The sequence below is a fragment of the Vulpes lagopus genome, chromosome 13 (assembly GCF_018345385.1).
Source record: "Vulpes lagopus strain Blue_001 chromosome 13, ASM1834538v1, whole genome shotgun sequence".
NCBI lineage: Eukaryota > Metazoa > Chordata > Mammalia > Carnivora > Canidae > Vulpes > Vulpes lagopus.
The window spans coordinates 46,261,401-46,471,172 of record NC_054836.1 but is presented as its reverse complement, the minus strand read 5'-3'; the positions used below and the strand labels follow the sequence as shown (position 1 = coordinate 46,471,172).

The window sequence follows — 209,772 nt, the reverse complement described above, 5'->3', positions numbered from 1 at the left end:
TGAGTGGTGAGAGAAGGGCCCGCTTCATGGTACTGTGCCCCCATTTCTCCACCCTGGGAGCTTTGGCACGGCCAAGCTGCCCTCCTTGGCCCTATGGTATGAACACTTAACCTGAGATCTGTCCTGCTGACAAAATTGTTCACGTATAACCCACTGTAGTTAACTATAGGCACAGTGCTGTGCAGCAGAGCTCTAGAACTTTCTCTTGCATAACTGTTGATTAATAATTCCCAATTCGTCCTCCCACAAGCCCGTGGCAACCACCATTCTATTCTCTGCTTCCATGAGTTTGACTATTTTAGGTTCCTTATATAAGTGGAATCAGGCAGTATTTGGCCTTCTGGCACTGCCTTCATTCTTTTAACATAATTTGCTCAAAGTTCATCCATGTTGTCACAGATGGCAGGGTTTTCTTCTGTTTTGAGACTGAATAACATTCTGTTGTATGTATATACCACATTTTAAGAATCCACTTATTTGTTCTCGGACATTTTGGGTTGTTTCCACTCCTTGGCTATCGAGAGTGCACCGGGCACAGGAAGGCTAACACCTCTCTGAGATCCTGATCTCAGTCGTTTCTTCTGGCCTCCTTACCTGGGGTATCCTTTCCAAGAGGCCTTCACGTTCGTTATCAAACACATTGCTTAGGTTATTTTTTCTCAACCAGAATACCAGGACTCTCTTTGAAATGAATTTTCTATCAAGCTCAAATAGCAGAGAACTTTAAAAAAAAATGACATCTCTCTCCCTTCCTCTTCCCTGCATCCTAGTGCCCAGCACAGATGAGCAAATCAGGGTGGATCTGCTCACTAACCATTTCCAATGCTGAAAACTTTTGAGGTTTCCTTTTTGTACTTTCCCTGCCATCCCCCCAAATGCCTCCCCTTTGGAATAATTTCTTTCTGTTCCTCTTTGCCTTTCATAGAGAATAGGAATAATTCATCCAAACATAAGGAGAGAAAAAAGGCTTTTGGGGAGAAGTGGGGGAAATCAGTCCCCTGTCAAAATAGTCTGGCTTCGCATCTGCCCCTTTCACTCAGCCTTTGCTGAGAGCAGGGCCGGTTGGGTAGGATGGGTTGGGGCTCTGCTCCACAGAGCATCTGTCACTCCCAGCAAAGCCAGGGATGCCTTCTGAGCTGAACAGGAAAATGACTAAGTGATGACAGAGAAATGGCTGCCAATTCCAAGTAGAATTGCCACCTCTGAGCAGACACAGCATTGTCTTTTCAGATGGCACTTTCACAACGAGCTTCCTTTCCCTGCAGAGACTTGTGATCTGAGGATTGGGCTCCTGTCCAAATGCCCGGGCATTTGCGGATTCCTAGAGTGACACAGTTCTATGCTGGGAAAGAACTTTGACAGTGAAAGGCCAACTCGAAAGCTGTGAGACTGGTTTTGGAGGGACAAGGAATTCCTAAGGGAAGTTCCAAGAATTCCAAGGTTTCACGGTGAGTGCTGAGGAGAGAACACCAGACTTATTCCAGAATACTTAAATACTAGGCTCTGCTGTGTCACTCTGTGATCTTAGGCAAATTCCTTTACTTCTCTGGACTTTAGCTTCCTTGTCTATGAAGTGAAGACATTGAATAGGACAATAATTTTCAGATTGGGTTCTGAGGATCCTGTAGTCAATAAGTTGGAGGAAATACTGAGACAAATTACTTAGAGTGCTTTAGTAATGACCTCCTAGGAAACTTTAATGTCTTAATATGCACCACAACTTTCTAGGACAAAGGTAATGTGCAAGTTTCCATAAGCAATCAGAAGCCCTTTAGAGTAGGTGGCAGTCAAGCCACTTAATGGCTTTATGGGTAAAAATACTTGTTCTGGACATTTAGTTACGTGGCTCAAGAAGGTGAGGAGAAGCTGGAAGAGTGAGAAACACAAGTCCTAATGGTACAGAGGGTGACATTGTGAGAATAAAAATCCATAGAAATGAAGATGTGAATTAGAAGGAGAGATGGGTAAAATGCAATGAGACTCATCACTTCTAGGAAAGGCTTTGATGTATTTTTTTATTTTAGCTTATTTTAATATTTTATTTAAATTCAATTTGCCAGCATACAGTATAACACCCAGTGCTCATCCCATCAAGTGCCCTCCTTAGTGCCCATCACCCAGTCACCTCTTCCACCTCCCTTCTGCAACCTGTTGTTTGTTTCCCAGAGTTAGGAGTGTCTCATGGTTTGTCTTACTCTCCAATTTTTCCCCACTCGGTTTGCCTCCTTTCTAGGAAGGGCTTTAATGAAGAGCTAGAGGTCATGGAGAACCAAGTGAAGGAAGAGTGACCTAAAATTTAAATGGTAAGAAAAAAAAGTCTCTTATTTTTTAAGGATTTTATTTATTTATTCATGAGAGACACACAGAGAGAGGCCGAGACAGGCAGAGGGAGAAGCAGGCACCCTGCAGGGACCCCGATGTGGGATTCGAGCCTAGGACCTTGGGATCACGACCTAAGCCAAAGGCAGATGCTCAACCACTGAGCCACCCAGGTGCCCCAGAAAGAAAAGCTTATATGCTTGCTCACAATTTACCAGTTTCCATGCTCCTCATCCTTTTGTGTAGCCCTAGGTGTCCATCCAGTATGATTTTCCTTGCGTTTAGAGGACTTCCCCTCACTTCCTGTAGTGTGGGTCTGCTGGAGATGAATTCTTGCAGTCTTTGTATGACTGAAATGTCTTTGATTTTCCCTTGGTTTGAAATGTTTTTACCAAGTAAAGAGTTCTAGGTTGACGGGCTTTTAATACAGTGCTTTCAAGACATTGCTCCATTGTTGTCCAGCTCTCAAATTTTCAAGGAGAAATCTGCTGTAATTCTTATTTGTACTCCTTTGTATGTGCCTTGTCATTATTCCCTGGATGCTTTTAAGCTTTATCCTTTATCATTTTTTTTAAGCAATTTCATTGTGATGTGTCTTGGTGTAGTTTTCTTCATGTTTTGTGTGTGTGTGTGTGTGTGCGTGTGTGTGCTTGGGTTTCATTGAACTGTTTTCATCCATGGGCTTATAGTTTTCATTGAATTTTGAAAAATTTTTTTAAGGATTTTATTTATTTATTCATAGAGACACACACAGAGAGAGGCAGAGACACAGGCAGAGGGAGAAGCAGGCACCAGGAAGAGTCTGACGTGGTACTCGATCCAGGGTCTCCAGGATCACACCCTGGGCTGCAGGCAGGGCTAAACTGCTGCGCCACCAGGGCTGCCCGAATTTTGAAAATTTTAAGCCATTATTTATTTCTTCTTTTGAAGGGATATGCTTTTTTTCTCTCCACCCCTTTCTCTCTAATGTCTTTTCTGGAGACTCCAATGACTTACATTTTAGGCTGCTCATGACTGTCCTGCAGCTCACTGATGCTGTTTTCATTTTGGGGGCAGCAGGGAGGAGGGGTTCTTTTTACCTCCTGTGTTTCATTTTGGATCCTTTCTATTGTTACATGTTCCAGGTCACCAACCTTTCCCTCTCAATGTCCAATCTGCTGAGGGGTGCCATGTAGAGTATTTTACCTCTTAGACCTCACAATTTTCATCCCCTGAAGTTCCATTGGGGTCTTTAAAAAATATTCTTCATGTCTCTACGTAACTCCTGAACATAGTGGAATGTGGAATAGTTATAATAAATGTTTATTAAAGCATTATTAACATCCTGGTCTGTTCTACCCTCTGTGTGAGTTCTGGGTCATTGATTGATTAATCCTCATTATGGGTCATATTTTTTTGCTGCTTTGCATATCTGATGATCTTCGATTAGATCCCAAACACTGAATTTTATACTGTTTAGTTCTGATTATTTTTATATCCCTATAAATATCCTTAACTTTGCTCTGGGATGCAGTTAAGTTACTTTGAAATAGATCTTTGTGGCTCTTGTTTTTGTGATTTTTTTGGTGGGTTCAGAGCTGTGCTCAGTCTAGGACTACTCCCAGTACTGAGGCATGACTTTCCCGGGTACTTTTCCCAGTGTGCCATGAATTATGTGTTTTCTCCTCTGCTGGGTAGGAACAGGCTGTGCTCACAGTCCTGTGTGTGCACTGGGCACTGTTCTCCAATCTTTCTAGATGGTTTCCCCCAGCATCATATACTTTCCTTAAATGTATATGCTGCTCAGTGCCATGCTGGATACCCAAGAAGGACCCTGTACAGACTGCTTTCTATGAAGTTTTCTCCTTTTTTGATACCCTTTCTTACTAGCTCCAGCTCCCTTCTTTTCTCCAGACTCTCAATTCACAGAGTCCGTCAGGTTCTATCTGGCTTCCTCCTCCTTATGCTCCAGACTGTAAATTATCTCAAGGTAACCTGTGGCAGTTACAGGGCTCACCTCATTAGTTAACTGTCTCAGCGTCACTGTCCTTCATTGCCTAATATCAAGTGACTTGAAAATCTTTATTTCATATATTTTGTCTTCTGATTGTTGTTGTTGTCATTTCACAAGGAGGATAAATCTAGCTCCTGTTACTCTATCTCAGATGGAAGTAGAACTCTTTAACTTAAAATTATAGTAGAAAGTTTAATTTGAACATAAGAAATGATTTTTTTAACTCCCACTATTAGAAAAAACAGAAAAATCATTAAAATAAGAGACCCAGGAATATGTTGGAGTCCTCATACTTGGAGTCTTAATAAAGAGGACAGGTTGAGAGGGTGATCTGGCTGGGACATCTGTCACCCCACTCATGCCAGGATTGATTTGGCTGCTCTGGTTGGCCAGGCAGGTGTCCCCTTCCTTCCTTACTGCTGCATGCACATACATCCCAAAGCTGTGTGCTTGATTGAAGAAAACAACCGCACCCATAGAGGAAAACTGTTACTTAGTCAAGACAATGTGAGTAGCTCTGCTCTCCTGTTAGAACCTCTAACCAAGCTCTCAAAGCCCATTTATGGAAGAACATAGCGTAGGCAAGCTTCCCAAAACTCCAGACATATCCACAGGAGGCACTGAATGTGGCAGTCTACCTTTCTAAAATAAAATAAAATAAATAAAATAAAATAAAACAAAGTAAGATAAATAGTATTCATTATGGGTAGTGATTCATTCAGGATTCTTTCTGATGTATGTGACAGAAAAGAAATGGAAGCCTTCAGCAAAAAAGGTTATTAATTAGCTTAACACTTTTCTGAAAAGGCCAAGGAATTGGGCCAGGAACATCTATTACTCAACGTCTGAATGATCATTCCAAATCCATGTCTTCCCTTGACTTGAGGGCCAAGACAAAGAGAATAATCCTCTCCCCAACAGAAGTAATCTGAATGGCTGCCCGAGTCATGTGAACGCTGCCAGATTCAATACTGTTTCCAGGGAAATGATCTAAATGACTCTGATTATTTGGTTTGGATCTTGTTTTTCAGCCTCTCCACACTGCCTTCCCCAGTCTCCCTGATTGACAGTTATGCTAGAATCACACATAGTTGCGGAGGGACACTGTGTAGTCAAAAATGTACCTGTGAAACACGAGAGAGTTTTATGAGATGATCTTGCAAGATTCCTACCTACTCTAAAAAGTCATTATTCCAAGGACCAAAATGCTATTGAAAGGGTTTAAAGGGATCCCTGGGTGGCGCAGCGGTTTGGCGCCTGCCTTTGGCCCAGGGCGCGATCCTGGAGACCCGGGATCGAATCCCACATCAGGCTCCCGGCGCATGGAGCCTGCTTCTCCCTCCGCCTGTGTCTCTGCCTCTCTCTTTCTCTCTGTATGACTATCATAAATAAATAAAATTTAAAAAAAAATAAAAAAAAAAGAAAGGGTTTAAAAAATATTTGAAAACTTATGGGACCATAGATGACTCGCAATAAATTGATTTCTTTCCTAGGAGTCCTTTCTTAAGGTTTATCATTTTTCTGATTTTTAACGTAATGTGTGTTTCTTACTAAAAGTTTGGAAAATCAAGAAAATGTCACCACCCAGAGAAGATGCCCAGTAACATTTCAGAGTATGTCCAAATTGTTCAAGAACGTGATTAATATGAGTTAAAAAAGGCATACCTGAATAAAGGGCTGTTGCTCATTCTCTTGATCTTTCATGCACATAGGCCAAATTGAATACCAAATCTTGGTGTTTATGCTTCTGGTAACACTAAACAGATTTTTCAATTAACTGTGGCATATGAGCACACTTAACAGTCTTACTCCTCTAATTACTTACTAGTTGCTGCTCTGCATTTTGCTTTATTCAATAAAAATGCACATCATTAATGTCTAGTCGCTGCCACTGCACCCTGCATTGCAAAGCTTCACCAGAATACGCATTTTATCTTGACACATTTCTGAAGGATCTTACATACAGACAGGAATGGTGAAATATGGGTTGGATGGGGCCTAGAGTTAATTAGACATTTGTGTTAATTATACTCATTCATTTCTGCATTCATCATCGACTTATTTATTCAACAACCTTTTATTGGATTGCTATTATGTTCCAGGTACCTACAGGGTAGTAGAGAAATAGATGTCAACAAAGCACACGTGGGTTGTTGTGGGGTTTTTTTTCCTCTCATAGTTTGAAGTTTAATGGAAGACGTGGAAAAAAAAATAAATGTCAGTGAAGTAATTACAAACTGTGCTAAGTGCCATGGAAGTAGCAAAGGGAGTGTTGAGATTTACAAAATTTAGACCCCACAGGGCTCGTCCTTGCTTCTAACCTTCCACCGCTCTACATGGCCTATGTAAGGCAGCCAGCAACCCAGTGTGATGTTCGAGGCTCTTCACAGTATGGACCCTCCCTGCAGTTCCCACCTCCCTTGCCTCCAACACTCAGGCGCACGCAGTATTCACCACCCCCTGGATGTATACCTCATGCCAAGGAGCTCAGATTTTGACTTGCTAGCGATGGCGTGTCTTTGAGTGGTTCCAAGCAAGGCAGTGGCACAAGCTCACACAACGTGTGCTTGGAATGGTAACCTCCTAGAGCGATGTGTGCAAGAGGACCTGGTCAGGTGGGGACATGAGAATCTGTTAGGAAGCATCGACAGGGCTTCAGCAAGAGGATGGCATTGCTTAAATGTTGGCGGGAGCGACAGAGCTATGAGATACTGGTGTGATCCATTCTCTCTGACTTGGTCAGGGATTGGTGGTGAGGGTGAGGAGATAGCAAGGGACTCCCATCCTCCTGGCCTTGAAGAGGTTGGCAAGTTGCCAGCTGAAGCAGTAAAAGTGGCAGTAAAGTGGTGTTAAAGTAGTAACACTCCTGGAATCAATATATAGATTCTTCCAAAGGAAAGTCAGAAATAATTTCTTCCTCTGGGGTTCCCCGGAGTCTTACAAGAGAAGTACCCTGACTTCCTGCCGGTGGTGCTCTCATATCAGAGGATATGGCAAGAAAGAGTATTACACAGGTCTCTAACCTGGGGTGTCACAAGAGTGGCCCCCATGCTGAATCTGGCTTCCAGACCAATGAGCTGGTATGTATTGCTCTGTGTTTTAACACTGGGAGTTTCCCCACAGAGTTTCTGATTCCTGTCTTCTCTTTCAGAATAAGATTTGCTAACATTCTCATGTGACAATTGTCTGGAGCTCAGGGGAGACTCTTTTTCCAAAGGCATTTGCACCCCTGGCTCACAACAGGCCCCCACTCCTCCCTGACGTCCGTCAGGGCTGCAGGTTATGATGTCCCCAGCTGTTGCTCTGTAGAAGGACCCTTGAGCCATAAGTGCAAGGCCTTCTGGTCTGCTCCTCAGAGCCGGCAGGTGAGGGGGTCAACACGGTCACCCTTCCCCGATTGCCAGGGAGGATGGCTGTCCTTCAGGTGCTCTAGCAGGTGCCTGCCCCAGATGCCAGTGCCTTGGTGCCATTATCTGAGTGCTAACAATACTACTTCCAATAATGTTAATAAGAACGACTCTAGAGCACTTGCCACAGTCCAGACACTCTGCCAAGGGCATCACATGGATACACAACTCCTTCAGTGAACCTGAGGGCAGACATTATTATTCCCATTTTATAGATTGGAAATAGGTGCAGGGACATACCTTGCCCAAAGTTACACCACGGGGGATTAGGGAGAGAGAGGAATCTTGGTTAAATCCTTGTTGCCCACCCTTGAAGAGTTTCTTGACCCATAGTACATTTTTAAATTAAAATCACTCCTGTTTTATCTATTTCTTTGAAGTTTAACAATGCATATTTGGAGTTATCTTCAACTAGCTACATTGATCTGGAATTGCTGGTTGATTCCAAATAGTGTGCCATATGCTTTCCTTGCCTGCACCTTTATGCATGTGTTTCTCCTGCATAGGTTGTGGTTCCTTCCTCCTCCTCTTGCCCATATGTAGGTCCCTGCCCTGGAAGCTTCTGGCATCAATTTGCATATGCCTTTTACAGGTGGCATGGCTACATGTTCCGAGGGAGTCTTGATTTAAAATATTTGATCTTATGGTTATACTTTCTCACAGCTTGTGTCTGGACAATGGATACTTGATTCAGGATATATGATCATGGTGTGTTTATTGTCCTTATAATTTCTATTGAGAGTTTAAAAAAATTGTATGCTATCTCCCTCATGAGACAGTGAGGTCCTGAGAGTAGAAACTGCATCTTACTCATGCTCATACTCTGGCCCAGCTTAAATGAAAAAGAGCATTGCATGGAGTAGGCAAAGTCTGTCTTGCACCCATCTGGATCTTAGTTCAATGTCCTTCTCTTTACTTAAAAGCACGTTCAGATCCCTTTCTCTCTCCCCATCAAGTCAGCTTGCTTGAAATAATGGGAACTCATTCTGAAGTGTCAGAGATGGATGAGAGCTTTGTGTGGTATCTCCCTAGGTGCTTACTTTTCAGCTGGCATCAAAGGCCTCATCCAGAAGCATCCATATAGAAAAGGTCAGTGAACAGAATTCAATGTGTATGAGGACAAAGTGCATATTAGAATGAATAATCATGGTGGGTTTCCCCCTTCTCTCCCACTCAGGGCAATGTCTGGGGACATTCTTGGTTGTTACAATTTGAGGAAGGGACCCTACTGGCATCTACTAGGTAGAGGCAAGGAATCCTACTAAATACCCTACAATTCACAGGACTGCTCCCACAACAGAATTTTCCAGCCCCAAATGTCAATAGTACTGAAGCTGAGAAACAAAGGTTGAAAGGGCTTTCTATTGATGCTATAACAATTTTCCTCAAGCACAGTGGTTTAAAACAACACACAACTTTTATCTTACAGTTCTGGAGGTCAGGAGTCCGAAATGGGTGTCACTGGGCTAAAATCAAGATGTCAGCAAGCCTGTGTTCTCTGTGGAGTTCCAGGGGAGAATCCACTTTCTTGCCTTTCTAGCTTCTAGAAACCACCATTTCTTGACTTGTTGCTCCCATCTTTCATTTTCAAAGGCAGCAACAGCAGGCCAAGTTCTCCAAGTTCTCAGGTGCCAGGTGTCTGGTTCTGCCTCTTTCACTTAAGGACCAATTACGTGGGATCTATCTGGATAAACCAGGACAACATTCTTATTTTCAGGTCATCTAATTAGCAACTATAGTTCTATCCGTAGCCTTAATTCCCCTTTGCCATGTAACCTACCATTCTCATAAGTTTGGGGATTAAGCTGTGGACGTCTTTGGGGGTCATTATGCTTCCAACCATGGCGGATCGCCCTTGTCCCATAACTCAACCCTAAATCAAATGCATTTGCCAGCTTCATCAAAACCAAGTTGCAAGTCATTCAGATAATGCCCAAACACCATATGATTTTAAGAGAATTAATTGTGGACAGCTCAAGATCTGTGAGTTCCCTTCAGTTATAGTTCCTTTTTCACCAAGGCCCACCATAGGACCTCCATGACATTATATCCTGAGCTGTGTGAGTCTGAGCTCAATCACACCTGCTTTCCTGTGTGGTTACCAGTGAGGGGATTACACACAGGATTAGTAGCTAAATCAAAATCCATGTGCCTCTTCATTAAGCCCCAGATGCAGTACGTCCCAGACAAAGTTAGGAATCTAGGAGAGACTTCATTCCCTTTCCCATAAAATTCAAGACACCAGCCTAAATTTCCTATCCAGTTACAGGCAGAATGGAAGTATAAGAGAAGGGACCCTGGCTGGGCCTGCAGAGTTTGAGGCCCTGCCCTGGTGTGCCCGCCCCAGGGAGCAGGGTGTGCTTGCATGCACGAGTGCCCTGGGCTGTGCCCAATCAATGACCATTTTGTGCTCCTTTGTACCAACTTAGAAAATTAGGTAAGAAAAATTATTAACATGAGTTTAGGCAGCCCGTTGAAGAGTTTCGCTTACCCTAAGGAGGCATGTTGGAGTTTGGGGGGCCTCTAGCACAAGTATTGGGGTTACCACTAATGGTACAGGGTGGGTAATGGAGAGAGCACTGGTGTAGGAATCAGAAGTCTCTGTGTTGTGGCGCCAGGTCACCTCTGCCTGGGGCGACTGCCTGGGTGGCGGTCCTGCCCGTGCTGTCCTGCAGCTTAATATTCCAGCCCCTTTCAAGTAGGGCAGGTGTGTGCAAATTAATATTCCCTATAGAAAACGCACCTGTGGATCAGTGGTGTTATTTTAGGATCACAGTAGGAACATAGGTGTAATCCTGGCACTTGCCAGCTTTTGATAGTAAGGCCGTAGGGACCATGGTGCTGTTGTTTCTTGTTGGGCTGTCAACGTGAGCCCAGAGAAATATTCTCCTTTGCAGCCAGGAATATGATTTATTTGAAAGAGAGTCTATAATGAGCATGTGCCTCAAATGAAAGAATCAGGATGGTGCAGCCAGAGCTCTCTTATGCTAATGCTCTGCAGGGACGTAGCTTGAAAATCACTTTTATTAAGGGATTGGGACGCACAGAATGGAGAACTAGAGCCTGCGGGCAGCCAGAGGTCTCTTGTGTCTTCGCCTTCAATTTGCAAGCATCTGGGACGCCAGGCGCAGTTGGCAGGGGCCATTGGCACAACATTGGCGTTGCTGGTGTTGGCCCCGTGGGCTGTCTGGGCTGCAGCAGTGCTTTCTTTGCATCCTGTGGCCTGCCTAAACTCACTTTCCCTGGCTCCCTTTGCTCTAGCTGGGAGCAAGCCTGAGTGTCCCCACAGTAACAGCGTTAGGACAGGTCGTGCTTCCATTAATAGGCTGGGGGACAGGTATAACGGCCCTAATAAATGCCCTGCTGTCAACTGGGAAGAGGATTCCTCAGGGCTCTAGGTGGGCACCGACCTTACCACCTTCACAGATAACCTTGCTGGCAGCATAAATAGCACCCTCCCAAGTGGGTGAATGACCCAGGGACAGGGCAGGAACCCGAGGAGGTCCTGATGGTGCCATTTGCAGCAGATCTGGACCCCCGAGTTTTGGGGCAAGTCCAAAGCTGCCCACGTGTCCCCCGCCCCTGCACTATGGGAGAGCGTATTCCTTTCCTGTTGCCTCCGTAACAAGTTACCCTAACCTCAGTAGCTTTACAACAACACATACCTTTTCTTCTAGGTTCTGGAAGTCAGAAGTCTAAAAGCAAGAGGTTGGCAGGGCCGTGTCCATTCGAGATGCTTTAGGAGGGAATCTATTTCCTTGTCTTTTCAGAGTCTAGATGCCACCTGTATTCCACCCTCTGTAAGCTCTTGCCTTTACTACCAACCCCGAGCCACCTGCCTCCCACTTACAATGGCCCCACGATTACACTAGGCCGCCCTGTATAATTCAGCATAATCTCTTCATCCCAAGATCCTGCACTTAACCACATCTGTGGGGTCCCTTTGACCATGTAAGGCCCAAGATTCTGGGACGAGCAGGTTGGCTCCTCGTGTGGTGGGGAGACCACGAACAAGCCCTACCCCGCCCTGCCCTGCAATGCCTCCTCCAGTGCAGGTGGCGTCAGCAGCTCTGGCTCTACTTGCCTCTCTAGGCCCATCCTAGCCACTCCCCATGACCTCTCTCCTGCACCCCGCCCGTCTGACCTGCTGGCGAGTGACTCTGCAGCCCCTCCTCTGCCTTCTTTTTCTTAAATCACTGGTGCAACTGGGGTCTAACCTGGGGTGCTCTTAGCCACATGATGCCTCTCCTTGTGGCCTTCCCCAATGGAACATCTCCCCCAGAAATCCCATCATGGTCCTACAAGTTTTGTAAAGCTGAGTACGTCAATGCTGTAACAGAAACGCAGGTGTTATGCCATTTCTTGAAGCCAAGATGGAATTTCAGGGCAGCAAGTGTGAAGACGGATGAGGCCCAAGTGCTTCCTTCTGTCCTGTGAGCAGAGCGTTGGGCGTGATGAGCAGGGGCGGAGAGGAAGCACACTCACTGGGACAATTCGGGGAACCAGAGAGATCTGTCATAAGTGGGGGTGCCCCACGGAGAGACCTTCCCTGCAAGGATTTGAAGATGAATGAGGAACCCCTGGGGGGGGGGTGCTGGCAAGGCCTCCGCTGAAGGTGGCAGTGCCGGGATGGGCACAGAGAGGCTGAAGCACCCCGACACAGGCCGGCTGATGACCGGTCCGGTGTCTGCGAATTGCCTGCTGCCCCTGGGGGTCCCTGTCGCACCTTAGCCCTCCCTAGAGCTTCCCGGTGGGGGAAGGAGAACCCTTTCAGGGGGCTCGAGGCGCCCGGGCTGTGAACGAGCGGTGTCTGCAGACAGTCCAGTCCAGGTGGATTTGGGAAACAGGGCCCTGGGCCTGCGGCTGGGGGAGCCAGAGGGACAATACGGGCCGTGTGTGTTCTGGGGGTGCTCAGCCACTGTCCAAGTGACCCAGTAAAGGAGGCAGGGAAAGGGGTCAGCCTGGGGCTCGCCTTCGGGCAGCTCTTCTGGCCTTTGGGAGGGGACCTCTGCAGATTCCGAGGTGCCCTGCGCGGATTCCCACTGTCCCCAGGCTTTCTCTTTCTATTTGCTCCCCTAATCTTTCTCAACACAACCCACACTTCGTTAAAAAATAATAATAATAATAATCCCTCAGGGAAGGATCTCCCTCCACTTCCCATGCAAACATCTTTCTTTTTCTCTGACTTTCTCTCTCCCTCCCTTCTTCCTCCCTTTCTTTCGTCTATTTTGAAGCTTAACTATGTTGGCCCTGAGGGGTTCTGTGTATTTTGTTAGTTTTTTCCCCCCCTTTGATCTTAATCTTTTAATTATAGTTTCCCCAGATCCTGATTCTTTTTTTCCCTATTTCTGTCATTATTTCATTGAATGTGTTTTTGTCATTATGACCTATTTGTGTGTGTGTGTGTGTGTGTGCACTGTGCCCTAGGTCTGGAGACCTAAAGTAGCTTTACTCATTAGGAACTGGGTAGCTGCTCTTGGGCAAGTTAAATAACAACCTTGGACCTTCTTTTCCTCATCTGAAAAATGAAGTAATTACCCTACATATGGGTTTCTTGTAGCCCTAACTTCTCCCTTAATCAGATGGACCTCATTGTCTTCGCAGGTGTGCACAAGGCATCACTGGACAGCATCTCACTCCCGCAGGGATTAGTATAAATCAGGAAACTTATATTTGCTGTAGAGAGCTCTCCCACTTCCTAATGGAAGAAATCTTCTATCCTCTGTATTATTTTCCTGAGGCTGCTGTAACAAATGCTCAAAAACCCAGTAGCTTAAAGCAATAGAAATTTATTCTCTCATGATTCTGGAGACCAGAAGTCTGAAATCTGTATCAGTGGGTGGAAATCAAGGTGTCAGTAGGACTCCACTCCCTCTGGAGGATTTGGGGAGAATCTGTTCCTTGCCTCTTCCAGCTCGTGGTGGCAGCTGGCTTTCCCTGACTTGTGCTACTTCAGTCTCTGCCTCTGTGGTCACATCGCCTGCCTTCTCCCCTTCTCTGTGTGTGACCTCCCGCGGTGCTCCCTTCTCTGGGGGGCACTTGTGATTGCATTTGGAGCCCACCCTGATAATCCAGGATAATCTACCCATGTCAAGATCCCTAACTTCATCACATCTATAAAGAACCTTTTTTCTTTATAACATTTACAAGTTCCAAAGGTTAGAATCTGATATATTTGGGTGAACATTTCTCAACCTGTGACACCACCTTAAAAGCCTGGCTCACGGCCGTCGGCAAAGAAGGGAGATGAGTGACTGCAGTGCCATTTCTAGCCTCTCTTTCATCATAGGTGCAGCCTTTGTGAAATCAGTCCTGGAAAGGATGCCGATAACTCCTGACATTCTTAGAGAAAAATGCATAGAACTTTCCTAGGCAAAGAAGACAGAGCAGGTGTCTATGGATCTGCAGTCTGAGTTTTTTTTTTGTTTTTTTTTTTTTTTTTTGAGGGCACCATGAAACCCACAATGGCCTAACTTCTGGACAGATGATAGGAGACAGATGACCTGTTCTAAGAATTTCTTTTCTTTTGTTCTTTTCCCTTTGAGGTCACTGTTTAGAGAGAGTAGCATGGGAGGAGAGGCTGCAGAAGCAACTGAAGAGCCAATGCTGTGGACACCTCTTTTCTTGTAAACATGGGGCCTTCAGGCCTAGAGCCTTTCAATCCCCAGAGCTCCTCTCCCTCCCTACCCCACCACTCCCTCCCACCATTCAAATCTGGTCAGATTTTGAATAAGCATTTTTGAATTGATATACTTTAATCAAAAGTCCTCATCTCTTTTTTTTAAAATAATAAATTTGTTTTTTGTTGGTGTTCAATTTGCCAACATACAGAATAACACCCAGTGCTCATCCCGTCAAGTGCCCCCCTCAGTGCCCGTCACCCATTCACCCCCACCCCCTGCCCTCCTCCCCTTCCACCACCCCTAGTTCATTTCCCAGAGTTAGGAGTCTTCATGTTCTGTCTCCCTTTCTGATATTTCCTACCCATTTCTTCTTCCTTCCCTTCTATTCCCTTTCACTATTATTTATATTCCCCAAATGAATGAGACCATATAATGTTTGTCCTTCTCCAATTGAAAAGTCCCCATCTCAACATTTGCTGCCTGTTTTTTCTCTGTATGACATTGGGCAAATCGCTACTCCTTCCTAGACCTCAGTTGGCTCATTTGTAACTTAAAAGAGGACGGACAGTGAGGCCAGAGGCACACGCCTACTGTGGAAAAGACTGTATACTGTAGTGTAGAAACCCAAGCTTGAGAACCAGGTAGACCTGGGTCAGAAACCTGACTCTGGTGCTCTGTTAGTCTTGTGCTCTTGAGCAAGTTACTTTCTCTCTCCCAAGTCCTGGCTTCTCAACTATAAAATGGGGATAACAATTAGTGTGGAGATTGCTATGGGTTACATTACATCCCTCAAAAAGATACATTGAAGTCCTAATCCCTGGTGCCTGTGAATATGACTTTATTTTTTTTTAAGGATTTTATTTATTTATTCATGAGAGATACAGAGAGAGAGACAGAGACAGAGAGAGACAGAGAGAGAGAGGCAGAGACACAGGCAGAGGGAGATGCAGGCTCCATGCAGGGAGCCTGATGCGGGACTCGATCCTGGGTCTCCAGGATCACGCCCTGGGCCAAAGTCAGCGCTAAACCGCTGAGCCCCCCGGGCTGCCCTGTGAATGACTTTATTTGGGAATGGGGTGGGTGCAGACGTAATGAGTTAAGATGAGGGCATGCTGGAGTAGGATGGCCCCTAATCCAACATGACTGGTGTCCTTTTAAGAAGGGAAGAAAACTCATGGGGAGAAGATGGTCATGTGACAGTAGAGGCAGAGACTGGAGCGTTGCATCCACAAACCGAGGAATGCCTGGGGCTACCAGAAGCTAGAAGAGGTAAGAAGGATCCGTTCCTGGGGCTTCAGAAGGAGCACGGCTCTGCCAACACCTTGATTTCAGACCTCCAGCCTCTAGAACCATAAGAGAATAAATTTTTGTTATTTTAAGCCTCCTCATTTTGGGGCGATTTGTTACAGAAGCCCTAGGAAATTAAGACCATTGTCATGCCTGCTTAGCTCCTCTTGGCCGTAATAGTTTCTCGGGCTTTCCTTGCTTTTGATGACCTTGATAGTTTTGAGGAGTGGTGCTGAGGTATTTTGCAGAATGCCCTTCTGTTAGGATTTGTCTGATGGTTTTCTCATGATTACACTGGGGTTATGTAATTTTTGGAGGAAGACACAGAGGTAAAATGGATTTTCATTTCATCATATCAAGGGTGCATGCTATCGATATGATTTATGGCTGCAGACGCCGAGCTTGACCACCTGGCTGAGGTAGTTTGTCAGCTTCCTCTACTGCAAAATTACTCTTCCCTTCCCCATTTCCTACTGTGCTCTCTGGAAGGAAGTCACCTTCTGCAGCCCACACCTAAGAGATGGGCATCATACTGCAAACCCTTGGGGTGGGAAATATCTACATACATTATTTAGAATTCTTCTGCAAGGGTTTGTCTCTTCTTTCCTATTTATTAATTTATTCAATCATTTTTCTGAGAACGCAGTCATGGATATTTATTTTGTACTGTGAATTATGATCCAACATGATTTATCTTGTTGCTCAAATTATTCCAGCGTGGCCATGGGGGCTCTATCAGTTGGCTCTTGTCTCCCATTAGCATAGCCTCATCACTGCGGGATTTTCTTCCGTCCCAAGGACTTCCTTATTTCTGGCACTGTGAGATGCTCTGGGTTCATCTTGTGTATTTCCTGTCCTGGTTCTAGAATCAGCCACTTCTCTCAGGAGCCCTGGCTTTTTAAAAATTATTATTATTAGAGGATGGTATTAGAAATCACAATGTGCTCATTGCTACTAGTGGGTCATTGCTTCTAGTTCCGCTCAGCTGACAGAGCAAGGAAATACAGATATGCACTCTAACCATGTTTTTCTAAGTTGCTCTTCACTTTAGATTTGGTGTTTCTTGGATTCCTCCTCTTTTTACTCCTAATAGGTATCCAGCTCCCCTGACTGTTGGGTCCATAAACAGGAGCGGTCTATTAGAACTCACATAGTGAATGAGTGTGAATGGACATTCCTTCTATATCTTAATGACCTATGTTTGTCCAACCTGGATTCTCATATCCTCTCCAGTCTGCCTCACAAAGACCTACCTTGGGACTTTGATTCATGTTGCTCCTTTCTCCTAACATGACTGGCTGGCCTTTAACTTCCGTTTCTCCAGATTTTCCCCATTCTTCCAGGTCCAACCCAGGTTGGGTGTGTTCCCAGTATCATAATTAATCAAACTATACATGTAGGATCTGCACACATTTTCATGAATGCTGCATTCCAGTGAAACACTTACTTAAAAAGATACCTTTGATCCAAGTATAAGGCATCAATAACTTTGCTTCTGTGAGGTTGCAAATAATCTTTATGATACTAAAAATAAAACTTATGCATCAGTTAAAATATGTTTGCCTTTAAGAAACAGAGAACCCGTCTGATGCTGGTTTAAACAGGGACTTTACTATTTTGGGTAACAGGAGGTGGGGAGGTAAGCAGCTTCAGGGACAGCTGACTTAGTGGCTCAGTGATGGCACTGGGCACTGGCTGCGTCCAGACATCAGTCTTTTCCTCTGGCTCCCCCCGAAGAGCAAGGCAACTTTCTAGTGACTTCCTCCTTTCAAAAAAAAAAAAAAAAAAAGAAATCTTCTCTTTACAACCCCTCAGGCAGAATTGAAGAAGAGAAGTAAAGAATCTTTGAATCTTGGTATTAGTAACAAATGCAAATTGAATTTAAATTTAAAAATGTAAAAAAATATAAAAACAACCAAAACAACAACAACGACAAAAAACAAATGCTGTCACTCCTTTCTGAGGAAAGAAAGCCCTTTTTTTTCTGGGCTCCTCTCTGCCATGTCTTCTGATACCGTTGAGATCTGGTTGGAGTGGCCATCAGACTGCTGGATAAGGAGAGGAGAAGGTGGCCAGTGAAGGGTCCAACAGTGGCCTGTACAAAGGAGGGCGACCCCCACCCCCTGCCCCGGTGCCCTGTGGGGATTATTATCAACAAGGGAACAGCTTCAGCACCCAGCCCAGGCTGCACGCTGGGTAAGATTGATCCTGGCCTCAGGAGGATCCCAGCATTTAGAACAGTGTCCAGAACATAGGGAAGTTCAACACGATAGGCTGAATCAATGAATAAGTGGGAGGGACATGAGTTTTTAGAGCAAACCAATGTGGTTTCAGTGCCCAACCCAGAGACATTTCAGCTTCCAGCTTTGACAGGGCCACAGAACTTCTCTGAGCCTCTGAATCCCTCACCTGTAAAATGAGGATAATGCCACCTACCCTTTAGAAGAGCTTCACACCCGCCACCCATGTTAGCCTGCCCCTTATTTTTCACTCCTCTGACTCCCAGACACCCTTGCAGCCTGATTCTTTGTGAATCAAATGGGGACAGAAAGCTTATCTTATAGAATGGTTATGGAAATTAAATGAAGTAAAATGTGTAAAAGAATGTGCTTTGTAAAAGTTGGTGTTAAAATTACGATGACCATCATGTATAAAGGAGGGTAGAAGAGCATCGAAATCAGTGTCTACCTCACAAAATTGTCCAGAATATATAAACCTTCTTACCCTGCGATTGATTTTACTGTGTCCTTTGAAGACTTGAGTGACATTTTTGAGGACTGATTTGCTATATTTAAATTTTTTTCTGTATTGCCCATATTTTTGAAGTGTTCTGTTCAAGAACATTCTCGATACTCTGGCATTTAGGGCCTTATTCTGTAGTTACGGCCCCTCCCTGGGCTAGCTAATTCCTCTGGAGAGCAAATGACTCCCCTGAAAGTGTAAAACCAACATATCTGGAGCCCATACCCTCAACCATCACCTTCATCAAACTCTCCCACACCAAGCCAGTAGTCCCCTTGCCCTAAATCACCCAGGACCAAGTTTAAGGACAACTAGGGACCACCCGTACGGCATAAAGCCTGCTGAGATGATTCAAACTACCAAATCCTAAGCTATTCAGTATACCTTCCTTGCCTTGCACTTTCTTTCCCAGGAAAACCCCAATAAATGCTCTGGGCCATGTTCTCCCCTCCTACCTTTTTGCCTCCTGACTGACCCTGCTTCTTCTGTGTGTGGTCCTGCATGGTGTAGTGTGTCTCCTGTTTCTTGGGATCTGAATAAACTGTATAAACTTCTTCTTTATTGACAGGCATAACTGTGTTTGCATGTTTTGCTGGACTTGATTAAAATAAATCCTGGGAAAATAAATAAATAAATAAATAAATAAATAAATAAATAAATAAATCCTGGGTACATTTTAACATAGAAACATACCCCAGAACCAAATGATCTGGGTGGGGGTGGGTGCCTGTGTTGGAGAAAGGATGACAAGACAGCCCTCTTCCCATCAGCTGAGAGGACACCTACTTTATATTTTCCAGTGGCAGAGGCTGTCTGGGAAGTGGGCTCAGGCCCTGAGGACCCTGGCTGGAAGACCCTCACAAGGCTGAGGCTTGGCCAGGGGAAGGCTCATGAATTTTGTGCTTATATAGTGAGGAATGTCTATACCCCTCATAAATGAGTGGAAGAGATACTTGATGCCCTGGAGACTTTTTTTTTTTTTTAATTTTTTATTTTTATTTTTATTTATTTATGATAGTCACAGAGAGAGAGAGAGAGAGGCAGAGACACAGGCAGAGGGAGAAGCAGGCTCCATGCACCGGGAGCCCGACGTGGGACTCGATCCCAGGTCTCCAGGATCGCGCCCTGGGCCAAAGGCAGGCGCTAAACCGCTGCGCCACCCAGGGATCCCGCCCTGGAGACTTAACTGGAATCAAATCTGCAGAAATTTCCAGCAAAGGAGTCTGGCAGGAAAATATTTTGTTGAGCATCTACATTCTGCTCTGGCCCAAGGACATGGCAACCTTCTGGAGAAGGTGCTATTCAGCCTCATTGTGCAAATGGGGACACTGAGGCACAGAACGATGAAGTCCCTTGCCCAGCTTGAAAGTGATGAGACCAGAACTAGAATACAAGTGTGTTGCTTCACCGCCTCCCTGGGCCCAGCTGCTTGTTGCCTCTAGACCAGTGCTACCTGCCAGACACACAGGGACAAAGGAGCCCAAGGTTGTCCCCATTTTCTGGTTGTGAGAGCACAAGTGTGATGAGGAAAGAGCCTCTCTATGCCCGGGCTTCTCGGTGAGCTCTTTGAGCCTTCCCCAGGACAGCTGTGCAGAAGCAAGGTCATGGCAACGCTTCTTCCGTTGGGTTTTGCTGGGCCCTTCTCTTCTCAGGCTCTCCCAGAGAACCCTTGGTGCCATGCAATCTCAGGCTCACCCACTACATAAGCCCATCTTGGTGGCAGGGAGGGGGCATTCCCTGAGGGCCATCTGTGTGTCAGATACCATACTGGGCTTCTTCTAAGTCATCATCACCATCACTGGGACTTTGAGGTGGGTTTTGCTATTTCCGGTGTGCAGGTGAGGAAATGGAGATAAAAAACATTTCAACTGGGCACCTGACGTGAAACACAGCCAGGAAGTAGTAAAGCTGGGCTCAAGCCAGTTCCTCCCACTTCCCGTCCCAATGTGAACCATAGCAGAGCCAGCTCTGGCATCAGTAGGTCTGGAGGAGCCTCAGGAGCCTCCCTACAGCACAGCTGCCCCTCCTCACCACCACGTTGGTTTTAGCCTCAGTTTCCCTGCTCAGTCCTCCCATTTCCTGCTGACTGCAGCCCTGTCCCGAATGCACACCCAGGTCCCTGACCAACTCGTTAACTCCCGTTAAAAACAAAAGGTGGATATATTTATTTAAGGCAGTGAAATGTGCGCTCATTTACAGACACCAGCCAGGCAGTCCACCCGTCAGAACAAAGAGAGTACAGGGAAGCTGACATCTGGGAGCTCTCCAGAAGGAAGGAACAGCACCTCTCTCTGGGAGGCAGTATGTTTTGGGGACACCCACACCAAATAGGTCATAATCTGCTCCCCAGTGTGCACATATTCATTATTCATTACAAAAGAAATATCTGTTTTTTGTAGAAAAATCTAGAACATTGAGAAAGGAAGAATAAGAAGACCCTATAATCCGATCATCCTACCACCTAGTGTCTGTGTGTCTAATACCTGTGCGTAGTTACAAAATTCGAGTTACACTGCTTATTGCATATTACAAAGTGTGTAGGTACAGGTTTATAGGCACTACTGGGGTTGCAGCGCTTCTACTTTTGGCATCGGGCTGCCGCTCGTTAGCCCCCTTTTTGGGCGCCCAAGGGTGGTGGTGTTTGGTGGGACCCGCAGCTTCCCGCAGGGCTCCTGGGCTTCAGGGCCGCTGGGAGCCGGCGTGTCTGCAGAGCCCTGGCCGGGCCGCGCCTCCAGGTGGCAGGTGCGCGCTCTCCAGGGCCCCGGGGCTGCAGACCCAGCCCGGCCCGGCCACCCCGAGCTGTCACGGGCCCTCGAAGCGCTTGGCGCCGGGCACGGGGCCACCTGCGCCCGCGGCGACCCCAGCGGGGCCTGGGAAGGCGGCTGGCCCGCGTCCTCCCTGGCTTTGTCCCCGAGGGAGTGGCACAGCGGGCCGCCTGGAGGGGACACGGGGACGAAGGAGAGATTGAGAGGGATGAGGCCAGGGTCTGCCATCTGTGAACTCACTTTTTTTTTTTTTTAATTTTTAAATTTATTTATTGATGAGAGGCAGAGCCACAGGCAGAGGGAGAAGCAGGCCCCCTGCAGGAGCCCAATGCGGGACTCGATCCCGCGACCCCGGGGTCACACCCGGGCCCTAGGCAGGTGCTCCACGGCGGGGCCACCTGGGGGCCCCTGTGAACCAATACTGCAATCGCCGTGAGCCGCTCTGATGATTCCTCTCATCCTCTTCGGCTCCCTCCCCGGGGCTGGGCCCCTGCTGCTCCCCCGGGATGTCGGGGTGTCCCTGCGGGGACAGCTGGGCGCTCCCACCCGCACAGGGCGCCGGGCAGGCCTCTGGGCCTTGAGGCAGCGTCGGGCGCAGTCCCAGCCCGTGGGGTGTCCCGACCCCAGGCCACCCCTCGGCAGCCCGCGGCCCCGTGGAGAAGCCCTGGCCTACGGGGCCACCCCGCTCCCTGCTTCCAGGGCTCCGACCGCGAGGGGACCCGGCCCCCGCCCGGGACCGGCCTGGGGACCCCGAGTCCAAGGAAGGACACAGGCCCCTGCGCGGCGCTGCGGGGGAGGGCGGGGGCGGCGGGTTAGAGACACCAGAGGCCGGGAGCAGGGCGGAGCTGGGAGCTGCGCAGGGAATGCCAGCCCGGTCCTGTCCCGGGAAGAAGCACACACAATGGCTCTTTATCACTGGGTGTTACAGGATTTCAATGGCCCGAGCCAGCCAGATAGGCCAGGGGATGATTAAGGGACAGAATGCAAGGCATTGTGAGGGGCCCGCGCTTTGCCGGGCCCTGCAGGTCCTATCACAGCAGCCACTGTTCACTGGGCCCCTGCCTGGGCCCCCACCCACTTCCTCAGACGGACTGTGAGACAGGGACACGGGTCTGTTCATCTCTTCCCAGGCAAAGAGCAGCGGAGCAGTGGTCAGTCCTGGGGTCTGGGAGGGCCCCTGGGGAGGGGAGATGAAGGGACAGGAGCCCAGGGAGGGTGCAAGGTGAAGGTGAGCCTGGGTTAGCTCACAGACCCCGGGGGGATCAGGGGAGGGGTGTGGGGGGCAGGATGAGTTAGTGTTGCAGGTGGAGGGGAGGGCAGGGCAGGGAGAGGCTGTTGCTGGCCCGCACCCTGAGACAGGGTGTCCGGAAGCCCCAGTTCAGAATCCCTGTCCCACTTGACGGCTATGTGGCTTTGGCATATTGTGTACCTTTCCTGAGTCTTGTTTTCCTTGTCTGCAAAATGCAGACACTGACATTTGCCTCAGGAGGGGATGCGGCAGTGAAATTAAAATGAAATGAAGCATAAGAAAGTACCTAGCGCAGCACTTGGCACAAAGCATGAGTTTGGGTTCAGGGGGATGTTTTCCGTGGCCCGTCAACAGATATACCAAACCCTCAGCCCTGCCAGTTCCACCCCCTGAGAAAGGTTCAAAGTATGATTCCAGAAAGCAGGGCGTGGGGAGGGGGCAAGGTAAGGCTGAGGGCAGTTAGACTACTGCAATCATCCTAGCGCTCACTCGGTCTGAGCTAAGGCCGGGTGCGTGGGACTGGAGACCGAGCAATGATTCTAAACAGGATCTGATGTCACCAGATTTGCATTTTAGAAGGATGACTTTCAAGCGCTGTGAATGACTGGGCCTGTATTTTCTCTCCTTGGATTATTTTATTGTTTCATTTGAATCGTTTTATTGTCCAGTCTCTGTTTGTCTGATTTTTGCCTTCACTCATTAATGAAGGACACTTTCTCCCCTGCATTTGCCAGAGGGCGTCACTCGCCAGCAGATGTGTCTGCTACTACACAGCGTGGCAAGATGGGCAGTCCTCTTCCCGTGGTATCATGGGACTCATTTTCCGGAAACTCTGCCCCTAGAAGCTAACTAAGCTGAATTGTTCATGTGACATCTTTCTGGTTCCTCAGAAGAGGTTGGTCTCAACCCCCACCCCCAGAGCCACTGCCCCCAATGGGCAGGCGGGGCATTGCACTGGGGGCCCTCCTCGTCCTGGCCGCCCTCATCCAGGCCTTTGGTGATCTGAGGGCCAGGGGCACCTGCTTTCCCATCTGTGCCACATGCTGGCGGAGGTGGACAGGCAGCCTGATGAGTTTAAACTGGAGTCCATTCGGGCTGGCTCAGGGGACAAACCTGGGTGACCGACACCGCATTACTCTGTGACGCTCCTCTCTGAACAGCAAGGTCTGCCCTATTGGGCCATGTGTGCACACCCAGCTCTTCCCATTAGTGCAAATTCTCTCTCCTACTCCAAGAACAGGCTTCCCACAGTACCCCTCCCTGGACAAGTGAGCTACTGCTGTGTCCCGGGTTAGGGGGGCGGGGTGCTCGGGTATGTTCTGGGCGTCGAGTGTGGCTGTGTGTTCAGATCTCATTTCCTTCCCTTGACCTCAGGGGTTCATCTCTGCAAAGGGACCCTCCACTCTCATTGGTCAGGGACACTGAAATTTCCAGTGCCGGTTTTCTCCCCATCAGAGTCAGAGCTACTTAGGTCGGGGTGAGGGAGGGAGAGAGATGGATAGGCCAGGCAGGGAGCACTGTGGGGTGCTGTCTGTGGGTGCTGAGGGGTGCAGTCACCTGATCCCTCCCCAGCTCTCCAGTAGAGGATGCTAAGGGGTTCCAGACCCTCTCTCATTTCTGGTCTATCCCCTGGGTTTCTGAAATTTGTGTTTCTTTTGTCAACTCCTTCCTCTTTAATAAAGGAAATTCACCAGGAATTTATTTAATAACATTCTAGTACGTGCACCAGATTATTTGGCTGGTTGGCTACTTGAACTGTCCGTCTTGGCTTCATCTCATTTGATTGCCTCACTAATTTCTTTTTTTGGTGAAGATAAAGACAATTCAATATATTATAGCTTCCCATGTTATAAATTTTAAAGATTGGAAGTTTTTAGTAACACTGGTGGAACTTTCTGCATTTGGGGTAGATGTGCCTCATTAGTTTATTAATTCCACAGGTTTCAGACTGCCTCCTTCTCTTAAATGAATTCTCTTAATTGAATGCGAGACTGTTTTGGACTTAGCCTGAGACCCAGGCTGGGATCACTATGGCACAAGGAGGCCACAGAGCAGGGGGAGCCACTTGCTTTAGGGTTTCTTAAGAGGTATTGCTTCTTGAAGAAGTTCCATTAATATCCCCAGTGGCCCTTTTCTTATTTCTAGATCAAAATGAAGAATCATTATTGTTCCTTGGGTGATAAATGGGAAATTTCTAGGAAGAAAGATGGCACTCCCCTATCGCTATAACGGGAATGGGTTACAGGGGCCTTGATGTGTTTCTCCAGTAGACTAAGACCTCCACATAGGACCTGTGATGTCCCACAGACCTTCATTCATTCTTTGGACAGATAAGCTGATCTGGTCTACTCTCTGACCCTCCAGCTCCTGGCTTTGGAGCTTCGAATAGCTTCAAGCCTTTCCTGAAATGAGGACAGAAGGTGCACTGTGAGTCATCAAGTGCCAAGACCTCCTGTCTCACTTGGAGATCCAATCTCCCAATATTCCCAGCTGCCACTCTGCTACTCCTTCCACAGCATGGCTTGGGGCTAAATTCTCTCACAAATCCCTCCTCCCATTCATCCTTCTTTGGAGGCTGGTTGACTAAGTCTCTTGGTCCTTGCAGCTCTGTGAGACAACTGCCCCTTTTGTGGGGGACATCTATTGACCTTGATAATAGATCAAGGTTCTGGGTTCCATGTGACTGCAGCTCATATCTCTGGGCTCTTGTACTCAGAGCCTCTTAACCTTTGCTTAGAAGGGTCTCATCCAGGAACGCCTGGATGGTTAGCAGTTGAGCGTCTGCCTTCGGTTCAGGTCATGATCCCAGGATCTGGGAGTGAGTCCCACATTGGGCTCCCTGTGGGGAGCCTGCTTCTCCCTCTGCCTAAGTCTTTGCCTCTCTCTGTCTCTCATAAATAAATAAATAAAGATCTTTAAAAAAAAAAAAGTCACTCAGGCCTCAACATCCCATAGTGGGAAGGGATCAGCATCTGTCCTCGGTTGAAAGATGACAATGAAGATATGATTTAGTTGTGTCTTTCCCAGCAGTAAAAGAAAGTCAACTAATTTTTTACCAGCACCCATGATGTCCTTGAAGAAATAAACCTCCCTCATTTCCTCATGTAGCCTGGACAATTCTTCAGTCTGGCATATATTTTCGTGTGGCTGACTCTTACCCTAACCTCCAAACCTCACAGAAACCTGAAGAATGCCACAAAGATTCACCTGTCTTAGTCTCCTTTCTTCACAAAGTGCTGATCTTGCCAAACTCTCTGTTATTTATTCACAGCTTCTTCCCAAAGTCTGTAGCTCAAGGCATCTGACAGGTAGGTAGAAAGAGGAAGGAGCTCATATGAGCATAGTTTTCTAGGGAATCACTCATCACGGTTTGATAACACAATTATGGAAATAAATTGTTCTAGTCAGACAAGTTACCTTGATGCGCTCAAGTCAGGTCAAAGAAAAAGGAGGTTATTAAAAGGATAAACATGGAAAAAAATGAACAACTGTCAGGATCCAAGATATCTCCATGAATGGATTCCTCTAAAGTGTCTTCTCTCTCTCTTTCCCTCCCCTTTTCCCTCTCCTGTCTCTATTTGCATTTCTCTGCACAACTGTCCCATTGTCCTTTCTCTATCAGTCAATTTCCTCTGCTTGCTCATGGGTCCTATTGTCCTATGGGCTTGAGATGGTCCATTGTGACCCCTCTGTGTGAATCCTATATCATGAATTTGGGTTTCAATTCCCACTAAATGGCTTAGCCTCTTGGCCATAGTTTGCAGATCTGTGTGCTGATGAGCCCCCATGGTTGGGGGGCATACCTTAATCTAATCTGCTTTGGCAGGGAGATGCTAGGTCGGTCACAAGGTGCTAGGCCAAATGTTGGCCTAAGCACTAAGTACTGTGCAGGATAGTGTCCCTCAGAAAAGACTGGGGGTGTGGCAAATACACTAAAGTAGGTCCACTCCAGCATATATTCCTGCTATGGTGAGAATCTGAGATTTTTCTCTCTCCATTTCAAGTAAAGGTAGAAAAAAAGGTAATTCTCAGGAAGGTGGACTCTGGACATTGTTGAGAGCACAAATTTTCCCCAGAAAGAGCCTGGTGACTTGTAAACAAATGCCACCGTTCTTTAAAAACACAAAAAATGCCAAGAATGTCCTGTTATATCTACTTAGCATGACCCTTTGTGGATTCTGGAATCTGGAGCGGATGGGGAGGGGGTCAAGAAGCATTGTTTTTCCTTTAATTTTCATCTAACTTTGCCCAGAGGACAATTTGGCTGGGCTTCCATGGCCAATCACAAGAGAGAGGCAAAGCGGTTGCCCTCTGTTTCATACCTATTAAGGAGGCTGGGGTGGGAGTGTGTGTGTGTTGAGAAACAGCTAACAGAATTTGAATAGGGAGCAAAGGAAAGATGTTGGTGATCAAAACAAGAGGTGCATGAAAAGAAAGCACATTTTTGGTGGGCAGCTATTTCCTTCTATTTAGAGATATCATGATCTTAGCCTCTGGAAAGAGGTTCCCTCCTGCCGGGTGGGTCTTAAGCTAACTGACTTGAACCTGGGAAGACTGTACTGAGTACACTCAGCTCGACCGCACTCTCTTTTTCTTGGGCTTGGGCTGTCCCAGAGGGTGAAGTTTTTTGTTTTTTGTTTTTTTTCCTGTTCCTCTGTCTTATTGAAGCAGCTGACTCCCTGCCTTGGGAAAACCCACCCCTGGTCAGTGTTTCTAGGAACCGGATGGGTATATCAGGCAGGGGAAGCTAAGGGCTGCAAGAAACAGCCTCCAGAAATGGAGCAGCTTCTCCCTTTTCTAAGCCCTCGGAGTCCTCTCCAATCAGTCTGCAGATGGGGGTGGGAAGGAAAGCAGGAGAAAATTCAAGGGCAGTTTTTATGGATCACGCTAGGAGAGTGTGTGACTTTTCTCACAATCCATTGGCCAAAACTCATATGAGCAGAGTTGCTTAGCTCTAAGAGAGGCTGAGAAATGGAGAGTGCAGCTGTGCCTAGAGGAAGGGCCACAGAGATACGGGTGAGCGGCTGCATATGCCACAGCCAGGAACTCTCTTTCTAGAATTCATTATTAGTCGGCTCTCTTGCCTGCAGGTATAAGCCACATTTATTTGTAACAAGGATGTTTTATTCTCCCTTCTGTCATCCTTTGTTTTATTTTATAATCTGCTCAAAGCTCTCATGGGGAAGAGGGAGGCTATTTTTGGACCTCTCAACTCCAACATTTGGTGCATGGCCTTAGAACACCGAGAAATAGAAGTAGGAGTTGAATAACAAATTGGGAGGAGATTTAGACTTTAATTTTCTTTGAACCTTAAATCACAAGGGGAAGAGAATATGATTCTGGACTTTAAATCCTTTGGAATTTAGTATCTTTGGACTTCAACTTAACTTAATCGTTGAACTTTAATTCCTTTCCAGAAAATTCATGATGAGCAAGAGTTGATATTCAAATTTGGAACATTGGTATTTTATTGCTGGAGTATTTTAACATCACTTGATCTCATTGCAGAACATGTAATGGGTTATGTTTAGGGTGCCCATATATTTTATCACTCAAACTAGGATATTTTTGAAAGAGAAAGGAGGCTCTATTAAGCCTCTATTAATTAAGCCAGAACCACAGGTATAAACCTGGACTGTTTGGGGTGAACTTGGAGGTATGGTCACTCCAGCTATACTGAACAAGGTAGACAGACATAAGCAGGCAAGAGAAATGGAATGAAGAATGAATTCCCAGCAATGTAGTAGATTTAATTTATGAAGATTTCCTGACCCACATAAAAGCCCTCTAGGGATCAATTCTAACCTGTACATCAGTGGTCCCAGGGGGATCCACAAAGGGGCCATCCAGTCAGGCAACAGGAGCCACTGTAGATATTTCAGATAAAGGGGACTCAATGCAGGGAATTGAGTGCACAAGTGTTGGAGGACAGGGGAACAAGAGAGAGAGAGCAAAAAAGGAGGAGTAGCAGAGAGATGAGTAACCAAAGGAAGCTGTTACCATCCCTGAGACTAGAGGAACACAAAGTAAGAGGTGGGGTCATCCTAGGAGGCTGGGCCCTCAGGGTAGATGCTACTAGGATCCAAGCTCCATGTACCCGAGGGAAGGCATAGCCAAGATGTTGCCAATAACTCTGAGGAGATGGCGAGGCTGGTGCTTGGGACAGGAGGAAAGCCCCCCATTCTCCCCAGACTGTGTTCTTCCTTCCAATCTCCTGCCCATCTCCCATTGGCAGACGCTACCTAACAGGAACCAGCTGCCACGGGACTCTGGGAAATGCAGTTTGCAGAGTCCCAGCCCCCGAATTAAGGGTGGAGCTGAGAAGCAGCAGGGAGATGAAGGGCCTGCAGCAGTGGATGGCACCAGGGCCGTGCCTGAGGAAGGAGGAGCAGAAAGGTCTCCTCGAACTTCTGATCTTCTCTGAGTATTGCCACACTCCGCCAACCACTGCTTAATAGTTGAGCACAAACAGATTGGGAACAATTGAGGAAAGTCACAGTGGGTGGTTCTCTATTCTGGATGTTTCCTTTCACATGACGTGGAGATGTCACATTCCCCGCTTCTCTTTGTTTGCCCTCCCATCAACGCAGGAGGGTGCTGATGTTCTCTCCCTCCCCTCCATGTGGAAATCTTACCAGTTCATTCCTGAAACTAATATTTATTGGCACCTGCTCCATGTCAGGCATGGTTCTGCCCCTGGGGATACCACAGGGAATAAAATAGACAAGGTCCTTATGTCATGGGCTAGGCAGGCAGTCAACCACGAACATAACCAATAAGGGCGCCGTATGGTATATTAGAAGGTGATAAACAACACAGAACAGTGAAGGGGGACCAGGGCTGCTGGGCTGGTGCTCGCAGTTCTAAGCTGTGGTCTGTGTAGTCCCTCTGAGCAAATGGGGTGAGCTATTTGTTGCTGACTCTCAGAACCTCAGCAAATGCCCTACACTTTGAGGGGAATATTGACCATTCTGTTCCTCAGTCTAAGCAATCCCTTGTCCCCAGTCCTGGACAGGCCCTGAGAGGCTCATATGAGTAGGACTCTGAACCCAGCCCCTAGCAGAGACAGGTTTAATCACCTCCTGAGGTATTGTCTGGGGATCTCAGTGAGAATTGCCTATAATTAGTGTTTTAACCAGCTTTGCAAACAGATGCATATGGTCCCTTACCCTGCCCACTGTACCCTGCTGCTGAGTTGCCTCCAAGAGGGTGGTAATGGCTAAGGCTATTGGCAAGCAAGTGAACACTGTTTTTTTTCTTTAAGGGCAGCAGTCCTCAAAGTGTGGTCCAGAGCCTGGAGAGCCATGTCTTTGAGAAGCTTTCAGGGGGTGGTATGTGAAGTCAGAACTATTTTCAAAGTAGCACGAGGGTGCTTTTGGCCTTTTTCATTTTCACTCTCTCGTGTGTATAGTAGAATTTTCCAGAGGTTACGTGGCATGTAATAGCACAACAGATTGAGTGCAGAAGCAGATTAAAATACTCCTTTTTTTCCCCCTAACTACATATTTGTGTGAAGCCTGATTTTCTTTATACATTTCCATCAAAACAACATATTGCAACATATTGAGTGCAGAAGATATGAAAATCCAGCTGTCTTCTATTAAGCCAAACTTAAAGAGATTTGCAGAAGTTAAAACAATGTCACCCTTCTCACTAATTTTTTTTTTTTGGTTGGTGGGGGGAAAGGTACTGTTACTTTCCATATGAAAGATATGTATGCTAATATGTAATGAGCTTATTATTGTTTCTTGTAAAGAAATTCATAAATATTAAATATTTTTTCACTTTTAATTTTTAATGCAGTAAATATCAATGAGTATAACTCACAGAAACAAACATAAAGGGGTTCTGAGACAAATAAGTTTAAGATAAGACTGCTCTAGAGGGCTTTGATGGGCTAGTATACCCACCCACATGTTGTTCGAGCCCCCAAAATACCTCTTAGAGAGACATCCTTCCTTGAGTCCAGACATCACATAAATACATGGCCATCCTTGTCCACTTGACTCTCTACATACATGGAGAACTCTATTGTCTTGGGGAAAAAATGCCATCAATCCAGAGTGGAAAGAAGAAATGAGAGCTACCCTGGGTTTACCTAACAGCTATCTGGAGAGTTGCAAGGTAATAGAGTTGTAGCCTTAGGAGAACACATTTGTGCTTCGGTCAGACCCAGGGAAATTGGGTGGAGGTAAGCAAAGGGGGCCCACATATTTCCAGCCATGAAGAACTTGGGCTCCTGAGCTTCAGCCCACTGAAGGGCTGCACAGAACCCCCTGAACCACAATCACCCGAATTGCTTATCATTCATACAGATTTCCAGGCTCTGCCCAGAACCCAATGAAACAAAATTCTAGGGCTGGAGATCTAGCAATGTGTACTTCTTTTTTTTTTTTTTTTTTTTAACTCCTTGAGTGATTCTGTGAGGTAGCTTTGGGACCATTTTGTCAGTCTACTTAAAGCCAGTCACGTAGTTATGGGGTTATGTGAATTACTTGTGGTTGGCTCAGATATTTTTCCCAGCTATCTACTGCGGGCCCAAAGTACATACCTGTGGTGATTAGTTCTTTGGGGTTAGCGGCACCATCTCCAGTGTTCCCTACTTACACGTAAATCTCCCAAGGAATGTGCGTTCAGCTATGCTCTAGGAGTAACATCTTAGCAGGTGTATTATAAACCTGCTCTGCCCTGAGGGATGAGGAAGGGAAGAAAGGATGGGGACAGGGAGGAGAAGGAGACCTTGGGGAAGGATATAGAAGTGGGAAAAGCTTAAGGACTCCAGGCTCCCTCGACAGGCAAGAAGAGAACAGAAGATGAATATTGATTTCTGCTAAACTGACTCCCAAGGCTCTGTGAAGGAGCCAAGACGTTTCTGCAGATTTTGAAAAATGTTGGCATCAATATCCCTATTACTAGATGCTAATGATACATGTTGGCTCTGAATGCAGAGAAAGATCCAGAAGGATCTTTCAGCCATCTCTGCTGTTTCTTGTATGTCACCGAGACCCAACTGAACACCTACCTCCCTGTTTCCAGTCTGGTTCCCTTCTCTGCACCGTTTCCAGAATAATTGTTCTAAAAGGCTTTTGAAGACAGTTTTAGGAACTGTTTATTGTGAAACATAACACACATTCACAAAAGTGCACAAAACCTAAATATATAGTTTAGCGAGTAATTAGAACACATCGCTGCCACCCAGAGCAAGAAATGGAGCCCTGTCCATCCTCTTCTGCATGCCCCCTCTCAAAGATAGCTGTTCCCTCCCCATAAATGTGCTCTGGTTTCAGCTTTTACAAAAAGTAGTTTTCTTGCTTTGCTTAAGAATTCTATCATCTATGTTTGCATCCCCAGGCACAGTAGTTTAACTTTGGCTGGTTTTTGAATTTTATATGAATCAGATTATCTATAGTATCTTTTGGTATCTAGCTTCTTTACTTTTACATTATGTTTTTAAAGGTTTTTTTCATGTTGTGGTAAGCAGCTGTTTTTTTTTTCCTTTTTGTTACTGTAAAAGTATCTTAATTTATGAAATATACCATAATCTGTTTATTCTCACTGTTGGTGGACATTTGTTTTGCCTCTAATCGGGGTTCTTATAATCAATGCTATTATGAGCTTTCACATATATCATGGTGCATATAATTGCACTCTTCTGTGGTGTCCTGTGTGCTCAGGACTGAAATTTCAAGGTCATGGAATATAGTCACCCTTAACTTTACTAGTTAAAGACACAAAATTTTCCAGAATGGTTGTACTAATTATTCACCTACCAGAACAGAATGAGAATTTCTGATGCTCCATGTCCTTACCGGTACTCAGTATTTGTCAAAGTTTTAAGTTTTTGCCAGTCTGGTGGGTGCATATTATTTTCTCATTGAGGTTTAATTTATCTTCTCCTGACTTTTTAAAAAAAATTTATTTATTTATTCATGAGAGACAGAGAGAGAGAGAGAGAGAGAGAGAGAGAGAGAGACAGGGACACAGGCAGAGGGAGAAGGAGGCTCTGTGCAGGGAGCCCAACATGGGACTCGATCCCCGGTCTCCAGGATCACAACCTGGGCTGAAGGCAGCGCCGTATCGCTGAGCCACCTGAGCTGCCCTTCTCCTGACTTTTAGTGAGATTAAACATTACACACCTTTCCTGGCCATTTGGACCACCTCTTTCCTGAGGTCAAGTCTTGCCCAGTTGCCTGTCTTCTATTGTCTTTTCTTACTGATTAACATTTTATATATTCTAAATACTAGATCTCGCCCAGTCATATGTGTTACAAACATCATCTCCCATGCTATGGCTTGTCTTTGAGTTTCTAATTTTAAGTAATCAAATTTATTGATCTTTTCCTTTATGAACTGTAGTTCTTGTGTTTTGTTTAAGAGCTATTTCCCTACTTAGAGATCTTAAAGATAGTCTCCTATATGATCTCCTTAGGGTTGTTTTGTCTTCACAGTCAGATCCATAATCTGACTGTAACCGATTTTGCATGTAATCCTCTAGGCTTTCATTTGAATTTTCTTTCATGTAAACACTCAACTGTCCTAGCATTGTGTGTTGGAAAGACAACAGTCCATCTGCAATGCTGCCTCTGAAATAAATCAAGTTTTCCAAATGGGTGCATTTTCTTCTGGACTCTTTCTGTTCTGTTTGCTAATTTGTCTACCCTGGAGGCAATACCACAACCTTTACTATTATGGCTTTATGATAAGGTTTGATCCCTTTTATCAAGCTTTTCCATTTTTTTTCTTCTTAATTAAGAATGGCACTTTGCATTTCTGTATACATTTTTAGAGATAACCTCGTCAAGTTTTATAAAACTCCTGTTGAAGACTTGATGGTCGTTGTATTAATATTATACATCAATTCGGAGAGGAGAATAGATAAATCATAAAATTTTATGATATTCAGTCCTCCAAGCAGTAATAGTGGTATATTTATCTCTACATTTATTTCTACATATCTCTCTCAATAATATTATTATTTCTCCATAGAAACTTACACATCTTTTATAAATTTATTCTTAGAAACTTCATCTTTTAAGGCTATTGTAAATAACAATTTAAAAGTTTAATTTTTTATTTGCTGCTGTTATGTGGAAAAGATACAGATTTTTGCATATGGATTTTATATCCTGTTGCCTTATTAAATCTTATGATTACTTCTAATAATTTATCTGCATATATTATTTTGAATATTGCACTATACATTTATATCAATAATGTTGGTTTCTATTATTCGTTATCAATCCTTTTAACTTGTATCTTATTTATTTTGCTTGCTTTATAGCATTGGCTAAGATGTCAGTACAATGTTGAGTTGAAATGGTTATGCTAGCATTAACTCATTCTTTATTTTAGAGAAAACATCTCCAAGTTTCATCATGAGGTTTTATGGTACATAACCTTTAGAGTTAGCTAGGAGTTTATTTTTTATCTCAAGTTTGTGAAAATTTTATTATGCCTGGATGTCAAATAATTTTATCAAACATATTCCCTGCCTCCATTAAGTTGATATTACATTGTTTGTTTAATCTTTTCATCTATTAGTGTAATAAGTTATTGAGTGGTTTTCTATTATTTTTTTTTCTAATGTTAAGCCAACTTTGTATTCCTGGAATGAAAGCAACTTGGTCACAAGTTGTAAATGGTGGTAGAAATCTGCAGTGAAGGTATGTTCTTTCTTTATTTTATTTCTTTTTCTTTTTTTTTTTAAGATTTTATTTATTTACTCATGAGAGAGAGAGAGAGAGAGAGGCAGAGACACAGGCAGAGGGAGAGGAAGAAGCAGGCTCCGTGCAGGGAGCCCCACATGGAACTCGATCCTGGGTCTCCAGGGTCACGCCCTGAGCCACAGGCGGCACTAAACCGCTGGGCCACCTGGGCTGCCCTGTTCTTTCTTTATGATACTACTCAGATTATCTGTTTCTTCTTATGTCCATTATGGTAAATTGTCCCATTCATTTATATTTTTCTTTTTCCTTTTTTTTTTTTTTTTTTGGTGTAAGCTTAATCATAGTATCCTTTTATTATCTCTTCATGGACTCCAGGACCTACAGTGACATCCTTAAAAAAATGAATACTGCTTACTTGTGCCTTCTCTTTTTTTCCCCTTGACTAATCTCACCAGATGTTTCTTTTTATTATTTTTTTCAATGAACAGAACTTTATCTTTGCTGAATCTTTTAAATTATGTTTATTTTCTATTTCCTTAATTTTACTCCTCATTATTTTCTTCCTTAGATTTCCTTTGGGTTTATTTTGGTGATTTTTTTCTAACTTTATGAAATAGATGATTTATTCATTGTCTTTAGATTTTTCCTCCTATAAGTATTATTTTACCTGTATCCCACACATCTGATATATACTTTCATTATCATTTAGTGCAATTTCTAATTTCCATATATTTTCTTCTTTGACCATAAGTTACCAAGAAGTATATTTCCTAATTTCCAAACATATGGCAGCTTTCTTGTGATCAGAGAAACTTGACTGCATGAGCTCAGTCTTTCAAAAGTTTTGAAGCTTGTTTTATGACTTGGAATATTGTCAACTTTTGTAACTGCTTCACATGTGCTTTAAAAGACTTTATTTAGGGGTGTTAGGGCAAAATGCTTTCTGTGTTATTCACATTGTACAGATTATCCAGATCATTCTAATTTTTGCTTCAATTACTAGAAATAACTGTGATAAAATTCCCCACAAAGCTATGGGATTGGCCTATTTATTTTGTAGTTTTGACAACTTTGCAAAATATGTATTTGAAGGGATCCCTGGGTGGCGCAGCGGTTTGGCGCCTGCCTTTGGCCCAGGGCGTGATCCTGGAGACCCGGGATCGAATCCCACGTCGGGCTCCCGGTGCATGGAGCCTGCTTCTCCCTCCGCCTGTGTCTCTGCCTCTCTCTCTCTCTGTGACTATCATAAATAAATAAAAAATTAAAAAAAAAAAAAACAATTTTGAAGCCATGTTGTTAAATGCACAGTTTAGAATTATTAAATCATCCTATTGAACTAAAACATTTATCACTTGCAGTGTCCCTGTTTAACTCTGCTAATGCTTTATGCCTTAAAGTTTATTTAGTCTTTGTTACCACAGTCCCACCAGCATTCTTTTGGCACTGTTTGCATTGAATGCCTGGATTCATTCTTTTACTTTCAAACTTCCTGCGTCCTTGTGTTTTAGGCATGTCTTTTCTTTTTTTTTTTTTTTTTAGGGCAATGGGAATGCGTCTTTATTTTTTTATTTTTATTTTTTAATAATAAATTTATTTTTTATTGGTGTTCAATTTGCTAACATACAGAATAACACCCAGTGCTCATCCTGTCAAGTGCCCGCCACCCAGTCACCCCCACTCCCCGCCCTCCTCCCCTTCCACCACCCCTAGTTCATTTCCCAGAGTTAGGAGTCTTCCATGTTCTGTTTCCCTTTCTGATATTTCCTACCCATTTCTTCTCCCTTCCCCTCTATTCCCTTTCACTATCATTTATATTCCCCAAATGAATGAGATCATATAATGTTTGTCCTTCTCCGATTGACTTATTTCACTCAGCATAATATCCTCCAGTTCCATCCACATCGAAGCAAATGGTGGGTATTTGTCATTTCTAATGGCTGAGTAATATTCCATTGTATACATAAACCACATCTTTATCCATTCATCTTTCGATGGACACCGAGGCTCCTTCCATAGGCATGTCTTTTGTAAATGACACATTGTTGTTTGTTTGTTATAAATCTGACCTGATAATCTTTGATTATTAACTGGAGCATTTAATCTGCTAACATTTATTACAGTTACTGATATATTTGGATAAAAAACCCCACCATCTTCCTCTGTGCTTTCTATTTGTCCCAGCTATTCACGCTCCTGTTTCTCTCTTTTCTTGCCTTCTTTCAGATTGCTTGAGCGATTTTATCATTCAGTTTTCCTTCTCTTTTAGTTTAGAAGTTATATATATCTTTGATTCTATTATTTTACAACATGCATTCTTGAAATGACAACATGCATTTTGGGTGTATCGATGACTAATGGTGATCTATATTCTACTCTCATTCCAGGTAATTCAAAGACCTTTAATCAATTTCACTACATTTGGTTTCTCTAGACATGCTATTGTTGTGTGTATAATGGTAATACTGAGTCACACCTCCTGGAACCTCATAGAGAGAGGGTCCCTGAGCAGTCCAAAAACCATTAGACTACACAAGCCAAGCCTCCGTCCACTTTAACATTCTACAAGCATGGGATTGCACTTCTAAAATGTTAACTGGAGCAGCCCTGTTGCGGATAATGCATTTTAAAAACGCAATTGCAGAGCAATGAGGCATGGGTTTTTCATGATTCCAAAAGCAAGGAGGTTGGCACCTAAATGGGGCTATCTCCTTTTAATCAAATGCAATTGAAAAGCTGTAGGGAACATGGGCAGATCTGCATATAAAATGAGGTGTATTCAGATGATGATAAAAGAACTGCAGTTGCCGGCAGGTCTGTGGCTCACCTAAGATGATTCTAGTAATACAGAATCACTTTACTTCCTGCTAAAAGTGTTTTTGTTTTCCTGTTTCCTCAGCAGACCCAGGCTGGTGGCCCCTTTCCACACTGTGCATACAGAAGGAAAAAGCAAAGTCATTTCTGTTTATGTGTGTACAAAGTTGTCGAAATGAAGTGAGGAAGAAAGATGAAGCTGCATGTTTGTTTGCTTTAACAGGGATAGTTTTTTTTTTTTTTTCCTCTTGATTAATTTCAAATTAAAGCCATTAAAAAGGTGTTGCCACTTTCTGGGGGAAAAAATGGTGAGATGTGTTGCTTGGTGAAATTAAACTTCAATTAAATTATGCTTCACACCAGCCCCGAAAGTAGAGAAGTTTTAACCATTCATGTTTAATTTAGTTCAGTAAAGTGGAGATACGTATTTTCTAGAGTATGGGTAAATATATTAAGCACACTTACTCTTGTTATCCTAAATTTTCACCTGCGCCTGAAGCTATGCGATAATGTAACCACAGACTTCTGTGACATCTCAGTATAGGAAGTATCTTTATTTTACATAGCGCCCTGTTGACTTCTCTGACCCCATTTGAGCATCCACGGCTACCTACAGTGACATCACAACACCAAGCTTGTCATCTTCTCCAGGAGCTTAAACTGTATTTCTCAATTGGGAAACTGACTTCCTAAGTAATATAGATGGGGAAGTTACACCTTCTAAAGGGCAAATGACTCAGTGTTGAGTCACCAAGTCATTGGTCCCCTGGGGAAAGAATTTCAGAAGGTCTGACTCTCTGGGTCTCGCTTAAATCATATGGGTCCCAAAACTGTATCTATAGAGAACCCACAAGATCCTCTGCTCCAGCCTTATTCTGTTCCTATCTTACAGATGAGACAGTTGATGCCCAAAGATATTAAACGATTTTTCCCAAGGTCGGGAGACTAGTAATTCCCAGTGTTCTCATAATGTTGAAATCATATTTCCCCAAGTGTAGCAGATACGTGGAGATGAGGATTCTAGAATCCACAGCAATATAAAAGCCATTTTCATTTTTAACAGCAGCTTCTCCTGTAGCAATATGTACCATTATCTTACGGATGTCCAGTCTTTTTGGCAAATGAGAGACACACTATTATAGCAACTGCAGAATCACATTCCCAGTTTCTAAAGATCACAAAGCCCCTCACTCCATTCTCTCCTTCACTGTCTGACTCAGTTGATGGATGAGGTAGGCATGTAATGTCTCTTGCAGACCAGAACTTGACAGAGATTGAAAGCATCTGTCAGGAGAACCCAGGCCTCCTGTTTTGCCATCCAGGACACCTGCCAGAATTTGCTCTGTTAATTGGCTTCCATGCAGGCAGCTATTTTAGCAACGATTCTGTGGGTCTTCTGTGGCACATCTTGATTTAAAGTGAAATGTTGAAAAAGTCCTTCTCGACCACTCAAGCCATCCAGGGTTGCTCACATTTAGCTGATGGGACAGAAAGGGAGGCAACCTTCAAAACTATTGTGTGGACATAAAACTAGATTATTCAGTCTCCTCAATTCAGAGAATAATTTTCGGAGAGATGGTGACTGAGGAGTCTGATTTCTGCCTAAAGAGATACTCTCCCTAAGGATAGACAGAATTGATAAGAGAGTTTGTGGAAAAAATGCCACTGTGACCTTAAGCATGCAGTTTCTGGGTTGACACCATAATGAGGAATGGAGTGCTATTAAAATATACTGCACATTTTAATGACTCCACTAGCAGTAGGCCAAAAAAAAAAAAAAAAGACTTAAGCTCAGAATAATTCTGGGAAGGAGGATTTTGCCAAGGAGATTTTAATGTCAAGAATGTATGTGAGGCTAAAAATAAGGAGCTCACGCACATTCCAGAGCCGTGGGTGGGGATGTATATATAATCAAATTAAATTATGCCATTTCCACTTATGAAAAAAATCTGATGGCAAAAATTGACTAGAAAACATTTAGTCATATTTCACTTGGATTAGGCTTATAAATACCAAACTCCAGACTTGTCAAAATAAACCCCACCAGCACTTTCTGGCCGAGGTGTTAGATAGACAATGGCTGCGACATGCAAAACCGAAAGAGAGCTTACAGGAACATCATGCCTGGAAAAGCCACAGGGACTCAGCTCCCAACTTAAGAAAGGGTTTAGAGAGGTCAGAGGGGAGGATGTGACCCTGCAGGGTGAGGACTGGAGCCCAGAGTGGCCCAAGGGAATGCCAAGGGAGGGGCCCTCAAGAAACCTCAAAGATACGTGAAATCCAGGTGCCAACTCTCAGAGACTAGAGGTCTGGGGCCCACGACTGGGTAGTATTATTGTTTTTTCCCATCAGGTGAAGTACTCCTCAATTTTAACCTTCCTCTAGAGGGTCAGCATCGGGCTCTTTTGACAAATCATTTGTTGACACAACAGGACTGTGAGGTTAGTTGTTGCCAACACACCCAACTGCAAACCAAGGCTATCTGCAGAGGAGACACAAAGTGCCCATGCCTGGAAATGAGTTTGTTGGCATTTCAAGGACAAATTACCTTCTTGGCTACAACTTCTGAACTGCCAATCCAAAGATGGGGGAAAATCTGGGCTTTTATTTATGTCTTAGTCATAATTGGGAGACTCTTGTAGTACAACCATGCTTCTTTAGTACCCTCTAGTTGCCCAAGCCTGGACCTTGGCCAGAGGTGCCTCTGTCCATTGGGTTCTGGTGCTGACCAGTGGGAAGGAGGGCTGTTAGTTGCAGGGAAGTAGGAAGCATCTTTTCTGGCTGGCATGAATAGTTGGTGACTTCAAATTGTCCAGTACTGGCTGAAACAGGTGACACACACTCCTCTGGAGGTTTGGCTTGGGCATCTCCCAAGGGATGAAAGGAGCAGGATGGAGAAGTCAGCTCAGGTACCATGCACATGCCCAAGGTGGTGACAGGGACACATAACTGCTGATGGGGCTCAGCCTAGCAATCCTATTGCCCCAGAGTCTAGATAAATTCTGGCTTGGATAGAACCTGCATCTCGTGCCTCTGAGTTCTCTCCCGAAATGTCTTTCTGGAACCTCGTGATGTTTGCTCCCTGGAGAAAGAATAAATCAGGGAGGGAAAATAATTTGACCAGTTGAAAAGGGAAGTAAGGATGTTAAGTAACAGATGTATTGAGGATCAAACGCTGTTGTAAGCACTTAGCATGTGATACCCCTCCTTCCCCATTACCCGTAGCCCTCCTTCCCACTGGTCAGCACCAGAGCCCAGTGCTTAGGACAGGACAGGGAGACACTGGTCAAAAGGTACTACACTACTACTGGCCCCATTTTGTAGGCAAAGAAACTGAGTTTTATGAAAGTTAAATAAACTTACTCAAAGTAAACACATTGCTATGAATCAGCAGTGGCAGGATTTGAGCCTCAGCCCCTGGCATCAAACCCAAGCCTTAAACCATTTTACGATTCTATCTCCTATGGATATCTCTACCTACTCCCTGTAGCTCATGTAGCAAAACAGCTGAAAAACAGCAAAATTACTGAGTAGTTGTGGGAGGGATCTGATTTCAGCTTTGGTACTTATTTTTCATATGACCTCAATAATGTCACTTAACTTCACGAGCCTTAAGTTGCTTATTTATAAAATGGAAATAATGCTTTGGGTCTTGCTATCACCATAGCATTGCACTGAGGAAATTCATGTTGGGAAGCTCTGAACAAAAGAAAGCTTTTCTCTGTGACCTGGTTAAGGTGGTTCCTATCGTAGGTGATGAGGTACAGGAGAAAGAGCCAGACCATGACCCTGGGCCCAGGTTTGAATTTATCACACTGGCAGGACCTTTCTGACCCACAAGCATCTCATCTATTACCTGCCTGGGAGCACTGAAAGAAAAGACACAGGTCGTAATCCAAGAACAGTGGCCGTCTGCACTGGCCCAGGCAGGAGTGCCCCTTACCTGCAGGGAAAGCAGATGGAGCTGCTGAAGACACAGTAGATAAGAGGGTTGATGGCACTGTTCAAGGCTGGCAGGTTCTGAATGATCACAGAGGCATAGAAGCGCTCCTCGGTGTCTGGAAGAAGACTGAAATTGTCCAATATGTCGAAGAGGAAGTAGGGACTCCAACAGCAGATGAAGGCTGGGGAGAAGAGAGCCATTAGCACCGTAGCAGAGCACAGCTGGGGGCGCTTTCCATGGTGGCCCCAACTGGAGCTCCAAATAAGAGGTTCCTTAGCGCCTAGGATGGCTCAGAAATACTTAGGACAGTTGTGTGTTAACATTCATGTCATGTTTACTCACACACACGCACATATACACAAGCTGCCTACACATCCCACAGATACGTTGCTAAAGTTGAATGAATTTCCTGATTCTTCTCTGTCTGTAAAGGGAGGGTTCAATTTGATCACTGTGGTGAATATGTATGGAAAGGTTGGAAACTGCTCAGCATGGCCTCAGCCTCTCATTCCACATAGTGTGGAAGGAAAACCAGCAAAACTCTTTGGCGAGTCTATGAGAAAAAAAAAAAATAGACGAGCGGGAAGCATTTTGACCAAATAGTGACTCCTGGTTTTAGGGTACGACAGAAGGCAAGGGTGTTGCCTAATATTTTCAAGAACCAATCTGGCTTCATCACAATGTTCTTAATTTTCTTTTCTGTTTCTAAGTCAGCCACTCCAGAAAACGGCTGCCCTCTACCCCTCTCCAAGTCAATTGGTGCGTGTGAGCCCCTAATTCTGTTTGTCTCCAAATCCTCAGGGGAATTGGGTGGTGAATGGAGATCCAGGGTCGGAGGGTTAATTTTATGGGTCACCTTGACTGGGTCAGGGGGTGCCCAGATATTTGGTGAGACATTATTGCTGGGTGTTTCTGGATGAGGTGAACATTTGAATCAGTACACTAAGCAAAGCAGACCATCCTCTTCGAGGGGGTGGGTCCCATTCAAGCCACAGAGGGCTTGACTAGAGCAGAAAGCTGAGTGAGAGAGGATTCATGCTGTCTGCCTAGCTTCTAGCCAGGACTTTGCTCTTCTCCTGCCTTCACACACACACTCCGACTGAACTACACTATAGGCTCTCCTGGGTCTGCAGATCCTGGGACTTCTTAGCTCCATCATCATGTGAGCCAATTCCTTATAACAATTCTCTTTGCATATATATCTATCTCCTCTTTCTCCGGAGATCTTGGGGCTAACTAGACACGGATGTGTCCTCTTCTGCCTTCTTGCTACATCCTCTCCACCCTCCTTCTCCCCTCCTCTTTTCCTCCATAGGACATTTCCTCAGAGAAGTCAGGCTTCCTTCACCATCTGCTTGCAGGGGCCAACTTTCCTCTGCAACTGTTTGATTGGCGTGTGTTTATTTCCCCAGGCTTTGGCAAAGTATTAAAGAGGAGGAATTGAAACACAGAGACCACTGAGCATTTCTGGGTGCTTGCAGTTAAGCCTAGCATTGGCCTAGAATATTGGTTCTGAGGCATGAACGGGCAAAAATTGCCTTTTGGAGGCATTTTGAAAATGCACGTGTCTATGTATGTGCGTGTTTGGGGTTAGTGAGGGCTCTGGTTTGCCCAGGGATACCAGTCCTCCTGTGAACCTGTGAAGGGCAGGCCATCCCACTCATGTCCCCAACATCCTCTGAATGCCCAACTGGGCATTTATGTAGCAGAGAACTCTGTTTATAACTACCTCAGTCTGGAAACCTAGCTCTACTCTATATATGAACACAAATATTTTTTGATAAATAGTAGATTCTCCAGAAATGCAATTCCTTTGCAAAGGGAGGAACGATTACTTTCTTTAATTTGGAACTTTAGTGGGATTTGTTGAGCTGCTCTGAAAATCAAGTCCCTGACAGCAATGCTGCTTTATTTTCATGTCGTCATGAAAACACACCTGTATTGATTTTCCTTTATAGCAGTTACTACATCTGGCTGCCTACTTCATTATTCTTCTAGTAGCTGTGGCCAAGTATTTACATATTGAGACCTGTTTTGCTTTATTATAAATTATTTTCTTTCTAGTCCTCCTTTATATTATTATATATTGATCTTTTAAGACATGTTAAGCAGATAGCATTAATTATATGTTTCATTTCAGGATGATAAAGGGGCATTACAAAATATCTGTTATAGGAAGGACTGGTTTGGTCTGACTAATACTGGCTGTTAATACTGGCTGACTCTCTTGTGGGCACCTCTGCTCTCTAACTAAGGGACCCCCAGGGCCTGAGCATATGGTTCCTGGTTACAAATAAGTATGTTGGCTCTGGAACATGGGTAAAACGTGTATTTCCTGACTAAACATCCAGAGATGTGTATCTGTGTTTCTGACTATCTGGGAAGGCAGGATAATCTTTGATCTACTTCGTCAGCTTCTGGGAAAGGATTGCGAGCCCCGATGGTTGTACCTGCTTTATCCCCAGGTCTGCCTGCAGTGCTATTTTGTGCCTCTATTCTGCTGGCTGAGTCACACTGCACGTGGTCTCTTTGGCATTTTGCAATTGCATCTGGGAAAGGTAAGAGAGACTGTTCTGGTGATCTGACACACAGTTAACATGAGAGGCATGCTTTCTCAGGGCTCCAAGGAGCTGCGAGTGTGGTACGGAGGGTAGTAGTTGGGCTAAATAAAAAGGAAATAGCACAAATCCCTTTCCTTCTTGCATATCCTAATTCTTTTGTCCCCAGCAAATATTACTAAAGCACCTAGTGTATGTGGGATCCTATCTCAGGCTTTGGTGATATTAATACAAGGAACACAAAAAAGCAAAAGTCATTGCTTTCGTGGATTTCAGCCAGTGGAGGAGACAGAGAATAAGCAGATCAATAGATATAATGTTCAGGTGGAAGTGGGAATAGGAAAAAAAATACAGTTGGGTAAGGACTGGAGGAGGGCTATTTAAGACTTGTGCAGGAGGCTGGCTAAGGAGGTAGCACTGCTGGGAAACAAAATGATGTGAGGAGGGAGCCAGGCCATCTTGAGGTGGTGGAAACAGTGCAAGGCCTGCCAGGTGCAAACATGTTGGCACTTTGAAGAAATAGCAAGAAGACCAATGCAACTGGGATAGAATGAGCAAGGAGGAGAATTCTGGGAATGAGACTAGAATCCTGGCTGAGGGATAGACCACACATGGGAAGGCTATAGGATTTCATTCCAATGGAATGGGAAGCCATAGGTGGCTCCGTAGATAGTGATGATGCCTGATTTACAGTCTTGAAAGATCACAGTGGCTGTTTTGCAGGAAAGAAATAAAGAGAAGACTAGTTACAATGTTCTAGGCAGAAACTGGTGGAAGCTTTGACTAAGGTAGGAGTTGTATAGATGCTGAGGAATGGTTGGGTTTGAGAACTATATTTTGCAGGTAGAGCCTCCAGGCCTGGCTGATGCACTAGTTATGTGGGATGTCAGAAAAATAGAATAATGACAGATGACCCTTGGGTTTTTGACATAGACACTGGGTGAAAGATGGTGTCATTTACTGAAATGGTGACAACTGGGGGGAGAGTTACTTTCGTGGGGGGAGGACATGGCAAGACTTTTGGTTTGACATGTTGACTATGATAAGCCTACTAGAAATACAAATCGAAATCTCAAGTAGAAATCATAATATCATTTCTAAGTAAAGGAAGTATTCTAAGAATGAGAAACTGATCACATGTTGCTTACAAGTCAAGAGGAAAATTGGGCATTGACACTGGCCTTTTAGAAGTGGTGATGACCTTGATGAAAGTGGGTTTCTGGAGTGACAGGAGAGAAAACTGATAGAAACAGACTCCAGAGAATGGGAGGTAAAACATGGAGTTGTGCGAGAAGAGAGAGTGATGAAGTGGGTCTGTTCTGGAGAGTTCACCCAGGGGCCTCCTGCACAATATTTATGTGTCTACAACCCCAATCCCTACAAGGGGAGACCTGCTGGGGAGGGCAGATAATGGGAGGACCAACATTCTTGAAGAGGCAGCAAGGAATGGGATTCAGGGCTCCAGAAATCATTTGGGGCTTAGAAAAAAGCAGTGCCAGCTTATCCATTGTAATAGGAGAAAAGACAGAGCACATTGTAGAAAGGCAGATAGGTTGATGGATGTGAAGGTCGAAGGAGGAGGGAGTTCTATTCTGATATAGTATTTTCTTAGTGAAATATGAAGCAAGGTCACTAGCTAAAAGGGTGTAAGGGGGAGGAAGCTTTGAAGGTTTGAGAATAACAATGAATACACACCGATCTGATACATATTATGTGCTCTATAAATACCTTCCCCCCCTTTTTTTCTTTCTAAGATGAAGTGGTGTTATGGGTCTTAGGAGTACAGAGAAAAGAAATGGACAGGGAAGAAGTCAGGATGGCAGGGGAGGAAGCAAAGTGGCCATTAGGGAGGGATTTGTAGTGGCTCTTCAATTAAATATCCAGAAGAAATGGAATATGACTTTTGTCTTTCTTTGCTCATAAACTTCAGCCCTAGAGAAGAATATGTCTCAGAGAATGTAACTGGGTCAACAGGGTAATTGTGAGCATCATTCAGCCAGTTGTGTGTCTTAAACAACTTTCTCCAAATTACCCACCCTACGGTCTTGGTGGGCAACTATAGTCATAAAGGGAGGGATTAGGAACCAATGTCTGCCCTTGAAGGAGACACAGATGGGCTGGTAAGTTCCACATATTCCTCTCCAGTCGGATGAAGCTAGAGTGCCTGCAGGCAAACTCCTTTCTTGTGTGAGCTTCCCACCACCAGTTCCTGGGTACAAGATTGCTTTCAGAATGTTCACACAGTCCTGCAACACAAGGAGGGACTTTGCTTACCCAGGATGATGACAATACTATACTTGATGGCTTTAATTTTTGCCTTTGAGATGAGCCCTCGGTTGTAACTGGTGCACAGCTTTCCACCTGCAGATACAAAAGGGGGAATGGTGAAATGAAGTAGTGTTTTTGCCAATAAGAACATCACAGGTTAGATCCAGCTTTCATGGGACCACTTATATCCTGCTCACCTCTGCCCAGGAGGACCTCCTTTGTTATTTTCAGAGTAAAGATGGCTTTGGGCTGGATGCTGGAAACTGCTCAGGTTGCAGCTTCATATAAAAAGCAAATGCATTGGGACATCCAGACTCTCTCTAGAGTCTTGGCTGAATGCCCTGATTCAGTTGAAGCTGGTATTAGCCTTGTGACCTGGAATTAGCCAGGAGGCAACGCTAAGATACCAATCTAGTCCCTTCAGCAATTTAGGGCAAAGCCATTTTCTTAGAATGGTTACCCCAGACTAACTCATTCATTCATTTAACTCAGAAAATACACTCTCAACAACAGCTCAAGCCAGAGGTATTAAAAATAAAATAGAACCAAAAAAAAAATCTGTCCCAAATAGGAGCCTGGATATGTAATTTAATTCTATGTGAGCTGTTGTTTGAAGGTAAACACATGAGCGGTAAATATTATAATCCACTAGAATATAAGCTGCATGGAGGCAGGGACTTTGTTTTCTTCATTCCTGTATCTTCTAAACTCAGTGAGCGATTACTGAGTATTTGTTGAATCAATTAATACAATACTCTGTCTAGTTAAGAAGTGGTGATAAAATAAAAGTTGATTTGGGTGGACAGAATTCAGAGTGTTAGGTCTTAGTCAAAGGAGCGTGTAGATGGTACATTTGGGAATGAGATGTTGGACATAGGGTCCCTTGACACTGTGCAAGAGTTCTTACTGTCAGAGTTCCTGCCAGGAAATATGGTGTCTTTGTGAACATTGGGAAAGGGTGCCCTTCCTCTGGAGGCATGCAGCCCTGCCCCACACACCCTCAGTGAGGGAAGCATGGATGGGTTGCTAGTCCCATGCACTCCTCGCTGGATGCCACTGACCAGGGCTCACTGAGCACAACCCTAGCAGTGGCCCGGGTCAACGGCCTACCCTACCCGGAGCACCTGTCATGTGGTTGTGGATGGTTGTGGTCATGTGTCATGTGGACAGTTGTACACTAGAGGCCAATAGCTGTGCTCGCTTGCCCTCATTACACTGTTCAGATTCCACATTTGAAATTTATTTTAATCTCATGGAAACCGGTGTGATGTTTACCTTTGCACTATTATTCTAGACCCTCTCCAGTCCAATCCAGCCCAATGCGACCAGCGTAGCACATCTGCCGAGAGATATAAGGACTGAACAGAATAGGCTAAAATAGAGTTCCTGCTCCCTAGGAGCTTTCAGTCCAGCAGGAAGGATCACACACTCTCCTGGGTGAGGACAAGGCTGGGTGAGACGGGAGAGAGAGAGAGAGAGAGAGAGAGAGAGAGAGAGAGAGAGAGAGAGAGAGAGAGAGAGAGAGAGGAAAACCAGCTGTGAGGGGAGAGAGTCATCCCTCATCCCTTTGCAGGGGAGGCTGCACGGCAGATGCAGAAATTCCAGGGATGGAGCTGGGGGTGTGGGAGTGAGTTTGAGAGAGGTACAAGAAGCAGAGGGTGTGTCCTCAGCCAAGATATGGAAAGTAGAAAATGTCCGATGTGTTTGGACCATGGGGTGTCATCCCACTTCGCTGGAGCCTAAAAAGGTGTTGGTTTTGAGAACTGAGGTCAAAATGGAAAGACCTAGAATGTCTGCACAGGGAAGACATCGCAGGCTGAATTGCTGCAGCAACCATAAACCACTGAAGCTTCTGAGTCTTTTCACAGTGTGAACATTTACTCACCGGAGAGGACAAACTGTTAGCAGGAATAATAGGAATAAGCCTTTCTGTGCAATAACCTAAAATGCTAATTATAACTGATTTGTTATTTCTTAACGTGTACCTTGTAAGGTCACTCTTAGGTACTATTAGGGCTTCAAATCATTCCGTGCATTTCACAGAACCACCAGACGTCAGTGGCATAAAGAAGCAAATGTTTGGGAAGCATTTACAGCAGCGGTTCTAAACTAGGGATGATATTGCCCCCCAAGGGTTACACTTGCCAATGTGTGGACACATTTTTGGTTATCTCAATGTGTGTGTGTGTGTGTGGGGGGGGGGTGGTTCTAATGGCATCCAGTGTGTAGAGGCCGGGAATGCTACTAAACATCCTTGGATGCACAGGACAGTAGAAAGGAATTATCTAGTCCCAAACACCAATGTGCCAAGATTGCAAAACCCTATTTTCCACGGTGGTCTCCTGGGAAGGATACAGGCTGCAAGGTCAGACCCGAAGACTCCCTCCAGCGCTACCCATTACCAGCTGTGTAACCTTAGGCAACAGCCAGCCAACTGTTGCCGGCCTCAGTTTCCCAATTTAAAAGATGAGGCATAAAATGCCAAACTCAGAGTTTTGAAGATTAAAATAAGAGAATGTATGCAAGATGCCAAGTCCTCTGCTGAGAATGTCAATTCCTTTATTAATTGGGATGAATAAAGTTTTAAGAGTATTTCAGGAGGAATATGAATTAACTGACTTTATGGAAGTGAACAGAAGGTATTACTACATTTAGATAGCCTATTATCCAATGCTGTTATCTGGATATAGGAATTATATACATCCAAAAATTATCCCAGAAGGATTTTCCCCAAGGGAAGCAAGTAAGAAACACAGCCGACCAGATTATATCCTTTCAAAATATCCCCATTGCTGGAGTAACAGCTGGTTCCGAAACAATATAGTTCTTGGTTGGTTGTTCAGAAAAGTTCTTGTGAATGACATTTGTGCTCTGAAATCGAACCTGGCGGTACTTTCCACAGAGCAACTGGGTGACAATATAATCAACTACCTGCCCTTCGATCTCCCAATGAGATCAGTGAAAAACGTCTTTAATCTGACCACTCTGGGAAATGCAAAGCCTCCAGCTTCTAAAGATGGCTCTTCAAAGAGAGCTGAGCTACAAAATGCCAGTAATTCTCCTTTATAGGGAGATAAAAGGATTATTTCTACCCAGGCCTTGGCGCTGAGCTGGAGCAAAAAGCAGTTAAATTCAGCCATCCTGGTGCATTAATAGCTGGGGTAGCCCGGAGGCAGCAGGTCCATTAGATTCGGGACTGGAAACCGCATGCTGCCTTAGGCAGTTTTAGTTCAAGGATGCATCCCTAGAGGAGGCCTACACTGTAAATTCAGTCTCCAAGGGGCCAGCTCCTGCTCCTTACCTCCCCACGCTTCATGCCCCTTGCAGAGCGACTGGAAATCCATTGTTTGTGGGAACTGAACGCCTGAAGGGGGAGCAGTTGGTGTCTTGGGATTTTTAAATGAGACAGAATTTATTTCTGGCAGGAGGGGACTATTTCATCTATGGACTTATGATGCGTGCAGGTGATTTGTTTGTAGCAAGGAAATCTACCTGGGGATATTTGAAAATGAGTATATTTTTTCATATATTGGGAAGTCTATGTATTTCGGGTTGGTTTAAAAAATCTAAGCATTTCTAACACTTATGACCAAATCGTAACATTTTTACAATTTGAAACTAATTTTTTGACTTCTGATCATTGATGGCCTGTTTATCTACAAATATAACCTCAGTGTTATATTTCTAGTGCATTAGGTCTCATCTGCTTAGCTGTGGGATTTTGACCACTACTTTCCCTGTTTTGTTTTTTTGTTTTTTTTTTTCTGGCCCTCTAACAAACCAGAGGTGGTAGCTAGATAGGAGGAGGTGTGACCTAACTCACCAGACCTTCACAACTAGGAACCCTGGCAGACCTAAAATAACTGTGGCAGAGATAGGTTAGCTGTCCACCAAATCCTTTCCTCTGTAGCAGGGTGTAGTCATGGGACTAAGCTCTCCCTCTGTGAATATGGGAAGATCTCAGACTGGGCTCAGATAAAACACCTGAGTAATCCTTCTCTCTCTCTCTCTCTCTCTCTCTCTCTTTAAAGATTTTATTTATTTGTTCATGAGAGACACAGAGAGAGAGGCAGAGACATAGGCAGAGGAGAAGCAGGCTCCATTCAGGGAGCCTGATGTGGGACTCGATCCTGGGTCTCCAGGATCACAACCTGGGCAAAGGCAGCACTAAACCACTGAGCCACCCAGGCTACCCCAGCTAGTGTTCCTTAATGGAAGCAGAAATTGGTATCTCATATGCAATGCTATCGTGACAAAAATCTAAAACTTGTGGCTTTGGCCTAGTGGGTTGGCAGCAGGTGGCAAGGAGAATGATACTGGAAGCTGGGACACTAGAGATCTATTTGATAGAATCATCACATACCATGCCAGGGAAGTCAAATTGTGAGCCTACTGAGCCTGGAGCCCACGGGACAAGGTTGGTGTAGCAGTCAGGGCTCTCCAGAAAACAGAACCAATAGGAGACACATAGAGATATACATAAAAGGAAATGAATTATAGGAATTGGCTCACAAAATTATGGAGGCTGCGAAGTCCTGCAATTTGCTGTCTGCAAGTGGAGAACCAGGAGAGCTGGTGGTATAATTAAGTCCAAGTCTGAAGCATGAGAACCAGGGGAGATGTTGGTGTAAGTCTGAACACAGTGGCTGGAGAATCGGGCAGTCAGTGGTGCAAATCCTGGTGCTAGTCCAAGGCCCACGGAAGAGGAGTGCTGATGTCCAAGGGCACAAGATGGATGTCCCAGCTCAAGAAAATTTGTCCTTCCTTTGCCTTTTTGTTCTATTCAGACCCTCAACAGGTTGGATGATGCCCATCCACATCAGTGAGAACATCATTACTGAGTTTACCGATTCAAATCCTTCTAGAAATGCCTTCCAGACACACCCGGACATAGAGTTTTGCAGCTCTTAGGGCATCCCTTTGCCCATTCAAGTTGACACATAAAATCAACCATCACAGTTGGTAAACAGAATGTTAATAGTGTGCGTTGATTGCTACCAGCTGTGTTTAGCAAGGTATTAGAAGAAAGAGATGAACCCAGACAAGCATTGGTTGATTTATGAACAAAAATGAAAGGAACTTAAAGAAAGTCTTACAATTTGGCATCTCATAGAGTTGCGAGTGTCCATTGCTTCTAGCCCCTAATAGTAACAGATACATACTTTGCATGGTGCCATACAAGATGAAGATGATTGCAGAGCATTAAAGCAAATGTGTACACCTTCTAAGTGTGCAAGGCTTTTTCTTATTTTTTTTTAAAGATTTTATTTATTTGAGAAAGAGAGCACGCAAGTGAAGAGAGCACGCAAGTGAGAGTGCACACCAGCAAGGGGAGCAGCAGAGGGAAAGGGAGAAGCAGGCTCCCCGCTGAGCAGGAGCTCAGCAGGTCTTTCCATCCCAAGACCCTGAGATCATGACCTGAGCCAAAGGCAGACACTTAACCAGCTGAACCCCTCAGGTGCCCCTAAATGTGCCAGTCTTATGCTAATGAAGCTGACCCTGGCTCCCAAATTAAGTTATGACATTGAGAAGTTTTAACCAGCAAAGAGCCATTCAGAAGTGTTCCTGAGGCAAAGATCACTAGGGTTGTAACCTCTTGGCTTGTCTCCAAATAGCTTGGCTCCAACTAGCTTCCATTAAGTTAAAGACAGGAATGGCATGAGGAAGCAAAGAAACAAGTCAGACCTGAGAATTTTATTAAGAAAGACTTTTTGGACATAGTTACTGGCAAGTGAAACTGGCTGAAGGCAAATGCATCAGAGGTTTACTAAGTTTCTGAGGAATGACATCTCCAAACAAGCCAGGAGCTCTGAATCTTCTGCAACACCTTGAAAGATCAGACGTTAACGTTTTTGCTAATCCTGTGGGTAGAAAATTGTCCCTAACTAAGGTTTAAATGTGCATTTTCCTGATCATCAGTGAGGTTAAGCATTTTGGTTTGGGCCATTACTCTTTTCCCTTCTATGAAATGCCTATTTCTGTCTTGCTCATTTTTTTTCTATTTATCTTTTGTTGTTACATATATTTTTTAAAATTGAATTATGATTAGCATACAACGTTATGGTAGTTTCAAGTGAACAACATATTGATCCAACAATCCTATCCATTACTCAGTGCTCACCACGCTAAGTGTAGTCACCATCTGTCACCATACAATATTATCACAATATTATTAATTATATTCCCGATACTGTACTTTTCATCTCTGTGACTTATTTATTCTGTTCATCTTTTTTTAAAGTGGACTCTTAGGAGTTCTTCACATATTCTGGATACTAGTCTTTTCCCAGGTATATGTGCTGCAAATAACTTCTCCCACTTTGTGGCTTGACTTTTTAAACATTAACAGAATCACATTTATCTCTCATTTCCTTTACAATTTAATGTATCTTGGATCTTGTTGAAGAAGTCCTTCCTTAACCCAATGTCATAAAGGTAATCACCCTACATTTTCTTTTAAAAGTTTTACATATTGTGAAAAGAAAGGAAACCTGACCTAAAACCGAGTGGGCAAGCCCTGAAGGGGTCTCACATGCACGTACCTCTCCCTGCAGCCCGCCTCACCAAGATACGAGAAATGCACATTTCCACAAGGGAGGGCACTTTTCATGCAGGAATTTGTCTCCTGCCTTTAAGAAAAGTGGGAAAGATCCATCCCTGCCCCAGCACCCAAACACCAACCACCTGCCTGCCGCCCATGAGCCACCACTGCCTCCTGGAACTCTTGTTCCCTGATGTACTTTTGTTCATCCGAGAACAGCCCCCCCCCCCCCCCCAGTTTCCTCCTAAAACCTAATAAACTCACCTTCCCTTTGTTTCTTCGGACTTGCCTAAGCTTCACCACAGCTTGCTTGTCCCGAACTGCAATTTCTCTGCTGTTCATGAATAAATTCATTTTTTACTTAAATAAAATTGCTCTTTGCTCTGTTTAAAGTTAATAAAATTTGAGTCTCCAATTCACTTGGAATTTGTTTTTGCCTATAAATTGAGGTAAAGAGCCGACGTTGCTTCTTTCCCTATCATCTTCTGACATCTATCAAGTTCTCCTATGTGTGTAGGTTTTGTTTTGAGATTGTTTCATTTCCTATTTGTCTATTGTATCCTGTTGATACTCTATTAATCACTCTGACTCTATGATAGATTTTATTTATTTATTTATTTATTTATTTATTTATTTTTTATGATAGATTTTAATAGTGAATACAGTAAACCTCCTCTACTTTGTTCTAGTTCTCCAGGAGTGTCTTGGCTATTCCTGGCTCTTGAAATTTCTACATATGTTTTAAAATTGGCTTGCCAAGCTCAACAAAATGTCCCATTTTAATTTTGACAGGACTTGTATTAATCTGTAGACTGTTGGGGAGAATTGACATCTTCAGGGTGTTGAATCTTACTATCCATGAACTTGTTATAAGCTTCATTTATTTATATCTTTATACTTTTTTCCCCATGAAGTTCTTTATGTCTTTTGCTAAATGTAGTTACACGTAGAGAAGACATTTTGCCTGCATTTACTGATGGAGAAAGGTACTGAAAGCAGTTAATGGGCTTATCTTAAGTTCATTTAGCTAGAAATGAATAGGACTCTAACCCAGTTCCTAGACCAAAGCTTATTTCTCCACCTCATTCTGCCTCATTTAATTTGAAGCATGCAATTTGGATGTAGCAGGGATCGCATCACGTCTTCCAAGCCACAATGGCCAGATGCAGTTACAGGCAGCTATGCTCTATTCTGTGCATTCTGTAAATGGTACCTCCCACCTCTCCTGTCCCTGTGCAGTTAAATGTTCTATTTTTCTGAAGTAGATACCCCTGGGCATCCTGAGCAATGCCTGTTTATGAAAGAGAGCCTGTAAGATTGAAAAATCTCATCTCCTCTACCCCTTGCCTTCTACTTGTTTGTGGGAAAATATTTAGATCATTTATTAAATAGTTCTTTTTCTTTTCTCTCTGTCAGCCTTTGAGGGAGAGAAAATAGACACATTTGCCAGTAAGAAGAGTGGTTCATAAACAAATGATAGCTTGAATTTTGTGGCCTGTATTTACACAGTGCGCTTCTGATCACACTAATCATTGCTGATGCCCTCTTGTTGATGAGCAATAATCCTGGCATGCTAAAACCACTGGAGATCTATTTACCAGCCAACTCCATGGCTGCCTGGCTGTATAACAAATAGAAAATCAGGTGTATTCCATTTAGGAATTAGATACAGAGAATGTATGGGCTTTTGACATTACTATCTGCTCCTCATTCTAGAAGTGGCTCACTGGTGTTGATATGGACAACTAAAAAAACAAGGGTGATGGAGATGTAAACTTGTATTAAAGAATAAACATCGACTGTAGCCATTTCTGCCTTCCCAGAGGTTAATGACAGATTGTGTGCCCGTGGGAAAACTAATCTCTATGTGGCCGTGTACTGTTTCAGAGGCTGGAGACAGGGTAAGCCATAGTTTAGGGGCTGGAAAATCTAGTAGCAGGGAAATATGGGGGGCTCTGGAGAGAGAGCCCAACTACAGTGATAAAAGGCCTGCTGGAAAAGGGGGACAGCTGATAGGATGTGGAAACCTTTCATCACCCCAGACCTCTGGCAACATTTGCTCTATTTACTCTTGGGAGTGAAAAACTCAAGGAAAATGATGTGTACTCCATGCTTGCTGGCCCAGGAGCAGAGGAGAAGAACAGAAAGAAGAGAGTAGGTGAATGTGAGAGCTCAGGGGTGGGGGTGGGGAGCTCAGGACACGCCAGCCTCATGGAACGGGCAAGGAGCACGGGACAGAGCTTGAAACCAACCTGACTGAAATCTGCAAGTATAGGAAGACCTCAGCCTGCACCCGTAGTGGCCACCTTTTAGATGTTTGGGTACTTCAAAATAAACCATTTCAGGGCATGGGGGCAGAAGAGTGTGCTCTGAAGGCAAAACTCTGGAGGGAGTGGGGTGAAAAAGGAGCAGTGCCAAACAGCCTGGGTTTGGGATTTTTTTAAATTTTTTTTTAATTAATTAACTAATTTATTTATTTATGATAGTCACAGAGAGAGAGAGAGAGGCAGAGACACAGGCAGAGGGAGAAACAGGCTCCATGCACCGGGAGCGTGATGTGGGATTCGATCCCGGGTCTCCAGGATCGCGCCCTGGGCCAAAGGCAGGCACTAAACCATTGCGCCACCCAGGGATCCCCTGGGTTTGGGATTTTTAATTAAAAAAATTTTTTTTCACTTTGAATCTCTTTTTATCCGTCATTTACTGCCCTCCTTTTCTGCAGTGTCCTTCCTTCTGAGAGGCAGCCTGCTACAAGGGAGAAAACACAGAGTTTCTAGTCAATTATATGTGCTTATCCTTCACGCCCGCCTTCCATTTGCAAAAGATAGATGGTAACGCCACCTTGCAGCATTGTGTAAGGATTCAAGGAGATAAACTATGGAAAGAACTTAGTGAGGTGGTGGGCAGCAGATGCTCTATCTGTTCCTCTGTCTTGTCAGTTGGTCTTGATAGACTGAATAAACAAAAGGATCCTGGCCAGACCATATACCAAAATAGAATTCTGACCCAAACCCTACAGCTACCAGACCAGGAAACCAACCCATTATCTATAGTAACTGGGCCAGAAAGCCAACCTACTATGTGTAAGTCAAACTTGTAGCAAATTAGACTGCATCTTTCTTACCCCATCTGTCCCACCTGTGAGACAATCTACCCCAAATGGCCAATGCCTGATTAATCACTGACAGCTCCTTTAGTCTTTGTCCCTGCTTTCAGCTTAAAATCAGCCAGAGGAAGTCAAATACATACCCCTCACCAGCCACACAGGATGCCATGCTTCTATTTAGCCTACCTGCTGCTTCCCATGCCAATAGCCACGAGCTGGGGCATACCAGAAGCCTTCTTTTTTTGCTGCTATAAAGCTTTCCCACTCCTCTGCTTGCCCCGAGTCTCTGCCAAAACGTATGTCATGGTGGCTGCCTCCCTCACAATGACTCTTCTGCGAGCTCTGGATAAATAGTGTTTGTCTATTCTCATTTGGTTGGTCTTCAATTATTTCCAGAGTGTCTTTTTTTTCTTTTTCCTGATTCTCTCTGTCTCTGGACTAAGTGTTTGTGTCCTCTCCAAATGCATATGCTGAAGCCCTAATCCCCAACGTGGTGGTATTTAGAGATGGGGCTTCTGGGAGGTGATCAGAATTAGGTGAGGTCATGGGCATGGAGTCTTCATGATAGGATTAGTGCTCTTATAAGAAGGGACAACAGAGCATGTGCATGTGCTCATTCTCTCATCTCCCCTGTCCCCCAGATGAGGACACAGCAAGAGGGAAGTGGCAGCCATCTGCAACCACTGGTGAGGAAGAGTGCTCTCACCAGGAACAGAATCAACTAGCACCTTGATCCTTGACTTCCCAGCCTCTAGAACTGTAAGAAAATAAATTTCTGTTGTTTAAGCCACTCAATCTATGGCACTTTGTTATGGCAGCCAGAATGGACTAAGACACCCCCCATCCCTTTCTACTTTGTTCTCCTTTAAACCCAAAGCTCTGGACCTTCTCAAACCCTCTGGTCCCGCCACACTTGATCTGTCCACCATTGAATCAGGATCATGCACTCTAAGCGACAACTTGATCAGTATATGCTTATGTAGTGCACAGTACTCAGTGCAGCCTCAGATGTACTGCTCCTGGGTTCTCCTACAGATAGCCCCTTAAGGAAAAGGACTAACTCCATTGGTTTGAATTTCAGGCATCATGGAAGACTCTGCAGGGATGTATCTGAGAGCAGGCAGAGGCATTTTTTGTATCTCTCATATGAGCCTCTGGGTACTGCCCTATTTCTTGTAGCTTCTAGATCCTACCTATAGATCAGGATACATCTGATTTTGGTCATTGCCTATTTACTGAGAATAAGTTTTGAATGTTTAGGGATTCATTTAAGATATATCTCTATCTATCATCTATCTATCTATCTATCTATCTATCTATCTATCTATCTATCTATCTATCATCTATTCATCCATCTATCCAGCGAGCTATCATCTATCTGTATATGTACATGCATATTCTAATATTTATTATATATTCAGATATTTATAAAAGTGATATATAACTTTCTCCTTTTTTAAAAAGATTTTATTTATTCATGACAGTGAGAGAGAGAGAGAGAGGCAGACACAGGCAGAGGGAGAAGCAGGCCCATGCAGAGAGCCTGACATGGGACTCGATCCCAGGTCCCCAGGATCAGGCCCTGGGTTGAAGGCAGCACTAAACCACTGAGCCACCCGGGCTGCCCAACTTTCTTCTTTTTAATCTAATACATAACAGACATTTTTCTATTGCAGTAAGTATACTACACGATACTTTTAACAGCTGAAGTATTGCATTGTATGTCTATATAGTTTTTATTCTTGATCTCTCATTGCAGGTATTCAGAACTTTTCCTTTTTTTCCTGATTATAAACAATGATTCTTATGTTTTCTTTCCCTTTTCTCTCTCTTTCATTTATATCTTTAGTAAAAAGTTCATTTCCTTGTGGCATATGAGGTAGGAATATAGCTGTATTTATTTCCCAATAAATAGTCTCAATAGCACTAATTACCAAACAATCTCTACTACTCTATCAGTTTGAAACACTTTATCATATCCTAAACTCCTGAGGTTTCCTTTAGTTTCTGTTCTGTTCTATTCCCATTTGTGTAATTCTTTGATAGAGATACTCTATTTCAACAATTATAGTATTTAATGTATTTATTTGATATCTGATAGAGGAGGAGGTCTTCCTCCATTTTTTTTTTTTGACAAATATTCTAACTTTTAACCAAAGCCACTCACAATGAATGAAATGAAAGCATTTGTGTTTATTCTTTCTGATTGCTCTTGTTCTTCTAGAAAAGCCAGGGTGCAGAGACTTAGACCAGTGAGAGGGAGTCTGTGTAGAGGATCTGCATGGAGGCCAGAATGAGTCATCAGCTGAATGATAGGTATTTCATGGGTGGAAAATTTCCAAGCAGCCTGCACACACCTCTGGGTTACTCTCGTCAATCATTGTGGGAGTCAGCTGCCTATAACCGTGTCTCCCACTGGATGAGAGGTTGTCAAACCTGGTTGCACATTAAAACCATCCAAAGAGCTTTTCCAAAGTAATGATGCCAGACCTCACTCCAAACGGAGTGAATCAGAATCTCTTAGACAGTGGTACCTGGATATTGGTGCATTTGAAAGTTTCCCTAGGCAATGCTCTTGTGCAAGCCAGCACTGAAGCCCTGTGCACAAGACTGTTGGCTTCCCATAGTCAGAAACCGTGCTATTTATTCATTTGGCGTTCCCAGTTCTTTGTACTACTGCTGACATGTGGTGAACACAGCAGAACTGAACTGAATTCAGATGAAGATGCCAAGACTTACATGTCTCTGGCAATTTGCCTAGAGAAGGGACACAGATTATTTGCGCCCACTTGGGAATCCTTTTGACTTTCTCTCAGTCACACTGGAAGAGGTGGCTTTAAGAGGGATGAAAACGAGCATGGTCTTGGTCCAGGAAAGGTATTCGTTCAAAGTCTGAAAAGAGGAGGACTTTGAGACCATTTAGTTTGTCCCTTATTATAACCTCTTGAAGGCCAGAGAGGTTAAATGACTTTGCAAGGTGGCACAGCAATTAGTGGCACTTTGGGAACAGAAACCAGCTCTTTGTATCCCGTATCTGTGTTATAGCTTGCTGCTCTTGTGTGAATACATGTGGGTGAGTATGTATACGCGGGTGTGTATAAATGTGTAAAAGTGTGCATGTGAAGGACTGGGTGTGTGAAGGGGTACAAGCGTGTACGAGGAATGGGAGGAGGTGGGGAGCCTGAGGAGAGAACTAGTCCCATTATAATCAGCAGAAAACCAGGAGCCCTCCCCCTCTTTTTCTGGCATGTGGTTCCTTGCCAATTCTCTCCAGGTTGGTCTCCATCAGGTCCAGCAGTGTTGGCCTGGGAGGCAAGGTAGGCCTCCAGGTCCTAGCGCCTGTCATGTGGGACGTGCTTAGCACTAAGTTTTACTGAAGCAAATTTGGGGAAGGGCCATAGTTGGTTGTCTCAGGCTCATTCCGGGCAAGTTGGTGTGTTAGGAAAGCACTGACCATGCTTTGCTTGCCTTAGGGTCCAGTATTGTTCTGTGGATGGACTGCAGTTTTCTCCATCTGTAAGTTCAAGCCATGTAGAAATGTCTATGCCTGTGCTTCACGGAATGTGTGCTCCTTGGACAGACCTCTTTTCAGCCCAGTGTCCTACAGGGTGTTCCTCTTTGCCAGGCCTAAGAAATCAGGGCGACCTTTGGATCCTGGCACCCAAAGGCCCCCCTTCCTTCTTAAGTTTTCAGGGAGGCCACATGAAAGAGGCAGTACCTGCCAGGGGAGCCTTTGGTGGGTCTGATCTGCTGGCGGGGTCCTGGTAGGCAAGTGCAGCTTCTTGTATTCAGGCAAAGCACAGGCAAGCTCATTTTTGCTAGAGAAAAACCACTGGAAAAGCAAAATTACCCAAGAGTTGGGTAATGCTGATCAGAGACTTACCTGAGCAGTTGGAGCTCACTGTCTCGTGGGCTTTGCTCTTAATCCAAATGGTTCGGATCACAATGGCATAGATGACGCTGTGCAAAGGACCAGAGGTAATATTAATATGGCTGGTGTGTCCCTACTGTGAGGACACACAGAGAGGACCACTCCCAGTTCCCTGAGGGTGAGGTAAAGAGGAAGGGGTTAAAATCATGCCAGGTCCCTATCTTTGCTGATTACAGAATTCCAGCAGATTACAGCTACCTCTTTTTTTAACTGAGGAGGCTAGGACCTGGCAAAGTGAAATGGTTTCTCCAAGATAACTCAGGTGGTTAGAAGTATAGCTGAGATTAGAATCCAAACTCAGGGTTTGGGGTCAGACAGGTTTATATTTGTAACCAGCTCTTCTACTTGCTGGTTGTATGACTTGACCTTAGACACTCTTTAATGTGAATCACTCTAGAATGTAGTGATTCTTGCCTCTCATGTCCATGCCTTTGTGAGATCCCCCCGCCCCCCTTGAGTGTGTTGGGATTTGTGACTTGCTTCTGATCCATGCATTGGGCTGAAGGTGATAAATGTCTGTGATCATGTAAGACTGTAGGGCCTGTCTTGCTAGCATTTCTCTCTGTTGCTGCCATGAGTCCTATAGCTCCAGAGAATTAATTCTGTCAAGAACTCAATGGGAACCTGAAATAAGACACTTCCCCAGTTGAACCTCTGATATCCCCCAGCCCTGGCAGACAGACACCCTGATGGCTGACTTGCTTAAGCAGAGTTAAAGCCCTGCCCAGTTAAGCCATGTCTAGATTTGTGGCCCCCAGGAACTGGAGGTAATAAACCTCTGTTGTTTTAAGTTACTGGGTTCACGATAGTTTGTTAGCCAGCAATAGATAAGCAATACACTAACTGATACAGGCTAAATGTCTGTATCTCCACCCCTAAATTTATATCTTGAAATCTTAATAACTGAGATGATAGTAGTAGGAGGTGGAGCCTAGGAGGCCCTTAGGTCCTGAGGGTGTAGCCTTCAAGAATGGGATTAGTGCTCTTACAAAAGACACCCCACAAAGCTTGGCAGCCTCTCCCACCTGGTGAAGACACAAGGGGAAGTCCGCGGCCCAGAAGAAGGCTGTCACCACCATCTGACCATGCTGGCGTCCTGATCTTGAACTTCCAGCCTCCAGCACTGTGAGAGCTAAAGTTCTGTTGTTTATAGATCGCCTCGTCTGTAGTATTTTGTTATAGAAACCAGAACAGACTAAGGCACTGGGCCTCTGTTGACACTAAAATGGAGTTAATAACACAAACGTCTTATGAGTTTTTTGGGATCAATTGTGACAACATTGAAGATGCCAAGCACAGCACTGGGAAATTAGCAGAGACTCAATAAATGCCATTTTCTTTCCTCTCCCTCTTTCCCATGTTTCACATAATATCACACCTCCTGTAGCATAATATAATCTATACCTAACAGGAAAACAAAATGTTAATGACTCAAAAGCATTGGCAAATTTTGTTTCTTTTGATAAACACAAAAAAAATGTATACTCTTCTTTAATTACTTATTTGGTGCTTCTAATATATTAAGAACCTCAACTAAAAACTTTGGGACAAAGCATTGCTTCACTTTAGAATGGCACAAACTCCCCTCTAGAGATTTACTGGTTAAGACAAAATCAGAGCTCTGGTCTGCAGTGGCTGACAAAGCACTAATTGTTTTTAATGATCTTTAGCATATAACTTAATTAATGACTGTTAAAAACCTTCTGCTCATTCTTGCTTTTCCCATTCTTGCTTAGTGAACCCCTCTGAGTGATCCAGGTGAGCTTTGGGCCTTTTTGGAATATCCCCACTCTTTCTCATATACCTGTCCAGGGATTTTTCTGGAATTTGTATGTCTACATTAAAGAAGAAATGAGGAAAAAACTGCTTGTGAATCTATTCTTTACCTTAAGCTGGACATGTGTTATAGCAGGGAAACTTATTCCCCAGATAAATGAAATACAAGGAAAGGTTACAACCACCACGAAACATTGATTATGTATTACAATAGCAACCCTAGTGCTAAATCAATCAATAATTCAAATATTTATTAGCCATCAGCCATATACACAATGGAAAATTAAGGACGGCCTTACGTGTTAGGGGTTTGGGACTAATCTCCCTGCCTCATCTCCTTGGGACCCATAGGGCAGGTGGAAAGCAACTCCTTTATAAGTGGGGTACCCCTTTATTACCCAAATCAAGTCATTGCTCAGAGTGAAGCAGTCATGCATAAGAGAAATCTCTGAATTGTGTTTGTCTCCTTCTTCTTCCTTGTTTCTTTCTTCAGCAAGTTCTATGGTCTGTCCCTTCAAAATGTCCCCATGATTTGTTCCTTTTTCTCTATGCCTGCCCCTCAGCATCAGACCAGATCCTTACAACCTCGTTTTTTAAAAATTGTATTTTGATATGAGTTTTTTATTGTGGTAAAATAAACATAAAAATGTATCACTAACCATTTTTTAAGTGCACAGTTTGGCGGCATGAAGTACATTCACATTGTCATATAACCTTTCCCACCATCCATCTCCAGAATTTTTCATCTTCCCCAACTAAAGTTCTGTATCCATGAAAACTATGGAAGCCTTCATGAATGTTTGTGTCATCCTCATGCAGGGGCCATACTGATTTTCTCTGTATGATTCCAATTTCAGGATGTGTGCTCCCGAAGTGAGTACCCCTTGTGACATCTTGTCTGATTATCGTGATCTTCTAATGCCCCTAGTCGGGTACCATCTTGAATGTCCATGCTGTCATCAAGGTGGAGCTCTAGGACAGAGAGTCATTCTCTGGCTTAACCGCCCCCCCCCCCCCCCCAGTGTCTCCACTTTCCTACAAGATGATATCCAGTCTCTTATGCAGGATATTCAAAGCCTCCCCAAATCTGCCTCTTTATTCCTCACCTTTACTATCATCATCCTGCTTCCCTCCCCTCCACCATCTCTCAATGACCTTTCTCCATATCATCGACAAGAGTGGCCAAAAGGAACAGGTTAACAAAACTAACCATGACTTCATACTTCATATGCAGTTGACTTTGGGTGAATCTGAGTTCCAGTGCCTTCCATCTCTCTGTGTCCACTTTGCTCTCTCGTCGAAATGCATTTTTAAACCCATTCTTCATATATCACTTAGCTATGAGACCTTTCTGAGCTGTCCCTGTTCCTCAATGGTTATCAGCCACCACCCCTCCTCCTTGGGGCTTCCATGCTGGCATAATACTGGTCACATTGAGTCTTGTCTATGGTGGTCATGTCCTAAAGATTAGCAGACCCATAAATAGCCCATTCTCAGAAACAGAGCAGAAGAAGAGCATCTCCACTCTTTTGGTTCAACTTATTTTATGTCTTCAATCTACTTTCATTTTCTCAACAAATGCAGCTTTTCTTTAAGCTTCTTTGAAATATAAAAACTGAAAGATCACCCAGATTGAAGAAAGTATATCTTATCTGTAACCAGCTGACTGAGTTCTTGATTTTATGGAAGGCTATCCAGGCACAGACCCATTTTCTTTCATTTCCTTTATAGAGGCAGCTCATGATGGGGGTAGAGTGAGAATCCAAGCCAGAGAAAGACTTTGCAGGGCCACCTTAGGAGGATGTCTGAATCTGGTTCCTCAGTCCTGGTTCTGTATTATGTGTAAGAGGTGTCCAGGAAACAGAACAAAACTTTTGCTCTTCTACTGAGACACAACAGACAGCATTTCACTCAGACTATCAGTACTTCACCTCTGCAGGACTCAGCTCAAGGTACTGAGCACCAACTACCCTACCTATCTTCTCTATGCTTGACCTTGTTGGGGCTTCACTGGACAAGGCTCTTTTTTCTCTTCTCCTAGCAGGGGCATTAAGAATACTCCCTAGTCAAAAGTTCTCTCTCCTTCATTATTAATTAATTCATTTCACTATATGTATTTGAGGACTTACTCTGTCCCAGGCACCTGTTGAGCCATTGTGGATACTGTGGCAGAAAAATACAGAGTCCTAGCCCTCCTGGAGTTTACATTGTATTTGTGGAGATAGATAATAATGAAATGAGGACACAGTAATATATCATTACAAAGGAGAAAAATTCTAAGAAGATAAAATGTAGGGTGAGTATATAAGAGGGACCCTGACTTGTTCTGGGGGTCAGACTTCAGTTTTGAGAGATTCAGTAACTTGTCTGAGTTCACACAGCTAGAAGATGGAACCATAGTCTGGGTCCTCTGACTTCAAGGGCTGTTAAATGACTTGCTAAGGCTCCTCAAGGGAATGTGCTGGGTTACCTAAGCTATAGATAGTTCTAGTTATTTTCTGAATGTCTTCTTTGATTCCTAGACCAGGTTAGCATCCCTGCTGTGGGTACCCTAGGGCCCTCTATTTACCCTCCCACAGTACTCATCACAGTGTTAGAACTCCCTTTTTAATTGGCTGCCTTCTCTGTTACACAGAAAGAGTCTTAAATTCAGACAACATGTGTATCTTGTCATTTCTGTGTCCCCTTTACCAGATATAGGGTATGGCAGACGGTGGGTGCCCTACGGATATTTCTAGAAATAATGAATACGTGGGGAGAGGCAAGGGGTCAGGGACTCAACAGTATCTCTGTATGTAGTTGGGCTTTGGGAGACATGAAGGCAGAACTAACTTTGGGGGGAGAATGTAAAAACAGCTTGATACTTAAGAAACTCAGAAAACTATGAGAGTCCTGATATACACATTCCATTGGCACCATGTTTAATGGGCTTCCAGGACAGAGAGGATCAAAGGATGCCTTTACTAATCGCTGGGTACCACTGAAATAACTGAGACTTCCTCATGGTCCCAGAAGAAGAGCTCACTCTGATGACTTCAGTAGTTCAGATGAATTCACTGATGTCTGGAAACAGCAAGTACAGGCAGTTGGGTATCAGGATACTTTGTGTAGCAAGTTACAGAAAACACCCAACTCAAATTGTTCTAAGCAATGAGAATATTTCTTATCCCCCATAATTGCAACTTCAAAGGGTCAAAGCTGAACTTCAGAAATCTGCATTCTTTTCATCCGTTCCTCTTTTCTTTTCAGTGCAGGTGTCTCCCTGAGTCAGACTGCGCAGTTCCGGGTGTCGATCCAGACAGCAGTGTCCAGAAGATGGGAAGGTGTCCTCTCCTGGACTTGTTTTCTGTGAATGGGGAAATATTTTCCAAAGGCTCTTCCGAAGACATTCCCTCACATCTCATTGGCTAGAATTGGTCATGTGGTCATTCCCAAACCATTCCCGCATTGAGGGGAAGGGCTGCCCTGAGTGGCTTATTGTAGGGTGGGTATTGGAAATCCAAACACAAACATTTACCCTAACCTAGTGAATTAGTGACAATAGCTTTTCAAAAGATCTCTCTTGCCACCCTCAGGTAACACCTTATATATGTCATTTCTTTCACTGATAGATGGGTCATTCTCCTTGACCTTGGACCTCCTGCCCAGGGACAGTACTGTCCAGACTCCCGGGCCTTATACCCACCATGGTCTTGAACTCCACTGGGCTGTACCAACCTTAGCCTGGGACTTTCCCACAGTCTGATCTCTATTCTCCAAGCAAAATAAATGGATTTTTTTCCCCGCCATGTAACAGGAGTCAGTGCTCCATGACAAATGTGCTTTTTTCCACTTATTCCTTTGCAATTGTTGGTCATGGATCTTTTATGCTTCTATCTTTATGTCGCAAAGATAAAAATGATAGAAGAATAGGAAATCAATTAAGTCACAAGAAAATAACCATGGCTAAAGTAAAGCAATTACACCAGCAGCTAATAACCTTCCTAGCAACAGTTAGACAGTCATGTCAAGTAAATTTTGAAATAACAGGAGTTGTGTTGACCCAGAAAAACAATATATTGCCTTTATTGTTAGTCACTATGGTTTCAAATCCAGGGAGCCTGATTTAATTAATGACAGAAGAGCTAAATCTTTATTCCTTCATGGCTCTCATGAGGGTTTGCTGCAGACAATACAACTCTTCCTTCCTCTCTCCTTTCCTCCCTCTCTGCCTTTCTTCCTCACTCTCTTCTTTACTTTCTTCCTTCCTTCTGTCCTTACACATATATTTAGGGTGGATTCACCATATACCAGAAACTGATCTAGGCACTAAGGAGCCAGAAATGTCCATATCAGGGGTGTGAGTGACCCGGTGGCACCTCTGTCTTGTGGTTTATCGCTCAGGTCTGCATTGTTCATTCAGCCTAACATTTACAAAGTGAGTATCATGTACTAGATTTGGAACCCAGAAATGAAGGCATGAAGCTCTATACTCAAGAGCTGCAGCCACACAAGCAGGTGATTCCACTCCCATGATGCCTTCATGGTGGCCCGGACGAGCTGAGGTGGGAGGCTATGGGTGAACACCTGAGGTACTGCTTGGCCAAGGATTGGCAGTGTGGTCCATGTGGAGTCAGTATGTAGAGTGAGACATGAAGAACATGAACTGGGTTGCCAGAAACAAGGCAGCAAGGCAGGGAGAGTGTGGAGGAGTGTTCAGGTCTGAGGAAGGATGTGCACAAAGGCAGAAGGGTGAGAGGAGTGAGGGGCGTCCCTGTTTGTTATGACTGGAGTGGTGTATGCAGGGGTGAGCATCAGTAGCCTTCCTGGAATAGCCAGGGCCCCTTTGAGAAAGACAAGACATCTGTCTTAACAGATATTAAACGATGTAAAGCTACAGTAATTAAAACAATGTAGTATTAGCGGCAGGAAAGCCACTAACTTAGTTACTTGTGTATTCTCTTGTTTCTTAATTATGACAATTACTATCAACTGAAAATAAAGCCATGTGCAAAATGAAGAAGTAAATGACAAACTAGGGACATATTTCCATCATATAAAAAAGGAAAAAGTTTATTGTATAAAGAATATCTCTCAAGATAGAGAAAAAAGAGGGGGCGCCTAGGTGGCTCAGTGGTTGAGCCTCTGCCTTTGGCTCAGGTCATGATCCTGGGATCCTGGGATCGAGTCCTGCATCGGGATCCCCACAGGGAGCCTGCTTCTCCCTCTGCCTATATCTTTGCCTCTCTCTTTATGTCTCTTATTAATAAATAAATCTTTATTCTTAAATTTTAAGATTTAATCTTAAATCTTAAGATCTTAATAAGTCTTTAAAAAAAGAGAAAAAAGAAAATAACAAAATGAAGAGATTAACAAATTCAGAAACAATGAGAATACTTCTAATGTAAATGTGCATATGATGGAATTACCATTTCATACCATGTAGAAAAAGTGGATTATTCAGTATTCAGTAAGTGGTGTTGGGACAAATGACTTGGCATTAAAAAAAATAAATTTAAGTTAGATCTCTAATTCATAAATATCATTGAAAGTAAATGGTATTGGGACATTTGGCAAATCAAATCAAAAAAAGATTTATTTATTTTAGAGAGAGAAAGAGATAGAGCACGAATGGAAAGGGGAGAGGGACAGAGAATTCCAAGCAGACTCCTCACTGAGTGTGGAGCCATATCAGGGCTCCATCCTAGGACCGTGAGATCATGACCTCAGACAGACCATCAATAGGATGCTTAATGGCCTGAACCACCTAGGCGCCCCAAATCAAATATGTTTTTTAAAGCTTGGGATATTTTTCTCCCTTTCCCTCTACCCCTCCTGCTCATTCTCTCTCTAAAATAAATAAATATATTTTTAAAGTGATATTTTTAATGTACTCCCAACACTGAAATTATTTTCAAATAACTGAAATAATAAATTATTAAAAAGTTAAATCATAGTAAAGTATGTGCAAGGAGCAATTTCCAAGGAGAGAAATGGAAGGAGGCAACAATGTAAAGGAAAGCGTGAGTAGATGTGAATACACTGCAATGTGAAAGGTCTGTGTATTATAGAGAAGCCGTATACATTTCATTCACATTTCCACATGAACTTATATAATAATAATAATAAGTTTTGCAGAGTACTTTCCTATGATTCTTTTAACTCTATAAACAACTTGGCTTTCTCCTTTCTAATTTTTGGTATTCGTGCTGTCTCCCCTTTTCACAATTATGTCAGTTTTATCAACTGAAAGCAAAATAAAACCATATTCAAAACAAGAAGGCAAATGACAAACTAGGGAAATAGCATCAATATACGAAAACAGAAAATATTTATTATTAAAGAGTATCTTTAAAAATAAAGAAGAGAGAAAACAAAATTGCGAAAAATGGGTAAAATAATATGAGTAAGTAATTTTTTAAAAAAACAAAAATGATAATGTATAACTTAAATTTTTTCTATCTCATCTGTAATGAAAAAAATACAGGGGCACCTGGGTGGCTCAGTCTGCCTTCGGCTCAGGTCATGATCCCAGGGTCCTGGGATCAAGCCCCACGTCCAGCTCCCTGCTCATCAAGGAGTCTGCTTCTTTCTCTCCCTTTGCCCCTCCCCCTGGTTCATGTTCTCTCTCTCTCTCAAATAAATAAAGTCTTAAAAAATACAAATTAAGGGATCCCTGGGTGGCTCAGCGGTTTAGCCCCTGCCTTGGGCCCTGGGGTCCCAGGATCAAGTCCCATGTCAGGCTCCCTGCATGGAGCCTGCTTCTCCCTCTGCCTGCGTCTCTGCCTTTCTCTCTCTCTCATGAATAAATAAATAAAATCTTTTAAAAATACAAATTAAAACAACTATGTGAATTTTTTGCCTATCAATTTGGTAATGATATATACATAATCATGCCTGAAGAACAATGAAACAGGAAGCACAGTTAACAGAGTGAATGAACACCTAACTTAAGTTGTTTTCTTTTGTCTACTTAAGCTTGGGATTAAGAGTTTACTTTACCTAAAAGAACTATCAGAAACAGAATCAAGTTCAAGAGTCCAAAATGTGGTTAAGAAGGAAATGATGAACCTTAACTCTGAGAGGTATCAAACAGTAGCAAGTTATCCCAGGAACTAGTTGGAAAACAAATTCTTCACAAGATTCCATCTGGGCCTGGTCTTGGATCAAGAGAGAGGAGGAGCCGAGAGGGGTGTAGGATGCCATATTCCCCAGAGAGAAGCTCTTTCTTCGACTGGAAGAGCCTGACCACAGAAGAGTGAAGGTCATAAGTGAGCAGATAAGAAACACTTCAGGGAAGCTTGTGGTCGGGAGGAGGTCACTGAATTTTCCTCATTCTACCACAGCTGGGAGCAAGGAGCACTGGGCAGGAGTCAAGGAGGCTGTACTTCGATGAAGGCTGAGTGCAACTCGCTTTTGAAATCATCCCTTTTATCATCATATTATACTTTGCTTTTCCCAAGGGCACTACAAGAACACCCAAGGTGGGCTGTAGGCAAGTCTGAGAGGTCCTAATGGGAAGAAGCAGCTTGAATTAATGGGGGAGGAATATGGACAGGCGAAGAGCCACATGATGGATCTGGCCAGACAGCACATTGGGAGCCATGCGGTTCACAAACTCTATTCACCCTGCTGAGCAGGGGTTTGGACTGATTTCACAAGCTGATGGAAAATCAATCAGGAGAGAACAAGGACAGACGCTGCCCACTGAAATCGATGCGTTGGTTGCCTGTGATGGACGTCAGGAGCCACTTCCTCCCAGATGCTCACCCCTTGCCACTAGCCGCCCTCCTCCCCCACATGCCCCTTCCAATGATGCTGCGACTTCCCTTTGACTGGTTTCTAAATAACCTTCATCTTTCCTTTAGGATTCCTCCCAAATTTAACTTGGTGGTGAGGAGGCAGTATGTTGAAATAATGCAGACGTCAATTTGTCAATTCAGCAGAGATGACTGACAATCTCCCATCTCAGCAAGGCTGCTGGGCTGGCTGTGGGATCCCTCTCTGGCCCAGCTCCACCTCTGATGGAGAGCAAGTCATTTTGCTTCTTTTAACCCTAAACCTACTTTTGTGAAAAATTCAGCGGCTGGACTACGTGATGGATAACTTTTTTCCAGCTATGGTGTTTTATGAGACTAAAGCTGAGCAAAGAGCAGGAACATGGGATTCCCATTGCGTTGGGGAAAAAAACTTGAAAAGTATTTAATACCCTTAACGCTTAATCCAAGACATGCATATTAAAACAATGAGATATTTTTTGAAATGCCTATGTTTGGCAAAGATTTAATAAAGAAATGATACCGCCTTCCACTGGGTCAGGAGAAGAAAACTCAGGGCTCTTTTTTTTTTGCTGTTGGCAGGAATACACCTTTTCTGGAGGGCAGTTTATGAATATGCATCAAAAGTTTTAAAATGAGCATCATCTTTGATCTAGCAATTCCAGTAGAATGAATTCTGAAGGAATAATCAGAGACTCATGAATAAATTTAAGTACAAAGATTTCTATCACAGTATTATTTATGCTCTCTGAAACCAACGGCTGATCTTCCTTCATCCAGGACAAATTATGGGACACACCATGGCCAGCTTGAGGGCACTCAAAAGATGCAGGATCAGCTTGGCCGTGCAAGCCCTTGACATGCCAGTGTGTCCCTCAATCCCCCATCCCATCCACCCACGCAGAGTCACAGTCAGAGGTGATCCTGCCGCATGACAAGTGGGCCCCTGCCTTTCCAGGCAGTTGTGGTTTTCTCCGCTGGAAGACCATCTGTGGCCACCATTGGCCGCAGGGCAAAGGGAGATCCTATGGCTTGGCTGTTAAGGCCTTTATAATCAAGGCTCACCCCACCAGAAAGAGCTAACTACCAACTTCTTTCCTATCCACTGACATTGCCTGCCTGTCCTTTCCCTGTTGCCATACTTCCTCTGACCCCCAGTCACCAGGACACCTGCTCCCTTCCCACCTTTCCATTCTCCTATCTGAATTCTTCCCTCCTTCAACAGTCGCTTCCAAGAAGTGTCCCCTGCCATTACCTGACGTCACTGCACACACTTCCTAGCATAATTTTCTGTGTGTGTATTGCCTTTTATTCTCAGTTTTGCCTATCTTTTCAATTATAATAGAAGATCTCCGAAACTGGTACTAGGTCTTGCATTTGAAAGACTACATGCACTAGGAGAAAGAACAGGGTATGAATTCAGAAAGACCCGTGTTTAAATCCTGTGTGTGATGTTGGGCAGGTTACTTAGCATCTCTGAACCCGAGGTTTACCTTACAGAAAACAGGGGAAACAGTAGTGGTTTCATAGAGCTATAATGTGGTTAATGGAATAATTGTTAGCCACTGAGCAAAATACCTGCTCCATAATACATACTCAGAAAATATCAGTTCCCTCCTCCTTACTCTACTTTGGAGAAGTTGGGCTTAACACATAGTAGCTTTACATGAAATCTTGTGGTCTGGCCCCTTCCTTCAAGGACACAAGAACAATGAATGACCTGTAGGAGAGGAGAGCAGGAGCTGGCGAATCAGGAAAGCCTCTGTGTGGGTCTGGCCTGCTGGCCTCTTACCTGATGATTGTCAGAGGGATGAAGTACACCAGGAAGGCCACAATGGTCATGTACGGGGTCCAGTAGGAGTCATCGGGCCATAGTGCCCAGCACTGAACTTCGCCATTGGGGAGTTTCCTTTTCCCAAATATGATGAGGGTGGGAATGGAGAAGAGGAAGGATAGGCTCCAGGCAATCATGACGAGGACCTTGGCTTGCTTTTCTGCTCAAAGGAAAGAGAAGTTGGATGGTTTGTCCATGTAGACACCAGAGTCACTCAAGATGGGGACAGTATGGAAGGTAAGTGAGAGACAAAGAACAGGTCCACATCTTCACTGGTTGAGAGGCATGGCTGGGTGGTCAGACAGGGAACATTGTAGAACGTAATCTAGTTTGCTAGCATAAGTGTCAAAGGAACAGATCAGTGTCCAGGCAATAATGGAGGAGAAGTGAATTAGAAGGGTTCAGGGAAATAAGAAAATGTCTCTACCAGCCCCAGGCCCTAAAGTTCCCAGAAGAAAGGCTGAGAAGCATCCTCTTCAGAGACATTAGGAGAACCAGGGGTCTCTAGAGGCAGAGGGAACCTACTGTGATGTTATTGAAGATGTAAGGGAGTAGTTTCCTGAAGGAATGGAGGATAGTATGGGATGGGAAGGGAGCAGTGGGATTATGGTTGCAGAAACAAACACAGGGCAGGATGGCCTTAAGGGAGCAAGTGATATATATGGCTGGAGGATTTTTCTTCTTGACCAGAGGGATGTGATGCCTACTGGGTTTCTACAGGCCTTGGCAGCATTAGTAACCCCTCCTGCATGGTCTCGTTCTTTCATTGGTTAAAATACAAAGTTTCTCTCCTTCTGTAGGTCTTACAGCCTACAGACTCTTAAGGGTGATCTGCAGCTCCTGGGCTCACTCATATTCCACTGGATGGGTTAACAATGCATTCACCTTTGGAAGGGCATGGGCATGAAAAAAATCAGATTAAAAGAATATGAAACAGTGCTTCGGAATTAATTCTACCAAGGTACGAAAAATGTTTCCTCAAAGCACACATAGGGCAGATGGCTGGAATCACTTTTTGCATACTGCTGCTGGGCTGTCCTGGGAGATCCCCAGTCTCAGGTCTTTCCGCAGTCAGGTGTGTGACCAGCAAACACACAGTGGTGGCAAGACTATTGGCCTTCTGGCCTGCTGAGCCCATCTGCCATGATGACTGATTGCTCAGGGCTCAATACTCAGGGACAGAACAGAGGAAATGCAGCTTGAGTATTAGGTGGGTGACCTCCTATTACCTCCAAAATGGCCTGTGTCTCCCACCTGTAGAAAGGAAGACTTCCTTTGAAGAAAATGCCAAGTTCTTGCCCAAGTCTGTACTTCTGTCTTAGCGCTCTCCCTTTCATGCATCGCGTACACCTTCTTTGTTTTTATTTGTATTTATTTTTTTAAAGATTTATTTATTTATTCATGATAGAGGGAGAGAAAGAGGCAGAGACACAGGCAGAGGGAGAAGCAGGATCCATGCCGGGAGCCCGACGTGGGACTCGATCCCGGGACTCCAGGATCGCGCCCTGGGCCAAAGGCAGACGCCAAACCGCTGAGCCACCTAGGGATCCCCCCTTCTTTGTTTTTAATAATAAAAGTTACACATGATAATTACGGAAATACTAGCAGAGAAATATAAGCAAAAAGAAGGGGAGAAGTCCATAGGGGCCCCATGCAGAACTAGCCAGCCCCAATTTTGATGATGCATTCATACGAAATACATAGATTACACAGATAAAAATGAGAACATAATATACATGCTGGTTTTCAACCTGACTTTTTCTCTGAAAAAAAAATCATCTCCATCTTTTATGTCAAGGAAGTCTTTGTAAAAAAAAATTTTATGGTATCTTTTCATGACTGCATCTATACAAGTGGCATCCAGACTTTCAGGCAATAAAAGCTTTTCATCAAATATAATTTTACATTGAGTCAAGTACAGGATGCCTAGATAGCTCTCCTTGAGGCTAGGTGACAGCCAGAAGCTTCCATACCTGTCCTGGAGCAGGTCTACAAAAATAAGTCTTCCTGGGCCAGGGTGTGAAGTGTAATTTGAAAAGGACTGATAAAAAATTTTTCCCATCGTTACACTAAATTCCCATTTTATTGATAGCCTATTATAAAGTATTTAAAATTTTCCAATTATTTTATTATGAATAATTTATATGTATCTCTTTACAGCGCTATTTCCTTAGGATAAACTCTTAGAAACAGATTTGACAAATGTTATTAAATTTCTTCCAAAAGTGTCTACAACCTCTGCTCCCACCGGAAGTGCTTAGACATGCCTATTTCCTTATACTCTCCCAATACTGAGAGAATTCTTTCTCTTACTCTTGTTATATCAGCAGTAAGATTTCACATCCAAATGTCTAATATTGCAGTTCTTCGGTTAGTGGTCAAAAGAGCATTTCTATGTATCATTCATTCATTTTTCATTGTTTCTTAATACTGTTCATGTTCTTTGTCCTCTTTTCCAATTGGTATGCTCTTATCTCTTTGCCAGACTTCTTTAGAAGAAGGATTTTCTATTTGTCATTTTGTGTAAGCATGTGTACAATGTTTATTATTTGTATGAAGGATTTTTAAATTTTGATGTAAACTACATTTATTTCCCTTATTAATTATGCTTTTGGTATTATTCCTAGAAAGAGCTTTCCTTCACCAAAAATAAAAAAGTTTTACCCATCCCCATTCCCTTTCAAGGTTAAAATGTTTACTTTTTCAATCCAAGTGGCATTTACTTTGTAATTGGCTGTGACAAATGGCAGTCCAATATTTTTTTTTCCAATATTTTTTAAATGGCTGGGCAACTATACTAACACCCTAGACTGAGTCATTTGTTCTTTTCTACTGATTGGATATGCCATCTGCTTCACGTACATTATTCAGGTTTCAGTATCATATTGCTTAAATATATTATGCTTTAATATCTCACACTACATATTTCCTATTATTAAGAGAGGTTTTCCTAATTATCTTCATATTTATTTATCCTATGGGGCCTTAAAATGCCAACTTCTGTGGAGTTGCTAGCTGAGGAAACTACCACTTTGGTAAAAAGCAGTAAAATATCAGGAAGATGTGGTCACTCCTTCCCCTTTGCTTCCTTTGGTTTAGTTGCCATCACTTGTGTCTGCTGGGCTACTAGTGACTTGTGTGGTTACCACTTGAGCCCTTCTCCAGGAAGAAGCTGCGTTGCCCAGTGGGGAATTTCTTTCTGTGGCCTTCTCCTTGTTCAGTCACATAAACCCTTAGCCCTGCCCCTCATGGATGCCCTTAAATTCCAATGAGCTGTAGTACCACGGTGACCCTAGCATAGAGCTCCCTGTTCTCACCTATCACCTGGCCACCAAACTCCTATACCACCACACAGGCTTCCTGGGGGATGTGGTGTCCATGCTTCATCTGTTCCATGTGTGCTGGGAATTCCTTGAAGTTCTGGTGTTTGAATGGCTTCTTTCCTTGGCTCCCATCCAGCTGCTCATCTCCTTTATTTCTCTTTCCTCCATGACTTCAGTGGAATTGGGCAGAGAGGAAGGGAAATGGCTAATGTCTATTTCCAAGTTTTTGTCTTTCCCCGGAGGTATTGGAGATGATTATTTCCAAAGTACCCCACACCAGACCTCTATTAATTTTGTAGTGAGGAAATAAATTGCTTTCCATCTTTAAAAGAACACTGTAATATTCATTGCTGCCTTTTCTCTAATTTAGGACACTGTTCATAATATTGCAGTGTCTCCTAGAACTAGCCATATTTGCCATTAGCTAAAGAGTTTTTTATTTTATTTTATTTATTTATTTTATTTTATTTTATTTTATTTTATTTTATTTTATTTTATTTATTATTTTACCTAATGAATATGATGAGATGGGTAACTGACCGTATATACCTTCTGGCTATTGGTTCCCTAAGCCTCTATCCCTGGCAAATGTCTCAGGATACCCCTCACATGTTTCCTCCTACTTAATTTCCCTTCACTCATATTTTTTCAGCTGGAAATACTCTGGCGTACGCATTTTTTTGAATGCTTCCACTGACTCTTTCGTGGGGCCTGCTGGGCATAAATAAATAGATGAATAAATCAGTATATCACACTTTTGCATAGATTATAATATGTCTCTCCCATTTCCCTTTATCCCACTCCTTGTTTCCTTCTTTATCATAATCACTGGGACAATGGAAATGCCCAGAAAACTTGGTGCTAGTCACATACCTTCACATACACACACACACACACACACACACACACACCCCAAAACAGACAAACAAAAACAACCCTAGAAAAGGCTGAAAAACAGGTGTAAATTCTATTTTTAAACTAGTTTTAATTGCACACAACACATCAGTATACCTTCTTGTATGTAAGTCCCTGTGGTCACTATGGCTAGTCCAAATCCCATCTCCAGAAGTGAGGACTAGTTAGTATGTTTCCTTGCAAGCAATTATTTATTACTTTTTTTTTTTTACTGTCCATGGCTCTCTCACCTCCTCACTGAGAGGCAGGATATGCAGTAGGCACAGATACCTGAGCTACTGCCAGACCATCTTGGGTTTAAATTTTGCCCCTGCACCTACTAGCTGTGTGATCTTGGACAAGTTACTTTAACTCTCTGAACTGTAATTGTGCAAGCCGTAAGATTCAGATAATAAAAGTACCTATCTCACAGAGATGTTGTCGGAATTAGAGTATTTAACATGCTTAAAGAACTTATAATCATGAATGGCATCTAGTATACAATCAATAAATTTAAGCTACTGAAACTTCTACATTCCTCCATTGGAGGAGTTTCTGCTATTCTAAGCAGTGCTACAATAAACAACACATGTTCATACATGCATGTATGTGGGTGTTTGTTCAGAGAAGATACCAAGAAGTAGAATTTCTATGTCAAAGGGCTGAACATTTTATATTTTAATTCGATATTGGTAACTTGCCATTCAAAGGATCTGTGCCACTCTTGTCTGATATATTCAATAGTATCTGATGACATTAATTCTACTTATTCTAAAGTTCTACTTGTTCTGTTAATTTTCCTTCTTAGTTGTAAATGCTGCAGAATGGTATTATGAAGTATTACCTATTTTCCACAGTTTGGCTTTTGTCGCATTTTCTGTGATATTTGATTGCATCTCATCTTTGTAGTCAAGATTTCATACTAGTTCTTCATTTTATAAGTTTTCCCAGGCTGGTTGGGAGAGTGTGGTACAGGTCACTAAACACTGGGTTCCTACTTGCTTTCAGGGCTCATGGAAGATGCGGGCTCTGCCCATGGGTAGAGTAATGGACAGGTAGTCTTGGGACTAGGTACCCACCATCCCTCCAAAGAGTCATTGCTTCTTAGAACCCCACACTTTCTTTTCAAATCCACCACCTCCACTACTAAGAGGAAGAGACTTCCATCTCTGCTGCCCCCCTGAGAAGGGGGAGCACAGAGGGGAAAGAAAATATGTAGTGATGGACCTTCCTCCTTGTGCTCCAGAGATTACCCTGCTGGTTTCCTCGAGTCCTTCTTGTTCTAGGCTTTTACATTATCTATTTAGGAAGTACTCTTAATGCTTCACCCATATCACTGTAGCATTGTTTGTGGGTATTGTGAGCTGTGTGGTTTCAGCCTTTCCTCTGACCCATCTGCTTCCTTCTCCCGGGGATTCTTCACTATCATTGGATCAAGGAGAATTTTCCTTGTTTCCAGTATTAGTATCAATTAAAAACATCTTTCCAATTATCTCTGTAGTTTGGGAGTATGGAGGGCAAGGTGCTTGATTCTGGAAAATGAGCAAGTTGAAGTGGGAGTATTCATTTCTTGAGAGGGGTGTATGTGTCAACACAGCTCTAAAGGAAAAAAAACAGAGGCATTAGGGTCAAGGTAAATGGCTACAAAGTGGGCCCAGCAAACTACCTTCCCTAGTAGTTTTGACCATTCATAGGAACCATCAACATTTTCCCAGACATCCTTCGCTTTCTACATCTTTTTGACAATCAGACCCATGAAATAGAAAGAAAGTAGAGAAGAAGAAATTGGGAGGAAGAAAACCATTACTAAGAGGATAATATTAGTGAAGACAACCCTACCCTCTCCCAAGGATGATTTCTTAAGGATTGCACTTGATTGAGCCACCTTACCTCCTTGCAGGAACTTCATGGGATAGACGATGGCATGGTATCTGTCTATGCTGAGGGACACCAGCACATAGGTAGAGGCATAGAGCAGCACAACCTGAAGACAGAAGCAAGAGAAGGTACGTGACTTCATAGAAGTGAGAGAATGCACAAAATGGAAAGAGGAGTGTTTGGTGCTATTTATAACCCTATGAATTGAACCCAGGGAGGGATGAAGTTTGGGCTATGGAGAGAAATGACTGACTCCCTATGTCTAGAAGCAGATTGCTGTTCTTGGAGCTGGACTTGTCATTGCTAGTGGTGACCAGTGAGAAAGCTTCTAACCTCACTCTTCTCACTCATTCACTTGGCTTCTTGGGGACTCCACATCTCAGGGTCAGTCTCTCTTGACATTTGCATGTACATTTGTTCGTAACTGACTTTTAAAGCTAAACTAATTTTCCCTGCTACAACTGAGATTCCAGAGTAATTAGAAAGAAATGTTCATTTGCCTTTTATCAGTGTGAGTTGTTGAGAGACAATGGGAGAGATCTGGTTTCCAGGAGCCCATGTGTTTTTTTTAATCATTTATCATCATCTGCTTTGACAGTCTCAGAGCTCACTTCCTCCTCCACTTCTCTAGCAGAGCTGTTCATTACGGATCAGTCCTTGGGTCCCCTCTTCCTCCTTCCTACCTCATCTATTAACCTTACACAGGCCCTTTAATTATCTTAAGTACGGTGTTATTTGTAGAGTTCGCAGAGAAGAAAATTGGGATATAAGAGGTTAACATCTCTTGTGTGAAGAGCATAATCAAAATGTAATTAAATGAAATATCTCTGAAAGGATGATCAAGGTGGAAAAATTTCAGGTAACTTTGAGCCTCATTTCTACCAAGTGTCCAGCTATATCTCTTTTTTGTAAACTTTGGGTCAATTTCAGAGCAGGTAAGAATAAATCAAAGACAAAAGTCTAAAGGTGAGTGTCTGAATATCTTTTAAAATGAAATAGAAATACCATGACTTTGGTAATAACTTTTGTCGGAATTTATACCTTATTGTTCTTTCCCTCACTCAGACAAATAATAATCAACTATATTGTTGTTCTTTATTATTTTTATTTCTAGAATAGTACCACAAATACATCCCAGAACTAACGTTGTGGAAGATGTCATAGGGAGGAGGTTCTGAGGGTTGATTAGAGATTGAAAGCTCTCCTGAGGGATAAAAGAAGAGATTCTCCTCTTGCTAAAAGGTGCTACGTGGATGGAGAGAAGAATGATGTCCAAGTTTAATCTCCCAAAATTAGACAACCATCTTCCTAGAGAAAACTAGGATTTCTATGTATGATTCAAATATTCAAAATTGTTATAGCTGGCCACAAACAGCTCAGGAGGGGGCATTCGAGGAGGATGGGAAAGAAAGCTCCTAAGGGCAGAACTCTATAGGGTGGAATGTCATAGTAAGAAGGTCTTAAGAATCTTGACCATCTTTGGCTGTGTTGAGTGAGGTGGCCGACACAAGTTCAAAATTTGAAACAAGAGGAAAGTTCACAAAAAAGAGTGCCTGGAAGAGCAGGAAACATTAACAAAAAGAAATGCGTTTTGAGATAGAGTAAAAAACAGTAGTTAATTTCAAGGGTCTTCAAACATCTAGGCAGGGTAAAAAAAAAAAATTAAAGGTTACATAAAAGGAAAGCATTTCAAATTGTCATGCCTCTTTTTTACCAAAATAAAATGCCAGAAAACAGCATAAAAACATGTTCAGAGTTTTGAAAGGAAAATTATGATCCAAGAATTTTGTAAATATCATTTCTGTGCCAAGGCACAGAATAATTTTCTTAGATGTATAAGAAAGAAGAAAGTGTAACATCACATAATCTCCTGAAAAATCTTCCCTGAGGAATATTTGTGCTGATTGAGCATTGCTTCAAAATTAAGAACTCTAGAAGAGAGACAGGATTGAGTAATAACAGCTATGGTAAGCGATGTGTCCAAAAAAATCCCACAACATGTTTACAAAATAACTATGAATATAGTTAGGAAACATTCCAAGGAAAAATCTTGGGAGTTGAGTGAGAGGAGAGAGTAAAAAGAAAGAAATCATGTCATATATTTTCATTTGGACATTTTAGTCATCCCTTTTGCTTTTTACTTTGATAGAGACACATTAAATTTAAAAATTAGAGATAAGCTATTGTAGTAAAACAAAAATGGAGAAAAAATTACTTATTAGTTTCTTATGGTTATTATAACCAATTACTGCAAACGTAGTTTAAACCAACATAAATTTACGCTGTTACATTTCTAAAGACCAGAAGTCCAAAATCAGTTATACTAGGTCAAAATCAAGGGGTTGGCAAGGCCACCCTCCCTCCACAAGCTCTGGGTCAGATTCTTCCCCTTTTATCTTTCAGCTTCAGGTGACTACCAGGATTGTTCATGGTCACACCAGTCCCACCTCAGGTCTATGGTTATAATGCCTCTTCTTGTCTGTCAAATCTTCCTCTGCCTCCCTTTTATAAAGGATACATATGATTACAATTAGATTCATTAAAATAATCCAGACTAATCTCTCCATTTCAAGATCTTTAACTTAATTACATCTCTAAAGTATCTTTTTGCCATATAAGGTAATATACATAAATTTCAGGAATTAGGATTTGGATTTCGGGGGGCATTTTTTCAGTTTACCTTAATTAATAACCAACAGAAAGGAAAAAACATGCAAATAGGGAAAAAGTTAACCAGAATGATTAAAACGAGGTGACAATGTGCACCAAACACTATTTGTCTCAATAAATATAAATGGCTTAAGCTCCTTGACTACAACAAAATCTATGTACAAAACCTTTCCCAAAATCTAGCTGCATATTATGTGGAAAACAAACTTCTAAAACGAAATGATTATCAAAGTTTAAAAATACAGTGATAGCCAAAGGCATACCAAACAACTAAAATCAGAAAAAGGCATTTATTAAATACTACTATTAGAAAAATTAAATTCAAGGCAAATTGCACCACATAAGATGAAGAGATTCTCTTTATTGATAAAAGATACATTATAAAATGCTGATAGAATATTAAAAAAACTTATATGTAACAAGTAACATAATATTAAATACATATAACTAAGATATTCAAAGATTTACACAGGATGAAGCACAATAATATATAGATAGGAAAAAGTAAACACACTTTAAAAATAATACACATTATTGTAAAATACCTAGGCAGCATTTAAAAACTGGTCATAAACTAAACTACCAAGGAAAAAAATCTCTCAATAGATTTCAAAAATTATACAACATATATAATTTGCATATTTAAAACAACAAGCAATAAAAGCTGAAATTAGTATCATGTTATTTTTTTTAAATACCACTTGGAAATTTAAACACTCTTGTAATTAACTTGAGTCAAGAAGGAAATCAAAGTACAATTATAGTCAATTCATAAATGTCAACAATGAAAATTCTACACATCAACAACATATGGGATACCATTTGGAGAACAGATGGCAGCTTGAGGACATATGTCTGAATTCTCACTACCCCACCCCTCAATTCTGACAAAAATGACCTAGGAAATATAAAACTAAGGAAAATCTTGCAGAGAAGTGAGACTTGAATGCAGTAAACTTAGACAAATTTTATTTAGAAAAATACCAGATTGGATCCATGTAAAGGAGGATTCCTGGATTGAGTTAAAAAATTAATATTTTTTTTAGAACAATTTTAGATTTAGAGAAAAAATAGACCAAATATTACAGAGAGTTCCTGCCTCCCTATCCACTTTTCCTTATTATTAACATCCTCTTTAGTGTGATCCATTTGTTAAAATTGATGAACCAATATCAATACATTATTACTACTCAATGTTTTATTCCAAGCTTTACTCTTTGTGTTGTATAATTCTATGGATTTTTGACAAATGCATAATGTCTTGTATACACAATGCATACAGAAAAGTTTCACTATCCTAAAAATCTTCTGTTTTACCTATTCAATCCTTCCAAATTCCTAGCAACCACTGATCTTTTTACTGTCTCCATCGTTTCCCTTTCCAGAACATCATATGGTTGTAATCATGCTCATGCAGCCTTTTCAGACTGACTTCTTTAACTTAGCAAAGTGCACGTAAGATTTCTCTGTGACTTTTCCTGGCTACATAGCTCATCCTGTTTTATTGCTGAATAATATTCCATGATATGGAGGTACCAAAGTGTTTTTTTTTTTAATCCATTCAGCTTTTGAGGAACATCCTGCTTCTAATTTTTGACAACTATGAATAAAATTACTATAAACATTCTTGTGCAAGTCTTTGTGTGAAGGTAAATCGTCAACTCAATTGGTTATATACCTAGGAACATAATTGCTATATTGTATGATAAGAGTATGTTCAATTTTACAAGAAACTTCCAAAACATCTTCCAAAATGGCTGTACCATTTTGCATTCCTACAAACAGCACTAGCATTTTGCATCATCAGTTTTTTGGATTGTAGTCATCCTAATGTTAGTGCTGTCTCATTGTTGTTTTAATTTGTAATTCCCTGATGCCATATAATGGTGAACTTCTTTTCATATGCTTGTTTGTTATCTTTATATCTTCTTTGGAGAAGTGTCTGATCAGACCTTTGGCTCATTTTTAAGTGGGTTGAGTTTTAAGAGTTCCTGATATATTTTAGGTACAAATCCTTTGTCAAGTATGTGTTTTGCAATTATTTTTTCTCCCCATTCTGTGCCTTGTCTTTTCCAACTCTTAACAGTATAATTTGCAGAGAAGTTTTAAATGTCCATAAAACCCAACTTTTCTTTCTTTCATGATTTTACTTTTGGTGTTATATCTAAAAAGTCATCGAGAAACCCAAAGTCCCCTAGATTCTCTCCTTTGTTATCTTCTAGTAGTTTTATAGCCTTGCATATTTCATTCAAATCTATAATCCATACTGAGTTAGTTTTTGTGAAAGGTGTGAGGTCTTTAGTTAGATTATTATTCTTATTATTTTCTGTGGATACCAGTGACTCCAGCAGTATTTCTTGGAGAGGCTATCTTTTCTCCATTGAATGTCTTTGTTCCTTTGTCAAAGATCAGTTGACTTTCAGTGTGCATTTGTTTCTGGGATCGCTATTCTGTTCCACTGATCTATTTGTTGATTTGTTGGCCAATATCACGCTGTCTTGACCTAGCTGTAGCTTTAGAGTTAAGTCTTGAAATCAGATCGTAGCTTTCCTCTAATTGTGTTCTTCTTCAGTATTGTGTTGGCTATTCTGTGTTTTTTGCTGTCCACATAAACTTTAGAGTTTGTATATATCTATAAAATAACCTGGCGGGATTTTGATTGGGATTGCATTGAATTTATAAGTTGCTTTGAGCAGATTTGACATCTTAACAATAATACATCTTCCTATCTGTGAATATAGGATATCTATTTATTTAGATATTCTTTGATTTCTTTCACCAAAGTTTTGTAGTTTCTTCACATTGATCTTGCACATATTTTGTTAGGTTTATACCTAAGTCTTTGGTGCTAACATAATAGTATTGCATTTTTTATTTTAAATTCAAATTGTTAATTGCTAGTATATAAAAGCAAAGTTGTATTTTTCAACCTCATTATTTTTACTTAATAAGACCAGATATTTTGTATTTTGTTTAGTTTTTTGTTTATTCTTTCAGATTTTCTATATAATCTTGTCATCTGTGAACAAAGATATTGTTTCATCTTTCCCAATTTGTATCATTTTCTTTTCTTTTTTTTGTCTTGTTGAGTTAGTTGGGACTTCCAGTGTGATGCTGAATAGAGGGAACATCCTTGCCTTGTTCCCAATCTTAGGAGAGAAGCACCCAGTCTCTCACCATTAAATATGAGGTTAGCAATAGCTTTTTGTAGATGTTCTTTACCAAGTCGAGGAAATTTCCCTCTATGAAAAGTTACTGAGACTTTTTATCATGAATGGATATCGGATTTTATCAAGTGCTTTTTCTGTATCTAGTGAAATGATCATATAAATTTTATTCTTTACTTTTTTTATTTAATGGATTACATTCATTGATTTTTAAAGTTGAACCTGCCTTGCATACCTGAATGAATTCCACTTGGTCATGGTATGTAATTCTTTTTACAAGTACTTCAATTCAATTTGCTAATATTTGTTGATAATTTTTGAATCTATGTTCATGAGAGATATCAGTCTATAGTTTTCCTTTCCTGCAATGCCTTTGTCTGGTTTTGGTGTTAGGATAATACTGAACTCACAGAATGAGTTAGGAAATGTTCCCTTTGCTTCTATGTCTTAGAAAAATCAGAAACTTATTAGTAGTGGCACCTGGGTGGCTCAGTAGGTTATGTGTCATGATCCCAGGGTCCTAGGTTCAAGTCCCACATTGAATTCTCTGCTCAGCAGGAGTCTACTTCTCTTTCTTGCACTGCCTCACCCTCTTCCCTGCTCATGCTCTCTGTCTTTCATAAGTACACAAAATCTTTAAAAAAAGAAACTTATTAGTATAATTTCTCCTTAAATGTTTGGAAGAATTCACCAGTAAACCCATCTGGGCCTGGTGCTTTCTTTCTTAGAAAATTATGAATTGTTAATTCAATTTTGTTTCCTATTCAGATCATCTATTTTTCCTTGTGTGATTTTTTGGCATTCTTTGGCAGATTGTGTCTTTCAAGAATTAATCCATTTCACATAAGTTATAGAACTTGTAGGCATATAGTTCATAATATTCCTTTATTATCCTTTTAATATCCACAGGATGAGTAGTAATGACCTCTCTTTCATTTTTTTCTTAAAGATTTATTTATTTATTTATTTATTTATTTATTTATTTATTTATTTATTTATTTATGAGAGAGAGAGAGGCAGAGACACAGGCAGAGGGAGAAGCAGGCTCCATGCAGGGAGCCTGATGTGGGACTTGATCCTGGGTCTCCAGGATCACTCCCTGGCTGAAGGCAGTGCTAAACTGCTAAGCCTATGGAGCTGCCCTCATTTTTGATATTAGTAAGTTGTGTCATTTCTCTTCTTGTTTAGCCTGGTTAGAAGTTTGTAAATTTTATTATCTCTTTGAAGAACCAGTTTATAGTTTCATTTATCTTCATTATTGAATTACTGTTTTCATTTTAATAATTTGTTCTAACTTTTATCATTTAAGACATTGTTTGCTTTAGGTTTACATTGGTCTGCTTTCCCTAGTTTCCTAAGATGGAAGGTTAGATTATTAATTTTAGATCTTTCTTCTTTTCTAATAAAAGAATTTAATGCTATAAGTTTCTTCAAAAGCACCATTTTTACTGTCCTACAAATTATGATAAATTATATTTCCTTTTTTTCTTTGATCCATGTGTTATTCAGAAGCATGTTGTTTGTTGTTTAATCTCCAAAAACATTGAGATTGTCCAGCTATCCTTCTGTTATACATTTTTAGTTTAATTCTAGTTTGGTCTGAGAGCATACTTTTTGCTCTTTCCACTCTTTACATTGTTAAGAGTTATGGTTATGGTCTACTATGCAATTTCTTTTAATGAATGTTCCCTGTGAGTTTGATAAGAATAAGTATTCTTTGTTGGATGAAGTGTTGTATAAATGCCAATTAGGTCAATGTGATTGATCATTTAGTTTACTTCAACTGATAACTATGTAGCTCTACCATAGCCTCACTTCTAACACTGAGTGTTGGCATAATTTATTTTTCAGAAATTGCTAGAATAAGCTATTGATAACATTTACCTACAAGGAAGCAAAATCTTTTAATAAGAAATTAAAATATGTTTTAAAAAATTATTCCTGAGAAAATACCAGTTCCAGATAGTAATTGGGGCTCTTTCACATCTATCAGACTTTCAAGATTATGTTCAGAGGACAAAGATTTTTAATTGTAACTCTTGTCTAAACACTTTCTGAAGATAGAGTAACTCCATTTCCAAGGTCTGAAAATAATAGAACAAATGAAAATCATAGATGAATATAGATCTGAAGATTCTACAAATCCCTACTAACAAATGGAGTCTTGTAGGATAAGGTTTTCCAAAAATGCACTATGCATCTATAAAGCTACAATAATTTAGACCTGGAATATGGGCATCAGAATGGAAATATGTTAATGGAAAATAATTTTAAGAGTTTAGAAACAGAGCACATCAATCCTAACATGTTATGAAACAGTTCCTTCTTTCTATACTTTGTTGATGTGCCTTAATTCATATTATATATACATATGGTGAATTAATAATACAACATATGTATATGCTACATATGTAACATTTTACATCATATATTTTAGGTATATATATTTGTAATTTTTACATTGAAGAATATTCAATAGGTAAAATATAAATGTCTTTAATCTGAAAATAGATATTAGCAATTACTGAGAAAAAACTAGTATCCCAGTTATAAAAAAAATTGAAAAAGGATAATAGGCAACTTAAAGAAGAAGAAACTCAAATGTCAATAGATATTTTTAAAAGCCTAATTTAGGTGATAACACAAGAAACACTAGTTAAAGCAACCAGGGATAATACCTATTTTCTAATCATCTGTCAACATTTTTCAAAAAGAAGAGTAGCCAGTGTTGTGTTAGTTTGAGAGGGGAAAAAAAAACAGAATTGACAAATATTCTGGAGATTGTTTAGACAGAGCTTTATATGCTCTGAATGTTTGTGCCCCACCAAAATTCGGATGTTAGAATCCTAATGTGCAACATGATGGTGTTAGAAGCTGAGGTCTTTGGGAGGTGATTAGGTTATGAGAGTTGAGCCCTCGTGAATGGGATCAATATTCTTATAAACGAGGACTGGAAGAGCTTCCTTGCTCCTTCTGCCACGTGAGGATATAATTTGAAGTCTGCGACCTGGCAGGCTCTTGTCTGACAATTTCTGACATGCTGATCTTGAACTTCCAGCCTCCAGAACTGTGAAAAATAAATGTTTGTTGTTTCTAAGCCACCTATCTGTGGTGATTTTCTTAGAGCAGCCTGAAGGGGCCAAGATAGCTGGAGTATGGCAAAGGCCTTCACATTGACTCCAAAATTTTACTTAATGCTTGAAATGTGAACATTTGTGTTCTTACTAATGCTACTTATGTTTTCTTTACATAATTATTTTAGCAAAAAAAAAAATTAAAATCTTACAAATTTTCCCTATCCTTCCAATGAGAAGGAAGCCCACAATTTGTTGTGTGGAAGCACTGGATTCTACACTATTTTCCTTATGAACAACCCAAGACCTAATTTTGGCATCAGTATGTGTCATCACATTTAGAAGATGCAACATACCTGCAAATAGCGGACCACTCGGCAAACGAGATCAGGTGCCATGAAATCTCCGGTGAATCGCCAAATGATATCTGTCAAGATGTTAACCAGACCTGTGAACGAGTCTAACAAAAACATTCAAGTGGTTAATTTTAGTCTCTCGCATCTCCAGCCTTGCAACAGTAGAAGTGAATTCCTGGGGAAAATTTTTTTTTTTTTTCTGATTTATCAGGTGGCTATTAAGGAAAAGTAAGGAAGGCAAAAGTCCACTGACTTTTATTATTGGAGCTTATTACTACTTAAATCCTTCCACCCTGGAAGGATTTTGATAATGACTAAAATGGTTTTGGTAACTATACAGTTGACATTTTAAGTCATAGAAGAGGAGTTTTAAGGAGGTTTAGATTACAAGGACTGTGAGGGGATCAGGATCAGTAAAGGCAAAATTGAGAAAAGGAAAATATTTATCTTAAAGAAGTCCCCCCAAACCCCACTTCTTGTATCTGTTATTTTACAATGTGGACCTTTTGTTACCTCCCTCCCATCAACAACCACCCTCACCCCAGGTTCCGTTTCTGGCTCTCCCTTCCCCTTTCAACATTTGTCCCTGGGAAAAGTCAGATGCATGACCTATCAACTTAATTAACTTCGTTGGTTAAACTAGAGGAAATGAGGCCAAGATTTGAGACCAAGGTCAGAGACTTTATACTCCTGTGGTTGTCCTTATTCATTTCTATAGTTACAGATTGTAAGTTGTGCAGGTGTCTGCATCAGAAATGATAACATATACTGTATGTCTAGAAACTCCCTTTCACTCCTCCATGACCAATATCACTAATTGAGCACGTGGTTCAGAATCTTTCTCAAAAAGTGCTGCAGGTGCTCTCTGCTGATTAGTGGATAGAGCCAGGGACTTAAAACAGGATAAGTAAGAATTCATTGACTTAGAGTCACTTTCTCGGAATACCGGATATAACACTGTGTCAAGGACCCAAGGGACAAAGCAAACTCATCGATAGGGGAACTCTTAGAAGTCTGGTGAAAGTGGTGGTCCTTTCTAGGCAAAAATGGAAATGCCTGAGTTGCCCTGGAAGACAGTAAAAAAAAAAAAAAAAGGCCAAGGGAAGTAAACATGCTGTCATAGATATATTATATGAAGCCCGAAGACCCATCAGAGAATTATATTCCATAGAAGGGCTCAGAAGACACACCATTCATGAAGAATGTACTGGTGAGAGGAACACCAGCATTATAAAGAAGCTCAGTGGTGGCTTCCTACTGTAAGCCGGGGTGGATGGTAGAAGAGGTGGTCTTATAGCCAGGTCTTATAACACCATAGTAAGTAGGCACTGTAATAATTCTCCTAGTCCTTCCCCAAAGGGACCTACAGCCATTTATTAGAGTAACTGTACCCTGGGTAAAGAAGAATATACAGACATTTTGAGGACTATTAGGTACAGTGTCTATGTTGACATGATACTTGGAGACCTGAAGTGTCACTATGGCCCCACTACAAGAGTGGAATCTTATAGAGTGAGGTAATAAATAGAATCCTAGTTGAAGTAGATCTGCAGACCTTTAATCATTCATCTGCCCAGTTACTGGGTGTTTAATTTATATTGACGTACTTGGCAGTTGGAATAACTCAATATTGGACTCCTAATAATAGTGGCCTACAGGAAGACTACTCATTTGGACAACATGACAAATGAGCCCTTATCATGGCCAATCTAGCTCTTGCTATATTTGACAGTCTTTGAATCATCAACAATGGAGACCAGCAGTGAGCCCCAGTATAACACTATTTCTTAGGAAGACCAACTAGCTACTTTGTGAAAAATTGACTACATTGGGCCCCTTCAGTACTGCAAGGGCCAGCTGTCCATCTTCCCAGTGTATACCTATTCTGGGTATGAGCTTGCCTTCCCTGACCTCTGAGTTGTAGTGAACACCATTCACCAATCTCTAGAGGATTTCTGATTACTCAACTGAAAGAGAATCCCACACAACATAGTATATGATCAGGAGAACCACTTCATAGTGAAGAGAATATAGGCTGGAACCACTGATTGTAGAATCTTCTGTTTATATCACACAGTGTACCACCCAGCAGCAGTTGTCTTCTTGGAGAACTGGGGTGGACCCCTAAAGGTCCAGATAAAAGGCCAACTTAATGTCAATACTGTGAAAGTATGGAATGCCATCCTTTAAAATGCTGCATATGCATAAACTCAGAGCTTTCTTTACGGTGCTATGTTCACTAATAGGAATTATACATACATCTGAGAACCGGGGGGTAGAGACAGGAATGGCCTCACTATACATCACTCCCAAAGGACCCTTGGGATGCTTTGTGTACCCCTCTGCTCTGCAGACTGAGGGCCCTAGTCTCAAAAGGAAGTGTAAGACTGCTAAGGGACCTAGCAAGGATCCCTTTGAACTAAAAGGTATGGCTGCCCCAAGGACTCCTTTGTCCAGGGACTAGCAGTGAATAAGAGAAGTCACCACTATGGCCAAAGGAATTGGTTGTGTGATCAGCAAGGGGCAGTAGAGCTGGGTTTAAACAATGAGAAGAAGAATATGGGTAGAGCACAGGTAATTTACTTATCAAGTTATTATTGAAGGCAAATAATTAGTGAATAGGGTTAGGGATGCTGGGTGTACTGCAGCAGGTCCTCAGTGAAGAGTTGTGCCAATTCTTAGGGTTCTGGGGTGCCCTGTGCTGCCATGGTACGAGGGTGATGGGGGGTAAAACTGAGTCTTTATTATTGTCCTGAAGACATGCACCCTGGCATGTGTGCAAGTGTCAACAAAGATAAAGCAGGTGTCAACTCTGTCCTGGGTAATATATAAACTGTACCCTCTAATAAACTGTTCAGATCAAAATTGTAATCCTGTCTTTGTTGAGAAGCACTGGGAGGCTTTATGGGAGAGGATTTGTGGTTTCTGTGCAATTCTACTCAGACAGAGAAGTGAACAGAATTTCAGTCGGCAGTAGAGGGTAGGCATGTGATCAGATTCAGGCTCTCAGAAAGCTGAACAGCTAAACAATGAAAGAAACCCCGATTCTGGAGTAGGCCACTCATAATTCTGTTTCCAGTAGTTTATTTTTATTGCTGTGCTTCTGTTAAAGAGGACACGGTCACTTGGTTAACTACTTCTGTGAATACCGGAGAATGAGAACAGAAGGGTGGCCAGCATCCTGAGCCGGTGCGGCATGTAGTAGGCGCTCAGAACATATTCATCACATCAGTTGTCACTATGGTTTGGAAAAGGCACTTATGGCCTTGTAAAAGTGAAGTTTTTTTGTTTTTTTGTTTTTTTTTGCTTTTGTTTAGAAATAATAAAGACTCACAAGAAGTTGTGGGCATCGCATAGAGTATTTTCACGGACCTGTCACGCAGCTTCCCCTTGGGGTGACATCTTACATAACTAGAGTTGACTTCGTTGTCCAAAGGAGAATTACTACTCTTAATCCAGGTTTCTGTACAATACTGAGCATGGTCTTAAGGAATGTTACTAAGCAGTCATTATATCCTTGTTAATATTTTAAGTATCTAAAGTATCTTAAGATTTTTTTAACCTAACAAAAAACTGTGAGATAAGTTCCCCGTTATACAGATGGGCAACTAAGTGTGATTAGAATATGTCTTAAGATTTGTATAACCAGTTAGAGGGGAAGGCAGGCCTATAAGCCAGACGTGGATATCAGAGTCCACAGTCTACACCACACTATCTGTGTTTTTCCCTTTTATTTCCTTTTCTTTTCTTCCTTTGTAATTTGTGTTCTATCTGTTCTCATTTATTCCCAATACCAATATACAGGCATGATTCTTCCTCCCACCCCCTCATTCCCTTCCCTGGGTGCCCTGATTTTTCTCTCAGCCCACTCTATTGATAGAGCCACGCTGCCCATAGAATTTGCCTTTATTCCTTTAGAGAACTGTGGTGGTAAGTCATCCTTTTCTGGATGACTATAAACAGGATAAAATCTGAGGTCCCCACTTAGCGTAAAGACCTTCGACGATCTGGCCTTGCCTATCTCTTACCAAATACCCATGTGGCATTTTTATACTGAACACCATCGTGATCACACATTCCTGTTTTCAGATATGCATTCCCTCTTCCCGAAGTTGCCTCATGCCATTTATCAGTCTGTTGAATTCTTATTTACCTTTCAATATCTAGCTGACATGACCCCTTTTCCAGAAGCTTCCCTTGACCATTCATTCATATGGTAGGGTCTACAACAAGAGGTCTTTGGCCCTCCCAGTCTTATGCCTATCTCTCTTTTTTTGTTTCTCTGTAGGTAACAGACCACTGGCAAGCACATGGGAACTGCAACAAAAATGTCAAAGATTAGAGAAATTTTGTAGCAGTTCTGGGTCATCAGAGAAGTTCTGAGGAGGTCAGATTTGAGCAGGGTCTTGAGAGTTGTGAGCTGTGAACTGATCAATAGAAATCTTGTGAAGTATTTCTTTGTAGGAATCGACTGGATGAATGAATAGAATGGACACTGGAGTTCCTTGGATATTCTCTCACTCTCTGTTTTTCTCGCTCTTTTTTTTTAACTTATTCTTGAACTAAAGAATAACGGGGGGGGGGGGATCCCTAAACTTATGGTTCTCTAAATCTAAGTGATTATATTAACTATTATAATGAACTCCAGTAAAATTTCTTTTTTCCCCTGGAGCTCAGTTTTAAATAAGCCCAGATCTGGGAGTAGACTATCAATGGAATTGGGCCCCAGCGTTTGTTGCTATTAAGCAAATGCCGCTCTATCTGATCAGTAAAAAGCTATTTAGTTACCTAAGTAATTGAATACATTGCAAATAAACCTTTCTTAAATGGTAATTAACAGGACCTTGGGAACAAAGGGTACACTTTAAAGGCTTAATCACTTCTTGCTGTTACTCTTGCTTCTTAAAATTTCTCTGGTGAGAGCTCCAAGGAACCTGCAATACTCAGAAAAGCCAAGCCAGGCTCGCCGCAGGCTTTATTGCTCCTTCAGTGGTCTCTCAGCAACATGAGTGTGGGTTCCCAGTTGGAGCACAGATATGGGTGGAGTCGGGGACAAGTCAAGAACGAGGCGACTCCTGAGCTGAACCCTAAAAGAGTCAGTAAGGAATCGTCGGGGTGGCGGTGGGGAAAGCAGATGAAAGACACTGATCCTAGGCAAGGATGATGACAGCAGGAACAGAGTTATGGTGGCCAGAGAAAGTGAGATGAGAGACTACATGGCTTGTGTATATGAAACAACATCAGTTTGTGATCGCTGAAGTCTGAAGTAGGAGCTTCCAAGCGGCTAGAATGGGACTGGAGAGATAAGAGTTGGGGCCTTATTGGGTCTCATTTGCCAGTTAAAGGAGCTTGTGCTTTTTTTTTTCCTGTGTATTGTGGGAGCTAATGAATGTTTATGTGTTCGAACACCTGTTTCAGTAGATTTCTTTAGTCACCGTTGAGGGATCAATTTGGGAGGCCCAATGCTGAAATCACACTTTATTTGTTAGGGAACTATGCAAAAGTGCAGGAAAGAGGTAAGTAGTACCTGGTATATGTCAAACAGCAATTGGGATATAGATTTGAGATGAGATACGGGATGCAGATTTGAAATATACTTTACAAGGCAAAATAAGGAGGACTTGGGTGACTGAGTGTTAGGTGTTTTAAATGTGAAGTAGAGCAAGAAGTCTATGAGTCCTGGCTTGAATGTTCGTGGTAGATGGTGGTGCATGTTGAGCACACAGGAGGATAAGCTCATTATATTTGTTCCCAGTTTTTGGCAATTCCAAATAAAGTTGATATGAATATGTGTAAGATCATGTGTGACTATAAGGTTTCATTTCCCTAGGGTAAATACCCAGGAGTTAGATTGTTGGGCCAAAGGGTGAGTATATATAGTTAACTTCATGAGAAACTGCTGGACAGTTTTCCAGAGTTGCTGCATCACAGTGATCCACACCAAAAATAAACGTATGAGAGATGCATTCTCTTCTTGCTGGCACTTGGTATTGTCAGCATGTTTTATTTTAGTCCTTGGGCTAGATGTGTCAGGGTCTCTCATCATGGCTTCAGTCTGCATCTTCCTAATGGTTAACGATGTTGTTGCTATGATCATTCGCAGTCCCTATGCTTCAAATTCCTCCTTGAGTGCTCTGTTCGAGTAAGAGCCAGGGTGTGGAGGGTCTTAGTGCTCTGCTCTCCACTTTCACCTGCACCTGCCTTCCTGTAACTCTGCTGCTGTTTGTGGCTCAGCACTGGCTAAGCTGGAGGTTAGAGAGTTCCGCTTTGTCCTGGCTCAGCTTTGATCTTACATCGACCTGTGCACCTGGACCTTGGGGTTGGGGCCTTCTCAGCGTCTAACAAGAAAAGGTCAGACCTAAGAGGTAGGCTGGAAGGCTCCTAAAGCCACAATTTGTAGTTTATTCTGTAGACGGGTTTGGCAGGCTATAGACCTCAGACCAATCCCAGCCTGTAGCCTTTTTTTTTTTTAAATAAATTAAAGCATTATTGGGACAGAGCTATATTCATTCAGTTAAGGGATTGTCTATGGCTGCTTCCACTCTACAATGGCAGAGTTACAAAGTTGTTACAAAGACTGCATGCAAGTATAATGAAGGTTTAGTTTATGCCCTCAGGGAAGGTCACCTCTCTCAGCAAAAACCTTAGGCCACTGTGAGACCAAATACTGTTGCCCCAGAGCACAGGGAAACACACACACAGAAACAACCAATCAAAAGCCCTCAACTCTTGGGGATGAGGGCATAAAATCACTGGCCCAAGATACTTCCATTGGAAGTCACCTACCACTAGGGGGCAGGTCATAAAACTCTCTCCCACACAACACCCACAGATAGAAGGCCGAAGCTGGAGTGCCACGGGGGGGGAAGGAGTTGTCCCACGGTAAATTCATACCATAAGAGAAATGCTTTCAACCAGCACATTAATACTGACAGCTGGTTAATTGATCAAAACATTGGTTAAAAAAAGGAAGCACACACACAAACCCATCTTAAAACATTTTAACATAAAACATTAATGTTCACGTAATTATCATTTCTTTAATGTAGGGCCAAGACTTTTATTTGATTTTATGCATCATCTTTCTTTTGTGTGCATAAAATACATCTGTAATGCATCTTTTATGATTTCTGGTTTTGTTTTCTTTAAATTAGAGTGAGAACTTGAGATACCAGCAAAGCAATCTGAGGCAGCATCTCATTGTAGGGATTTTTATAATCCTCTTTCATTCTTTTATAGCTACATTCTCAGTGCTTAACTCTGTTACTTCTTTTAGTGAGTCAGGAAAAAAAAAGTCAAGTCTTTCCAAGGTATCCAGTCTAATTTTCACAGAAACAACAACTCTTTAATGTTGTTTATGCTAATTATATAATTTTAATAATGAGTACAACTGATTTGGGAACAAACACCTGCGACTCCTGTAACCCAAGAAGTGGAAGCAGAAATGGATGAGTTTTTAGGGATCTTCCTGATAGTCATGGGTGCTAATTAGTCAGGTGTTTGAAGGCAGACTAGAGAATGCCGGTTAGCCCAGTAAGGCATGAGGAAGATGTAGTCAAGAGACTTCTATGAGAATCCTTTACTGTTCCTTGACCTTTCCTGGCTATTCACTCTGCCAGCACCTTTCTTTATGTTGCTCCCTTGACTTGGGAGTTTCTTTACGCACCTCCACCTAAAGGATATCCTAACTCCTCTACATGTAGTTCAAGGTTACCCCCTTTTTGAAGCCTTTTCTGACTACTTGGTTTGGCTAAATGCCTTCTCTGGACCTCTCCCTACCTTGTTATCAGAGTCTCCATAACACATTAACACATTTATTTTTTGTATTTCTCTCCAATTGCTATATTATGAAAGGATAAAGATTATTTTTTTATGCACCATCATGTCTCTGTTATCACATGGTAAGGGCTTGGTAACTTTCTATTAAATGAATGATGACATTGTTACTGCTGTTGCTTGATTGGCTGCCTCAGCAGAGGTGGTTTCACAGAACAGACTGAGTTCCATTAACTGTCTCCTTCAGAGTAGATTAAGGTCACGATTATAGAGTCAAGACGCTGGAAGGAGGAATATGATTGGAAATTCTGATCCCCAAGCAGATTTATTTTCTTTCTTTCTTTCTTTCTTTCTTTCTTTCTTTCTTTCTTTCTTTCTTTCTTTTTTCTTTCTTTCTTTTCTTTTCTTTCTTTCTTTCTTTTTTCTTTCTTCCTTTTCTTGGGAAAATTAAAAAAAAATTAGAGAAAGAGAGAGGGAAGGGAGAGGCAGAAGGAGAGAAAGAAACATAAGCAGGCTCCACACCCAGCAAAGCCCAACACAGGGCTCCATCTCATGACCCTGAGATCAAGACCTAAGCTGAAATCAAGAGTCAGACACTTAACCAAATGAGCCACCCAGGTACCTCAATCTCCATGCAGATTTCTAAAAGAACTCTCTAGATTCTGAGATCTCTGCTAGATTGTAAGCTCCTGGTTAGCAGTAGCTGTGCCTAACTCAAGTTTATAGCCTTATCCCTTTTCAGAGTGTCTTGTAAGATACTCAGTTCTTGAGAGATAAAGGAGGAGATGTTGGCCAATTCAACAGATTTGTAAAGTTCTTGGAAATGCAAGGTCACTACCGTAGGATTCACCTCACATAGAGAACAAGATGAAGCACCATTTCTTAGATTCCTACATGCTCTCAACTGATGTTCATACTTTTTCATATACAGCAGAACCATGGGAATAATGAACACTTAGCAAACTTTTTCTTGGCAAGCGAGTAGCATGTGAACATTTGTCACACTGGATAAGGGGACTACTGAATACAAATTATTTGAAGGATCACTTTGACATTTCTGACAATGTAAGATTCTTTTAGCTTCAAGTATGACATTATGGACGAAAGGTGCCCTGGTTTTCCTGGAGGACACTGGATGACAATGGCAATGGTGAATCTCCAGGGTATATAATGCTTCCAGATCAACTCAATGTCTTTAGTGTTGTTTTGCTTTTAAAACAAGGGAGGCAAAAAATAAATAAATAAATAAATAAATAAATAAATAAAATAAAAAATAAATAAAGCAAGGGAGGTTTGCTTGTGGTTGTGCACGAAAACTTTTTTGATATTGCTAAGTGTCCTTTTCTCTCCCCTCCCCCCCTTTTTTGGAACAAGATTTGAAGACTTTATGTGAAAATTTGTTTAATGATGGAACTTGCATTGCTCAACCTGATGCCAGGTACCTAACTGCCAATTAAAACTATTTTTCAAAAAAGTAAGTTCTTGGGTCTCTAAGTTTTAGACTCATTGTACTATACTAATATGATCCTGGCTCTGTGCCCTTCTCCAAGATTAAGTACTGGCTGAGCTTAATGGCCCAAACTGTCAACTCCCCAGCTCTTTATTAATCCTGGGAAAGTGGCCCGCACCTCAGTCATTACTGCTCAATTAGGTAAATAATCATCACATCCATTCTCATTAGACCACTCTCTTCACTGAAAGCTGTTTCTGAGATTTTCATTTAGTCTTAATAAGTCATAAATGCCACTAGTGTCTCCTTTTTTCTATTGGTCCACTAAACAAATAAAACTCATGTATCTAATTAAAGGAACACAAATCCTTCTAAAACCAACTCTCTCTGCTTTCACTATGTGCAAAGCCAAGAATTTCATTACATGAGGCCAACTGGCTAGCGTGGTTCATTGGTCATTGCCGGGTGGTGAAGAACTCTTATACTCATATGTGCAAATATCGGGTTCAGAAAGAGCATATATTTCCTTGAAGTGAGGAAAAATAAGGCATTGAGTCACTACTATTTCTCCTTCTCACTCTACAGGGGAATTTCTTGAGGCATGGCAGTACATAATGACCATCATACAACATGAAGCTCAAACTGACTCTGAGTGTAAAAATAAAAAACATGGGCAACTTGTCTCCACCCTTAATGAGAATTTGTTTTCCTAGTAAGAATGGTCTTCCATCAATCCTATAAATAGTCTTAGATTTTTAAAAATCCAAGTGAAGGAAAGAAGAGTTCCATTTTCAGTTATCCAAAAGATGAATTCTTTAAATATCTTTTTTTCTTTGCAGTTCTTGCAGCAGGTTAGCATGAAAGTAGTAGATTGCAACAAGAAATAGTTGGTTCTCATTTCATCTCACTGCAAAAGGGCACAGGCTTATACATAGGGAGGTGAGGCAAACACAAAGATAGGATGCTAAGATCCTCTTTGATTCCTCAGGGTCTACCTCAGCCTCCTAGCTGAGATCACACTGTTAGTGGTACAAGCCCTGCCAATGACCAAGCAAGGTGTGGTTAGAAAGGTCTAGTCATTTCCATCCAGGATGGGAATCCTATAATGAGCTAGCACAACCTGTTAGATTGCCATCATGTTCTGGTGGGTCCTCCTGCCCAATCATGCTTCTTCCCTTTTCTTTTCATAGATGTTAGCCCCCCACCCACCCATTTTTTTCATGCCATCATTCTATTTCTGCACCTGTCTCCCAAAGAACCCAACTTTAAACAAGAAGTAGGGCAGGAAAGGACATATGACTATTTATTGTGTACGGATAGTCTTCAAGGGCTACCTCTATGCATAATCTAAGATCTTAGCTCCTAGCCCAGACCTAAGCTCCTACTGAATTTTCTGGAAGATAGTTTTCTGAAGAAAAAAAATAATAAATAGGAGGCTCAGGCTTTGTTTAACCTAGAGCCATGGTAAAAACTGTCTATCTTATTTTCTACAATGTGTGCTCATTAATTTAGGCTAGTTAATTTAATACATTTGGCATTCACGAAGAAAACAGTGTTGATTAATAGATTGGCTCCCAAGGTGAATACAACCAAGCCAATACTTGAGAGAATAGAGCACAAAGAAATACTAGTTGTGACGAATAGCTCAAGGAGAGAACCATTATTTGTTGACAGAGATGCTGTTTATGAGGCAATTCTTTGTTGGGCTAGACTGCATTGTGCACTGCAGGAAATGTGGCATCCCGGCATTGTGTGATGATTCCAAATGCCCCGGCACTGCCTCTAGTGGAGAATCACTTGTAAAGCAAGCTGAGGTGTTCAGGGTCAGAGTTATCTGAGTCTGAACTAATGCATAATAGATTAGGGCAAAGTTACTTGTGTTGAGTTGGAGGGGCAGGAAGTGGAGCCAAAGGTCAGAGGAGACAGAAAATAGTAGGGAGCATGTAGAGGAGGGTAGCAGAAACCAACCACAGGCTCAGAAGAATGCTGGAGGATTTGGGCTATGGTTGGGTCACTAGAATAATCTAGTGAGACAAAGCAATGCCCAGCCTAGGGGAGATTGATTAAGGAAGAAGCAGGGAGCAGTCTGGGAACAGGATAGCTGGCTGAGCCTCAGAGTTAGTACTATACACTGGACACTCAGTATTTTATTTCCTTGGAAGAGGCTTGTTTGTTTCCGTGTGTCTCATAAGGTCTTGGCCTCACCTTTCCAGGTGACACCAGAAAATAGCTCTCTGAGTCTGATCCTTGTCACTGAGGAGGGCAGAGACAAATTTTGGCTGACCACCTCTGTGGCAGCCATTGCACTGGGCCTTTATGTAATACATGTTAGTTTATTTCAGGCAGTGTTTATCGGAGTGTACCTGAGCTGAAATCTCTAGCTTACACATAAATAGAATTAGTGACCATTCAGAGTCTGCATTCAACTTTGGGTTCAATGAAATTTGGAGTCTAAATTGGACTTTTATATATCTCTAACTGAATAGAATAATTCTAATTAGATGAAATGGTTCAATCTAAGTTGCAGGATAACTAAAGACCTTCACAAAATCACAGAATCTTAGAGAAGCCAACATGGAGACTTCTGCCTATGATAAGGATTACCTCCATAAACAGTAAAGGCCAGGCCTGGTGTATTTACATGTAACCTCTTTCCATCACCATAACTGTCCCCCCAAAAGGAAATAATATAATTTCTGCATCTTGTGGTCCCTATGAAGATTAAATTAAGTATAGAAAGCACATGTGTTGGTGCCAGTCACAAAGGAGGCCTTGAGTGCATGGCACCTACTCTGCTCACTTCCCCAAGAGAGAAATGAAGCCATGAGAAAGTAAGTAATGCCTTAAAAGCCACACCAAATGAAAAACTGTAGAGCTAGGACTCAAACCCAGGTATCTAGTCTCTGCCACCTTTTTTCGTACAGCTTTCAAACTAAGAGAGGCTTTTAAAATGTTTTAATAATTGAACAAAATTGCAAGAAGAAAAACATTTTGCAGCACATGAAAATTATATGAAATTCAAATTTCGGTATCCACAAGTTTATTGGAACACAGTCATGCCCATTTGCTCACATATTGTCCATGGCTGCTTTCCTGCTACAACAGCAGAGCTTGGCGATTGAGACAGAAATCATATGCCCCACCCCCAAGTCTAAAATGTTTAGAAAAAGCTGGCTGACCCTTCTCTAGACCTTAGATCCCTGATCTTTCCATTATGCCCAAGTGCTGGTGGATCCAGATTGTTTGTGACTTTGCCAAATCTTCCTGTATTCCTGGGGAATTATCAAATTGCCATGCAGGTTGCATTGAAGTGCTCCCTGCTGGCTTACATAGGAGAGTTTTGAAGGTACCAGATGGGAACAGATTCCTTTCTTTCATCTTAACAAAAATCCAATCTCACTCTCTTTCATGTTCAAAGCATTTGATTAATGAGGACGTGAAGGGGAGAAGGAACAATCCTTGCAGTTGCACTGGGCTGGGCTGCCAGTTGGAGCTGCCGCACGCAGTTGGAGCTCCTCCTCCCCATGTCTGCCAGGTCCCAGAGCTCCCAGCCGTGCCCCACTGAGGCTGCAGACATGGAGGCTGAAACAGCACCAGCTTTGAAGGCAGGGGCCTGTTTGCTATTGTCATTGTTTTAAATTTTATTTAAATTCAATTTGCCAACATATAGTATAACACCCAGAGCTCATCTCATCAAATGCCCTCTTTAGTGCCCATCACCCAGATACTTCATTCCCCCCCAACTCCCCTTCTGCAACCCTTTGTTTCCCAGAGTTAGGAGTCTCTCATGGTTTGTCTTCCTCTAATTTTTCCCACTCTTTGTTCCTATTTCTCCACTCACTGGCTGTATAGTCTTGGGCAAGGCATTTAACCACTCTCATTGTTGGTTTCCACAGGTTTAAAATGGGAGTAGTGAAAGCATCTATAGCTTGGGCAATTAGTTAGGATTAAATGAGAAAATATAAGTAAAGAGTTTTTTGTTCGTTTGTGTGTTTGTTTTGCAAAGAGTTGGCTGACTGAGCAGTCAGTAAATATTAACTATTATTATTTTTTTTCTGCTTATTTGTCAGCAGGGAAGAAGCTCATTTTCTGATCTCAGTGAAAATGCCCTGGGAGGTGTTTTTTAAAACATTTTAAAAAGTGAATACAAGCACACAATACGCAATTCAAGCAGCACAAATAATAAAAAATAAATGTCTCACAAAACGAAGTGTCCTGAAATGTTCAAGGCAATTCTATTAATAATAATAGCTCTAAACTGGAAAGGACCCACATGCCCATCACTGGTAGAATGGAGAAATACACTGTGCTATATTCAGACAGTGGAGCCATTCATTAAGGAGTGTGAAAGGTCTACAACATGTGTAACAATGTGGATGGAACTCTTGAACAGAATGCTGTGTGAAATGCTGGAGCCAGACATAAAAAGCATACTAGATCTAGACAAAGTATAAAATCAGGGGAAGCTCATCTTGGTCTCTGAGATTACCTTTGGTGGATCTGAAGGTTGGTGACTACAAGCTGGTGGAGGCGGCTTGGGGAAAGCTGCCAGTGCTCTGTTTCTTGATTTGGGTGCTAGTTACATAGGTGTATTCAGTTTGTGAACATTCATTAAACTGATATTTGTAATGTGTGCACAGGATTAGACTTCATATTTCAATATAAAGAATAAAAACTAAAAATAAGAAAGGCACCCTCCGCCTACTTTTGACTCCCACTCCCTCAGTTCTGCAGAAGCAGCCACCGTTGCCATCAAAGAATATCCAGAGCTACTCGCTGAACGCACAAGAACACATCTGCATGGGTATATTGTGGGTATTTCTTTCTTTCTTCTTATTTCCTGAGAGCAAGTTTTCGTTTTCTTTTATAAAATCTTTATTTTTTAGAGCAGTTTTAGGGTCAGAAATTGAGCAGAAGTACAACTACTCCCTGCCCTCACATCTGCACAGCCTCCCTCATCATCAATCCTCCACGGGAGCAGTGCATTCATTACAATTAATGAACTTATATTGACATCATAATCATCCAAACTCCATAGTTTACATTAGGGTTTTCTCTTGGTGGTGTACATCCCAGGCGTTTGGATGAATGTATAATAAAATATAACCATCATTACAGATAGTATCATATAGAGTATGAAAAATCCTGAGAGCAAATTTTGATGGACCTAGCCCTCTGTCCTGTTGACAATCTGTTACAAAAGTAGTCCTCAGAAGAAGGAAGAAAGAGCAGAGAAGATGGGAAGGAGCTTGGAGACTGGGTAACCCTCCTGGACCTGGCAAGATAACTGCAAATGTTTGTTAAACTGTCAAAGTGAATTTAAGGGCTTCAAGGTGGCTGGGCCATCTTCCTAATGTTGGGTTGAGCCCCAGATGTAATCACCTCATACTTTGTGTTTGAAACTCTAGGTATCCCTTTGAGCAGCTCTGGTCCCAAGCCGATTTATGATGAGCACTTGGCCTAATTTGTGATTCAGAATAACATCCACCTTTTCTGTGAAACCAGTTTCCTCATTCTGAAGCTGTAACAATGTCTGACAACAGGATGGGGTATTTGAAATTGGGGCCACCATAAAGCCATAGGAAGGTTTCCTTGTATTTCGGGCCCTTATCTTCCTGGCTGGTGACCTTCTCCTGTACTTTTGGCAGCATCAACAACCCCAGATGTTATTTACCCTTTAAGACCCACTGCAAGTTCCACCTCACCATGAAGTTCCCACCATGTTTCCCTGGAGGATGCTGACTTGCATCACTTCATCTAGCCCTTCTTTAAGTGATGGTCAGTCTATCTTATTGATTGCTATCTGCTAGGCTTTAAATACCATGCCATGAGCTAGAAACACTACAAGGAAGAAAATTCCATTCCTATCCTCAACTTGTTCACATTCAAGTGTCAAAGGGAAGCATGTAAGATAATTTAACATATTATTGCATGATATCTGTATAAAGGATTGGGTGATGAATCAAATATGCTAGGGTAGGGACCAAGAGGACAAGGCAGGTTTCACAGAGGTGCCCCTGGAGCTTCGTATCTTGAAAAATGAGCAGCACTTTGCTAGAAAGATCACAGCAAGAAAGCAGTATGCGTGACGGCATGGGAGTATGACACACGTATTGTCATTCATCACTGTGTGTCATTGCATTTACTAGTCTTTCTAACGAGACTGTGAGAGACTCATGGATGAGACTCATAAGAGCCTTCTCTGTTCCCCTAGTCAAGTTCTAGATACTAAAATTATATAGAAACAAAAGATTAAGGGCAAACACAGGAAGAATCTTCTTAAAAGATTTAACTAAGGGCCTGAATTTTACATATTCAACAAATCTCCACTTTTAGTATGTGAACTTCTCTTCGGACTTAGAATATAAAGGAAACCTCCTCCTCCTCCTCCTCCTCCTCCTCCTCCTCCTCCTCTCCTCCTCCTCCTTCTCCTTCTCCTTCTCTGAGAATGTGCAAGTTGGGGGAGGGACAGAGGGAGAGGGAAAGAAAGAATCTTAAGCAGACTTATACCCAGCATGGAGCTGGACATGGGGCTCCATCTCATGACCCTGAGATCATGATCTGAGCTGAAATCAAGAGTTGGATATGTAACTGAATGAGCCACCCAGGTAGTACTAAGGAAACCTAAAGAGAAGAAATGGAACTTCAATTGGAATAGTTTTTTTTAAAAGATTTTATTTATTTATTCATGAGAGACACAGAAAGAGAGAGGCAGAGACACAGGCAGAGGGAGAAGCGGGCTCCATGCAGGGAGCCCGATGTGGGATTCGATCCCGGATCTCCAGGATCACGCCCTGGGCCAAAGGCGGTGCTAAACCGCTGAGCCACACAGGCTGCCCCTGGAATAGTTTTTATAATCAAACTATGATTAGCAGCTTATCTCCTCTGTACTTATCCTGCCTTATTCAATATCACACATCTGGATCCCCAGGGCTTGGCTCCCCAGCTTTCAGGAGGATGTGAATTATTTTGAGAATAATTGGGCCTGGACTGTGACATAGTCACTATTTGAATCCACTGTTTGCCACTTAATTGCTCTGTGACCTTGGGAAACTTACTTAGACATCTTGGGTCTTTGTTTCTACCTTATAAAATTGAGGTAAGTATACATACTTTGTTAAGATTAAATGTTATAAGTGTTTGGAACATAACACTTTTCCTTCCTTTCTTCTCCTTACTTCCCTTTCTATCCCCTTCCCTCTTTCCTTGGAAGGTTTAGGAAGAAGTTTTGGAAAGAGAGAACCTGAGAGTTGGAGAATGAAGAGATTCTGAGTAGCTGAGAGAGAATTTGGGAGAGGCAAATGGATGGGTGGAGAGGAATTTTAAGACATTTTGCTGGGTTTCTTTCAATTTATCCCCGCTGATAAATGCCATTGCCTCTGAGAGGTCTCCCTAAGACTGAAGTTGGATGTTTCTTCGGAACAGAGACCAAACAGACTGCCACGAGGGGGCTCAGGGTTGTTGGAGTGCATGGATTGCAGAAGGATAAGACTTTAGTGATCTAGAAGAAGAGAAGACTCAAGGTCACACTCTTGACCTGAGTGTGTGCCTGTCACGCATTCCTTTAAGGGCTGTTGCCTGGGAAAAGCATTAGACTCCAGACTAATATGTGACTGGCAAAGGGCCTTTTCTCAGTAATATCTTAGAGCTTTCAAGTAGCTTATCCCCATTACTAGAGGGGATTATGCAAAGACCCTGTGTCCATTTGACAGGGATTCAGGCACAGTGGGGAGATGGGTGCAATGACCCAAGCTATGTCTCCCGGACCTGTGTCTATGATTCTCTAATGACTCACAAGGATCCTTCTCTATGTTACGCACTCCACTCCCAGGCAAGAGAGTCTCAACCTCCAGGTAGTGTACTTCCCTCTCCCATCACCCCCACTTCAGCCCACCAAAACCAAAGGGCTCTCAGCTGTGAACAAATCTGACAACTAATTCTGCAGGGCTAATGGTTGAAGCCACTTATTATTCTCTCAACAGCACTGTTTCATTTTAATGGGGGGCATCAAACCTTGGCCCAGGAGGGACTCTTTAATGGAAGGATTCCAGGCAGTGTGGAATGCAGACAGGAACAGAATGGGCTGGCAGCATGCCCAAGGTCACACAGCAAGGTGGTGGCAAAGCTGTAAATAAAACTCAGCAGCCTCGACTTCCAATCTCACATGGCTGCCCCAGCCTAAGGCTGCCTCCCTTTTGGTTGGAACAGGGGCTTTCGGCGCTATTCTTGAACTGTGTTAGTGACAGTGGCCTGGCCTGAAGGTGTAGAGGCTGTGATGTGAGACCCAAGCACATCCTCCCTCGCTGCCAGAACCCAGCATGAAGAATAGGAGCGTCGAGGAGGCTTGATCAATAGATATTATGCAAATGCCTAGAGCAATAACATTCCCTTCCATTACCAAGCTAACAGTCCCAATAAAGAGCGTGCCTGGATTCTGACAGTTTTATTTTTCCTGGTTTGTCAGACGGAAACCAGGAACTGACTGATGCCCACATGAAAGCAGAATAGGTACATGACTGGCAGAGGCCCAATTCCTTTTTCTCTGAATTAGAGGCCCTTGCACCATGAGCTTGCAACAGGCCGGCTCTGTGCACATCAATTATGTTCTCTGGCTGAGAGCCTTGCTGAGTAGTAAACATGCCTGAGCCATGATGAGCCTCATTTGTGATGCAGCCCCCACAGAAGGGAAGCAGCGGGCAGCAGTACCCGCATCCCCTCCCTCTTTTCCCTCTTCACCTCCTCCACCTGTCACCGCAGCTAAGGGATCCTAGAGCCGGAGTATTTGTTAAACTTTGGCTTGTAGTGTGCAAGAAAAATAACATCCTTCATCTTCTAAACCAAAAATTAATTGCTAGTATGAACTCCTACTCTGTTGGATGTCGAGAACTTAATTGCAGTCAATTAAGTGTTTACTCTTCCCCTGTCTCTGTAGTCCTCTTTAAGTTCAAGAAAACGTATGCAATGTCAAGTCGTGCATGTGCATGTGTATGTGTGCATCTGTGTGCATACACGCAGGCATGGTGTCTGGTCCCAGGTGTCTTCCGTAGTCCTCACTGGCATCTACTAAGAAGTGCCCAACCCTGTCTTGCTTTTGGTTGTCAGCAGATCAAAGTGATGCCTGTCATGCTCCCACTGCACAGCCTCTTTAGGCCGCAGGCTCTCTTCTCTCGGTTGCTCAGAATACATTCCTCTGCCCTGGCACCAGGATGCAGGGTAGTGTCTGCAGACAGCGGGTGCCTATTTCAGGCTCTCTGCCTACACACCCACACAGACGTTTCTTCTCACTTTTGGTGCTGGGTGGAGGGGGGAACCCAGTGTTTCACTTACTCCCTGGACTTTCTCTTGAGAAAGTGGGTCACAGATCCCCTTGCTCTTGAATTCTCTGACTTATAGCTCCCCTCCCACGTCCGCTTAATGTTGGTTCTAGAGGGGCTCAAGGCTCAAGGTCTGCTTCTCAGCAGCAGCCTGATGTCTAGGCTCTTGTCGCCCGCACATGCCCCCTGGCCTTTCCCATTTCTGGGTCCAGGTAGCCTAGCTTTTCAGCTTTTCCTCCAACTCACTTGAAATTCAAAAGCTAAGAAGTAGATGATTTTTTTTGCTTTGTTTTTGTGTTCCTTTAATAAACCTTCGTTATGGCAGTAAAAGCCTTATGATATAGTTGTCCAAATGGAGGATTATGTAGTGATCAAAATGCTAAAGAGGAGAGGGGGAAGAAGCAAAAACATCAGACAGGTTACACTAGATTTTTAAAACTTGCTTGCAGTCATTCTTAGAGTTAGAGAAAATTAAGCCTTAAGGAAAATGATTGGGAGTTTTCAATTTCTCTATGTTCCCAAGGTTGATAGCTTCCCAAAGTTGCCAAGGGCAATTCCCCAGGGTAATTCTGGATGCACTGGAGAAAAATAATTCATTAAATAAATGGATGCTTTGGGAAAGCGCTTCTCAAAGTGTGTCTGAGGACACCCCTCAGGGTCCTGAGACCCTCGATCTATCAGGTCGAAACCATTTTCACAGTAACACTAAGCCTCTATTTCCTTGTTTACTTTGTTTTCTCCTGAGTGTGCTGTAGCCTGTGGGAAATTCCTCTGCAAACGTAAACACCTGTGTATGCACAGGAAACAGATGTACAAAGATCTCATATGTTAGAAATATCAGATAAACAATATTGTATTGCTTTTAAAAACATGAAAACAAGGCAGAGGATTCTAAATGTGATGAGATTAAAAGACAACTGTAACTGAGCAGATATATTATAACAAGCACAAAATAGAACTTTTAGACATGTAGAAAAATTACATGGTAATTGAAATTAAAATCTCAATAAACACTGCTAAATAGAAGATTGGAACCAGATGAAAAGAGAACTGGAAGTTTAAAGATATGTCCGAAGAAATTATCCTGAAGGCAATGGAGACACAAGGAGGTGGATCAAAGAGAAGTTCAGACACACAGTGAATAGAATGAGAAAGTCCAATGAAAATCTCATTGCAGGTTCAGAAGATGATAAAGAGAATGGAAAAGAGGCATTATTCAAAGAGACAGTGGCTATGAATTCTCTGTAATTGAAGGATGCCAGCCCTCAGATATAAGAAAACTGGTAAAGTCTAGATCCCACACAATTTTCAGACAACAGCAGATTTAGGATGAGGAAAGAGTTTGTGTTGTTTTGAATCACAAACAAAACAGAGGGGGCATTCTGAAGAAAAACCTGGGGGATCAGGGCTTCTTAAAGGAATTCCGAGAGTTTCAGACACAAAAAAGTCATAGGGAGACTCTATCTGTGTCCAAGGTCAACACTAGGAAGAAGGCCTGGCCATCAGAAATCACTTGGGTGGTTCAGTCAACATGTGTTGACACTTGTCAGGGTCACCCAGCCTCAGGACTGGTTTCATGAATTCTCAGACAAGTATGGAGAAAACCTTATAGAAACCTTCCTTTCTGGGAGTTTCGGAGGGAGGGAGGGGGACAGGAAAGGGCAGAAAATATTTGAAGAAATAATGGCCAAAATTCTCCCCAACTTGAAAAAAGACATAACTCTATACATGCAAAAATCCCAATGAATTTCCAGCGGGATAAACTTAAAGAGATGTGCTCCAAAACACATCATCGCTAAACTGTTGAAAGCCAGAGAGAAAGACAGAAAGCAGTAGAAGAGAAGTGACTTGACAGATACGAGGGATCCACCTCTTATGCTCCCCCTGGTCTTCTTATCCAGAGGACTCCTACCCCCTTGTAGCAGGTGGTCATACTGCATAGAACTAGGCCCATGAGTACTCACTCTAAGGAGAGAAGAAAATAGAAATAGCTACAACATAAAAACACAAAATGTTCCTAAAAAAGAATATATCAGGCAAATATTAACTAAAACAAAGATGCTGTGGCTACACCAATAGAAGATAAAATCTTAAAAGCTAAGAGCATTACTGAAGATAGAGTTACTGAATATTGATTAGAAGTTTAATTCACTGGAAGATGTGACAATTCTAAACTTGTTAGAATAAATAAAGTAAAAAATAATAGAACTACAGGGAGACATAGACAAATGTATTGCCATACCAGCAGATTTTAGCATCTTCTTTTAGTTATTTATGGATCAAGTAAAGAAAACAGTCACTAAGGATAGAAAAGATTTGAATTACACAATAAACAACCTTGACTTGATATAAATATATAAGTATTGCTCCTCAAATCTGGAGAACGCATATTTTGAAAGGCACATAGCACATTATAAGATTGTTATGCACTAGACCATGTGTCAAGTTTCATCCAATTTCAAAAGCATCTAAAACATACGAGACATTAAGCTAACAATAACAAAGACATAACTAGACAAGCCTGGCATTTTTGAAAATTAAAAAACATACTTCTAAATAACAATTTGTCCAAGAATAAACTGTGATAGAAATTATAGATTAATTAATCATAATGGGATAGTAATGAAAATAATATCTGTCAGAACTTGTGAGAGGAGATTAAAGCATCTTTGAGAAATTCTTGTGATCCTTAAATGCTTATTTTAGAAAAGAAGAAAGTATGAAAGAAATTATCTAAGTATCTAACTTAAGAAGCTTGGCAATGGTGGAGGTGGTATTACTGAAAGTGGCAGCATAGAGAGCTCCCTGGTTCCTAATGTCAAAAACTAGTAAGCTAGTAGAAACTCTCAGAATCAGCTTTCAAAGAACTCTGAAAGATAGTAAAACAAAACAAAACAAAAACGAACAAGCAAAGAAACAAAGAAACAACAAACAGAAAACTTAGAACAACTGGGGGAAAGCCTAAGGCATTGCTGCATTGTGGTGAGACAGTGCTATGGTATTTTATTTTATTTTTTTATTTTTAAAGATTTTTGTTTATTCCTGAGAAACAGAGAAAGAGAGGCAGAGACATAGGCAGAGGGAGAAGCAGGCTCCCCATAGGGAGCCCAATGTGAGACTCAATCCCAGGACCCCGGGATCACACCTTGAACCAAAGGCAGATGCTCAACCACTGAGCCACCCAGGTATCCCTGCTATGTCATTTTAAATTGCATGCTTGGCATACCCCACTCTCCAGATCGGCTGTGGCCATAAAAATACTGCGCTCCTCGTGGAGGTTGCTAGTGCCACAGGGATCATTATGAATCTTATTTTGAAAGAGCTGTGATTGTGTTTTGACCTGTCTGGCAATTCCCCTTAGCACTGGTACAAAGTATGGCCTCATATCACCTGACTTGGAGTGTTCCCAGGGCTGAAGAGCTCCCCAAGTGACACTTGCTGAAAATATTTAAAGACAAAGGTATTGAATACAGTAGTATGTAGCAAAAAATAGTAATAGGGACAAGCAACAGATAAAGCAAAAAGCCAGGGAAAGGTGAGGTTGGCAAAGAAGATATTTGGGGGAATAAAGGCTTTCAAAGAACCCATGAGCACAGAATGTGTGCTTACACACATTCTCAGGGCTTCATGAATTCTCAGACAAGTCTGGAGGAAACCTTATAGAAGCTTTACTTTCTGGGAGTTTCAGAGGGAGAGACAGAGACAGAAAAGGGCAGAAAATATTTGAAGAAATAATGGCTCAAACTCTGCCCAATTTGAAGAAAGACATGACTCTATATATGCAAGAATCCCAATAAATTCCAAGTGGGATAAACTCCAAGACACATCATAGCTAAACTGTTGAAAGCCAGAGAGAAAGACAGAAAGTAGTAGAAGAGAAGTGACTTGACATATACAAGGGATCCTCCATAAGACTAGCAGCATATTTCTTTTCTGGAACTATGGAGGCTAGAAGGCAGTGGGATGACATATTTAGAGTGCTGAAAGAAAAAAACTGTCAATCAAGTTTTATGTCCAGCAAAATCACTTTTTAAAGATGAAGCAGAATTTAAGACATTCCCAGATGAAAAACAAAAATATTTCACCAGTGGACACAGCCCTAGGAGAAATGTTAAAGGGAGTCCTTCAGGCTGAAATGAAAGGCCACTAAACAGCAGCTAGAAGTCTTGTGAAAAAATAAGGAACAGTAAAGTTTCACAGCAAAGGTAACTATAAAAGCTAGTATTATTGCATTTCTTTTTTGTTGTTGTTGCAGTCACATTTTTATCCATTTCTAAGACCAAGCTCCCAGGTAACCCCTTTTGCAGCTGCCTCACTGTATATACCCATCCTTATTCAATCCATCCCCAAACAAATTCTGACAATGACACATGAGCTGCACATAGCTGGCTGGCCTAGCAAGTCCTTTATGCAGTTGAATTTAGAAGGTGACACCAAGGTAAGACAACTAAAGTTCCAGTTTGAGGGCCTCCACCTCCCTCCCCTGAATCCTGATCCACTGGCTGCCAAAGCTGGAAAGGGTTTGGGATAGGGTGCTTGGTCACAGGAAAAGCTGCTATGGTTGGCCCAGCAGATGGGGAGAAGGGAAGGTTTCACTTCTTCACAATCTGAATGACATCCTCGTCCTCCAACATATGGTCTTTACCCACTTTTTGAGGATTATGTTTCACAGACAAACCCCAGTTTGTCTACTGTAGTCCTGGAATAAGGCAGCACCACTGCAGATGTATAATCGGGCAACTGGCCTTTGGGTTGATGTAAATCCTCACTAGTTTCAGATAGTCCCGGATCTTTTCCAATAGGTCATCAAAATTCCAGCAGTGATGGGCAGAAATGGGTACACAGTGAGGCACCTTATAGATGATATCCAATTCCTCAATGGAGATCAGATCAATCTTATTCAACATATAGATACAAAGGATATAAACTCTGTTTCCTTCCACCACATTGATGAGGTCGTCTGCTGTGGCATCAATGCAGAGTCACATCAGCATTGTGAATTTTGTATTCAGCCCGAATGCTCTTCACAGTCTCAGCATCCAGCTCACTCTGACGGTGAGTGGCCGTGAGATTAATGCCTCCTTTATCCTTCTTCTTAAAGCCAGTGTTGGGGGATTTGCTGTTCAAATGAATGCCAAAGACTTTCAGCTCATTTTCAATTATCTTTTTATGTCTCAAGGGTTTCAGGACATCCAGAACAATCAGGATCAAGCTATATGTTCAGGCTACTGCAGTGACTTGGCAGCCTCTACCTTTCCCATGCTTTGCACCTTCAATGATACCTGGAAGATCCAGGAGCTGGATCTTGGCACCTTTGTATCTGATGACACCAGGCACAGTGGCCAGAGTAGTGAACTCATAGGATGCCACCTCAGAATATACCCCTGCCAGGTTACTAAGCAGTGTTGACTTCCCCACTGATGGAAAACCCACAAACCCAATTCGAGCATCATCTGTCTGGGCCACATCAAAACCTTCTCCTGGCCCACCACCACCACCACCTTTTGGGATAATGAGTTCTCTGTGAAGATTAGCAAGGCGAGCCTTAAGCAGCCCTGGGGGTGTGCTGTGGTCCTGTTCTTTTGAGTCCGAGCCATCTTGGTTGGCTTCAATCTCTGTGATCTTCACTAAGGTGCTGCTCATGATGGCGAGTCACAGGGAGGTCTATTATTGCATTTCTTGTAAGTATTGTAATTTTTCTTTCTTGTTCAATACAATTAATTAATTAATTAATTAATTAATATTAGAGAGAGAAAGAAAGAGTATAAGCAGTGGGGAGGGCAGAGGGAGAGGGAAAGAGAGAGAATCTTAAACCAGGAATCTTAAGCCTGACACAGGGCTCAATCTCATGGACCTGAAAGCATGCTGAACCAAAATCAAGATTTGGATGTTTAACTGACTGAGTCACCCGGGAGCTCCTGTTCAATATGATTTAAAAGACAATTGCATAAAGCTGTAATGATAAATGTATGCTAATGGGCACACAACGTATAAAGATGTAATTTGTGGCCAGCAACAGCAAAAAGGATGAACTTGTAAAGACACAAAGTTTTTGTACATTGTTGAAACTAAGTTGGTATTAATTTTCAAACTTGATCGTAGGAATTATGACATTACAAAGTTAAGGTATTTATTATAATCCCATGCGTAGCCACTAAGAAAAAATTAAAAATCCCACAGAAATAAGTAATTAGAAAAACTATGCACTAGAAAAATATCAATTATTCCTAAAAGGAGGCAGCAATAAAAAAAAAAATCAGGAACAAATAAGCTATAAGCAGAAAACAAAAAGCGAAATGGTAGAAGTAAATCTTCCTTTGTTAGTGATTACTTTAGATATAAATGGATTAAACTAATCAAAAGATAGAGAATTGACAGAAATCATTATTCAGTTATATGTTGTTTAAGAGACACTCATTTTAGTTTCAAAGACACAAATAGGATGAAACTAAAAGAAGAGGGAAAAAAAATCCAAGCAAGTAGTAACCGAAAAAGAGCTGTTGTGGCATTACTAGTTCATTCATCAATAACTATTCATTAAATGGCCCACTATGTGCCAGACACTCTTCTAAGTATAGTGAGTAAAACAGATAAAAATCTTCCTTTCCTGGAGCTTACACTCCAGTGGCCATTAGTGGATATATTTGAAGGTTGAGCCAACTGGATTTCCTGATAGACTGGAAATAGAGTGTGAAAGCAAGAGTCAAACATATCTCTGAGGTTTGGGTCCTAAGTAACTCTAAGAATGGCATTGCCATGAATTGAAGTGGTTCTATATCTTCTAGATTCCACACTTTCCAGGAACCGTATTTTCTAGATTCACCTTCCCTATGCTGTTCCAAGTTAGAGTTTTTCAATGAGAAATTTGAGAGGCAAAAGTGAGGAGAGATCATTCTGTCAGTAGGTCATGGAAAGCACATGTATAGGCAGCTTCGAAATTTACAGTGGCTTCTCCAGCTTCTGGAAGAGCCTGTTTTGCTTTCTGAGGGTGAGACAGTTGGTGGGAGATTTGCCACAAAACCTGAGAATTGCTACAGCTCTCCAGAGAACATTTGAGAGCCACCGGCTTTGGGGTGGGTCTTTCCTTGACCTTCTGGCTTCTTGGTCTTCATTTTTTCTGACCATGATCACATTTGAGAAGGCACCCATTTAACTACTACATTCCTTTATTCCTATAATCTTTACAGTGATTTTGGTTTAATGACAAAATCTGGACTGAGGCAGGTAGGAAAGGTTCCAAGAGGAGTAGACTTAGGGAGACAGGATCAGAAATTCAGCTCTGATATGGATTGTTTGAGACATCTTTTTGTGGCAATGTCTAGGAGGGTTGCATATTCAAGTCTAGAATTTAGAAGTGAGGTCTAATCTGGAGATGTAAATGGGAAAATTATTGGCATATAGATAATATGTCAAGTCATGCTGCTGGATGAGATCACTAAGGAAGTGGATGTGGCCAGGGAAGGGTAAAGATATGAGAACCAAGTTTTGAAACACCCTAAACTAAGAGATCAGAGAAAAGACCAGACATGGAAAGGAGGCAGGGAAGGAGGAACGAGTGGGGTAGGATAAAAATCAGGAGAGTACGGTGTTCTGAAAGGCAAGTTTGGAAAGTATTTCAAACAGTGGGGAGTGATCAGCTAAGTCAAATTCTGCTGATAGGTCGATCAAGATGTCTGAGAACTGAACATCAGTTGATTATGTTTACTATACATACGGAAGCTAGAGAAAAGTAAAAAGTTGGGAGAGGAGGTGAATCAAGTATTTTATCATCACCAAAAAACATTTTTCTGCACTTCTTTTTTCTATGAAAAGCTTTATTTTTTTTATATAGCTAAGTCCACTGTGCATATATAATCCTCTATCTTGCTTTTCATTTACTTTATGAGTTTTTTTCTATACTATTACAAATTTATTATTAACATTATTTTTAATGATACATTATATTCTTTGAGGGGCTGTAGCATATGTTATTTAACTGTTCCTTCAATGTTGAACATTTAAGTTGTTTACAATTTTCTGCGGTTATAAATAGCCGTGTGATAAAAATCTCTTTGCAAAAAGCTTCATCAGCGGTTTTAGATGACTTCCCGGGGGTAGATTATCAAAACCTTAACTGCTATTTTTAAAAAAGAACATTTTTAAAGCTCTGTTTCAGGCTTTTGGAAATTAACTCATTAAGCATTACTTTTCACGAGATCCATTTTGTTTTCCCTAGAGCCTGAGGTTAAGAACTCCTACTTTTTCAGCTCTTATATTCCAATAATCACCCAATTTATTTTATGGAGGAAAGAGGGAAGCTGGCATGGCATTTGCGGGGAACATATGTATAGGACCCAGATATGTATTCACTTATTCATTCATCTATTTATTCATTCATTTATTCATTTATCAAAGTCAACAAAGTAGAAAAGAGGCATAGGGCTCTGGGATAAGAAATGAGAGGGATGGCCCTGTTCTGAATGGTGCAAGTTGGCCTTCATTTTAGCTTTTTCCTCCAGCGTTTTTTTTTTCTCTCTGAAACATCCAGGGCCTCTCCATGAAGCATGGCCATCTCTGTCTGTGCACCTAGCTGTGCATGGAGGTTGGAAAGGGAACATAGTAATCCATGGACTATTCCTGGGATTCACAGGATGCTGGTGAGGCTCAAAGGAATAAAAAATTGGAGACTCACTGAAGTTTTACTGGTCACCGGTCATTTTTGCTTACCCTACATATATTTCTGCTGATGATGGTATACAATCATCCTTTTCCCAACCAGGTCTTAATGCACATGATTTAGGTGGTGTTGACTTCATTCCTCCCACCAAGGGTAGACTAGTGACCCAGATCAATCAGAGTAGCCCATCCCATGGCCATAGTGATTAGCTACTAGCTCTAAGGATAAGCCTAGTGCTGGTGGAGTCCTTTGTAGGGTGAGAGATCCTGCCTAAGAGAAAGATACAACCATTAAATGGGGAGAGAACAGCAAGAGACGGTAGTAAGGCCAGCAGGAGGTGAAAGAGAAGATACTTGCAGGTAGACACTGGTTTTCAAGAAGAGTGAAACCTAATAATTGCTATGAAACTTCATGGCCCTTTAGACCAATTTGCCGAGAAACGCTGTTCTCCGAGGAGATGCTCTACCTCAATCTTAAAGAAAAGAAATGATAAATCTAATCTCAGGAGCAAAATCCACATAATGAAATATTGCTATTTCAATACCCAGATCTCCTTTGAGAATAGGCATGTACAGTCAAGCCATTTCCCTTTTGCCTTTTGAGAGCATATGATTTTCCTGACATTAGCCAACCAATTTGAAATTTTTTTTTTCAAATAATAGAGGCTTTCTTTGCTGACTGTCCCTCCAAGGTTATAGGATAGTAGGACAGGCTGGGTTTTGAGGAGACTATAGCTGTAACATATTCAAAGCTTGAAATATGTTTAACTGTAAGAAGATCCTCCATATTTTCCATCATAATGACTGCCTATCCTCCAAGCTGTCCAAGACCTACACCTTGAAGTTACATACTCCCAATTCCTCCATTTCTATCAGTCATGATCAAATTCTAACTCCTGAATGTTTTTTTTTTTTTTAATTCATCCACATCTATCACCATTGCTTGGCTTAAACAGCAGAATTCCCAACCCTCATCTTGCATCAGCATCATCTGGGGAATTTTAAAAAATATCAGTGCCCAGGTGTCACTCCTAGAGATTCTGATATTAATGATCAGAATGGTATTCGGGAATCTGTAGTCTCAAGAGCTCTTCAACTGACTGTCATATCCAGCCAGGGTTGAGAAGCACTGGATTTGAGGCTAATGTGAGATCCTTATCATCTCTTTAAGATTATGAAAATATTCTAAATTGTCATCTTGACTCCTGCAGTCTGGTTTCTTTCCAATCTGTCCTCCACTCCACTTCCTGGGAAATTTTTTGGGGGAATTGATTTCCAGTAGAACCTATCTGTCACTGCCATGATTGTGACCCTTCCCTTCTATGACCTTAACCCAAATGTATGGCTGAAAACACAACCTTATAGTGGGCCACCCACCCGCTTCTCTTCAATATAAACTCCTATGCTGTTTCCCTTCCAGTGTTTCCTACTCCAGTACCAAAGCAGTCTTTGGTATTCATAAGAGAAATACCTTAAGACAGTTGTGACATTCTATTTTCTTGGATGTCATGTAATTTCTTTTCATACAGTGCAGTATATTATACCTGAAAAATTTGTGACTTCAATGACTCTTATAAATGCAGAACTAAGGTAATTTAAATATCAAGTACAGTACATTTTATCATGAAAATAACCTCCACACAGTGTTGCATTGCATCTCTATAGTAATACTGACCAAAAAATGATGAATGGGTGAAGTATTCTGGTAGAGTCCACATTTGTACAGAGGTGTGATTAAGAAGCCCTCTCCTCACAAAGCCCTGTTACTTAAATTCTGCAAAGGAAAAACTATTTCCTAAAATTTCCAACCAACTTTTATTTTTCAGCGTATGCTTCCAAAGCCTTAATGGTACTTTCACTGTGCATGGGTTCCTATAAAGAGTCAGACTCCTGCTAACACTCTAAGTTCACCATAATTTGATCATTTATTGTATCTCTAACCAGATGAGCAATTTTTGGATTGGTTCAGGCAATCATTAAACCAGATTCATGAGTAGCCTTTAGTTCTTTCTAAATGCTATACTCATTATCATTCAAACTTTAACAAACAGATGAGTTAATATTTGTCATTTATCTGCAACTTCTTTTTTTTCTGTCCAAGAACTAATAATCTCTCACTCGTTACAGGCGCCACAAGCACTGGGAGTAAACGCCATTTTGTGCTCACTTTTTACAAAATAACAGCCTCACTGTAGAAATGTACATGTGTATTTGCAGATAAAGATGTTTAGTAGAAATGTGCCTTCTGAGTAGTCAGCTGGTCTCACATCACCAGTTTCATGATGTACTTTGCACAATGACCTTAAACTGTGGATGAGTCACATCCAGTCTCAGTGAAATTAAAATTGCTAAGATGTCAGGGACCTCTGGTATGGATACTCAAATAGTCCAGAAGCCACCCTAGAATTCTGGTATGGAGAAACAGAATGGTCCAAAAGCCACCATGGCAATTCTCAGTAAGTTGCCTGGATGATGAGCCAATAGAGATAATCGGGTTTTTCCTGTGTCAAGAGATGGAGCTGCACTTGTACTCAAGTTCCTGGGTCTCAAGCAGGCAGCTGTCATTCCTAAGAAACTATTGTAAACAACTGACACCTAAACCACCTGCCTAATGCCCAGGTGATCTTTTTCTTGCCTCTCCGACTCCCTTCCCCACCACTGATAAACTTGCCCTAGTTCTTGATAGATAAGAAAGGTGAACAACTGGAGAACCTGAGTCTGTTCTGGGAGGTACACCCAAGACCTGCCCCAGTACTTCCCAGGGGGAGTGGTTAGAGAAACACACTTTTTTTTCCCCTTAGATTTGCTTTGCAAATTTCATTGAAAACTCTGTCTGGTACACATAACTTGTGAGGGGATCTTTAACCTGAGCCCTTTTACATGATAAACTTTTAGTGTCACTTGTGAATTCTGGAAAGTGAGAAGCCGAAGTGTCATTTGTTTTTATAATGACACGACTGTGCCCCATCCTGTCTTGTGTCCCTCTCCCTTTGCACATTCTGTTCTTCTGCCTATCATCCCTTCCTCCACTAACCACCTGGAAACCACTAGTGGGATTTTGAGATCCATCTGTGTGATTGTAACCCTCATCCCCTGGCCCTCATCCAAGGCAGAGATAAAGCACACCTGTCCTCCATGCTACTGATAGGTGCAAAACAGACATAGGCAATTCTCAGTACTGAGGCATTATTCTCCAGGATTGGCCCATCCTAGAAGGCAAGGCTTACCAAAGCTATATATTTTTTATGTATAATTAATTTTGTATTACATAAATAGTATGTATTTCTAAAAAAATGAGAAAGGACCGAAAAGCTAAATATGACCCAGAAATAAACACTTCCTAACGTTTTGTTGATACCATTTCAGATTTTATTAAGAACTGGCCTGATGCCCTACCAATTTCTTGAAAGCTACTTTCTTTTCTTAGTAGGAAAATATGGCAGGTCATTGTTATCCTTATTTGCACTCATTTAGTTCGTGGAACATTAAACATTTAAAATAGGCTGACTGGTAAATTGCATTTTCTTTTTGTGTTTTACCTGTTCACATATTTGTGCTTATTTCTTTATCTTAAGTATTTTTCTTTGATTTGTCAGATATCTTTAGTTGGTGAGCGTATTAATGGTGTCGGAAAGACGTTAGGGTTCGAAGCTGACAGCCAAGAAAGAATTCTTGAGATATATGGTGTAAAAAGGTGATTTTATTTTATTAAAGCACGGGGACAAGACCCATGGGCAAGAGGAGCTGCACAGGGATCATGAGGAGTGGCCCATTAGATGCTTTCAAGTTGGGAGGGGGTCAGGGGCAGCGTAAGTCTCTAAGGAATTTTGGAAGCAATGTTCCAGGACCTTGAGGGGCTAGCTATCATTTGGGAAAAGTTCATTTATTACTGTCTAATAAAGCCTGAGTCATGAGACCCTTCAGATGTATATCGGTGGGTCATGTGCTTGGGGGATGATTGCCAACATGTATCTTGAGGGTTCGGGGTAGAGATGAAGGAGGTTTCCAAAGGAATATGTTAAAGTAGACAACCTAGGAGTTGTGCTAAGATTGCCTGTTGCCCTTAGCAAAGTGTCAACATCTAGGCAGTGAAGTCCCTAGAGGAAGGTCACTCTGCTTGTTTCAAGGATTGACAATGGGCTGACTGTAGGCAGTAAGGAAATTGTTTTTTTTTTTTTTTTTTTTTTTGGCAGTAAGAAAATTTAATAATTTTTCTTCTGCTGTGGTTTCCCACATCATTAACTTGTGATCAGCTATGCAAATACTACTTGTATTGTAAATATTCTAATTAGTTTATAATTTAATTTTTAGTTTTCACTTTATAACAACTTAAGTTTTGTTTTATATATTTTTTCGAACCTGCTAATAATCAGTTCTTGAAATCACACTTAGAAATACTTTCTACCTTTATATCACACTTAGAAAAATACATCCTCATCCTAATTATTGAATTTTTTTTCCCTAAAAACAATTTCATGTTTATATTGGAATCTTTAACCTACTCCATTGCTTATTTAAGTAAACCTCCTTCCTTTTTTTTTCAAAAAGATTTTATTTATTTATTTTATTTATTTGACAGACAGAGACCACAAACAGAGGAAGTGGGAGAGGGAGAAGCAGGCTCCCCACCAAGCAGGGAGCCCCGTTTGGGGCTTGATTCCAGGATCCTGGGATCAGGACTCAATCTGAAGGCAGACACTTAACTGACTGAGCCACCTGGCTGCCCGGTAAACGTGCTTTCTTGTCTTCTCTCCTCTCTTCCTTCCTCTAGCCAATTCTTTTTGACTCACCGACTGTTTTTGATATTGGGGAAATAGCAGTGGACAAAGATGATACAGTTCCTGTCTTCCTAGAGTTAATATTTTAATGAGAAAAACAGATAATAAACACAAAACCTAAATAAATATAGATTATAATGTTACAGAGTGATAAGTGTTATAATAAAATACCAAAGGAGTAAGGAGCTAGAGAATCGGATGGGAGTGTTATATAAGGAAGCCAGACATGGCCTCTGTACATTGGCTCCTACATTGCTTATTTCTTCACAGCAGGCTGGGATCTGTTAGCTCAGAAGCTCACTGGCACCAAACTCAAAATTTTAAATCCAATTTTTTTAAACACAGCCCCAAAAAACAGATTTTCAGCGTGCCTGCTTTGTAGGCCCTGAAGCCGTGTCCAACATCTGCTAGCCACAGATAAGATAAGCTCTGGGGCTCTACAGATCTCAAGCTGATGCTGTCAACTTCGGGGTTCCCTGCAGTGCCACTGAGAGGCATCATCTAGACACATGAACCTTCTCGATTCTATGTCCCGCCTGGCCTCCTGTCCTTCTGAGCCGTGACCCTCACTGCATAGCCTCTGGGTCACGTTGTCATGAAGAACTTCCTCACATACAAACTTGTCAAAGTAGCACCTAAATGAAGCTTGTGTGCATCACTGCCACCTCGTGGTCTATCTTTCTCATTGATCACCCGAGGAAATCCCTCAAACCCTCTCTGGGGTGCTGCTCTTTTACTTAGAGAGGCCAAGGAAGGCCTCACTCTGAGGAGGAAACACTGAACAAGAGACCAGGAGGAGCTTTGGCAGAAGAAGGCAGTTCAAGTCGGAGGGAAGAGCAAGCGGGCGCTGCGGCAGCACAGAGCTGAGAATATGCTGGAAAGCAGGAGCATGGATCAGCCATTGCTTATTCATCCACCTTCCCCCCATCCCTTATTCATTTCAAAAGCACTTTTCTTATATTTTAAAGTCTTATGTATATTTGATTTGCTTCTGGCCTTTCATTCTGTTCCTTCGCTTTCAGATCTTAAGCCAACACAGACTTGTTTTGGGATGAGCAGCTACATTTTATTTAATGTTTTCCTTATAGAAAATTTCTCGGAAAATATCAGGAGTGTATGTTCCCAGATGTGCTTTAAAATAATATCTGCTAGTTTTAAATTAAATATCCAGTTGAAGGGGTATGTGGGGGGCTCAGTTGGTTGAGCATCTGTCATCTGCTCAGGTCATAATCCTGGGGTCCTAGGATAGAGCCCAGCATCTGGCCCTGCTCAGGGGAAACTGCTTCCCCCTTCACCCCCCTTTGTGCTCTCTCTCTCTGCTCTCTCTCTTTCAAATAAATCAATAAAGTCTTTAAAAAAATCCAGGGGAAGTCTTCATCTGAATTGTATGAAACTAAAATTTTGATTTCAGGATAACTAGAGTCTTCACAAGCTGGTGTCTTTTGATCAGAAACACCGAACAGATTTTCAATTATTAAATTTTTAAATGCCACTTAGTTACCTGTTCATATAAGTCACTACATTTATTTTTAAAGCACTTTGTATTTTGGTTGCTCTATGAAAATTTAATACATAGTTTTTTTTATTATATTTTCTAATAGGTTATTGCTAGTACATAGGAAAGCTAATTGCTTTTTATATTTGTTGGTTTTATAATCAGCTAATTTAATTAAATCGCCTATTAGACCCAATGGACTTTCCAAACAATCTTGCATTTTCTTTTTAGATAGACACATCATTTGCAAACTGATAATTTCACTCATTTTGTTTTCACTTGCATCTTTTACTATATTGTTTTCTTATTGGATTGCATCAGCCAAATTCCTTAGAGAGTTTCCTTTTGAACTGCAGAATCTTTGTATGTGTTCATTGATTTTTCTATCACAGGTATTTTTTCAAGATGCTTAAATCTTGCAAAGTTCAGGGGTACCTCTGTTCTCTGGGATCGAACACATTTTGACTCTTTCATTCATAAGGAGATGGAAATTTCAGGAAACAGAGGCAAACAGAGATCAGTCAATAGGTTTTGCTTTTCTTTTATTCCTTCTTAAGTGGAAGAGAAAGCAGTCTCTAGGGATGACCTGTACTGCCATAGCCCTCAGCAGGATGGGACTCTTGTGCAGCCTGGACTCTGGGGCTGACAAAGCTCCCTGGGAGAGGATGCTGTGCTCAGAAGGTTGTACTTAGAGCTGAACCTTGAGGGGGGGAAATGGGTGACAGATCTTCCCAAGGGTCGGTGGGAGGTGCTTGGAAACCTTGATCGCTTTCTTTAGGTCAGAAACTATGAACCCACTGAGAAATAGAATCTCACTTTCATTTTTCTCTTGGGGGGCAGAGGAACAAACAAGCTTTCTCTCCAGCATTTAGCAGCAATATAAAAAGCAAGCAAAAATGTTTTCTGAACAAAAAGGGACTGTAACAAAGAATTTGCAGACAGATTATATGTCCTCTCTTTGCTCCTATTTATCTCTTATCTGGGAAGAGACCCACAGAGACTATGGCCAGTCATCAACACCTCCAGGCCAGGGGGTTTTCCTATGGGAAGACACTTGGTGCATGTAGCCTGTCAAGGCCTCAGGCCTAGCAGAGGGGTCCTTCCTGAGGCTCTTTCCCAGTACCTGCCTCAGAACTGAGCTTTTTTCTTTCACAGACGATGCAACACTTATTTAAATCCTAGGATGATCCCTGAAAAACCTGAGGTGAGCAGACATAGGTTCTCATAGGTTCTCTAGTTCCAGATCAAGACCTAGTTTTTTCTTTTTCTTTTTTTATTAAGAAACTAAGCAAAAGCACTAGCCCCACCTGGTGCTTTTTTTATTATTATTATTTTTTTCATTTAAATTCAATTAATTCAGATAGAGTGTATTATGAGTTTCAGAGATAGAGTTCAGTGATTCCTCAGTCTTATATTACACTCAGAGCTCTTGAGGCACTGCCATCACCCTCTCTAGCATCACCACCCAGGTAAGAACTGGCTCCACCATGTACACCCCCAGTCCAGCCTCGTCCACTTCCAGCATGACTCCTTCACCCAGTATGGACTGGGAGGATCATCGCCATGATCTGATGCTCTGTGACTGGGTCTGGCTCATTGCTTCCATGACGGATACCTAGAATGTCTTTTATTTGTAGCTCTTGGTTTTCTGAATTCTGGAATTGAGAATGGAGGCTTGCTCGGTATCCCTTTCACTTGCTACAAAGGGAAACCTACAAAGGTGGGTTTCTGTTTTCTCACATGTTGGCTTTCCATGTCACCTGCTCTGAATCTGGTAAAGTCTGATTTTTCCTCCACATGGATAGCACTCTTTCCTGGCATCAGGCATATAGCTTTGATCTTTCCTCCTATATTTGTGTTATATTATTTTAATGAGAAAGTTTTTGGGGAGGGCAAGTTCGCTCACATAGGCTCAGTTAGCCAACTTGAAACGGAAGGCAGGATTCTTCTGCGGTGTAGTGGGGTGCTCCCAATCCATGCATTTATAAGTAACTCTCAGATCCAGACTTTATAAGAATAAAAATGGTTTGTGAGATCGGCTGAGCCTATACTATAAGGACTATGAGCTATTCATTTATGTCATAGATGCACTCATCCATCCAGCTACTTGCTTATTTGTTCATTCCTTGACTTCCTGCATGGCGTTATTGAATATTTTAGTCCGCACTTGAACAAAATCCTGTGGTGGTGGTTACACGGATTTACACATGTGGTAAAAGGCACAGAGCGCCACATACACATTCTACCTACATCAGTTTCCTGATTTTGATATTGTATTAAAGTTATGCAAAATGTTATGCAAAAACCACTGGGGAAACTAGATGAAAGGTTCAGAGGATCCTCTCTCTACTGTTTTTGTAGCTGCCTTCGAATTTATTATTATTTCAAAATATGTTAAGAATAAAGCAAACAAGATAAACATGAGTCTTGCCTCCTTGGAGATCGCTACTTATCAATGAATTGTGAAACACTGCACATGTGTTTGAAGATGGGTATCCACTTCCTTTTTTAAAAAACAGATTTCATTTTTTTAAAGCAGCTTTAGGTTCATAGCAAAATTGAGAGGAAGATACAGGGTTTCTAGTATCTAGTACCCCTGCCCCCTCACATCACAATCTCCTCCACTAGCAACACCCTGTCCCAGAGTGGTATGTTGGTTGCAATCCATGAACCTACATCGACACATGGTTTTGTTACCAACCAAAGTTCATAGTTTACATTAGGGTTCATTCTGGATGTTACTCATTCCCTGGTGTTGACAAATAATGCTATCTCTCCACCTTTGCAGTGGCATACAGAATAGTTTCAATGTCCTAAAAATCCTCTGTCTATTCATCCCTCCTTTCCCCCTAACTTCTGGCAACCACTGATGTTTGTACTTCTTCCAGTTCAATTTTAAAATAGTATGGCGTTAGAATAGTTTTATCTTTCCCAAAATGTCATATAGTTGGAATCACACAGTACGCAGCCTTTTCAGACTGGCTTCCTTCACTTAGTAATATGCATTTGCGTTTCTCTCTGTCTTTTCATGATTGGATAACTCTTTTTCAGCACACAATACTATTCCATTGTATATGGATTTACCATCCATCCATTTATACCCTTCTGAAGGACATAAGGTTGCTTCCAAGTTTTGGCAATATGAATAAAGCTGTTATAACAATCCATGTGCGGGTTTTCCTGTGGACATAAATTTTTGGCTCCTTTCGGTAGATACCAAGGAGTGCAATTGCTGGATTGTGTGGTTAAGAGTCTGCTTAGTTTTGTGAGAAACTGCCAAACTGTCTTCCAAAGTGGCTGCACCATTTTGTATTCCCACCAGCAATAAATGATAGTGACTGTGGCTCCACATCCTCACCAGCATTTGGTGTTGTCAGGGTTCCAGGTTTTGGCCATTCTCAAAGGGATATAGTGGTAACTCATTGCTGTTTTACTTTGCAGTTTCCTAATGACCTATAATGCGGGGCATCTTTTCAAATGCTTATTTACTATCTGTATATTGTCTTTAGTGAAATGTCTGTTCAGATCTTCTGCCCATTTTAAAAATCAGGTTGTGGGGCAGCCCTGGTGGCTCAGCGGTTTAGCGCTATCTTCCACCCAAGGCGTGATCCTGGAGACCCGGGGTCGAGTCCCATGTCGGGCTCCCTGCATGGAGCCTGCTTCTCCCTCTGCCTGTTCTCTCTCTCTCTCTCTCTCTCTCTCTCTCTCTGTGTGTGTGTCTCTAATAAACAAATAAAAAATCTTTCAAAAAAATCAGGTTGTTTTCTTACTGTTAACTTTTAAGAGTTCTTTGTGTGTATTTTAACTGATAGGCCTTTATCAGATGTGTCTTTTGAAAATATCTCCTCCCAGTCTGTGGCTTGTTTTCTCACTGTCTTGGTCACTTTCCTTTTTATTATCAAGCGGGTGACAACCGATAGCTGGTATAGTATAGGAAACCACCTCCCCACTGGGTTTTGCCCTCTTTCTGGGGACCTACTGTGAGGGTTCTGATGATGAGGCCAGCATCTGAGCTCTCTTAACCTGCGTATAACCTGGTTCCACTGTCTATAATTTGTGCAGAATGGCTATACTTCTTAATCTCTCTGTTCTCAGTATCCTCCATCACAGCTGGAGATAAAACCAACACTTTTCCTAGGGCAGCTGTCAGGATAGAACGAGCCAATCCCAGCATAGGATTTGGTGTTGTTGAGGGGACATAGTAAATTCTTCAGAAGTGTAATTATGACATGCATGGTGACACCCCTTTTGGCTTTAGTGTTTTTAATTACTAAGTTTTAGTCTTTTGAGTCCTTCCTTTTTTGCAACATGAGTGGTTTCAGGAATGGTTATAAAAATGGTGTTGGTAGTCACCTTGTGGCAGTCGGCAGGCTAAGTTTCAGAGCTCCCCTCCCTTTTTATTCTTTTCTAAAGTGGACTTTGAGTGTGTCACCCATTTGGTAGTTTGGTGATGCTTGCTGTCTATTATCATTAGACATTCTCTCGTCCAACCCCATAAGCATTAGCCATGCTATAAGCATCCTACAGTACTATTTTATACTTTTCATAATCTACAATGATAATAATAATGACTCCTATTCATCGATTGCCTACTGTAATCCACACACTTGTGCTGAGCACTTTGCATATATATACTATCATTAATTTTCACATATGATCATCCCCAGTAATAAATGGGAAAATTAGACTTAAATAATTAACTTACTTGCCATATTCAGCTGGTTGCTGAGACATAGAGCTGAGATTTGACCCCAGACCTTGTGACTCCAAGTTTCTAACCATGAGGTGCATACCACTGTTAAATATCCTACTTAGAGATTCTTGAAACAGTGCTCCAAAACCATCTGAGTAAGAGTAACTTTGAGGAGGTTGTTGAAAAAAAAATCCAGCTTCCCGGATCCTACCCAGACCTGTTGAATCACGCTGTCTGCTTTCTCTCCCTTTCTGAGCATACCTTATTGCTGCAAACGTTTTACACTTTATCAGAAGAAACAATCTTCCAGCTCCTGGGAGCAGAGAACAGATGCCAGGAAGTGAAGTTGTGTGGGCTTCTGGGTAGAACTGAATGAGTTTATATCCAACCGTGAACAAAGGCTGCCAAACTCTGGGGAAAACTTATATAACGTGCTTTCCTTCTCTAGAGTTCTCGGGTTTATTTTTCTGAGTCTGTTTCTGTGGCAATATGGCTACACTATTTAGAGGTTTTCCTTTATGCTAGCTACACCATTTTTTCCAGATCTAGTTATAGGAAGTGAGGAAAAGAAAGTCAAACTTAATTATGTTTTTGGAGGAAACCCTCTAGTAATTCAGGTTTGGGTGACTTTGAGGGCAAAAGTCAAAGTAAAAGTATAATGGGGCTTTCTTGAAAATAGCATATTCTTTAAAATAAAAGCCTAACTCTTCAGTGTGGGAGGTAGATGGGTTTTGGTTCAACTAAGTGGATAAGTTTCCTCTCTGACATCTATAGAAATTAGGTTATCTTCTTTGTGTGATTGTTGTAAAGACAAAATGAGACATGTTCACAATAGGGCCTGGCAAACTGACAAACATTCATACTATTTTATTATTATTATTATCATTACTATTGTTACAAACTATAACTGGTAAGACATGTTGAGTAGATCAAGGGGGAAAGAAGTCTTTTGATAAAGAATTTCCATGAAGAGTTGAAATAGAAATTCCAATGACCTAGTCCTACTTTAAATGTCTGCTAACGAGAGATTGATAATTACAGCCCATTTTATTTGGCATCATTTAGAAATTTGGAACCCCTTCAGTCTGTATATAAAGGATGCTTTTGTTCAAACCCTCAGGTTCTTGGAGTCCTCAGGGAGAGCCTGCCAGTGTGATGAATCTTCATCTTCTGACAGGACCTCCGATCTGCTAGATGGTATTTTGGAGCGGGTCCTTGGGGAAAGGACATTTCAGTCCCAGTGAAGGTCACAGTGATGATCACTGGGCAATGGGACATTGCTCTGCTAGTGTAAGTCACTGGGGTCAAACGTGTTACTATTTCCTAGAAACAGAAACTGTGCTGTGCTTGGCTGATGCAGGATTCCCAGGAGTTCTCCATTCAGGAGTAAATGAAGCGCTCAGCAGAGAATAACCCCGTTCTGCACAGAGGCCTTGGGCAGTATCGCCTGGGGATTGCTTCAACCAAGATGAATGGATTCACTGGGACTTAATGTGCTCAGATGTTGGGGGGTGGGGGGTGTAGGGTGGGGAGCAGTGCTTCCCTATCCCTTTGAAAATGTTAATTCAAATCTGGTGAGTATGTTTGCAGTTTGGCAGGGAAAGGCCATGGTGAGACAGGTCAAATAATGAGGCCCACACTTCTGGCTGAAACGTTCTTCCCCTCCTCTCCATGTGGCTGACTCTTCCTTATTCTTTAAAACTCAGAGGAGACAGGATTTCTTGCTGCACTGTTCGGTAATTATCTGCAGCTTCACTCCCATATCGCCCCAATCTCCAGCCTCAGCGCTCCCTTGTCATTGGAATGACTCAAGTCTGCCCATTTTGTCCATCTGCGCTGCTGCTTGCTGGCTGGCTTTGGGCGCCTGTCACCTCTCACCTGACTTGCTCCAATTACTGTGTCTCATCCTGGCCCTTGCTCCTGTCTCTACCCTTGAAAATCGAATATGTCACAGCCCTGTTTAAATCTCTTACGTGTAACTTGCAGAAAAACTAAAAAAGCCAGAGAAGCCAAACACAAACCAATATAAGCCAGAAAATAACAAGCTTGGAAGATCCTCCCATCCAGATATAACTATTAACATTTAATTGCAGAGATTTTTAGATTTATTTTCTATTTATATACGTATGTTAATTTTTTCCAAAGTAGAATTATACCTTAAATATTGGGTTTTGACTTGCTTTTTTTTTTACATGACAACATATCACAGCTTATTATCCTATAAATGGATTTTATCAGTATTGTTCTAGTGTATTTCATTATAAGTGAAATTATTGTTTCTACAGCCAATGTCACCACTGTTTTTCTAATTTTTTTTTCACTTTATAACACTTAGATTGTATCTTTGTTCAGAGACCATTATACCCATCCTTAATTAATTTCTTGAGAAATTTTAATAGAATTGTTAAGTCAAAGGTATATATATACATAAATATACTATGTATATCTTTCTCAAATATAATATTTGGTAGATATTTTTAGTTTACAGCCACGTGTAAACCAATTACTTATGCTCATTTGTATTTTAATAACTTTAAGACTTCTATACCGTGACCTCTCCAATCTCAGGTCTTTAATTCTGTTCCAACTCTACACTGGTGTGGAATACGCTTAAGTTTATTTTTAAATGTTCTATAATAATGCCAGGTTTCTAAACCACTGTATATCTGCATTCATCATTTTGTTACCTTCACACACAAAAAGTAACTTGGCAGCTTCTGAAATCCCTGGGCCACCAACTAAGTCTTAGTTCCCTTAAGACTTCACATGTCTTCTCAAAGTGCTCTGGTGTTTGGTTTTGCAAAGAAATTGAAAGTCTGTGGGTATTATCAGTAAACAATTTTGTTCTCCCTAAAATTTGGGGATCTTTCCTTAACCTTTTTAATTGCAGTACCTACTCATAAAATAAATGTTTGTTGAGTGAAGGCATAAAAATGCTTTGCTAAGATGTGACTCGATGATGGTGGAGGTGGGAGTGGTGTGTCTTTTCAATTACTGTGTCTAGAAATGATGAACCCCTGGAACCCACTCACATAAGCCTCTCTCTCCTCTTTTCCTTAAGTTCAGGGAAAATATTTTCCCTTATAAGCTTGACTCTGCTTTTCTTTCATTTATTCTTGTTTCTCTCCCAGGAATACTCTTGGCTCTCTTCCATTCCTACTTCTTTTTACTTAGTTTTGACTTCCTTATCTTTTTTCTTGTCATTCTGGAAAGGTTTCTCAAATTTTCCTTCCAGAACTTGCTGGGATTTTCTGCACCGTGAATTAGGCCGTTTTTGGTTGTTGCTTCAAGTGTTGTTTGGTGGTTCCCTCCTCACCGTGGCTTCTTCCCTTTACTCGTCCTGCTTAGGACACTGTTCCTACTTATGCCTTCTTACATCTTTAAATGACACCAAAGCATTGCCTTGAAATATTTTTTTCAATACTAAAGCATATATTTTCCAGAGATATCTTTTTCTTCTGAGACTTCCAGATGTTGTTTCTTTTGTCTTGGGATAAAGTATGCTTCTTCTTCTTCTTCTTTTTTTTTTAAAGTATGCTTCTATAGTTCTATGTTATTTGATGGCTTCCTTAATTTTTTCAGAAAAAAACACCAGATTTCTGTTCAGATTTGATGACTAAAAGCAGATATGGGAAATGAATTACTCTTGCTCTTGCTCTGTTCAACATATGGTGAACGAATAATACCCCTTCCCAAAATGCACTGAGAGGCCAGGTCAGTGTGAACAGCTCCAAGCCAATTCCAAATTTTTGATGGCTGTTTTTCTAAGAGAAGTCTCCCTCCCTTTTAATTGCCTGATTCTCTGGGACTCTTAGGTATACACACCCCTCACACACATACACACACATACACCCCATCCCACACAGATGCCACATACACACGTGTGCACACACACATGCATCTACCCACCACACACATATATCATATACACACAAGCATACATACCACACATCCATACAATACATGCACACACATGCATATACATACACTATACACACACTACATACATCACTTGCATGTGAACACTATGCCACACCAGTATGCACACACACATACACACATATACCCCACACAAACCACACACAACTCCCAACATGGCACTGTTTCCAGAGGACTTCTCTCAACTCACACACTCAGCTTTTTACTTGCGGCACTACCCATCACCTTATATCCTGAGTCTGCTCCTACAACCTGCATATTTTTCCCCTGGGACTACCATTTTTTTTCCAAAAAGTAGCTAATGGAGTAATGAGTCCATTATGCTTACCTCCCAACCCGGCAGTATCTAAGGATGAGCTTTTCCCTGTGCAGTGGGTCATATCAAGCCACAGGTAGTCCCTCTGCCTTACTTTCGTTGTCAGTCTGGTTTTGCAAAACAAACCTACATATGGCCTCCAGGGCTCCTTGGCTCTGTGTTTCTCAATGCAACTCCATCTGCCTTATCAGTAGTATCAATTTCTAACTCTGACTTTAGATTGTCATGGGTGGTGTTCAATAGTAGTGGGAGTTTTCACTTTTCCCCTTGCTTTTGAACTGAGAAGATGGGACAGGTTGTAGGGAGGGCAGTAAGACAGGCACAATCCTGAACTGGAAGTCCATCTAGATTTTTGGCATAAGAGATTGGAAACAATCTGTGATTTAGGAACATGGTCTGACAGCAGTAGGAGAATACATTTTAAATCCTCATTAAATAATCAGGTATGAAATATATATTTATTTAGTAAGGTGCCAGCTGTATGAAAAATTCCTTTCTTGTTTCTCATAATATTTCAGAAACTTCTTAACGGCACATAAAGACAGAATGTCATCATTATCCAGGGATAGCGCATTATCCTTTTTTTTTTTTCTAGGACCAATCTTTTCTAGGTCACCTGCTGCTTCAACATAGCTCTGAACAATCTAGCATGCTAACCATCTGACTCTATTCTCCTCACTAAGTCATGAGAGAGGAAACAGCTTTGCAGCAAATTATGCCAAGCATCAGCCTGGAAATGAAAGGAGAGGAAAAAGCCTCCTTGCCCTCTCTCCCCTGAGAGAGGCAGGCATAGGGCAGGGTGACATTGCATACCCAGCTCCTGCGCTCTGAGAGCATTTGCCCTCACTCCAACCCTCTGATAACCAGCCATGTGACCATCCATTTTCCTCTCATGGTATAACGCCCCCCACCATGCAGTTACTTGACATTGAGTGCTCATCCGTGCCTAGCACCGTTATCACATGGGCTCTGGATAATCTCACAGAAGGAAGTCCATCCTCCACCTCTTTCTGATCCTTGCTGACCCTGGACACCTCACCCAGCCAGAAGGACTGGGAAAAGCATGGGCTTTTGAACCTGGATTCAAAGTAGGGCTGTCATTCTGTGTCTAATGGGCTCCTCAGATTACCATTATATGCTCCACAATCCAAGGATGTGAAAGTAGTCTCTTTCTCCGGTGAGACCCCAAACAGCCCTGCTCACTTTTGAGGGTAGTCTCACTTTGGGTCTTGGCCAATTCAGAGCAAGAGTAGAAGCTCTCCACCAAATGGCACCTCCCCAGAGACTGTTTCTGGAGTTCCCAGGGCTCACATTTGGATCCTTTGCCTTCTCAACCACTTCTCAAATCCTTTGAGAGGTTTTTCATTCTCTCTTCCATCTCCACCCCACCTAAACTGCTTTCTGAGAGAAGTAAATATCTTGGGAAGATTTCCCAATAGAGAGCAGAAGAGTCAGGATTTGGACCAGGACTGTCTCTGAAACATGCTGCAAATTACACATTCTCTTCTTCTCATGTAAAGACTAATAATTGAGTCCTGAACAGCTTCATCCCAAGCAGAATTTGTACCATGTCCTGGTACCTCAACTCTGGAGGCTGCCCACACCATCACCGCTTCTTCTGGGTTTTCTATGCTTCCTTCTTTGGATTTAACTAATATCCCCTCATTCTGACTGTGACTTCACTCAACTCTCTTCTTCTTCTTTTTTTTTCTCAACTCTCTTCTTCCAGTGGTATATCCCAGGCCACTTCCACTAACATCCCTCCAACCACCTGCAGAGGTCCCAGCATCAGGGTGCTCCTGGGGCTGCAAAGGTGAGCCCACCAAATCTCTGGACTAACAGAATAGTTGAGGCTTATGCTATCTGCAGTAGCTAACAACCTTGAAGTGCAGAGATTCAGAGATTCAGGCTACTTTGATTGAAGGGACCTGAGATCTCAATACATGGCCTCTACATGGCCTCCACACTCATTACTGGAAATGGAAAGGCAGACAGGGTAATCTAGGGACTTGTTCATGGGTTCAGCCTGGAAGTGACCCAATCACTTTCATTCACACTTCATTGGCTTGAACAAATTACATGACCCCAACCAGAAAGGACAGTTAGGAAATGGAATAGAGTGAACATGTGACATTACTTCTGCCACAAGTTTAAGGTAGGGCTACAAAGAATGTTCTGTAAGGCTGTATGACAGTTCCTTGGTAGAGGCTCCAACGATATGAGGGTGTTCTGGCTCTCTTAAATGCTTAAGTATGTGGGTACCTATGTAATCCACTTGGGCCTGACTGGCTGTCAAAAAGAGGATTTCTTTAGGAGGATGTTCTGGAACCATATTCCCATTTTCTTAATCTAAGAGCAATGCTGGTTTCGGACAGTGTTGTCTTTATATGCTTGAATTTTGTGATTTTATTGAATTAGGTCTTCTTTCTTTGCTGCCTTTCAAGGCAGCCTAAATTAGAGACCATTATATCTCTGCTCTATTTTAAAGCATGGCCACGGAGAGGAGAACCTGCCACAATGCACAATGTCTGCCCTGACAGCCGACTCCTCTCACTCTCTCACATCAGGTGTCCTCAATTAATCTTCCTCCAGATAGAAGAAATACAATGGAACTTGTCATTTGTGTTAATCAGCGCACATATCTCCACTGTGAATTGTGCCAGCCTGGAGCTTCTTTTCAGAGATCACTGCTGCTTGCTTGAGATGGAGGGTTTGTGGTCCTAGTACAATTTCCTATGGACATGCATGTGGTCTTATGTCTTTCAAAATAATATCTCATCTTCATTCAGTTGGCTCCTGGTCTCTATGGCATTCCTTGATGCATAGCTAAGGTCACTGGGTAGTCCACCTACCCATCTAGCCCTGACCCTGCTCTGCTGCTCTCCCAAGGCTGGTCAGGAACACTGACTGGGTCATGGGTAGGGAATCCTGTGGACCTGCATTTGGTCAGCCTTGGAGAACACATCCGAGCTCTGCTAGGTGGGCATCTACCTCTAAGTTAACCTTCCTATCATCTTTGGGAACTCTAAGAGAGTTTGGCCGGTGCTCTAATGTACAGAGGTCTTATAGGGCAATTTTTATAGTTACTTTTGAGGGGCACATAGAGCTGTCTTATTCCAAATCTGTGTTTCTATTTGGCTTTTACACCAAGATTCCTACAACTATAGCCAAGTACTGGCACACTACCCAAATCAGCGATCTTCAAAGATGCCCCACCTCCTAGCCCCTGAGCCATGTTTTATGTTATTCACACCCCGTGTGGTCCCCTCCTCTTGAATCCTGGCTGGGCTGTGACTCATGCTTGACCAATGGAAAGTGACAGAAGTGATACTTCATAACTTCTCAGCCTGGGCCATGGGAATCCTTGTAGCTTCTATCAGGTGGTCCTGGAACCCACTTGCCCCCTTCAATAAAGCTCTAGAGAGGCCATGTGAGGAGGATCCAGGGAACCTGCCTAACAGTTCTTGCTAATCTCGCAGTGGCCAGCCAGTATCAACATGCCAGCCATGGCATTCAAGCCGTTCCCATCTGAGCCCTAGACATCGTGGAGCAAAACTACCTCACTGTGCCCTGCTTGAGTCCTTGACCTCTAGAAACACAAGGGGCAACAAACTGATATCTTAAGCCACTGGCATTTGGAGTTGTTTGTTACATAGCAACCAGTGACCAGAACAGGGAACACTTGTTGAATGATGCTTCCCGGAGGTGCCCAGTGGACATGGTGTGTGATGTGTGGTGCACAGTGGTTTTGAGATCCTGGTCCTAGAGGTATTCCTCTACCTGGAGGGACCTGGGATAAGGCCTGAGACAGATGATTGGCTTCCCAACCAGTGGGGCAATTTTCCATTTCCTAATCATGGATGGTGCAGAGTCTACCCAGCTCTAGGCTTTACTCAGGGAGCCTAGTTCCATGCTTTAGTCCTGGAGCCTTGACCTCCCCACAGAGATGTGAAAATACAGCTCTTAAGTATCATGTCTTGATCTGCACTGTTCTGCAGGGCTTCAGCTCCCATAGATTTCTTGCCCCGCATTTGCCCTTCATTTCTGGCCCCTGGAGATATCACTTGCTGCCTTTAAGCTGAATCATTCATTGTTTTAATGTATGTTTTTTCTTCTAGAGGTTGTAATTTGTAGATGAGGTAAGAATGGGCTACAAGGGAGGAATCCCAGAGGCAGCTCCATCTGACATTGTAGCTTGATTTCTTTATTTTCTTTCTCAAAGATTTTTGGGCATTTGGCCCCTACATCACAAGACTGTGCTAACAAAACCACAAATGTGCTACCTCTTTTAAAAGATGCAAATTCATTCAGAAAAAAATGGAAGTATGTCCTTGATTACTAAATTCACAGTTGTCGTCTATTGTTCCACCAGGATGGGTCTGACATTTGAAATTCTGTTTGTTTTGGGGACCAGTGATGGTAACTACTGATCAGGAAGGCTTCCCCTCTACACAGTCTGTGCTTTGTAACAACCACTAAAGAGCTGTGTCCTTAAAATCACGCCTCTTCGCAATCCATCTCCACAGCAGACAACAGCTAATGGGGCCAGGCTGCTCACATGGATCTCCTAGATAATGTAGAGGGTTTTTTTTTTCCCTATTTAGATTTTAATAAAACTAGCAGATGGGAATTCAAGCTGTAACATTCAGCAAGAGAATTAATATACTGAAATGTGACCCTTTGACAGATACTCAAATGAGTATAAGGCTATCAGGGCAAGTGAATGGAGAAAAAAATAATTATGGAAGGAAGAAAACTGGAAACAGAACTGAGATGATAATATAGTCCTTTGAGAAATGAATAAAAGACTCTCTCAGAAGTAATTAAGTCTCCTTCCATCCACACGCTGTATTTTAGCTTCTACACTTAAACACATTTCTATTTAAGTTGCTTCTCTGCTCAAAGCCTTTGGTGATGCCCCAGTACCGTGATTTCTCATCCTTCAGCTCCTAGTCCCAACCCACCCCTGGTTCTTCATTTTGGGTGAACTTTCAAGTCATTGGGGACCTTTATAAATAGTGGAGGCTTTCTCGTATACACAAAAATAGATCGAACATTGTAACTGGCATGAGTGTAAAATATGTCACTGCATATATATACCATTGCACTCACCAGACAGCTTCAGTAATGGATTTGAATTTTGAAAAGATCACTCTGGCTACAGGGTGAAGAAAGGACATAAAGCAAAACCACAACAGAAGAAAACACGACAAGTAACATAAATGGAAAAGGAAAATGGAGAAGTCAGGGAGTTTCAGATGTGTATCTGTGGCTGCAGACAATTAGTTAAATTAATACTACTTAAATATATGCCATATGCTAGAACTCTGCTGGGTGCTGAGTGCAAAGGGAAAAAGATTGTATAAAAACAAAATGAAACAAAACATAATCCTTGATCTCCGGTGGTTCACAATATAGTGGGAGAAATAAAATAAACAAGGAGCTATAATACAAGGCATATTGTGAAAACTGAAATAGCATACAAATCAGTTTTAATGGGGGAAATAGAGATTAGATCATGTGGCAGATGCTTGGAATAATTAATGAGGAAAATACACTTGCCTGGGTCCCACCCTAGAGATGCTGATTTAATTGGTCAGAGTAGGCCAGGGCATGGATACTTTTGCAAAATCCCTGTTTTCCAAAACTTGCAGCTGATGCTGAGAAATGTGCTCTATGGTCCTATCTACCCTCCAGACAGCTGTGGAGCAATGAAAACCATGCACCTCCCACTTAACCGGGGCCCAGGTCTCAGATCTCCTAAACAGTGACAGCAGAGAACAAAAACTAATATTGCTTGAGCAGATTCTGTGCTAAGCATTTCAAGAGCCTTGTCTTAGTATTTCTCAACCCTGCTTGCATATTAAACTCATCTGGGGAACTTTGAAGAAATACTAATGTCTCACTTTGGTCCCATATCAGTTGAGTCAGAATCTTTGGTGTGGGGCTTGGACATTAGTGTTTTGGGTTTTTAACTTTTTTAAACTGCTCTTGGACTTGATTCCTACCTGCAAGATGACTGAAAACCCCTAGTCTTGGACACTATGAGGTGCTTCTCTGCTTATACTTCTAACCCTCCACCCTCCTTTATGGAGTCTTCATTTTTCTAGCCAAGCAAGCCTATTGGTCACATTCTGAGAATATACCTCTTGCCATCCTGTTTTCTAGGCTAGAACAGCTCCTGGCTTATCTCTTTGGGAAACTTGACCATCACTTAAGATCTATCTCTTCCAGAAAGACCTATCTGATTTCTCTTGTAAGAATATAATGTCATGTTCTTTGAAAACCTCTTAGCTCCTGCTTTTTTGTAATTTTTTTTATGACATTTTCCTCTGTCTGTGTCATTTCAATCAATAACTTTGACTTCTCCTTGCTATAGCAAATCCCCCAGGGAAAGACTATTTCCTACTATGCCCCTCTTCTCTGCCAGGTCTAGCCGTGGGTCTTGTGCACAGTGGATCCCAAATTAGTATTTCCCAACTGAATCAGGTCATAGACCAAGGAGCGCTTCTCAATTATCTAATATCAGGCAAGCAGAAAGGTCTTTCTCTTATTGACTAAAGGACTTCTTTTCAAGCTTCCGATGATTCATGGTCTTTGAAACTCCAATATAGAAAGTGCAGAGGGCTATTTAAGTCACTAATAGTAGAGTCTAGAAATAGATTCATAGGCAGTGGATTTCTTTCCTTTCTTTCTCTGCTTTCTTTCCTCTCCCTGAATGGAGGTCATTGTATAGTTAATATTAGACTTTTGCAGAGAGCTCCAAAAGAAGTGGAATAGTCTCTTCCCCATAAAACTATCAAATTTGTCAGTTTCAATCAGAAAGTAGCCTTGCTAGGAGTTCCAAGTAGGAAGGGTTTTGGATACAGGTAACTAGAGATGTAAGAGGATTCAGGGAAGCTTTGATTTGAGTTCATAAAATCAAAAAAGCACCTGCATGGCAAGATAGCAACTTTGGATAGCAACTTTGGCTGCCTGTAGCACCAAAGCAGGTGGTCTGCAAGAGCTCACCTGGAGTCTCCACAAGCTTCCAGAATCTATGTAAGCACCAGGAAATCAGGAGATTTTCAAGAATTAGGTTAGTGAGCACTAATGATAACCTCACGTTTGCCATCTGCTCATGCTCTGTCATACTTGCTGCTGGTGAATAAGTCTCTTCTTTGTATCTATATTCCCAATCTCCTGGTGTGTGTTCCTCAGTGGCAGGATGTGGCCTGGATGCAAATGGCAAAAATGATTCTGGGAAATGCAGGCTTCTCTCTTGTGATGACACAGAAAATCGAGAGAGGTGCAGTGGTGATGTTGAATTGACAACAGACAATCTGACCGACAAACTCAAGGTAGGTCAGGACAAACTTCTTTGGGGGAAGAGATAGAGGAAGAAAAGTCAAGACATAAGAAAAATCTAAGTGGAAAAAAGAAAGAAAGCCCAAGAAAATGTTTCTCCTGAAAGGACAGTATGTAACAAGCAGATGTCTCTGAGGAGGACTCTGCTCGTCTCTAGGAGGTGTACGGAGTGGCCTTTGCAAGGTGAATTTGCCACAGTGTGTGAGGTAGTGCTTGCTTCAACAGGCCCAGAAATTGGGCTTCTGATCTACAGCCATCACCAAAATACCTCAGTTTTCTGCTATCAGCTCATTTGAGACACGGAAACAGTCATAACAAGGTTGCTTCATGATCAGATAATTGGAGCAAGAACTGGTCTTGGAGAACCCCCTCCCAGCCTCCTTGACTGGTATATGCTTAATATCTGCATCCACACTAGCCTGCTGCTCCACAGGGTCAAGCGCACTGCTGGTTTACTCACTCCCAGATCCCTGGTTCTTAGCAGAGCCTGGTGCATAGTAGATGCTCATTGAGTTTTGGTTGACTGCATGGATATATAATCATGGTGAGGCCTGATGACACATCCTTGATTCAAAGGACAAAATACGACATTAGTGACCTGATTTAGTGTGTCTCTCTCTTGGCAAGAGTAGATACCTAATTTCATTGTTTAATTAAAAAATTTCAGATTGTTAGTCTCTTTGTATATATCTGTGTGCATATACATATGTATATGTGTATATAAATGCACACAGATATGGACATATAGATATGTATATACAGACATAGATATATATAGTATTTATCTATATATGGTATATGACATAATATATATCTGTATATATTATAAAGTATATCTCTATGCTATATAACATATGTATATATTATATAGATATAGACATATGTAATCTCTATAACATATAGGTATAAATATCTATATAAAATATACATTTCTATATATCATACATGTATTATTACCTATTATATTATTGTATTACATATTTAGAGGATTTAATAACACTGGTTAAGTTATAGTAACTACTTCAGGGAGTCTAGCAGACCCTGCCTTTTCCTATCATGATTGATTTTTTTTAAAGATTTTATTTATTTATTCATGAGGGACACAGGGAGAGAGGCAGAGACATAGGCAGAGAGAGAAGCAGGCCCCATGCAGGGAACCCCATTTGGAACTCGATCCCTGGACTCTAGGATCACACCTTGAGCCAAAAGCAGAGCTTAACTGCTGAGCCACCCAGGCACCCCCATCATGATTGATTTAGTACATTTGATTATTAAAAGGGAACCTCTTCCCTCACTGGTTGGATATTAAATGTTTTTGCTTGTTTGTTTCTGTTATTTTTTTTTCCAGTCAGATGATTTCATAAGGAATTGTTTGTGTGGTGTGAGAGAAGGAGAGGACCCTAGCATGTCCTCACGCTTGCTCTAAGATTCTGTAAAGACATGTTGGTATCACCGAGACAGGAAAAGCTGGGCAGGAAGAAGGGAAGTTTTAAACACATCAAGGAAGCGGCTGGATATAGGGGTCTGGAGTATTGTGGTTTGTATTGGCCTGAAAAGTATAAGAATGCATTTTAGACACAAGTATTGATTCCTCGAGTTTTCAGACAATGGCCAAATTGTAAAAAAACCTAGTGTGTTCAGGAGGACGCAATGAGCTCACGGTGGAGGAATAAATAGATCAGAGATCACTGCTCAGCCTCTGCCTCCATAACAATGATCGCACTGTTAATGCCCAAGAAATAGGAAGCCAAAGAAAAGGGAACTGTAAGTCATGGAAAGTTGTATAACTTTCCTTAATGATTCAAATTAGGGACAAGCAACACTTTTGAGTTTTGGCAGAGTTCATCCAGGATAGAGCCAGAATGGCAGAGCCAAGGACATAGTTCCACAGGACAGAGTTGTGATACCTGTCTTTGTATTAAGTCAGTCTACTCCAGGGGGTCCTCACAGAGTGACCACAAGGACTCCTTGAGGAGATGCTTGCGGGCTCTCAAGTCTCTTTAATAGAAAGTGACAACTTGTGACTCTAGCTTCCTCATGCTCACATCTCTCTCCCTGAGGAGGCACGATGGTACAGTGCCTGACGACTTTTGACAGGCTACTTACCCTCTCTGAGCTTCATTATCTTCTCTGGAAAATGGGACTATTTATCTCATAAGGCAGATATAGGGTTAAAGGCATGATATCTGTTAACATCTGGAGGGTCACTGATCACCACTCACCTTTCTATGTAATTATCAGGGAGACAAACACAACTGCAGTTTATTTGATCTGTGTAAGTTCTCCTGAGTTGACTAGAATAGCTTACTTTATAATTTTATAAATATTATTTTCTTCTGGCAGTGTTACAATGTTTTGAATCTTCAAAGATAGTCAGAAGGCTCCCAGCTCTCGGGCAGAGTGTATTCTGTCATGTTCTGGAATCCAAGCATTGATTGCCCAGCCACTCTACTCCGTAGCCCTGAGAAAAAAAATCTCCTTTTCCCTTCCATTAACTAGAAGCTCCTAAAGTTTGTGACTCTGTTTTTTCAGCCCCTTTACTATTTGTAAGGAGGCTAACCCTTCCCAACATCTACTTTCCCTTCTTTCGATAAACATCTCCGCTTTGAACCCAAGTATCCATTCCACCTGCTCAGCCCATATGTTTTGGGGAAATCTGAATCTCTAGGGGTAGGGCATCTGATCTCAGTCTAAGCTCCTCAGTGTATTTGCATATCTCGTTCACACTGATTAGTTCAAGTATAAGCATATAGCTCAAGTTAGATCAGTGAGGTACATGAAAGAGCTTTGCCAAGCACTCCCTATACTTCTAAGAAGGCTTCTGAAAGTCAGTCTCTCTCCATGCATGTGGACCAATGTTCCCCAGGAGTCCATTAAGAGACATCTGCTATGGGTTGAATTGTGTCCCCCCAGATTTATTTATTAAAGTCCTAACTCCCTGTACCTCAGAATATGACAGTATTTGGACCCGGGATTTTTAAGAGTAATTAAAGTAAAATGAGGTCATTTGGATGGAACCTAATTCATATGACTGGTATCCTTGTAAGAAAAGCAGATTAGGACACAGACATTCACACACAGAAAGACCATGTGAGGACAAAGAAAGAAGACAGCCATCTACAAAACAAGGAGAGAGGTCTCAGAAGAAACCAAACTTGCCAACACTGTCCTGAAATTTCAGCCTCCAGAACTGTAAGAAAATAAATTTCTGTTGTTTAAGCCATCCACTCTGTGGTATTTATGGCAACCTTAGCAAATTAAGACGCCATCCCATAACCAAGATAGGGAACAAAGCTTAGGGGGTGATGCCTTGCACTGTATCAGAGACAAGGTTCTTGGTGACACTGGTGAATGGCTAAAGAAATCAAGCCTAGGCATATCCTGCCATGAACTTTGCATGACAACAGCAAAACTCTCCTCTTTCTTGTATTATTTTTTGTACTCTCACTTATAATAAATACCAATACCATTGAGCTCCTAGTACCTAGAACCATGGCTTATCATTATAAGTGCTCAATAATACTTATGGAATAATTAAAGGAAGAAATGAATATATAGCCAAGTATGGAATTGTAGTATGTTGACCTAGGAAGCTCAATGAGACAGCAAGCAAGAGGGGAGTGAGTTAACCTTTTAATTACATCCCACTGTCATAGTACTTCTATGTGGGTCGGAAGCCACATATTATCATTAGGAAGCACAGAGATAATTCATACAAATTCATACAGGTGTCAGCTCTCATTAAAGCAAAAGTTGTTTAATTATTAAACAATTATCTAAAGATGTAAACATCACCTTCAATTTCTACAATTGGAAGTGTCAGATTAGAAGCACAGGGCTATTAAAACCAGATCACTTTGGCCTTAAGATCAACCAGCTCACCTCTTCATTTTTAAAGACAGAAACAACGACTTAGTGAGGGTAAGTGCCTTTCCCAGGTCACACAGTGTGCTAATGGTGGTGGGAAGTCAGGGAACGAAAAGAAATCCAATTTCTATAAAGAAGAAAAAGCTTTCCTAGGAGAAGAGTTCATTCCTTTTAGTTAAATTATTCACAGAGTGATAGGACAATACCTTATTTTTGTGCTTAAGAGAAACTGATTTTCTTTATAAATATAGACCTTTTCTTTTCAGAGTAGGGAACAATGATGGTATTGTGTAGCCACTGTAGGAATAATCTAAATGAAAAGCATGCGCATTTATTCAGATGTTAGCCAATTAGGCAACTTTTGGTGGAATGAGTGAGTCACATCATGGAGAGATTTTGTGACATTAAAGTAAGTAGAAAAAAAGCACACAAATGTCAGGGGAAAAAAATCTACATTAAAAAAACTAGTGTAATTCAGGAAACATACCTCCATTTTAAGCAGTGTGTTTTGTGTTCATTTGGCATTTTAGGAACACTTCGACAATATGGCATAAAAGGTGAAGGATGAACCAGTAAGACATTAGATAAGCTGCTAAAAAAGAAATGCTGAGAAATTGACAGAAATGAAAGGCACCCGGTAATAGAAAAAATAAATATTTTGAGACTGATTATTGGGAAAACAACTTTAAAAGCCTTCAGAAATAATAAAAAGTAGACGTAACACTGCTAATAATGGAATCAAAATCAAATTAGTGATTAGGAAAAAAAATTTTTTTTTTGATTAGGAAAAATTTAAATAATTCTTCCAAATGTTGAGGAATAGGACCAAGATATTTAAATGATGAGAAAGAAAAACCACTATTGCTGACATATGGATAGTTAGTGTTCCTGAACAAAAGATCGGAACAAATGGAAGATAATCAATATTCAGACATAAATAAAATTGGCTAAGAAATCATTTTAATCTGCAGATCCAAAGGGCTCACTTGGCAAAGAGCAGAACTGCCAAACAGACCAATAAGTAGACATAAGGGCAGCCCGGGTGGCTCAGCGGTTTAGTGCTGCCTCCAGCCCAAGGTGTGATCCTGGAGACCTGGGATCGAGTCAGACGACAGGCTTCCTGCATGGAGCCTGTTTCTCCTTCTGCCTGTGTCTCTGCCTCTCTCTCTGTGTCTCTCGTGAATAAAATAAAATAAAATAAAATAAAATAAAATAAAATAAAATAAGTAGACATAAATGGATAAAGGTATGAAACCACAAAGAAAAAACTCTAGAAACAAACAAATATTTGATGACCTATACAAGAAGAAAACTCTAGCTGACCTTAGACTTCTCCTTTGTAACATAAATTGCCGGAAATCAATGGAATAACATCTATGGAGGTCTGAGTTGTGAATTCAAGATTTCTACACCCATCTATATTGTCATTGCTGTGGAGGCAAGAGAAAGACTTTTTCATAAATGCCATGTGCTCAAGACTCCTATCCAGGTACCAGTCTTTTTTCTTTTTTAAAAGATTTAATTTATTTATTCATGAAAGACACACAGAGAGAGGCAGAGACAGACAGGAGAAGCAGGCTCCCTGCGGGCAGCCCGATTCAGGACTCAATCCCAGGATCCCAGGATCACAACCTGAGCTGAAGGCAGATGTTCAACCATTGAGCCACCCAGAGACCCCCCCACACCCTTTTTTTTTCGGGTACTGATCTTGAATGGAGAAGAAATTATCACTCAAAGTACTTCAGAAAATTGTGAGCTGTATCAAACAGAAGGACCAATAATGAGGCAGCCAACTGCTGGTGAGCATGAAACATTCCAACATAGAAACACTTGTTGATAATTATTGCAAGCATTGACACAAAGCAGAAGATAAAGGCCATAAAATATCTTTAAAATAATATTTTATTAAAATGCTTGGTCCAGTGTTTGGCAAATAAATGCAATAAAAATAAAATAGCTGAACTTAATATTAATATCACATAAATAAAATTTGGAGCCAAGTGGATAAATGAAGCTAAAAGGATTATGTGTGTGTAATATTAAGCACACAAACTTATATTAAAAATATACTAGTCAGGAGCCTTTAGGATCCAAATAATGAAACATTAAAGTTTATTAAATAAATATGATTAAAAATATTAGGAGAAGACAAAAGTATGAAAGTTTTAACAGCACTTTTAGTTATCCATATGTATCTAATAGGCAAGAAATACATGAAAAAATATTTGGAGACTATAATTAATAAGGACTAATTAAAAAAGATAAACACAAAGAAGGGACTGAATGTACAAATGGACAATGACCAGATTATATATAAAAATAGAACTCAGACCCACAACCTGCAGCAACCAGCCCAGGAAGCCACCCTGTTATCTATAGCAAACACTCCAGAAGGCCAAACAATAACCACTGTAGTAATTCACTCCAAATAGCCAGGATTTGATTAAATAACTGACAACTTTTCAATTTTTGATGCTGCTTCCAACTTAGGACCAGAGAAAGTCAAATATACACTGCTAACCAATCACATAGGATTGTAGTTTGTTCTCCTTTGGGATGCCTTTTCTTAACTCCCACATTAATTATTATGGCCTATTTTTTAGTATCCATTAAATATTTTTCAAAAGAAGTAATTGCATGTTAGACTTCAAAGATATCCTTAATAAATTCCGGAGAGCAGGAATCCTTCCAAAAATATTCTTTGACTGCAAGGCAATAGCACTAAATGTGAATTATAAGATGTTAAAGAAAATAGAAATTCTCCTGGGCATTAAAAATAAAAATAGATAAAAACTTCAAAACTAAAATATTTTGGAAACAAAAACAATAACATTGCATCATATACACACTTATGAATTGAGAAAGAAATTCATAGTCTTAACATTTTCAGAATGAATGAGAATTATAAGTAATGTTACCAAGAGGGCACTACATGTCATTCCTGACTTCCACCCTCCCAAGACCAACTAGCAATTGTCTAGAGACAACACATGATCATGAAGCACCCTGCTGGATCACAGAGACCACGAAAGACTACCTTAGAAGGGTAAGAGGTGTCGCTGTACTCTGACTGCATCACTCCTCACCGAGGCAGGCATCATGCCACACCAGTAGAGCCCCTCTTGGGCCTACAGTTTCTCTGGTGGGGAAAAAAAATGATCACTGGGGAAATCTGCAGAGCTTGACCACTGGGAATCAAGTCCAAATAGAAATATATTAATATCATACAATTCAATACCAAAAAGAAATAATCCACTTAAATGATGGACATAGGACCTAAATAGACATTTTTTTCAAAGAAAGTATTCAAGTGGCTAATGGGTTCGTGAAAAGGTGCTCAACATCACTGATTATCAGGGGAATGCACACCACAATGAGGTATTACCTCACACATGTTAAAGTAGCTATTATCAAAAAAAGAGAAGAGATAACAAGTGTTGGTAAGGATATGGAGAAAGAATCCTTGTACATTGTTGGGGGGAATGCAACTTGGTACAACCACTCTGGAAAGGTTCCTCAAAAAAATAAAATAGAACTACCATATGATCCAATAATTCCATTCCTGGGTATGTATCCAAAGTAAATGAAATCTCTATCTTTAAGAGATATCTCTACCCCCATGCTCATGACAGCATAATATATAATAGCCAAGACATGGAAACAAACTGTGTTCATTAATGAATGAGTAGTATATATATAATATATATATGTAGATTTTGAAAGTTCTTAACACACACAAATTTTAACTATATGAGGTGATAAATGTTAATAAAACATTGTGGTAATCACTCAGCTATATATACACATAAAATATATCACTACTTTGTCCACCTTAAGCTTACACCTATTATATGCCAATTTTATCTCAATGAAGTTGAGAAAATTGGAAAAGTAAATGAATGAGCAGAATTAAAATAAATAAATAAATGAATTAAGTATCCAACTCAAAAATCCAGGAAAAGAGTGAATGAAATCAGCATAGGAAACGAACTAGGGGTGGTGGAAGGGGAGGAGAGCGGGGGGTGGGGGTGAATGGGTGATGGGCACTGAGGGGGGCACTTGATGGGATGAGCACTGGGTGTTATTCTGTATGTTGTCAAATTGAACACCAATAAAAAATAAACTTATTATTAAAAAATAAAAAAATAAAAAAAAGAGTAAGGGGTAGGACTTGAAACACACACACACACACACACACACACACACACACACAAAGGAAAGTTGTAGTAAGCTCGACATATGGCTTCGGGCACTTCAACACTCCTGGTCTCACTTCTCTTGCTGAAGCTCAATTTTCTCTGTTGTTAGATAATTAACAGGAGGGCCCTTGGGATGACTGGGTGGCTCAGCCATTGAGTGTCTGCCTGCGGCTCAGGGCGTGATCCTGGGGTCCTGAGATTGAGTCCCACATCGAGGTCCCCGCAGGGAGCTTTACCCTCTGCTATGTCTCTGCCTCTCTCTGTCTCTCGTCAATAAATAAATAAAATCTTAAAAATAAGGAGGGTTCTGAGGGTGGAGATTTCCTTAGTTCATCAGTGTATTGCTTTCTGAGAATTGCTTTGAGGTAAAGCTAGTTTTATTTACTAATATGAGAAGATTTGGCCCTATCAGAAATAGGAAGTTATTTGAATGTGTGCCAAAAAATATGTTTTCTATCTTTCCTTTGTTGAGCACTCAACGAGAGTTATTCTCATTAGCTCCTCTTCTTTATTGCATTTGAATAAAACAGACAAGTCAGTCTTGAAGATGATAAATGACTAATAAATTTTAATTGGCACTTTAGCTCATAAAATATAAACAGTCATTAAATTCATCCAGAAAATTGTTAGAATGGAAGTACTAAAAATTGCAGAATATGCCAAAATAGCAGCTTCAATATCTTCTGGTTTCCTTCCATTCTTAAGACTAATCCTATAACTAAAGATCCTAATGGAATATATAGAGAAGAATTAGTTAAGATTTTTTTTGAAGGGGTCAGAAATGTGGAGAAGAAGAAAGTGAAAACGAAAACATATGAAAACAGACACACAGATAAATGGAATAGTACACAGAACCCAGAAATAACCCCCGCCCAACCATGTATATATGGTCAATTCATCTACGATAAAGGAGGCAGGGATAGACAATGGAGAAAAAATAGTATCTTCAATGAATGGTGTTGGGGAAAACTGGACGGCTACATGCAGATGAATGAAACTGTCCACTATTTTATACCATATTTAAAGATAAATTCAAAATGGATTAAAATTTGAATATAAGACTAAAACCATAAAATTCTTAGAGGAAAACATAGGCAGGAAACTCTTTGACATCAGTTTTAGCAATATTTTTTTGGATCAGTATTCTCAGGCAAGATCAACAAAAATTAAAATAAAATAGGATTACATCAATCTGAAAAGCTTTTGCACAGCAAAGGAAACCCCCAACAAAATAAAGGCAATCTGCTGAATGGAAAAAGATATTTGCAATTGATCTATCTGGTAAGCAGTTAATATCCAAAATATATAAAGGACTTACACAATTTAACATCAAAAACAAACAACCCAATTAGAAAATGAGCAGAGGACTTGAATAGATATTTTTCAAAGAAGACATACAGATGGCCAACAGGCACATAAAAAGATGCTCGACATCACTCATCATTAGGAAAATAAACTCAAAATCACAATGAGGTATCACTTCACACCTGTCAGACTGGCTATTATCAAAAAGACAAAAAATAGCAAGTGTTGGTTAGCATGAAGAGAAAAGGGAACCTTTGTGCACTGTTGGTAGGAAAGCAAACTGGTACAGCCACTGTGAAAAACAGTATGGAGGTTCCTCAAAAAATGTAAAAAAGAATTACCATGTGATCCAATAATTCCATTACTGCGTATTATCTAAAGAATATGAAAACTCTAATTTGAAAAAATGTGTGCACCCCCATATTTATTACAGCATTATTTTCAGTAGCCAGATTATGGAAGCAACCCAACACAAGTGTCCATTGATGGATGAATGGATAAAGATGTCACACACACACACACACACACACACACACATTACTCCGCCATAAAAAATAATGAAATCTTGTCATTCACACACAGGTGTGTTGTGTGTATAATGCTAAATGAAATAAATCAGGCAAAAAGGCAAATACCTTAATGATTTCACTTCCATGTGGAATCTAAAAAACAAAACAAACTAGAAACAGACTCATAAATACCAGAAACAAACTCAGTTACCACAGTGGAGAGGAGTGGGGGGGGGGGGTGCTGGCCAAATAGGTGAAGGGGATTGAGAGGTACAACTTCCAGTCACAAAATAAAGACGTCATGGGGATATAAAATGTAAAATGTAGCATAAGGAATATAATCAATAATATTGTAATAACTTTGTATGGTGACAGTTGGTAACTAGACTTACATGAGGACCATTTTATAATATATAAAAATACCAAATCATTATGATGTACACCTGAAACTGATAGGATATGTCACTTATACTTCAATGTAAAAAAACATATAGATGCAAAATTAAAACACTTGCTCCATTCAAATGCTCTGGTAATATATAGGAGCTGCTATAGTCATTATGTAAAAAAAAGATAAATTAGGTTTATCTTTTATATATAGGAGCTGCTATAGTCATTATGGAAAAAAAAAGATAAATTAGGTTTCCTCTCCAATACCCTGGCTAAGGTGGAAGAAAATTCTCCTTTTTAAATAATCAAATTATACTTAAATATGTTCATAAGTATCATTAACAGACGAACAGAAAGAACCCATGCCCTCAAGGAACTGGTTATGATTCTATAACTATTGTAAGCCGGCAAGGCTTTTATTTTTGGGGATCTTGTTAAATAAGAATCTGTGTGGATCTATGCTGGTGGCTTCTAGAGCATTTGTTTCATGACATATTCCATCATCTTTAGTCCTGGGGGACCTTAAAAGACATCAGTCAATTTGAAAGCCACAGAAGTGTCTTTCTTTAATGCAGTAAGTCCACTTCTACAAGTTCTCCTACATAAGTAAATGCTCCTAAGATTTAATAGTGAGAAGATTCATTTCAGAATTGCTATAACAGCCAAAACTTGGGGGCAGGGCGGGAGGACGTAAACAGTCAACAATAGGAGTTTATCTACTTAATGGGATGGTCATCCAATGGATCATTGCAATGTACAGAGAGTGTGCCAAGATAAAAGGTCAGAAGAAGATAGCATCACGCTGAAAGCTGCATTCTCAAAGTAGAGGAATAGCTAGTCAAGCAGAGATTCCATAGCTAAACTTCTCAGTTCTCTGTATAAATTAAAGTATGAAAGACAAGCCATGCCGGAGATTGCTACTTACCTCTATTCTCTCATTATTCTTAGGAAAGGAAATCTGGTTTCATTCTGGCCAAAGGATTCAGGTTAAAAACAAACAAAAACATTTCCCTGCTTCTTCTTCAGTTACAGATGGCTAATGAAACACAAACAGAAATTAATGGGTGGAAGTTCTAAGAATGTCAGTTAAGAGGAGGATAGATAGCTGGCACGGGCTTCTCTTGTCTTTCCTCTCCTCTTCTTTCCCATTGACTAGATTTTGTGCATGATGGCAGGAGTTCTAGCAGCTATTTTGAACCAGGAGCCCTCCATACTGTGAGCTGACTTTGAGGTTGGAAGTCCTTGAGGATGGAACATGGTTCCCCAGTGATAAGGAAACATAATATTAGCCCTGGACTGCCTACCTCCAGAATTCTTTACATAAGAAAAAAATCAATCCTTATAAACATAGGCCACCATTATCTGGATATTATGAATGTGCAGCTGATTCTAATTCTAACCGACTTAGAATAATTTAGTTGGACTAAATAAAAGACCACACAGAAACCGAAATGTTCCTCAAAGAATCACTCAAGGCTATTGGTCTATAAATAGGAGGCTATTCTCAACAGGTGAGTGATGATGGAAATATTATTTAATGAAGGGCATTAGTATTGCCTTACCCAATAATAACTGTTAGAACATATTTTTCTCCCCCCCCCCCACACACACACACACACACACACAAACAGGTAAAACGCTTCAGAATTTAGTTTTCTAAATATTTGTGGCATTGATGATGTCAGTTGAATCTGATGATTTAAGAATATGTGTGTAAGAAAAAAATTGATCATCCTTCCGAGGAACACCTGAGACCCAAAGCATGTCTGAGCTAAGTACACTGTCCTGAATAAAAGAGAAGGGCAGTTGAGGCTTGCAGTGAACTTCAGGCTTTTTGGAGAACTTTGCACTTTAGCAAGTGACTCAAAGGATTTTAAATTAATCATTTCCTTCATTTCATTTCAATGAATGAAACAACCATAGTGGTGGCATTAACTGCTATCATTTATTGAGCAATTACTATGTACCTCACACCGTTCTAAGGATTTCCTTAATATTATCTCATTTACTGCGTTCCACAACTCGGAGAAGCCCATCCCCACTTTTGGGACGAGGAAACTGACATTCAGAAAAATTGACTTTTCCAAAGGTACAGAGCTTGGAAGTACAATTGCTGAGATTCACACCCAAGTCTGAATAACCTAAAACTCTGGCAAACAAAATATTCATCTGAAGAGGTGAGTTTGTGGAAATTTTTAATGTATCTGGAAGAAGGATTTTATATAGTAGCTGATAGAATAGATATTTTGAAAAGAGCATATCTTCATTCGGAATGTTGATTAAAATTAAAAAACTAAAAAAATTATCAGCTATAGCCCTTCCCAAACTTTGGAGCCATGACACTTGGTTTGCCTTAATGTAAACAAACCCCCAAGGCTCCCCAAAGGATTTGAAGTACACAAGTCTGAAATGGGTGAAACGTGTCTTCAGTAACACTGGCTCCTTCCCACTCTTTGTCATCCACTGCACCCCAGGACCCTTCTCTTTCTACGAACTCTCAGACTTTCATTCCATACTGAGAAGCAACAAGCAAAGTGAGGCGTAAGAAATGTTTTCAGAGTATTTTCACTCTCACAGCCTTCCAAGAAATCGTTATGTTGTGACGGACATTTCAGCCATTGTCAACAGGTTTGCAAGGCATTGAGATGGGGCAGGAGGATTCCTGGCATCCCATCTTGCATGGACAGTTGTCACCTTCCCAATGCTAGGGTTCACTACGCAGACTAGAAATCTAGCCAGCTGTCAGCTACAAATATTTTTAACTGAACTGCAAACGTTTTCAAAATCCTTTGAGGTTTATATGCAGTGATTATATTCTCCTATCTAGGGACTCCTATGCTCTTGCTCAGTCAGTCCCCCTCATTTATTAAGCACATTGGCACCAGGTTCTCAATTTTGCCTCATTTAATCTGCCTTCCATTATCCTGAGGTGTTGCAGTATGTCCACGGACCACTCACCCACACATAGGCCTCCCGGGGAGGCCCATCCTGTGATGACTAAAAGCTCACAATTGGAAGAAAGACTGCCTGAGTTTGAATATATGGTCTACCCCTCACTGCATGACCTAGGGCAAGGTCTGAATCTCTTTGAGCGTTAATTTCCATGTCTGTAAAAAGGGGATTATGGCAGGGCTAAGTCATGGGACTATTGTGAGGATTAAATCAAATAATCTACACAAAGCATTTTGCACAGAGCCCAGTACATGGTAAGCATTTAATAGAATTAGCTTCTGTTATGGTGGCCCTGTTGGTTAACAACTTTCCCCGTGACTCTACTTTGGCTCCCCAGTACAAGGGACACACTGAGTTACACCATCTCTGCAATATTCCCCTGAGAACATCTTGGATCTCGAGCACACACTCACTTCTTTCCAGCTGTTTCATTCCAGGGCTATCACTGCCCGCCTTAACACTATGTGGCGACCTCTCATTCCTTGACTCTCCACTGTCTCTCTACTTTTCTGACCTGTCCTGATTTCATCTCTTTCTTTAGTCATGGTCACTGTGGTCCAACATTTACATCAACCTCTTGACAAGAAGTTTAACTTCCTTCCTTTACTTTGTTCCCATGTTACCAACAAAACCTGGCCATGGGTTAATTTAAGTATCTGTTTTCTCATTCTTACACGCTGGGACTTTTGGAGCAATCCACATCAAACGCAGTGGAGGCCTGCACCAAGCTAGGATGACAGAGGACGTGCTCATGGATGCACTGAACATCTTAGCAAGGCATCCAAAGATCCTATTTATGGTTACCCCTCATTTCTTTCATCTCGGAGCCTCATCCATGCTATGTTCTGCACATATTGAATCACTTGTAACCCTCTGATGCACCTAGCTTTTCCCCTCTGTTATGACCTGAATGTTGTGTCTCACCAAAATTCATAATGTTAAAGCCCCAATTCCCAATGTGACTCTATGTGCAGACAGAGCCTTTATGGAAGTGGTTAATGTTAAATGAAGTCATAAGGGTAAGGCCCAGATCTGACAGGATCAGCGGCTTTATTAGGAGACACCAGAGAGCTTGCTTTCTCTCTCTCCATGTGAGGACAGTGAGAAGGCAGCCCTGTGCAAGGTGGGAAGAGCGCTCTCACCAGAACCCCATCCCGCTGGCACCCTATCTCACACTCCCAGCCTCCAGAACTCCGAGGATACAAATGTCTGTTGTTTAAGCCCTCTAGTGTGTGGTATTTTGCGACGGTGCGCTGAGCAGACTAAGAAATCCCTGCCTTGATGCCAAGAGAAAAACACCTATAAAATGATAGCTATATTTATGCAAATGTCTTGGCATCACAGGGACACACTAAGAATAGCAGCATCTTTATGTGAGAACAACTCATTCATGCTGAGTTTAAGCCAGCAGCCTCTGTTTTAATATCACCCTGATAGGCCCAGTGTCTTGTCAGTGATTTTTCCTCATACAGAGAAGCTTGATACATGCTCCTCCAAAGGAAGAATTTCAGCGATAAGCAGGTAGGAAGACATGCTGATCTTGACTTTTCTCCTAGATCTTTTTTTTTTTTTTTTTTTTTTTTTAAGATTTTACGTATTTATTCATGAGAGACACAGAGAGAGAGAGAGAGAGAGAGAGAGAGGCGGAGACACAGGCAGAGGGAGAAACAGGCTCCATGCAGGGATCCCAACGTGGGACTCCATCCCGAGTCTTCAGGATCAGGCCCTGGGCTGAAGGCAGGCGCTAAACCGCTGAGCCACCCGGGCTGCCCTTTTTTCCCTAATCTTGGTGGTCATCTGATAATCATGTAGATCAGGTTCTATGGGTTGGGCTTGAAATCATTAGGAAATTTCCTTTATATATTCATTTGCATTATTATTGCTCCTGAGGCCTATAATGTTCCAATTTTTGGGTTTCAATGGTTTGACGACATCATGGTTTATAATTTTCAAATTATTATAATAATGGAAACTGGAGAAGAAGTCCTAACAGAACTTTTTTTTTTTTTTTTTTGCAAGAGAATGCATTTTAAAACTTGGACAAACATGCAATTTGTCTAAACCATTATAAATGATAAGCTCCCCCTCCTTGCTCTCAGTCTCCCCAACGCCATCCAAAAAGCTTAATGTTCCCTTCATTATTGAAAGTGGGATTCACACTATGAGATGGGCTAGGATTTTCTCCCAGCACAAGCTTTTCAAATTCTGATTTTAAGATTTTCTGTATCAGTGGTTGTAAATCAGTGGCCCTTAGGCCAAATCTGGCCTGCCTGTGTGGCTTGTTTGATCAGCATGGTGTTCAACAGGAATGGAGTTTGAATGCTGTAGGTGGAGTGTGCATTCTCTACTTCCCCTGGTGTCCGTCTTTGCCTGTCCCTTCCCTGGGCTCTTTCATACATTGGCTTCTGAAGGCATTTGAGGTGGCAAGTCCTGCTCCATATTTTGTAAATAAATCTTTTTATTGAAACAGACTACATAAAGCACACAAATTGTAAGCATATAATTTGGTGAATTATCACAAAGGGAACACACCCATGTAATTACAATCAATATCAACAAAAAGAACATTATTACCGCTAGAATCCTTCTGTCTTCATTTTTGTTTTTCCCCTAAAGCAAGCGCTGAGACAAAGATATAGACACCCACGTTTTAAGAAGCAGAGTGAATATCTGAATTTCTGACATATATAGATAGCTTCATCAGCTGTCTTTGGTTTGTGTTTCCTTGTTTTATTATTTTTATCCTTTTACTTGACTATCCTTTTACTTTTAACCGGTTTTGTCCTCTATCCTACTGAACCATGCCCCCAAATTATTTTGAGGCAAGTCTAATATATATTATCAGTTTATACTTGCCAACACTTCGGTATGTACCCTTGAAACATAAGGACTCTTTTTAAACATAAGATACACCTTGAGTAAACACAGATACTTTCAATTCAAATCCAATATGAGGACTTGACTTAAACTCATCATTTTCATGTGTGTTCTCTTTATATTTGTTTGATTGATTTTGATCTTGTTTATCTTTATGGTACTTTATGAATCTGTAGTTTGATGATTTTCAGGATTTTGGTAAAACTGTCATTATAACTTTAAATATTATTTCTGTCCACTCTCTTATCTTTTTTGGGGGAATCCTTTTCCCTGGGTCAGTGTGTTATTTTCTGTCTGCATTTTCCATCTTTTTGTTTCCTCATGCTTCAATCTTATTATTATTTTCTAATCTGTCTTCCAGTTTATTAATTTTCTCTGCAGTTATGTTTAATTTGCTGCTATACGCATCTATTGTATTTCTAGCTTAGGTTATTTTACATTTTGCAGTTCCTAAACTTTCTGAACCTTGGCCAAGCTTTCCTCTCTGCAAATTCTTTATTTAAAATGCTTCTGATCTGACCCCTTGGGTTTTTCCAGGAAGAATTAGTGAATATAAAACAGACTTGAACATTCATGAGAAATTAAGCCTGATTAATACAGCAGAATATGAGGCCCCTGGGTTGCTCAGTTGGTTGAGCATCTGCCTTCAGTTTAGGTTATGATCTCGGGTTCCTGGGATAGAGCCCATGTCTGGGTCCCTGCTCCATGGGGAGTCTGCTTTTCCCTTTCCCTCTGTTTCTCTTCCTGGATGTGCTCTCTCTCTCTCTCTCTCTCTCTCTCTCTCTCTCTCTCTCATACACATACACACACACACACACACACACAAACAAATAAATCTTAAAAAAAAAAAAACCCCAGCAAACTATGGATTACACTAGAACATACAACTTTTTAACAACAGATGGTGAAATTTCAGTGATTCATTTGTTAATTATTTTTTGCAACACTAAATTGCAAGCTGATATCCTTGCCACCTGTAAATTCTTACCCTCTAAAAGAGCACACAGCTCTGTAGAATGTGGGTTACAGCATAGTAATTAAGGAAATATAATGAAAGTAAGTTATTACATCATCATCCCGGGATTTTGCATCTCAGAGTTTGTTGGATGATCATGATTATCCTTCATTCCTACTGTCATAGAAGTGAAAAGTGGGCCTCCTATTTGCAGGAAAGGTTGAGAGTTTTTTTTTTTTTTCTTTTTTCTCCCATCATAAGCAGCACCTTTGTGACACAAGCTTCTCTCATTATCTCTGTATTTCTCAATAGTGCCTTTGGTTGTCATTCTGGTCACTGTAGCCCTGTTCAAGAGATGGGAGGATTTCAGGCTATCAACAATATATGGCTAAGGTTCTCCTGTAAGTTACGGTGCCATATTTTTCCTATATTGTGGCTAAGGGCTAAATTTCTAAGAACTCCCCATTGTCATTACTGCAACTGAAGGTATAGCACAGGTTGAAATGTACCAAACAGCCCATTCTGACGGTCATCTAACATTGCTTCTTGTTAGCATTTAATACTTAATTTTTTTTTTTTTTTTGCATTTTCCCTATGGTTTGATTCAAATTAAGCTCATATCACAGCCATCTTGTTCCCAGAGCTTAGGAGTCCAAGCCTGTCTTAGACTGGACCCTCCAGAATCCCATTTGTCTACTCTCGTTTTTGGCCTGTAGAAATAAGACTCCCTCTCTTTGTTTCCTTTCTTTTTTTTGGGGGGGGTGGTTATTTATTTATTTGAGAGAGTGAGAGCAGGGGGAGGGGCAGCAGGAGAGAGAGAATATCTCCAGCAGACTCCCTGCTGAGCAAGGAGCCTGATGTGTGGCTTGATCTCATGATCCTCAGATGATGACCTGAGCTGAAATCAAGTGTCAGACACTCAACCTACTGAGCCACGCAGGTGTCCATGTTTTCCTTTTGGACATGACCCCTTCCGATTCGGGCTCTACTCATCTTTGTGGGAGTTTTTATTTCACAGATCATTTTTAAACTTGAGAATGTTTCACCATTCCCCCTCTAAGTGTGATGCTTTCACACTTCAACTGTACTGGACATTCCCCAAATCCACATTTAAATTATCCTGATCCCAGATATTATCTTATGTCCTCATATTGTGCCCACCAGTGGTGTTACATATCACTTATATTTCAAAAACAAGGTCCACAGACTTCAATCTGCAAAGAAGTACTTGAGACTTCACTTTTGTTATTGAATAGAGATAATTCTGGTCCATTTGCTGGGATGTATTCTTTAAACTCATAATATGGTATGATATTGTCCTATCACCTTAGTGAACTATGGAGGCTGCTGTGTGGAGAAGGGTGAAACCCCAAAGAACCCCTTGGTGGCACTGATAGTGGTATTTTCAAGTGTGTTACATAGTGAGTTATTTTTATAATGGAATCTTAAGGATATATAGATGTGTTAAACTTGCTGAAAGAAAACTCCAAATATGGGTTTTGTATCCCTATAGAAATTACTCTCAAATCTGCTGATGCCTTTTGGATTTGATAGTATGCCATTTCTAATGGTAAAATAATTGAAAGTGAGGAGCCCAGGAATTTTGCACAAGTGACTTACCTGTGATAGCCAGCTGAGTCACAAAGAAGGTCATTCTTGACTTCCTCTTCCTTCTCCATGTAGAGAACAGCACCATGGAGTTTCCAACAACGGTGAAAACAAACAGGACCCACAGAGTTATCAACTGCTCGGTCTGTAAGAGAGAAAGCAACACAAAACCAGTGTACCAGTGAGAACCAGACTATTCTATGGAATGCAAGGCTCAAGCTTTGCTGCTGAAATGTCTCCTGGTCTCAAATCCTCACCCATCAAAGCTCTACTCACAAGAGAACAGGGACACAGTGGTCCTTATTTACATTGATGGCAGTATAAATTGAGGTAACCTTAAAAAAAATCTACTTGGAAATATATGTCAAAAGACCGAAAAAAAAGTATGTATATTCCTAGGCCAAGCAATTGTTTAAATCCATGTGAAAGAATTTGAGGTGTGAAAAAGAATACTAAAATAGCAAAGATGTGGATATTTGTCGTAAGAATAAATTGGAAATTGTTTAAAGATAAAAGATAGTTAAAGCACTTCAGTTCAGTGAACTATTATGTAGCTATTAACAATGGCAACCATGAAGATGATGCAGCAAGATTAAAAATGCTTAAACTATAACAGTAAGTGGAAAAACATGATAAAATTGTATATTGGGTGTGATTATAACCCTGCAAAATTAATACATGTAGAGAAAAGACTGAAGCATACTAAAATGCTAAGATTGGTTATTTTAGGGTAGTATGATTATGGATTATCCTGCTCTTTTTTTTGACAGAATTTTATAATATAGTGATACTGAAGTTTCACTGAGTAATATATAAATAGTAAACAATGGTGGAAAAAAAGCAGAAATGCTACTCATTTAAAATGCAAGTCCTTTGTAAGAAGTTTTCCACAATTCCTTCAAATGGAGCTTTCCATCTGTCTAAACTCCATGGCCCAGCATATGCAGAGGCCCAGGGTACTGGGATAGGCTGGACACAGGGACAAAGCAGAGCAAGGCCACAGATGGAGAACATGGGGCCAAGGGGATCCAGAGGCAAGCTTGAAATCAAAAGCCAAGAGACATTAGCCCAAACGGTGGGGGCAGAAGGCTGGTAAGAATGCATAAGTCTAAATTTGGAATCTGAAGGGCTTCTCTTACTCGGTGGAGCTAGGAAGAGCCTGAAGACACCTAGAATTTCATGTGTCCACTTGGCTAGGTTGTGACCACATGCTTGGTGTTCACACAAACAGTAGGGTAAAAATGTTGCTCTCAAAGGCATCCTGTAGATGTAACTAATATCTATGTTCCACTTGAGTTTAAATATACAGCAGATAACCTTCCATTATATGGGTGGGACTCATATTTCAACTCATGAGCTGAAAGCCTTATGAGCAAAAGCTGAGTTTTCCCAGAGAAGGAAGTCTTCTCCAAGAATTCTTGAGAAATATAGAAATTATGCCGGAGTTTCCAGCCTGCTGCCTCCTTTATGAATTTCAGACTTGCCAGTCCCACAATCACATGAGCAACTTTCTTAAAATAAATCTCTCTCTCTGTCTCTCTCTTCCTATTGGCTGTGTTTTCTGTGGAGAACCTTCCTATACTCTCTAAATATCTGAGGCATCACAGTAGCACTTTTTCTTATATTAAATTAATTTTAAGTTATGCAGTCACAGATGCATTAACTCTTCTTTAAAAACTATAACAATTTAAGGGTACCTGGCTGGCTCAGTTGGTAGAGCATGTGATTCTTGATCTTGGAGTCATGAGTTCAAGCCCCACTTTGGGTGCAGAAATTATTTAAAACAAAACAAAACAAAACTCTAATGATGCAGATAAAACTCAAAGCCACTTTGCCACCACTCTGTGTCTTGATAAACTACCTTCTTCAAGAAGGTAAATGTTATTTTGATGACATTATCTTTCCAATCCTTTGACAGATACTTTATAAGCACATGTACACACACACACACACACACACACACACACACAATCATAGCAAATAAATAGTATTATGTATGTGGATCAGCAATTTGGTATTTACTATGCTCTGTATATATTGTGCATATTGCTTTTCTCAGTCATTTGGAGAAATGGGTAAATGAAAGGTGATACTTTTATACAGTACAGTGAAATATTTAAATTAAAAGAAATGGATTCAATTTGTTGAAACAAAATATGTTGACAATAGAGGGAAGCCTCTAGACTGAGAGAGCAGAGGGAGCTGGTGAGTGGACTGAGTCAGCTCCATTCTTGAAGCCACTAACCTGCCCAAGCATCACTGGGGTTCCCTGGTGCTGCCAGGTAGAATTAGACCTGGTCTGCCAGGTTCCAGGGCTGAGGCATGTCCTCATGGTCTCTCTTCCAGTCCTATCCTGTCCAGAAGCCTAGGCCGGCAGCTAGGGTCTCCATGAGTCCTATACTTTATCCAACTAATATTTAGGTTCTCCATCTCAGATTTACAGATGGGTTCCTGAGGCCGTGGGGAGAGGCCAGGGCCTTGAAAGTGCAGATGGTGGAAACAAGGTGGTGTTGTGGCAGTGCTGAGAGGCAGGGTGTACACTGGAATGGGAGGACCGCAGTGTTGACAACCTCTGCTACCTTGAAAGGCACAGGTGACAGATACTTCCAGTAGCTTACCAATCTCCCATTCTGTTGGCCGAAGGTCTCAGGTGATGCTGATGGCTGATAGAGGTGGGGGCCCGGGTGGAGGATGAGGCACCTATGTCCCCAGTGTGGTCCTAATATGGGGCGCTATCAGGAGCAGTGATGGGGTCCCAGGAGTGTTCATGGTTCAGGAAAACATTAAGGGGCCCCTAAGAGGAGCTGGTGTGGGCATGCAAAGTCCTGTCAAGCCCTGCTGAGGATACAATAAAGAGATTTTCCAAGACTTTTCTCCTGTTTCTTTCAGGAAATCTATTTCACTGGGAGAAACATTTCGATGCCTTAAAGCTATTTCTTTTTTTTTTCAGATTATAGAACAGTGTGTCATGTCCAGCAAAATTCCTCAGCCTGGGTGATGGGGGTGTGTGTGTGGGAAGGATTATTTCCACACTTGTCCAGTACCGAGTTGATCTCTATTGAACTCTTTCAGCGTCAGATGAAGAAGAAAGGGAAAAAGTTAGGATGTTTGTGATGTTTCTTTGCCAGATCAGAAATCCAGATCTCCACGGTGAGTGGGCAGAGAGCAGAGTCTGGGAGCAGACAGAGGAGGAGGCATGCCAGTCTGCGGGCGACAGGTGGGGTGTCGGGAAGGTGGTGGGTACAGGGCTGTTTTCCTTACACAGACAACTCTGTCTTCCCCAGCACCCCCCACGGCTCTGCTCAGCTGCCCACGTCCCTTGGTTGGATGAAAGCAGCTGGCCATGTGTCCTCGTGGAGTCTGTGGCATTCGGTGGGCTTCCCACAGAAGTCTGCGCCACCTCAGCCACCTGGGGCAGGCCTCCGCTCACTGCTCCTCCAGGGAGACTCTCGCCTCCCATGGGAGAGTACAGGAGTCTCTCTGCCCCGCCCTCAGGACGTCCTACCTGCTTTAGATCTCATAGAAACTCCCCCCAATTTTGCAGCAGGTGAGGCCAAACTTTCCTATTTTCTGCTTCTGACACAACTTTTTGTCAACCCGAATTATACCCTGAAGGCCTTCTGGATGATGATTGGAAGAGGAGATTTAATCAACTGAACTCAAGTAAATTTGAACTAGAAGTCAAAGTTTTTTTTTTGTTTGTTTGTTTGTTTTTTCCAGAATGTCTCTCTCCTCATGCTCTCCTTCTTACATAACTAACTGCCTGTGGTAAGTGCAAAGAAGCCTCATTGCCGGAAAATGTTCACCCAAACACTGGAGTGGGTAAACGGTTTGCTTTTCACACGGTGCGTTGGTGATTATGTTGCTGGCACTGAAGTTCAGGTGGCCAGAAATCAAGTTGCTCGGCGATGGAGGACACCTCTGGCCTCTCCGTGGGCACGGAACAACCGTGTGCTTTGTCTTTGTGTGGCACAGTTCTGACCCAGGCAGCCAATATCGTCAAAGTGGGCTTGGAGCTCACATCTGCTCTGCTGGGAGCACAGAGTGACAAACAAACACAGCAAATCAAATTATCCTGGTTAGATATATCAGTGACTTGGAAGTCGGGCCTCAGGAGGGCTGGCACAGTCGGCGCTAGCCAGGCCGAGCCTTTTTCTTAGAAGCTTTGCAGTAACCGTGCTTTGGGCTAGCAGACCCATGGCTCTCGGTAAACAGGTCAGAGTCCATCCTCCTTGGGATTGGATGATGTCTATAGGGCAGGCCGAGCAGGTCCTGTGGAATCAGGCCCCCTGCTCCTGCTTTATTGTTCTCTATTTGAAGACAATCTCACCTTAGCTCAGAGCCTTCAGCACATTTCCAGATGGAAGAAGTTCCCCGTCCCTTTCCTGTTTTCTGGAGACTTCCTAAGAGCCACACTCATTTACTTGTATATTAATTCATTCAACATCCATTAATTGTCTATAGTATAAGGTGTTGGCACTCCATGTAGAGTATATAAATCATACTGGGCCAAATTTAAATTCTGTTTTATCAAGTAGCACCAAGGGCAGTAAGTATGCAAACACTTGTAGGATCATTTATTCATAGCGTTCTCACCCATGCCTGCACAAACACACACACACACACAAATCCTAGGGTAATATGAGGATTTGGAAAATTATGACAATGGGAACTGAGGAAGCAAGCCCAGAGGCATTTGAGTATCACAATCAGGTGAGCGTTTTGTAGAAAAGTGGGCAGGCTTTGAAACCAACCTAGCTTGGGATCAGACTCTTTGCTACTCCCTAGGTGTATAATACAGAGGTAAGTAAATGACCTCTCTGAGTCTGTTTTTTCATTTATTGAATGAAGATAAAGACAAAATCTGCTGCAATAGATGTTAGGACACTTGCAATAGATAGATACGATGATGAAAACACAGACTCCTAGCTTAGTGCCCTATGCACAGTATACACACAATAAAAACTGGTTTATCTCCTTCCTTCGTTTCACACATGACATATAGGTTTGAGGAGTGATTTAAATAACTCACAGCCTTTTCAGGACAATGCTTGAATTCATCCTGTTCACCCTATTTTCAGTTCCCCCTTTTTTTGGAATATCACCTGAGCCTAACGGGCCCTCCACCCTGGCCGCCTTCCCCCAGTTGAGGATGGTGTCCCAACACCATTCTCAAAGCTATTGCAGGAATATAGTTGGGGATCAAATGCCCCCTAGTGGTCATGTGAGGCAAAATTCCAGCCAGATGCTCAATACTGAGCAGAATAGGTGGGTTTGAAATTTTTCACTGACTAAAGACTACAGTGTTATCAACTCAGGTACATGGTTTGTAGGCACAACTAATTGGTTTTCAACCTCAAAGCAATGAGGCCATGCAGTGACGTCATCTGTGCAGATCAGAAATACGAAGACCTGGGACTTAAAGGGATGAACTACAGCATTCCCTGGCTGATAACTTGGGTTTTCACTCCATAGGATAGGCTTCCAGAGCCAAAAGGATGCCTCTGAGGGGAGGTATTAAGTCTAGGTCACCACCCCAGGTTGGCATTCCGTCTTCCTCATAGAAAGTGCTTAATAAATATCTGTTGGATGGATATACAGCTACTGACAAGAGAAAGGGTACTTACAAGTATCACAGAATGGATTATCTGAAATGGGAATTATCTCAGGAAGTACAAGACATTTAGTTGGGTGACACTAGTTAATGCTGGTTATGTCAGACTTGTCTGGAGGGGAAAAAACATGATTTATACAAATCCAAGGAATGGCGATCCTCTTTTCCAGAGGAGTCTTGGAAACTGGAATTAAAAAACAAAAAAACAAACAAACAAACAAACAAACAAAAAACAGCGTCTAAAGTATCTTTAACAATATAGGGTGCGTGGGAACTAACACTATTGGAGTGAATCACATTAACCTAGCACCTGACTTACTTAGTTTGTCATGTATAGTAGGTGCTTAATAAGTTTATTATTAATAGGTTTGTTCTTTTTTAAAAGATTTTATTTATTCATGAGAGACACACAGAGAGAGGCAGTGACATAGGCAGAGGGAGAAGCAGGCTTCCCACAAGGAGCTTGATGCAGGACGTGATCCCAGGATCCTGGGATCACTACCCAAGCCAAGGCAGACACTCGACCAATGAGCCACTCAGTTGCCCCTTAATAAGTTTGCTCTTGATTGATTGTCATGTACCAAATATCATTTGAGATGCTTTACATATTGCTCATGGAGTCATCACAAATGGCCAATGAGATGTCACTGTCCTCAATCTTATAAATAAGGAAATGGGGCTCCTAAAATACCTGGCTCCTAAGTGATGCAGCTGGGATGTGAACATAGATTTACTTGACTGTAAAGTCCATGCCCTGCTTACTATACTATAGGTTTTCTGTCCCAATTTAGGGCCAGGATTGGTGAAGGTAACTCATTTACTTTCAATTTTCAATTGGGAAACAGTTCTTCATTTTCCTCTGACCCAAAATTTGTCTGAAGCTGGGTTTCTGGGGCTGGGTCAGTTTCATGACCATGTCCAGCAGGACTGAATGTAAGGTCAATGCTCAAAATGTGTTTGGATGGCTGGACACTGCAGCCGGGTATGGCTTCCACACAGCTGTAGTCATAAATATCACACAAGATGCAGCTGCATCATCTGTCCCAGGAATCACAGAACTTTCTGTACCCCTTACATTTTTCATGGCTCATTTTGTGATTATTGTTATTTTTGTGATGTTGAAGATGAATCTCTCAAACACAGGAAGGAGCAAATATATCTTACTTCCCAAGAGAGGAAATGAAGTCTCAGAAAGGTTATGATTCAGCCGCAGTTCTCAGGGAGCAGCAGGCAAAGAAACTGCTCTCTTGTCACTGAGACTCATATGCCACCTGTCATTCACAGCACATGGGCTCTGAGGCTGCTCAAAACCCTATTAATTTGCTTAGGTGGGCTGCAAATATCAAAAGCAAAGATCCGAAGATGTCTAATTCCATTGAGGATGAATCACCACTCAATGCAGGGAGCACACAATCCAAAGTGAGACAGGTAGGAAGAGACTACAAAGCTTTGGATTCCTGAAGCTGCTCAATTAGACTTGGGGAATGAGATACATTGAGAGGATCTAGAAACCTCTGGGCAGTAACTATTTCTGCACGGTTGGGAACCTCTCATTCCGGAGTTTGTCCCAACTTCTCCCCATGTCTCACCCCACCTGCTGCTTCAGGGACACTGCCAGGGAATAGTTGACTAGAAGGCTTGGAGGTAAGACTGGACTTGCTCCAGCATGCACACCTTGGCTTCTTTCCCCACAACTGCCTCCTCCAAATGATACCCCTTTTGAAGATCTGCATTTTCACCACCCTCCCAGTAAGCACCTGGGAGACACCTGTGCAAATACAGTTGAATTACTGTCATCAAATCACCTATCTGCATTCACCTTTTCAAACTATTTTACCTAGAACTATAGGAATTCCATCTAGGAGTACCCAGGAGAGCCTTAATTTCTACTAATCAATGATCAATTATGAAAAAAATAATTACTATTGCAAAAAATAAGAACATTATATAAAGCTATATACAAGTGTGGATGCTAATTCAAATTTTAAATTTTCTGTATGGCTTTTCATATCACTTTAACAGGGGACCAGGATGGATGTAGGTTGCTCTCCCTTATTATGGGCTGGTGGGACAAACTGACAGGGAGCCTACTGCTTGAAAAATCAAGAATGTGAATGTGATGGGAGGTATTGTCACAGCCCGGGTCTGTTGAGGTTGAGAGCATGGCTGTGGACCAACATTTATTGAAAATCTAGTTCTAAAGTTCAACGTAGTTTAGGGTTAGAAGGAAGGCTAAGGCAAGCAGCTCATAGTCTGATGGTAGAGGCATAAATGTAAAAAAAAAAATTATTGTGAGCTACTACAGTGGAGATTTTGTAGAATTCCAAATAAGAGACATGCAGTCAGACTTGCAGAAAGACTGGTCACAGTTGGTCAAAAGGTCTATCTTGGAGAAATTAATATGTGAACTGAGTCTGAAAAAATGAGTAGAAGTAGCCAAGGAAAGAGTGTGGTGTCTGAGAAATAAATGTTAGGCAGTGAATCACTACCCTGGGTAGTCCCAATCTGAAGGAGATAGAATTGTTGTGTTCTGTTACTAATGATGGTGGGGTTGAGGGGTAAGGCAAAGGCAGGTGAAGCAATGAGGACAACTGGAGAGGGTTCCAGATGGAGACTTCTTTTCTTCTCTTGGTAGCGAGTTCTTTTAACTCAGGACCAACACCCAGGATGGACCTTGCCCATTTAAAATAGTTGGTTTTTAGGACACAGGTCCAATTTCTCATTGTTAAGCCTTTCATTGTGATTCACTGCCTAACATTTATTTCTCAGTTTAGCCTCTAGGACATATTAAATAACTGCATCAGCTCTTTCTACTCTGACCAGAAAGGGTTACTTATTGGTCTGGAGTGTTTTATCATTACTTCCATGGGTTATATTTCATGTTTAATTAGCAAAGTTAATTTCCCACTGCCTAATCATTCTCATTTCAATCAGGATGTGGTGCATGGGCCTGCATCTGGATGGGACTGTCTGATTCAGCTTTTTGATTACTAGTGAATCCTTGAATTCCACCTGCGATAGAAACACCAGTGCCCCACATTCATTTCAATGTAAATCCCTTCTTGTGATTCATTCTTGGATCACAAGAGGACCTCTAGCATTAATCACAAATAAGGTGTATTGGAAGTTTCGGGGCAATTAAATTCCAGGATTCCATCTGAATTCCCATAATATATCAGACCACAGATATTAGAAAATCATCTGAAAACCCACTGGGCTGCAAGTTCAGGTAGTAATTAATGTTTGTTGAACAAACGAATGAAGCTCCTGCTATGTACCAGGAACCGAGATTAACATTTAAATTGCTATTTGAGCTCTAGACCCTTGAAATAGAAAACTAACATTTGGATAAATTAGGTCCAAATAGATACAACATAGTAGAAACTAAATAATTACTATGTAATAAAAATACCAAAAACCTATTCTTCCCGGTGATCCACATAATTAAAAAAATAAGCCTGGGGGTGGAGGGGGTGGTGCCTGGGTGGCTCAGTCAGTTAAGTGACCTACTCTTGGTTTTGGCTAGGTCATGGTCTCAGGGTGGTGGAATCGAGTCCAAGATGGGCTCCAGGCCCAGCAGGAAGTCTGCTTGAGATTCTCTTCTGTCTCTCCCTTGGCCCTTCTGGCCCCCAACCCCTACTCAGGTGCACGCACACATTCTCTGTCTGTCTCTCTCATAAATAATAAATAAATAAATAAATAAATAAATAAACAAACAGACAAACAAACATAAATAAATAAATAAATAAATAAATAAATAAATAAATAAAATCTTAAAAAAAATCCCCTAGGAACTTGTTTTCTGTTCTAGGGGTATTACTACATGGAGGAAAATCCCTCAGGAACCTTTCTCCCTGGGAGGCCAGTGCAGTACAGACACTCATACCTTCAATCTGTATTTCCAGTCCATGTTGAGCCATGTAGGCTCACAATCAAGTAGCTAAAAGAAACAGGGAGGATTTCAGAAAATAAAGAGCAAGAGCAGACCTGAAGCCAAGATATGGAACAGATGAGAATGGGTAGCAGAAAGAGGTATGAGAGGTGCTCAGTATGAGGATTCCAGGGAGATCATCCTGAACTCTTGGTGACTTCATTTTTCTGGGCACCTAAGTTGGGTGATTTGTCAGAAGAGTATACATGGCTAATTGTTAGTTTGCACCCAACTCATTCAGCTGGTGGTCTGCCTTAGTTTCCATTTGCCTTTTGGCTCCCTTGCCTGCATTTCTGGGTCTCCTACATGTTCTTTGAGTCTTATAGGCCTCTCCTGCCCAGGGTAGGGCATTAGTGTGTCTACTTCTCATCGATCATTCCATGGGAGCCTATCTGGGGCCTACAGATGCAACCATCTGCCTAGCTGCAAGCATCACTCCCACCTGAGCCTCTTGGATTTGATGGGATTGGTCATATCACCCTGGACCAGGAGCCTTGGTCACCCAGCGGGGTCCAGTTCCCTAGAGACTGGTCCTCTAGGCCGATGCCTGCCTCTGTCTAAGCCACTTTCCTACTATTCCCCACTTACCATGGAAGTCTAAGCACACTTTGTGATTCATCCTATCCCAGTGATGATAGAAAAATGATGCACGAGTAGAAAAGTAGATTTTTCAAAGGAAGAGAAAACTCACAGGTTGCATGCATAATTCAGAAATCACTATCAAAATCTCAAATGGGGCTGAGGTGGGAAAAAATTATAAGGAGAGCAATATCAGAGAGTGGAGAACCACATGAAATGAGAGAATTGTTAGCGCTGTTCTAAAAAATTCCTGAATCCAACTGTGGCTCTGAAAGTGCATACCCTTAATTATTTAAAGACCAGCTCCCTCTCAACCACACGTGAGTCATTGCTAGAGAGCTACTGGCAGCTCCCCAGACCTTTCCATGTGTGAGCCTCAGGGGCCAGGACATTCTCTGGAACCCCTCCTCCCTCTATTGAGCATATGTTGCTGTCACCAAAGGTGTCTTGCTTTCAGATGCCTTTTAGAACCTCCTTCAAGAAAAAAAAAAAAAAAAAAGAACCTCCTTCAAGGTTTCTCTACAGGAAGAAATTGATCCTTTCATTTGCTTTTACGGAAATGCAATGCACAAAATATATTTGGAAGTCTGCATGGTATATTTTATAGGGTTATTTTATTATTTCTGGTAATAAAAATAGTATGTGTTCATGGTCAAAAATGCTTAAAAAGAACAAAGACAAAAACCCACCTTCCAGAGAGGATTTCTCACTTTCCCATCGTCTTATATTTTCTTCCATATTTCCTGAGTATATATCTATGTAGCTTATACAAGTTGGAATATATTATGCATGCAGTTTAATATGATTTAAAAAAACTTTAGCATTGAATGAAGGGCAATGATTATTGCAGGTGCATAACATTCTTTACTATTTCAGCCTGTGATTATATCATAATTTTATTCTTCTATTGTTAGATACCTATGGAAAAAAACAACCTAATGCTTAAAACCATGTCTCAGCTTTCTTTGAATATTTCTTTAGTATTCTTATGGTTCAATCCTGTGAGCAGAATTACTAAATCCAAGTGAGGATATACTGTTATGCTTGCATGTATTATTACCAAATTGCTCTCCAGAATAGTTAGGTTAATTGTCCCGATTTACTAACAGTATTACAGAACTGTTACATGCTTTACATGATATTTTTCTTCAATCTTTGCCAATTTGATATGCCTCACTGTTAAGTTTGTATCATTCACACCACTGGCAAACAATATTTTTATGTTCCTTTAACTCTGCATTTAATCTAAAATTATTTTTATTTCCTTTGCCCATTTCTCCATTAGAAACATCTTTTTTTTTTCTTCTTGGAAACTCATATATTAAAGGCTTTAATCATGTTGTATTTGTCATATAACTATTATATATATATTATGAGTAGTTATAATATTATACATATTTAGTTTTATTGCCAATAATCTTCTGTTTTTGTTTCCCTTTCAATTTTTATTTTTAAGCTTAGAAAATTTTTGCTTATCTCAAAAACAGTCTGATAATTATACTTGTTTATATTTTGTAAAAATTTAGTTCTAAAATCCAACTGAAATTGATCTTACAACTTCATATGATACAAGAATCATCACCCATCTGCCCACCCTCTATTTTATTGACAAAATATGCATTCCTTCTTACTGATTTTTGCAGTTTCTTTGTAGTATTAAATTCATTTATGTACAAGAATTTTATTTTCAGGGCAAACTATTTGTTATTATTGATCTGTCAATTACTGTGCTAATTCTGAAATGTTTTTGCTTAATGCAGATTTATATTTATTAAAAGTTGATAGGGGAAAAAATCCCTCTTCCTCATTAGCATTTATATTAAAATCTCTTAGTTTTTCTCACCTGTTTTTTTATGAGCTTTTGAGTTATTTTGTCAAAACAAAACAATCACATTGAAGTTTTGACTAAAATTGTTTTAAACATTATAAGGTAATTTGGAGAGAATTGACATTTTCACAAAATTTAGTCTTCCTATCTTGAAGCACCACATGTTTTTTCATTTATTCAAATATTTTATATATTTCAGTAGTGCTTAGCATTAAGAATTAATGCTACCTTAGGTTTGACTAGTGCTTTCCAGTTCCTATTTTATGTTTTTGACTGAGATATCCAGAGACTATAGATCTGTCCTGGCTCTATCATTTACTGGCTGTGTGACCTTGGGAACATCACTTTACCTTCCTCGGTCTTATCTACCCCAAAAGGTGGTTCTATTAGGTTATTCCACATGTTCTGTGGGAAAAGAACATGATGCATCATTTTCTGAGGTGTACTTCAAGAACCTTTGCCTCCATGGCATATTATTAGAGGTAATGTCCTAATATTCTGTGGTCAGATACATTTGGGAAATTTTGATTAAGCAGAATTAAACTGGTTTCTTTACTGTAAGATTTCTCAGAAGTTTAAATATGCTTATACATTATATACAATGAATATACTATATGCTCTTTCTCAAACTTTTGTGACTATAGTCCTTTTTTATATGCTTAGTAACTCACATAATTAGAGTTCTGTGGAACATCTTTAGTGAGTTCTGTTATGGTGGAGAATGCATGTGCTTCTGAACCAGATCTGGCTGGGTTCACATTTTTGGACAATCAACTATTGTGTGAATTTATCTTCTATGAGCCCCACCTTTTGTCTCTGTAAATCGAGGATAATAATGCCTGTTTCAGAGTTGCAGGAGTTGCATTCCCCATTCTGACTTTCCCAGAGGGAGACTGCTGTTTCCCCTCATGCTCATCAGATATGACCATGAGCTTACTTTGGCCAATGACTTGTGAGGGGAAGTGACATGTGTCACTTCTGGTTCCAAGCAAAAAGAGCCAAGGCAGGCTTCACCATTTTCTGTCTGTCTGTCTTCTGGTCCTGGCATTTAGGCAGCCTGTGTGGAGATGGAGCTTCCGTCAGCCTACATCCCTGAGTGACTACAATAAGCAGGGGCTCCTCGTTAACCTGTAATAAACATGCAGCGCTAGCAGGAAATAAACATTATAGTTGTAACTTCTTGATAATACCTGGTTATTTGTTCCCATAGCATAGCCTAGTTTAACCTGAGTAATGAAAGAATAAATAAAATAATCCATGGAGAGGTCAAAGTGCTTGGTAGTTAGCATTCAATAAATTATTCTAGGTTTTATTTTGGGAAGATAGTTTCTGTATTCTTGAATACCTTTTGCATTTTTATCCCAACTTAGGCAAAAAAAAAAAAAATCTTCAAAAGGAACTAAATGCATTGGAAAGAAAAGCAAATTTATCCCAGTTGAAAGACTATCTTCTATTTGCATAGATTGCTATGTGTTGCCAAGGGCAATAGTCCACAATACTAGATGAAAGGAAGGAAACTTGCATTTGGGCCCTAACAATATTCCATTTCATTTTTTTATTAAATTATGAGTTGTGAATAATGGTCCTTGAGCAAAGACTTTAGCTCAATATCTGTACGTGAATGGAATTCTGAGTGCCGTGGGGAGATCTCTGATCAGACACAGAGCCTTGGAACACTGCAGGCCTGGGTGAGGAGCTGGGTAAACGCCTTTGAGAGATGAAGGAAGAGGAATATTAAGGGGAAATTCTTTCCTCTTGCTGTCACTTCTTCAAGGAACCCCAACACTCCTCTAGACCCTGTGATCTCTGTGATCTCCACTATCTCTGCCCAGGGAGCTCGGGAGAGTAGGGGTTTGTTTACATTAAGCAAAATCCTCTTTAAAATGCAAATAGCCTTGGAAGGTTAAGGGGGCTGAAGGGAGAGACACCCCAGGGAAAAAATTCCTTTACTCAGAAAGGCTTTTATGCTGAAACTTGGAATCAGCTTGTTGAGGAAAAATGTCTTTAGATAGTAGGAGGGTGAGAGAGAAGAGCGAGATTTTTTGTTTTGTTTTGTTTTAAACAGAGCACGCTGGTCCAAGCTGAATGACTGGCAGGTAGGGATGAGAGCAGACAGTGAAGACACTCTTAGCTCTTAAGAGCGAGGGAAAGCTTAACTTGGTTCTTGTTTGTGTCAAGGTTATGCTTCCTTCTTATTCGTCTCCAATCACCTACTTTTATCTTGGGAGAACTTTCCTTCCAAAAATGGAACACAAATGGGGGAGGAAGCTCTGGAAGTTTTTGCTTTACTTACCTTTGGCAGTGAGAGAATCATCTGGGTGGGTAGAAATTGTAGGAGGGTGGTCTTCATGGGGGAGGACAGATGTCCTCGCTTGCACTGCTCACTCAGTATTTGCCTGGGGGGCCCTCACAGTAGATTAATGAGTAGAACTCCTCCATGACTACCTCCCTCTTTTTCTCCCCTCAAATCCATTTCCTACATGAGAACTGCTCCTTCCTTCCTTCACCATCCTGCAATGAAATAGTCATTGCTTGGCTCCCGTAGCAGAGCCACAGGAGCCAAGAGCAGCCCTACAAGATGTACAGGATTGCACAATATGGAATTGGTTTCAGGGTCCAGAGCCCATGTCACACACTTTCCTTGGTTGTCTAAAGTGTCAGGAATCACATCCTTTTACACTTAATGAAGAACAACAGAAAATCCTATGGAGCCATTTTGAAAAAAATGACCTAATGTTTTGGGTCTTTTTTTAAGCTAATATTTTTTTCAAAGTGCTTTTAGCATTTTTCATAAAATTACCCAAGTGAATAGTACTGTCATTATCTGAAATGTGGAGAATCATTCTGAAAAATTTAACGCTATTTTTCTTTGGGAAAGGGGAGAGACTTTTTCTTACTTCAGAAACATAATCCAGTCTGAATCAATGTTTATAAAACTCTATTCAGTGCCTTTTTAACAGCAGGAATAGAAACCTGAGACTGGTCAGCCCCAGTACCACTCAAATGTGGATAAAAGAAAATGAAATGTTTATTTGATTTTCTGCGGCCCACTTTTAAGGCCTTGGCTTCAGAACTCTAAACAAGTAGTTTTGCACATTAAAAAAAATCCATTGGGAAAGTGTTCAGCTCAAAAATAAAAGAAAGGCCACTTAACAGTGGCTAAAGCAAATAAAGTGGGTTTTTTCCCCCTATAATAAATCTGAAAGTAGGTGGTTGCTGTCTTTGACTCGTCTAATTTGCCTTGGGTTTTCTCTTGCGGTCATCAAGTGGCTGCTGCAGCTCCATGCATTGTGTCAGAGTTAAAGGCAGACAGAAGGGAAAAAAAATAAAATGCCACCCATATCTTTCTCCTTTTATCAGAAATGGAGAAACTTCTATCAGAAATCTCATAGGCTTCCAATGAAGTTTCCTCAACTGAGCTACTTTTAAATGCAGGGGAGAGAACAGTAGTCAGGATTTAGCTGGGGAAGTGAGAAGGGAGTTGGGATTAGCTATGTGGTCAACTAAACAGCTCTGGGCATTCAGCATCTGTTCTTGAGCACACCTTCATTTTCTCTAGGCTCATCCAATGCCTCTTTTCACATCTGTTGGTGTTTTTCAAAATTTGGAAGCATTATCTTTATTCCTTACCAGTACTAGCTTTATATACTTAAGATTCACGCTAAATGGCTAATGGTTGATGTCTGCTTGTAAAGTAGAATAAAGAGGAATCTAGAAAAACATTCACGGAGTTGTGCCCTGAATTCGTTGTCAATATTTGTGCCTATTTAAGTCCACAATATGGTGTATTCCCTCTGCAAGACTCTCTCAGGGCCTAATAGGGGCTAGCATGGTTGTTGGCATTGGAAACACAGTGATGAAACAAGATGATATTCTGGTCCTCATGGAGCATAATTTCTAGACACTATAGGTTAGATAACAAATGCATAGATATGTAATATAATATCATGTAAGTTGAAGAAGACTCTTGGGGAGATGACATTAGAGCAAACACCTGTGTGAAGTAGGGCTTTCATCTTGCTGACCATTTTGATTGGTATTTGCTGAACTCTGGGGTAATCCATCGATCTTGAACTCTGGGGTAATCTCTATCCTATATCAGGTCCTTCTGGGGCTTCAGCTATACTTCCATTATGCTATCACTTGGGTATTTATGATTTTTTTTTGCATTTATGATTTTTTAAAAAAGATTTTATTTATTTATTCATGAAAGACACAGAGAGAGAGGCAGAGGAGAAACAGGCACAGGGAAAAACAGGCTCCATGCAGGGAGCCCGATGTGGGACTCGATCCCGAGTCTCCACGATCACGCCCTGGACTGAAGGTGGCGCTAAACTGCTGAGCCACCGGGCTGCCCGGATTTGTGATTTTTAAGGGAGACACATTTTGTTGAAAATTAGATTCACAATGTAAATCTCTAGATAATGAATTTTTTTTATTAAGGTTTAATTTATACAGAGGAAAATTCACCTTTTCAGCCTACAGTTCTGTGAGTTGTGACAAATGTAGCCATCATTACAATTAAAATATAGAACAGATCCAGCCTTCAAAAAGATTCTCTTGTGCCCTTTGTAGTCAGGCTTTTGCCTACCCCCAACCCATGGCAACCACTGATTTGTTTTCTGTCCTTAGAGTTTTGTTTTCTCAATAATATCATATAAATGAAATCATGACAGTATGTAGCATTTGGAGTCTGATTTCCTCTCACTTAGCATAATGCATTTGAAATGCATCATGTTTTGTGTATCTGTAAGCTTATTCCTTGTTATTACTAGGTAATATTCCACTGAATGGGTGTGTTACAGTTTGTTTATCCATTCTCCAGCTGCAGGATGTTTGGGTGGTTTCTGCTGTTCGGCATTTTCAAATAAAGGCAGTATAACTATTGACATACAGGCTTTTGGGTAGACATATGTTTTATTTCCCTTGGGTAAATGGCCAGGAGTAGGATTTGGGAGTTGTACAATAAATATATGTTTAACTTTATAAGAAAAGGGAAAATGTATTTTGAAATGTCTTTATCATTTTGCCATTGGGAACGTATGATGGTTCTAATTGCTTCCCGTTCTTAATAGTGCTTGACAATCAGTATATTTTTATTTTAGCCCTTCTAATCAGTGCGTGGTGGTATTTCATTGCGGTTTCATTTTGTATTTTCCTAATGACTCTGAACATCTTTTCATGTACTTATTTGTCATCTATATATTTTCTTTGGAGGTATGTCGGTTCAAAATGTTGCTACATTTTAATTAATTTTAATTTTTTTTTTGAGAGAGAGAGAGACTGCGAGAGTGGGAGTGGGAGGGGCAGAGGGAGAGGGAGAGGGAGACAGAGAATCCCAACTGTGGAGCCCAATGTGTGGCTCTATCTCAGGACCCTGAGATCATGACCTGAGTCCAAATTCAGAGTTGAACTTTTAATCAACTGAGCTACCCAGGTGCCCCTAAACCTAAAACTTTTGCTACTTTTTAAATTGAGATTTTTTTTCTTCTTATTGAGCTTTGAGAATTTTTTATATGTTCTGGATAAAAACTACCCATTAGATATGTATATAATTCATGGATATTTTTTCCTAGTATGTAATTAGCCTTTTTATCTCTTAATGGCACCTTTCAAATTATAGAAGTTCTTGATTTTAATAAAGTCCAATTTATCAAATTTTTCTTATATGGATTGTGTTTTTAGGGTTGTATGTAAGTAATCTTTGCCTAATCCAAGATCACAAAGATTTTCTCCTATATTTTCTTCTAGGGGTTTTATTTTAGGTTTTACACCTAGGTATTTGATCCATTTGAGGTTAAATTTTATAGGGTATAAAGTTTGGGTAGGGGTCAACTTTTTACATATACCTATATATTTGTTTCAGCACTATTTTTGTTTCCTTCATTGAATTGCTATTTTATCTTTGTCAAAAATTAATTGACCATGTATGTGTGGGTCTATTTCTTTCCCATTTCTAGATGTTTAACATCCCTTCAGTACCTCACTGTAACTTTACAGTAAGTCTGTAAATCAGCTAGGATGAGTTCCTTGACTATTCTTTTTCAGAATTATTATGATTATTCAATTTCCTTTGCCTTTTTATCTACATTTTGGGATCACCTTATCAATTTTAACCCCCATATCAACTTCTTCTCTGCCTCAGCCTCTGATTCCCTGAAACCTGCATGTGACCTGACACAGGCACTTTCTTCCCACTGTCAGACAAGACAGTCCTTGCCTGAGCACTGGCATCTCTCGTTTTGGCATCATAACTGACTTTCCTTCCCCAGGGTTCCCTCCCTGCAACCCATCTGGCACCCTGCAGGCTGATTAACCTCTCTAAAATCAGTTTTCACTGTTAGCATTTTTGCTAATGAAACTTTAAAGATCTTTCCTATAAAAAAAAATTCTATATTGTTTAGTCTAGTAGTCCCTTGTGTTTTTTTAATCTAATTCTTAAAAAGTGTTTTTTTTTTTTTATTTAAGAGAGAGAGAGAAGGCACACATGATTATGGAGGAGAGGGGCATCAGAAGAGGGGCAAGTAGACTCTGCTGAGTGGGGAGCTGGGTGCTAGTTCCATCTCATGACCCTGAGATCATAATCTGGGCCAAAACCAAGAGTTGGACACTTAACCAACTGAGCCACCCAGTTCCCCCCTTCCCTTTTCTACATGACTATACCCATATCCCTTATAGTTATTGACTAAATGTCTGGTTCCCCATTATACAGAGCTGCGTGAAAGCAAGGTACCTGTTTCTTACACCTCTGAACCCCCAGTGCTTAAGGTAATATTCGGTGAAGCCAATAGGTAATTCTCAACTTGATATGGTGAAAGGGTACATAACATACAGGGAAGGAAAGAACATAGTTTAAGAAATTGTATTCTGCATTATTACAGTTGCACTTGTGACTTATTTTTAGAGACAATATTTAATTTATTTTAAAATTTAAATTGAGAAATATTTATGTTATCTATAGGTATTAGGACTTTGAAAGGCTGAAGTCATTTTAGTAATATTTGTTGAATTAATGCATTAGCTTACCAGCCCTTCACAACAGTGATACCTCCTTCTCGGTTTCCTAGTACCTAGTATTGGGTCCTCTCCTGAGAAAGCAGCTATAGTCTCACTGTTCACAGGACAGACACATTGTCTACTTGCAGTATCCAGAAGCAGCAGATAGGAATTGTGTGGCTGCTTGATTGAGATTCTCGTAGACAGGATGAATCCATTCACCCCATTGCAGCAGGTCCTATGGTCCACAGATGGTGCCCTTTGCCCTCTGACCTTTTAGGATATCTCTATAGCTGAACTTCTATAATCAGGTATCAGAACACATAAATGGAGAGCAGGGGAGTGAATGTTAACATTGTGCCTTTCCCAATAACTGTTTGATGTCTTGGGGTTCAGAAGTGGATGTTTTCCAGGCCTTAGATGTGGAATAAGAGTTAGCACATGGAAAGAGGTATAGTCAGACCTTGAATGCTGTTTTCTTCAGCTCTAAAGATCTGTCTATACACCCTCTCCTGCTATATGGCCTTGCTGTGGTATTAGGAATTCCCTCAAATCTAGTACCTTTAAAATTCAATCCCAACTGTTGTAGAATAAGGTTTAAGATTCCATCCACTTCCATTCCATTAATATGTTCACATTAATTTATTGAGACCTTAGGAATAAACTTCTGATACAGACTGTTTCTTTTTTTTTTTAATTTTTATTTATTTATGATAGTCACAGAGAGAGAGAGAGAGGCAGAGACACAGGCGGAGGAAGAAGCAGGCTCCATGCACCGGGAGCCCAACGTGGGATTCGATCCCGGGTCTCCAGGATCGCGCCCTGGGCCAAAGGCAGGCTCCAAACCGCTGCGCCACCCAGGGATCCCTACAGACTGTTTCTTGATATGCTCTTTCACTCACAAAAATATTTATTGACCATTTATCTGCTCTGTGTCAGACACTATGCTAGGGAAGTGGGATCTAGAGTTATCCTTCCATGACTGAAATCTAGTACATGTGCATGTATGTGTGTGCATGTGTGTGTATTCATGGGTGTATGCTATATAATGTATGGGGGTGGGGTGTGAACATATTTAGGCCAGGCTGAAGAATTTGGATTTCATCCTGTAAGAGGTGAAAATCAAGCCAAGCTTTAAAGCAGTACACTATGTTCACCACCCTGAAGATGTTCAGTGAAGCTACGTTTCCCCTGCCCATCACTTAATTGGTTCTTGCCAATGGAATTGAGTCAAAGTCCTATATCAGACAGGCCAAAGGAGATATGAGAAAGTTTGCCTTTTCCCTTGGAAACCATTTTGTTCTAGAAGGCAGAGTGATAAGTGGACTTGCTCCCAATGGGGATGGGTGAGAGAAACTAACTTGTGAAATGTTAAACCACCAATATTCAGGATTTAGTTTTTGCTGTTGCAAACCTAACCTATCTTGACTAAAATCAACAGTAGAGTCTGATTTATTTTTTTCTTTCTATTTTATTAGGAAGTTCATACCTTTAACTTTTCTTAGATTTCATGTTCACATCTGGTTAAAAAAATAAGAATGCTGTTCTAAGCCCTTCTAGCACTGATGGTAGGTCAAATGAAGTCAAGTGAAATTCTGTTGTTGGCTGTAAAATACTGACAAGTGTAAGAGACTCATCATTTTTAGGCAGCCACCAATATTGTCTAAGGAAAGAGGAAAAAAAAATCCCTGATGATTACTTCTTAATGATTTCATCATGACCATGAGTAGTTTTGCCATCTTGTAGCCCAGAAAATCTTTTTGCCACAGTAGAAGTCTATCCTTTCTTCTGCTAGATAGGGCATAATTTCCCATCTCTGCAAATAGCCCTTCTTGTAGTGGGCCATTAAGCTTGCACAGATAAAAATTAGACATTATATCAAGATGATAAAGTAAGAAATGGAATCTTCTCTAAATATCTTACTGTACATTTTTCATGGTCTAATTGAAAGAAAAGAAACAGCTCAATTCACCACTCCTGTGTGAGGACTTAATGCGTATTAAAACTGTCCCAAAGAGCTTCAACTACAGTGATATCTTTAAGAATATTCGTAAGTATAGATAATGGTGGCTTCTCATCTCTCAGGAAGCAGCCTTAGAAAAGAGTGAAACAATTAGTTCCTAGGGATATAAGAGCTAACGTTTATTGAACATTTTAGGCCACTCATTGTTCTTAAAGGCTTCAGAAGCATTCCATCACTTAACTTGCCACAACAATGCTCTGAAGGACATTTAATTATTAGTGTCATTTGTTGGACATGGAAACCATGGCAGAGGTAGAAGTGAACTGCCCCAAGTCGCACAGTTAGATAGTGGTGGCACTGGGACCTGACCCCAGCATTCTGGCCATAGAGGCCATGCTTCAGTAAAATGATGGAGAAGATTCGAGAGCCTGGATGACAGTCACCTGGATGACTAAGCCACTTCTGCCATCAGGTGACTGAGAGGTCCAGAGAAGGGCTAAGTTCAGTTACAGAACAACAATATTACATTTCTTGACCACTTGAGTACATGGCTTCACACATTCTTACCTACTATATCAACAGGAAGTTATTTCAAGGATGACAGCGTGACATTTTGAAGCATAAATGGATGTGGTCCTTACAATTCCTTTGATAAATCCTTCTCCTTCCTAGGCAGTCAGAGAGCACTACTTCATCTGCCCTCCGGGTATAGTCTTTACCAATGTAGGCAGAGAGAAACAAGTGAGCATTAGGCCTTAAAGAAAAAAAAAAGTCTCACGGAGGATATCTTAAATACCTTGAAAAGAAATAGCTTTTTCCCTTGCAAGAGGAGTGTCTTTTGAGCATTCAGAGCAGAGAGCTTAGAATAATAGGTTTGGAAGAACACAGTGTAGCCAGTTTCCCCTTGATAAAGAAAGACCGAGGAAGCTGGCAGGTAGAATGGTACAACAGTGGTATAGGATGTGAGGAAGTGTAGACACTGATGAGAGGATATTGTATTGCTCCTTCCAGGAGCTTGCACCAAAAAAGGAAGAGAGAGCATCCACTAATTTTGAAAGCACAGAATAAAAGGGGGGCTGAAGTCCACTCACTGTATAGGAATTAGGGAATGGCAGTCCCTGGGGGTTCTCTCAGTTATCCATAAGGTGAGAGTGGTACAGATATGATTGCCAAGTGGGTAGAGAGAGCACCAGAGACAATGCCACTGTTCCCCACAGCCCAGAGCTCTAAGAGAGGCAAACTTTTCATTCCCAGTAAGGACACAAAAATGTGGCTGAGACTGAGGGAGAGCAAAAGGGAGATGTGAACATCCATGTGCCTGAATGAAATTTGACAAAAAGTACTCTGCTCAGAAAGTAGTTTGATCCTGACCCGGGCCAGATGGGGATAGAGACAAAGGTCTGGAAAAGGATAACTACTTCTGAAAGCCAGACAGCAATTTTCAAGCTGATGCCAACTTGCCCAGGGCTCTCCCCAGGTTGGACCCCCACCCCTCCCCTCTTAACACACATGTGAACGTACCATAGAGGCACCATCCATAGAGCTTAGACACCTTCCTTGAGTCAGAAAATGGGAAAACCCTTCACAGGCTGAAAAACTAATTCTGAGTTCACTCGGAATTAACTAAGGTTATGTTTCCTGTCCTGAGATGTGTTAGTAATGCAAAGAGAAATTTATTTGAGTAAGTTTTCCTTTCTCACAAACTAGAGTACATTGCTTGGGAATTGTCCGATGTCCTCATAGAGCCAACCAGCAACATCTGTGCCTTTCTCAGTGATACAAAGTAAAATTGGACACGATAGAGCTTACCCAGTAAGGGAAGGAAAAGTAGAATGCTAGGTCTGCACAGCAGTAGCAGGTAATAATAGCAGACCTTTAATAATTATTTAACTGAGCAAAAATTAGTAGCCATTGCCTTATGAAGAGCCACATATTCAACTATAGGAATGTACTGAAAATGAACATATCGAATGAAACTATGACATCAAATGCATGATGTGAATGCAAGGCCCTTATTGTAATCTGCAGGAGATAACATGGGAAGATCAGGGATCTAGGACTCCTGGATTCCAGGAAGTGCATCATGGACACCATCCTGGGGTTCAAGACAGGAAGGAGACAAACAGTTCCACAAGAGGTGGGATGGGACAAGAGGAGGAGGGTTCAGGCAAATGGGCAAAGAGGAGCTGACAGTCCCTGGAGATGAAAATGTTGGTACTCAGTAAATAGATCAAGTTCTTAGAAATATACTAAATTTCAGCTGAGATATACTAAAAACAAGCAAGTCTACATAAGCTTTTTCAGTTGAGCTCATGCTAAAGCCTCATGTGAGATAAGTGGGACAGGGATTGAAGTAGAATTTGTTTCTGTTATATTAAAGGAGGAAAAGTGTATCAAAGGAGGAAAAGTGTGTTAAGAAAATTAACAGTGTGACAGTAGGCAGAAGGTTGCACTAACAAAGGGAAAAATCTGTGTCCAATCACCCTCAAGCACTTAGAAGCAACCATTTACATATAAATAATAGTTAGACTAATCACGAATCATTTGTAGCTTCCCACTGAAGGAGATTCAATAAAGGATCGTCATTAGGTAATATTTAGCAGTCTTGGTTCAAGTTTCTTCCCTCACCTGAGAGTGATAAAAATGAGTTCATTTGCATTATTTTATCATTTCACCAATTTACTAATTCAGACAGGTTTCTCTTCCAGTTACTTTGAATTAATTTTCTCATCATTAAGAATCAGAGATAGAGGAAACATTGTCAACATATTCACAGGCAAAATGAATGGCTATAATGAAGAGTCTCATCTTTGTCTTCCACTTGGACGGGTTTCTATTCATGTCCTCCATTCACTTTCTCATTAGCCAGGTCCCAACCTCCTTGGGAATTTCTGGGAGAATTTGGTGCTGGGGCTAGGAATTGAGGAGGTGAGCTGGATGGGAACTTGAAATTGGAAACTCTGAAGGAAACCAGGGCTTGAGCTGGAAACCTTGAATCCAGGACCACATAGTGTTAGTCACATGAAGCTCTGATAGAGGAAGGGGGTGGTGAACTCACCTCTAACCTTACTGCCTATATCCAAGGACATGCTTAGACAGCAGAGTAGATTAGAGCAGTGGGAAGCAGGGGGTCAAGAATTTGGGGGTGGAAATGGAAGGAAGGAAAGGCTCTAAGCCTGTGGAAGGAAAAGCTAACCAGATGAATGTCATGTCTCCTGCCAAGAGAGCTTTGGGGTTCAGAGGAGAACTCAAGTGCTAGCCAGAAAACACAGAAGCCCAGGCATGCAGACTGAACAAGCCCAATGAGACTAGCAAGGCTGCAACGGGGTGGGTATAGGTTCCCAGAGCTAAATCAGGTACCAGCTCTACGGCCCCACAATGAATTCTATATCCCACTCACTGGAATCCATAACTTACCTTGGTCACGTTGGCTTAGAAATGGGATAATGATGATTTGAATATTCATGCAAAGAAGGACCTTGCTTGGCGAGTACAGTGGTTAGAGACAAGGCTGGGCAAGGGCTGCCATGTGCAGTCATGGTTAACAGGGCCTTCATCTCTGTCACCGAGAAAGCAAGCTTTCTGACAGAATGTGAGCAGTTGACAGAAACAGAACACCACGCTTCATTAATGTAGTAAATGTTTATTGAGTATGCCTAGCATGGTGCTGGTTTCTGGAGAGAATATGAAACGAAAATCACTCAAGGAGCTTAATGACTATTATACATCTCCAGACACAGATTGAAATAGCAGTTGAAGACAGTGGGATTAAGTGGCAAGAAGACAGGTACATTCCATGACACTAACAGAACTCAGAGGAGAAATGGGCAAGGGAGGCTTCATGGAAGAAACAACTCCAGAGGAGACTTAAGAAACCCTAAGAGACTCTTAATCATAGGAAACAAATTGAGGGTTCCTGGAAGGGGGTGGTGGGACGGGGTAACCGGGTGATGTAAGACCACTGGGTGTTATATAAGGCTGATGAATCACTGACCTCTACCTCTGAACCCAATAATACATTGTATGTCAATTAATCGAATTTAAATAAAAACTGAAAAAAATAGAATGGATGGAATTTAGATCAATGCAGATGAAGGTGGAAGGCGATTCCAGATGGAAAGATGTACCGTAGTTTGTGAGAATGAAATGCGAGACGTCACAGGAGTCATTTAGAAAGATCCCTGGCACCGAGAAAGCCCACAGCAATGGAGAGATGTTAGACCACTGCTGTTGCTATTAACTCTGCTACTTTTTTTTGCTGATGCCATTTTGATTTTTGTGATAGTTTTGCTGCTTTTGGTAAAGAATGGGGATTAAAAGGACACATTTGGGAGACAGTCAAGAGCAGTTCTGACTTTCTTCTTGAGAAGTATGTGCAATAAAAGGCTGACAATGAACAAGGGTTTGCATCAGAATTGCTTGTGTATCCACAGTGTTAACAGAACCACCCTGGTCAAAGAGGACCCCACCGGGGAAAAGTTACCCTGAAACATTTCAGTTATGTGCCCACCACCACCACCGACTGCCTTGTTACTACAAATCACTGGGTTTTAGTCAGCAATCGCATGGGTCAAAAATGAAATGGAACATCCTAAGGTCCCGGACAAATAGTCCCTCTCTTTAATCTTCTTTTCTTGTCCCCTGGTCCAGTTGTTTAAGGGCAAACACAGAGAAGAATGAGATAAAAAAATGATGTGATTCCGTCGTGCCTAGAGATGACGTTGCCAGGACAGAGTATAAACACTAGTAGAGAGCCAGCAGGGACTTGTTTGTCTGAATAGTCAAAATATCCCCTTCGGAGCTGTATTCGAAAAAGGGCAAATGAGATTTTGGTGGAGAGGGATTATTGCCCGGGTCTCAGAACAACTGCCTTCCTGCTGCTTAGCATCCCTTTGCGATGGCCATTCTCTCTTCCTTCTGTTTGCTGTCAGGTTTTATAACCATCAAAGAGGCTGCGGAGGCAGTGTCACTGGGAAGGAGCAGGATATTTCCTGGGTGCACAAAGCCTGCTTCTCTAAGACAGAATCTGGGATCTGCAAGCTGATTTCATAGAGAGGATTCTTTCGTCAAAGGTAAATGGCAATAAGCTCCAATTGCAGGTCCTGCTCTCGGTCCCAGAGCTGGGCAGCCGGGCCGTGCGTGTGCATGTGTTAGAAGGCAGTTCCGGGCCACTGGGTCCCGTGGAACCAGCCCAAGTGACTTGTTCAGGCTCTGCTTTGCTATTTTGTCCCTTGGCTTTTGAAGAGTGCTAGGCTGCCTCCCAGGATTACTCCCTGCTAAAAGTTTTGAGTGTTTGCAAAGAAGCAAAGCTCCAGTAGAGAGGTAGATGTTACAGTAATTCTACTTCGTGGGGTAAAAACCAAATCATTTCGACAACACCCAGAGGATTAAACAAACAAACAAACAAACAAACAAAAGAGCTAGAATTTTTCTTGAAGTTATTTTCCTTTTTTGGTGCAAAAGACCAGTTTGAGCCCTGGGAATTATCATCACGATTTAATGCACCTTCCTTCTGGCAGCTTGTGAAATATCCTGACATCTCTGCATTCTGATGCAAGAAGCAGAGAACTGTTGTTTTCCAGATGTCTGGGTTGTTTCCGACCGCAATCTTATAGAAGGGGGAACAATATTAGGTAATTTTTTATCATTTCCTCAGTGTGGCCCTTGGATGCTTTGAAGGTGAAAGTCACCAAAGTCTGATTTACTCTTGTCTAGGACGCAACTTGTTGCATATTGTGGCACTAAAACTACAGTCAGAGAATCTGTTGCTCACCGATGTTCAAAGCACAGGATCAAAAAACAAGTGTGGGCTTTCCTTCCTTACTGCTCCGTTGCTCCTTGCACCAGGCACTGTCCGGGGGGATGTGGGCTTTCCACACCTCTGATAGTTCCTAGTAAAAAACTCACAGCAATAATCCCTACAATAAACAGACAATATTTCAAGCCCTACTATAGAATTAATTAGAAGGGCTTTTCCCTTAGGAAAGGGGGGAAATAAAAAAAAAAAATCATCCACTCTGCAGCCTCTTAGTTGACATAAATGCTATTCAAGATTCACACGTTTTCAGCAGCAGCAGCAGCAGGACAAAAAGACCAGTATTCATAAGAAACTACAGTTATAGGTCCTTGCACAGTATGAAAAAACTCCTTGCTTTAGCTCATCAGGGTTTTTTTTTTTTTTTCCTTTTACTCTTTTAGGTAGAGAAAATAAACCGTACCCATTCACGGTATTGGCAACGATAGTTTAACGGAGTCTCTTAAATTCTTGTCTCATTATTTAAAGTCTTTTCAGACTGGAAAGCAGGAGACTTACCTTGAAGGAGTAGTAGAAGGAGCCCCACTCCTCCCTTTCCACCACTTGGGTGAAAGTCACCGCTTCGGTGCAGAGGACAGGGGAAGCCTCCAGGGTCTGCGTGGCCCCGCTGGGGTGGCTGGAGTCGGGGCTGGCCTCTGCGAGGTGGGCTGGCATGGCCCAGGCGGCTGCAGCTCTGCACCTGCTCTGCCTCCCAAGGCGTCTGGCTGGAGCTCAGCTGAGCAGAGAGGCCCCAGTCCTTCCAGGGCCCACCTCCCTGAAGAGCTCCGCCTGGCACCTGCGACCATCCACGTGCTGCTCTCTCTCCTCAGCAGTTATGATCCAGTAGCCGGCACAGCCTCTTCCTCTCTGCTGTCCCTTCCAGGGCCCGGCCTCCCTTCAGAGCTGGTGGGAGTACCCCCTCCTCCCCCAGCAATCCACGTGGCTCCCTAACTTCCAGATGGACCCCCCCACTTCTGCTCCAGCTTCAACAATACTGGAACTTGGACTCAAAAGCAGACTGATTAATTCAGATCATGTTGGCTCTTCGGATATCAAGTCATAATTATGCATCTGCTTCGGCTGAGCTGGCCCTCTGACTTTACAATACTCACCTAGCCATGTCCTTAGTAGCCTGCGTGTTATTTCAGTAAACGTGGGGGAAATAGCACATTTGTATTTCACACCGTGGTTTACTCTAGATTTTTGCAGGGCACTTCTCAGAAAAACCTGGGGTCTGTTTGTCAATAAGCTTTGGCACCTGGTGACGTGACTGGGAGTGGTGCCTGGTAAATGCTCGTATCACCTTGATGTTCTTTCGTTGGACATCCAAGCAACTCTGTGAGGTAGGTAGGGGATGTATCTTTATGTTCTCCTTTTAGCCTAGAAAAGGCTGGCTCTCAGAGGTGCAATGACTTGCCCAAGATCACACAACTTGTTGAAGGAAATGAGATAACTCATCTCTTCAGAAATTTCTAGACGATGGTGCCTTGACTCTAAAGTACATGGATTTGCATCACATCTGAAATGCCTATTGAGGCATGAAGTTAACATGAGTAAGGGTAGCTGGCCAGGTGTAAAGCAACAGAACTCAGCTGCCTGTATTGCAACCAAGCGTAACCACCTGATTACTTACATGGGGAATGCTCCACATAGGTGCAGCATTGGTTCATGACACCTGGAATAAGAGGTAGCAGGTTAGTGATGAGCATAAAAAATCAAAGCCCCAATGAAAGTAAGTGGGAAAGCTTCTGCATAATCTGGACAGCCCAGAAGAATATATAGACTGCTGTGGACAAGAAGATATTAAGTGTACACAGAAGGGGCAGCAGATGTCACTGGCCTGACCTCCTGAACTCAGGAAGGTCCTAAAATCTTCTGCCTAACTGTCAATCTTACCTTTGAGAAACTAACAAGCTGCCGAAACAGAAAAAGAAACATTTGAGGAAGATGCCTATGTAGGACACTCGGAAAGTGCCAGAAAGGCTGCCTGAGTGGCTAGGTCTATTAAGCTTAAGCATCTGCCATCAGCTCCGGTCATGATCCCGGGGTCCTGGGATTGAGCCCTGTGTGAGGCTCCCTGCTCAGCGGCAATCCTGCTTCTCTCTCCCTCTCCCTCTGTCCCTCCCTACTACTCCTGTTTTTTGTCTCTCTCTCTCTCTCATTAATAAATAAAATCTTTATTTTTTTTAATAAATAAAATCTTAAAAAAAAAAAAAAAAGAAAGTGCCTCTGCCTCATTATAATGTTAAAATCCCCCTTGGAATATTTATCCCAAGTCCTAATAGAAGAAGCCTGCTTTTACTTGTTCAGGGAAACATGACTTTGGAAATCATTCTCCATGATCTCCTTGTTTGTACAAATAAAGTTGACTTTGAGAGACAATGCCACCTGGTGTTATCTCTGCCTACAGTGACCAAGGAGTGGATCCACTTTGGTCCAGTAACAAGGGGCGGCAAATAGGAGGGAGCTGTCCAGAAAACTGGATAAGCCATGGGGTCCAAGGGCAAGGAGTCAAAACAGGACAACTGATGGCAAAGTGAGCAAAGAAAATTCTGACTGGCAAATTAACATGAAGGGACGCCCAACCATATTAAAAATTAAAGAAAAGCAACCAAAAACAATAAGACAAAATTTTTATCTATCGGCATAGGGAAAACTAGGGTTTGACTACCCCAAGTATTGACAAGGATGAGAGGAAGTGGGTGTATTTTCTCACTTCTACAAGAGTTAGCAGACATGGTCACTTTGAAGAGCGATTTGACAGTATCCAGTAAAGTTAAAATTACATAGCCTGTGATGCATCATTCCATTTCTTAATGCTGGTAATTTTCCATCTCTACCTGGGTTACTTTTATGCATTTAATTTAGGGAAGTTCATTGCACAGCACACATAAAATGTATGTACTTTTCTGTAAGTATGTTTTACTTCAATAAATATTTATAAAACAAAATCTGTGAAAAACTTCTGGGAAAGGGCAGAAGCTGGTTAAGTCATGGTGCAGTGAAGGTGGACAGAGAGAAAAGAGTAGCTGCCCTACGGACAGGGCATAGGTGGAAAGAAAACTTCCTGGTCATGTTGTTTTCTCTTCACTCATGGTCCAGATGGATCATTTTCTTGATCTGTGGCTACCCAAGAGAAACATTTAAGTGTGAGTATAAGGAGATGCTGAAAAGATGCCTTTGTGATATTGTTTAGAAACGAATCATAGAAACCTCAAATTCAAAGTGACAAAATTAATGAAAAGCTCCAAACTGGAAACTATCCACAGGCTCATCAGGGAAATGAATTAGATCAGATAAGTAAATTTCCATGTAGTCACACAATGAGATATTATAAATTAATGAGAATGAATAATTTATAGCAAATATAACATATTATACATGAAACTCACAAAAATCAAACAAAATAATATTTTTCATTTATGTTAAGTATAACTATATATATGTGTAATGGAATAATACTATATCACATTTGAAAGGAATGGTTGTAGACCAGATGATAAGCTAATATGATACGATGGCTAGCCTTATGTGTCATCTTGACTGGGGAGTGAGACGCCTAGATATTCGGCCAAACATTATTCTCAGTGTGTCTGTGAAGATGTTTCTGGATGAAACATCTTTGAATCTGTAGGCTGAGTAAATCTGATTGCCCTCCTTAACGTGAATGATCTTTACCCAATCATTTGAAGGCCTGAATAGAACAAAAAGGCTGATTCTCCCATAAATAAGTAGGAACTTCTGACTGCTTTGAGTTGGAACATTGGTTTTTATAGGCCTTTGGGACTGAACTAAAACATTACCTCTTCTTGAGCCTCAAGCCTCCTGGCTTTTAGACTGAAACTACACATCAGCTCTCTGGTTCCCTAGCATGCTGACTACAGACCTTGGGACTTCTCATGTGGCTTCTAGGTTCTCACTTGAATTCATCCCTAGAGATTCCACAAAATGAGAGAGGCATTGGTGGATCACAGGGCTTAGTGTGAAGCCATGAGACACCTGCCAGGAAAGCTTTAATGATAAAGATAGGAAATACCTTGTGTTGGTAAGGATGTGTAGGATGAAGAACTATCATACACTACTATGGCAATGTAAATTAGCACAAGCACTTTGGAAAACTTCTTGGCAGCATTATCTAAAGCTGATCAGATGCATATTCTATGACCCAGCAGATTTTCTACTAAAAAAATACCCAACACAAATGAGTACTCGTGTTAATACAAAAATGTAAAAAGGAATAGAGAAACTCTGTTTGTAATTACCCCTAACTTGAAACTACTTAGGCATTCATCAAGAGAAAAGTGGACAAACTGTAGTGTTTTCATACCATGGAAAACATATACCGATGAGAATGGGTGATCTGCTACTATAGGTGACAAAACAAATAAATCTCACAGTCATTATTTTGAGTTATAAGGAGGTTAGACACAAATTAATACATACTGTTTGATTTAATTTACATAAATTATAAGCTAAAAAACGTTTTGTGGGAAGTGACTGGAATAAGCAAGGAAGAGCCCCTGGGATGCCGGTAATATTCTGTTTCTTGGTCAGAGTGATAATTACATGAGGATATTCAAATTATTAAAATCTTTGAGCTATATACACTTACAATCTCTGTACTTTTCTGTTAGGAATTTCTGGACATGAGTCAGAGACTGGTTGAGTCAAAATGTGATGAAGGCTGGAGGTGGGAGGGGAAATCTGAAACAGACAAGGGCCAGGTGCCATGAGCAGGGATAAGCTGAGAGGAAGCTTTCTAGTTATGCCTTCTTTTCCCTGCACACATTGCCCAAGTGGAATATTGGTTGGCCCATGGTGACAACAGAGCAGAAAATGGCAGCAGCAATTCCAGAGTCTGATCCGGGGCGATAGGAGTAGGTCACATGCATGAAGATAGTCTAGTCTTTGAGTCTTTCCTCTTGCCACATATGGATTAGGCTGAGATCAAGGTGCTGGCAGGATTGGGGTTTCATCAGAGGCTCAACTGGGCCAGGATGCACTTCTAAGCTCTCCCATGCTGTTGGCAGATTTCATTCCTTTATGACTGTAGAACTCACGGCACCTTGTTCCTTCAAAGCCAGTAAAGGGAGAAAAGATTCTAGTAACATGAGTTTAACGTTCTTATGTAATCACATTCATGTAATTGCATACAGGCCATTCCCTTTGTCACATTCCACTCAAGAAGAGGGCATTATGCATAGGTATAAATTCCAGGAGTTAGGTATCATGGTGGCCATTTAAAGTCTATTTTCTTCATACCACTCCATGGATTAAATGTTTACAAGTGAGGAAGGTAGCTTTTGAGACAGAGGAAGGTAGAGAAGAGCTAAAAGTTTTAAGGTGTACCAGCTGGAAAAAATGGATATAAAAATAGTTGGAAAAAAGTACTAAAGATATGCTTTGAATTGCATGAAAAAGAATTAGTGAGAGAGCAGGCAATAAGGAACTCTCAGAAGGCTTTAAAAGTAACATAAGGAAAAGAATGAGAGAAAATAGCTAAGAAATATAAGCAAAGAAAGTACATGTGTGAGCATCTCTATAATGAGTCTCAGAGGGAGATTAAAAATAAGTGGAAGGTATTGGACAACAAAATTTACAAAACATTTTCATTTACAATTCTTTGGAATTCTTTAAATTTAGGAATTTAATATTCTTAGGAATATGTTTAACAGAAGGTGTGAAATACTTCTATAAAACATTGCTGAGAGGGATCCCTGGGTGGCGCAGCGGTTTGGCGCCTGCCTTTGGCCCAGGGCGTGATCCTGGAGACCCGGGATTGAATCCCACGTTGGGCTCCTGGTGCATGGGGTCTGCTTCTCCCTCTGCCTATGTCTCTGCCTCTCTCTCTCTCTCTTTCTCTCTGTGACTATCATAAATAAAAAAATAAAATAAAATCCTTTAAAAAAATAAATAAAACATTGCTGAGAGAAATTAATGTCTTCACATTGAAAAATGGAAAGCTATCCCAGTTCAGGGATTGGAAGACTCAGTGTGGTTAGGATGTCAATTTCCCCCAAATTGATCGATAGATTCAGTGAAACTCCAGTCACAATCAAGTCAAGTTTATTTGGTGGAAGTGGACAAACTGATACAAAAATATAGGAATGCACTGAACCTAGACTATCCAAAGTACTCTTAAAATTGAAGAATGTTAGAGGTCCAGGATTTAATTAAAACTACAGAAATCAGGACAATGTTGTAATTAAATAAAGACTGATGAATAAGGGTACGTGGGTGGCTCAGTTGGTTATGCATCTGACTGTGGATTTCGACTCAGGTCATGATCTCAGGGTCATGAGATGAAGCCCCATGTCAGGCTCTACGCTCAGCACAGTTTCTCTCCCTGTGCCCCTCCCTCTTCTCCTTCTTTCAAATAAATAAATAAAATCTTAAAAAAAGAAAAGAAAGACTGATGAATAGCACAAGACAAAACATTTTATATTTATGGAAATAGACTCCCATTTATATGGGTACCTGGTTTTTGACAGAGACACCAGAACTATCCAATGAGTGAAAAGTGTTTTCAATAAATGGCGACCAAAACTGGATATCCACATGGAAAAGAAAACAGACCTTGGCCTTTATCTCACATCTTGCCCCCAAGTTAATTTGGGATGGATCAAGGCTTCTATAAGCTCTGAGAAGAAAACATTTGGAGAATATTTTCACAACTGACAGTGTCACTATTTTAGTTTTATTAATTAGTTGTTAGCCCATAAAAACAACAATCACAAACCCAGCAAGTAGTTGTGGTACAGTAGAGAAACTTTGCTTTGACTATCTAACAGCGCTGAGGGGCTGATTCAAGGCAGTGCCCGCCCAGTTTCCCATATAGTGGCCCTATGCTGTTTTGAGAGCTCCAGTCTCTGCTAAGTATATCATTAGTGGCAGCCTAGCAATCTCCATCTTGCCACCACCCCAACATAAACCTTAATAAATGTTTTACTGACAGATGGCAAACAGTGAGCCTCAAAGCTCTGTGTTCCCTATTGAAACTGGGAGCCCTCTCAAAGAAAGTCCCATATTTTATATGTTCACTGCTCACCAGAGTAGAGGTTTTCAGTCCTGGCTACACATTGGACTAACCTACGGGTACTTTATAAGACACTAATGTGTGGATGCCAAGGTTCTGATTAGATTGTTTTAAGGTGCAGCCTGGGCATTGGGAGGGTTAAAGGGTCCCCCAGGTGATTCTAATGTGCCTCCAGGGATGAGAAACCCTGTTTCAGGAGGACCGCAAATCTCTAACACCCAACTCCAAGCCAGAAGTTTTTGTTGCCTGCCGGTGGCATTCATCCTGGGGCTGCTGTCTTAATAATCTGATCCTGCCAGCTCTTCAGCCCTGAGAGGTGCTTCTTGTGCTCCTGGGACCCACAGTGAGCTAGACCTCATTTCTAGTGTCTACTTTCTCACGACCGAGTTTGAGCCACTGGGCACCTGTAGCTCCAGAGAGGGAGGGAAGTTTCCCCATATCTTTCTCTTTGGATCTCCTGAAGTTTTATTCTCTTTCAGAGCACCAAGAAGTCATAGTTAACCTACCTCCCTTTTGGAGACACTCAGACATGGAATTTGGGTCACAATTCTGAGACTTGCCTTCTTTAAAAAATATATAACTAGAGCCTGAAAGAAGAATTTCCAGGTATGGAAATGGGTAATAAAACTCCAACTCCATCCCTTAGATTTGTTTCTGCCTTTTGAAGGGTGCTTTAATAATTCATTCTGCCTTTCTGACCTTTGGGGAGTGGGTCTCCATTTAGTTCCTGTACCCAAGAATGCAACAGTTCCTGGGGTGAGACTCTCAGTAAATGGGACCAAGGTTTGGAGATACGAAAAGAGAAGTTTGCATAAACTGCTAAGAAACTACTTTAAAAGGTATTTACTCATCTAGTTTCTGAGGCAGGCTATGGGGCTTTGGAAAAGAAGCGGTGTCTGAGAGTCTCACCTTTTATTTTTCTGGTCCTCCCGTGTCCCTGGTACATGCCTAGTTTGTCTCTCCAGGCTCTGCTATCCCGTCCAGTATGTCAGTCAAATATTCAGTTTGGAGGATGGCATCTCACATGCACTCTCAGCCTCTTCCCTTTCTAGTTGAAGGTCACCTTTCCCAGGTAATTTGTTTCTTCTTCATCTTTTCTATGAAAATTTTCTGCTCAGAATCAGTCTCACATCAGCCAAAAACCCCTTGGAGCCATCGGGTAGGGGCATTGTTTTTTAAGCCTTAACCTTCATAATATGAAAGTTGCTCCTGTGCCAGGGGTTTCATCTTCAGTGAACAGAATGATGGAGAGGCTTGGAAGGGAGACGCTCAAGGTTCCATGAATTCCCGCCAGCTTCCTGCCCCATACATTTATCATGGGGACCCTAGCTACAATATTTATGTCCTTAAACAAATATATTGTTTTCCCGTAATGCTTGAAGAGTTCATGAGTTTTGAAATAAAAATTACAGGCAAGATATTTAAGGTTAGTTCTTGTGTATGCACTTTTGATGGTCATTGGGGTCCATCTCCGTGGGGATGCCGTTCTGCTTCCTTCCAGTCTGGAAGTCTGAAGGTTTCTCTTTAGTCCTATGTAAAGCTCCCAAGTATTTCCTGACCTTCCCAGAACTCATTCATTATTTGACATTTTCATGTATTAACGGTAACCTCGGGAGTCAGGGTGACCGGGGTTCAAAGTTGGCTCTGCTACCTCCTTTCTGTGAGCACATGGACATCTTGAAGCTTCTCTTTTGTCATGTTAACAGGGATGACAATCATGCCTCCATCACTGGAGAATTAAATGAAATAACACTGATCCATTAATGCTAATTGTCTTCCTTCTTTCCTTCTTCATTATGACTTCTTTATGTGTGTAAATTTTCCTGGGCTCTGTTTAGTCTCCGAATTCCTAAAGGGCAGAAGCTGCCCCTTTTCTTTTTGTATCCTATGACCACGCTGAATCTTACCTGATCCCATGGTAAAACAGAGAAATTAACCATTTCTTTATGTTCCAGAAACAAATTACTGCAAGTAACCATTGTTTCCCATATGGCTCCGCTCAGACTCATGGATGCTGCTTTGCGGGTCATGGCCAACTATAATAAGCCCTTGACTAGAATGGGCCAGGCTGGTCCCTCAGGAAAACTTTTTCCCCTTTGCTATCAGACCACACCACTCCGTTCACTCCTCTTCTCCACGCCTGCCTCTTTCCAGCCTCATAAACCTCTTACTGTCATAACCCTTGCTCATCTCCTGGTAGGAACATTCTCCCTATGATAATGGTCCTCTTCCCCTGTTGCAGTGGGGTCCTTCCCCTCTGGAACAATCCTTTCAAATTAAGAATTTTCTTACTCAAGTCCAAACTGTTCAAAAGTCCATGCTGTATTGAACCAAAAATGTTATTATCGGTCAGAAAAACAACCTCTTGAGCAATTGATAAACGAAGAATACATTCTGTCAGGTGCTGTGGGGACGTTCATGGTTTGGTTGGAGAGAACAGACCGTAGAATGCTCCAGGTTAAATCACAAGAGTAAAATAATACAAAATCAGTAGGTGACACAGGCAGAGTGTGATTAATCTCCGAGTGAGTAGTAAGGAGAATTAATCTTCCAAGTTCAGATCATAGTTTTGAGGTTTAAATTTGAGTTTTGGTGCTTTTATTACTTTGGATGTAGCACACAACTTTTCTTTTTCCACCCAGTGTGGAAAATGGTGACTAAGTGTGGGTTTAGGACAAAGGAAATTAACTTCCTAGAGTGGGATTTTTATCCTCTGATACTAGAAGGTGCTACAGCCTGCAGAGACTAAAGTTCTCAGGGTTGAGATGATAATAGACCTGCCACCTCCCGTGCCCCATGACTTCTCTCTCAAAGGAATGAGCTGACAGTCTAAGCTTGCTCTTGATACAATGCCACGCACAGTATCTAAGTGAGATACATCACTGCCACACTTGGACGTTGATTCTCTAAATGCCTCTTTTAGAATCTGTGTAAACGTGGATTGGTTAGAGGAGTTTTAATCATAGAGGTAGGAGGCATGAAAGGATACGGAGGAGGGAAGATGGGGAATCCACCTAATCGCTGTGCTGGGAGCTTGACATATGTCACAACATTTAATTCCCAGAATATTACTTTCAAATGGGTGCAAGCTTCCCCATTTTAAAGGTGCAGAGAGCTCTTGGTAAAGGAGAGCTTTGCAAGTAGAGACACAGAATGGGAAGCAATCACTGATTCTCTACATTGGTTCATTTTCCATAGTCCCTTCATTTTTGCCGTGCATTCTGAGGGGGTGGTGAGGGCTCCGCATCATTCACATGAAATGATAGTATCCTCTGAGGGGAAATGGCTTTGAAAGCAGAGAGAAATCGTTGGGATCCTAGAGAAAAGATAACTGCAGCATTACATCTGGTAATTACTTGCTCTAATAGGTGCAAGAGGTTGCACATGTTCTACTGACTAAGAGATATTATCCCTAAAGAAATGGAATGCAACGGTCTACTTTAAAGAGGACACCAGAGGAAACGGGATTTAGCAGTCCAGGCGTTTAGGGTTGTATTTTTCTAATTATGACAACAAAACTTGCCTACTCTAAATACTAACCTGAAATGCAAAGATACAAATTATATCAACTCCTAATGTATTCCTCAGTTCCCCAATGAGATCATATTACACATTCTGCTTTTCATTCTGCTTTTTAATTTCACATATTGTAGGCTTTTATATCAATAAATATAATAGCTATTTTTAGTATCTCTCTGTAATGCTAATATGTGATGTTCCCATGATTTTATTCATTCCTCACATTAACTGAGATTTCAGTTGTGTCTGATTTTTCAGAAACTGTGCACTGAGCAATCATCTTTGAGTACTTTTCTCCTAATTTCCCCAGAAGATTTTCTTGTGCTATACTTGCTACTGCTTCTTTGATCTATTTCTTCTTTTGTTGTAATTTTGGTGTTCTTTATCTGAACCCTTGGACTGAATGCCTTACATTTATTTTCATTCTTTCACGTTTAAGGCAATGACTTTCCCTCTGCATTTGTTATTAGCTATGTCATGTGGATGCTGGTGCCTATTATTCTTATTTTCATTATTTCTTTTAATACATTTAACATGCATTTTGATTTGTTTGGACCAAAGAATTACTGTGAGTGACTTCTAAATGTTGATATTTTTGTTCAATCTAATGTAATTTCATATTTTTATTTATTTGTTGAAATATGCTTTGGAGATAAAAAGCTATATTTTGAAATATTTAAAAATATTCATGTAATTGATTATTGAAAAACAAGTCCATGAAATTCTATTTATAAGACTATTAAATATACATACGCACAAACACATTCATATGCATATGTGTCAGGGCACCCTCACTAATTCTACTGTATTCTCTAGAACCTTCATTTTCTTACCTAACAGTTTTATCTACCTGAATTTTCAAAGACTCAGAAAAATGTGCTTATATCTCTCATTCTAACTGCAATTCTGTAAGTTCTGTAAGTGTCTCTTTGTATTTCCTATAGCTTTTCTTCTATACATTCTGGTGTATTATTGTCACAGAGAAATTTATGACACGTACTCATGTTGGATTATATCAAGCAGCAAAAGAGATTCTCACAAATTTATGACACGCACTCATGTTGGATTATATAAAGCAGCAAAAGAGATTCTCTGTCACATTTAATACTCTTTTTTCCATATTGGATTTTGGTTTTATACTGATTTTATGATCTTGTATGAGTTCAGAATTGTTTTTGGGTATAGGAAACAGAGATCTGAAGAGTAGTGGAAGCAGGATGGCCTTTTGTTTGTTTTGTTTGTTTGTTTTCCCTCCCAAGTAACTAGAGTCAAGAGGAAGTGGCAGGCCAGGGGTGGCGAAGTGGTTTCAGGGTGTCATCAGTGACCGAGGCCCCTTGTAGATTCCTGCTATAGCATCCTTGGTGAATTGCTTCTATCCTTAAGGTCAGCCTATGGTTGGAAATGGACACTCCAGTGTTATCTTGTTGGCATTCCAGCCAGTGGAAGGGAGGAAGTGGAGAAAACAAAAGGGAGCTCAACTCTTTTTAAAGGAGCTCCGGAAAAAGCTTTGATTCTCTGGCCTCTCCTGTTTGCAAGGGAAACTGGGAATATTGTCATGCCACATAAATTGCGAATCCTTTAAGCCAGTCAGTTAAGCGTGAATATTGGGTTGGCAGATAGCTGGCCCTGACACATCTGCCATTTTTCTTTTCCACTAGTATCTTTTGCATATTTTTTCTCATCCTTTTTTCCTTGTATTTTTTAGTCTTTGGCTTTAGGTCTTTCTGTAAATAGGTTTATTTATTTATAGGTTTTATTTATTTATTTATTTTTTGTTCACTGTTAGAGTGTTTTTCCTTTAATGAGACAGTGGTTTCAATCATTTGTATTTATTGTTGAACATGTGTGTTTAGTCTCTTAATATACTTCCTGACTCTTACCTCTGCTCTGTCTTTCCCTATTATTTTCAGTATTTTCTTTAGTTTTTACGTTATCTTCACATTTTTTCTTCATCTTTTAAAGGTTTTCTTTAGATGTTTTTCTTCTATAATGTAAAAGACATACAAGTTCTTTGCTCTGCTAATATCTACTTTTTGTATCTTCAAGTAATTTATTTATTTATTTATTTATTTATTTATTTATTTTATCTTCAAGTAATTTAATTGAAGCTCAGTTCATTAATTTATCAACACTGGAAATAAGACATCATTTATTGAGTTCTCTCTGTGAAAAATAGGAAAAGGAATCACATATATTCCCTTTCCCTCTCTTCTACCCACTTCCTCATAAAATTTTTAACTGATATGCACTGGAATTTTTGATGCAGTAGAGGAGTTAAATATGGTGATAGTTTTTCAAGAAATAGAACATGCATATTTCATTCACACACAATATTTTCTGGATCAATTTATACATAATTTGATTTTTAAAATGGATTCGTTGTCGACTGCCAGTCCTTCTGTATCTTACTTTGGTATCTGTGAAGTCTACATTTTGATTTATCCTTCAATTAGCTGAAGAATGTCTTTAAGCAATTGCTTGACTGTTTGCTGCCCGCCTCTTTGTGTATATCTAAGAGCAGCTTTTCATTGCTTTCCTACTTTAATTTTACGTTGGCTGTATATAAATTGTTTTTATTTCATCAAATGTTGTGGAGAATAAATCTAAGACTTTATTTACTTACTAAATTAAGTAATTAATTTTTGCTTTTTAAGTGATTGCCTCTTCCAAATGCATGTAGACTTGTTCATTTATCTTTGACATGCAGGATTTCTTAGAATGACTTTTCACTAGTTTTGACTTGATGTGATAAACACTTAAGCTCTACATAGTTGGTGTAATGAAACAGTTAAGATGAAAGACTTTGGAGACTTATTTGGCTATAAGTTTCTGTTCTGCCACTTACCAGCTTTGGTCTTAGTTTCAAAGTAGGTTCATTGTGTAATTTCCTGTCCACATTCTGACACTTTTGAGAAGACATGATGCCTAAGGTAATTTACATTCACTTATTGATGTATCATACAAGTGAGTCAGCATTGTCCAAGGCAAACTGGGGCTATATAGTCATCTTCTTCTAAGAATCATCTGTAAAATGGGCATAATTACAGTGTGTGCTTTCCAGGGTCTTGATGATCAAACAAGTTGCTGTGTGCAAAATCCTCAGTACAGCTGCAGGGACATTGTTATCTAGTATTCTTGTTAATGATAGTGCCATTTATATTTAAAATCCTCCTCAGCTAAGAGAAAATGTAGATAATAGCTTTTAACTTAGTTTTGTGCTGTTCTCTCTTGCACCCATCAGAACACTATTACCTTTTCTTTGGTCCTCATTTTATGTCATCCATATCTATTTATCATTTATTTTCTGATCACATTAATCTCTTTCTCCTTTTCTTCTGCATTGACTTTAATGCTTTCAATCCCATTCTGATCATCACTGAATGACTTTTGGATCTTCATTGTTTTTTGCTCTTTCTAATAACATTTACAATTATGTAATGGCATTATTATTTCCTTGAATTATTCTTTTAGCACTACCATCTTCCTTTGAATTTAAGTTTCTTTTTTTAAACTATCCTTTAATTTCTTTTATATCCAGTTAGGCCCAGTTTCTTTATCTGTAAAAGGGGATATAGTATCAACTTTATAGGGTTAGTTAATGATAAAATGATATAAAGCACTTAGAATAACATCTGGCATAGTAGTAAACAATGTATTTAACTAATGTTATTTTTGTAGAGTTCATGCGTTTTTGAAAAAAATTCCTGCAGCTTTTTTCTTCCATTCCTTAAAGTAATTTTTTCAAAGCAATAATCTTTATTTTTGCCTATTTATTTTTTCAGAGTTTTTATTTATTTCTTTATTTTGAAAGAGAGAGAATGGGAGTGGGGAAGGGCAGAAGGAGAGGGAGAGAGAGAATCTTAATCAGGCTCCACAGTCAGCATGGAGACCTACATGGGGCTCAATCTCATGACCTGAGCCAAAATCAAGCATTAGTTATTTAACCACCTAAGCCACCCTGGTGCCCCCTTTTTTTTCAGAGCTTTGATGCTAATTCCACATTATGTCTTTCTAAACTGTTTTATTGTTTACTATAAACTTCACCTATTTGAAGTATATAATTAAATTGACTTTATAATTTATGGATTCATGGAAACATTATCACAATCTTGATTACTGTAGGTTGATAGAAAGTTTTAAAGTCAGGTGGTGTTAGTCCTCCAATTTGTTCTCCTTCAACACTGTGTTGGCTATTCTGGATCATTTACCTTTCCATATAAACCTTAGAAATGGTTTGTCAATATCCATAAAATGACTTCCTGGATTTTGATTGGGTTTGTGTTGAATCTATAGATCAAGTTGGGAAGAATGGACATTGCAACAATATTGAGTTCCTATCCATGAAAATGGAATATGTCTCCATTTATTTAATGCTTCTTTGATTTAATTCATCAGAGTTTTGTAGTTTTCTTCATATATATCTTTTACAGATTTTATTAGATTTATATCCAAGTATTAATGGGGGGACTAGTGTAAATGGTATTATGTTTTCGCTTAAAATTTCACTTGACATTGCTGGCACAGGAAAGGAATTGTCTATTCTGTTTGCCAATATGGTAAAGAAGGGATAGGAATATTGATAGAAATTTCTGGAGCTTGTTTTTTTGCACATTTTCTTACATTTTTAGCCATTTTATCTGATACCAAGTTAAAGAGCACCCTAATAAAAGGATGGCCCTGAAAGATACAGATTTCTTTTTTAATTCAAGATGAAACAGCCTCATTTGTGAGAATCTGAGTTAGAGACAGGTTTTCAAATTTTGATAGACTATCAACCACCTAGGGAGACTTATGAATAGCCTGTGCCTATGATCCACCTCTAGACCTTTTGTAATAGTCTGGGGTACAGCAATGGGTTTTGTTTTTAAGTTCTCTGGGTAATTCTAATGTGTAGCCAAAGTTGAGAAGCACTGAGTTAAAAAAAAAAAAAAGCAATTGCTCCTGTGGGTCTTCTGTGTGTTGAGGATAGATAACTCTACTCCTACACAGTTAGTTGGCAATTAGATTGGTGCTTATTTCTCCTGTGGTATGAAGTGTGCATGACCACATAACCTCAGACAGCTAAGTGTGTGTGGGTGTGGGGTGTTCACTCAAGTCAGAGGGAGAAGGCACTGCAATTAAGCAAGTGTCTTCTCAGAAACTGAGACACGCTGATAAGGGTACTTACTTTTCCTTCAGTTAAACCTCTCTTCAAAATTTTCCTACACGCAGTGAGTAGATGGACAGGAAATAATGCCATTTTATCTACGTTACCCTCTTTTCCCTCCTTACTTTCCATAGCACCATATTGGTGGTTCTCAAATATTAATGTGTTTCAGAGTCACCTGGAGAGTTAACAAAGAGAAGGAGAGCCTGGGTGGCTCAGTTGGTTGAGCATCTGACTGTTGATTTGGGCTCAGGTTATCCTAGGCTCTCCTGCAGCAGGCTCCATGCTCAATGGGGAGCCTGCTTCTCTCATTTTCTCTCTCCTACCACCCTTCCTCTCATGCTCACTCTCTCTAAAATATGTTAATTAATTAAATAAAAAGAATAGAGAGGCTTAGGCACAGTAAGTAGGTAAAGGCCTGGGCCTCTCTATTTCACCAAGTTTCTCAGGTGATTCTGATACATATCAAAGTTCAAGAGTCACTGCACTGAGGCATTTTCTTGGGAATTTTAATTACTAACAGTCTTAGAGAGGAGATTTACGTGATTTTTTTGATGCACATGCTGCTATGGTTATATTTAGTAGAAATTTCTTGAGTTGTTATCTTTCTACTTGATTTTTGTCTGGAATGCATTATACATATAAACACCAAGCACAATCAAAAGCATAATAATATGGCACAACACTTCATGAATACCTGAGACTTTAATCACATAATTTGTTCTTGCCTGAAAGTCTAGCGATGTTATGATTAACATATTGTTGTGTAACAAATCGCTGCCTCCAGATTCAGTGCCTACTTTGTGAATGAGGAATTTGGGCAGGATGTAGCATGAATGGTTTGTCACTACTTTGTGATATCTGAGGTCTCCACAGGAAGACTTGAAAACTTTGGGTAACTTAAATGGCATCAGGCTGTAATATTTTAGAGACCTTTACACTCACATATTTGGCACTTGAGGTGGGATGACTCTAATGCTCAGCTCAGCTGGGAATGTTGACCAGAATGCCTATACATAGTCTGTCCATGTGGCTTGGGCTTCCTCAAAGCATAACAACCCCAGGATAATTGAACATCTTATATGGCTCAGGGATCCAAAAGTGGAATATTCCTGTAATAAAGGCAAAACTAGGTAGCCTTCTATGACCTAACCTTTGAAATACATAGCATCATCCCTACATACCATCCTGTACTAGTTGAAACAATCAAGAATCCAATTAAATGCAGAGATGAGCATAGACCCTATATCTTTACAAAATGTTTCGTGCTTGAAAACTTCCACAAGATGGAAAGCAGTTTGTCATGGGTAACCTGGATTGGCTAAACTTCAGTGTAGAACTCCCTTAATTGTTCAACAAATAACCCATCTTACTATAAGTAACACTAAAGTCTTACGTGTGTGATTCAATTCCAACTTCTATAGTATTAGCATTCTTCAGTTAGTTTTTATTTTTAAACGTTATCATGGACTCAGGGCTTACTTAGAAATTAATCTTATTCTAGTGAACCATAATTATTATTTTTCTGGTCACCTTTCTGCTGCTTAAGTGCTTTGTTGTGATATCTATTACTTATCTGCCACTATACTATCTCCAGAATGACTGAATAAACTACCATCTCCAACCATAAATTGCCCCAGGTCCATCTTATTTTCCCATCCCTAGATCTAGCACACTTACCCTATAAGGAAACTATTATTCCCTTTAGGGAGAAAATACAAAGACTGAACGCAGGGTCTGATTCCGGAGGAAATGATGCCAGGCATATGTGGGTAATTTCAGTTTCAGAGTAAACATTTTTCAAAGTCTTCAGTTCATGTCAATGATTTCAATTTCTACTTTTATATCTTTATCAAATATATGAGCTTCTTAGTCCATTATTTTCTCTTATCTGAACTGCCAGCTTTTCTTTCTCTCCTTTTCTTATATATGGTAAATTTATATCAGAACCAAAACATTATACTCTGTATTATCACGCTAAACTCTGTTTTAAGTTTAATGCTCTAAAGAATCTTTTTTTTAAATTTTTATTTATTTATGATAGTCACATAGAGAGAGAGAGAGAGAGAGAGAGAGAGAGGCAGAGACACAGGCAGAGGGAGAAGCAGGCTCCATGCACCGGAAGCCCGACGTGGGATTCGATCCCAGGTCTCCAGGATCGTGCCCTTGGCCAAAGGCAGGTGCCAAACTGCTGCGCCACACAGGGATCCCTGCTCTAAAGAATCTTAAAAATACTGATGTTAAGGTACATTTGAAATTAATAAGCCCAATATCATCACTGAAATAAGAGAAAATTCATTGCTCTAGACTTAATTCATGCTGCTGTATCAGGTAACTTTTATATGTCAGCAGAAAAGGGGGTTCTGTGATTTCCTAGACCACCTAGACTTTCCCAAGAAATTCTTTTCCCCTTGCCATTTGATCTGAAGAATGCATCCAAGAGAGAAAAAAGAGAGATTAACTCTCTGAAGGGTAGAGTGACAGGGAGATGTACAGTCCTGATCTCAGCAACTCCAACAAGCTTCAAAGTTTCTGAACTACTAGTGAACCAGTGCTCAAAATGTCCCTTGGCAACATATTCACATATGGATCACATAGTAGATTAAATTGTTGCCCCAATTCCTAGCAATCAAGGTAGCAAAGTCAGATATTGGCAGAATATAGGGTATCTGGGAAAGTCTTAGATGGCTGTTATGATCCTAGTTAGTATAAAATCAGAGAGGAGAGGTAATGATGAGTTAGAATTATGTCTCACCCAAGGAATAAGGAATCTAAGATAGCAATAGATTCCTTTTCTTTATGTGCTGGGACACTTCTGGTTATCTGTTTGGCTGAAAACCAAAGCTATCGTCCTGTTCTCAAAGACTCCCTCCCCAAGGCAAATGACAGTGCCAGTGTACCATCTCAGTGATTCAGAAGGCAAGATATCAATGCTCCTGTGTGTTTGCTTGGGGTAGGTGTGGTGCAAAAGTGTTTAAAATAGTCCTTGAGGATTCCTTACTGCCTCTTAGCTCAATTGCTGTGCTTCTTCAATAGTCTTTTCTACCTTGGTTTCAAACAACATCTCGAGAACTTGGACCTATACCCTACACTCTCATGTTTACTCCTGCTTGGTCTGGCCCCTCCAATCCCCATCCATTTCTTGACCATGCCATATCTCCATCTTGGCTTTGGATTATGAATTAGGTTTTGGGAATCTGCCTACACCTGCCTTCTCGGGATGCTCTCTGGACCATGATGGATGGTGAATTCACAACGAAGCAGAAGCTGGGGCAACAGCATGGGGGATTCAAGTTGTCCTTTCCCTTTATTCTCTGTCAACTTAGAACGCTGAATACCTGCTACAGGGGATCTAGCCTCTCCTTGAAAACAGCAGCTTTCAGCTCCCAGGACAGACTCAGGGCCCCAGAGATGGTATGGAAAAAGCACTTGATGATAGGGAAGAGTCAAGGAAAAGATTGTCTACAATTTGAGGTGGGACCCATGGAGAATGTGGGATGTGATAGGGGTTTAGAGAGCAATCTTTACACTTTTTATCTTACGTAGGGCAGAAATGGAAGGCACATACTGAAACCTAATAACACATTTCTTTTACTTTTTTGGGACATTGATATGATAGCTTCTCAAACATATACACATATGCACCTAAATATCAAAAGGAGATATATAATTTTAAGCAAGATAGGCTTTAAATGAAAATGTTTAACTCAGCATATAAATCCTAAACTTTGCAAAAAGTACTCTCAGAAACTGTGATATTCCTTCCGCTTTATAGAGATTAAACCAGCTCTTAGATGGGGGACCTAGGCTTTGCGGTACTTGGCTCATAGGGAAATGACACAACCCATTCTTTTCATCCACTCTCCCTTTAAGACTGAAATAATTATGTGGGGGTTTCAAGGGAATTTTTCTGAAGCTTCCAAAAACTTCTTCCCAGATGCCCACTACCTTCTATTTTTACTACTTTTTTTCTATGTTGAGAATGGAATAGGGCTTCATAAAAATAAGATAATAACCTAAGGGAGATGGGAAAAAATTGTTATGTCTTATTTTCTTAATGTATTATACATTTTCTGGAAGTCAGGACTGTGGCTTTAGCTCTTGTAGCTTCCACATCACCTATATCAGTGTCTCTCCAACTCAGACCCTCAATTAGAGGCCTAATTGTCATGTGGTCCTGTTACCTCCTCTACCCACCTGCTATTTCCATCTATTCAGTGAGCGAGGTTCACCTGTGGACCTCTTCAATATTTTTTGAAACTATCACAATTCTTCTTCAGGCCACTATCATCTCTTGAAACGCTCTGATCAGTCTTCTTGCTTCTTAGTCTTGGTTTTGAGTTTAATATCCTTCATTTTAGCTCCATAGCAGCTATCTTATCTCTGTCATTGTATTACAGAGGCTATTATCCCCTTTTCTATTCCCTGAGCTTGAGGATGAGATTGGCACACATTTGATACAGAGTGAGCATCAGTTGAATGAGTACTGATGAAGCCATTGCTAACTGTTTAAGTGGATTACAGGTGGTTACTTGAGAGTTTTCTGTCTAGTGGTCCTGTTATTATTTACAGAAGCCAATAGATACAGCCAAAACTGAAATTAATTAGATGGATTTAAAGATGGACTCACCATGGTTGTTAAACCCTAGCATACACACATTGTGCTTAAACTCAGAATATGGTAAATTTTTTTAATATTGTAAATTTTACAGCATGAAATAACAGATGAAGAGAGAAAAATGGATATTTGTTATATTTCTTGTATGGGCCAGCAGAGTTGAATATTTTATATGTGTTACCTCTTTTAATCTTCAGAAAAGTATGTTGAGGTAGATATTAACCTTCCCATTTCACAGATGAGGAAATTGAGGAAAGAGTAACAAATTCAGAAGGTGTGGAACTGGGATTTGAGCCAGGTAGTCTGATTCCATGCCCACAATTATGCTAACATTTTGCAGTGGCCTAGGTGGCTGCTCTAAACTCTCCTCGATTACAGCAGACGTGGTTCATAACTTGAATATTCTCCTTTTGGGTGCTTCAGAACTACAAATGGCATAAAGAGCCATTCCTAGGGAGCCAAGAAGCCTGTCTGCTGATAATGAAATATTACTCACAATAGGTTGGTACCCCTGGGAACCTGTGTCAGAAGCAAACCCAGTTGAGTGATGTGGCTTTGTGCGAATGACGTTGGTTCTTGAGCATGGAAATGCTTTGTGGTGGGGGCTGGAAAGGCTGATAAAGTCATCTTCATCTGGTGGACTTGTGTCTGCTCCTTGTGATTGTGAAATATAATCCATGCTTAAAATTTCTTAGCCTGTGGGATTTCTCCACTGACAATTGTCAAATTAGGTCTTTTCTTTTGGGTCAATCAGATGTGATGGCAACAGGGCAGCCTGCTGCTGGTGGCTCTTTGGGGAAATTGCTGTTAGCTCAGATAGATGAGTTCTAGCATTGTATTCCAGCAATGTCAAATTGTCTGCTATAACTTTAAATTTGTAATACCAACTCAGATGGGAAAAATGAAACTTTATTATACAGATCAACTTAGTTCACGAAACACTATTTCTGCTCTGTAGTAGGAAAAAGAACCCAACCTTTGTCTTTCCATTAAAAAAAAAGAAACAAAAAACCCAGTCTTTCCATTTCAGGCAAATTCATTTTAAGCTTAGTGTCTTGAACTTGTTCTCTTTCCACTTCTTTTTCTTCCCATTTCTGTCATGCCATCACTTTCTCAGTCTGCTGTGGGGTTGTCAATCCCTGATTGCATTCTAGTTCTTAATTCTCAGCTGTCTTCTGGGTCCCTGGCAAACTTTATGAGCCTCTTCCAAGGCCTGAGATGGGTGATCTTACTATGCCATGCGCCCTTACTATCTGCAATAGTTTACCTTTGTTGGTGTGAGGCACTTGACTGTCTCCTGAATGAGTTCCAGACAGGGAATGTGGAACAATCTTTTCTGCATTGAGATCCCCAAGCCCCTTCTACTCAACCCCCCAATAATGGGCCAAACCTACAGGAAAGGGCAGTCTGGAGTCTGACTCCAACATTAGCATCTCATTGTGATGCTGTCTATTTTCAATCCTCCGTAGAAGATGTTCTTATCTTCTCTGTGTGCAGTGAGGAAACAATCACTAGGAAGAATTCTTCTCCTGCCTTACAACATAAATTGTAGGCTCTGAGTCCATTAGAAATTTTCTCAAGAATCTGGATCTAACAACTAAAAGCTATGGCTCCCACCAAGATTTTTTTTTTTTTTTTTTTTTGCTTCTATAGCTTCACAAAAATGTCACTCAGGTTCAGAGACTTCCTTGTTCTAGGCTGTGTTGTTGTGTGTTCTATCTGTGTTGTCAAAGAGTGAAGAACATGTAGAAAATTATTGCTGTTGCAGATTTGATGGTATCCTGGTTCTGGGATGCCATAGACTGCAAGAGAAGAAGATCCAATTCATGGAAGATTAAACTATGAACTTAAAGTGTTCATACCATGGAAGGCTGGATCTAGGCAGTGTGAGAGGGGATCTGATAGCTCAGCAAGGCCATAAGGGAGCCCAGTCTCCCTTGATACTTTATACCATTCTATCATGTTGCCGAAGTTGCCCTTTTTGGGGATAAGTTGGCACCCAGATCCCTAATAATCATATCTTTATATGTCAGAGTCCAAAGCAGAAAGCAAGGGCAGTGGAAGAGGGTGTTCTTATCTTCCTTTCTTTTCTGAGAAGAAAATATTTTCATGATACTCATGAAAATACTAACAAGTGTGTCTTTACAACTTGTTGGCAAGAACAAGGTCATACAGCAAGCCCTAGCTCTAACACAAGTGCCTGGCTTTTAAGGACTCGGTAGTGGGAGGCTACAAGGAAGAAAAGTTCTGGGAATGACTGCAGAGAAGCTGAGTTGGGTAATGGCAACAAGAAAGCCAAGGGAAGAAGCAACCTCGTTACATTGCATCAACACATTTTCTTTCCTTATGTCTAACCTAGGCACATTCTCCATTCCCCATGCCTGCTACCTTTCCCACACCCACTGAGAGTACCACCGATGGATCATGGCACTTAGGCCTCATGTGCCCAAGTATACTGTTAGTTTTTTCCTAAAACTGTAGTACCATCAGAAATTGGCCAGTTAGTTTAAAAAGTAAAATCTAGATTCATTTTGGTAAATTGTGAGAAAGAATTTAACTCTGGCTTTAGACCACTTTGATTTGAGTCTCCAATTCACTTCTTAACAGCTATCTACCTTCGGCAAGTCAGATCTCTCAGCTTTGATTTCTTCCTAAGTAGAATGTAGACGGTGAGGCATATGCCAGGCTTTGTGAGGATTAAATACAAAAGTGTAGTCAGAGCACCTAGAGCATCATGGATGCTCAGTCAACGTGAGCATTAACAAGTGATTACAGTCATTGGTGTGAACCCAGGATTGAGAGTAAAGGACCCCTCGAAGATACTGGAAACGAGGTGTAACTCATAGAAATGCTACTGATTGTGTATGCACCTTGGGGAACAGGTAGGGATAGCAGAGAGGCAAGGACAATCAGAAAAAAAAAACCTCAGGAGATAAGAATTTGAACATAAGATTAGGACAATAGTGGGGACTTCAGGCTGTGAGAAGGGGAGTGAGGAGGAAGACTTAAATATTCAATGCCAGCAGGTTTTGTAGGGTTCTGAGTGACAAGCTAAGAAATTGAAGCTTGATTCTTGGAAAAAGAGAGGAACTCGAGATTTTTGAGCAAGGAAGTGGTATCGTATCTTCCTGATTTACTTGATAGAAACTCTTTTCTCCTCCATTGTAGTATTTAAAGATAGGATTTAAATTGATAATTGTTTAAAAACTAGATGTTGATTGGCTTGTTTTCAGGAGCACCTTTTGCTTTATGTTAAGATATTGCTAACGTTGGTTTTTTAAGTTTAGATAGTTGGATGATACAAAGATAGAAACTGATTATTACAAAAGTATAAAACAAAACAGAGCATCCTCCTATATAAGCTTGGCTGTATTTTTTGTGTATTTCTTTTGTACGTAATTTGGATCTACTATTGCTATTGGAATTGACCTATGTTTGGAGGACTCTGTTTCAAATCCCAGCTCTGTCACTCTCTGCTGTGTGATCTTGAGAAGCTCTTAAAATGATCTGTGACTCAATGTCTTAGTATGCAAAACAGAGGCAATAATAGAACCAACTTTAACATACATAAGTACTCTAGAGAGTGTAGAGCATAGTAGGTGCTCAATACATATTATTAGTAGTGATTGTTCAACTTAATTTGTAAATATTTTTACTCCATCAATCCTCATTTAGCAACAGCTTCAGTTACAGCAAACTTTGATGTGATCTGGCTGGAAAGGAAGAAATGTACGCTTATGGAGTATCTGTTATGCGCTAAATAGCATCCTCTCTACAATAACTTATTAAAAATTTAGAATGTGCTGGAAACTGGGTCTGGTAGTTATATATGTCATTTATTATTTCCATTGTGCTGATAAGAAAACTGAAGGTCAAAGAGAGTTTTAAGAAGTTTACCTCCAGTCCCATTCACCTAGCTAGTTAAAAGAGAGAGAATTCCAATTGAAGTGTATGCAATATCAAAATTCAAATTACTCCTACCAAGGAAATATTGGATACTACAGAAGACACTGTGTGCTGTGAGTTAGAAGGTATGGGTACCATTGTGAGCACCGGTCCATAAGAACTCTGTAATTTTGTAAAAATATTTAATTTTTCTTACACTGTTAATAAAAATGGATATAATACTATTGCCCTACTTGTTCAAGGGTTGATGTAAAAATGCAATGAGGTAATAGATGCGAAAATGCTTTAAAAGCATTTTGGTACAAAACAATTGAATCACATTTGAATGAATGATATCATCTTCATCATCATTGATAAACATAGGGAGTAAGTGGGAAAATTTCAAGAGAAAGTGTGAACCAAGTGTAGGCCTCGTACCAAGCATTTCCTATCTTGACCGCACAGTATTCTTTGGTAAGTTAAGAGATGGAGGGATTACTACTGTATTGCTATACATTAGATCAGGACATAACGGAATTGTGTGGAAAATAAGACAGGCGAGACTTCTGAGAGAAAATAACACCACTGACTTACAATGTCATTTACCCACAATTTGGATGAAATTAGTTTCTCTGCACAGCTGACATCTGATTATCCACATCAGTTAAAACTTCAAGTGAAAAAAATTAATTTTATTTTGTGAATCAAAATATGGATGTGTTTTAAGAAGTAACACATGCCAATAATTAATTTTAGCTCCTTAGAACATTTTGAAAAATTAGAAAATTATAAACATAGAACACACTCTCATATCTGTTGTAGTTAAAGACCCTATGTTGCCTGGATAAGAATTCAGTAATCTCCTCATTGTTTTCCAGGTATTTTCTTGTAATGGGACTTCAATCATTAGCCAATTGTGACTATTCTCTAGATCCATATTGACTCAAGTTCTTCATTATAATTAAAATATCTTTTGGGGAAGAATAAATCAAATATATATTATTTATTCATTCATTTATTTATTTATTCATTTATTATATCTAATTATATCTAATTTAAAACATTTAGTAACTGAAAGGGTACCTTATGTTTTCACAATTGTATTGGAAGCATGCAGTCCTCTTTATTTTTGAAGTTGTACTGTCTGACCCCTAGGACCTTTTCCACTTTGGAAATGAAAGGGTTGGCGGAGGAGTAGAGTGGATCTTTCACACACACGGATATATTGTTGATCATACAGTCACCATGCTAACATACTAATAGAGCATACATATAGGAAGATCTATATGTAATTTATAACTTCAGTTTTTGAAGATTCTCTTAACTGAGCCAGTTGGAGGGATGAGGTCTCTAATCAAGTCTAGAATTTAAAAGAGAAAGAACATAACCATCTTTTGGAGATAGATTATCCTTTTTGCTTCTAAGAAGCTCAAGTCAAGAAATCTTCAACAAAGAAACAATTTACATAGTTTAAGACTTAAAAGGACAGTTGTAGTGATGTTTTCTTTGTCTACTTAAGCCTTCTTGAAATGGCAACTACCTCATGAAAACTTTAAATAAATGACCAGGACAATGACTAGGTGACAGATACTTTCAATCCCATCAGAAGGATGATTGCAGTAAGAACATCATGAAGTGTGTTATGATGAATATCATCAGCCTCCTGGCTTCAGGGTTAAGGGGTCTTTTACATGGAACTGCACCCATTGATGGAGAACTATTTCTTACGGCAACTCCCAGGAAAGCCAAGTAAACAATGGAGGCTCCTCAACGGAGCTAGTACGTTACATCCTTTGACTTCCTTCCATCTGCTTAGATTTTTTTTTTAAGATTTTAATTATTTATTTATTCATGAGAGACATACTGAGAGAGGCAGAGGGAGAAGCAGGCTCCCTGTAAGGAGCCTGCTCCAAGACTTGCTCCCAGGACCCTGGGATTATGACCCGAGCCAAAGGCAGACGCTCAACCACTGAGCCATCCAGATGCCCTGACCTGCTTAGATGTTTGCAGTAACTCCGGCACCATCCTCCAGTCTTTGAGGCTATGTTCCCATTACTTTTCTTTCAGTCCTTTGATTTTTTTTTTACCCCCACCAAACAGAAGGAATGGCAAATAACAATCTCCTTTATACAACTGGAAGCAAGATATGTTTTTCCTGAGATCTGAGGGGAGGAAAAAACAAAATGCCAACTCAATATATGATTATGAAAAGACAAAAGCATCATGTTTTTGCAATTTTTCACATGTAGCATATCTAGAAGATCCTTAAAAGGTTACAGAAAGAGGGAATACAGCAGTGTGGTTGTACTCTAGAAGAATCGAGGTGTCACGGGCATGGTGAATTAATTTGAGACCCATACAAGACATATCTAAATACAACAATAAGCCCATGTAGAGACTATGAATTCCACACTTAGAACCAATACTCTGCTAAGGGCTTCACATGCACCATTTAATTTCATCTTAATGACAAGCCTATGGGGTAGATATCGAAAGGGAACGGGATGACCAAAGAGATTAAAGATTTGTCCAAGGACGCATGAACAGTAATGGAGAGGCAGGATTCACACTCAGCTTTGTCTGACATGAGAGCTTCTGTTGTGAACAGTGTGGTGTGGTGATCGAGCTCTGCGCAGATGTCACCTTCTCTTATCCATTCTCTTCCTTTGCTTCCATTCTGCTTCCTTTGGGCTCCTGGGCTCTATGCTTGATGAGGCCAGGGGTTTCATCTGTTTCATTTCAAGTGTATTCAGCACTCAGAACAGTGCTTACCCTAGCACAGGAACCTGTTTGTATTGGTTGAATGAATGAATGAATGAATGAATGGATAGCTGAGCTTTCCTGAGGTCTTTGAATAGAAAAGTATTTCAGGAGAGTGTGAAGAAGGCTTAGAAATTCTTCAACCAATTAATTCATGTATATTTTTCTTTTATATATGTTCTAAAGTGATAATAAAAATCTATGTCTGGATAAACATAAAACAACTCTTTTTTAGCAACTGTAAAATTTTTCCAAGTTATAAGAAAGTTTCTTTTTTAAAAAATATTTTATTTATTTATTCATGAGAGACACAGAGAGAGAGAGGCAGAGACACAGGCAGAAGGAGAAGCAGGCTCCATGCAGGGAGCCCGATGTGGGACTCGATCCTGGGACTCTGGGATCACGCCCTGAGGTGAAGGCAGATGCTCAACCACTGAGCCACCCAGGCATTCCAAGAAAGTTTCATATGTGGTTTAATTAGCAGTTCTTTTTTCCTTCATGGTACGTACAACAGTATTTCTCCTAATTCATCGGTTCCTTGAGTCTGTGACTTATTATCCACACAGCTGGAAGGATGATTTTGTTTTAAAAATCTTAAATCAACTGTTTTCCCTCTCCTGTTCATCCTCCCTAAGTGGCTTCCCCTTTCACTTAGAGTGTACTGCAAGCCTTTCCATGACTCATGCTGCCCCAGGAGTGCAGTCCCTCTTCTGATCTCACTCCCAGCTGACCTCAAGACAGCTTCCTTCCAGCCTCACTGGCCTTTTTGCTGGTCTCTGCCAACATGCCAGCAGGACTTGCGCTTCAGCCCCCCTGCACTGTCTCTTCCCTCCAGTCGCAATTGCTTTTTGGACAGATGTTCCTAAGACTGCTCCCATTCTGATCTCTGTCACGCTGCTGCTTTCTCAAAGTCCTTTTTGATCATCCTCTACATCCTGCCTCACCCTGGCTTCTCACACTACTGCATTTCTATCCATAGAACTCATCCTTCCCTAACTCCCAAGTGTGCATTATCTGCTTCCCTCCTTCTCTTCCCTCTCACACTCACTGAAATGTAAATGAGATGTGGTCTGCTTTGCTCCAGTGTCCAGAACAACATCCAACACAGAAAGTTGTTGAATAAACCCTCATTGAACTAGTGAGTGAATGGATGAGTAGATGGATGGTAGGCCTTCTGGAAGGCCACAGGGTCTGTGGGAACACATGACCCCAGGGTGGAGGACTGTGGGCCACGGTATTGTTGGCTGGGCCAGACAGTGGGTGTACTTTGTACCTGAGGCCAGGTTCTCAGGGTCAACATTCAGAAATCCAAACTCATTATCAGGTTCAATGGGCACCAATAACAGGAGGTGAGATTGAAGAACAAAAATACTAGGAGCTGCACAGAATGCCAGACGAGGATGGTAATGAGATGCAAGGGCTTCTCAGTGCCAGGAAGCCCAGATCTTGCTTCTCATGAGCCCTGTTGAGTTGGAGCCAGTCCTTCTGTCTTGCTATTTTACTCCTGTATTTTTTTCCCCAAGCCTATTCTACTCTTCTTTGCTCCCCTATCTTCCTTTTCACTCTCTGAAAGAGGCATAGAGTTCTATTACTTGCAGACACTCTTTTCTTTTCTTTAAAGATTGTATTTATTTATTTGAGAAAGAGTGAGAGAACACTGGCAGGGCGAGAGACAGAGGGAGGGGGAGAGGGAGAAGCAGACTCTTCACTAAGCAGGAAGCCTGTCTTGGGGCTGGATCC

At 41.1% G+C, this 209,772-nt stretch overlaps 1 protein-coding gene, 1 non-coding gene and 1 pseudogene across 3 annotated transcripts; all 3 read right to left on the bottom strand.

Annotated features, from left to right (window-relative positions):
• Positions 1-39,853: 39,853 nt before the first annotated feature.
• NPSR1 (neuropeptide S receptor 1) lies at positions 39,854-181,743 on the bottom strand. Of its 2 annotated transcripts, XM_041728018.1 has the most exons (9): positions 181,588-181,743; positions 154,376-154,508; positions 85,939-86,042; positions 76,684-76,777; positions 70,535-70,736; positions 59,162-59,238; positions 45,638-45,724; positions 40,806-40,986; positions 39,854-39,944 (listed from the first exon to the last, which is right to left on the bottom strand). In XM_041728018.1, the coding sequence occupies exons 1-9, from the start codon at positions 181,741-181,743 to the stop codon at positions 39,854-39,856; spliced, it is 1,125 nt and encodes a 374-aa protein (XP_041583952.1). The 2 variants fall into 2 exon arrangements, with proteins under 2 accessions (XP_041583952.1, XP_041583953.1); XM_041728019.1 differs by lacking the exons at positions 76,684-76,777; positions 85,939-86,042.
• Positions 61,760-61,866, bottom strand: LOC121475180. The gene has a single exon (XR_005983648.1). It is a non-coding gene; the product is annotated as a U6 spliceosomal RNA (small nuclear RNA).
• LOC121474870 lies at positions 109,071-110,121 on the bottom strand (annotated as a pseudogene).
• Positions 181,744-209,772: the final 28,029 nt, after the last annotated feature.

Excerpts from the sequence above, each read along its gene's own strand:
- NPSR1 (XM_041728018.1), bottom strand. The coding sequence starts at position 181,743 with ATGCCAGCCCACCTCGCAGAGGCCAGCCCCGACTCCAGCCACCCCAGC. Across the intron at positions 154,509-181,587 it reads CCTTCTACTACTCCTTCAAG|ACCGAGCAGTTGATAACTCT; the intron begins GTAAGTCTCCTG and ends TCTCTCTTACAG. Across the intron at positions 59,239-70,534 it reads ATCCCTCTGACAATCATCAG|CGTCATCTATGCCATTGTGA; the intron begins GTAAGAGGCCAG and ends TCCTTTGCACAG.